We start from the raw sequence: 288,358 nt of genomic DNA, 5'->3' as shown, positions 1-288,358 counted from the left end.
TCTTGCAAAACAGTTCTCTTCCCAATAGAGATACTAGGCTTGAGTCACAGACTACAAACCTATGCAGTCCCTGGAAGTTGCCAATCTCAACCTGTACTGGGTCTATAATCAGATTTGTCAATTGTCTGTTTGCTACTCCCACAACCTGAACTTTTCTACCCTAAAGAGGTAAATTAAGAACTTCTGCACTTCTCACCGTAGAGGGGGTAGCTCCTGTGTCTACTAAGAATGAAACTCTGTGACCCATCACCTTTCCCTTCACAAAAGGTCCTCTCTAATCTACCTCTTGCGACGCTGCAAGCATACATGGCTCTTCATCCGAACTAATACTCATTCATTCATCGTTTATTTCATTCTCACTATGTAATGGGAATTGGTGCACTGTGTCATTACTTCTGTCTTGTCTGTGACCTGTGGAGTAAGCATCATCTGTTGCCGTTCCATCGGGGCTTGAGGTATCTGCATTTGCTGTCTAGCCACCATAGGAACCTGCTGCTGCATTGGTTGTAACTGTGTCAGTTGTGCACGCAGCATTTGCTCCTGCTGCATGGGTTGAAAATTAAGCACCTGATTCTGAACATTGGGATTAAGTCCTCTCATTCTAGGGACTTTCACAGTTTGAAATGTATTGACATCACCACCTTGCTGAACAACACCATCCTGCACCATCAATGGACACTCCTGCTTCTAGTGTCCCACGTTTCCGCACAGATGACATGGTAACATCTTTTTCATCCCTTGCACATCATTTTGAACCACCACAGTACTCAAATCCGGACCACAAGTCATGTTGACTCCACGACCCCTACCTCTCATCTGAGGTTGGAATATGACGGTTCCCTGCTGCTGCGGTATCTGTTGCACTAAAGCTCCTTGTACTCCTGTCTGAGCTGCCTTAATTTGCCTCACCATCGCTTTCTCCTTCAGCTTTTTCTGCTTCAACTCAATCTTATCACAACAGTATTTTGCATGCTGCAGCACCTCATCAATCGGCTTCGCTTGCCAGCAAATCAAATGACTTTTAATCATCTGCCCTATTTCTGGTCTCAATCCTCTGATGAACCTGAACACAAAGTGCAACATGTCTTTCGGCTCAGTTGCTTATTTACCACTGTATTCCTTGAACGCTTTCAACAATCTCTCATGATAGCTATGTTTTGACTCTTTCGCCTCCTGCACTGTCCTATCAATTCGCTGCCAGTCAGTATTTTTAGGCAGGATTCTCGTCTTCAGGAACTCAATCAACTTATTGTAATGTTTCATCACTTCAGGTGATGGTGCACCTGTAGCTCTATCCCTTTCTGGTTCACTCGTCAGCCAACCCACTGCTCTCTTACATTCAACCCACAAATCTGCTGGAACCACTGTTTCCAACAAGGTATTCAGGTCTTCCCACAGAGACACAGAAAGTTTCACAAATTTATCTGTCTGCTGGTACCACTCAACCGGATTCTCTTTCAGTTTTGGATAATCATTTGTGAATGACAGAATATCACTCATGTGCCATGGAACATGAACAAACTGCCCTCCTGGAATTTCCCTCATCTGTAAAAATTTTACTGGATCCTTTTCTTTCTGAGCACCTTCAAACCCTTCTTGTGAATCTCGTTTCTGTTTATCCTTCTTGTTTGCCCATCTTCCTTCCCACTTTTCTAATGCTCCCCAAATCTGAGCACTCTGCAATAACTCTTTTAGATTCGCCTTCATTCCTGCTGACCTCATATGCTCAAAATCCTTTGCCTCGAAGTCTAACCTGTAGCTTCGTTTTCAATGCTTTGTTTTCTCAATTTCTATGTCATGCTTATCTGCTCAGTCTGCCAATTTCTGGTGTATCTTACCCACTTCTCTTGTAATCCTCAGACACAAGTACCTCAGCTCTTCTTCGGTATAGGAGTCTAACCTATTCACTCCCATCGTCCCTTCAACTAGCTCGGTTATTTCTGTAGCCAATCCTACTTGATTTATGTGCTCGTCACCCTTGGATGTATTTCGAGGAGTATTCAAACTATCCAACCACTCATTCAATCGCTGTGCTGTCAATCCTGTAATGAGATATTACTCGTATTTGGCAATGGTACCTGTTGTACCACTGCATCTGGAGTCTGCGGTGTCAAAAGCTTCAAACTCTGACTTGCACTCGGGCCATTTACCGCACCTGGAAGCGCAACAAGTAGACTAAGATCCATTAAAGGTCTAGATCCATCAAAAGCCTGACCCATAGACGATACCACCTGCACATGCTCTCTCACTTCCCTCCTCACGAGGCTCTGTGACATTTCACCCTGTTCTCCTACAATTGTTTTATTTTGCGCAAACAATGGTACAGCTGAACCAACAGTAATCGGTAGCGATATTGCATCTGGTGCAGCTCTGACACTTGCATTTTGTGGAATGATTACTCCCATGTTCTGATTCATTACTGGTGTCACATCTGACTGTGTCCCTGTAATTGGTGTAAACTTCAGCAAACCCTGTGCCTGTGCCTGAGGCAACAACATTGGAGTCGGCTCAGTCTGAACTAGCACTGGCCTCTGAATCACTTGCTCCGACGGCACTGCTAAGGGCCAGATGTATCAAAGGGTTTTTCCCATTCTGTGTCAATGGGAAAATGTGTTCGTACATATGGCCCTAAGTTCGAAGTTGTCTCAAGAATTGGTACATCTGGATACATTTTCTGTATCAACGGTGGGTGCAATTGCGCTCAGACCACCGAAGTAGTCACTGCATTAGGAGTACTCTGCACTACCCCTTGTATCTGTCCATTATCTGTCTGCACTGGCCCCACTGTTCCCGTCACTTGTGCTGGAACAGTCGGAACAGAACTAGTACTTGGACCCCCATCGTGCCCTGCATATGTCGGAGGTCGATCCCTTAATATCTGGGTAATAAGATCCTCAACATCTGAATCTTATTCGTCTAAATAAGTCTTTTTCTTCTTATCTTTTGATCCCTTTTCATGCTTGTCATCATCCTCTTTTTCATCTGACTCATCTTCCTCTGCAATAGCAGGAAACAACCTAACACCCTGTAACGTTGTCATTCTCCACTTTTTCTGCTCCCAATCCCATTTTGCTTCTGCCAAGGACTTCTCTACCTTCCTTATTCTCTGTCTGGCTATGAGTTCCCAAACCGCTAAAGCCTCAAACTGTGCTGGTCTCGAAAGTGGCTTCATCTCATATAATGTCATTCGCAACTGATCCAAAATTCTCAAATTAAACGTTCCATGCTCTGGAAATGCTAAAGCTCCCTGTTTCTCTGTCAGTTTGCACCACTGCTTTAACCAAATACATGGCGCAACACCTCGCTCCTCCATCACAATAAATGCTGGCGAATTTTCCGGTGGGGTAGGCTCCCCAACTGTCACATTCATGGCACTTCTGAACGCTTTGAAAAACGTAATCTTGCTGTCTTTTGTGTATTTGATTCAATAAGGAAATGACTTTTACTCCCAAGATTCCTTTCACCCGCTTGCTTACCCAATTGGTCACTAACGAGCCTATCCCAGCGCAGCTCACCCTGATGTCACACTCACACACTGCGGCTGACACAGTCTTGCGGCTTGTCCTCCTAAACTTCAACTCACACGAACTAATGCAAAATATTGCGAGCACTAACCAAAAACCAATAACCAAAACAAATCAGCTGGTTTACTACAGGAAGGTACACAATCGCTTCAGAGACCTTACGGATTTTCACTAATGGCCCTTTCGCTCATGTAGATATTCATCTTTCTCACTCTCCCACATTCGCAAGCAAAATTCAATCCACGAATTTCACTCTCGGCTGATCAATGGGTCTGTCCTGGTGCACATAGGACTCGTCAAATCTCAGTCAAAAATGTATCTTACTCACTTAACTCACGCACCGAATTGTTGACCACGCCCGATCAACCTAAACCAGACAGATTACAACATATAACCGAGTGTCTCCTACACTTGTCGATATACTCCGGAGTCTTAGACCATGCAGGGTACATCACCAACAACCACGTGGACAATTTTTCAGCACAAAGCGCCACACACATATGAAGTTCGAAAACTTCCCTACTCTCATACTGTGGAGTACGCACACTCCTACTATACCTCAACTGGAGTACGCAAACTCCCTAATTTCCTCACATACATCACAATTCACCTGCGATTTTCATAAGCCTTTGCAAGCGCAATCCTACCACTTTCACACTATCACAGATATGCTGAGAACATACCCAACTTTACTAGCGGGATCCAGGATCAGGGAAAGTCATTTCTGGGTTTAAGGGGACATCATCTTTGCTACAGTTGCCATTTCAGAAAAACTAAATTCAAACCTCATAAAAATGAACAACCCACCCTAACTTAAACTATCACCATAACCATCGGTCACCACATAACTAGTTCTCCCAGGAAACTAACCATCAAGCTGCTACCAAAAACTGCAAGCGAGCCTGCTCCTCACTAAGTAAACTTACAAGGGGGCGCGTATAGGCCGATGAACCTTTTGGAGCGCATGAAGTATCCTAGCTATCTAGTAATCGATGAACATCAATTATCAATGTAATCAATCAACAACCACTAAGAGAATCACTAAGCATGAGACAATAAATCAACATTTCATGAATATCCACAACTCAATTATACGCTTTATGAATTTTATTTCCCTATTAGTTACAATACTAAGTCATCAGGTTAGATCAAACTTTATTCAATCAATTCAGAATTAATTCATTAATGACTACCAATAACATAATCTAATCAGAACATGAGAAAACATATGCTTGAATGCTGCAGCATAAGCCAATAAAGATGAATGTAACAGCATTAATAGCAGAGTACTGCAATTGGTCCGTCAAGCAGTTGTCCCTGTCAACATCATCCAAAGAACCCTTACCTAACCCAGATTAGCATTTAGCACGTGGAACTTCATGCAAAAACAATTTAGAAAACGTGAATTTGGACAAACATCTAGCTAAGAGAAAAACTATAAAATAGCGCAGTTGGTACCTAGAAAGAAAGGCATAAAAGTTAATCAGTCACATTGTCATAGCTACCTATCCACGAAATGGATCAGCAACAAAGTCAGTCTTCGTCCTCAGGTCATCAATTGATCAGCAACGCATCAGGCTCTCAAAAACATGAGCCCAATGTCAGAATCTCGAACCGCGTCTCTTGACGTCATTAGTTCTCCCCTCACATCACAAATTTGCCCTCGCATCTGAAGTTTTAGCCCCTTGTCATGACTTTTTATTAGAGTTTTTCAGTCCATCCCCCTAACTCCTAATTGATCAATCAGTCCTCCATCGTGACGTTACCCAATACATTTTATTCGACATATCTAAGAGTTCTAGTAATTCGTCTTTCTCAGTTCATGGGTTGGTCCACTGTACCATGTCTTCATCATCCAGCTCTCCAGGTATCGAAAATGTTGCATATTCCTCTTCAGTTAGTGTCTCTATTGTTCAAGTCCTGGGAAATTACATTCAGCCTACTCTACTATCAAACTGACTTCATCATCTGCTGTCCGTCGGTACATTGCAGAAAATTCTAGCTAAGCACACGGTTTATGGTCAGTTCATAGGCACTAGCAACTTCTACATCGTGCGTTTATTAATTCTGCCTCTGCATGAGGCCTGGCAAGTAGGCCAGGACTTCGACTAAGTTAGCTTCTACGATATAATGCAAAACATAGGTTATACATCTCATTATGGCACATTACTACATCATTATTACACACTGTCATTATTTCACACATTTTTAGTTCTTTTAGTACAAGTTCGTATGAGTGGCTGACATACCCCGTGGGCATATTTTAAAACATGCACATTAATTTTCTCTACAATTAATTTCTCTATGAATTTTTATAGATAATAACATACGCATTTATTAATAATTTCTAATTAGCATATCTGCGTCAACAGTAGCCACCTTGCCAGCCCTATTCTCTCCAACTCTTTCAGGTAATGAAGCTCCACAAAGCCATGGCAGCACTGCATGTTTTCAATTGTGTCACAGCTAGATGTCCGCAAAGAAAGTATAATGGTAGATTTTCCTCTATTACAGTTGGACCGTCTATGCAGTTGCCTCGGAAGTAACAAGAATGATCTGCTGGTCTTTGACTTTAATGTACTTCTGGAGGAGCCAAACAAAAAAGAAACCACAGATCTTGTGGCGTACAATTTCCATGTGGACTTCGCACAATCCATTGCTACCCCTAGACACCATTAAGGTGGCATGGTCTGAATAAGAGCGTCGACCTGGGTGGGCAGTGTAATACTACAAACTTCCGCATGATCAGACCACTCGGAAATAAAATGGAAAACTTACCTTACAACAGGAAACAACCTGCAAAATTATACTATCAAAAGAGAAACTGTAACCCAGGCCTCTTTAGTCCAACTTATGCAATGTCAGAGCGATTTCCTTTATGAACGAGCAGCCAATAAGTAGGCTATTTTTTCAGAGCAAACCTATGTTAAGATGCAGAGACGAACACAAGAGCTCAAACCCTAAAACAAAGATACAAATGGAACAGATTTACTTGATAGATGATTCATTCTGGTAGGGCTGTGCTTCAAAACCGCTTCCCTGGGCCCTCATTATGCATAGGGTGCATTTTTCCTGTTTGTGCCATGGATCACCTTTTAAATAGGTGTGCCATATGCAAACAGGGATAGTTCATCCTGTTACAATGAATGTGCTGCCCCTAAGGCAGCTGTGAGCTCAGGTTGATCTGGGGCAGCATATGCAAGTGAAATATGGAGCTACTGCTTTGAAGCCGCTTCAAAAGCACTTTGTGTTTCACTGTGCAGGCAGCAACCCGCCTGCACTTTAAAGAGGGATAAGAGATCCTTTTACAGGCGGGTGCACTGAGCGACTGCACCCACCTGCAATGGGATGTTGGGGGTAGGGAGGTCCATGGCACATGGAACCCTCTTCATCCCCTGCATTTTCAGTGCGCCTCCTGACAGCCTCTTTGCGCACATAATATGGCGCAGGTACAGAGGAAAAGAGATTCCCTTATTTTCAAAGGGCCATACAAATGAGGGAACACCCTCTTGAGATAGCAAGGCGCTACTTGTGCCCCAGCGCTATCTGTATTACAGGAGGGGCAGCACAAGCATCTGCAGCCCCTTCTGTAATACCAAACTGCCCCGGGTGCCACAAAGTGGGCCCTCTTACTCATGGACCCCTGGGGCACTTTCTGTAATATGGCCACGTGTTCACTCACCCTTCCTCCTCTGGATGACTGCTCTAAGTAAGAGTGGTTCACATAAGCACTATGCACAGAAGTGTCAATTAACAGAGAAACATAATTTAGGTTCTGTACCATTTTTTTCTAATATTTTTGTCTGATGGATATGCATCTTCCTGCAGATTCCTTATTGCCCACCGGCCTTTACCTCCCGGGTGATTAACAATGCTTACGTTTTATTTGTTCCACGTCTTTTCTTCCTGTGTTTGAGTGTAATGCATGAAAACTGACACTAATTATGTATTTCTTGAAATCTGTAATTTCACCAATTGTGGATCATGCAGGTCTCCAGCTCCAACCCAGCAACACCACCTGCTGCAGGGGGCATAATATATTTCAAGAAATGTTGAATTCTATAGTGCTGAATATATCATCCCACTCTTCTCAGTAAGATGGTGAAGGTCTGCTGGACGTCTTCGTGCCAAGTTCACTTAGCGCAGTCATCTGATCAGCCGTTTATATGCCCATTTCCAATCATCTTTCTCCTGTGTACCGCAAAACAATTATCAAGCATTGGCAAAGCCAATTGGTCTCCCCTTTTGGCTTTGCCAGTGTCCTATAGAAATGCTGTACAGCATCGGTAAGTTACTGTGCAGCATGGCCCAAAGATATATTTTAAAAAAGGCATGTGCAAGCAACATGATGGGTGTGAGCATGCATCAATGCGAAGTGCACCTACAAAATGTAGTAGGTACAATTTATTTACTGATTCGTGATGGATAAGTACATTTTAAAACATTAAGTGACACACAATCACTTTTTTTGTAAGGCAGAGAGGCCAGTAGCAATTTGCTGCATCCCCCCCCCCTCTCAGAAATAAACAACTAAAAAAAGAAACTATTTTAAAAGTTGTGGGCATGGGGTACAGCAGAGGAGCTGGTAAAAACAACAGGAAATTAGTGTTAGGGGAAAAGCAGCATGTGATGGAGAGCAATATGAGGCAGGGAGAAGCACACAAGCGAAAAAGCAACACAGAGAGCGCAGGAGGGAGGACATTAGGTGGTGGGGAAGCACATACTCTAGCCTGAAACACAAGAAACACAGCAACACAGAGCTCTGGGATAAGGTATTTAGTGGGTAAAAGCACACAAGGGAAAGAGCTGAAAAACGCATGCACACTTAAGCAAAAATAAAAAAGTAATTCCCTGAAAAGGAGCAATGGAGGCAACCTAATCATAGAGATGGCAAGTAGGTTATGCTCCAGTGGATTGACAAAAATAAGATGGAGAAGCTAGACAAGGAAAGCCAGTAAAGTAAGAGGCAAGCAAATGAGACTGACAATAAAGCTGGGTGGCCGGTAAGCCCCCTTTAGGTTTTTGGTAAGCTGACAACAGGTCTTTTGCAAACTGGCACAACCTAAAAATGTGTAATTTTCCTGCATTTGAGTGAACAGATTTTAGGTGTTGTGATACAACCGCTTTTGTGAAAATGTTCTCGCTTGTGAGAGAAGCACACGGATGGGAGAGAACAACGTGAAGCGGTGAGCAGGGAATTTGTGGAGAAGCGCTCAAGGGAGACACCTGAAAAGAAAAAACAAATGCACTTGTGCAGTGCTTAAGCAACAAGCGTTGGCAAAGCTAATAGGTTTTGCCTTTCAATAATGTTACCCGAACTTTTGTCTACACCAACAGCTTTTGCCAATGCAGATCCACATCAGCAAAATGAAAAACAATGTGTGTTTGCTGATACTGGACACCATTAACAAAATACAACAAGCATTGGCAAAATAAATAGCTTTTTTTTTTTTTTAATTAACAAGCAACAATAGAACATTATAATGAGACAGTGAAGGGGGACCGAGCAGTACCCTGTGCTTGCAGTTCAATGCAAGCACTGAAGTGCAAGGGAATAGATAAACCCGAACAGCCTATTACAGTAGATGAGAGATGAAACCTCCACTCGGCTGACCCAAGACATGACTAACAAAGTCACTAGTAGCTAGCTGGAGAAAGCCAGTGGCTGAGGAGGGTGCACACAAAGCCCACTCCAGGTATATACTTAAGAGTAGGTCTCTATGACAACATTGATGTCAAAACCTACACCTACGTAAGTGTAATGATTAATTCATGTATGTTCAAGCATCCACATGTATCAATCGTGATTTTGTGGTGGCCCTAGCATAATGATGTATACATGTGCCACTAGAGGTGTGTATAATCAAGACAAAGCTGCCACTTGATTTTTAACTTACTCTGCCAAGAAGGAAGCAACCCATTAGTTCTTTTTCACTGCTGGCTGCAGAAACGATATCACAACTCAACTGTGATAAGTTATTACAGTAGAGCAACTGTCTTTTTTTATTACATTTGACTAGAGACATCACAATTGACTGTAATAAGGAAATTAAAGACTTAATTTTATACCCGGATTTCAGGAGTAATAATATTTTTTCTATAGTGCTTCACATCATCCTCCTGTAATTTCTAAACTGAAATTACAGAAGTAACCATTACCAAATTTATTGTACTCAATTTACAGACTGATGGACAGAAGACTGAGGGGATCATTCTGACTTCGACGGTCCTTTCACAGGACTGCCGCTGCAGGCAAAAGACCGCCAGTACTGGAGGTCTTTTGCCTGCCATGTTTGGAGTGTTCCGCTGGCCCAGCGGAACACTCACCACAACCTTGATGCATCGCGTATTTCACTGCTCGTAATTTGGGCAGTAAAATGCGTAATGGGGCTGTCCATGGGGGCTCCTGCACTGCCCATGCCAAGTCCCCCAGGGGCCAGACACCTCCATTCCGCCATCCTTTCCATGGCGGTATTCACCGCCACGGAAAGGCTTACGGATGGAGACTCATAAATCGGAGGCCAGCGCTGCCCTGGCGGATTACAACCGCCAGGACTGCCAGGCCGCAGGCTGGCGGTGTCAGCGGTTGGACCGTGGTGGCTCTGCCACAGTCAGAATGGGGCGGTCAGACCCCCCTGTCTGTGGTGGTCCATAGCGCCAAGCGGTCCTGGCAGTCAAAGACCGCCAGGGTCAGAATGAGCCCCTGAGTCTATTGCTGGGATTAAATTCAGGACCACCATAAAGCTACTTTTTGTCAGAGATGACCAGCCAGCTTACATTGCTACCCCAGTTGCTACCTTCATTTGTTTTTTTAACTGGCTAGCATGTCATTTGTTTGTGAGTTTGTGCAATTCATATTTTAATTGGCTAAAACAGTTCAGGTATATTATGCATGAATTGCATGATAACAAGGTAAATGACATCCTGCTTGATTTAAAGAAGTGTGCGGGGTCCCAGCATAACTCTGGGTACAAGAGAGACTTGTCTATGGCAGGATTCTATCCATGCTACATAGGCCCATGAAGTTTCAGCTGGCATCGGTTAAAATGTGATGCGTACTTAAAGCACAAAAGCAAACATGCTCCAAATTGTACCTTTTGGTCATATCCTTAACATATAACAGGGACTGAAATGGGCTGCACTAACTGAGATTGGGTGTTCACACAGTGAAACACAAATATGAAAATACATTGAAAGACAGATTCAAAATAAGCAAATGTCCAATTTATTTTACTTTTATAATCAATGTAGTCAACAGTGTTTGTAATCTTATTAACTGTAAGAAGCTAGAAGGATTACACAATCATTGCCTGGAAATAGATTTCTTTTTGTATTGATAAGAAAAAATGTGTTTCTTACGACAAGTTAAAGCATTATTTGAGGGTAGTAATAATCAGCATCAAAGTTGGTAGGGGCGCTAAAAGAGGCACGCTGGATTCATCCATAAGAATTAAAGTCAGCAAAGGCAAACCAGCACCAACCATGTGATGAGCCATAAATCGTGCTGGCAGCGAGGTCCCTAAAACCTCATTGAAAAACGTCACCTGGGAACTCACAGGATCTGTGTGTGTGCGTGTCTGAAAATTTACATTCCAACAACAAGGTTACAATAATACCGAGGCCTTTGCCGAGCCTCAGAAACTTTTAGAAATTATTTTAAAAAAATGTTCCTGCACTTGTAATTGTATTTACGTAGCGCTTCCTACCCCTGACGAGGCTTTGGTGTTGGTGGTCATCTCAGTGCTTCTGGCTCTCCAGAAATGACGTGAGTGACATATGTGTGGAGAAACTCTTGGCAATTAATGCTAATTTTCGATGTCTGTCTGCAGTCTTCACAGCTTGTAGTTCCTCAGAGAGCAACGATGTCTGTTTTATGCTTATTCTAAGCGGGTGAGCGGCTGCACCATCCTGTATCCAGCTCAGAGGCCTTGCAAAACGCAGGACTAGGAGCACAAATAAGGAGTGACCACAAAAAAAACTACCGCTCCACTAGTATGTGACTTGTCAAGTGGATTTTTTGATCCCAAAAACAACAAAAAAATGTTAGCAGATGAGACAAAATGAGTGAAATAGGCAATAATCGGTGTGAAGCTGTGGAGCAAATTTGTTCCTGAAACCTTTGTGCTGAGCGGCTGTAAAAGCGTTTAATGGTAAATGGGGCGCTCGTTATGCTATTCTGAGCAGTGCTTCGTGCTTTTCACCAGCTGGCAGACAGACCCTCCATAAATGAACTAAGGGCCATATATACCAACGCATTTCCCTTAGACATAGAATGGGTAAAACCCTTTGATACATCTGGCCCTAAATGACTCTGAGATTAATTGCGGCTCCCCAAGGATAATCTGAGAAGAATTGCAGCAAAAATAGAAGATGTAGGGCGCAGGAATGTCGAGAGCTGGAAAACATATGCATTCTCATTGAGTGCTTAATCAAAAAGGAAAAAGTAGTTCCCAAAAAAGTGAACAATGGAAGGTTACAAGGCAGCCAATCAAAAGGATAGTAAAATGTCTATGCTCCAGCACAGGGATAAACACGAGCCTGGTCGCTCCGCAGGAACAGAGGGGTGGCGGCCAGGCTACTCTATCGGGGCGGCTGGGGCAGAGTCAGCACAGGCTCTCACCCAGCATTTTCTCGGTTAAAGCAGGAGCTCAGCAAAGGGCGGCCATTAGAGCCGTTTGCTATCCAAAATCCTTTCAGGAACAGCCAGGTTACCCTGGGGGGGCAATTCTGCACCCCCAGGTGTACATTAGGGCCTGGGCCCTGGACACGGCAGCAAGGGCAGAAATCATCCTCTTCCAGGCCCAGATTCGACCAGCTGGGCCCCCTGCCAGCTACATCTAACTCTGATAGATATTGGATTCAAAAGCAAGCGCGCTAATAAAGGTAAGCCCCCACACCCCCAATTTATTATCAATTTCTTCATTATGTGAGGAGGGGGCACCTTTTCAAAGCAATAAAACCCTACTTGTTGGAAATAGAAAAACAGAAGTTACTGCAAAAACCACTGTTAAGAAAATAAAAATTACACCCTCACTCAGGTCCTTTTTTAAGGTACAGAAACAGATTGATATTCCCATGCACCAGAGTATGTCTAATCCCTCTGCAAATACGGACGCTGCTACAACAGAGGAAGCATTTACTCTGCTAGATTTATTACAGAGTTCAGTCACTCAAGAGACAAGACAGCTTATGCCAAGGGAGGATCCCACAGAATTACAGAAGATGGAGGTAGTACGGAATAGTACAACTAATACGGACTCTTTACTTCAATCTATTTTGCAAGAAATGAGAGGCAAGTTTGCTATATCTGAGTCTAATCAGGCCAAAATTCAAGGAGTCTGCGATAGTCTTGAAGCTAAAATCACCAACCTGATGGAGAGGGTGATAGAGTCCACTATTGAGGGTTTATAGACTGAGGTGTAGGCTAATAGGCAAGAGCTCCACACTTCAAAACAAAATGAGAAAGGCCTGAGAGACAAAGTAGAATCCTTGGAGAACCACTGCAGACTGGATAACCTTAGGTTCCTGAATATTCTGGAGGGAACGGAAGGAGATAATATGAAAGGCCTTATTTATTATAGCCTTAATTAAAGAACATATTCCTACGGTAGCCGCCATTGATTTAGACTTGGAAATACAGAGAGTCCATTGGGATCCTTTTAGGAGAAATCCCAATAGAGATAAACATAGGAAGGTTTTGGTTAATTTTGCTTCTTACCAAGTGAAGGAACAGATTCTTACGGAGGCTCTTAAAGTACAGGGCTTTAAACATGAGGGTTGGTCCTTTACAGTCAGGTCCGACATGTCCAGGGCAACGCAAGACTGAGGATGGGAGCTGGGGAAATATATGCAGGAGCTTAAAACCTTAGGTGCTACTGCACAATTGAGGTTCCCGGCCACCCTAAGGGTAATGTGGAGAAATAAAATGCATAATTTGAGCGATCCTCAAGAAGTTATGGCACTAATTGAACAGATAAGGAAGGAGAGCTAGCGGGCTCTGGATTGGCAGGGCTCAGGGTTGGACGACTTACCCATTATGGTTTATAGGAGAGTTCCCAAGTGGAGGTCAAAGGAAGGGTAACCTCTGGGTGTCACATAGTAAAATGTTTTTGGTTAAGTTTGCTGTTGTACTCGCGGTTTGCGAGCAGCGTTCTGGTGTTGCCTAGCGCGACACCAGAAGAGCGGAGCGAGCGCGGCCGTAAAGAAGAAACGGTTGCTGCTCGTGTGCCGCCTCGGTACGCGTTTGGAGATTGGGGGCACATTTTAACGATAATAAAACTTACTGTGTTTGCCGCAACTTTGTTTTCCCTCGCTTAATTCATTTGGCGACGAGGGTCATCTCCAGATGCTGCGGACCTGCGCGGCAAGTCTCTTGTCTGTGGTTTTTCAATGTGGGAGGCTGTGACGACGTCGGTAACACCAGGAAATTGAAAAAAGAGGTTTCAGCACCTCGAGGGAGTGGCTTTGCTTCATGGAAATACTCCAACTGCACGCAAAAATAAGCCCAACGCAAACTAAGGAGTTTATTTACTACTAAATTCAAAAGGAGGTATGGATCTGGTCTACTGATGATTTGAGCTTCGCTACTTTACGTTGTCACAGTATATGTCTAGAGACAGCGTTTTACAGACTTAAGACAACTGTTCTCCGAAGGTTTTTTGACTGTGTAGCGAACATTTATTGGAAATCTAACTAATGATGTGGATTTTTTTTTATATATATTCTGATGTGTTGTGGATAATTCATCAAAATTATTTTTTTAATACAGTTATATGGTTTTATTAAATATTTTTGAGTAGCCTCACCATGCAATCGGTTCTGCCCCCACCGCCATTTCTAGACAGTCCAGGTGAACCAGCTATATGTTGGAAATAATGGTTTGATGCCTTCGAAACATATTTAGGGGCGATTGGTGCATCACGTTACAGGCCGGAACGGAAAAAATGTCTGCTGCTCCATTCTATTGGCTTTGAGGGTAGAGCGATTTTCAAGCATCTACCTGAAGTACAAATGGAGGATGATGAAATGGATGAGTATGAATCTGCGGTGAAGAAAATGAGCAACAGATTTGATGCTCCCCCCAGCTTGGTGGTGGCTAGACACAATTTTTTTAAAAGAGAACAACGCTCAAGTGAAGATGTGGACACATATATTTCGGCGTTGCGCGTTCTAGCTGCAGAATGCCAGTTTGGAGTGCTGGGTGATCAACTTATTAGAGACCAGTTTATTTGTCAAGGAACAGACAAATCTATCAGACAGAAGTTGTTATCCCTGGACAATCCAACATTGGTGGAGACGATAAGGATTGCTAAGAGCATAGAATCGTCTATCAAGTCTTCTAAGGAAATAGAATTGGCAACGTCCAGCAGAGTCAATGTGGTTGTCAACAAGGATGACAAAAAGACTGGGATCAAGTCTTGTGGACAGAAAAACAATAAGTTTGCCAATTCCAATGTGTTCTTCAAACAAAAATTTTTTTGTTTTAGATGTGGTAATTCTATGCATCAGAAAGGATTTAGGAGTTGCCCAGCTTTGGGTGTCCAATGTAGGAATTGTGGCAGGTTGGGGCATTTTGCAAAAGTTTGTCAAGGTGGTAAACGAGAATCTGTCATGACGTGATGGAAAAGAATGATGAAGCAGTGGAGCATCTTATGGGAGAGGTTCAGGACATGGTTTTGAGTGTGGTTGATGGAGCGGTTAAGACTGGTGATCCGGATAATTGTGTAGATCCCTATGTTTGCATAAGAGTGGGAGACAAGTCGTTGCGGTTGCTAGCGGACTCAGGGGCTAGGATCACCATGATTACTCTGGAATTGTTCAAGCTGAATTGGGGAGAGCGTGTTCTTGAACCGCCAGACAGGGCTCCAGTGTCCTACGAAGGGAGAAAGATTGAACTTCAAGGTTTCTTTGAGGACATTCTCGAGTTTAAGGGGAGACGCATATTTGGTAAAGTCTATGTAGCGGCTAGAGGGTTGAACATCTTAGGCTGGTTCCATCAGGGCCTGTTTGGAATGGTGTTGAGACCTGGTACGTCTGAGCAGATTGCAGTATTAAGAGATTCAGGGGAGATTGAGGCTCTTCTTAATGATTTCCCAAAGGTCTTTTCAGGTGAATTGGGAAAGTTGCATGGGTTTAAACATAAAATAAAAGTGAAAGCCAATGCCATTCCAGTCAAGCATAAACTAAGATCTGTTCCTTTTAGCCTGAGAGAAGATTTAGAAAGGGAACTGGAAAATTTACGGAACAAGGGGATTATAGAACCAATTGAATCCTCTTTGTGGCTCTCTCCATTAGTAGTGGCTAGGAAAAAGAATGGGGATTTAAGAATTTGTGTGGACTTGAGAGCACTCAACAGGGAAATTTGGGTAGACTCACATCCCCTCCCCAATATCAACGAAATGTTATCCACTATCAAAGGTGCGAAGATTTTTATGAAGTTAGACTTGGCTAGTGCGTACCATCAGGTAGAACTTGATCTGGAGTCCATGTTTTTAACAGCTTTTGTGTCGCCTTTTGGTGTTTTCCAGTTTTGCCGTATGCCATTTGGGCTGGCATCAGCGGCTGCGGTGTTTCAAAGAATCATGTGTACATTGTTAAAGGGGATTTCCAACGTGGTGGTTTTCCAGGATGACGTATTAATTCATGCACCTGACCAGCAAGTGCATGACAATGTTTTACGACAGGTTCTACAGAAATTTATGACTCATGGTGTGGTTCTTAGGAGAGAGAAATGTCATTTCATGAAGTCGTCAGTTGAGTATTTGGGTCATGTAATTAGTCAGGAGGGTGTTAGTCCCAAATCCGGTTTGATTGATGCGATCTCAGCCGCTCCTCAGCCTACAGACAAGGCTGGAGTTAAAGCGTTTTTGGGTATGTGTGAGTTTTACTCTCGGTTTATACCAGAGTATGCGAGTCGAGTGAGAGTTTTATCCAATTTATTGAAAGACAAGACCAGTTTTGTGTGGTGTTCAGAATGTGATAAAGCATTTGAGGACATCAAGATCCTGTTGACACAGGCTAAGGTGCTGAAACCATATGATCCACGGTTTCAATGTTGTCTTACGGTTGATGCCAGCAATGTTTGTTTGGGTGCAGTGTTGACCCAAATGATTGATGGTGTTAAAAACACCATTGGTTTTGCCTCTAGAGTATTTAGAACACCAGAAGTGCATTATTCTGTTATCGAAAAGGAGCTGTTGGCTTGTGTTTGGGCCATTGAAAAATTCAGGTGTTATGTGTGGGGGAGACACTTTCTGTTAAAAACAGATCATAAACCGTTAGTCTCAAATTTGAAAGGGACTAATAACAAAACAGGTACACCCAGAATTGCTAGATTGGTAGCAAGATTGATGCAGTATGATTTTAAAGTGATACATATACCTGTGGGGCGTAACGTGAGGGCAGATTTTCTGCAAAGATTTCCCAGTCAGTGTAGCCCGATGGTTGATGATTTTGTGGATGACGAATGTTGTATGATTGCAGCAGTGGAGGTTGAACAAGTGTGTGTATGTTCTGAGTCAGAGTGGAAGGAGAAGATGGCTGCTGATATTGACTTGTGCACAGTTATGAAGTGTATAGTTGAGGGCTGGCCGCATGAGAGGGACTTGACGACGGCCATTCAGCCATTTTGGAAGGTTTCTGATGAGTTGACAATTGAGGGTGGTATTCTTTTGAGGAACGACAAATTAATTCCCCCGGAGGGGTTCAGGTGTTCTCTATTGAAGAAAGCGCATGATGGTCATTTGGGGGCCACATTGACAAAAAGACGAGTGAGAGACAGCTTTTGGTGGCCTCGCATGGACAATGAAATCGATCAATTAGTAAAGAATTGTGTAGTGTGTTCCAACTCTGACAAGTGTTTGAAACCTGTGACACCACCCCTAATGCCCATATTGTGTCCTGCTGGTCCTTGGCGTAAATTGGAGGTTGATATGGTAGGACCTTTTCACTCACTAAATTGTAAGTTGCGGTATGCATATGTTATTGTTGACTATTTTTCAAAGTGGCCTTATGTCAAATTTGTTCAGGACCCGAATGCCAAGACTCTTGTGCTATTCCTGAGGGAAGTGTTTATGAGTGAAGGGTTTCCAGAGGAAGTCATTTCGGACAATGGAGTTCAATTTATGTCTGAAGAGTTTAAAACATTTTTGGAGCAAGGTCATGTTAAACATCTGAGATGTTCTCTTTATCAACCCCAAACAAATGGTTTGGTGGAGAGATTCAACCGTGTTTTGGGGGACTGTGTCAGGAGGGCGTTGAAGAATGGGTGTGATGTGCAGGCGTCGTTCCAAGCAATACTGTGGTTTTATAGAACAACTCCTCATTCCACCACAGGGGTATCTCCTTTTGAAGCCTTGAAAGGAAGAAAGCCCAATACGCAAATCAAACCTGGGTGGATGTCCAAGTTTTTCAAAAATATGCAGGTTGGAGACCGCACTGACCTCATCAAAACTAATGTGGATAACAAACAGTGTGCACAAACGAGATACTTTGACAACAAGAAAGGGGCAAAAGAGTCGCTTATTGCAGTAGGCGATTGGGTTGCAGTAAAATTGCCTACTTTTGTTAAAAAGGGCAATCCCAAATTTTCTGAACTGGTTAGGGTTGAACTGGTTTTGGGTAATGCTGTAAGGGTTCAAGGCAATAAGTGGTGGAACAAATCCAAGGTTGTCAAACTGAAAGGGAGATCGGATCCTCAGTTTGTATGCAAGCGTGAGTTAGTAAGACACTCTGACTCGAATGTAAGCGGGGCTGGTTTAGTGAAACAGTCTGATTTGTGTGACAGTGCTGGTGAAGGGTTGGTTGTGCGCAGGAGTAACAGAGTAAGAACATTGCCTTGGAAACTGCGTCAATGAGTTACCGCATGAGCGGTGTCTTGAAAACTGTATTTATGAGATAACGGGTAATTTCGATGTATTTTCTGGCAACGTTATTTTCTTAGGTGTTTATTTTCTATTGCGATTTGTAGCATTTGTAATTATTGGTATTTTTTTCAGTTGAGATGGGAGTTGTATTGGTTATAAAAAAAAAAAATTAAAACTCAATGTTGTACTCGCGGTTTGCGAGCAGCGTTCTGGTGTTGCCTAGCGCGACACCAGAAGAGCAGAGCGAGCGCGGCCGTAAAGAAGAAACGGCTGCTTGTGTGCCGCCTCGGTACGCGTTTGGAGATTGGGGGCACATTTTAACGATAATAAAACTTACCGTGTTTGCCGCAACTTTGTTTTCCCTCGCTTACTTCATTTGCACTGGGTGGGGAGCAGTTAGGAGAAAAGAGAAAGAAAAAAAAAAGAGTCCTCATACTTGAATGTAATTTTTGGGTTAGACAGGAGGCAGCTGCTGGCATCAGGACAGGACTTCGGAATCTGATATTATGTTTAATCTTAAGATTCTATCCTGGAATGTAAATGGTCTCAGAGTGAGTGCTAGGAGAAAGAGAATTCTGGAATTTTTAAAACTATGTCACAACCATATTTTTCTCCTGCAGGAGACTCATTTAAGACATGAGGAGAGGGTGGATGTTCTTAAGACACAAAATTGGATTGCTCAGTTTGCCTGTACTCAACAATCTTGTAATGTGAAGGGGGTAGCAATAATTGTGAAAAATGGGATTCAAGGTCATTTGACAGATGTAAGTGCTGACCCTAGGGGGAGATGGGTATTGGCAAATGTCAAGCTAGATGGGGTTGGGTATACTTTGGTCTCTTACTACGGACCCAATATGGATGACTCTGGTCCGCTTATGGATCTATATGAGCGATTATCAGACAGAGCCATGAATCAGATAATTATTGGAGGGGACTTCAATGTTTTGCTCAATCCTACTCTAGACAGATCCACCGCTAGACCAACTGTCAACACAATTAAAATGAGGAATTGTCTTCACAACATAATTAAGAATGTTGGTCTGGTCGACCCATGATGAACCAGAATGGGATAGGCCAAGGAGTTCACTTTTTGGAACAAAAAATATGGCCATGCCACTAGAAATGACTTCTTCCTGATAGATGTGAGAATTCGGAACAAATTAGCAGACGTTTTCCACCAACCAGCCCACCTTTCGGACTACTCGGCGGTTCAGCTGGACATAACTCTTACTGGCCTTCGCACATATCCCAGATGGACACTAGATAGATCTCTTTTGAGGGAAGATGAGATCATACAATGGTTGAAAAGGGACTCGAAGGACTTCTTTGAGATAAATTTAGGATCGATAGCCGTAGTACGGGAGACATACAAGGCTTTTATCTGTGGGAAATTGATCGGCTATGCAGCTTATAAGACTACAAAAACTAAAGCTATAATAGAGACCCTGGAGGGTAACTTCAGTAATTTGCAAGCTCAGACAGACATTGCTAAGGAAGTAACAACGCTGGCTGACCTACCGCACCGTATTCTGGAAGCTAAAAATTCACTTGAGATGTTCCTGGAATCAATTGTGAGAAGCAAATGGGAAAGAAGTAAACTTGCGCATTTTGAGTATGGAGAAGGATGTGGGAGGCTATTAGCTTGGAAAACTAGATCTGATAATACTAGAAATGTTATTAAAAGCATAGTGATGGATGGGTCGGGTAGGATTTCCTCAGAAGATTATGACATTTAAGGAGCATTTGTTAAATTATTTTCTGAATTGTATACGGAAGACGCTATGGCTCCAGACGAGGTGATCGAAGCAGATAAGAATCAGGCTCTTAATCAATGCTTCCAATGCAAAGAGAGAGAACATTTTATTGCTGGTTTGATAAAAGGGAAGGCTTCAGGCCCAGATGGGATCCAGGCCAAATTGTATACATTTCTTAAAAAAGAGCTTGTGCCAGTCTTAACTCCATTGATGAATTTGATATTTATAAAGTCTACCTCGGTTCCGTTCTCATGAAATGAAGCCTTATAACGTTAATATTAAAACTGCAGAAAGATGCGAGGAAATGTGAGTCCTATAGGCCTATCTCATTGCTTAACAGCGATTATAAAATCTTTACACAAGTACTGGCCAGGAGACTAGACAAGGTGATTGGTGATCTGGTTCATAACAACCAGAAAGGTTTTATGAAAAATCGATATCTGAGTGATTTAGTTCATGATTTAATCTCAGCAGTTGACATTTCTACCGCCACAAATATACCTCTTGCCATTTTAACAATTGATGCTGCAAAAGCCTTCGATCAGGTGAGTTGGCATTTTTTTGCAGGTAGTGATGAAACATAATAACTTAGGAGACAACTTTCTTAAGACAATTAAAACCATTTATAGAACATCTGTAGCTAGAGTTTTGATTGATGGCTCTCTATCTCCACAGTTTAAAATTGAACGAGGAATACAACAGGGATTCCCCCAGTCCCCCCTTCTCTTTAACCTATATAGTGAACCGTTGGCCAAGAGAATCAGATCAGACCGAGAATTATACCTTTTCAGTATCAAGGATGGACTTTGAAGGAAGCACTATATGCAGATGACCTATTAGTCTATACACAGGATCCTCAGCGCTCATTCCCAGTACATTTTGAAACCATAGCAACGTTTGGGGAAATCTCTGGTTACTTAGTTAATACCGAGAGATCTGAAATGATGACTTAGAATGGCCCAAAAGATAGTAGATTAGAGAAAGATGAAATTCGCTATCTTGGGGTAAAAGTGGTCAAAAACTTGGTAGAGATAGCCCATGTAATTTTTTTAATTCTTTTTAGGCAAACTAAAACGCTTCTTATCCGATGGTCGCATCTCCATCTTTCCCTTTAAGGTAGAACAAATTTAATAAAAATTGTGATACTCCCAAAATTTACATTCATTTTTAATACACTCCCCCTATTTTTTAAACCACACCGGTTACGAAAACTGCAGGGGGAAGTAGTGAGTTTTATCTGGTCATATAAAAACCCAAGAAATGCCTGGAAAAAAATTAAGGACAAATAAGCTAGATTTAGGTATCGCACTCCCAGATTTTCAGCTTTACTACTGGGCATTCCAATTAAAAAATATTAGACCACTGTTTTCCAAAGAATACGGTTCCCCCCAGCTATAGGCATTAACAGGCAGTTTTCAGGAGCAGGCTACATATTTCCTTTATAAATTTGGCCACCCCAAATACTACAAAAAAGTAAGATTAAAAGTTCTTAACTCGGCTTGTAGGATATGGTTTGATCTGAGAACAAGATTAGGAATTCCTTATTATAGCGAGCTGGCCCCAATTTGGGATTCCCCAGGCACACCGATATGTTTATAAGATACCTTAGCTAACCCATTGATAGAGGGAGGAATTATAAGATAGGGACAAATAATTATTAACGGCTCTCCGATCTCTTGGGAGTTGTTATCTGATGTGACAAATGCTAAATTGTCCAGATTTAAATATATTCAAATTAAATCTTGGGTACAACGAAAGCCTGAGGCCGGGCTTGTTACAGACTGGGAAAGTGAAATTATAGGCACCCAGAAGTTGAAGAAAGAAGTCTCAAGATGGTATTGGGTATTAGTACAGACCGAGGATGCCTGGCTCCCACCACCCCTAGTGCGGTGGAAATCTGATTTTCCAACATTTGACCTTTTTTACTTTTGGCAAACATCTTTGAAGATACTCTGGTCCGCAGTGAAACCAGCCTCTTTGAGGAGGAATCATTTATTTACTTTGTATAGGATTTATTGGCTCCCAGAAGGCTAGCTAAAATAGGCTTTCAAAAGAGAAGCAATTGCCCGAAGTGCGGTCTAGCGGAGGCAGATGATATCAATTTGGGAAAATGTGAGAAAGTCAATCCTCTCCTTGATAAATCGGCGAGCACAAATTAGTTTATCAATGATTGTATTTGGACTATATGAGGGCCTTGGGGGAAACACACATGATAAATTGACTACATTTTTGGCACACCTTTTCTTCTATCTAATATTGATAGCACAGCGGGAAATATGTACCAAGTGGATATCTAGTTCTCCCCCCACTCATATTGATTGGTTATTGTTGGTAAAGAAAGTGTCTGACTTCGATTGTAGTAAAGGCCAACCCAAACGCCTGGGAATATGGGAACCTTTTTTGACCTTTATAGATGTAATTTTACCAAGTAGAATTATATGGAACTATTTCTCTACAGCTGATCATGGCAACAGTCCAATGATTAATTTAGACCCATCAGAGAGGAGGAGGGGGAGGGGGATTGGGTCCTGTGCCCTTCCCGCCGTATCTCCTCTCTCTATGTTGTTGGAGGCAGCGTCTCAGGTATTCGCTGGGACCTGATAAGGGCGGTGACATGGTAAGATCTCTCCGGTCTTTTGCCACAAATGAGGACTCAAAAAAAAAAAAAAAAGAGTAACAATGAAGCCAACCAATGATAGGCAGTGGGTGGCCTTTAAATCCACTGTAGGATTTTGTTAAGCTGAAACAATGTTTTTTTTTTCAACCTGACAGCAGTGTTGTCTGGTAGGATTTGACATAAAAATGTTAACATCCCTTCTACTTGGGGAACAAAATCATGTCTGCAAGAAATTACTCTCCTTGCTTTATTTCAGATGTTATCCTTGACTTACACGTGTGATAGTGCCTTTACCACCATCCTTTCACAAAGCATGTGATGAGATACTTCACTATTGACTCTTCTCATCATTTAACTGAAGACATTCACGACTGAGCAAGTTGGCATGTTTTTAGCAAAGTAAAGAATACAAGATAGTCCTAATGATACAGTTCTAATGTGTATTTTCTTTGCTGGTCCAGGACTCTTTTTTACTAGCATTTGAAATATCATCACATCCGAGAGGGAAGGTCTTGTACCTGCCTTCTTTGAGAATGTTGTCATTGACTCTCTGTTGAAACACTAGCCCCATAAAAACCCAAGAACTATGGACCTATCACTGGTCTCCCAGTATCCACTAAGATGCAGCAGAGAGCTGCAGAACATAAATCAATGCAAACTTTGGAAGTATATCATTCATACACGGCTTCAGTCGGAATGAAGCCTGCCCTTCTTTACATTACTGATATCATTTGACAAGTTGGAGATGAAGGACCTGGGGCCAGATGTAGCAAGTTGGCAATTTGCGACTTGCAAATTGCGAGTCCCTGCGACTCGCAATTTGCAAGTCGCAAATTGCTATGCAGTACGGTGTCTCAGACACCGACTGCTACTCGCAATGGGGTCGCAATGACCCACCTCATGAATATTCATGAGGTGGGTCGCAAATTGCGGCCCCATTGCGAGTATAGGCACTCGCTAACATGGAGGCCTGCTGTCGTCAGCAGACCTCCATGTTCGCGACCTGCTTTTCAATAAAGCAGTTTTTTTTTTTTTTGAAGTGTAGCCCGTTTTCCTAGCAGGAAAAGGAGCTGCACTTCAAAATAACCGAAACCTTTAGTTTCGGGTTTTTTTCAGGGCAGGGAGTGGTCCCTTGGACCACTCCCTGCCCTGAAAAAATAATTTGGGGTCCAGTCACAAACTGGAAGGGGTCCCATGGGGACCCCTTCCCATTTGCGAGTGGGTTACCATCCACTTGAAGTGGATGGTAACTGCGACTCCATTTGCGACCGCGTACGCGGTCGCAAATGGAATTGCATCCCACTGCGAGTCGCAAATAGGAAGGGAACACCCCTTCCTATTTGCGAGTCGGAAATGCATTTTGCGAGTCGGAGCCGACTCGCAAAATGCATTTCTGAATGGCAAAGTGGCTTTTGCGCCTCGCAAACGTCGATTTTCGCCGTTTGCGAGGCGCAAACACTTTACTACATCTGGCCCCCAATTCTATGCTCATTCTGTTACAGCAATGCACATTGGAAGAGGAAGCCCCAATAACCCTTCAGAACCTGGGCTTGACATATGTTATCGGAAAAGTTCCCAAAGGGATACATTAAGCCATGTGGTGCTTACACTTCACAATACTGTGCATGTCCTTACTGGTAAATGCAACACCATTGTTTGCAAAACAGTTGTTGAGATATTCTCTAATCAGTCCTTGGTAAATAATAAGAATATAAAAGCAGCTGTGATGCAACGAGAATGTATTATATAATAATATTTTCATATGGTTTAAAACACATATATAAAAACAAATCAGTTTTAAAGTGCATGTTATGTTACACTGTCCTTTTTTATTAGGAGGTACATTAAACATACAATCACATTTTTAACACAAACAGTCAATAAATAGCTCAGAAATACAAAGCAGTATTATGTATGCAGTTTACAAATAGTCATACATAGAATACTTTGTTTAATTTCTTACTAATCCAGCAGTTCACATGTCCCTCTGTAATTATATAGCACCACGGGTAAAACAGACCAAAAACACTATCACACTCTAGATATATTACCAAAATTTAGACTATACATGTGCAATTGTAACTAGTGCAAAATAAATATCATTAAAGTGCCATATTCCAAACAAGAAGCTATGACTATCCGTATATAAAATGCAATATAGTTGAGTGTTATCCTAAATAGAGCAAAGAGCTACATTAAAGTGAAATATGCACCAAAAAATGAAAGATAATGTTAAAAAAATCAAAACTAGTCTAGTCTTATACAAACATAGATCTTCATCATGTACATCATGGTCAGGGCATATCCCTTAAAATAGAAATAGCAATTACAAATAGTGCAGTGAATCCAATAAAGGGCAAAAATCCATGTATAAACAAATAGCTGTGTATACCGTATGGGTTGAATGCAGATGAGGAGTTGTATACATTTCTAAAAAAAGACTGTAATTTGGGATTTCTGAGTTTCAGTTGCCAGTATTGTTTTCTCTTTTTAAAAAAAAAGAAAATTACAAATATTTGGATATGCTCATGTGCATAATATTCCTTCCAATAATGTGTCCTTTATGGTAATTGGACCCTTGTTCATGGGATCATTATGCATGAATTAACAGCACTAAGCTTATAGAGACCCAGTAACTCTCATATACATCGGACTAACACTCTAGAGTATTATACTTATAGCTGATGTGAAAATTGGAGGTTAGACACTTAGCCATTACTATATGGATTATGCTGACTGTTTACGTATTCACTTAGCCAATACTATATGGAATACACTGATAATAATTGCTGTAAGACATATCACATGGAATATAGCTCTTCTATGGAATTTGTTTTCCATCTTTTCATCCCTTCTGTAATGTTGTTATGCACAATGAATGCAATATTGGGACTAATGCGACGTTTTGAAGGAGTTTGTAAATATAATGCATTATCCTGGTATTTATTCATGATTGTAAACTACATGTCCCAGAATGCCTCCTAATGGGCAGGATGGGTAATTACTATAAATATTGTTATCAAAGAAGGACTTATTGACCCTGTTTAAAAAGGAAGCTCCTCAGTGAGCTAGGTCCTGGAGGCATACCCAAATATATACCAGAAAAGGGGTGTGTGCACATGGCTGCCCTCTTAGGGCTGTTAGGAGCCTCGGGGACTACCACCTCTTGGTGGCTTAAGATTAATTTTGGGGAGGGGGCTGCCAGGACCCCCCATGCATGGGCTCAAATGAGCCCCAGGGACCTCCACCCTCCCGGGGCTTTATTTAATTAATTGAGGCAGGCCGCATGACCCCCTTCCTGGGGCTAAATGAAGACCCAGGGACCACTAACTCCCCGTGGCTGAAATAAAATGGGTGTGAGGGCCACACAGATGCCCCACATCCCACAGACCACCACTTCCTCTGGCCCATTTAAATTTTTGGAAGAGGGGGGAGGGCCGCACACCCTCCCTCTCGGGGCTGGCCCATGAAATCAAAGGAGTGGAGCCACACAGCCCCCTGCTGGGCCATTAATGGCCCTATGGACCGCCTCCCCCGAGGGCCAGCTTGCTGGGAGCAGAGTTTTCATCTGTTTCTCTGCCCCCTGAAATGCGGGCAGGGATACAGATGAAATATTGCTCCTGCATGCAGGGAACTGCATATTTAGCAGCTCTCTGCATGCAGGAGGAATGCTGGCTTCCGCAGGAGGCGGTGAGCCAGCTGGGTCTGCAGAGGTCTCAAGTCTCCCTGTATTGAAAATAGGCATGTTTGACCACTGACTGTGTTTCACCACTGTGCTTAGTTGTTTGGTGTTCACCAGTTGCAGATTACATTTTGTATTCAGTTTAGCTGCCTATTGACTTTATCGTGGCGTTAGACATTGCAGTTGAGACATTGCAGATGAGCTGTGTTTTTCCACATGGTAAACTAAGCTTGTGTTTTTCGTATTTCCTCTTACCAAACAGGATAGCATGATAAGAAAGCACATATTTTTTGTTTTCTACAGTGCAGGGAAAGGTGTGGCCTTGGAAGGAGAGCCTTGAAAAGCTGGCCAGTTTTCAACGTTTTTCTTCCAACTCTGACCTACAGTAGCCAGCATGTTTGAATATTTCCATCTGAGAGGAGGGGTTTACTCCAAGAAGCCCTTTTGGTTTTTTAAACTATAAAAGAGGTGGCCCTGCCTAGTAGCGAGGGAATTTCCGAGACCTTGGTCAAGATTGGACATCCAATGCCTGACATTTTCACATGAGGGTGAGGATCTCTTTCTCGCAGTTGAACAGGAGTCATCTTTTTGCTGTCATGAGAAAGATGAAGAGCTTGGCAGGCCCTACGGTGATGAATTTTTACTTTATCCTTTGCTTTGCAATTATGCTATAATATAATCAGATATATTTGCTGTGTACATTGCAGTTGAGATCCATTTTGATATTTTTTCCTTTCATTGCTGTGACTATTTTTAAACATGTGGCTTCGACCTACTAATCTCCTTCATTTTTAAGGAACCTTGTGGTGAAGTAATAATAAATGTCTTCTTTAAACTAAGAAGCGCATTCCAGAGAGTTTTGTCAGGTCGGTCATTAGGGAAAGTAAAACACTCCCCCAGGGGTCCCAAGCTTGGTTAAGTGGCTACCCTGGGTGGGGGCAGGGTACCCAGCAGGCCAGCCAAGCCCTGGGGAACGGGGTCCCCGAAGCCAAAATCTGCCCGGGAAGGGGGCCCGCGCAGCTCTCTTCCTAATTTAATTTTGTAGTATGGCCCCAGGGAGGTGGTAGTCTCCATGGTGTCAGGATCTGTGCTGCCCCTTGTACTGATTTAAATTTAGCCCCCGATAGGTGGTGGTCCAGCTCCCCTCATTTAAATAAAGCCCCGGAGAGGTGGTGATCTCCAATGCTCATTTGAGTCTATGGAGGGGGACCGATCAGCCCCCTATAAAATGAATATTAAACCCTGGGGAAGTGATGGTCCCCGGGGCTCTTAACAGCCCTAGGAAGGGGGCACGATTCACCCTCCTTTTTTTGTTCTATACTTGGGTATGCCCCCGGGACCTAGCCCAACAAGTGGCCTTCTTTTAAAACAAACAACGGGAGCCTTTTTTTTTGTCATGAATTCAAAGCAACAATTTTTTTTAATGCTTTTTTGCCTTGGCAGGTACCCCATGGGGACCCCAGCACTAAGGCAAGAGAGATTGGGTATTCCTACTCTAACCTCTTTCCTTTTGTTTCCCAAGGCTGAGCATGTTGCGGTGGGGACTGCTTAATGGGGTTTTGGCTGTGGCGGGGTTGGGGAGTTATAGGGGGTAGGCTGCAGGTCCTGCAGCTAACTCCCGCCACACATGGCCAAAGGCCATTCTTGATGCGGGGTTGGGTGCTTATAGGGAGTTAGCTGCAAGACCTAACCAACGGCCTGGCCCTGTGGCCAATCACTGCTGCGCACAGCCAAAGGCCGTGCACAGTGGTAGTTGAATTAACGTAAAGTAATTAAAATCACTTGATGGTTTAAAAAACATAGAAATTTACTTAAAAAAACAAAAGCTTACAGGGACATTATAGTTAGGAAATACAATTTTAAAAAAACATAGAAATCCACTCCAAAAAACTAAGGTTATAGGGATGTTATAGTTAGGTTCTGAATTTACACTCACGCAACCACATACATTCTAGTAGTTATAGTTATGGTTATCTCAAATAACTGTAGCTCATGCCCCAAGGTAACCATAACTTGTGCTATTGCCATGCATTGCTAACTACTCCAGATATTACAGCACTCGTGGCATCCTTTATAACATCATTAAAAATATAAATGTAACATTAGCAGTCAACTTATTGATGAGATAACTGTGCATGTTGGGGGAGCGAGTTATAGTTACCTTGGGACATGAGTTGTAGTTAGTTATGAGTTACAAGTTATGTGGAACATCCTCTAGCACAGCCTGACCCCACAAGGCCAATACATCTTCTGACCTCTCTTACTTTTGAGCCCAGAATTCATATGGAAACGAGGCAGTTGATAGAGAATGATCAGTGAGCAACAAAGGGTGCAAGTAAATATGATATTCCTGCCTATGCCAGTTTTTGGGCACACCCTGCCCTCACATTTGCATTGATATCCCTCACTCCAGGTGAGAGGAGGATTGGACATTAGAGACTGCACTACAGAAGGGAAGCAAGAATAAAGAGGTCTACATGGGAATTGTGCAATACCGCATAGTGGTTAAGGATTAACAATAGTGGGGGCTACGGAGATTATCAAATTATGCGTGGGCAGGGGTGGAATCAAGACTGAAACATGCAATACCACAGGAGTCTTTCCTTTGAGACTTGGACACAGCTATATGCAGTGTGAATCGGCCTAGCTGAATACCCATTCCTGGCCACAACAGTCAGTTTGGGAACCCTAATGGCAGACGCAAAGTAGCTCTTTGAGTTACCAAAAGGACACCTCCCTTTGCTTTAGGCACAGTGTGAGTGTGGGTCATCTTATCAGTTTTCCCATTTTTCCTGGAGCTTACCCTTAGGAAGGGCATATTCCTTCAGGTGTGAGAGATCTGTTAATCTAAAACTGAACATGGTGGTGAGCCAAGGAAGTAGTCCACGTTGTTTCTCCTGGGAGCAGAACCGTATAGTTTGGGCCTACCTCTCTAATGACGAAAATTGTTTATGTTTGGTTTCCTCTTTCTTCCATTCCTTGGCGATGTTTTCTGTAATTTCAGAGAGAATGGAGTTCTGGTAGCTTGCTATGCCCATTAGGAGATCCTAATGCTTGAAATGTGTACCACTGCATTATCCATTGCCCCCAGTCACTTCCTACTTTGAATGCCAGCTCTTCTATTGATGTCTCTGAGGAGACTGGGCTTCATGGCCTGTCATTTAAAGAACAACGCCTTCAGAAGACAGGAGGGTCTTAGGAGGTAGCTTTAGCCTACAATAATTTACACAAATCACCACACTGAAGTCCTGTGCTAGGCACTGGAAGTAGGTGTCTGCAAACGAGCCAACTTTTATATACTCCCTCCAGATATTTGAATTACTGAGCGTGAGGGGTTTCAATATCAATCTCAGGCCAACTGATGTTCATACATATATTTTTGGAGTCTTCGTCAAAGATTTCTGAGATTGAGGACTAAATCCCCGGTCTTCTCCCATCCTTTGATTTGTTGGATCACAGTGCCTTCTACTTGTTTTAAAGACCATGCTGCCTCCTCTCACTGAGGTGCTGGATTAGGTTCTTCTGAAGATTGTTGCACATTGTACTGTTTCTGATACTCGTCAGCTCTGCAGGAATAATTGGTGAGTTAATGATTTGATCCTGTAAGGACACATACTTAGTTTTCTGCTAAAAAGGTGTTTACTCGGACCATTGCCTCTTTTTAGCCCAAAGTCCTGACCTTGTTATATTATGTTAATAGCATTTAATATAGCACAACGAATCACCCCTGAAGGGGTATCTTGGCCTTGGAGCACAGATAATTATGAAGGCAGAGATTCACAAGAACCAGGTCTTAAGTAGTTTTTAAAAACAGGCAAAGTCAGAGCAGGACCAGATATGAAAAGGCAGTCTGTTCCAGTGGCAGTGAGAAAAATAGGAAAAGGAATAACCCACTGTATTGGGATGTACAGATACGTCGAGGGCATAACAAAAGTTGGCCTTTCGATCTGAGGTTCCGAGTAGAAAGAAATGGCCGGATTTTCTCGTAAAGTTATGAAGGGCCTTTGCCAAACAGAGATTTGTGAACCAGGCACAGGAGTTGAATAGATAATGTTTTCTCATGGGCAGCCAGTGAAGAAATGTCAGTGTATGCTCAGAAGAGCACCGAAGAAGAAGTTTGCAGACCAGGCACGCAGCGATTTCTCCGAGTGTGTAGCAGGAGCCACTGAAAGACCTTTACAAGCGTACGCATTCTCCCAAAACAGGCACCACAGGTGGATCCTTCCTGCTTTCTCATAGAGAGGTTCTCATCAGTAAGGATGCCAAGATTGTTTACCACCTTTTAGGGTGGGGAATATAGCCTAACTCAAGAGGCCACCTGTCACCTGACCAAAATGAACAGGCCTTGCCAAACAGCAGACTCTCAGTTTTATCTCTGTTCAGCCGTAGGCAGTTCAAGGTCCTCCTGGAGGCAAATGTTCTCATGCATTCACCAAATCTACTTTTGCTGGATTCTGGGTTGGGTCTCATAGATATAATCAATTGAGTGTCATCTGCATATGTGATGACTTCAAAGCCACATTATCTTACCAAATGGTCTAGAGGGGCTACATAGATGTTAAGGAGCGTAGGACTCAGTGGAGAGCCCTGCAGAACCCCCTTATCTAAGGTCATGAAGCGAGATTTGAAAGATTCAGGGTGCACTGTCTGAATCTGGTTGGTAAGAAAATTTGTGAGCCGCCCCATATCTTTGACACAGATTCCAATCTCAGTGAGTCTCTTGATCAGAACAGAATGAGAGATGGAATCAAATGCGGGGGATAGGTTGAGTAATACTAACATGGCTGGGAGAACATAGTTAAAGGAAAGCCTAATAGTATCTAATACCTCCACTGATACCGTTTCCATGCTGCACGAAACTCTAAACCCGACTGAGAGGAGTCAAAGCGGGAGTAAGTTTCCAAGTGAGAGGAAAGTTGTTTCTTTACTAAAGTGTCCATGATTTTGTGGAGATAGAGTAGTAGCGATATGGGTCTGTAGTTCACAAGATTTGTGCTGCTTTCCAGACCAATGGAAGAGTTGTAGAGCTAACAGAGAGATTGCACAGTGAAGTAATGACAGATAGGAATATAGCAGCTAGGGTCATCATAAAATACAGAAGGGGAAGATCACATGGAGATCCTGATTTAAATGTACTCATTATATCAGAGACTTGTGCTGATGTAATGGGCTCAAAACCCTTCAGTGAGGCAGGAGGGTTGGTAGCAGACGAGATAGTAGAGAATGCTTCTAGTTGTATAGCGCAGTTTGAAAGATTCTGATAGATTATCAAAATGTTGTCTTCAAAGTGGTATACAGGAGCATCACACAGTGGCAGACAAGCCAGGATGGTGGAAATACAGGCAGCAGGCTAAATAAACTTGTTTAATACTTTAAACAATTCTTTAGCTGAGTTCCCAGCATTATCCATCCTATTAGTAATGTGCGACTTACAAACTTCTCTGATCTTTTTATGAAGGTCCGTAGGGCAAGTCTGTAAGCAGATTTGTCAGGGAGGGATTTTGTGGTGCGCCATCTTCTCTCCAATTTTCTACAAGCTGATTTCTTCTGTTTAAGTTCCTCCAAGTAACAAGGGGAGTGACATTTAATCGAAATGGGGTGGTTTCAGTGCTTAATTTGTAGATAAAAACGTGCCAGTGCCCAAAGCTCTCCTTTGAAACACGTGGCTGCCGCAATTAAATGTGCGAGCGCAGAATACTGAGGCAGCTTAATCCTAACGCCACCTGGAGCCTCTTTAATCCATTTACAGACACTCCCTGCCCTTTCAGCTCACTCTTGCAGCTTTCTGCTTTCTCCATTTGGCACTGTTCCTTCTTTCTCTTCCTCCGTATTTCCCATTAGTGTCTTTTGCTTGTAGTAAAAGCCAGTAGCCAAAAAAGAACAAGTGTCGGCCCTCAAAAATAAGTGCTGGTGCCTCACACCAGAAACCACCAGCTAAAATTAAGCACTGGATGGCTTAGTTTGAAGGAGCAACTGTATCTAGGGCCTGAGAGAAATAATTCACAAACTCTGTAGGGTGGCTATTGACATCAGAAGTCTTAATAGTGTATTGGGTAGGGAAAAAAGAGGAAAAGGAAGAAAGGGAGAACTTCTTCCAAGGTCTTGCCATTCTGAGGCCTTCTCTCTTCCAGACAGAAAATGTTCTTTTGATAGGGAGCTCAGAACTAATAGAATAATGGTCTGACCATACTACAGGAAGTGGGGAGCCAACCTAAAGGATTGGGGGTTAGCAAAGACAAGTTCTAAACTGTGGGCTGCTGGGTGTGTGAGGCCAATTGCTTTCTGATGTAAACCCAACTACTGTAAGTCAGAAAAACAAAAAAATTGTCCCAGAGGCCAATTCTGCATGGTAATTAAAGTGACCCAAAAACAGAAAATTGTCTAAGGAAAGCAAGTGGGTTGCTGAAATCTTTTTTAGGTCCTGGAGGGCGATAAATTAGAGCACCCTTCCATGAATCACCAGGCGGTGTCTCCAGTTTGAATGTGCAAAAGTCCTCCAAGTCAGTAAGAAAGGAATTCACCATAGTGACTTTCACAGAATAGCGAAAAGCAATGGGAACTCCACCGCCTATTTTAATTTCCCTATCCTGTGGAATCAGCCTGCAATTGGCGGGAAAAGCTATAGGAATACAGGGAAGGGCAGAAGAGTGAAGCCATGTTTCAACAAGCCTTTGCAATGCAACGGTCTCCCATTTGCTCCAGTTTGAGCTATTAGAGTTGTAAACCCCTAACCAGACTTTTCTTGCCACATAAATTGAAAGACAAAAACAAGAGCGATTGTGCTATGTAAAACCCAGTGTGATCGCACTGAAATTGAAAACCAAAAAAATGAGTGCAATCGCACTATGAGAAACCCAGCCCAATCGTGCTGGGTGGAAAATAAAAAGATAAAGTAGTGCAGAAATCAGGCTGAAAACATGGAGCTTTGTATGTTTTCAGCAGTTGGTCGGAACTTGAGCACCCTTGCACCATGGTGCATGGGTGCCTGCATTGACTCTAGGCTGGACTAAGTGCACCAGCTCAGAGGTAGACCAGTACTGCACCATATATTAGTAGATATGGCAAATTCCTCTCCTATCGATATGACGCAGCAAGTTTTCTTGCTGCGTTGCACTGCATTGCATCAAATCTTTGTAAGTCTGCCCCGTAATGTGAGTATAACAGAAAGAAATTTCAATTAAAATATTATTTGTTCAATATATTTCCTAACACTGTCCTACACAGTACACAGTAAAACGTCTGAGAATCAGGCTGTCAGATACCAGCGATCTGGGTGCATCACCTGTGATTCTGCACACATACAGATGTATACACGAGGTGAGGTTAGGTAGGACCATTTTGTGAGTCTTGTAAATTCTGACCACCTTTAGGCAAACACTGCAGATGTATAAATTTATGACTTTTTGTGCACTGGGATTTTACTATATTTTCTTGCAAACCATTGAGGTGTCTGGCAGCTGCATAGATGAGTGTAGGGAAATGCATTGTGAAATGTGACAAGAACGTGAATTATGACTCTAGGTGGCATTCTCTTGTTACTTGATTTCTTTTTCCCTGACCCTTCTTTCATAGAATCCAGGGGTCTTAAATACATAAAAACATATGAGTGCATGTATGCCAGATTTTCATGTGCTTAATCAGGCGTAAATAAGTCACACAGAATTGCATCTAGCGCTAGAAAGTGGCAACATGTCACAAGCTAGCACTTTACAATACAAATAACTTACCATTTTTCCAGGTGTAAATTGGGTTTACGCTGGGAAAATCCATAAGAACTGGTCACTGGCCACATCTGGCTCAATACCGGTCTATGGGCCAGATGTAGCAAAGGGTTTGCGCCTCGCAAACTGCGAAAATCGCCGTTTGCGAGGCGCAAAAGCCTCTTTGCTATTCAGCAATGCATATTGCGAGTCGGGAACGACTCGCAATATGCATTTCAGAATCGCAAATAGGAAGGGGTGTTCCCTTCCTATTTGCGATTCGGAGTGGAATGCAATTCCATTTGCGACCGCATATGCGGTCGCAAATGGAGTCGCAGTTACCATCCACTTGAAGTGGATGGTAACCCACTCGCAAATTGGAAGGGGTCCCCATGGGACCCCTTCCATTTTGTGAATGGACCCACAAATATTTTTTCAGGGCAGGGAGTGGTCCAAGGGACCACTCCCTGCCCTGAAAAAATACCGAAACTAAAGGTTTCGTTTTTTTTTTTAAGTGCTGCTCGTTTTCCTTTAAGGAAAACGGGCTACACTTAAAAAAAAAAAAAAATGCTTTATTTAAAAGCAGTCACGAACATGGAGGTCTGCTGACTACAGCAGGCCTCCATGTTTGCGAGTGCCTATAGTCGCTATGGGGCCGCAATTTGCGACCCACCTCATTAATATTAATGAGGTGGGTCATTGCGACCCCATAGCGACTCGCAGACGGTGTCTGAGACACCGTTCTGCATACCAATTTGCGAGTTGCAAATTACGAGTCGCAGGGACTCGCAATTTGCAAGTCGCAAATTGGCGTTTTGCTACATCTGGCCCTTTGTTCGCAGTTTTATTTAGTGCAAACTTGTGCCATAGACCTTAGAGCGCTTTACATGAGAACCTGATGTCACATGTGTTTTTTGGCACGTGCCCCTTGTGATTTGCCCAGAATGGCAAGATAATGAGTTTGAGCCCAGGCTGGAATTCGAACCGAGCTCCCTCATTCCAATGATGCCATCTCTCTCGAGCTAGGCCACATCATCTCCCTAACCTACCTTACTTTGACTCAAACCGCTTTGTGTGACACGTTTACAAAATATGCAACCCTAGGTTTTTTTTTTTTACTAGTAATGAATTCACATTTCACGTTTATTTTACCTCTATTTAGTACAATATAATCTCCATTTGTGGACAACTTCAGGGTAAAGTGACTTCCAAAGCCACAATGTAAACACGGTAGGGAAAGGAGCCCGAAAATAGCACCAACCGAGGCATCCTCCCAGTGAAATTATCTCAGACTTTACCTTAGAAAGGCCACAGACTTAGCAATCGCTAACTCAATAATTATATTGTACTGCCAACAACATTTCAATAGTTCTTCTCGACTGAGGGTTCCAACATATTTAAACAATAGGAAAGCCTTTTCCCTTTACATCTCATAACTGCACCACAAACTCTTCCTTTATTCATAACAGCGACATCCCTAGCTGCGTTTCCTGTTGCTTTCGATGACAAGTTTTCTGTGCTCATTCCAAGCACTGGGGGTTTAAAAAACATATCTGGCACGGTTCCGGTAGCTGGAGGGCCTATGATGACACTGTGTGCAAACAATATGCTTTTGCTACAAGGGGAACACGTTTATTCAATTATTCAATTAATAGATTAGCGTCAAGATACTTTGTTACACGACATTGCAACACAAAACAAGCTCGAAGAAGTGGGAGGGATTTGTTTCCCACCAGGCACACTTTTCTTTAAAAATCACATAGAGAATGCGAATGCACCCGACACAAACAAAACAAATTCATTTAGATAGGGAATTAAGATCTGTGAACTTCTCTTCAGATCCCAGATAGAGAAAAAGTAGTGCACGAACCGGACGGAAAACATCGAGCCTCGTATGTTTTCTGTACTTGGTCGATGCGCTGGAGGAGGGCTAACCACCGGAAAAGGCATGACGTATGCGTGCCTTCCACTAGTGAAATCAAGCCGATTCTAACAGGCAAGCCCACGAATCAATGAAAGACACTGACGTGACGTGGACAGGGCTCCAAGCCCTTTTTAATTCCTAAAGTGTCTTGCTAGCGAAACACATGCGCAAGCGCATGCGACGCAGGCTCGACCCTAAAAAATGAAACAGATGTCTGGTGGAAATGAGATCCTATAGTTCTGAGGCATGTGTAGGGACAGAACATGCAGTGCAACAGAGGCCATTTAGCAGAGACTTCTCATTAACTTGGTCAGATTGGAGACCTGCTACACGAAGAGAGTAGGAGATAGCCTTATTTTCCTGCACCTGCCAATCCTTCCAAACACTAGGGACCTTCTTGGGGGAGCGGGGGGGCACAATGAGCAACCAAAGTGGCAAAACTCACAACCTCCAGTTCCAAAGAGAGAGTAGCATGGCCGTCCTGTGTAAGTTTACTGTAGGAAGTTGGCTCTGTATGCACTATTTCAAAGTAAGGAATAGTATGCACAGAGTCCAAGGATTCCCCTTAGAGGTAAGATAGTGGCAAAAAGAGATAATACTAATGCTCTATTTTGTGGTAGTGTGGTCGAGCAGTAGGCTTATCAAAGGAGTACTGTTAAGCATTTGTTGTATACACATACAGGCAATAAATGAGGAACACACACTCAAAGACAATTCCAGGCCAATAGGTTTTTGTATAGAAACATATATTTTCTTAGTTTATTTTAAGAACCACAGGTTCAAGATTTACATGTAATACTTCAAATGAAAGGTATTGCAGGTAGGTACTTTAGGAACTTTGAATTAGCAAAATAGCATATACAGTTTTCACATAAATCACATACCTTTAGCTCTTCACCTACAAGGGAAGGGGCTAAGTTACAGGCTTCTTTGGGTTCAGGGTGCCTGTCTGCTGTATTAGAGTGGGGGGTTACCACATCTTGTAGTAAACACCCTTATTCCACTCTTTCTTCTGTTAGCTGAGGAGCCACCCACTCAGGCTTAACAGTTGCCTAACTAGCCAGGACTTCTTGTGGGTCAGGTTGGACGTTTCCAGTGCCACTTTTGGAGTTCTCCCCTACTGGAGCAGAATCTCCTTGGCTAGCCATTTCCTTACACAACCCCCCCCGCCCCCCCCCCAAGCCCACAGGCCAGGAGACTAAGCCAAAGCTGGGAGAGTCTTCCTAGTCTGTCAGACGAGGAAGAGTAGAGGAAATAGGCTGGTTTGTTGCAGGGCCTACTCTGCCTTACATCCTCCTGTTCAGGTCATTCCCTCTGGGGAACTGACCCACTTCCACAGTGATAGGACCTAGTCTGAATTGCCTCTTGTCTGTGCTTTTAATGTCTTCACCCATTCTCTCTATTTTGGGGTTAGAGGTATCCACCTCTGCTAATCTTATCTTATCCAGGGTCACCCCTAGCTTACCCAAAGAGGTTACCCAGAGCTGGAGTAACCCCACCATGACCAACAGGGTCAGGGGGCCTAACTTGCTATTTGGCATGGGGTCAGACCACCATGCCAAGGATAGTGCAGCCATAAAGGCTAAGACCCAGCAGAGGCCACTGACAGCTGTCAGTGCCCAGAACCACACCTTTAGCTCTTCACCTACAAGGGAAGGTGCTAAGTTACAGGCTTCTTTGGGTTCAGGGTGCCTGTCTGCTGTATTAGAGTGGGGGGTTACCACATCTTGTAGTAAACACCCTTCTTCCACTCTTTCTTCTGTTAGCTGAGGAGCCACCCACTCAGGCTTAACAGTTGCCTGACTAGCCAGGACTTCTTGTGGGTCAGGTTGGACGTTACCAGTGCCACTTTTGGAGTTCTCCCCTACTGGAGCAGAATCTCCTTGGCTTGCTGGAACCTTGGCTAAAGGTTGTCCACCCTTCCTACACTGTTTTCTTTTCTTTTTCTTCTGGGGCCTACTTGCAGTTACTGCAGAGACAGCACCTCCAGAATCCTTGGGAGAGGACTGGCACTGGACCAGTTCCTCTCTTGGGCTCTGACTAACCTCTGGGTAGTCATTTCCAAGGAGACAATCAAGGGGGAGGTCTGTACTGACTACCACCCTTCTCCAGCTAAAAGTCCCACCCACTTCTATGGGCACAAAAGCCACAGGCCTGTCAGTGACCCTGTCTGGGCTAACACTTGCTCAGGCAGTCTCACCTGGGATGTACTGGTTTGAGAACACCAGCCTGTCATGCACACTAGTGTGACTGGCACAAGTGTCTCTCAGGGCAGTGGCTGGGATTCCATTCACCAGTAGGTGGTGGAAGTGTCTACTTCCCTCTGGAATCTCGAACTCACCTGTTGGGTCCTTCTTCCAGTTGAAGGCTATGAAGACCTCCTCATCTGAGGAGTCATCCCCAATGGCTACACTGGTCACCCCTGGGATTTTGCTATGGGGTTTGTTTTTGGGACAAGAAGTGTCCTTGGTGTGGTGCCCTGTCTGTCTACAGTTTTGGCACCATGCCTTAGTGGCATCCCAGTTCTTACCCTGGTACCCACCTTTGTTTTGGGTTGTGTCTCGGGGCCCACCCACCTGGTCTGGTTTTTGGGGGCCTACAGAGTACTCTTTTTCTTGGTTTCTAGTGTCAACCACTTTCTCCTGGGGAGGCTTTGTAACCCCTTTCTTTTGGTCACCCCCAGTGGAAGTTTTGGTTACCCTCGTCTTGACCCAGTGGTCTGCCTTCTTTCCCAATTCTTGGGGAGAAATTGGACCTAGGTCTACCAGATACTGATGCAACTTTTCATTGAAGCAGTTACTTAAAATGTGTTCTTTCATAAACAAATTATAAAGCCCAACATAGTCATGCACTTCATTTCCAGCTACCCAACCATCCAGTGTTTTCACTGAGTAATCAACAAGATCAACCCAGGTCTGGCTCGAGGATTTTTGAGCCCCCCTGAACCTAATTCTATACTTCTCAGTGGAGAATCCAAAGCCCTCAATCAGGGTAGCCTTCATGAGGTCATAGGATTCTGCATCTTTTCCAGAGAGTGTGAGAAGTCTATCCCTACACTTTCCAGAGCACCCCAGTGAGATCTGTTTACTTTTCTGGTTGCACAAGCCCTCTCAAAAGCTGTGAACCATTTGGTGATGTCATCACCATCTTCATATTTAGTTACAATCCCTTTAGGGATTTTCAAAATGTCAGGAGAATCTCTGACCCTATTTATGTTGCTGCCACCATTGATGGGACCAAAACCCATCTCTTGTCTTTCCCTTTCTATGGCTAGGAGCTGTCTCTCTAAAGCCAATCTTTTGGCCATCCTGGCTAGCAGGAGGTCCTCTTCATTGAGGCTATCCTGTGAGAGAAGCAGCATCTCTGACTATCACTTGTGGAGACAGGGTTTGAGGGACCCTGTTCTCCCTAACTAGGACTGGAGGGGGGAAATTCTCCTCCACATCACTAGCTTCCCCCTCTGTGACGGCATCATCAGAGGGGTTGTTTTTAGCAAACTCTGCCAAGAGCTCCTGGAGCTGTTCTTTGGTAGAGTTTGATCTAGTTTTTATTTTTTTGATTCTGCAGAGAGTCCTTAACTCTGACATCCTAAGACGCAGGTAAGGTGTGAGGTTGAGCTCCACCACTGTCTCTTCTGCAGTAGACATTATGTTTCTAAAAGTTGGAATACTTTTTAAGAATCTAAAACTATCTCTAGAACTTAATTCAAACTTTTAGAAAACTTTTAAACTCTAAAAGAAATGCTAACAGGGACTAACACAAGGCCCTAGCAGGACTTTTAAAAATTTAGAAAAATAGCTCAAATTTCAAAAAATCAGTTTCTAATGACAATTTTTGGAATTTAGTTGTGTGATCAGGTATTGGCTGAGTAGTCTAGCAAATGCAAAGTCTTGTACCCCACCGCTGATCCACCAATGTAGGAAGTTGGCTCTGTATGCACTATTTCAAAGTAAGGAATAGTATGCACAGAGTCCTAGGGTACCCCTTAGAGGTAAGATAATGGCAAAAAGAGGTAATACTAATGCTCTATTTTGTGGTAGTGTGGTCGAGCAGTAGGCTTATCAAAGGAGTAGTGTTAAGCATTTGTTGTACACACACAGGCAATAAATGAGGAACACACACTCAAAGACAATTCCAGGCCAATAGGTTTTTGAATAGAAAAATATATTTTCTTAGTTTATTTTAAGAACCACAGGTTCAAGATTTACATGTAATACTTCAAATGAAAGGTATTGTAGGTAGGTACTTTAGGAACTTTGAATTAGCAAAATAGCATATACAGTTTTCACTTAAATCACATATAGCTATTTTAAAACTAGACACTGCAATTTTCACAGTTCCTAGGGGGAGTAAGAGTTTGTTAGTTTTTGCAGGTAAGTAAACCACCTACGGGGTTCAAGTTTGGGTCCAAGGTAGCCCACTGTTGGGGGTTCAGAGCAACCCAAAGTTACCACACCAGCAGCTCAGGGCCGGTCAGGTGCAGAGGTCAAAGAGGTGCCCAAAACGCATAGGCTTCAATGGAGAAGGGGGTGCCCCGGTTCCAATCTGCCAGCAGGTAAGTACCCGCGTCTTCGGAGGGCAGACCAGGGGGGTTTTGTAGGGCACCGGGGGGGACACAAGTCAGCACAGAAAGTACACCCTCAGCAGCACTGGTGCGGCCGGGTGCAGTGTGCAAACATGTGTCGGGTTTTCAATAGGTTTCAATGGGAGACCAAGTGGTCTCTTCAGCGATGCAGGCAGGCAAGGGGGGGGGGCTCCTCGGGGTAGCCACCACCTGGGCAAGGGAGAGGGCCTCCTGGGGGTCACTCCTGCACTGGAGTTCGGATCCTTCAGGTGCTGGGGGCTGCGGGTGCAGAGTCTTTACCAGGCGTCGGGATCTGTGGAGCAGGCAGTCGCGGTCAGGGGGAGCCTCGGGATTCTCTCTGCAGGCGTCGCTGTGGGGGCTCAGGGGGGGCAACTCTGGATACTCACGGTCTCGCAGTCGCCGGGGAGTCCTCCCTGAAGTGATTGTTCTCCACAAGTCGAGCCGGGGCATCGGGTGCAGAGTAGCAAGTCTCACGCTTCCGGCGGGAAACGCAAGTTGTTTTAAAGTTGCTCCTTTGTAAGAAAGTTGAAGTCTTGGGTGAACAGACCCGCTGTCCTCAGGAGTTCTTGGTACTTCTAGAGCAGGGCAGTCCTCTGAGGATTCAGAGGTCGCTGGTCCCTGGGGAAAGCGTCGCTGGAGCAGTGTCTTTAGAAGTGGGGAGACAGGCCGGTAGAGCTGGGGCCAAAGCAGTTGGTGTCTCCGTCTTCTCTGCAGGGTTTTTCAGCTTGGCAGTCCTCTTCTTCTTAGGTTGCAGGAATCTGATTTCCTGGGTTCTGGGGTGCCCCTAAATACTCAATTTAGGGGTGTGTTTTAGGTCTGGGAGGGCAGTAGCCAATGGCTACTGTCCTTGAGGGTGGCTACGCCCTCCTTGTGCCTCCTCCCTGAGGGGAGGGGGGCACATCCCTATTCCTATTGGGGGAATCCTCCATCTGCAAGATGGAGGATTTCTAAAAGTCAGAGTCACCTCAGCTCAGGACACCTTAGGGGCTGTCCTGACTGGCCAGTGACTCCTCCTTGTTTTTCTCATTATCTCTCCTGGACTTGCCACCAAATGTGGGGGCTGTGTCCAGGGGGCGGGCATCTCCACTAGCTGGAGTGCCCTGGGGCATTGTAACACGAAGCCTGAGCCTTTGAGGCTCACCGCTAGGTGTTACAGTTCCTGCAGGGGGGAGGTGTGAAGCACCTCCACCCAGAGCAGGCTTTTGTTTCTGTCCCCAGAGAGCACAAAGTCCCTCACCACATGGGGTCAGAAACTCGTCTCTCAGCAGCAGGCTGGCACAGACCAGTCAGTCCTGCACTGAAGGATTGGGTAAAATACAGGGGGCATCTCTAAGATGCCCTCTGTGTGCATTTTTTTTATAAATCCAACACTGGCATCAGTGTGGGTTTATTATTCTGAGAAGTTTGATACCAAACTTCCCAGTATTCAGTGTTGGCATTATGGAGCTGTGGAGTTCGTTTTTGACAGACTCCCAGACCATATACTCTTATGGCTACCCTGCACTTACAATGTCTAAGGTTTTGCTTAGACACTGTAGGGGCATCGTGCTCATGCACATATGCCCTCACCTGTGGTATAGTGCACCCTGTCTTAGGGCTGTAAGGCCTGCTAGAGGGGTGACTTACCTATGCCACAGGCAGTGTGAGGTTGGCATGGCACCCTGAGGGGAGTGCCATGTTGACTGTCATTTTCTCCCTACAAGCATACACAAGCTGGCAAGCAGTGTGTCTGTGCTTAGTGAGGGGTCCCTAGGGTGGCATAAGACATGCTGCAGCCCTTAGAGACCTTCCCTGGCATCAGGGCCCTTGGTACCAGGGGTACCAGTTACAACAGACTTACCTGGATGTCAGGGTTGTGCCAATTGTGGAGCCAATGGTACATTTTAGGTGAAAGAACACTGGTGCTGTGGCCTGTTTAGCAGGGTCCCAGCACACTTCTCAGTCAAGTCAGCATCAGTATCAGGCAAAAGGTGGGGGGTAACTGTAACAGGGAGCCATTTCCTTACATTCACCTTTTCTCTGATATATTTAAGCTCATCACTGGTGCAGCAGAGCAGAGGAAAACCTCTTACATCTCTCGCAAAAGTAGCAGAATTCCCGGCAGCGCTCGGGCGTAGATGGGCTTGCCTTTGGCATGCCGCGCCAGGCTGCACCTCAAGTAGGCAATCTGAGTGTGGGGCTCAAGAAACTTGACTGCTGACCTTGACAAACTGGTGGTATCACTACTCCCAAGTAAAACATCAGATGTATTCCCTCCGCTCAAACGCCAAAGCTGGGGAAGACCAGCGAACAAAGAAAAAAAGTGTAAGGTGCAATTAGGTAAATTAAAATATTCTCAGCAGCAAGCAATACAGAATAAAAGAAAATGCAATGTGCAATTAAAATAGATTAAAAGATATTCTGCAGTGAGCATTCCGGGGAATACCTTAACACCGCCCTTCAATTTCCACTCAAGCCAAAATAGTGTTCTTCTCTCTTAGTACCCAGCCAGGCCCCACTCTTCTTTGCCTGGATGTGGGGAACATGGTATCTTCATATGTTTCAAACACACCAGCCTTTTTAGCAGTGGTGGAGGTGCATAAAAATAATGAATCCGAACTATGATCCTCAGTGCAATGGGGAGGAGTCCAAGAATGTGGGGATGTGTCAGAGAAGTGGCTATAAAAAACACAATGATCTGTAACTATATTGTTGGCCTTTCGCCTTCAGGTAAATACGCATAAAATATAACACACCTTAAATGTGAAGTAAATGCATGTTATGATGACGGATGGGAAATGCACTCTTCTACCTTATGAGAGCTCAGTTTTTTTAAAAAATCACTGCAGATGTCTGTGTGTAACCATAGAATTGTAGAACTGAGCCCTGGTTGGTGCAGTGGGGAATAGTGACGTGTATTTATAGTGCTATGAGATCCCAGGATGTGACTGAAAGTACTGTGAATATGGAAGTTGTTATTTGAAAACTGTGTTGCACACAATATAAAATGGAATGTTAAAAAATGCAGATTTAGTGTTTAAGATAAAACATATATATATATATATATATATAAATATATATATATATATATATATATATATATATATACATATACATACCATATGTGTGTGTGTGTGTGTGTATATATATATATATATATATATTATAATATGCAATTGGACAATACCAACTACGAAACTTTTTTTGTATGTTCCAACTCAAAATACACACTCCAGACCTCAGATGCCAGCACTCATACATTACCACTCAACAAATACATCTTTGTTGCCACGAAAGTTCAAATAACTCCCACTAATTAAAGCAATGTACTGGCTGCCAAGAAGCTCTTCTATTTGCAGATGAACCAACTGTGCACATTTACATGTCTTTGAAGTAACAAGCACCCTCCCGAGACAACTGGTTTCTTCTTTAACTCTCTGCCTCTACCTTGCCTTCACACTACAGGAGACCCTCTCTCTTCCCTTTCAGCCAGAGGCACACGAAGTTCAGCATTAACTGTGCAGGTAAAAAAGATTGGGAATGCTCTTCCCATTAGATCCCATCCACTTCAACCACTGCTCCTGAGACAATGATGCTGTCTTCCTCTCTTCTTGGTATAGTCAACAGTATAGATAATGCCTCCACTGATGCCCTCCGGTGATGAATTAGGGTACCCATTTCCCTAGCATAGGATCAGATGAGTGTTCAGCTATCTCCTGGTATCCAAGATCATTCTGATAGGGACCCGGCAGCCTCATGGGTTAACTATGTGAGAATCTCAGTATGAGACATTTATTGACATTTGACAGCAACGTGGGCATTATCAGCCACCTTCATTTCTCGTTCTAAACTAAAAACGTAGGTATTCACAGACCACTTTGGGGCTGCATTCTCGGTCCTGCTTCTGTTTAGGGTTGTTAAGATTGTGGTTTTTTTTTTTTTTAATCAGTAAATGGCATTAGGTTTGAATTATGTAACGTTATTTTCAAGAAGAAATCTCCATTGTGGTGCTATGTGATGAAGAGTGTTTAGGGAGTAGTGAAGATTACTAAAGCAATAGTGACATTAGCTTGCAGGGAGATGATGTTAATCTCAAAATGTAAACATGTTCAATATTATTATTTACAACAAAATCCTTGTTGTTACTTATTTACCTGAAACAGCTAACAACCATTGACCAGACCAATAGTCCAGATTGGTTTTAGGTGGATGTCAGTTGTTGGATTATGTATCTGGCTGCAATAAACGAAAGTTCAGTAAAAAAACAAAATACAGTCGGCTTAGGGCCATAGCTTCAAGGTGGGGTGGGGTATTACACCTCCCTAACAAATGTATATTTTGATAAATAGTTGGATACAGGGGCTTTAGTCTGGTATGGTGCTGTGTCTGTCGGATTTCACCAGGAATTTTACACACACAAACAAAAATGCACACTCTCTCTTACTCTGGGAAGAATTAAAAAATGCTAGTTATTTTACAAAATAATGTGCTTTCTCTCACGTAGTGCCCCTACGATCTGCATTCCTCTCCCTTTAGGCTGCCCCTAAGGCCCTCTTGTACGCCCTGCTTGTTGTATAATTAGGGTGACCAGACGTCCTGGATTTCCCCAGACAGTCCCGGTTTTTAGAGGATTGTCCCAGTGTCCCGCCGCTTCTCTTAATTTGAAATAAATGTGCCTGTTTTTGGGACAAAGGTCAGATCATTAAATAAATGTCCCGGTTTTTGGGACAAAGGTCAGGACATCTAGGGAAGCACAAGTTAAAGGTATGCTCTCCTTTAACAGACACCTACAAGGTATTAAATAATTAAGGTAATTTATCTGTTACTGTCAGGCAACACAGTCCCCTGTCTGCTCCCAGCAGAGAGATGGGGTGCGGAGCAGAGAGAGGTGGGTGGGGGCAGGGTGGTGGGTCAAAAACATAGCTAATTATATATATGCAGTGTGTAAATGTGTGGGTATATGCACACATTCACAAAGCTTCGCAAAAAAACATGGACAGGCCAGATATATAAGTGAGAGTAGTCTTTAGTCCTTCTTTTATGTCTGACCTGTCCCGGTTTTTGCTCCTCAAAATCTGGTCACCCTATGTATAATGTATTTCAACATTATATGACAGCGCGATTGTTTGAACATCTGAGGCTCACACTCCTCCAATCTTACTGACCAAGCTTCGCACCTGGTCGGGTGCAACCACAGAAATGTAGTTTATGTGTTTAACCATGCACCTAATGATATAGGCCATACGCCTTCGAAGGATCCCCCACCCCACGTTTTGTTCCCACTTAAAGCCCATAAGAAGAGGCCTGTATACACTTCAGATCTCTATACATTGCAATAAAAACGCAAGATGCTCGCCGTCTTTCGGGCGTCTGTTGCAATGTTTCCAGTTTCTTTTTGTTGTAATTTTGTAATCACCCATATATAACCCATCGTTTGCAACAACGTCTCACGTTTATCCCAACAATCACATGCTGCCAAGTGAAGCCTAAAGCTGATTGGCTAATAGAGCCTCTCCCACCCCGTCGCTGAATATGACTGGTGCTCGACTGTCTCAAGTTCCTTTGCAGAGTCAGACGATGATTGGTTCGCTTTCTAAATGCCTTGCGGTCACTGGCTGAGAGCTGAGCCTTGAGAACTACCGCAGCAATGGCGACACTTTTACGGAAAGCTGTGTCCGGCGTTCTGAAGACCCCATGGAACCGGGGGGCGCTGGTGCAGTGCTCGCGGGGCTGCGCCGGAGCCGGCGTCCCTGTGGATGACATAGTAAATGGACTTAATGAAGAGCAGAGACAGGTGAGTGCTACGGAGGCTGGAAGAGCCCTTCACCTTCATCCACCCTTTGCCAGTACTTCGAGTCTTGTTTGAAGGGAACAGAAGGGTGCTTCTTTGCAATGTGCATCAGAACTGGAGTATTCGGTTAGTATTGCAGCGTTTTCTATTCGTTTGCATTGAAACGCTTATGATTTCTCTGAGCGGGACTTTAAGTGAACCCAGAGGTATGAAAAGCTCGATAGGATACCAATAACACATACCTGTCAACATGTAGACTGCAGATGTAGGTAGAAGTCGCACGTTAAGAGGGCGATCCAACTAAGGTGCATGGAGAATAAACAACTTTTTGGAGAGTGTTAAAGATTTGAGAACAGGTTGGCCTCATTGAAGTTCGTGGACTTATTTTGTTTGTCAGCGGGGTGGATGGGGTGACCCCTAACAAATGAGAGCGGGTTGGTACATATAGCACAATAAGTTGCTTTAGGCTGTCCTATGCATTGGAACAAATGCAACTCTTGAATGTTAGCTACTCCGTGCTATGCCCTAAGAATTGCTAACTGAAGGGCAGAACCGTCACGAGCAGATTTCTCAATTCTTATTTCTGTGTTCGAGTAGTACATTTAACCCAGGTTTATGTTTGTATACTTGGACTTGTAGTCTGTCTTTCGCAATGTGATAAGAGGACTACAGCCCCAGCATGCAAAGAAACGCACGCGCTGGCAGACCCATGTCACGCATGGACAGGTGGAACTTGAGAGATCCGCGCACTCCAGTCCATAGAACTAAAGTGACCACCTGTCCTTAAAATACACGGACAGTCCCTAAATTCAACCTAACGCCCCTTGTCCATTACTGATTTGTCAACGGACAGCATTTGCCCGTAATTTCAGCACAGAACCGCAGCTCAGTCAGGCACTCCAGTCACATGATGGCTCTGAACACCCCGAAGTTCTATAGTCCTTTGAATATATAATCGGAGGTGATGTGGTCTGGCGGCCAGAGTTACCTATTTAGGGATAGGGGAACCAAGTTCGAGTCCGGCGTCATCCCAACATCCTGTGATTCTGGGCAAAACACTTAAATCGTTCCTTAACCCCTCCCTGCCAGGCCTTTTCACCCTCAGGTACCAGGCCTTTTTTTGGATATTTGGGGCAGGGCGCGCTTTGGCCTGTTGGAGTGTGTTTTCCAAAAGCAACATTAACATGAGAAGCTTGCAATATATTGTGTAATGAAGCTGCATAGAAAATTAGTTAACATAGAATAATAACGTACGCGCTTGAAATGTACCCACTGGGAGTGGCTATCAATGTATAGGAAAACTAATGAAAGCTGGATAATTCTGAATTTTATGCAATAATGTTTTGAACTTGTATTAGCATATTATAATTAGAGTCATGTATTAGCGGTTCGTTAACTAAATTACTAGGCCTTAGTTTAGCGAGGGTCTGGGCCTAGCTGCCTGGTCTCATATTAAACTGTATTTTTCTAACGTGCAATGTGCTGTTTTCCTGAAGGACACGAAGCTGTACTTTTCCAGAAGCTAGATGTGTGTAGCCGTAGTAAATTCTTTCTCATGTGAACTGACTTGCTCAAGGAGACATTCTTGCTGAATGCAACAGTGTAATTCGTAACAGGTGCAAGGCTGCCTGGAGTAGGAGAAAACAATAGAGCTACTGACTGGAGCATAAAGTGTAACTTTTCTTACCTGACATTCCAACTGATGAAGACGTCAATAACATGGGCCAATCAACGACATGAGAACTGTGTTCTGTGGAAAGTTCTAGAGAAGCGAATGGGAAATTATTGGACAGAGATAATGATGCACCAAATATTATCCAATGGGGAATTAAGAGTTAGTTCGACATGTTTGATATAACCGCATGACCCAGGGAGAAATCAGACATTTGCTAGCCATTATTATTAATATGCTAATGGGGTGAGAAGTTAGGGTTGTGCAGGCTCTCAGGATCATAAATGGCACAAAAATGATTCAAACATTAAAAGAGAAAAAAGAAGAAAAGGGTGCCAGCACAAGGGAACACACCCATCCCTTACAGGTTTAAGCAAAACCACACATACATGAATACAATGTGCGGCACACCTAACAACACAATTAATTGTACATATAAGAACTACATAAGTAATCTTGAGGAAATCAAATTGTCCATTTTTAATACACGTTTGAAACGTCCAGTTCAATTCACAGATCCAAATAATTTCTTCAAATGTTCCAAAACACCTCCATGAAAGTACAACTCAAGCCAACACGTGTTTCGTCATGGGAAATTCTTGTTCAAATCCCGAACGACTTCTTCAGGGCTCCTGACTGATAGGATTGACCATCTTTGTAAGTCATCTATAGTATTCATCGAAATAGTCTGGTATGTAAGTTGCAGACCGAACTCCTTTAGTTCCGAGACCAAATCCGCGTTTCTTCGAAATATGCGAAAGTTCGATTCTACTATAATATGATCTGGAAGTGCGTTATATAATCATACACCAAATATTCGTCAAATTTTTGGTCGATTACGTGTGGGATATGGAAAACCTTACCTATTAGGATTTGGTCTCGAAACTAAAGGAGTTCGGTCTGCAACTTACATACCAGACTATTTCGATGAATACTATAGATGACTTACAAAAATGGTCAATCCTATCAGTCAGGAGCCCTGAAGAAGTCGTTCGGGATTTGAACAAGAATTGCCCATGACGAAACACGTGTTGGCTTGAGTTGTACTTTCATGGAGGTGTTTTGGAACATTTGAAGAAATTATTTGGATCTGTGAATTGAACTGGACGTTTCAAACGTGTATTAAAAATGGACAATTTGATTTCCTCAAGATTACTTATGTAGTTCTTATATGTACAATTAATTGTGTTGTTAGGTGTGCCGCACATTGTATTCATAGCCATTATTATTAGCCATTACTCGGACATTCCACTTTAAGTCATACCTTGCCATTATTCTTTCGAGACTTTGCCATTTTCCTGATACTTCAACCATCCTTTTCTAAGTCCTTACTGATACTTACTTCTCCTCCATAAGAGTGAAGAGCCTTTAGTCCTTAGCTATGCCATATAGAGATTTTGCCCTGTCTTAACTCTGCTGATGGTGAATCGACTGATGTCCTGAGGACGAAAAATGACACTGCTGATTCGTTGGACCGGTAACTCTCTGATGACGAAATTTGAAATTGTCTGCTTGCCTTTTCTTTCTAGGTATCAACTGCTATTTTGATAGAGTCCGTAGTTAGATGTTTTCCAAATTTGCGTTTGCTAAATTGTTTTGCATGAAGCCCAACATGCTAATGCCAATCTGAGGTTAGTTAAGGTGTTCACAAATATTTGACGCAAATAGACAAATGACTGAGTTCTTGCTTTGTTGAATCATGCACTACTGAGACTTTGCTAAGCTGCTTCTTGTTAATGCTGAATGAATATTCTCTATGTATTGTTTAATCGTGTTCTAATATAAATCTGGGAAGTTACTAATGAGATGAATTGCTAATGAGATTAACGGAAATGACTTTAGATTGTAACTAATAGGGAAATAAATATCCTAACACTTAACTAGCTTGTTGTGGTTATTTGTGACTGAAGGTCATGGTGTGTTCGACTATTGATTCTTATAAATTGTAATTCATTATTTGTTTAGTTCCTGTGCATATTGATTGGATTATTGATTTATTGATTTCGTGATGCCAAAAAGATACCTCGTACTTCAAGTCCCCGAACGTGGTCCAAAGGTCCATCGAACTAGGCGTGTCTCCTTGTAAGTTTCCTTATCAAGGCTCTGGTGCACTATCAGGCCCTTGTAACTTTTTGTCTACAAAAGCTGCCCACGCCAAATCTGCATCCTTTTTTCCAACATCCTAGGGATTCTAGAGGTACCCAGACTTTGTGGGTTCCCCTGAAGGAGACCAAGAAATTAGCCAAAATACAGTGAAGATCCCGGAAACCTAAACATTTCTGAAAAGTAGACAAAATTCTGAATTCAGCAATGGGTAATTTGTATAGATCCTACAAGGGTTTCCTACAGAAAATAACAACTGAAATAAAAAATACTGAAATTGAGGTGAAAAAAAAACAGCCATTTTTCTCTACGTTTTACTCTGTAACTTTTTCCTGCAATGCCAGATTTTTGAAAGAAATATACTGTTATGTCTGCTGGACTCTTCTGGTTGGGGCTTGTAGGTTCATCAAGAACCCTAGGTACCCAGAGCCAATAAATGAGCTGCACCTTGCAGTGGGTTTTCATTCTATACCTGGTATACAGTAATTCATTTGCTGAAATATAAAGAGTGAAAAATAGTTATCAAGAAAACCTTTGTATTTCCAAAATGAACACAAGATAAGGTGTGGAGGAGCAGGGGTTATTTGCACATCTCTGAATTCTGGGGTGCCCATACTAGCATGTGAATTACAGGGCATTTCTCAAATAGATGTCATTTTTACACACTGTCTTATATTTGGAAGGAAAAAATGTAGAGGAAGACAAGGGGCAAACACTTGTTTGGCTATTCTATGTTCCCCCAAGTCTCACGATTAAAAATGGTACCTCACTTGTGTGGGTAGGCCTATCACCGGTGACAAGAAATGCCCCAAAACACAACGTGGACACATCACAATTTCCCAAAGAAAACAGGGGTGTTTTTTGCAAAGTGCCTGGCTGTGGATTTTGGCCTCTAGCTCAGCCGGCACCTAGGGAAACCTACCAAACCTGTGCATTTTTTAAAACTAGAGGCCTAGGGTAATCCAAGACGGGGTGACTTATGGGGCTCTCACCAGGTTCTGTTAACCAGAATCCTTTTGTAAACCTCAAAATGTGGCCCAAAAACACTTTTTCCTCACATTTCGGTGACAGAAAGTTCTGGAATCTGAGAGGAGCCACACATTTCCTTCCACCCAGCGTTCCCCCAAGTCTCCGGATAAAAATGGTACCTCACTTGTGTGGGTAGGCCTTGTGCTCGTAACAGGAAATGCCCCAAAACACTATCTGGACACATTAAAATTATCAAATAGAAAACTACCTGTTTTTTCGGGGGGCACCTGCGTTTCTGGTCCTGGGCTCAGCAGCCATCTAGGGAAACCTACCAAACCCAGACATTTCTGAAAACTAGACACTTGAGGGAGTCCAGGGAGGTGTGACTTGCGTGGATCCTCCAATGTTTTCTTACCCAGAATCCTCAGCAAACCTCAAATTTAGCTTAAAAATCAAATGTTTCCACATTTCTGTGTGGGATCACCGCACCGGGACAAATGTCCTACCACCCAACGTTCCCCTCAGTCTCCCTGTAAAAATGATACCTCACTTGTGTAGGTGGGCCAAGTGTTTGTGACAGGGAAGAGCCAAAAACACGTTGAAACGGAGGGGGAACCAAAGTGGGTCCAAAAGGGCAGTTTGAAAAAAAATATTTTTAGGCTGACAAGTGCAGCAGAAATTTTAACGGTATAGATGAGACAATGCTGGATGTTAGGAATTTTGTGGATTCCTGCAGATTCCGGAAGGTTCCATCACAAAAATGTGTGCTTTCCAGCAAAGTTGAAGGTTTGCAGGGCATTGTAGGTAAGGAAATGGTGCGGGGTGCATGTGAAGCACACCATCCTGGAATCAACTAGATGTTTAGTTTTCAGATGTGTCTAGGTCTTGTGGATTTTTCTACATGGCAGAGTCCCAAAGTGCAGCCCCCACCATACCAAGCTCTCATGGCCCAAATGTAAAACAAAAACCCCAAATACTCAAATGTCCTCTTGTTTGCCATGGGATAAGATGTTTTAGTGTGCAGGGGAGAACTGAAGGACTGTTAGCCCCTTCAGTTCGGGTGGGGGCACAACCAAGCCCATACTGGTTGGTAACCACCACTCCACTATTCTTCTTCCTTCTTTTTTTTTTTTTTTTTTTTTTTTTTATTCCATGGCATCTAGTGGACTTTCTGTCCCCCTGGGGTGTGGATCGGGGTAATTGCCCACTGGTGAGTGGAACAACTTTGCCCCATTTATTTGGGGTGGGGGTATGGCCATACCCCTAACCTCTTATTTTGGAAAAAAAAATCTTCTCTGGTGGCTTATGGGCCTTCCAAAAATAGGCCAATCTGCCCCCAACAGGGGCAGTTACGGCCAACAGTAATGTGCCCCCATGGGGAGCGACCCTTGCCCCAGGGGCTGCCCCCCAAACAAAACACACATATACACACACACACCAATCCATGGTGTCTAGTGGTTTCTGCCCCCTTTGGGGGCAGATTGGCCTAACAAAAATAGGCCGATCTGCCCCCAAAGGAGGGGGCAGAAATGGCCTAAATACAACTTGCCCCCCAGGGGAACGACCCTTGTCTAAGAGGTCGCTCCCCATACATAAAGTATATTAAAAAAAAAAAAAAAAAAAATCCCGGGTGTCTAGAGGTTTCTGCCCCCCAGGGGCTGATCCGCCTAATTATATTGGGCCGATCTGCCTCCGGGGGGGCAGAAAAGGCCTAAAAATATTTTCCCCCCCCCTGGGGAGTCACCCTTGCCTAAGGGGCCGCTCCCCTTATGCGTTAGTATATACAAAAAAAAAAAAATTCCCTTGTGTCTTGTGATTTCTGCCCCCCCGGGTGCATATCGGCCTAATTATATTGCCTAAGGGGTCGCTCCCCAAACATAATAAAATAAAATAAAAATAAACAAAAAAAAATTATCCCTGGTGTCTAGCAGTTTTCTGCCCCCCCCCCCGATCTTCCCCCAGGGGGGACAGAAATGGCCTAGAAATAAGTAGCCCCCCTGGGGAGCGGCCCTTGCCCAAGGGGCCACTCCCCTTATTGAAATACATAACAAACAAAAAAATCCCTGGTGTGTAGTGGGCATTTCTGCTGCCCGATCGCATCGCAGTCGGGCAGCAGAAATGCTCAGAGACATGAAAGGAGAGGAAAAGCCTTTCCTCTCCTTTCATGCCTCTCTGCCCCTCCACGTGATCGGAGGAGAAATGCTTTTGCATTTCTTCTTCGATCGGCGATGAGGTCAGCGTGCGAAAGTGCGCTGACGTCATCTGACGCAATGCGGGGTTCGGGGTGGGGCGGGGGTTGAAGGGGAAGCGATTTTCCCCTTCCATCTCTGCCTGGGGGAGGGGGTGCTTGGCCATCTGGGGGAGCGCAAGAGCTCCCCCCGGGGGCCCATAGCAGGACGAGCTGGTCTCGTCCTCCTGTGCCGAGGGTGAGACCAGCTCGTCCTGGGCACCCTAGGGTTTAAAAAATATAAAATTGAATTTCAACTTGTATGATGTTTTCTGCAGCGCTTATAAAGCGCCGTTTTCCCTGGGCGGGTTTGTGCTGTAAACCACTGAGAAACACACAGACAACGCAAGGCCTTCTGCCAGTTCTCAGTTTTGCATTAGTCTGTGAAATCTGCAGACAGGCTAAGGATTAAACAAGCTTCTAGTCTGAAAACCTTTATTACTTACAGACTAATTCATCTGCTGCAGTAACTATAGTGTAACCTATAGTGGTTCGAATCCATAGCGTCTGCTCAGTTTTCACTCTGCAGTAGGTAACCGGAATGATGTGAAACGTAATTTTGTCTTTACCCCTACGTTACAAACGTAACACAATTTGTAATCAACATCATATATTCTGTGTGACTTAACATTGCCAATGAAGTGCAGCATCAAACCGTATTACTGAAGGTTCATTTACTGTAGGCATTAGAATGTGATATTACGGCCTTAAGGTAACGAGCTTTCCACCTTGCCAGGAGACGGACACAAATTTTCCCAAAGCACCTACGGATAAAACACCCGGCTATCTGCCTAGTAGGTGGGTAAAAAAAATATTGTATCAAAATTAAACAAAATACGTGTCACATATAATAATTAATTCTTATGTACTCAAGAGACATAACTGTAAAAACAGTGGCAGAGTATGGCGTTCTTACATTTGCCTAGTGTGTAGCAAATTAGATTTTTTTTCCTGACTAGGAGTGGAAAATATCTACGCTGGATTGCAGAAGGCGGGGAGATGGTTGGGGGTTGAGGCGGGGTTTGTTCTGGTATTGGGGTGGATATCGAGGTATGACCTTGGTAGGGTTAACAAGATCGGTCTGAGTCGGATGCAAGACGTCTGCTTGGGTGAAGAGCTCTTCCCTTGAGTGGAAGTGTGCAATACACTTTTAAAGGTGGTGTGCTGGGGGCTTGGGGATCTTTTCAGGCTGGTGGTATGAATATCTGAATTGAGGTGCAGATTTCTTATGATTTAATCCAGGCATCTCCAATGAGTAGCTCGTCAGCTAAATTTAAATCTCCAGCTACCTGTAAGTACCTCTCTTGTGTGCAGTCCAGCATATTAAAGTACATAAATGTCCCTGGTAAAATAAATATATACCAAAACTGAAAATTGTGCATTTGAGACAGAAAAGTGTATTTCCAGAACTGAGAAGCTGATGTTTGGAGAAAAATGGTTGTCTTTCTAAAATATAATTAAAGCTAATATTTGAGTGATAAATCATAAGGCACTGCAGAGACTTATTAGTATTGTTACCAGCGACATTGCAGCTGTGCTTATTTTTAAACATATAGCCACATGGACAGAGCCTTTTTTTTTTTTTTTTTTTTTTTTTTCACATTATTGCTGTCAGCCACACCCGATGTACTGAGGGGACCACTGCTGTTAATACTGCTTACGGGGGCCACTAATGTAATCTGGTGTGATGTGGTCAGTATTACAACACTGACAATAGTAAGTACGAATTTTCTCACCCCAAGCCTTATCCTATTAGTATAAACTCCCAATTAAGGCTTCTGGATTCTTCCCTCCTCTATCCCTTCATTACTCTTAGTCAATCCAACTAACAAACTCTAATATCCTTCGCTCAAATGAACTCCTACTAATACTGTACTCTTATTTCTCTTTACTAATCCACCACAAATTCCTCTTGGGTTCCGGAGTAGGATGCAACTCACCAAAAAGCGCTTTGACGCCTCCTCAGGAGTAGGAAGCGCTATATAAATACAATTACAGTATATATGTGTGTGTGTGTGTTTTAATGTTTGACATTACCACAATGATTTGTAGTTCTCATTCACATTTATACATATATTCTGATGTATTACCATTATTGAAAACACATTGCACATGTAATCATTTACTCTTACTTGTGTTTTGTATTCATTCTGATACAATGCTTGCAGTTATATTTGAGCATTAAAAGGTGCACAATAACCATGATTTATTAAGCTAGCCAGAGTAGGCCTTCCATTTTAACGTGAAATGTATTTTGCCCTGTTCCGCATGTTTCTTTCTGTGCAGTGCTCATTTGGTATTCATTAGCTAAATAATGGGGTATTATGTAATAGTGATAGACAGGCCTGGGAAGGAAACATTTGGCAAGCACTGGATGATTTAATAAACATAAGAAGCCTCCTATTTGTATCATATCTGGTGTGAAGAGACTCAAGGTGAACCTGGTCATTTGTGTTCCGTGGGATGGGAGAATTGCTCCATTTTGCAAGTTGCTCTGTCAGAACGAGAAATAATTGAAATCAATGGATGACATGAATAAAGATATGGTTGTGCATGGAACTTTTCCATCATGAGTTAGTGTTCACCTTGTTAGAGTTACGGCAGATTCTTTTAGACTTGGAGAGGTACAGACCCTTTGCCCTCAGTGTATAGCGATAGGTTAACACTGCTTCCTTTTTCTGAAGACTTCTGCTGAAGGTTTTGTATGCTGACACCTGCGGTGCTCTGTCCCGAGACCCTTGAGACCTTATCCCTTCTAATCTAAAGGTCAATAGAATGTAGTTAATTCTGTTTCTGTTGAGAAGGAGCAACCTGAATTATTTTAGAGAATATCAACTCGTATTTCCTAGATTCTGTATTGCTGTGACTATAATCCCTATATGCCTTATGCAATTGAATTTATTCAGGCGTTTCAGCTTGCTGGTTCTGATTTTGTACCTTTACAATTTGATTCTGATATGCACTTATATTGGATTGATGACTAATTTGCAATAAACCCACTAAACTCAAATATTGAATCCTAGTCCTTTTTGTGTGGCCAGATGGGCTTCAGGAAATTGTAAATTTGATGCTAGCTCCTGTGCCTCCCAGTACACTACAAGATCCAGAAGAAGACTGACCACTGCTTCCATGCATGCTGCTGTAAATGCTAGACTTAGTAATGCCAGTTCATCCTCCAGATTTTGAAAGTCAGCTGTCTCCTTCAAGATCTCTCACAGGTTATTCTGCATGCTAGAATTATGAATGCTAACATTAGACTTCATGGCTGTGACAGCTCAGCCTTGGTAGCAGTGACCAAGTGGTCCAAGACCCCAGCTTTATAGAAATGTTTGAGGATACCTACCAGGGGCAGTTATTGCTAATCCATGAACATGAATGTCTAATCAGTTACTTACTTCTTAAGAGTACTAGCTCTTTTAGTGTAAGCATTAAAGGAGACAGTTTTTTTAAATTTGTTTTTATTTGTCTTTTTATTTAAAGTCTTCTATCCTTAAATGTAGACTTCTGACCCTGCACAAATTGGATAAATCTAGTGACTATGGGCCTGTTACAAGTGGCCAGTGCTGGATGCTCTAATTATAGCATCTGTTAAAATCCAACACAGAGGTGTTCAGCATTTATATAATACAATAGTTATCACCTTTGCTGACGTTTTGGGGAACAACATGCACAGCTCGGTTCTTGCAGCATGGAAATCTGCATGTGCCAGTGAATATTGAGCTTTCTCCTCTTGTTAAATTCCAGGTGGTTTGCCTAGCCAAAGTTTATCTCAGCTCTTAAATACTATGTGTAATAAACATCGAACCATTTGTAAATGCGAGCCACGTGCAAACATCGCAATTAACTGCCCACTTCTAGTCAGGTTCTATGCATCTTATGAAACAATAGGCACAAGGAGTAACACACTGTCTGCCACTTGAGTGATGTCTTCTACTGGACAAATATTTTGAGAGAGCACTACACGCATGTTTGATATATGTGGGTGCCTAGAACACATTATGTAGCGTCTGGGTGCTTGCAGCGAGCCATTTGAGGGAAATCTGGCAGTTGGCTTGCAGCTCCCTGGACGTGAGGAGTATCGGACAGCAGTGAAGGTTGTCCGTAAGGGTGGATTGGCACTTTCTGCTGGGGTAAGGATTAAAGCTCTTTCAAGATGGAACAACTTGGCAATTATGCCAGGCAGGATCTCTACCCTCAGTTTCTTAGTGGGGATCATGAGTGATGAGTAGTGTAGCTGTAGCAGACTTGAACAGGAAGACCTTCTCCAGCACATACAGCAAGCTGTTGATGAATGGGTGATGCTGGTAGGACTCTGCTCCATCAGTAGGCAGATATAACTGTCTGAAAGGGCGGGTATCAACAGGTCCTGATGTAGAAATAAATAGGGCACTAAGGCTAGAGCTGGGGATGTGCGAGCCACTGAAAGCTCGAGTCTGAAGCCTGGCTGTGGCTCAGCTTGAAGTGTTGTTGCAACCTCAAACCAATAACAATCTAAGCATTATAGTGGCTTCTGCCTGCCACTCTCCCTCCCTCTACCCAGGAAGTGGTGTTACGGTCAGAGCTGCCGACTGCAGAACTGAGGAAGCAGGTTGGAGTCTCAGTGTCACCTCAGTACACTGTGATTTTGGATAAATCTCTTATTCCCCCTGTGTCTTTAAATCATGCATGTGACCTTGTGTAATGTAACTGGTGCTCCTGTAAGTCCTCGGCCTTCGGGTCGAAGTGGAGTTAGATTTAAAAACTACAAAAACATGCACTAAGAGGTTAAAAACAAAGCCTTAACATAAGCAAAGCTGGTTTGTTCAAAGTGAAACCAGAAAGCCTGGATAAACTGTGATATTAGGCAAATATTTTATTTCTACAAAACATAGTTTTCCCCCTTCATTACTAAAGATGTGAGTTCAGACTGCCAGTTGTACAAAACTATCACATCTAATAAGTACTTCTCAGTGCAGTGCTATAATGTGCCCTATTAATGTCAAAGCTTCACATGTTAAAGAGATACACTTATTTAAATACACCCCTCACCTACTTGGGAAAGGATGGTGAATACATGAACTTTATATAGGAACTCTGGTTCTTTGGCAGCATGGGTGTTTGGAAGCAAGCAACCATGCTGAGGTGGCAGTCGCTGGTTCACAAGGTCTCCTAGCTTCAAAGGGAGTCTGTGGGAGATGTAGCAAGATAGCTCAGCAAGAAACGTTTTCTGAAATCAACCACGCAAAGGGAGGAACTAGAATGGGTGAGTGTTTGGATCTACTTCCAGGCTTCTTTCACCAATTTTTGTGAACACTACCGACCTGGACCTCCGAAGAGTCTAGAATAAAGGAGACTGGAGGTACATGCATGCAAGAATTGTAGAAACGGTTGCTGCACATGGAAGGCAAGTTCACTAACTTCTGTGTGAGTTCCGGACAGTGATGGAGTTCTGGTGAGAGTAGCTGGTTTCTTGGTTACATCGGAGGCCACAATGATGAGAAGAGGTGCCTTGATTTCAGCACTCAAAGGAAAGGAGCCAGGCTTTTTCTCTGCATCCTGTTGGGCGCAGGGGGGAAACACCGAAACCTCTACTGCAGTGACAGCAAAGTTTTATGAGATGAGGTACAGTAGTGATTGGTAGAGCTGGAAATATGAGCAGCAGCGGTTCCTCTGTGGGAGCGGAGGAGCATCAATCTTTCCTCACCCCCAATACTGCTGTGGAGAAAGCGTCAAAATGGAAATGGTAATAAAACAATTTTATTACCATTTTATTTTCGATGCTTTCCGCCAGCAAACAGAGTGCGAGGGTGGGGACAGTGCACCACTGCTACCAATGATTGGCAGCAGTGAAGAGTGCCCACTTAAGTTTTAAGTGCGCATGTTGGTTTGGCTGGCTACCTTGCAATGGCCAAACTGGCATGCACAATTCAAAACTCTCCAACCTGGCTGTCTCGGACAACTGGGCTGGAGAGCAAACATTGACCTACAATGCCTTTTGGAGCGTAGAGCTGGCCTGCTCCAGCCAGTCAAGGCCTGGAATAATTGTGAAGTAACCAGAGATTCAGGGTGATTCTGGTTGAAAGGACTTCAGTAGCAATTTAAGACAGGACATGGAATGGCTAGCTTGATTACTGGTTTGTGTGGATACGATACAGAGGTTTATTAATTACTGCTACCCCCACCCCCAGTCACAACAATCTGGGTTGAGGAGGCGGAATCTATTTTCATCCGAATAGGAGATTACACTAGTCACCCAACCCCCATTCAGTGAGACACAGCAAGAAAAAAACGATGAAGCTCATCCATTGGACTTTCATGATTGTCAAGTTCACAAGAGGACTACGCAAAGCTAAGTACAAAAAAATTGATACAGCTGGAATGCACAGACTTTACAAGCTATGCAGCAGACACTTATGCCAACGCCTCTACTTCTAAAATTGGCAGTCTTTTTGGGATGGAGTGGAAGAGGCATTTAGCCACAGGTTTATATTTTAACCAGTCCTAATGACATTAATGCAGCATGTCGCATGAAAATAAATTTTTCTTTTTAAACAAGATATATATATATATTTTTTTTTATTTATTTATTTTTTTTATACAAACTCCACCATTTAACAATGTGAACGATTTAATTTAGCTGGGTGTGATAAATAACACTCCCTTTGTGGTAATTAGAACTTGGTCACATTCACCCAACCTTCTGGGAAACTGGAAAACCTTATCATACAAGCCATGAAACTCTTTAGTAGGGAAGCATCTGGAGGTAGTATGCATCATTTTATGCAGTATGTAGAGCTCCCATCCACAGGGACTTGGAACTTGCAATCTCTAGCAGACGTTTGTTTCTGGTGCGAGGCCCCTTCTACAACCCTTCCCTGGAGATCCATAATGGAGCACACCACTCCACACATTCACCCCGAATTACGAGCAAGCACCGTGAGTGCTCAGCAAGCTCCCTAAATCTACTCTGAATTTGATACAAATCTCCCTGAAAGGGTTTAACTGTCCACCCCCCCCCCCCCCCCCCAAAAAAAAAAAGTGACAGTCTAATGAAATGTGGGTATTTTTAATTTAAGGCGGTAGTAAGCAAAAGAGAAGCAGGTGATCTCAGGAAAGGCGGATACTGGACATAGGCGGGGCTCTCTTTCATTAACTATTTTATCCCTTCGAAAATGTGTTACGCCTTCAAGGACTAAGAACACCCCCTCCACCCTTTTAAATCAGATATTTATATATCTGAGATCTACATGTGCCCTCAGTGCTCATTTACTTCAGTCTACTCTATACAAATGTTTTTCAATGAAACTGCTCTACTCCGGCAACATGGCATCCATGCGGTTATGCTTATAGAATATGTGCATGTTGTATGTTCTCTGGACTCTGTTGAAGCCTGAGACTCCGCTGATAGACTGCTGTTGTAAGTTTGTGTTTCACTCAGCATCTCAGGGTTGTTTCCCCTCACGTGAATGAAAGGAAATTTAGAAACGTATAAAAATGTGTCCCCTCTTTAGCTTTCTGGAGCGCTAAGCATAATTTCCATGCAAGAATAAACCCCCATTTTGTTCATTTAGTGCAGTCTTTTCCGTAGGAGAGGCCTTCATTCGTGCTACAGTTCCATTTCTTGTTGTATGTAGTATTTCACGTCATCCATAGAAAATATTCGTCCTCAGGTTGTTCACTGGAATTTGACAACAGTTGGGATGCTGACAAAAAGAGAATAATTTGCCCCTACAGAACTATGAAACGTTTATACTGAGTATAGAAGATGGAACCCCCACCCTTTGCTTTTAGGTTCTTTGACATGTGAGTAATTAGATTTGATACTTTTTCATGCAGTTTGTAGCTTTCTATAACTTTGCCCACGTGTTTCTGAACATTCTTCCAGCCACCTGCCTTCAGATCTTGCTAATATCCCAATGTCCTCTGAAACAGCAGTAGGAGAGTAACAGATCGGCAATAGATCGTTGGTTAGAGAATCCACTGGTGATATCAGGCAATCAACAATCCTGAGAAGCAACGATCAGTCAGGATCATTAATTGCAAAACAAGAAAACTCATTCACAATTAATTGACGCAACTACAATAATCAAGCTAGTACAAAGGGAATTCTATTGCTACACAGAAAATGGTGCCCGAGGGGAACACCAAAAAAAAAGCTGTGAGGCGGAATGAACCACGTATGCAGTGTTCATCAACCCAGTGTAGAATACTAATGCAACAGTCCAGGAGCGCAAGATCAAGGGAGAGCTCACTCATCCGCAGTCTTCATTAGAGACCCCCGTTATGAAGCATTCAATTGCTAGTATGGCTGAATTTTAAATCTAAAATACAAATGGGTTTCCTCGTAAGCTCGCCTAATGTGAATGACTGGGGGGCCTGTAGTTTTCTTGTTTTCATTTACTAAGTACTTGCACAGAGATAGGTACATCTTGTGTGTGTAGGTCTCTAGTCATGGGCATCAGCAGCTCGTATATTGCCGCCCTATACACTTTTTGTCCAATCCGACTTTCTCTAATGAAGGCCCTGTAAAGTGGCAACTGCACCAGTGAGCTAAGCAGTGAACCACAGAAAAGCAAACCGTTCTGGCAGGGTTAAACATAGCACAAGCAATCGCCGCAGTGAATTGTTTCGAGCACCTGGTGCATTTACTTTATTTCAACATGAATACCAACAGTGGTAATTTTGTTTTCTTCTTACTAAAACTGAATTATCCGGACATTTGGGCTTACTGTGTCATGTTCCCACTGAGATAGGTAGTCCCACTACCCCCAGTGTCGGGCCTGCCACAGCGCCACGTGGGAAGCTTGCAAATCATGACACAGACACAATAATGTATTCTTTGCTAGGTCGCCGGGTCTCTCGCGACCACATCTGCCATCACCTACCTTTTTATTAATTGCATCCCACACGGGGACAGGAAGGTACCAAGTGAAGTGGAGCGTGAGGGGTGTTCACAGAGAACCCCTCGGGCTAACGTTAACATTGTACTTACTACTACATCCCTGTTGCGTTACTGGGGCGACATTACATTCCTCCTTTTATTTTGAACAAAATGGGAAAATACAATAGTCCAATTTCGAACATCTTAAACAAGGTGGTAATTACCCGTCTGCTTCTTGATGCCATAGTCACATCACATTATCAGTCCATTGAAATGCTTAAATTGGGAAATGTTTTGAGTCCTTCACTCCCGTTGTGCAGTCATCTTTATGCCTTTGAGGTGAATGATCAGCCATGGGTGATCCTCGAACGACATTCAAAATGTACTGCCTGGGTAAAGGTCATTTACAAACACCAAGGGCCAGATGTATCAAAGGTTTTTACCCATTGTATGTCTGTGGGAAAATGTGTTCATACATATGGCCCCAAGTCTCTAAAATGAAGATGAGAGGGTCTTGTGTTCTGTGGCTCGCTGGTGCAGGCTTTAACCGTGCGCCTGTGTGTGTGTGTGTGTGTGTGTGTGTGTGTGTGTACACAGTGGTCATCAATGGGGCCTGGGGTCCATCTAGAGCAGAGGTCTTCAAACTGGGGGGCGGGCCCTGCTAGGGGGGCCTCAAGTGATCCCAGGGGGGGCCCTAGACTCTGGCCAAAATAAATATTATACAGATAACAGGCCTTTGTTTTAAGCAGAAGCATGTTATTGCAGTTTAAAAAAGTTAACAGTACTTAACTGCAATGTTTAAAATAGGTTTAGACATATTTAAACATTGCCATGTTTATAAAAATAATTGTGAACATTTCTGAGGGGGGCCCAATGATTTTTATTTTTCAACTGGGGGGGCACGGCATTAAAAAGTTTGGAGACCTCTGATCTAGAGCAATGGTCTTCAAACTGTGGGGCGCGCCCCCCAGTGGGGGGCGCGGCATCATCCCTGGGGGGGGCGCTCACCTCATAAGAAAACCTCACCTTTCATTGTGTACTTTCGAACGTCGAAAGTACGTTAGTTTCCTTTCCCCCCTCGTCTCCAATGGAGCTCTCTGATTGGTTGCACTGTCATAGCTTCCAATCATGAGCCAGCATTATTGGCTATGAGGTTGCACCAATCACAGCGAGAGTGGCACGGCAGGAGAGGGAAATGCTGCAAATTCTACCTTTATAAAGTTACAGAATGGTCACTACTTTGCTTTTAGTGGCTCTTCTCCACTGCTGCCTTTTCTTTCCTGCTTGCTGCCTTTCCCCTGCTGACCTTGGCCTCCTGGTTCCTACCAACGCTGTAATGCCTCGCTGGTTTGGAGATAGAGAAGATACAAATTAATTACATGTAAGCCACGCATCGGGTGTTTCCCGGGAGGCTAGAATGGTTGTGGAGGAGGCTGTTTTGTTTGGGTGGCTGGTTTGCATTTGGGGCCCAGGAGTCCTGCGTGTTTAGCAGGTAGGTAGAAAAGAATGTTCTCTTCCTAAATTTCCAGTAATGTCAATTTGGGACACATTTTATATGTGGAAACTATCCCTTGGCAGTTTTAAAGTTGTTTTGATTGAGCAGCGTGTAAGGGTTTTGTAGCAGTGCAGTAGTTTTAGAAGCACTGCAAAATTCCTTGTATCTTCAGCACTTTTTTGAGTAACAATAAAAGTGTTAAGTTAACTCCGGTGATTAATGTACCTGGTGGAAAGAGAAGGGAGTTTTGTCTAGCTGCAGTTTTAACTCATCTAAGGTAGCACAGAGGGTTAATATGCCTCCTGCAAAGAACGTGCAGTATGCACATCAAATAACAATATTTTATGTGCATAGCTCACTGGGTTACTGCTTTTGACACAGAGATTCTTCTGTTACTGTGCAGTTCATAAGATACAATCGTATTCTAGCGCAGTGAGTTAGGAACTGCCATCAAAGAACTGCATGCAAACTACATACTACAGGGTATAAAGTTATGTATTCTCCCAGTCTTTCATTATCTTGAGGTTGCTTAAAAAGAGGTTTGTCTGGTGGAAATAAATTATTTTTATTAAAGTAAACCACTGTGTTAGGTTCTGAATCATGAGTTGATACTACTCCAAACCAAGCACTTTTCAAAAGTGCCTACCAGTATGGATTGCATGTGAATCCTACACTCTGTAGTCCCCTTTGCCTTATGTAACATTTTCTCTACACTGATTTACACATGTATGATGCATTGTCTCTGCATGTGTGTTTGAAACAAGCAAAAAGGCGCATTTTCCAACCTTTTCTTTCAATGTCATGGCCCAATTTTTAATTTTTGCCAAGAGACTCTGACCCTCCTGTGGTCACCAAGCACTAAGACACGAACAAATGGAGAAAATAATATGGGATGAAACAGTGAAGAGAGGTTTAGGGCTCTCAGTGCACTGATCAGCCCTCTCTTCAGGTCGGGTGACTGCTCTGAAACCCGCGGCACACCCAGGCCACAGCAGGACCTGTTAGCCAGCAAAGCCCATTCAGGTAATCCTTGTTATGCAGTACTCGGAGAGCCATCTTAAGATGGCAGTTCTGGCTGTGTCTTACATGGCATGGGGCCTTCCAGCTGCAACTCACTCTAAGTCCAGACTGCACTGGCCTTGGAATGATGAAAAATTAAATGAAAAAATCTATTGTCAGAGGTGATACAGACATTGCAAAAGCGCACATTTCTTAAAATGCTACATTAAATTAGTTCCAAACCAATATTTTCTGATGCAGTAACACAAAGTTCACAGAGGCACCAAAATACTGGTCGTGCCTTGGGCTTTTTTTTTTGCGTCCGCATATGAGATTGGGAAGTGGTGAAGGGGAGTTAAACACTGCCTTTTGCTGCTTCTACCTGATCATTCTTGGACTTTAGTTATGGAGAAGAATAATTGAAGCTGGTCTATTTGAGCCATTCCCATGTCTAGCAGCTTCTCTTGAATACACCAAATATGAAATTTCAAGAGTTGCTGAGTTAATTAAAAAAAAAAAAATCACCTGACATCTCTCAGGGACAGTTTACAAAAGTATTTTCCAGAGAACAATGACCACATGAATGATTGTGTCTTTCAGCCATTTATGGGGGAGGTGGGGACCCATCTCCCTATTCATCTGCAGGAAAAACTAATTGAGCTCCAGAGTGACTGTACACTGCAGATGCAATTCAGCAAACTGTCATTGGGGGAGTTTTGGCTGAAAATGCCTACAGAACACTCAGCTTTGACAGAAATTGCTGTCAAACCTCTCCTGCCTTCCAGCTCATCGTGTTTATGCAAGACTGGGTTCTCAGCTCTTGCGGTATTGAAAACAAAGTATAGTTCAAGACTAGAAGTGGAGCACAGCCTGAGGATGGCAGTAGCAAGGATAGAGCCACAGATTGACTGTCTCTGTGAAGATAAACAGGCACACTTGTCACATTAGTTTTGAAAGTGCTTTTATCTATATCAAATGAAATTACATGTTTTCTGTAGAAAAAAAAAGTCGCAGTGTAAATTTGTGGGCAAAGTTTTTTTGGAAACCTGATTTGAACTCTGTAATAAGTCCCTTTCACCTAACCACAGGCACTCACAAATCTTCAGTCTGCTAAACACTCTTATATTTAATATTATTTGCCAAATATAACCAGGTATGACCTGGGACATGCAGGTGGAGATAGCTGTCGATGATGCAGAGTACCAGCATACAGAAACTTTCCTCTGGTAGTGGTGGGGGGGCCCAACCCCTAAACAAAAAATAAATTCTGGGGGGGCTTGGCCAAAAAAAGTTTGAAGACCACTGATCTAGAGTGATGTGGAATGGAGTCTTGGATCACTATGCCCCTCTTCAGGTGTCTCGGAGCTTGCCCGGTCGTGGAGTGTGGTTTTTGGCAGTGCTCACGCAGAAAGGATTAGGTGACCCATTCATACTGTTACTGGTTTGCATGGGTAATTCATATTACTTTATTTAGAGTTACCATGGAGCGTTCTACCTCCTCTTTGGCTTGGGGCCAGCAGAGGGGGGCTGTGACATTTGTGTGTAATGTTCACTGACAGGAGATACTGTGCTACTTCATGGCCTTGGAATGGTAGTCCATTGTCCGTCCTTAGCTCCTTGATAAACCAGTGGGTGGCAAGATTCCTTTCCAGCTTTGGTAGCACATCATGGGCTCCTTGGGGAAGGCATGATCTCTACCTTTTGGGAACTTTGAGTGGTCATCGATGATCACCATGGCATACTGCCTATTTGGGAGGCTTCCAAAATCAAGAGTTGCGCACACCCAGAACTGGCGGTGTCCTAGCTCTGTGATTATTGGTGATGGAGGTGTTGGGCCAACTGGTTGCCTGGCACCACAGACCGGATCAGACCATAGTCTGTACTTGCTCGTCGATCAATGGGAACCATACTTTTGCTCAGATCCTGCTCTTAGCTTTCACCATTCCTTGATGTCTGGCATGGGCAAGTTGTATTACTTGATCTTGGAGTGAGGTGGGATTCACTGAGCACTACCGGCTCATGTCTCACATGGTAGAGTCTCTTAATGATGCACTGGGCCTCTGGCATCAGTTGTGCTCTACTGGACTTGAGCTTGTGCCACATCCACTCTTGACAGTTTCTAACGCTCTCTGCAGGCACATGTCCTTTGTGGTACCTTGACAAATGGTATCCATGGCAATGGGAAGTGGTTGTGACCAGTCAGCTATGAATGTCACATACTCTTCAGTTTCGTCGGCCCCCACTTCTTTGGCTGGTGTCTCGGATGTGGGGTGCCTGGACAGGTAGTCAGTAATAATAATATTTGGTCGATACAAGGGGGAAGTAAACCTAGACTTTCATAGCAATTTTTTTTATTAAGTTCAGTTCATCCAATCTCCTTGGGTTAATTTTAAATTTGTATTTCTTTTATCAACTGAATTAATCTCATCATGAACTTATGATTATCAAGGAAAGCTATATATAATTCTATAATTCTAGGTGCTCCTATATTTACAAACACAGTGAAAGTGAATATTGTGAACAAAAGTGACAGTGTTATGTACAATATACACAAAATATGTGGTTAAAATCAATGAAACGTGAACTTACAGAGGCTCCGTCAATCCAGGAGGTCTGAAGTCACTCAGAGACATGTAATATCAATCCACATTCAAGTTATGTCCATATTTCGTCCCTGTATATAGATATGAATCAACAACGGGTCATCATCAGGGCTGGAGATCATTCTATTTGGTAGCACCTAGAAATAAACCATTATCTATTTTAATAAAGGGACTCTATTCAAAAGCATTTACATCAATTAATTAAATAGGGGTTATCACTCACCTATTGGTTCAAAATTAGTGTCATCGTATCTTGATAAAGTCGTCTTCCTAATAAAAACGCAAATTCTATAAGAAATCATTGTCCCTTAATATTGTATTACAAAGAGTTATTCACTGTGTAGAATTACTTACAATGTTAAAGATTCTGCACAATAGTAGTTTTTAACACTGCCTCTTAGTAGGCGTCTTCACCAGGATTATAATTTCTCCCTTGAATCCTTTCTGGTGTACAGGCAATAATGGCGGCTGATTACTCATTCATAGTTTCTAAAAAATATAAAATTTAGAGTGCCAACAATATCAATACTCAAACTTCAATCCTTCATATTGGTCTTATCAACAACTTACTTTCAGAATATCATCCCGCGCAGTGGAAGAAGTCGTAATACAACCTCCTGTCTGTGTCTATCGGGAGCATTTAAATAGTATGGGCACATGTCTGCCTAATCAGATAGGATGTTTTCTTTCTGGTCCGCCTGTGGGTGGAAAAGGCAAACGTCATGGTATCAAAGAGAACGCTTTTGAACAACAGCCTGTTCCCTTTCTGGTCCGCGGGGGCGTGTTAGCGTAAGACGCCAAAGTTGGCTCATTCCATATCCACAACAAAAGCTGTTTCTTTACATTGTTCTTACGATACATATACGTAGAACGTTATGGCCACCTCAACACAGTAAAACAAATACTCCGCCAAAGGAATGGCTCTCCTCAGTAATATCGATGTCCCATCTCTCACACAGGAATTGCCAAGTGATCGCACACGACCAAAGACACACCACAATGCGATCTATACACTGGGAGCCCTAGAAACAAAAACCCGGGCTCACAGGTTTTCATGGGGGACTTCAAATTGGAGTTGCACCCGACAACTAAGGGTTAGAGGGGAACCCATTACCCTTCACTTTGTTAGAAATAAATGACATCTAAACCCAATCATGTGCATCAAAACAAATTAAACCACCAGGTGACCGCCATACTATAAGATGTACACCATGGATCTCTACAAAAATGAAATATTGCAAAAAAGATCTAGAAACCTATACTTCTGCCACTGTACCCAAACACAGTGATCACCTGCAATGAACTTCAAAAACCTGATGTGTAAGGCTATTAGGAAACATCTATTTATATACAAGTCCGAGTGATTCATATGTATATACACAAGTCATGATGATTAAACATATCCTCTAGCATCCTAAAGTCCCCAATAAAGCCTTGAAGCATCAGTAAATGATGGAGAAAAACTTAACCATTATAATAAAGAGGCCTGTCTCCAATCCTCTAAAGTGTTCAATCCATCACTTATAGTTCCACATTTTTCCGTTCAAAACAATTCACGTTTGGTGAGGAGGTAATCCTTATCCCCTCCTCTTGGACCCAAAGTGATTTGTTCAATAATTTGGTATTTCAAATCATCACTGTTATGTTGGAGTCTTTCATAATATTCCACTAAGGGCGATCCTACTGTTTTACATTTTTGTTATGTTTACCTGGTTACTTGTCTTGTAATTATCTGTGTATGCTAAGGCACATTAGAGAACCCTCATATCATCAGGGTTCCATGTGTCAGAGAAGAGCGAAGGGGGGTTCGGTGGCAGTTGGGACAGAGTGAGCGTCGAGTGTAGCCGCTCTGTCCTGGGTTGGTGGCAGAGGAATAAAGCTGTTATCATCACTTACTTGTTTCTGTATCTTAACACTGGCGACGAGGATGGGATTACAGAGGCTGTCATGAAGGATTGTGTATCCTGCGCATGCAGTGATAAAAGTAAAGTTATAGTGAAAGCTCAACTTTCCCCTGTAGAAACTCCTGAGAAGCCTTGGTTGAAATTAGCTCTTGATTTCATGGGACCATTTCATCTTTTGCCTGCCAATGAACGGTATGTCTTGTTGTTGGTTGATCAAGCGTTGAAATGGGTAGTAACGAAGTGTGTGTGTTCAATAGACACCAGAACGGTTATAGAGTTCCTGAGGGAAGAATTCTCTCGGGAAGGTGTGCCAAGTCATTTGGTCACAGACAACGGGGTGCAGCTGACATCTCAAGAAATGAAACTTTTCTTGGAGTCTTTGACTGTGGTACATTTAAGGACAGCTCTATATTTACCTCAGGCCAACGGTCTTGCAGAGCGTATGAACAGGATGGTTAAATCATGTGTACAGGAGGCTGTCGTGACCAGAACTTCACTGGCTGGGCTACTCAGAGACTTGTGGTGGGCATGTAGGAATACCCCTAATAGTATCACTAAGATTGCTCCTTTCGAGTATATGAGAGGAAGGTGAGGGTGCACCAAAATTTTTCCAGCTTGGATGAAAAACAGACTGGGGCTGGAAGATTTTGATCATCTTGACCACAAGAAGCTTAATGAGGCGGATGACCGTAAGAGAAACTATCAATATAAATACAAATTGCGTTATGGCTCAAAATGGGGCGTTTCCAGGGTTAAATAGAAGATTGGTGACATGGTGTTGGTAAAGAATCCTAGCTTTGTAACAAAGGGGAGGACAAGGTTCAAGGGTCCTTTCTGTATTAAGGAAGTCAAAAGAAATGTCGTTGTTTTGGATAATGGAGATGTATGGAGTATGTCTAGAATTGTGAAAGATTCCACTTCTCCAGAGAACTGGGGAAAGGAAAAGGTGAAAGATTCCACTTCTCCAGAGAACCCAGGAAAGGAAAATTGCCATGAGTCCAAGGCCGGGGTTCAGACCAATGTTTCCTCCAGATTACGCTCCAAACCAAAATGGTTGAAAGACTTTGTGCACTAAAACTTATTGGTATTGTGCTTAACATGATTTGGCGCTTTTGCATATTATTGCATCATAATGGAAACCTTTATGGTAATATGTAGTAGGTTATTTTTCTTCTTAGTATGTATTTATTATTTTTCTTTCTTTTTAAGATTTGCTCATTAACTTTTCTTTAAGTGTTTGGTTGTGGTAAGGGGGATGTGTTATGTTTACCTGGTTACTTGTCTTGTAATTATCTGCGTATGCTAAGGCACATCTGAGAACCCTCATATCATCAGGGTTCTATGTGTCAGGGAAGAGCGAAGGGGGGTTCGGTGGCAGTTGGGACAGAGTGAGCGTTGAGTGTAGCCGCTCTGTCCTGGTTTGGTGGCAAAGGAATAAAGCTGTTATCATCACTTACTTGTTTCTGTATCTTAACAATTTGATTCTGCTTTTATGTTGTAAAATCCTGCATTTTATCTTCTGTGTCGTTTTGCCAATATACATAAACGTACATGGACACCAGATCACATAAATAATATCCTGTGTATTACAATTTGTAAAAGCTGTCAAAATGGAAAAATGTGGAACTATAAGTGATGGATCGAACAGTTTAGAGGATTGGAGGCAGGCCTCTTTATTACAATGGTTAAGTTTTTTTTTTTTTTTTTTTTTTTTTTCCCATCATTTACTGATGCTTCAAGGATTTATTGGGGACTTTAGGATGCTAGAGGACATGTTTAATCATCATGACTTGTGTATATACATATGAATCACTCGGACTTGTATATAAATAGATGTTTCCTAATAGCCCTACACATCAAGTTTTTGGAGTTCATTGCCGTTGATCACCTTTTATTTGGGTACAGTGGCAGAAATATATGTTTCTAGATCTTCTTTTTTACAATATTTATTTTTTGTAGAGACCCAAGGTGTACATCTTATAGTATGGTGGTCATCTGGTGGTTTAATTTGTTTTGATGCACATGATTGGGTTTAGATGTCATTTATTTTTAACAATTCTTTTTTTGACAAACAAGTTTTATTGTTTTTGAGAAAAATAATAAACCAGCAACAAGGAACAAAAAATAAAATAAAACAGTGATAGGTGAAGCAGAGCGCAATTACAGTTCCATATAACATTGTATCCGAGGTTAAGGACGTTAGTGAATTTCAAACAGATAGATACCATATGGGAAGTCAAAGTTTAGAACTGTGGGATTTGACCATTGCCTTGTTTCCAGTACTGCCGTCTTGGCCAGGTTCCCATCTTCTATTATAGTAGCAGGTCTACCCATCTTCCCCATATCTTTTCAAATTTCCGGGGACACCCTCTAGAATCGTAGACCACCTTTTCTTGGGTCGCGCACCAGTCTACCCCTTTCTTCCATTTATGGAGTTTTGGGCCCTCGGGGGAGATCCATGTTGCTGCTGTGTCCCTTTTAGCTATCAACAGGGCTGTGGCTACCAGTGCTCGATGAGCCCGTGTTCCTCTCATGCCCTCCAACACGCCCAGTAGGACTAGTTTGGCAGATCTTTGTATTTCACCATTTAAGACTTTCTCCAGCACTCGAAACACTGATTCCCAGTAGGACTGAACCACTTGACATGACCAGACCATGTGGAAAAAATCTGCAGGTTCGAGCAAGCATCTTGGGCATTGGGCTGAGGGTCGTAGACCTGCGCGGTATAGCCTAGCAGGGGATAAGTACGCACTGTGTAAGTAATAGAATTGCACTGTGCGGAGCTTGGCCGATACTGCTAAGGACCGGGGTGCCATTAGTGCTTCCCTCCATTCTGTGTCTTCTAGTGCTCCCAACCATGCCTCCCATCTGGATCTAATGAGGTTCATGCCTCCAGGGGCATTGTTAACTAGCATTTTATAAATTTGGGAAACCCCTTTCCCTCCCAGGTTTCCCATGAGTAGTTTGGCTTCTAACGGGTTAGATTCTGGTAGAGAACTTGCTGTCGGTATGTGGGTTTTTAAAGCATGCCTGAGTTGGAGATATCGGAAGAATTGTGTTGGGGCTAGTTGAAAATCCCTCCTTAAGTCTTGAAAAGATTTCATGGAGTACCCTGCCCACACGTCACCAACCAGGGAGATGCCCACCAGATCCCATTCCCGGAATCCTCCTAGAGCTGCAGTTGCGCTTAGCCATTTCCCTCTCCACAGTGGTGTTTGGTGTGTAACAGTGGTATTCCAGTGGGTGTATCTCAGGGCAGCTCGCCATGCCTGGAAAATCAGTTTGGTAACTTCTCCCATCTCTCGGGGCAGGGGGTTCCCGTACATGATGTCTAGAAGGCGGGGAAACCCTAGGATCTCCAATTCTACTCGGTAGGCTGGGTCTCCCCATCCCCCATTAAACCAGTCTTGTATCACTATTAATTGGGAGGCTAAATAGTAAAGGTAGGGGTCTGAGGCACCCAGGCCTCCATCGTAAATCCCTCTTCGGCAGTGATGGGCCCCTATGTGGTGTCTGGTACCCCTCCAGAAGAACAACCCTGTAGCTCTTTCAAGGGCCTTGAACCATGAGCGTGGGATGGGTAGGGGGAAGTTTTGAAAGGTGTAGAGAAGCCTCGGCAAAATCATCATCTTGTATAGAGCTACTCTACCCATTATGTTTAGTGGTAGAGTTTGCCATTTCTGGAGATCCGTTTTTATGCGTGACAGTAAGGGGGTAACATTTGTAGCCCAAGTCAGTTCTGGCAGCAGTGATACCCAGATGCCCAGATATTTAAAGCTTAGCCGACACAATGGTATATGTTCCTGCCAGTCGAAACAATCTCGTGAGTGTGCCAGCGGAATTAGTATGGATTTAGCAGGGTTCATTTTCAGACCTGAAGCCACTTCATAGCGTTCCAGCAGTCTGAGGCATCTCGGGCCTGTTACACTAGGTTCCTCCATGTATAGCAAGATATCGTCCGCATAAAGCGCTATTCTGTCTTCCTGGGAGTGCTTCCATCTCCAGCCGCTATATATTGGGTCGGATCTCACCATTTGCGCCACAGGCTCAATGGCTAAGGTGAATAAAAGGGGGGATAGAGGACAACCCTGTCGTGTGCCCCTGTGAATCTCTAATGTTGACGACAGAGAACCGTTAACCTGCACCCGGGCAGTGGGGTTGGTGTATAGTGCCTGAACCAAGCGGCAGAATCTAGGACCCAGGCCCGCACGTCGGAGTACCAACCAGAGAAAACCCCAATCAAAAGAATCGAAGGCTTTTTCAAAGTCAATGAGTAAAAGGGCAAGGTCTCGGGTCAAACGGCTGCGTTCAGCTAATGCTATGTGCAACCGGCAGATGCAATGCTGAGTGCTGCGAGTGGCCATAAAGCCGCATTGATCTGGGTTTATAAGTAGAGGAAGGATCTTTTTAAGACGGGTGGCAAGGATGGTTGCAAAAATCTTTATCTCTGTATTGATTAGTGAAATTGGCCTGTAATCGGCACAGAGTAGGGAGGGGGGGTTGAGTCTTAGGTAGCACCACAATGGTAGCTGTATCTAGTTCTCTGGGGAAGACACCACTGCTATCTACCTCCGTGAAGAGGTTCAACAGGTGTGGGATTAATTCCTCTCTAAAGACCTTGTAGTATTCTGCAGGGAGTCCGTCGGGTCCCGGTGTTTTCCCCGCGCCCAGGGCCGAAATGGCCATTTGGATTTCTTCTGTGTCGACAGGTTCATCTAAGGCCTTTGCTTCTATCGCTGACAACCGCGGGAGGGGGAGTTCGTCTAGTAACTGTCTGGCTACATTCATATTGACCCATCCCGACGCTTGATAAAGAGTTTGGTTGTATGTGGCAAAGGCATTTGCGATTACTGCATGTTGAACGACCGTGTTTCCCTCGCCATCCCGAATTTCGGGGACTATCCTGGAGGCCTGGTGGTGAGATACCAGCCAATGTAGCATTTTACCGGTCTTGTCTCCCTAGCCGTAGATTTTTGCAGTACTAGCTCTCCATATGTATTTAGCCGATTCTAGGGATTGGTCTCTTATTTCCTCTCGGAGTAAGCTTATTTGTCTTGTCATTTTATCTGTCGGGCTTACATCATTCTCCCTTTCCAGGGTCAAGACTCTTAGCTCCAACTTTTTAATGTGTTGGGTTCGAGTATGTTCTTGGATCCGTATCAGGTGTTTGGCCCTTCCTCTTAGCACCACCTTACCCGCCGCCCACAAAGTACCTGTGGATGACACCGACCCTTCGTTCAGCTCAAAATATTCTTTTATCTCCTCATGCAACTGTTCCACATGTCTTGGAGGTACCATGCATTTAGTCGCCACATTGGACGAATCTGGGATTGGGTGTGACCTATACTGAATCGGAGTGGAGCGTGGTCAGAGATTCCCCTCTGCAATAGTTCAATGTGGGAGAGAGCTGCGCAGTCAGTGCCCGGAAGAAGGACCAGGTCTATCCTGGATTGTGAACTATGAGCGGCTGACGTGTGGGTAAATTGACGCCGTCTTGGGTGCCATACTCGCCAGGAATCACAGAGCCCCGTCGCAGAGAGCCACCCCCTGAGCCCCGTTGCCATTGTGTGTCTATGCGCGGAGATTGGGCCTGTCACGTCCATTGTTGGGTCTGGGGTGGAGTTAAAGTCCCCTCCTATCATTGTGAGCCCTGGTGGTAGATTTAAAAGCAACTGGGAGACATCATCTAAAGTTTTCCGAACCAAAGTGGGGGGGACATAGGTGCTGACCATATTGATCGTATTCCCTTCAATTTTCCCTGTAATAGCTATGAATCGCCCATGTTGATCTCTTCGTGTTTGAATATTTGTCATGGGGAAGGATCTATGAAGAAGTATAGCCACTCCCCTAGAGCCACGGGTGAACCCGGCGTGATAAATTCTGTCAAAGCCCCTACGAGTCAGGAAGGGACATTTGTCTCCCTGAAGATGAGTTTCTTGTAACAGAAGCACGTCTGGCCTGTGTCTGTGTACGTACGTGAGTACGGCAGTGCGTTTTATTTTATCTAGGAGCCCGTTGACGTTCCATGAGATAACCTGTGTTTGGCTCATGGGGGGTGAGTGTTTAAAAGGTGTTCATCATATTCGCTTGGGCTTATCTCCAGTGGACCCCGAAATATTGGAAAGCCCTCGTCTAGTCCCTGGCTTTGTGGAGTGTGTGTTTTCCCATGGTCAGTTGAGTCCTTATAGTTTTTGCTCTGTCTGCTAGACCTAAAAATTAAACGTGTTGGTGACCTAAACGCGGCACCGGTGGCCTGTACAACTCGGCCTGAACTCCCTTGCCCCCCAACTCCCTTCCCACCCCATGCTCCCCCCAGAAGCATCTGTCGCCTATATAACCACCTCCCGCCTGGAACTGGTGAGGTGTACTCTAAACTGATGAGGTAGCGGTAACTGTAGTGATGGTGGACCCCTCCATTTTCGGATTGATTCTAAAATTGTGATACTTAATAATAAGATTGTCTTGACTTCTGTGCCCCGTTAGTCCGTTAGGGACTCCCCTCCAAGTGTCTCTCGGCACTAGCGGCTTCACAGCACCGGGCTGTGCGACAAGTCTGAGTCCTCCAGGGGCCCAGGCCGGGCCTATCTCTCGCCTGCAGAAACGGGGCTGTTTCCGGAGCCCACAGGGCTGTGGTCAGTACGTAGATCTCTCTGTTCTGCCCGGTGGAATCCTGGTGGTGATTTTGCAGGGGACCCCGTTGGTGCCCCACGTTGCCGAGATCTTGTGCGGCGGCGTCGGTCCTGCCGCCGCCCCCCGGGCCGGTCCGACCCCGGATCCCGGGAGGGACGCGCGCCTCCCCCAGAGAGGCCCAGGGGGATCTCCTCTGTCAGCCAAGTCCAGGCAGCAGTCGGGCGGTCAAAGAACTGGGTTTGGTTGTGATAGACCACACGGAGTCGCGCTGGGAACAGGAGTCGATATTGGATATCCATGGCTTTCAATTTTTGTTTCACCTCCGCGAATGAGCGGCGTTGTTGTTGAACTTCTTGCATGTAGTCCGGGAACAGAAGGACCTTAGCACCGTTGCAGGTGAGGTCTCCTTTTGTACGTGCCTCTTGTAGAATCACATCCCTGTCTTTGAAGTTAAAGAGGCGTAGTATCACTGACCTGGGTGAGGCACCTGGCGGGGTTTAACCTGTAGGGCCCTGTGGGCTCGTTCAACAGCGAACCTTTGTGTGAGACGGTCGGTGGGGATCCAGGAGCGGAGCCAGTCCTCCAGGTATTGGACAAGAGATGTTTCTGCTGTGTTTTCAGGAAGGCCCACCAGGCGAAGGTTGTTTCATCTTGACCTATTCTCAGCGTCTTCGGCTCTCCTATGCAACTCTGAGGTACGAGCTGTCAGCGCGGAAACCTGGGCCTTGAGGGCGGCTACATCGTCCTCTACCGTGGAGATCCGAGATTCGGCCTCTGTGATACGAGCTGTGGCATTGCGGAGGTCTTGTCTGACCAGGGCTACGTCCACTCTAACTTCCCCGATTTTAGATTCGACGGCTGCTTGGGAAGCCTGGATTGCCTGGAGTATTGTTGCCAAGTCCCCGGATGCCACCTGATGTTCGTTGCCCCCGCCCGGGGTCCGGTCCTCCAACCGAGGCCCGGCGGCACCCGTGGTGAACTGGTCCATGCGGGTCTGGGCGTCATTTGTTGCGCTGGTCTGTCTTTGCCCATGATGAGTCCGGCGTGGCCTCGGTTTGAGTTTTCAATATCTGGATGCGCGGCGTGATTTTGTGGGGCTCCTCCGTGAAGTTTAGCAGGCTCTAAGGCTGTCCCTCTAAGGAGACTCCGACTTTTGCCCACCCGTCGTCTCTGGTCCCGGCCCTGGCTCCAAGCGTTCCGGGGATGTCGGACCCAGGTTCTAGCGGCGTGTTGAAAAGAAGGTGGAGGAGGCGGTCTCAGCTGTCCCCTTTCAGCAGCTACCAGGCCCAAAGCAATTCCAGGCAGTGGATCTTCCTCTCTGGGCCCAGTTTCTGTGTCACTGCCTCCTGTTGTTCCGGCCTCGTGTACCGCCGGTCGGGCCAGCAGGGGAACCTCTGTCCGCCCCCCAACGGGCCTTTCCCACTGATGTTATTTCTCAAAAGCGGGAAGGGGGAGAGAAGAAGGATTCTGGTTCAGTGGTCCCTGGATGACAGTCTCTGGCCTCAGATCCGGGTGGCAGGCAGGGGCCAGCGTGAGCAGCGTCCTCAGTGACCCTGGCCTTGATTTATTGCTGGCTGGGCCGGTCCGAGACTCACCGTTTGTCCCTCGACGGGTCTCCCCCTCGGTGCCACGTCCCACAGGAGGGGGGGAGGGGAGGAGGGCTCCGGTCCCCACGATGTTCCTCCAGGCTGCGAGGGCTACCCCGGGGAGACACCCGGAGGGGCTGCGCGCCCGACCGGGTCCCAGGGTGCATCGGGTGGCACGTCCACAGCACCCATCCAGACGGGGGAGAAGGCCCCCGAGGAGCACCGGCTCAACTCCGGTCCGGCTGCCCGAATACTCGGGCGGGATGTAGGGGGGGGGTGGAAGTCTAACGCCCCCAAGCCACGGGGGCCACCCCAGATGATGCGGGCCCCCAGCCCCAACTCCAGGCCTCGCCGCCAATCCGCGGCGAGCAGTCACCGCCGTTCGTCTCTCCCCGAGGGCCCAGGAACGCAGCCTCAGCAGTCTTCCGCCATTTTGGGTCCCTCCGGCCCGGGTCCCGCGGCCTGCAAAAATCTGCCCAAAAAACCCCTCGACCCCACAGGGGGAGCGGCGACAGTGTTTCAGAGAGGCCACAGGGCCAAGAGGGTCATCCGATGGGGCAGGATGGTGTGTCAGAGGCGGATGATGGAGCGGTCCGGAGCACTACAGAAGTGCGTCCACCATCTTGACGCCTCGGCCACGCCCCCCTATTTTTAACAAATTTAAGGGTAATGGGTTCCCCTCTAGCCCGTAGTTGTCGGGTGCAACTCCAATTTGGAGTGCCCCATGAAAATCCGTGAGCCCGGGTTTTTGTTTCTAGGGCTCCCAGTGTATAGATCGCATTGTGGTGTGTCTTTGGTCATGTGCGATCACTTGGCAATCCCTGTGTGAGTCATGGGACGTCGATATTACTGCGGAGAGCCATTCCTTTGGCGGAGTATTTGTTTACTGGGTTGAGGCGGCCATAGCGTTCTACGTGTATGTATCGTAAGAACGACATAAAGAAACCGCTTTTGTTATTGATACGGATTGAGCACGCTAACACACCCCCGCGGACCAGAAAGGGAACAGATTGTTGTTCAAAAGCGCTCTCTTTGATACCATGACGTTTGCCTTTTCCGCCCACAGGTGGACCAGAAAGGAAACATCCTATCTGATTAGGCACACATGTGCCGATACTATTTAAATGCTCCCGATAACCGCAGACGGGAGGTTGTAATACGACTACTTCCGCTGCGCGGGATGATATGCTGAAAGTAAGTTGTTGATAAGACCAATATGAAGGATTGATGTTTGAGTATTGATATTTTTGGCATTCTAAATTTAATATTTTCAATATATTTTTTTAGAAGCTATGAATGAGTAATCAGCTGCCATCATTGCCAGTACACCAGTAAGGATTTAAGGGAGAGATTATAATCCAGGTGAAGACGCCCACTAAGAGGCAGTGTTAAAAACAACTATTGTGCAGAATCGTTAACATTGTAAGTAATTCTACAGAGTGAATAACTCTTTGTAATACAATATTAAGGGACAATGATTTCTTATAGAATTTGTGTTCATATTAGGAAGACGACTTTATCAAGGTATGATAACACTAAATTTGAACTAATAGGTGAGTAATAACCCCTATTTAATTAATTGATGTATATGCTTTTGAATAGAGTCCCTTTATTAAAATAGATAATTATTTATTTCTAGGTGCTACCATATAGAATGATCTCCAGTCCTGATGATGACCCTTTGTTGATTTATATCTGTATACAGGGTTGAAACGTCGACCTAAATTGAGTGTGGATTGATATTACATGTCTCTGAGTGACTTCAGGACTCCTGGATTGACGGAGCCTCTGGAAGTTCACGTTTCGTTGATTTTAACCACATATTTTGTATATATTGTACATAACACTGTCACTTTTGTTCACAATATTCACTTTCACTGTGTTTGTAAATATAGGAACACCTAGAATTATATATAGCTTTTCTTGCTAATAATAAGTTCATGATGAGAATAATTGAGTTGATAAAAGAAATAAAAATGTAAAATTAACCCAAGGAAATTGGATGAACTGAATTTAATTTAAAAAAAAATTGCAGTGGAAGTCTAGGTTTACTTCCCCCTTGTATCAACCATGTATTATTATTACAGTTTATACATCCAGGTCAAAGGGGTAGTGGGTTTTGCCTCAGTTTTTGAAACTGAACAGGTAGTCAGCTGGCTTAGCTATCCCTGGATGGCACGCTACTTGGCAGTTGTAGTCTTGAAGCTGTAGCATCCATTTCTTCATTCATCAGATGGCTATCTTTAAGGAAAGACTTCTGGCTCAGGGAAAACACATTATTGTTGTAACTCTCTTTCCAGCTTTGGAGGCCGTCACAAAGGCTAGGGTCCCAAATGTAAAAGCCTTACATTCTAGATGAATGCAATGGTTCACGTCCTTGACTGCTACTGATGTAGATTAAGTTGACCCTGAGTTACAAACTTAAAAATGTATCCAGTATGAGCTGGAATACCCCATTCCCATCAACATTTTGCCTCTTGAACTTTATGAATACATCATATATACTGACAGTTCAGCTCAGCCTACCATAGGCACCACACATCAATAGTCTGTGGCTTGCGCAGCTGTTTATGGAGTAATGAGGGATAGGAAGTTCCACCCTCAGCAATCTTCCATGCAGTCCCTTGGGGATTGCACAACATAACTAGCTGAACTAAAAGCTTTTATTCTGTCTTTGGAGAATACAGATCCTGAATTCCACACTTAAGTTGTGATTTGTATTACTGTGTCCAGTCTTTTAATGAAAACGGGCATTACTGGCACCTAAATGGATTCAGAGATTCTAATGGAAATACTATCAAATATAAAATGATTTGGGGAAAGGTGGCAGAACTTAAAGATAGTTTGCCACGGGCTCATATAATACATACATTGAGTCACCAGTGTGTTGGATTACATGTTGTAGGGAATGCACTGGCCGGTGAAGCAGACACATCTGCAGTCATTACTCCTACTCTTGCTATAGTTACTCGTTCCCATACAAGAGTAGATGAAGAAATACTGGTACCATGAACGCTTCAGCTGACGGCACCCCTTTACCAAAAGCATAGCCAGCAAAATATTCCTACCACTTAAGTGCTCAAAACAATACTTATACAACCATTCTAGGGGTGGGTGTTCGCCAACCAAGAGCACAGGCTAGAATTGATTAAAGCAGCACATAAGGGGGTAGCATCTGCCCATACTAGTGTGGCAGCTACAATTTCTTTGCTACAAAAACGCTATTGGTAGCATGGTCTGTATAAATAGATGAAACAGTATGTCATTAGCTGTAACATTTGCCAACAACTTAAAGGCTCCATCATCAAACGCCCACCACAGACACCCCTTCTAGTTTCACACAGACCTCTGCAGTGTGTATATCTAAACCACTGAGGCCCCCTGAATCCCAGTGGTGCATTCAAATACATCCTGCTTGATGTAGATTCTTGCTCTAGATTTCTCTGGGTGCGGCCACAGTGATTGGGTGAAACTTGCACTGTTATTAAAGATGTGTAAGTCTTCATCAGGACATATGCATTAGCTGCATTCCACTCTGACCAGGGCCCTTCCTTTGCCTCTAAAGCATACAGGAATACCATGGGAACCCTGGGAGTGGTTGGGCATTGTTTTCCTCCTTATCATCCAGAGGGAAATTCCATAGTGTAGAGAAAGAACATCAACTGGAAGCAATCTTTAACAGCTAGAGTATTGGGCTCAGGTCAGAGTTGTTTCCACCACATCTATGAAGTCCAGAGAGCATTAAATAATCTGCCTAGAAGATCTTTGGGTGGCTGTACCAAGTCCTGTTTGACATCCAGATGTATGTCCCAGATCTTGATGGTCCTGGCCAGTGGTGGCAGACACACCTTTTGACGTAAATGAATGTCAAACTGTCTTATGGAAACTCTGAGAATTCCAAGATGAGCGTTTCACTTTTTATACTGCCACTGTAGGAGAGGGGGACCAACCAGCACTTATAGGCTAGATCCCAAAATTTGCTGATCTAGTTCGAGAGAAGATTGCAGTAAAGAAAGAATTTGGCTCATCATATTGTACACCCGTGCCAGTCTTTGGAACTCAGGATGCCAAAACTGTGATCTTGTCACAGCTTGCTGGTTGTAAAGTCAAATGCTTTGCCTCCATTGATCAAGTCAAACTGCATCATGTGACCAATCCTACACAGTAGTCCTCAAGGACTCCTAGGTAGTTCCCTATCCCCACCATACAGGAAATACGTCTTCAAGCATCGAACAACACCAATATTGTTTCCCCTTGGGTGGGGAGAGCAGGAATGAACTTCAGTTGATTCCTGTTACCGCTACAAACACAAGAAAGGCACCTGATGTAAGTCTACAGTTCTATACTGCTTCACAAAGCAACTGAGTTGAACTGGTAGATTAGGTATTGGAGCCTCAGTTGTCTTCCCTCAGTGTGCAAAGAGACTTGTCCCTGGTGAACATTTCAGCTGTTCCAGTCCATGATCGGATTGTTTGGGATAAGGTTCCATATGATATTTTTGGCCCTATAGAGACTATTCAAATTCCATATGTTTTTAAGGTTGTGATGGACGATGTGATCACACCAGGTGTTGTATCCGATGATTGGGATGTTAAAATAGTGTTGTTCAATGCTTTCTGAGCTTGAATATTATACTGTATGTGGAAGTGAAGATGTGTACATGAACTCAGCAAATTATGGTGAAATGTTTTGTTATTATCATTAGGCACACCATTACCTACTAGAGCTAGTACTCTACATACATGTTTCTACTACACACAATGAGAACATTGCCTAACTCTACGAGTAGGGAGTTCTATAACATACCAAGGCAATTTGACATATTTTCCTGGGCATGATACTTCAGGTCTGGTATCCTACTATTTTAAATTACTGTTTTTATTTTTTATTTTTTTAAAAAGGGAAAATATACTCACCACTACAAAATTAGTTTATTCAAATTCCTTTGTTTCCCAACTAGCTTTTAAAGGCTATGAATATTGGAATGAAACAAAGGATTTAAAATCACTTTGGCAAACAAAAGGTTGGCAACTGCAGGGCACAGATGCCTTATTTAAACTATCTGATTCCGTTAGAGATGATTTTTCCGAATTACTTCATCCAGCAGACAACTTGACTAGTTCTAGCAAAAATTAAAGAAATTAATTTGCCCAGTATTCCTCCAGTTGCACATTTTGATAGTTGGCAAAGCCAGATAAAGTACACAGAAGATCTGCTCAATGTTATGGTTCAGAATGGTACATTTAATTCAACACTTTTGGGTGATTATTGTGGCCAGTTGGCACAAATGGTTGTCGTACATGTTTTATAAACTCCTCACAGGGTTTTAAAGCAAGCAGATCAGCCTCTTATGTCGAGACACAACACACAGGTTGTCATTACTTACTTACAGCGTAGGAAAGTCATGTCAGCAATGGTTACAACATTCCACTTTCTTGGCTATAATGGTGCACCCTCTCTCTTCTCTGACATGAATTTACAAGACTTCTTGTTAGGTCCTCAACCACTATGCTCCAGAAGATTCTTGTATGCCATTTACAATGAAATTTGGAAGCTTTCTCAAATGGAAGCTGCTGCTTGTTTAAGGTAAATAGATCAGGCTAATTTGAAAAAGCATTAACTGTTGTTAACGGAATGAATACATTGTCCACTCGCATTTACATGCTAACATTGTATCTTCTGCAATTGACATCATACATGATAATGTGTCTTACAGCATAGACTGAGTCAGCTTAGATCTATATCACAGTTGAGTTGAATATTGAAAGTTCTTAAATCGAACCACGTGAACTCAAGAGTGTGTCTTGCCTTTTAATCTAACATGCAAAAAGATAATGGCAAAGAAGGATGCAACATGCACAATAATTAACATAGAAAAGTTACAAAAACTGCCTGTCACAGTGGCCGAAACACTGTCAGCAGTATGGCTTATATAGAGTTATCGCTTCACCAATTTCCACTTTTCAGTTCACATGTATGAAACCTATTCCAGTTGGCAGATATGAGGCTTTGGGGAGAGTTGAATACATGAGGTATGGTAATTACCTTTTTTGTTACAAATGTATGAGCAGTAAAAAGGAAGTCTTTCTTTGTGGAAGTGATTGTGAAACTTCTGTAAGCCACTCAATGATGTGTAAACAGGTGACTTTGCACGGAGTATTAACATGTCTGTGGCTAATCTGACATGTTACTTGAAGGGAGTACCTGTCTCCTTGATTCACCCAGTGTTTCAGTTACTTTAGAAAAGAAGTTACTTGATGCTGAATAAACAAGGTGGCTGTAGGATGAGAGCAGGTATCCCTTAAGTGGTTTCTGTTTCTCAAAAAAGTCCCTGCCTCGCTTCCTATATGTGCTGCAAAATACCCCTTTTGAAGTATCTAAGAGATACTTGAGGAAGATAGAGGTGGAAATTTTGTCATTGCTATGGGATAGCAGCCCAGCAAGGATGGCCATGACGGAGCTGGTAGGATGGAGGAATAGCCCTTCCAGACATTCAGTGATACTGCTGTGCGGCCTGGCTGGTGATGGTAAGTGACTGAGCCTTAATGGCTCACACCGAGCAGGCATTACGAATTAACAGGCATGTGATGGCCGACATTAGATATCGGGCAGTGTCATATGAGAGAAAGTCCCTGATTGAGATGCCCTGACCCCACACACACCAGTAAAGAGATTATATTCTGGCAAGAGGTGACAAACTATCTAGGAAGGGGAGAAAACTTACACCGGGTACCCCGCAGTGGAATGCCGTGACATTGGCTACTCTGGAAAGGCAGCTGGTGTTTACACACTGGGAAGTAATGGGTATCTCCACAGTCTGGGTTCTGTGGGAGGGAGAGAGATAGTTCCTCTACCACAACTGGTAAAAGAATATAAATTGGCAGCCACAGAGACCTGCCAAGTCAGACATGTCCTACGAGCAAAAATACCAAAAGGTTTGGAACTGGAGAAGCCCCCCCCTGTTAGAGGACAGACTGCAGAGAAATCTGTGTCTAAAAAAACTATGTCCTGACATATATAGAAAGATCCAAAATTCCTCACCTGACATCCTAGAACAAAAGCTTAGGGCATGCTAGGAAGATGAAATGGGGGAACTTAACCAGAGAGAATGGGAGGAAGGCGTTAGGGCCCTGAAAGAGGTCCCAATAAATTGGGATTCTGACTGGTTCAAGTCTGGAAGGAACTTTTTTTTTTCATATCCAGTGGGTCTGCCGTGCAGTGCAGACATTCTGGGAAATACTCATGGAGTGCTTGGGTCATGCGTTGGGAGGTTGAGACTTGAATAGAGCAGCAAAACAATGTTTTAAATGTGTAGAGAGACACAGAGGATCCATAACACCAGAAAATATGGACCATATTAGACTTGAGTGTGGCAAAGAGAAATATCACCAGATTGTGTGAGGCCGGGGCTCTACCCAAATTTGAATCCTGGAAAAGATAAATTGATTGGTGTATTCTCACTGAAAAGTTAATAAATGAAAGCAGGATTGGCCCCAAAAATGGTAGAAAATCTGGCATGGATGGGCCCATTCCGTGATATAGTTATGGAGGGCACTGGACCAGTACACTGTATCCATGTCATCATGCCTCCTCCACCCCTCTTGGAAGCGGGAAGCTAATGCTGGAGAAGGGAAGAAATGGGAAGGAGAGGGCCAGTGGGATGGGCAAGTCCGTTCACTGATGCTTCACTTGATGCACGAGACAGTGAAAATGTGTATTCATTGCTGCATTGTATGTAGTAAAAATGTAGTATAAACTAACCTTTGGCATAATATTAAACAGAAAGATTATGCATATTAAAGATGTAATTTCTTGGTTTGATAGGCAGGCTGTAATTCAATATTATGAGCTGTAACAAACTACGATGCACGCTCGTTCTCATTGTTATAAGAAACAGCAACAACAGTATCTGTTTCCAAGTTCGGTGGGCACTTTACACGAGTGTCGACAAACTTGAGTGTGTTGCTCCTGAATGCCTTTCCAATCGGAGGTCACAGCTAGAGCAGAGGAAAGAGGCCCAACAGATAGGAATCAGAGCGCTGTGCTTGAAACCAATAGAATGGAGCGCAGAGGTCCTCGACGGCTCACACCGGAAGCGGTGACCGCGTTCCTTGAAGCATCACTATCAAGGAAAAGACATCTGAGAAGAAATCCGCCAAGAGCCGCTGGAGGGCAGACTCACACACATTCCTGATCATAACAGCAGCCACAGATAGCAGCCAACCACACAATGTTTTGCTAAAAAAAATCCCAATGCGAAACAGGTACATGGGCAGTGTTTACACACCACTACCAGGCAAAGTCACAGAAAATTGCTGAAATAGTGCAGACGGCTCTACAGCAGGATCGAGCACGTCTGTGCTAAATATTTAAAGATCCCGTCTGACAAGTTAAGTAACTTAGGGCCAGATGTAGCACGCCGTTTGCATGGCGCAAACTGCAAAAAACGCAGTTTGCGCCATGCAAACGGCCTCACGTGATGCACATTCCCAAATTGTGAGTCGGTACCGACTCGCAATTTGGGAATGCGACTCGCAAATAGGAAGGGGTGTTCCCTTCCTATTTGCTACTCGCATCGCAATTCAGAGTTGCTTTGTGACCGCGAATGCGGTCGCAAACCAACTCGCAGTTACCACCAGTGTCACACTGGTGGTTACACATTCGCAAAAGGGGACCCCTTCCCCTTTGTGAATGTCGATAAAAATATTTTTTCAGAGCACTGCCTACTCTGAAAAAAACGAAACCAAATGGTTTCGGTTTAGTTATCATTTTGCAACTCGTTTTCCTTTAAAAAAAACGGGCTGCAAAATGATTTATAAAGCAGTCACAGACATGGAGGTCTGCTGTCTCCAGCAGGCCACCATCCCTGTGAGTGCAGGGACTCGCTATGGGGTCGCAAAATGCAACCCACCTCATGAATATTGATGAGGTGGGTCCTTGCGAACCCATAGCGAGTCGCAGAAGGTGTCTGAGACACCATTCTGCATACGTTTTTGCGACTTGCAGATTGCGAGTCGCTCAGATTCGCAATTTGCAAGTCGCAAAAACAGATTTTTCTACATCTGGCCCTTAATCCTTACAGAAAACCTCCTGAACCCATCATGGCAAGTCGGAACTTCATACACGTCCGTCTTCATTAACAAATATTTAAAACTACAGACTATGGTTCTAAAATGAACTTGACTGGAGGGAAGGGCAGTTAAGATATCACGCCAGGCAAAACACCAGGACACAAGATGATGCTTAAAAAGAAACCACTGCAGGGGGATTGACAGTGAGCAATACAGTTAGTAATAAGAAGGCGATGAACTGCAACAGTGCCCCACATGCGTTTTGGCATTTGGATGTACACTGCATTGCCACCCCATAACTCTGAATGATGGCTGGACGATTGAGAGCTCAGAAAAACACCATGCACGTGACACAAACTGCACCGTCCACTCATTTGTGGCTAAAAAAAAAAATGTTGCATGTTTATTACACAGGTTGGGTTAACGTGCAGCTAATCCTGGTGTCATTGGTGAGGAGAGTTCGCTGAACAGTTGACACCATCTTGAGAAAGCTTGAGCTGTCCTGTTGGTGGTATCCACGCCATTGTGCTTAAATCCTTTACTGCTCGTTCACTTAAAGTTGGTTGTCGCTCTACTCTTTACTTTCGCGTCATGCTCCTGACCAGTCTGAGCGAGACCCCGGTCACTCTCCACAGTTGCCTAGGATTTCAACTGTCCATTGAAGGATTAAGGAGCAGTTACCTCATCCCAAGCCCCGCTGTAGGGACCTGAGTAATTTCCCTTTTCAACAGAAGTCTGGGAAGTATGATTAACTTTATCTATACAGAAGAGCACCTGCACACAGTTTGGCAGTCTGAGCTCCAAAGACAATTTTCTTTCATTAACAAACATTACAAACATGTGCTTGATAGTTCTAAAATAAACATGAGACGAGGGAACAGCAGGCAAGGCCTCACACCAGGCAAAGCACCAGGATACAAGATAATGCAGAAAAGGCAGCAGGTGCCATGGGGAAAGCCAGCAGCTAATACATTTGGTAAAATAAAGTGGCAAACTACAATGGCTTCTACCATGTTGGCGTTTTGGATGTGCATTTTCATAGTTGTGTGTGGATAGGATTATTTTGTTTTTCAAATGACACGAAAGAAAAGGTCAAACTCTATGCACATTTTTTGTGCAATTTGTGAAACGAACAGCTGAGCATTTGATGCAAATTAAATGTGAAATTAACAGGTATAAATAATACAGTATAAACTTCCCAGTCATATTTAGAAACAGCAATAAAACTCCATACATACAGTCATTTGCAACACAGACATGAAAATGAAGATATACGCACGTGAGCATTGCAATTTATTTTCTTTTTTTTTTAAAAACATCCCACTTTTCCTAGATAGGACAATAATGTAAGTCTGATTTACAAAGTCTGTATTTATGGCTACGTTTACAGCACAGCACAGCAGTAAAACAGACAATTTTGCTTACTATATACTTAGAATAGGCTCATGGGCCACCCGTTCGACCAATGACTTTATTTAGCAAGCCTCTTTCAACTTTTGAATTGCAACTTTGTCATTGTCAGTGAAACCTTGGCTCAGCCCAAAGGAGTGTTTTTCTCTCACCTGATCCTATTAGCGGTTGAGGTGAATCTTTCCGCCTTCAGTGCACCATATTTCACTGAATACCTTACTTTGCCATTGAGTCTGCAGTTGGAATTCAGACCTTGATGATCTTCCCTAAGCACCTTAGCCATGTGTCTAACCCCATCCCTGTGCCAGTACCTTATATACTTTTATGGCCAATGGTGCAGTTTGGAGAGCAAAGAGGGTCGTTTGTGCTCAGCGCGTGATTTTTTTTCTACAAAAATGTGCAAAAAAAGTCCCTTTGCAGAGTCCTGCAGAAGCTAATACTTGTTTCCTGTCTTCCTTCCAATACTGGTCTCTACGAGGTCAACTTTCCTTGCAGCTGTGGTTACAACATACGCACCAGAGAACTGTAAAGTTTTCCTTCTGTCTTGTTAGTTTCCAAAATATGGAATACCTGAAACATAATGGTTAAGTACACGGTTGCTAACATTGCCATTCCATCAGTTAGTCTGTTTTTAATAGGCCTACATAAACCACCTCTGAGTCATGTTTACAAGCAATCAAACCTGCATTATGTTACAGAAGCCCTGCAACACAACACAAGACAATACATTCCTAGTTTTGCTTCTATGTCAAACTAAGTTTAGGTGTCAAGAGAGCCTTCATTATAGTCCTTACTTCCTTCTAGGTCACAGGAACTGATGCTACATTGCCATCCACCCTTTATTTGACCTGGCAACAAAAACAGGACTGTATTGAAGGCATAGGTTCCTTTAATACAAACTGCCTTTCATTTCCTTGAATCCCTTTAATCTGTTTACGCTGCATGAGTTAACACGTTTACTTTTTAGGTCGAGCATTGCAGCGCGCATGCGCTGCTTTTCTGACGTGTTGGTGTGTATCTGGGCTTTTAACAACGCCCACCTCACGCCCATCACTACCTCTCGTTCGTGGGCTTGCCCTTCAAAAATCCTTTGATTACATTGGTAAATGGTTTACGTTGGTCCCTCCTTGGGGAGGTTTTGTTACCGCCTTGGCCATCACCCCTGTTACATGGCTAATTGCAGTTTTGCCGACTACGAGCAAACTTCTTTTCCTTTTGTGCATCTCTTCGCGCTGATGCCCATGGCGGCCGTGACGCTGTGATTCGGCTCCCTTATGTGAGAGTGTTTAACTTTCAATTTTCAATTTATGTGGCAAGAAAAGTCAGGTTAGGAGTTTATAACGTTAATAGCTCTAACTCGAGCAGATGCGAGACCCATTGCATTGCAAATGCTTGTTTTTTTTTTTGTTTTTTTTTTTGGTTCCCTGTGCATTTTTTTAGCACTTGAAACTGGGCTGTTTGGAAGCAGCGGAAATGATCTTCATTCTTGGACACAAGTTGAAAGCGGATTGTTACTTTATTTCATGACAAACAAATTTGTGGGCTTGCTTACTTTTGGGGAGTTGGCAAAGATGTTCAGCTTTTGAAGAAAACCTGCTACTTATTGAATTTTTTATTTGTTGTTTTTTCAGCTCAGACAAACAATGTACCGGTTCTGTCAAGAGCACTTATACCCAAAAGCGCAAGAGATTGACCAAAAGAATGAGTTTAAGGAAATGAGGGTAAGTTTGTATTGTGTTGGAGCAAAGTGTGGGGCAGATACTAACTCGACCCCAGTAATGATGGCAGGGTTTTAGGTGACACCACTGGTTTCACTGACATTATTTCTGAAGATCTTTTTTGCTTCCAGGAATTGTGGAAGAAGCTTGGCGATTTGGGTGTGCTCGGAATAACTGCTCCCGGTAAGCCTTTCCCGTATCTAATTGTACTACCATTTACTAGCTGGGCTAAAACATCTCTACATTTTCACTTTACTTGACTTTTTACTAAAAAGACTTACCGTGACCATCGTGTACATCTGTTTACTCTTGATGCTCACATTACACAATGATGGCCCCTCTCATCTAGACAGCAGTTTTGCAGTTTCACTATAGTCCGCTTCAGCAGTCTGTCACAGACCGCATTATATTTCACGCTCCCCGTTTTATGGTATTTTAACATTTCCATCTGTAGATATCCATATTTATCTTCTAGTGATGTTGTTGGTTTTTATCCCTAATTAATTTGAGATTTGCGAATAAATGTAGTTGTAAATGGTATATTTCCACATCTATCTAATACATGCACTCATACTCTGATGCTTCTCACATATTTACACATTAAGCAGCCGAATATAACACCATACAGCCACAGGTAAATATTAGCACTATTCAAATATATGTTAACATATGTCAGTATTTAAGGAAATCATGCACGCGTGGGTTTGAATCCTATCCTCGTTGCCAAAGATCCTGTAGTGAGTACTCTGACCACAGGGTGAAGACAAGTACGGGTTTATTAGTGGAGGCTACACAGTTGTGGAGCAGCACAGCCAGCGGACCTCCAGAGCATCTTCAGTTCATACAATAACTGTCCAACACTTCCAATATCAACTTTCTACAAATGTTCCTACTCACAGTCCAGCACCAGAATGTATTACATTATCACCGTACTGCAGTCGCATCGCGTTTTAGAACTCTCCATGCTCTTCATCTGCTCAGCTGTTGGCCTGGAACTCGCGAAAGGCAGCATGGAGAGTCACTCACAATAAGCACCATTTTCAGTATTATTCTACTTTTAAAAATAAATGTGGACAAGAACACCTTGTTTTCTGTCTGTATTTCTCTAAAGATCAGTAAAAACGGAGAACTTAGGAGACTTGTTTGTATTCAAAACATTAATATGCTTCGAGACCTTTAGGTCTGCCCTATTGATCTAACTGGGCGGCTTTCTTGTCGGTTATTTCCTTGCTTGTGATTAGGTGGTTTTACTCCTTATACTAGCGATTGTCTGCCCCCTGGAGCATTGCTGCTTTACCATAATTAACAAATGAATGAGTTTTATCTTGCACTGGTTATGTCAATGGACTATATTTTTATGTGGATGTTTGTGTGGCACTCGACTTTCTCTCGTTCATGAGCGAGGGTGGAGCATCTGGGTTTGCACTGAGTGTATCGTTCCTCTTTCCGTTTCTTCTCACCCATTGCTTTGTGGCTCTCAGTTACTTTGGTCGCCCTTGCATGTTTATTAGACTTTTATGCTTTTGTTTAAAAGTTGAGGTTCCCTTCTAGTGGTTCTCCCATTGGCTTGTGTGACAGGAAGATGGCTATTTTCTGCCATTGTGACCTCGATGTCTGGTCTTGCGGTTGCCCATTTTTTCAGGTTTGTTGTTTTAAGTTTCCTTAGTGTGTCTCCCTACTTTTATTTAATTGGCCCACCCCTTGTCCTTGGTGCACTTTTCAAAACTGCTGCTGGTTTGGTTCAGTGTGTGTTATTTTTATTTTTTCTTGGCCCGCTATTTATGCCTGGTTTGTTTCACTTTCTGCCATCCTTTGGCTGCAAAAAGTGCGTTGGTTTAGCTTTGTTTGTGTGTAGGTGCAAGATGACATTATGGTGGTGTTTAAAAGTATGCTAGCAAAAGTCTGTCCTGCTCGCTGGCCTTTCACCTGAGGCATTGCGTCCTGCTTCCCTGTTCATTGTGTTTTTTGTTTTTTTTTCTCTCCTGATGTATTCCTTTTATGCTTTACTTTCATTTGGTGCCTCCCACACACTCCTTGTTGTCTGCCCCATCCCATTGCTTACCCAGTTTGCTCCGTCCCATTGCTTGCCCCCTTGCGTTGTTGCTTTCCACATCCGACCCTCCCGTCTCCGGCATAAAAAAAAAAAAGCATTGGCAAAGCCAACAAGCCTTGCCTGCGATAGCTATTGGTTTTGTCCCTCCAAGATGACTCCTGCCCCACCCTCCCGCTAGAAATAAAAAAAAAAAGTGCGATGGCACAGCTAACTCCGGCCACATTATAGCACTTTTTTGTCTAATTTTTCAGTCAGCCATGCTGTATTTTAGCTGCGCTGCTGTGCAACATTTCTAAAAGGAACGACAAAGCCAATACCTCTCAAAGACACAGTCTTTGCCAATAATTGTTACTGTTGATTTCCATGGTATTACACAAACATTGCCCACAGTAAGAACAAATACATGTGGTCTTCCTTGCAAAACGCCTATACAGCGTGTCTTAAGTTCAAAATTGCACCCTGCAAATGAGGTCCGCTTTCTTAGCTATCTCATTCGCTAATGAGAACCAATTGTATTTGGGTGCCCAGCAGTGTTCCCTTTAAGGTGCGCGCCCACGCACCCTAACTTTCCCGAGCACGCAATCTAGGTTGGAAAGCACACACACTTTATAAATCTCGCAAAATACCTTTTTCAGCTGCTTTTACAAATGCGAGAGGCACGAAAACAAAGGTCACTTGTGTGTTTGAAAACCACGGAGACAAGTGGATGCAGTCTAGTGTAGAGGAGCATTTCACCGTGGAAGAGGAGTGGGTGGGGGGGGGGGTGGGGGGGCTGCAGAGGATCACAATGTGTGCAGCCACTGGCTCCCGTGCATGTCACTTGCTGCATTAGTTTCGGTGATATGGGCAGGAACACACGGGCAGCAGTGGCGTCTCTGATTGATTTATTGTGGACTAATTAGCATTTGCTGCATCCAAGGGCATGACTCAAAGGCCTGGTAATAATGTTGTGCTAAAAGTGACAGCTGATGCTCCTGCAGGGAGGGCTTCTGCTGTTCTTGTGCCAGTCACTCCACTCGTGGATAAAGATCAGCCTGAACACTGCTTGTCATCTAATTCATGCAGAAAACATCACCTAAAATATGAGAAAGTCTCTTCAAAACGCAAAAAACACACCTACCTTTAACACGCAGAAGGTTTGGCACTAATACAGCACATTATATCACTGCACTGGGAGGCACTGATTAAAAGTAAGTTTTTAAACATGATCTTAGAACCATTCCTCCTCTGCCCCTCCCCCCGTCCCGTAACAATGTCCTTCGTGAACTGAGGCAAGTCAGTAGTCATGTGCAATGAGTTGTCTGCCTATTAACCACTGGAAAGTATCCTGCTTTGCAATGATTTATTCTTTCTTTCACTTGGCTGTTGCTGCTGCGGTACTGCTTTCTTCAGACAAAGCCCATATTATTATTTATGAACTCTATCTTCATTGTGTCAAGTTGCAGAAAAAGTAAGCTCGTATAACATTTAATTTTTACTCAGTGAAATTAATAATCTTTATTGTTTAGTTAATAAAAACCATAACAATCATCTCATAATACAACATGTTTAAAGATAAAACATCTCTAAAATTCTATAAAATTCCATAAATTCCTTGGCCATGAAACCATGCGAGGATCTAAAATCAGTTTCTTAATTCTAAGATGCAAAAAAGTGCGTGATTAAGTATGCATCCCGGATGGCAGGTTTACGTCTGGTGTGTGCAGTCAAGAATTTGATAAATTTGCATATTGATTGTGCATCATTAGGATCAAACATTGACATCACCGCTGACCGACAGGACCGAGTCCCATTTCTCATAAAAAGCGGTTTTAATAGTTGTCTGCGGGCTTATTTTAAGGCTGGACAAATACAAATCAGGTAAACCATATCTTCTTTTGGGCCTTTGCATAGCCTGCAGGAAGTCTCTCCTCTATTCTTCCACGATGGTTGATCCGCTCTAGCAGGAGATGCTCCCAAACGCAGAGTCAAGAAGCGATGCTTGACGTGAAGTGCGAAGGTGCGGCCAGGTATTGTGATGGGGCCATGGTGGTATAATTGTGCATTACCAGCCAGGCGTGTGAGCATTGCGCAAGTTTAGCTTTATCATCTAGAAAAGATTGGATACTTATTTCCTTTTTTATCGCTCAACACAAAAGGGAATACGACATGTTGGAATCCCATAGGTACTTTGTTTTCGTCTCTTGCAAGGAGTTGTTCAGGTATCTGTTGTATACTGAATTAGGATTGCCATTTACTGAACTCCATAGTGCCGCTACTAGCGGGCTGACAGTGTTTTTACTTATTTTGTACCAGATCTTTATTGTGTGGGCCTTCCTGTCGAGCTGCTGTTGTGTTCGACCAAATTCCAGCCTTATCTGTGCAGGGGAAGCAGAGCGAGGAAGATTGTAGACTTGCTTATAGATTTTTTTATTTGCTGCCTGTCTAGAAGGCTAGCATCTTTCCCGTATTGGGCTGCCCTTCCATATGTAATTGCTGGAAGGAATTTAGCCGAAATAACCAACATTAGTGGTTTATATGATGGGCCCTTTAATCTTTTAGCAAGAGTGCAGAAAGTGAACGCCAAGGCTTTGGACTTCTGTAGAATATACTGATTTTTGCGGCACAAAATTGATCTTATTGTCTACTCTAAGTACAAGATATTTGTAGATGCAGATCGTATCGAGAGTGAAACCGTTCAATTTTATTTTGTTTGCAGGATTCAAAGAGCAGCCTATTGACATTGTTTTTGTCTTTGAAGTGTTAACCTCTAGTTTGTTTGTCTTTGCAAATTTGCCCAAGGCAGTAACCAGTCGTTGCAACCCTATTTCTGTGTGGCTTAACAGAACAATGTAGTCAGCATACAATAGATGTGTTATAGCCAGACTTCCCATCCTTGGAGAATGTGAGTTGGTTGCATCTAGTTTTGCAGAGAGATCTGCCATGAAGAGGTTAAAGCGGTGCGGGGCCAACACGCAGCCTTGCTTTAATCCTATATTTGTTGGTATTCTCCTGGAAACTTTTGAGCCGTCTGCTACCTTGATTCGTACCCCAGTTTCGTCCTACAGCAATTCTATACACCTCAAAATGCGTTCTTGCAAACCCCAACTCCGTAGTTTGTTCCAGAGAATTGCTCTGTCCACACAATCAAAAGTACTTTTGAAATCCACAAACATATGTGTAAATTTTTCTTTAAGCACTTTGCACGATTGGCTATATCTCCTAGCGCAAGAATGTTAGTCACTGTGCCGTAGCCCTTCTGGAAACCAGTTTGATTCATAGGGACCAAGTTATTTAAATTAGACCAGGTGAGCAGGTCTGCTAGGATTAAAGAGGCAAAGTATTTGGCCTCACTGTCAATTAGAGCTATCAGCCTATAGCTAGCTGGGTTTGCCCTGCTGCCTCCTTAGTATATAGGATTAATGATGGATCCTTTCCAACTATCAGGAATGGTACTGTTACGTTCGACTTCAGCATATAATATTGACAGAGTGGCTGACCATTAATCGAGATCCGCCTTAAATATGGCTTGGGGGAGACCATTAGGGCCGGGAGCCCCGTCCCTACGGCTCCTTCTGATCACCTGGGCTACTTTATTGGCACTGAATCTCATATCACTCTGTGGAACGTCTGTAGGTTTTAGCGAATCCTTCAGTTGCTGATTTTATACAGGAGGGGTTGGCTTAAAAAAGATGTCTAACAGGTAATCCACCCATTTATCTTCCGAAATTGAAGTACAGTTTATTACTCTTGCTTTTCGGTCTATTTCATTCACTGACATCCAGAATTCTCTAGTATTAGCCTTTCTTAAGTTGAAAAGTAATTTGATCCAGAAATCATCCTCCTTTTGGGTTCGTATTTGCCATAGCTGTTTCTTATAATTTTTCCGAAGGGTTTTTATTTGGGCACATAAAGATTCTGTTGGAGGTTTATCTTTTGGGGATCTGAGTTTACGTCTCAGATCCTTACTTAATTCTAAGATATTTGGTGGCATAGTTAGTGGCCTCCGGTTATGATTTGGCGCTTGACGCCTGGCCGAGCCAAGTGATGGTACTAACTGTAGAAAGCTGGCCCACTCTTCCAAAGCTGAGAGATCTTGGCATGCTGTTGATTGAAGCAGGGTTTTTATATTTTTGCACAGCTGTGGTAAAGAGGACTCCGTCCAAAACAAGCGGTTTAGATTGACAGAGGTTACTGTACCTAATTCATTTATGGCTGGAAGAAAACACAGAGCATTCCAAGCCAATTCTATGTGCTGAAGCGAATGGTCACTGTGAAGAGTAGGTATGATTTTGAATTTTTTAACATGTGCCAGCAGGGGAAGAGAGACGGCAGTATAGTCAATTGTAGTTGCAGATTTTGCACTATGATGAGTAAAGCTGGGTGGGACATCACCTTTCACCCTGCCGTTTAGCACCCTCATACTCAGATGTTCTAAGGCCTCGACCAATTGCTTGCCCCTTATATCCAGTTTCATCTGTATTGATGGTAACTGTGGTAGCACTGACCAAATTGCGTTTTCTGCTGCCAATTGCTCGGCCGGTTCTGGAGTATATATCAGGTTGCTATTAAAGTCGCCTGTTACTAAAATATCCCATGCTGGATTAGCGCACCGAATCTCTTCTACCTTTTGTAGTAACTTCTCAAAGAGAAGTACTTTGCGATGTTTCCGCGGATGGGCGTAGACATTAAAGATAATTAGGGGAGCGTGACGATTGAAAATAAAATTTATTTTTATTGCCTGTAAGTCCGTTGATGAGAAGGCCAGCTGTTCTGTTGTGACCTGAAGTGCCGTAGAGGTGTATGTGGCTAGACCACCGATTGCCCTGCCTGATTTGTTTGAATTTTCAGCTCCAATGTGGTGTAGAGAATAGCCTCCTAGTTCTATCGGGTCTACCAGCCATGTTTATTGCAGCACTATTATAGAGTAGTTGCAACTGGACATTACTGTAAATCCTTCTGTAATAATTGCTTTTGCTCCCGCAATGTTCCAGGACATAATAGTAACGGTCGGCCTTTGATCTGTATCTGGTGCATTACGTATGGTGGGTCAATTACTTCTCCTTGAATTTAGGGTACATGCCATCCATCTCCATTTGTCTTGTACTCCATTCCCTACAACTAGGGGGTCAATAGAGGTATTTGAATCTTTTTCCCCCCATTTGGATTGACGCTGTTACGCTTCCCCGATGTCCGGGCCCCATCCGCACTTGCGTGCCTGTGATTCAGTTTTTTTAATTGATTCACTTTTCAGATTTAACAATAGGGGAAAAGGATAACGTGGGTTGGTTGGTTGTGATAGCCGTATACCCCAGTTTTCAAACTGTTGCTTAACTGCCATAATTAAAGCAGCGATTTCGCTTTTTCTCCACATAGTCAGAGTTTGTTCCCGGTCATTCTGAGTGCTGTTGGAGAGGAATTTCAGTGATATTAAATCTGGGGACATAATTTTCTTCGTTGAAGGAAGCTCTGCCAAAAGCCTCAGAATGTTGCCCCTGTTCAGACTATCTTGTTGGCCGTGTGAGTCATAATCTGGGGTTAGAATGACCTGCCTTGATTCCCTATCATTTTCAATAACATGACTAGATTGGGAATGCTCTATAATTCTGTGTGGCATAGGCCTGTTCCGTTGACCATCTTCCGACTTGTTTCTACTTGGGGCCCTTTTGAGCATGCATAATTGTTTGCTCAAAAAGGCTTTGTTTTCAAGGTCTGTTGCGGCTATTTGAGTATTTTGAATCGTTACTTTTGTCTTTATTCGTCCATCATGATGAGTAGTTGCGACCTCCCTAGAAGGATATTTGAGATTTAGGGTCGGTGACAGGTGTGTTTCTCTGGTGCGAGGATTGAGTCTGGACTGCAAGTCGTCTGCTAAAGGAGTGAATTTATTGTTCTTTGTGCCTGCGGGGATTACTATAACCTGCGCCGCATTGACCTGGGCGGACGATCTTTGCCTGGAAGATGTTTTGAGACTCGACAAGATGCCCTGGGTCTTGTCCGGAAGGGTTATTGTAGATAGTGAGGAAGTGGCTTGTGCGACAGCTGCATAGGAGGGTGGTTTTGGTGGAATCTTCACTGGTAATTGGGCATCTAAAGGAATCTCAGATTTATCCTTGTAGATGCAATTTCCTGCCCTTAGGTCTCCCTGACAAGGAGCTGCCAACCTCGTGGCCAATGCGTGCCCGTTCAATTGGTCTTGGGATGTTGGGTGTGGCATGTTATATTTGAGCGACATTGGCGAGTCAGTAGGTAGATGTTCTCCAGTGAATTGTTGTTCTGGACTGGTGACTACCCCCTCCCTTATGTCTTTGAAGCTATTTGAGATTTGCATGCTGCTTGCGGTTCCTAAAGCGCGATTTTGCGGTTGCCCAAGTGTTGAAAATATGGGATATAGATTGTCATTAATAGCTTTGGCACGTGTTTGTTTCCTTGCCTTTCTTGCTCGCTTTTTTTGTCTCTTTGTTAGGGGTTTCAGTGCTGGAGCTGGCTGTTCAATTATACTCTCCAAATTGGTAGATGCTGTTTGTTCCGACTGTGAAGATCTATCTGATCCGTCTGTGACCACTGGGTTAATGCACTGAATGTTTGCATCTTTTTTTGCTGGGCTGCTTACCCCAAAGACTGGTGTCTTTTGAGATGTATCTTGGTTCCTTGAGATGGCCTCATTGGTTTACCTTGCTTTAACTTCCTGCAGAATCTCTACTAAGACTTGTGGTAACGTACACAGTTTATCTAGTATTGGGCCACAATTACAAGGAAAGTGCTGGTGGTTGCAATTTTGTTCAGTTGGACGAATGGCCAGCGAGTCCAGTTTGTGATTGATGCCAGCTATGCATGTGGCCATTACCTTCATTAGATCCATTTGCAAGTCTAATTTATCTGATTGCATGTTAAGAACCGCTGTTGAAGTATGTAGAGCATTCAGCAATGAGGTGTGTAGTCGCGTTAGATCTCCCATTTCACAAGTAGGGTGGCCTGCGTGAGCGGGATTTTTGAATAGAATTTCCCTGTTAATGGACTCTGAGGGGATATTATTGGAAGGTGAAGCAGTCGAGTTGTTTTTTACCATTAATTCCTCAAGTGATTGTATGTTGGACATCTCGCTAGAAATTTCAGTAATAGAGTTAAAAGTTCTTTCTTGTTGGTGCGTAGTAATACTGTTATTAATGCTTCCTACCACCAGAGGATAGTTCGACTGCTGGTCCTTAGGATTCACTAGATCAAAAGTTTTTAAGTCCAGCGCTTCTCCCAGGTCTTTGTTATTTGTTATAGAGAGCGACTGTAACCAGGAATCTTCCAACCCTGTAATTACTTCGGAACCAATGTCCGGTCTCTCATTGTTCCCCTGGGAGTTGAAATTTGACCGCAGGATTGGGGTCGATTGTTGGTGGGTTTTCACATACCCAGTGTTATTATGTACCTCTGTCGCATTACCCGTAGAGATTGGAAGCTCGGAGTTACTTGGGTTGCCCATTAAAACCTGTAGATGAGAGAAGTTTCCCGCTCCTGGGCATGTACCTGAGCCATAGTCCCGATTCTACCTGCTTGCAAATTTTTGTGCTCTATTGGACTACTTAAGTAACTGAAGTTGATTTTTAACCCTTGGAGCAGAGGATAACTAAGCTCTTCAGGAGCTTGGTCCTTTTATGTTTCCTGATAGGGGAGGGCTACCCCTAATTGTTGTGTCGGGTTTGTTAACAGCTCGGGCCCCAGCTGCCCCGTGATCAGAGGTTGTGGAAACGGTGGGGTTGGAAGGTCCACGTCGGTGTCGGGATTTGAGAAGAAAGCCGCCGCTGGATCTTTCAAAAAGTCTGCCTTGTTAGTGAGTCCTGTTTGTTTGAAGTAGAGCTGAAAAGGAGTGAGGGGCGTTACCAGCTGATCCTGTCTGCTACTTTGCGGACTTGGCGCTGAGTGCTCCGCTGAGCACTTTCCCTTCCCTTGCGCCCTCCTTTGGGGTTTTAAAGGTTTGACTTTGCCCTCTGCTAGAGTCCTGAGTCGCCCCGATCTCATGGTGGCTATCTCTTGGCCCGGATTGGTGTAAGAGAAGCGCAATTTGCTTTTTCCTGATGTTTAGGATTGCAGGATTACAGTGGCTTACAGCGGCAGGTGAGCGGGGCACCCGGGGGATTCACTAGCCGCACCCAACCTAGCGGGCCGCCTCTGTGTAACCTCAGTGCACTCTCTCTGCAGCAGTTTACAAAAACTGTTGCGCTCACTGCGACCTGTAGAGAATGGTGGGCCCTGGTAGGCCCTGAGTCCTACACCTTCTGCTTAGGTAATAGTAGGTGAAGTTGTACACGCGACAACGTACAGCAGTGGGCTGAGTGTCCAAGGGCTGAATGTTCGTAAGTTTCGTAAGTGAGGAGGTAGGTGAGGAGGTAGGTGCAGTTGGGAGGTACGGTTGGGAGGTACGGTGGGTAAGCGGGGCACACAGGGCCCACAAGCTGCACCCAGACCTGGTTGGGCCGCTTCCGTGTGGCCCTGGTGCACTCACTCTGCTGCTGTGACTGACACCGCTGCGCTCACCCTGCCTCTCTCAGTAGCCTACATGGCAACAGCAATGGCCGCAGCGGATGCTCTCGTCCACGTCTACAGCGGCGCCCTTGTTAGCGCGTCAGCTCCGTCTCGCTCGCTCCGTCTCACTCAGTGCGTCACTCTGTCTCGATCGTATTAAAGTATGTTTCCAACACATCAGTATACGGTGCCCAGCAGTCTGCTACGTCCACGTTCCGTAAGATCAGTCTCAGGGTTTTCCTAGGTCTTTTTGCAATCCTTGAACACTGGGCTCCTTTGTTAACTCGAAGCTCCTGCTTCGCCCTCTGTGAAGAACTGTTTCACTTCCTGGTGACCGGTGTCTGAGACAGCACAGGCAGCGGAACCTCACAATGAACGTAGGAGACTCCGTTGTAATACCGAACGTCTTTCCCCTCTCAGAACACCTCCCCCATCTCTGTTCGCAAAGGTGCCTGAAAGCACATTCCCAGTCTTCCACGGCAGAAACAACTACACCGGTGTGATTAGTAGCGATTCAAGTCCACAAACTGCACAGGTAAACAATGTTAATAAGCGCCAGACACCACTTGTTGAATGCTGAGTAGCTTGCATAGTGCTTACACTGCTTCTAAGCACGGCGGGTGAGATTCACTATAATCTACAAAGCGCTAAGCACCGATAAGGCAACTAGGCGCTAATGTAGCAGCTAAGCATCTGGCTGTGCGACGCCGGGCCCCACTGCCGGGCAGGAGCTGCCTCCGCTCTGGGCCTGGGCCGCCGCCGCTCTCCTGCGCATTGCTCCCGTTGGCAAGTAACAGTCTCCACGGCTACAGTCACTATGGCGCGCAGCAGATGAGTAGGAAATATGGCACGTTTGCAGTCAGCTCTCAAAAGTATGTCGAGTTACACACAGAAAGCCGAAACCTGTAAAAGTCGCCTACTCGTCACGAGTACAGGGCCAAAGAATCCGATTACTGCCTCCCCACAAAGTTTGCAGATCGCATAATGTCATTTTTACTTGTGGATGTCAATGTTCACATTTCACATGAAGTTCATTCACTGATTATTTCTTCAAAGATTACATTTTGAAGAGGTAGTGTTTATGTACCCAGGTTTTCAAGAACTGTTTTTATGATAATATGAGTAATTACAAAAAGTGTAATAAACATCGAAGGGCTTAAGATCTCTGTTTAATTTGGAAAATAGTTACCCCTCTATCCCAGTCAAGCAACCTTATGTTTGTCAGGCTTCCAACCTTTGCTTGCTTGCTGAATCTCTACTAATTTTCACGCCCCACCACTTTGAAATTTCACCAGCCGACACTTGTATGTTGCTAACAAAATGTTGAGCATTAAAGACTCGTAAAATGCTGAAAAGAACCCTATCATTCTGCTTGTGGCAGAGATCTCGTAACAACGGAGGAAGTAGCTGAAAAATGAAACTGCCAAAAAAGCACAGGCCCCTGCTGCCATCAGAGTATGAGGAAGACATTTTAAAGCAAGTTTGATATTTGGGTAGTTCAGAATGAAGCCATAAACCGTATAAGGATAGAAGGTAAAGGGTATTTAGGATCAAACAATTTACATTGACGCAGGGTGTGAGCTTCATCTGTGAAAGTAGAGGTGTCTGTGATAAAAGACCTGCTAAATATTGGTGAAATGAAAGTCGTCACTTTCTCTGTGTGTAGAGTGCCCAGATGCAAGCTAGAAATTCAGACGCTTAGGAGGGAGTATAAGAAAGCCCTGAACTAGCGGAAAAGAGGCCTGAGGGTCAAAGCTTGGGTGCCCCTATATGAATCCAGCATTACTAATGAGGACATCGCATTTTGGCACTCGATTAACACCCCCTTTTTGAGATCCGCTGAAGGCCCTTTGCTGGAGATCGCATTAATGAAGATAAATGGCTGCTTATTTCTCTGACATTTCTAAGAAACTTATGGAGGAACGAAGAAATCCTGATCTCCCCTCATCCTATTCGGCTATATCGTTCCTATTAACCTTACATTCACCGTGGAGGAGTTTATCAATGCATTAAAAGCAAGTAAAGGAGGGAATGGAAACACCAGGTCTGGATGGTGTACCCGTGGACCTTTACAAAGCCAATATTCCATTGTGGGCCCGCTACTGACACTGGTTTTACGTACCTGCTGTAGGGTAGGGTTTCTGCCAACCTGGTCAGAGTCATCTATAGTACCAATATATAAGAAGGGTGACGGACTTAACCTTGTCTGCTACGGTCCGTTTTCACTAATGGACTCAGGTCAAAAAAGCAGGGCGTGGGGTTATAAACAGGCTTAAGGAATGGGTAGCTGTTGTGCTGGTCTAGGGACGATTGAGCGGGGACTCAACCTGTCGTTTTTCAATTTGGAAGCAAACCCAGGTCAAACAAGGTAGCTTGTTTTTATCCTTTGGTGAGTTAACATCGGCCGTTGACTGAGTGGTGCAGGACCAATCGTGGGCAGTTATGATTGATATTAGAGTGGATCCACCAGTAGTTGAGTTTCTTAGGCTACTGTGTTCCTGGAGCAGGCCAGGGTGTGGTATGGGGTTAAGGGAGAGTGGACTTGTTCGTTCAGCATAGAGAAAGGAGTCGGGCAGGGCTGCATGTTACCGCCTTTCCTATTTACCTAATTTATCAATAGCCTGGCAAGTTTCTTGACAGAGCACTCCAGTGATCTTTCCGAAGTTGGTCATCACCCGATTCCTGCTCTTCTCTATGCTGAAAATGCCATGCTCCTGGCCTGTACCCCTGTTGGACTGTAAGACCTTTTAACGAGTTTTGTTACCTACACGCAGCATTTAGGACTCTCCGTCAACAACAAAAACATTTTGTTATGAAGTGCAGGAAAAGGTCTGTGAAATACCGGAATATGATGATTGAAGATAAGTAGGATTGGCTTTACTAAAACCTTTTCTGACCTCTGGCCAGGAGAGCTCTTGGAAACAGGCCATCTACACTAGGAAGCTCCAATTTATAAAAACCACTACGACCCTCTGTAATTTCTCAGACACTTGCTAGTATACCTATCAAGGAGTTACTAACACTCTGAATGTCATCCCCTGCAATTGGTTGAGAATGTTTTTTTAAGATACTTACTCTCACTACCTAATAACTTCTCTACTTATGTTTGTCATGCCACGCTAAGTCTTTCTTTTTTTAACAGACATAGCTAAGCTCCAACCTGTTTTGCTGTGGCACAAAATCTGGTCCACAGAGCAAACCACCCTTAACCACAAGATTATCAGGGACTGCCTAATATCCCGTTCGCCCCTCCACAATACCATGGCTGAAGTATGTAAAAAAAAAATTATGGCTGCGCAGCCCACGCTGTTACCCCGCCCCCCAGCATCCACCCCCCTGCCGCCACCACCATCGACATCGAAGTTGCGCCTGTGTATCCCACACAGCTCACACATGATTCCCCCCCGCCTGCCCTTCCCCACTTTCTTTCCCTCCCGCACACATCTTCCCCTCCCTTCCACACCCCCTCTGGTTGCTCTTGGTTACACTACCAAAGAACAGCACTCAAATGCTGAACAGGAATATATGCTGAATTGTATTCCCTCTCCCCCCATCAAGTATTTTCCTTTGAATGCTGGGATTCTACGTAGCTTGAGACAAAGAACCAAACCCTGCAGGTGGTAGAGGTGTCCATTGCTATGTGTTTGAAGTCGTACATCAGTGGCCAGTCTCATGTTGCGTGGGAATGTCGACTTTGTACCACTCCCTTCCTCTCTTACTGCCCTGAAACTGATTTTAGCACCATATGGGTGAAAGTCTAAATGTAGCACCGGCGCTATGTCAGCGCTGAACTTATTCATGGAGTAGAGCTGTCTGAATGTTATTTAAAGGGCAACGAGTCCGAAAACACCAGAGCAATGTCAGTGAAAAAGGGAATTGTTATTGCATATGAGTATGGTGAGAAGATGGGTTCTGCCCATTTAACCCCCCCCCGGATTTTTCCCTTTTTGATCACCTTTTACCATGCGGGGCCTCATAACCTTCGACTCACCCACTGTAGCCTTCATTACCGAAACCTGGCTTAGCCCCTCCTCGAACCATGACATAGCCACCGCAACACCCAGCGGCTACAAGATGACACACAGAGACTGCACAAACGTGGCAGTGGCATCTCCATAATCTTTAAAGAAACCATGATGCATTGCCACAGACAATAACCCCACTGCTCTCATGGAACACTTCAGCTTCCAATTACAAACTGATGCCAAGATAGTGGTAAGAGGCACCCTCCTATAGGGACCCCCTGGACCTGAACTGGCCTTCTGCTACGCCATCCCCAACCTCATTGCTCAGCTAGCCATTGACTCTAACCACTACATCCTACTCGGCAACCTCAATTTCCACATCAACCCCAAAATCGCCAACTCTACCATTCTGGATAACATGAACACCATTGGCCTTACCCAACTGGTCACTGAGCCCACTTACAAAGCTGGACACCCACTTGTCCCCCATCGTCACCTCTAGCAACAGAGTTAAATTCAGCAACGTAACAGAGCTGACACACAGCATGCTATCACCAGGCACCACAGCTCCTTCCACTGCAGCTGGGGCAAGGTAACAGAAACACAGTGGACTCAAGCCCTTGGCACCTCCCAATCAAAAGCCTTATCAGACTTGGAAAGGCCGTCCAGAACTTCTGCAGCTGGATCATCGAATGCACCAACGGTCGCTCAGATGAAACTAGCAAGAACGAACAAAACCTCAAGACAAGCGAGCTGGTACATCCCAGAGCTCAAAACCACTAAGCCCAGCTGCAACCGACTCAAGAAACCGCCCTCTGCAACTACCACTGGGAAATCAAAGAAGCCAAGAGAGACACCATCACAGCCCCCATCGACACAGCAGCCAACCACATGAACAGGTGTGCAAGGGACCCCAACTCCAGGGCCCCGATAACAAGGTCGACTGGGAGAGCACGGACATGCTCTCCAGGCAATGAAGGAAGGAGGTGGGTCCTGGGATCTCAATTCTGGGCCTTGATCTCTAACAAAGGCAAGGGGGACTGCTACCATACATCCCCCCCTCCCCCCACAGTGTGGTAGGCGGCCACCACACAAAGACATCCCCTGCCTGCAGGAGGGGGCAGGGAAGGGGCATGCACCATCTCCAATGGCCGCACAGAGGAGTGCATGCTATGCAGGAGCTGTCTCATGGGCAGCCAGGTGTGAGCTTTCTGGCCTGCCCACGGTAGAGGAGCCTGTGGGGGTGCCCAAGTCGGGCAGGAAATCCCCCTTAGAGCAAGAAAGAAAAGGGTTTGCAGCAGAAAGGAAAAACAAAAGGAAGGAAAGGCTGTGGCTCTCCCACACTCAGTGGGAGAGTCGCTAATAAAATATCCACTGCTCCGGAGTAGCGCTCCTTAATGCCCTATGGGGCCTGGCCCTGATTTTGCCCAAAGACCATCGGTTTTCACTTTGTGGTGGTCGCAAGATGACTAGTTCACCACCAAAAGACATAACAAGTGTGGTGGTGCTGCAGGAGCAGCGCAACCTCCACAAAAAAGGACATTAGGAGTCCCCACCCTAAGTTGGGTGGGACTCCAAAGAATAACTTCTAAGGTATTTGTAATCTCTCACCAGGCTGAAGCACGTGCTCTTCAGCTTGGAGTGCAGTGCAGTCTAGGGGAAAATTCTATGGATGGAGTCTCTGTGGCCTGAAAGTGGGTAACATGAGTTTTCATGCTGTGCAACGCCCTCTAGGGGCAAAAGTCTGATTACAATTGTTGTGATCATACATTTGATGCCCTCTATGGCTATGTTTTTAACTGCGTTTTTCATGCTAATGGTTACTATGAGTACACAAATCATTCAGACATGTATATACATTTTTCTTGCTAACGAGTTATTGAAATAATTATGCTGACAGCCACTCGTGATAAAGTATAAATGCTTCATTGCAGGTGTTAAGTGCGTTCAATACAAATTACATGCAGTTATTGCATTAAGGTACAAGTGAATGGTTTGACAAGTGATTCGTTGAACTAGACCCCTTTGGGAGGGGCAAAAGTGATTACGCAATACCATCAAGTATTTCCATCAGCCTATGTGTATTCGTAAATTGCTGCATGAGTAGTGTGTGTTTCACTCCGTGGGCCTCCTTAATCCTTTATATATTATATGGTTGTGTCTTATAAAATGGTAAATGCACATTCTAGATATGGCACACTGACTTAAGCATTCATTGTATACTTTCTGAGTTTGTTGATCTAGAATTTGTGGCCTTTGAGGATTGGAATTCTAGAAAGGATACTGTTGATTATAACGAGCAATCCGCACACTTTTTGGTCCAGGGAAAGTTTGATGTCCTTGGGTCAGTGTTTGAAAATTAAGAGCTTAGGTCCTTCTGATCAGTTCTGTGATGACCCAATGTCTTGGTTTGATAAGCAGTTTGCCCTCTTTTGAACCTTGGTGAGAAGAAAATGTTATAATCAATTTACACCCGCCCCTAAGGGTTTCTTGGGCTGTGAAAAGGGCAAATCTAGAAAAAAATCCCTTATTCAGGAAAAGCTTAAGCTCTTTTCACCCTTAAGACAACGAGAAGTTAAACACCTTAAATGGAAGAGAACAAGACTGAAGGACGAGGACTAGAAATGGATTGATTTGAGGGACGCATCTACATTTTCTATTTCTTGAAAATATTGGGATCTAGTAGCTAAGTACTTTGATCGAGAGCTGTAGCACAGGCTGTTCAGATTTTTGGATGATGCCTGGACACAGTACATTTCCCATTTATATGCCAGCAATTCTAGCAACTGTGTTCAGCATGCTCAAATCGTCAAAGGAGATGGTGTGGGATTATTTGGTCCGCCTTCTTTTAAAGAGATCAAGGGATTCATTAAAGGGCTCGATCGTCTGGAATGATTTCTGATTGCTCTCATAAAACTTGAGATGTGTTTATGGGCCTCATTTCTATGTCGTTTACTCCAGCATTATTTGTCCAGTGATATTCCTTCCTCTTTTAAGGGGAGCACATTATAGGACCAGTCCCAAGGACCTCCCTCCCAGCTATTGACAAATTGCCCTTCTTGATGCAACAGGCAAATTATTTGCCAAAAGCCTACTATCCATGTTCAAAATTGGTCTTTTGGTAATAATCTTATTCCAGCTGAAAAGGCAGGCTTCCGCAGGTACCCTCAATAATATCACTAACCTTTAAACGCTATTAGGAAAAAGTACCCTAAGAGTAGGAGTGTGCTTTTGTACTCTGCTTTTATTGATTTCTCTACAGAGTTCGATAGGGTAGATTGATCGAAACTGTGGAGAAGACTCTTGGAGTTATGGATTCCCACTCATCTTTTGAGGTTAATCATTATCTTGCATTCTTCCTCTTGGACTCTGGGTGTTATGGGGAGAATCAAGGTTTGTCAAGGACAGTGAGGACACTTGCACCTCTCATTTTTTCTCTTTACACTTATGATTTGTCTAGCAGGGTTGCTGCAGTAGAGGGTGACCCTCCTAAACTTGGTCCTATGTCTTTGATTTGGCATCTTTATGCAGATGATATTGTTCTGATGGATCTAACTCCAATAGGCTTTCAGAGATGCCTTCACGCTTTGAACAAATATACAGAGGAGCACTTCCTAAAGATAAACATTGTGAAGGGCAAAGTTATGATTTTCAGAAAAAAGAGGGCTATACTGAGGAATATATTTAATTGGACTCTGGAGAATTCAAAAATGGAAACGGCAGAGGCTTATCCTCATCTTGGCAGAATTTTTTTCCAGTCACTGTTTTGGTGTTGATCACATAAATCATTCTAGAAGTAAGGTACTTTCTCCGGTCTCGGCTATCAGTCGATTTTATGTAAAAGTTGTGGCCAGAAGAACTTTGCTCTTGTCTCATCTGTTTATAAAAGAAAAATACACCCCTACTTTGATTTTTTTTTTTTTTTTTTTTTTTTTAGAAAACTGAGGAGCGTATTTGGCGACAGATCTGTAATTTAAATTTGCTGGCCTCTTCTCCTGCATTGTGTTTGGAATTCGGCTTACCTTTCACATTTGTGCTCACATTTGCTGCAGCCCTGAGGTGGAGGAATAGTATATTAGGTGATGACTCGGGCTCTATACAAGCTGTATTGAAAAGAAACATTTTTCAAATAAAATTCGTTTATTCTACTTATTTTAAAGCATTGAATATGTTTAAAATTGTGCACACTCCAAATTCCTTGTTAAAAAGTTTGACCTAAACATCACTCTGTTCAGTAAGAATCAGGACATCTCACTTCTTAGACAGTCTGCGTAGAATGGAGTCTTAATCTGAAGTAGTTTGTATAAAGGACCACAACCCTACCTGGTATGGAACATTCCACATGGTGTCCGTTGACTCATATTGTTAATTAGGCTAAATCTATTAACATTGCATGATATTTAAGGCACCTGGGAAGGTATTCCAAAGGATGAGAGGTATTGCTCAAACTGCCTCACTTATATCCAAAACCCGAATCACGTAATTTTTGTATGCCCATATGTGTACTCTGAATGTCGCCCCTTCCTGAGACCTATCTTCTTGAAATACAATATAACATCAGTTGTTGAAGTTAGACATTGCTTGTTTGCACCTCTCTCAGAAATGTCTTTCACAAAAATTCTTAAATTCGTCAAATGTTTTTTAAATGGGATTTCACATTTTTTTAATTGGGTATTGTGCAATTATATTCTGTACCTGATTGTCTTGGTGGAGAATTGCAATTTGCGATCTGTGTACTATTTTGGTTACATTGCTTTTTCAGCACTTTTTCTTGCACTTTCACACTTTGTTCTCTTTATGTAAAAATGGAGCAAAGTGACTTGGAATTACTCCAGTACTTTAATCTGTGATGATTTAATGACTTTATTTTGCATATTTGTACTACTATGGCTGTTGCACTTTATATCTGGGTACATAATTGCACATTGGTAAAATGCCTTGGTTTCCGCCCATTAGCCCAGTGGGAAAGTTGTAATGGGATCGGCAGGGAGGTAGCCAGTAAGGTGGCAACCTCCCCCAACGGAAGTTCGACGGACGTGTCTTCCCATTAGCCGATCTCTTAATTGGGCCCCTTAATGTTGTTTTTACATTTGAGGGCATTTTTAAATTATTTTTTTTTCCACCTGATTTTGTGTATACATTGAAATTATTTATGTGTCATATGGATTGATTTGATGTGGATCTCGGTTGAGTTCTGAAGCATAAATAAAATAATTGAATTAAATGTGTGTGTAATAAATGTACTTTTCCTTTTTCAAACGGAATAGCACAGACTGGACAGTCATTTGAGTGTTTTTATTGGTTGCCATAGAATGGCAATTACCATCACACACCACTTCCTTTGAGTAGGACTTCAACTTCTCTGCTGTGCAACCCTGAAAGAGTCAAGCGCTACAGTGTGGTGTTTGGTTCCCAGTGGAGGACATATGTGCATATATTATTGTGCAGGCCACACAACTAATGGCCTGTTTTCTTGCAAATATTTCACATTCAAACATTTTACAAAAAAAAAAGCAAGGATGCCATTGAAAGTACTGAAGAATTAGGGGTCTTTGGCATTAAGGTATATAAACTGAATGCTAAAGAAAAGGGCATGATACCTCCTGCGAAAAGATTAAATCACATTTCTGCAAGTTTAAAAATAACAAAATTTAAACAAAACCAACATCAAAGGATGTGTGTTCTTAGTCCGCTGAAGCATTTTGTTAAAGTAAACAAGTTATGTAATACCGCTGCAAGCATTTCAAAGCAAATTGAAGTCATTACCCAAATGCTAACACGTCAGCCTCTGCAAATACTTGCCCACGCTTGCCTAAAATGTTTTGTGTTGAAACACCAGTGACATACATCAGCCTTTCCTTTAACACCGCCTGTATTCCCAGAAAGATTGTCACTTGGTTCATGTTCTAAAATTCCCTGACTGAAGTTAAAGAAAGAAAGTAACCAACAGTCTTCACGTTAAAAGAATGAGCATCAATTTGTCAGAAGTCTAAACCTGACGTTTGATCTCTGTCATTGGAAGCACAGCAAATTCAACAAGGTTAAAACAAGATTTAAAGGCCTCTTTATTGCTCATTCTCCTCAAGAACCAGTGCTTAAATTGAGCCAGTTGTTGCCACTTGCACTTATTTTTAGGGAACAGCACTTATTTTTCTTGAGTGGTCATTTCCTTAAATCAAGAGAGAGAAAAACACCCAAAGGGGAAAAGAAGGCGGAAGAGAGACTGCAAAACCGACACAAAGGGAGAAAGCAGGGAACCTACAGGTGTGCCATAAAGAGTGATGGCAGTCCCTGGTAGACTATGCAGCCTTGGTATTTGACGCACTGATATTTAATGATGCCAGACGCTGGCTTCTGAACCTAGATTTGGGCACCTCAACACATTCTTTTATATTTTAAAAATATAGTTGACAGTAATTTCATCCACGAATAGACAAAAATACACATTTAAAAAAATATATAGTTTAAAGTGGTAAATGTTAAATATATTAATATAATCTAAATGAAATATATTCCACTAATATTTAGTGCTTACATAAATAAACATACATATGTTTATACTTATATATTTTCAAAAATAGTGAAGCATAAATTCAACATTTATTTTACATTATCTTAATCTTTCTATATTTTTCATTTATTAACATGAAAATGTACCTCTATATATTTTACTATTACATTTAAAATCTTATTAATCTAATGTAAAATATTTTTCTTAATGGTTAGACTAGATATCATACACAAAATCATAAAAATATAAGCATTTTAATGAGATAAAATATATTAATATACCCAATAGGTAAAATAGTAAAAATTGAAAAAATTAACATTAAAACATTTTAAAATAACAAATCACCTTAAATAAATAAAAATAATAATAATGCTATAAACTCTATTAAAACAACATTTTAAAACTATTTTAGTCTAAGAATATTAAGTATACTATTCCCACTCCAGTAGGGAAAGTATTGAATTTTAGAGGGGTGAAATTTATTATTCCCACTCCAGTCTGTGCAACAGTAGGGAAAGCGGATTTCAGAAGGGAGTAATTTACTATTCCCACTCCAAACAGCACAACAGTAGGGAAAGCGTTGAATTGCAGAGAGGCTAATTTTACTATTCCTCAAGCAATCTAAACAAGAGTAGGGAAAGTACTTCACCTCAAACACATTATTACATATATAATTAACGCCATTAATATAATTTTTTTAACTTAATATAAAAATGAATGACCTAAATATACATAAAAAATAAAAACCTCTTAAATGTACATAATTATTCTAACTAAGAATTATCCATTAATAAATGTTGTTCAATTAATTAACTTCCCAACCTATACCCTATCAAACCTAGCAGCTTGCACCAAATATATAACTTGAACATGTTTAAAATCAGTTAAATGATTAACAATGAATAACTTCCCAGCCTAGACCCATACAAACCTTGCATTCCACAACTAAAATATAATTAAAATAATTAAATATTCTATAATTTAAATATTTAAAATGCAATCAAATTGATTTACAAAATAATAATGAATTAAATAACTTCTCACTCTGTACCCCTACAAACCTAGTACTCTGCAACTAAAATATTAGTACAATAAATCAGTAGTCCATATTTTACACAATTAAAAATTAAATAATTAACATTTTTAATTACTTAACTTCCCACCCTGAACCACTACAAACCTAGCGGATCACAAAGTGTAAGTAAAATAAATATTTCATAAATTACTGAATTAAAATCAATTAATTTAGATATTAATTGTTGACTGTTACTTAATTTGCTTCCTATGCTATACCCCTACAAACTTAACCCACAAATAACGATATGAAGATAAACCAATATACATGATTACATAAATATCAAGCATAAATAACATTTATTAAATAATTCATAATTAGTACACCCCCATGCCACTATAAACCCAACAACCGACTACAACACTAAAAATTACTATAAAAAAATTCTAAATGTTTGAAAATTACAGGCTATATTAGGAAAAAAACACCTTTTTATATAAACAATAGTAACACATAAAATTAATATATCAAACCTGTCTGACTGAAGAAACAACTTTATTTATAATCCAGACCTATTGCCAATGCTTGTTATAGTAAAAACTTAAAATGCATGCCAGACCTCTTGCACTTTCCAGTGCTTATCGCTGTCCCTCTTATAAAGGACTGTTCCCATTATGACGACCTCATTTTACCCGCCACCTTCGTTTTGGTTTGCAACATTAATACAATATTGTAAGTGTAAATTTAACAATTACAAAACCATGGCTGTATTTACAACACATACAATTGCACTGGGGTTACATATTTCACATTGCAGTACAGGTTTTATATCTAGTAGCAAACACTGCACTCTCTTACAGGGTCTTCCTACAGTACCATGCAAAATAAATGGTCAGGGCTGACCTGAATTGGGGGCCACTGACCTCAGGGGCTCACAGTGTTTAGCAATAGCTTAGAAACCTGCGATTTAAAAACATCTGCCGAAAAGTTCTTTGTTTCTCCAGCCTCCAGGAAGCAATTCAAATGTCAAGATGCCTCTTGTGATTAATGTTCCTGCTAGGGAGAAAGATGGGAGTTTTTTTGTCTAGCAGCAGCTTTGACTCTCCATAAAGTAACATAGAGGGTCAATATGCCTGCTGCAAAGAATAGAACTATATTTTATGTGGATAGCTGAGTGAATAAGTAAAGCCAGCCTTTGCCAGCGATTTAAAACAAATAAATAAATGAATGCATGTGAAATGGGGGCTACTGAGAGATGAGGGGCACATTTACAGGGTGGTGGTGAGGGAATCTGAGGTGGTGGTTATGGGATGGGGGAAGGGGGTATGCCAAAAAGATTGTCGCATAGGGCACCATCCGCTCTAAAGCCAGCCCTGCTTCCAATTATATTTATACGCACATAGCTCAGATGTGGTGTTTGTTTGAAATTGTTTAAATTAGTTGGAAATGAGTATCATAGAGGAAGTACCCTTCTGGCAGTACTTTTTAGTTCTTGTTTATCATAGAAATGTTGGCATTTGGGTTTTTTTCATCCCAAAATGGGCTAGGAGCAGGTTAAGCGAACATGAATGTTTACGTTTGTGTAGCTCATTCTTGCAGGTTTGTACAACTAATGTGCTGCTATTTCTTTTTTTTTTAAGTTTGCTTTAGAAAGTCTTTGCATAATAAAGGTTTTTAGTTCATCTTACTTTGAAATCTTTTTAGATCAGGTGCTAGCTCCCAGTGCTTTGATTGGATACTTATTTTGGTTCTCACCTACTGGATAGCTTAATGAGCTCTGTAGGTGAAAGCCTTTTGTGGACTGTACCAAAAACTTACTGTGAATATAGAGCCTGCCCATTGTAACGTTTGTTGGCTTTGTCACTCTCCTTTATTTCCTATTCAACCCTTTGTCTTCCTTTTGTGTTTGCATATCCTTTTTACCATCCTTTTGATTGGCTGACATATCCTTTCACAGCTTCAATTCAGGTAAATTCAGTTTTTTATTTTCTTTATCTTTCTAGCAAGGTTCATGTGTTCTTTCAGCTGTTTCCCTTGTGTGCTGCCCTCCATAACTCAATAGATTGCTCCCTAAGCTAGTCCTTTGGTTTCCCCACACCGGCTTATGTTTTTTAAAGGCTTCCAAGGGCTCAAGTAGTGTTTTATTTACTCATTTTGAGGGACTGGCAGCTGCTAAAAAAAAAACAAGCATTGGCAAAACCAATAGGTATCACCTATACAAAAGCTATTGGCTTTGGCAGTGTGTTTTGCCATGTTGTGCACCAGTATAGCTGCTGTTCAGCATGGCTAAACGTTAGTGGTGTGCAGTGTTAGAGTGAAGTGTGGAGAAGAGTGTCATAGCGTGGATTTGTTGGAATGTCGTAGAGGGAAGTAAGAGGAGTAGAGTGTTGTAGAGTTGAGTAGATGGGAGTAGAGTTCAATGACAGTGTCTTGGAGTGGATTGAGGTAGTGGGGTGGATTGAGGTAGTGGGGTGGATTGAGGTAGTGGGGTGGATTGAGGTAGTGGGGTGGATTGAGGTAGTGGGGTGGATTGAGGTAGTGGGGTGGATTGGGGTGGGGTGGATTGGGGTGGGGTGGATTGGAGTAGGGTGGATTTAAATGGGGTGAGGTAGATGGGATTGGGGAGATAGGGCTGGAGCAGTTTGGAGTGGGGTGGATTGGATTGGGGCGGAGTGGGATGGATTGGATTCACTGGAGTGGGGTGGATTGGATTCACTGGATTGGAGTGGGTTGGAGTGGATTGGATTCACTGGATTGGAGTGGATTGGATTCACTGGATTGGAGTGGATTGGATTCACTGGATTGGAGTGGATTGGATTCACTGGATTGGAGTGGATTGGATTCACTGGATTGGAGTGGATTGGATTCACTGGATTGGAGTGGATTGGATTCACTGGATTGGAGTGGGTTGGATTGGATTCACTGGATTGGAGTGGGTTGGAGTGGGTTCACTGGATTGGAGTGGGTTGGAGTGGATTCACTGGATTGGAGTGGGTTGGAGTGGATTGGATCGGAGTGGATGGGAGTGGATCAGATTCACTGGATTGGACTGGGGTGGATCAGATTCACTGGTTTACGGTGGGTGGATTGGAGGGGTGGATTGGATTGGATTGGATTGGACTGGACTGGAGTGGGGTGGATTGGGATTGGAATGGGTTTGGGTGGACAGAACTGGGTTGGAATGGAGTGATTGGAGTGGAGTGGGGTGGTTTGGATTGGACTGGGTGGAGTGGATTGGACTGGATTGCACTGGAGTGGGTGGGTTGGACTGGCTTGGCTTGGCTTGGAGTGGGGCGGATTGGATTGGACAGGGGTGGGGAGGATTGGTTGGGGCAGGGTGATTTGGATTGGGGTGGGGCGGATTGGATTGAGGTGGGGGTGGATTGGGGTGGGGAAGATTGGATTGGGGCAGATTGGGGTGGGGCGGATTGGATTGAGGTGGGGGAGATTGCATTGGGTTGGATTGGGGTGGGCGGATTGCATTGGGTTGGATTGGGGTGGGGCGATTGGGTTGAGGTGGGCCAGATTGGACTGGGGTGGGGCAGATTGGATTGGGTTGGACTGGGGTGGGGTGCATTGGGTTGGATTGGGGTGGGGCAGATTGTTTTTGACTTTGGTGAGTCGGTTTGGACTGGAGTGGGGCAGATTGGAGTGGAGTGTATTGGGGTGGGGTGGACTGGATTGGTCTGGAATTAGGTGGATTGGATTGGCTTGGAGTGGGGTGGATTGGATTGGCTTAGGGTGGAGTGGGGTTGATTGGATTGAACTGGGGTGGGGTTGATTGGATTGAACTGGGGTGGGGTTGATTGGATTGAACTGGGGTGGGGTTGATTGGATTGAACTGGGGTGGGGTTGATTGGATTGGACTGGGGTGGGGTTGATTGGATTGGACTGGGGTGGGGTTGATTGGATTGGACTGGGGTGGGGCGGATTGGATTGGATTGGATTGGACTGGGGTGGGGCGGATTGGATTGGATTGGACTGGGGTGGGGCGGATTGGATTGGATTGGATTGGATTGGACTGGACTGGGGTGGGGCGGATTGGATTGGACTGTGGTGGGGCGGATTGGATTGGATTGGACTGGGGTGGGGAGGATTGGATTGGATTGGATTTGGGTGGGGCGGATTGGACTGGACTGGGGTGGGGCGGATTGGACTGGACTGGACTGGGGTGGGGCGGATTGGACTGGATTGGACTGGACTGGACTGGGGTGGGGCGGATTGGATTGGATTGGATTGGACTGGGGTGGGGCGGATTGGATTGGACTGGGGTGGGGCGGATTGGATTGGACTGGGGTGGGGTGGATTGGATTGGATTGGACTGGGGTGGGGCGGATTGGATTGGATTGGATTGGACTGGGGTGGGGCGGATTGGATTGGATTGGACTGGGGTGGGGCGGATTGGATTGGATTGGACTGGGGTGGGGCGGATTGGATTGGATTGGACTGGGGTGAGGCGGATTGGATTGGATTGGATTGGACTGGGGTGGGGCGGATTGGATTGGATTGGATTGGATTGGACTGGGGTGGGGCGGATTGGATTGGATTGGACTGGGGTGGGGCGGATTGGTTTGGATTGGATTGGACTGGGGTGGGGCGGATTGGTTTGGATTGGATTGGACTGGGGTGGGGCGGATTGGTTTGGATTGGATTGGACTGGGGTGGGGCGGATTGGTTTGGATTGGATTGGACTGGGGTGGGGCGGATTGGTTTGGATTGGATTGGACTGGGGTGGGGCGGATTGGTTTGGATTGGACTGGGGTGGGGCGGATTGGTTTGGATTGGACTGGGGTGGGGCGGATTGGTTTGGATTGGACTGGGGTAGGGCGGATTGGTTTGGATTGGACTGGGGTGGGGCGGATTGGTTTGGATTGGACTGGGGTGGGGCGGATTGGACTGGGGTGGGGCGGATTGGACTGGGGTGGGGCGGATTGGTTTGGATTGGATTGGACTGGGGTGGGGCGGATTGGTTTGGATTGGACTGGGGTGGGGTGGATTGGTTTGGATTGGACTGGTGTGGGGCGGATTGGACTGGGTGGGGTGGATTGGATTGGACTGGTTGGGCGGATTGGATTGGACTGGACTGGTTGGGCGGATTGGATTGGATTGGACTGGGGTGGGGGGGATTGGATTGGACTGGACTGGGGTGGGGGGGATTGGATTGGACTGGGGTGGGGGGGATTGGATTGGACTGGACTGGGGTGGGGGGGATTGGATTGGACTGGGGTGGGGGGGATTGGATTGGATTGGACTGGGGTGGGGGGGATTGGATTGGACTGGGGTGGGGGGATTGGATTGGACTGGGGTGGGGCGGATTGGATTGGAGTGGATTGGATTGGACTGGGGTGGGGCGGATTGGATTGGATTGGATTGGACTGGGGTGGGGCGGATTGGATTGGATTGGATTGGACTGGGGTGGGGCGGATTGGATTGGATTGGACTGGGGTGGGGCGGATTGGATTGGATTGGATTGGATTGGACTGGGGTGGGGCGGATTGGTTTGGATTGGATTGGACTGGGTTGGGGCGGATTGGTTTGGATTGGACTGGGGTGGGGCGGATTGGTTTGGATTGGACTGGGGTGGGGCGGATTGGTTTGGATTGGACTGGGGTGGGGCGGATTGGTTTGGATTGGACTGGGGTGGGGCGGATTGGTTTGGACTGGACTGGGGTGGGGCGGATTGGTTTGGGCTTTGGGGCGGATTGGACTGCAGTGGGGCAGATTGGATTGGACTGGGGTGGGGTGGGGCGATTGAACTGGATTGGACTGGGGTGGGGCGATTGAGCTGGACTGGATTGGAATGGGGTGGGACGATTGAGCTGGACTGGATTGGAATGGGGTGGGACGATTGAGCTGGACTGAATTGGACTGGGGTGGGGCGGATTGAATTGGACTGGGGTGGGGCGGATTGGATTGTATTTGGGGTGGATTGGATTGAATTAGGGTGAACTGGGGTGGGGTGGATTGGATTAGACTGGTGTGGATATGGGTGGGGTGGATTGGATTGGGGTGGATTGGATTGGGGTGGGGTGGATTGGGGTGGATTGGATTGGATTGGACTGGGGTGGGGCAGATTGGATTGGACTGGGATGGGGCAGATTGGATTGGACTGGGGTGGGGCAGATTGGATTGGATTGGACTGGGGTGGGGCAGATTGGATTGGATTGGACTGGGGTGGGGCAGATTGGATTGGATTGGACTGGGGTGGGGCGGATTGGATTGGACTGGGGTAGGGCAGATTGGATTGGACTGGGGTAGGGCAGATTGGATTGGACTGGGGTGGGGCAGATTGGATTGGACTGGGGTGGGGCAGATTGGATTGGACTGGGGTGGGGCAGATTGGATTGGACTGGGGTGGGGCAGATTGGATTGGACTGGGCTGGGGCAGATTGGATTGGACTGGGGTGGGGCAGATTGGATTGGACTGGGGTGGGGCAGATTGGATTGGACTGGGGTGGGGCAGATTGGATTGGACTGGGGTGGGGCAGATTGGATTGGACTGGGGTGGGGCAGATTGGATTGGACTGGGGTGGGGCAGATTGGATTGGACTGGGGTGGGGCAGATTGGATTGGATTGGATTGGACTGGGGTGTGGCAGATTGGATTGGATTGGAATTGGGTGGGGCGGATTGGATTGGACTGGGGTAGGGCAGATTGGATTGGACTGGGGTGGGGCAGATTGGATTGGACTGGGGTGGGGCAGATTGGATTGGACTGGGGTGGGGCAGATTGGATTGGACTGGGGTGGGGCAGATTGGATTGCGCTGGGGTGGGGCAGATTGGATTGGACTGGGGTGGGGCAGATTGGATTGGACTGGGGTGGGGCAGATTGGATTGGACTGGGGTGGGGCAGATTGGATTGGACTGGGTTGGGGCAGATTGGATTGGACTGTGGTGGGGCAGATTGGATTGGATTGGACTGTGGTGGGGCAGATTGGATTGGATTGGACTGTGGTGGGGCAGATTGGATTGGATTGGACTGGGGTGGGGCAGATTGGATTGGATTGGACTGGGGTGGGGCAGATTGGATTGGATTGGACTGGGGTGTGGCAGATTGGATTGGATTGGACTGGGGTAGGGCAGATTGGATTGGACTGGGGTGGGGCAGATTGTATTGGATTGGACTGGGGTGAGGCAGATTGGATTGGACTGGGGTGGGGTGAGGCAGATTGGATTGGACTGGGGTGGGGTGAGGCAGATTGGATTGGACTGGGGTGGGGCAGATTGGATTGGACTGGGGTGGGGCAGATTGGATTGGACTGGGGTGGGGCAGATTGGATTGGATTGGGGTGGGGTGGGGCAGATTGGATTGGACTGGGGTGGGGCAGATTGGATTGGACTGGGGTGGGGTAGATTGGATTGGACTGGGGTGGGGCAGATTGGATTGGATTGGATTGGACTGGGGTGTGGCAGATTGGATTGGATTGGAATTGGGTGGGGCGGATTGGATTGGACTGGGGTAGGGCAGATTGGATTGGACTGGGGTGGGGCAGATTGGATTGGACTGGGGTGGGGCAGATTGGATTGGACTGGGGTGGGGCAGATTGGATTGGACTGGGGTGGGGCAGATTGGATTGCGCTGGGGTGGGGCAGATTGGATTGCGCTGGGGTGGGGCAGATTGGATTGGACTGGGGTGGGGCAGATTGGATTGGACTGGGGTGGGGCAGATTGGATTGGACTGGGTTGGGGCAGATTGGATTGGATTGGACTGTGGTGGGGCAGATTGGATTGGATTGGACTGTGGTGGGGCAGATTGGATTGGATTGGACTGTGGTGGGGCAGATTGGATTGGATTGGACTGGACTGGGGCGGGGCAGATTGGATTGGATTGGACTGGGGTGGGGCAGATTGGATTGCACTGGACTGGGGTGGGGCAGATTGGATTGCACTGGACTTGGGTGGGGCAGATTGGATTGCACTGGACTGGGGTGGGGCAGATTGGATTGGATTGGACTGGGGTGGGGCGGATTGGATTGGATTGGACTGGGGTGGGGCGGATTGGATTGGACTGGGGTGGGGTGGATTGGATTGGACTGGGGTGGGGTGGATTGGATTGGACTGGGGTGGGGTGGATTGGATTGGACTGGGGTGGGGTGGATTGGATTGGACTGGGGTGGGGTGGATTGGATTGGATTGGATTGGACTGGGGTGGGGTGGATTGGACTGGGGTGGGGCAGATTGGACTGGACTGGGGTGGGGCAGATTGGATTGGACTGGACTGGGGTGGGGCAGATTGGATTGGATTGGACTGGGGTGGGGCAGATTGGATTGGATTGGACTGGGGTGGGGCAGATTGGATTGGATTGGACTGGGGTGGGGCAGATTGGATTGGATTGGACTGGGGTGGGGCGGATTGGATTGGATTGGACTGGGGTGGGGCGGATTGGATTGGACTGGGGTGGGGCAGATTGGATTGGATTGGACTGGGGTGGGGCAGATTGGATTGGATTGGACTGGGGTGGGGCAGATTGGATTGGATTGGACTGGGGTGGGGCGGATTGGATTGGATTGGACTGGGGTGGGGCGGATTGGATTGGACTGGGGTGGGGTGGGGCAGATTGGATTGGATTGGACTGGGGTGGGGCAGATTGGATTGGACTGGACTGGGGTGGGGCAGATTGGATTGGATTGGACTGGGGTGGGGCAGATTGGATTGGACTTGGGTGGGGCAGATTGGATTGGATTGGACTGGGTTGGGGCGGATTGGATTGGACTGTGGTGGGGCGGATTGGATTGGACTGGGGTGGGGCAGATTGGATTGGATTGGACTGGGGTGGGGCGGATTGGATTGGATTGGACTGGGGTGGGGCAGATTGGATTGGACTGGGGTGGGGCAGATTGGATTGGATTGGACTGGGGTGGGGCAGATTGGATTGGATTGGACTGGGGTGGGGCAGATTGGATTGGATTGGACTGGGGTGGGGCAGATTGGATTGGACTGGGGTGGGGCGGATTGGATTGGACTGGGGTGGGGCAGATTGGATTGGACTGGGGTGGGGCAGATTGGATTGGACTGGGGTGGGGCAGATTGGATTGGACTGGGGTGGGGCAGATTGGATTGGACTGGGGTGGGGCAGATTGGATTGGATTGGACTGGGGTGGGGCAGATTGGATTGGATTGGACTGGACTGGGGTGGGGCAGATTGGATTGGATTGGACTGGACTGGGGTGGGGCAGATTGGATTGGATTGGACTGGACTGGGGTGGGGCAGATTGGATTGGATTGGATTGGACTGGGGTGGGGCAGATTGGATTGGATTGGATTGGACTGGGGTGGGGCAGATTGGATTGGACTGGGGTGGGGCAGATTGGATTGAATTGGATTGGACTGGGGTGGGGCAGATTGGATTGGATTGGACTGGGGTGGGGCAGATTGGATTGGACTGGGGTGGGGCAGATTGGATTGGATTGGACTGGGGTGGGGCAGATTGGATTGGACTGGGGTGGGGCAGATTGGATTGGACTGGGGTGGGGCAGATTGGATTGGACTGGGGTGGGGCAGATTGGATTGGACTGGGGTGGGGCAGATTGGATTGGACTGGGGTGGGGCAGATTGGATTGGACTGGGGTGGGGCAGATTAATTTGAATTTTGGTGGGGTGGATTGGACTGGAGTGGGGCAGATTGGATTGGATCGGTGGGTTGTATCAGATTGGGGTGTATCATGTTAAAGTTGATCAGATTGAGGTGGAGTGGGTTGGACTGGATTTAGGTGGGTTGGACTGGATTGAGGTGGGGTAGATTGGATTGGGGATACCTTAGATAAGATTGGGGTGAGGTGGATTAGAGTGGATTGGGCTGGAGTGGGGTGAGTTGGTGTGGGTTGATTGGATTGTTGCGGGGTGTACTGGATTGAAGTAGGATAGATTAGGGTGGTTTGGAGTGGGGTGGACTGGAATGGGGTGGATTCATGTGGACTGCAGTGGGGTGGATTAAAGTGGATTGTATCAGATTGGAGTGAGGGGGGAATAGTGGGATCGGAGTGGGGTGGGATCGGAGTGGGGTGGGTCAGGCTGGAGACTGGTGGACTAGACTAGACTAGACTGGGGTGGGGTGGATTGGATTGGGCGGGTGGATTGGATTGGAGTGGGATAAATTGGACTGGTCTGTATTAGGATGGATTGGATTGATTTGGGGTGAATTGGATTGGTGTGGGTGGGGTGGATTGGATTGGGACAGGTTGGAGTGGGGCAGCTTGTTTTGGATTGGAGTGGGTAGGAGTATGCAGATTATAGTGGATTGGATTGTGGTGAGTAGTTTGGAGTGGGTGGGGTGAATTGGTGCAGGGTGGATTGGGGTGTAGTGCATGATTGTGTTAAAGCATCATTTCAGTAATTACACATAATAAAGAAACAATGTCGCTTTGCCATATTTTGAACAACTTAGTAGTCGTCTTTTGAGACGAGCACTCCTGAGCAAAAACAAAAGAAAAACCATGAGTCCGGTGGTGCAAAATTTCCTTTAGGGACAAGAGTGCCTTTTCCTACATTGTATGTCTGGCATATGATGCACCTTTGTACATGAGAATGTGCATATTTTGGTATGTTCTTGTTATGTCATACTTGATTCAATGTATCCACTATTCCTTGAGAGCTAATCTGTGCATGTACATGTGCTGAGGAAACTATAGCATTCACATAAGCATTAGGTAACAACCATCTCCTTTTCTTTGTCTTGTCTATCCAACATCCTTCACTATATTTCCTCCGGAGTAGCTGCATCCTGAATATCCTTTACACAATCTATTGTCTGGTTCATCATGCCAACTTCTGGTAACCATCTTATTATCCCTGTCACATACATGGTACTGTACTCAGCTTGTTCAGTATTTTTCACTGTCCTGTCTGCAAATGGATTTCCTTTTCCTATATCATTCTCAATTTTCTTGTGAACTGAACATATTACCACAGCCAATTTCTCAGGTAACGTTAAAGCATTTTACAACCTCACAATGAGTTCACCATGACGTATTTGTGTTCCATGAGACGCCAAAAGCATACTTAACTGTCAGTGTACACATTAACCTTTAAACCATCACTCAATTCACCTGCTGCCATCAAGGCTATCAATTCTTCGGCCTGCGCAGAGTTGTAAAGTATCTTATTGTTCTCAACTTTAGTCAGTCACGTAGTAACAGCATAGGCTGCAACTGTGGTCCCATCAGATAATTTTGAGCAGGAACCATCAACATAGAATTCGCCATCCTACTCTTCCAATGGCCTGTCAGTGAGGTCCACTCTACCTTTGGTCTCTTGCTCTGTTCTGATAATCAGGGGTGTGGAATTTATTAAAATATCTACTTGTCCAGGGGACAGGTTGCTTCTCAAATCTACTTGTCCTGTAAAAAGATCTACTTGTCCCTTTGGTGCCATGTAGTGTGGCGACAAATTATGGCAGCAATCTCATTATGTAAGTGCTCTGATAATAGCCTCTCTGATTATGCCAGGGCTACTACCATAGTAGGGCTTGAATAGTTGCAGTTTCAATCCCTACTGCAGCAATTTCCTTATTTTGCCACCTTTCTGCAGATCTGCCTACTGGGGCTGGAGGAAGCAGGAAGCAGGAAGCAGAAAGCAATAGTTCCAGGGCTGGAATGCCTTTGAGTCTGCAAACCTACTAACCTGCATGTTTTAAAGATTTTTACCAGCTTCTCTCTAATATTTTCCCATAATAAGAAAGGTTGGACATTTACTCCCGACAATGGCAAAATTAGAACTTCTTCCAGGGTTGGGAAGAAAGTGTCTGGAGGGAAAATGAACTTGCAAATGCTCAATAGATTTTTACATGAGCAAATCTACACATCGTATTTACCCCTGCTAAAATACAGTTCACAAATATTTTATGGGGGTATGACATATACCATGGGTGCACTTTTGTGACTTTCTTTAAGAATTTGGGGCCACATGTAGGTAGGTTCAGATTTGCGACCTGCAAATTGCAAGTCGCAAATCCGAATGTAGGATGGTGTCCCTGACACCATCTGTGATTCGCAAGGGCTTCGCAAATGCCCACCTGCTGGAGACAGCAGACCACCATGTCTGTGATTGCTTTTCAATAAAGCAGTTTTTTTTTTTTTTTTTGTAATGCAGCCCGTTTTCCTTAAAGGAAAACGAGATGCATAACAAAAACGAAAAATGAAACGTTTTCGTTTCATTTTTTCAGAGCAGGCAGTGGTCCGCAGGACCACTGCCTGCTCTGAATTTTTTTTTACAGTGACATTCACAATGGGGAAGGGGTCCCATGGGGATCCCTTCCCTTTTGCGAAAGTGTTAGCACCCATTTGAAATGGGTGCAAACTGCGATTGGTTTGCGCCCACATTCGCGGTCACAAAACAATCCTACATTGCACTGCGAGTCGCAATTAGGAAGGGAACACCCCTTACTAATTGCGAGTCGCAAACCCGTTTTGCGATTCGGTAACCAGGTTACCGAATCGCAAAACTGGGTTTGTGCATTGCAATGTGCTTTTTGCGACATGCAAAAAGCTACCTACATGTGGGTCTTGCTCCCTAATTAGGTCTGGTGTTAACAAAGACATTTTGTTTTTATTAAACTTCTATTTCTCTCTCTTTCGGCTGGCTTTACTGTGAGTGATCGCATTCTGCTCTTCCAGAAGGAGCATATTGCCACACAAAGTAGTTTTGTTCAGTGTCAGGAACTACAGTGGCAATCAGTGACGTAACGAAACTGGAGGGTGCCCCTTTGCAAAGAACATGGAGGAGCCAGACTCACTCAGGGCAGGTGCTGTGCTGAAGGGGCCCCCTGGAGGGCGGCTTCGGGGCCTTTGTAATGCCGCTGGTGGCAACGTGTGCTTTTAGAGTTCAAAAACTTTTTGGGGGGGTTTTGCCAGTGTTTGTTACAATGTTGAGGGCCTGGTAGCTCCCACAACAATGAAGTGTTACAAAAGCCATGTCAAAACAAGACACACATTGATAAAACTAAGACTTATAAAAATATGTCAGATCAGTTGGCTTTGTCAGTGTTTGTTTATTTTCATGCTTCCCATAATCGTGTTGAAAATGGTTACACTGATTTTCCATTAGAAATATTTTTGGGAAATACTAGCATGCATCAACACATTTTACTAAATGACACTTCATTTGCATCTAGTCAGAGAGCATTCTGGGAGCATTATACTTAGCCTCATAGCCTAAACTTTTCAAACATGTGTTTACACGTTTTTGTTTTTTTTTTGTACTGGAACCAACGGCAGTAGTGAAGTGTGACCTTAAAACATTTATTTACAGCACCCACCCTAATAATGAAGGCTTTCAAATAATGAACCATAAATACAAGTTCGAACTGCATTATCTTTTGGAAACACATTACCTCAACTGCAGAGAGTTCCACTCTCTGTAAACAAGCATCCAAAGGGTTTGTGCTGTAGGGGGTTGGGCCTACTTGTCCCAAGGACAAAGTAAACATAAAAACCTGTTGCCTTTGACCCCAAACAAGATGTCCCGGATAGGAATTCCACATCCCTGTACAGTCATGTATTTCTTCTGGTAACACTTCATTAGGTAAAGGTAACATAGTTGCCGGTTTCAAAACATTACATCTCTGTATTGAGATATGCGGAGAAAACAAGAAAACAAAGTGAGTTCGTAGCCTGTCAACCTAGCATTTGTCAAATGTTGTGTCTGTATTTTATTCGGTAGGACATCTACAGCATGGGGTACCATCACTGTTAATGGCTATCCAAGTACATATACTTCACTCTGTTTTACTGCTGTCACCACTACTGCTACAGTCCTGAGACAACGTGGCAATGGCCGTGCTACTGGTTCTAAACTGGACGAAAAATATGCACATGGTCTGTTTTTTCCTCCATGTGATTGTATCTATAATGCAAGACTGCAAACTTTGTTTTCATGTACAAATAGGGTGACTGGTTTCTGATAATCTGGGGTGGCTAACAGAGGTGCATTACCCAAAGCCTTTTTTCAATTCATAGAAGGCTCTTTCACATTCATCGTTCCAAGTGGTTGGTACATGTACATCTTTGGGAGTGAGGGCAGCCAAAGGTTTCGCTTTGAGGGAATAGTTAGATATTCATTGCCTGCAATATGAGGTAATACCTATAAAACCTCAAACATCTTTCTGTGTTTGTGGGTGTTGTAAATTGCAAATTATTGTTATTCTTTGTGAGTCTAGTCTGCTACCCCCTTCGACAGGAGGTGCCCTAAATAGGACACCTTCTGTTGACAGTTTTGCAACTTGGACAGGGAGACCTTTTGTTCCATGTGTGGCTAAATGTGAAAGCAATTCTGATGTGGCCAGTTCACATTGTACAAGTGTGTCCGGTACAATGAGGAGTTCATCAATGTATTGTAAAAGAACATTGCCATCTGGTAATTTTAGAGTGTCCAATTGGCTTTTTAGAGCGCAATGGATATACTAAAGAAAACATTCTTTAAATCTTTTACAGAGAAAAAATTGGCAGTGGGTGAAATCATGTGAACAGTGTAGTGACATCTGGTGTACATCTGGGTTTTGTGGTACTACTCTCTTGTTAATAACCCACAAGTCAATAACCAATCTATATTCTGTCTGTTGTCCAGTAGGACTTTTCTTGATGATAGGAAGTATGGGACTATTACAGGCACTACCATAACTCTCCTTCACAATACCCTTATCAAGGAGGTCCTGTACTATGGAAAAAAGTCCTTCCTCAGCTTCAGGGAATAATGTGTATTGTGGTATGATGGGTAAGGATGAGCCTTCTTTAACGCGTATCCTGACTTGTTCCATGTTTATGAAACCCAAATCTTTTTTTCCTGTAGCTCAAAGAGACAGATTTATATGTGACAACTGTAAGGGTAAATTAGATGTGAAAAGAACAAGGTAACTCTTTCAAATGGAAGTAATAACAATTGTCACAGATACTCCATCAAAGGAACAATAAATGTGAGCATGCACTTTCTTTAACAAACCCAACCCTAACTAATTTTCGTCACAGTCTTCAGTGAAAGTCAATGAATCGGGAAAACTTTAAGGTCCAATAGTAACGTCCAAAGGCTTTGATATGGGGCTTCGTACGGGCATTCCAGCATATCCAAGGGAAGTATTAATAGACCCTGAGAGGGGAGCCCCAGGAAGATGGCTGTGGGTGGCGGAGGTGCGGGTAGCTCCAGTTTCTAACAAAAAGGCTGCTCTTCACCACACACCTGCATGTCTACATACGGTTCCCGCTAATCTACTGTAATTGCCAATCTCCCTTCTCCCTCTCGTGGGCATCCCTAGTCCATATTGTCTATTTGGTCATCTCCCACATATTATCTGTCCATGTGTGCTGTATCAAAGTAATTAGTGCATCTGTTGTTGAGAATGTGCAACAAAATCTTGTCTAGATGGTCCACCTCTTCCTCTCTGTTTTCTCCTATTTCCAATTCCTCTCTGCTTTCCTTGGCCAGAATTTTGTAGTTCTTAACAAGTGTCTTTCCAATGCCCTTCTTGTTTACAATATGCACAGGTATTATATCCTATGACTCTCATTCCCTGTTGCGCAGGAGTATTTGTTTGTCCTCTGCCAACCCACCGTCCACGTCCTCTTGCCCTCACCATCTGTCCTGTACCTTGGGCCCGATTAGCTAAAGCCTCTGGCATTAAAGCTTATGTTTTCAAATCCTACAAGAATTCAGATTATGCTTCAAGATAGCATTTTATTCACTGCAGCCAGTCACCTCCAAAAAGTGTCAAAAAGGACACCATGGCCAAAGCAACTGACCTTTCCCTCAGCCTTTGATGTCTTTTTTTTTTTGCAAAAAAACGCACTTTATCACACTATACATGTGTCATAATTTCCAAACACATTCAAGAAAATAATTCCTGTAACACCTTTGAACCACAAGAACAGGATGTTCAAACACAGAGATAACATTTCTAAGAACATAGGATGGTTAGCCCATCTGCAAAGTTCCGAAAGCAACTCTAAGACACTAGCAACTTTGCAAGAAAGAAAAATTGAGCAGGGCTGAGACATACAATTTTGCTTGTAGTACAGAACAAATGGAACTCAAATGTTAGACAAAATTGAGGCGTCATGCAAAGGTAAGAAGTCAATTTTCCACAGCAGACTGGGCTGCTCCTTCTCTTACATTGCAGCAAAGACCTGGAACAACCTGTCCATACCCCTCAGAACAGTACCCTCCCTGGCGGGCTTTAGAAGGAAAACTCAAGACCTAGCTTTTCGACTGAGACACTGCATTCCCTGCTCCCAGATACCCTTAGGGGTGACAGTGCTGTGCTATAGAAATTCTGGTTGATTGATAAATTATTTATGCACAGCTATAATTGCTTTTTTTTATCTCATGCAGCTGCTTTTACTTAATCTTTCTGTTGAGACTTGAATAAAAATACATGATTATTGATTTTAAAGTGTTATGCATGTAAGGCTGGCTTTCTAACTAAAGCTGTGCTGATCTTTAGTGCGCTAAAGTATGTACAGTAAAACGGACATGAATTATGATATGGACAGGTGTCCATCAGGAAGATTTATTTTAACCTGGAACAAAATTATTTCCATGCCTATTCTCTACACACAGTAAACGTTATCTAAGTCAAATGCATCGTCAGCATCAAATGAGCATTGGCAGAGCAAACAGGCCTGGCTTTAACATCCGGGGGTAAACACAAAAGCAGATTGGCACATTAAAGCCAGCCCTCTGGTATTCCATTGCAAGGAAAAAGTAGCAAAATTAGTTGGACTCCGTATACAATGCAAAGAGGAGATAAATAATTGAATCTGAGTGTGTGATGACTAAGGGGGTCATTCCGACCCTGGCGGTCATAGACCGCCAGGGCCGGGGACCGCGGATGCACCGCCAACAGGCTGGCGGTGCATCCATGGGCATTCTGACCGCGGCGGTACAGCCGCGGTCAGAAACGGAAAACCGGCGGTGTCCCGCCGGTTTCCCGCTGCCCTAGGGAATCCTCCACGGCGGCGCTGCTGGCAGCGCCGCCATGGGGATTCCGACCCCCTTACCGCCAGCCTGGTTCTGGCGGTTTTGACCGCCAGAACCTGGCTGACGGTAACTGGTGTCGTGGGGCCCCCTAACAGGGCCCCACAAAGATTTTTAGTGTCTGCCAAGCAGACACTGAAAATCGCAACGGGTGCAACTGCACCCGTCGTACCCTTTCCACTCCGCCGGCTCCATTCGGAGCCGGCATCCTCGTGGAAGGGGGTTTCCCGCTGGGCGGGCAGGCGGCCTTCTGGCGGTCGCCCGCCCGCCCCGCCCAGCGGGAAACTCAGAATCACTGCGGCGGTCTTTTGACCGCGCAGCGGTGTTCTGGCGGGGGAACTTTGGCGGGCGGCCTCCGCCGCCCGCCAAAGTTAGAATCACCCCCTAAGTGTATTTTTAAGGAGTAAAATAGTATTTTGTACATTCTGCTGGAGATTCATCCTATATGGTGGAATGGTGCACCAAACTGCCGATAGCATGAGATAAGATACATTTTCCTCTGGACCCAAAACCCCCTAAATTTATATTTTAAAAAAATGCGGACCATGAATGTGGCAGAAAGTTGCCCGACTAGAAGAAAAACAGTCACTTGCAGTGAGATTCATTAGGATTCCCATTTCTTATTTGGCTTCTGTCTTATCCTAAGATGTCTTTGATGGAATCAGATGGGTGGACGGTAGGGGAGGAACATATTTGTATTACTGGTCACACAAGTGGGATAGAAGAAGGAAGCAGGCGAAGCAATGGATACAACATGGTTAAGCCAGGTTAAGGAGTAGAGAACCCAGCTCAAAAGGTGTTGGTGTTGATGTTGGTGTTGGTGTTGAGAGGAAGAGAACACGGGCCATACTGGTTGGGTACTGGCTGTCTCTCCTACCCCCCTTACTCACCCATCATATGAAACTAAATCCAAAAATTGATGATTGCACTACATTTTAACTGATAAAATTCACAAATATTACAAATAACACTGGTGCAAATGTATCCAAATTCTCCGGCCATGCTTACTTACCACTGCGTCTTTAATAACATCTAGACTTTCCTGTCTGGCTGGCTTCTGCTATTATCTCTGGCAGTTGCTGGAAGGAGTCGAAGTTCAGCAAAAGACACCCTCAGGTTACAGCAAGCCTCTCATATCTGGTGCATGTCCTCTGGTGTGCAATTAGTGATAGATGTGAACTACTGGCCAACATTGGCCTCTACTTTAAGCGAGAAATATTGAGTCTGAAATGCAGTGTTGCCTGTATAAAACCAGGCTGGTAATTATGTTGGGGCTGACTGCATCAATAAGAACAAGCATTGGCAAAGCCAGTAGGTTGTGCCAATGCAACTGGCTTTGTCAATGTGTTTTTTAGGGCGGGCTCCTGTGCAACAAGGTTTATAGTAAAGAAAAAAAGTGCCTTGATGTGGCCACCTCTTCTTTTTATGTTTTTACTTTAAGCCATGTTGCACAGAACCACTTATCATATGCACTCTATAACAGTGTTAAGATTACGTACCTCTTTTATTTCACCAGTGATATAGCCACCAACAGCACCTTAAATATAACTGTGACATCAACATGTTTCTTACATACTTTAAGCGCTGTCAATAAGTATATATGAGAAATCTCTATTGTACTCAATGAGAGTATGTTTTTGGCTTATAAAAATCCAATAAAAACTTTTGGGGAAAAAAAATCCAAAGTGATATATTTTAATCAAACTGCAGTTTGCGTATATTTTTATCAAACTGCAATTCAAACTCGCCGACTTACAAATTACATTTTCAAAACAACGTGAAAGCTTCAGAGTATCCACAAGAAAAGGAAACGCTTTCTTGAACATCAAACCACTCACGCGAACTGCTGCCTTGTTTTGACTCTTCCCCTTAACTTTACTCCAGCTGTATCCTTTCCCATTCAAAACAAAACCAGTTGTGCTCCAGGCCCGGAGCCGCCTTATCACAGTAATCATTGCACATACAAACACACACTCTCAAAAGCAGCTGCTGCAGTGGTTGGTATGCATGCATCAAGATTACTTTCATACTGTGATGCTCCGCAAATACAAAACATCAGGTACTTAATGGTGGATTTCAGAATTTCACAGAATTGCACTGGTGTAACTGAGGGGTAGGATGGCTTAACTGTGTTCGAGGAAGCATGCAGCAGCACAGTTGGGTGCACAGCGCTGTCTGCTCAGCCTGACCTGAACAGATGTAGGAGGCTAAGCACAAATCTGACACAAGGGTACAGGTAGGGTGGCTTCCTCCTTCCCAAGGGAGCTTGCAACAACTTAAGTGTCACAGTCTGCCCTTATGAAAGCACAAGGTTTAAAGTCCTGCGCTGCCTACCCTGCGTAACAGCTGTAAGCGACTGGGCACAATCAGTGTTTAAGTCTGTTCTTAAAGGGAGAGACCCAGCCTTCTACAGCCGACCACACTCACGTTTTCTGCTGGGCAGCTCCTCCCTACTGCCAGCCAAAATTAGAGCTATTAGCATTGTAAACTCCTAACCGGACTTTTCTTGCCACATAAACTGAAAATGAAACGTTAAGCAGTTTTACATTAGCAAGCCGACGGCCACCATGAGCGAGAAGGAGACACACAAAAGGAAACAGAAGTTTGCTTGCAGTCAAACGTATCTGTGACACAAATGCGGATGTTCTGAGCACGCTTCACCTAAACCGATTGACTGGTTCTAAGAATGACCTAAGGACACAGGGAACATGCACTCGGCATCACACTGAACTGTAAATATGACATTGCACAGTTTACTCTGCACATGGACAGGCTCGGGCGATTAACAAAAGTAAATGCAGAGTGAGCAAATACTCTAAAGATACTAGTGCCGGGGGTACACTGGGTAACATGACCAGCGTGAACACCTCTTCTGAACAATGCAAACAAACATTGCAGATGTAGGTGAGTCTTAAGGTGAGACAGCAATTAGGGTTATGCATGCTGCGAAAGATCGTATGGCAAGGTTGCAGGAAGGGGGCTGCAGAGGCATGCACTGTGTAAGAGTGCAGGCCGAAAAGTGGGGAAAAAATAGAGTACCTACAGGAGCTTATGGCCAGTGTGAGGACACTGGCCACCGGAAGCAGTACTTGGTCCAGGCACCACAGCAGGACAGAAGCCAAGGAGGAAGCCGGAAGTGAGGAGGACCCACTGACCAATAGGAAGCAAGGAAAGGAGAGCCACGTGGGAACCTAAAAAGAGCCTGAGAAATGGACATATCTATGTTGAATGCAACCGGTGGCCATGCCAATGCTCCTCCAGATATCATTCCACTTGTGGCTGGGGATTTCAACTCCTAATTTGTTCACCCATTTTCTAAGATCCTGAAATACGTACTGCAATTCTGTACTCAATGATACAGGGCTAAGGGTGCTGATGCAGTGACTTTAGGTGTAGTTCCTGTGATGATTTGACTTCAGATGTTGCTACCATTCAAGTAGTGACCTACAACCATTGTGAGCGTTCTAAGATACTTCACTAAGCTGCCTCAGACAATCAATCTGCCTTCTAGTGCTTAAGAAAATGGCAACAAGCTTCTTCAAGAAGGACTCCTAATACAGAATGATCCTTAATGAATTCCTTAAGAGTATAATTCATCAATACTTGACAGGTTGTCTGAAAGTATATTCCAGGCCATCTTGGCTGCAGCCAGGTAAGTCTTCTTGCCCAGCCTCCTTTTGTATATATTTTTTTGTAACTAAGGAAGACTTTCATTGGACGATCTAAATGTGTTAGCCTGGTTATAAAAATTGAATTGTTCGGTAAGATATATTCCACGCATGGCTATGTGCGGTTTAAACTGAATGTCTTTTTTTTCTCATTTGTTTTTTATTGACTTACATAGTAGCATAACATTTACACATGCTTTATAGTTTACACTTTTCTTAATATATTGCGTATTAACACAATATTTCACATCCAAGACAAAAAACATTAAGGGAAACCTGAAGATAGGTGACCCTTTAAAGCCAACCCAAGACATGTGTGCCTTCCCACTGTTTAACACTATTTCCTTATAGGATGAGTGGGTCATGCGTGCCAACACACCTCCCCCTTGTGTGGTGCAATCACAGTATCGCTATGAGGAACGTCTCCTGTTCCATTTGGACCTCTGATTCTTCAGTATTTTTGCTATATGCCCTTAATGGGACCCATATGTCTTTGGGCCTAGAGGTATGAGGCTGTAGTGTTGCGCGTGTCTCCATTCTATCATGCTCCTACACCAATAAATAGAGACTATGCACTTAAAAACTTCTACTACTATTTCTGTGAACTCTCTAGTCCTGCAGGGCGTCATCTTGAAATAACTCGGTATAGCCATCACCGTCTGCAGCTCAACTCCGCTTCCAGTCATGCTTTAGATAGTTTGGATGATCTTGCACCAGTAGTTTAAAACCGGGGTGGCAAGACCAGGCCAAATGAAGAAACCCTGCATGCGCTGCCCTACACCTCGGACAGTGATATGGTGTTATTTTGGAGTAAAATATATCCGTGCAGGAACTTAAAATGAAGTAATTTAAGCTTATAATTCATGGAGACCATTCTAGTCGGGCAGCAGCATTGGGCCCAAAGCCCAGCATGGGATAGCAGCAGTTTTTTTGTGGGGGTTGTGGGGGGTGCGAGAAAGACCCACCGATGACCCCAGCAAGGATCAGATAAAGCAGCCCCAGGACCCTAGGCAGCAACTTTCCCAGCTGGGCCCCTTCCCGCATGCATAGGCCTTGCACCCCCGAATTCAGACCAGCATGAGGCTCACAAGCAGAGTGCCCCCCGAGTTTCAAATACAGTCACAAATGTAGGCTGCAGGTCGGCTTTGCTGTCAGCACCCAGGACATTGCAGTCCGTATGGAGCCCCACCTACAGCAGCTATAAAAATCACACAGGCTCCCCACCCTTTTCTCATACCTGATGTCTGGACTTCTCAGACACCAGGCCTTAAAGGAGGAGGATGAACAGGGATGCGATGTAGTTATGGGGCCACCTTCGCCAAGTGCAAACTTAGCACCGAGCCCAAATGAACAGCACCTCCCTTGGGTTTCAATGTTATCCATTCCAATAAGGTGGTATGCCTTCACTATTAACACCCATAGCTCAAGGGTGCTACATAAGGCCACAATGTAGAAAAACACATAGTTGTGCATCAAAAGCATATAACCATGCAAAAGAGTCTAAATCAAATTGTAGAATGTTCCATATCTTCTTTATTTTACTTGTACGATGATCTAAGTCCAAAACGTTACAGCCTAAAAGAAAGCCAGCGCCTTTCGTTCACCATCGTGAAGTTCTTCATGACATACATATACATAACTAACATTTTGTAATGCAAATCTCGTGAATATATGTTCCACCATGAAAGGATTTCCATATGTATGTGAAGTTCCCGTTATGTTTCAAACCCTGGATCCTTTCTTATATTTCAGGCCAGGCTTCCCCCATAGTTGACACCTCAGTCCGTGTCCCGAATGATACACAAGCCCTAACTCACACCGCTTAGATCCAAAAAGGATCAGATCTACGAGGTGTGACTTGCAGCTTGTGTATCATTCAGGATACGGACTGAGGTGTCAACTATGTGGCAATCTAGGCGGCCAGGATACACATGCCCCTTTAACCTGAAAGCTTGAGTCCACCCACCCCCAACTAATGCATTATGCACTGCACTTGTGGAAATATATATGCTTTTTTGGGCGAATTGAAAATTGCTCCAACTACAGAACTTGATGTTTCTTCAACTTGGCCTTCAAAGTACTTGCCAATAGAGTTACCACAGTCTAGCTTGGCTCCTAGAACAGCTACAGCCACTAAGCTCTATATGCCTTGGTTTTAGCAATGATTTGTTCCTACCTTCAAAAATTATTCCTTTGGAGCACCAGCCCTTTATTTTGTCCAGACTTACAATGCTGTAATTTGGTTCACACCTTTATCTTAGAAGTGAAGGAAGGCAAAGTTCTGAAAATCTAAGAGGATTTTTGAGGAGTTAATGCTAAGTCTGAAATTAGAGATTGAATTACAATGGGTATTGTCCGAGCCTTGCAGAGTCCTATGTTCCAGTGTCAGAGTATTGGGATGGGAATGTTCCCTCCATGGAAAATGGATATTCATCCCTGTCCGGAGTCACCCAACAGCAAGTGAATCTAGTATCATGGCTTTCTTTTGGCCCAGCAAGCGTGAAATCCTGCATAGGGGCTCGGGCCTAAAATGACCACGATAACCAGTCCCTAGCTTTGAGGTCAAGGTGGGTGGTGCCCATGTAAATTGACACACGACTGTTCCATCTGTGTATCTGGGGCACGTACAGTGAGTAGTGGTGACAGCATACCATTTCTAATCTGATAACGTTTTGACAGGCCTTTTTACATGTTTCAAGTAAGAGAGCAATTCCCACAGGCCCTCTCTGGCAAAGGCTCAGGTTGTGTCATGCCCATATCCTGCAGTAACATCTCAGTGTATATATCGAATGTGTGTTGATGCTCAGGTGATTGATAAGATACAGATACTGCACTTTCACAGGCTAGAAGGCGGTGTCCTCATAAATAGATGAGGGAATGGGTCCATAAACATATGATTGAAGTAGCATTTTTAAATAGCAATCAATTGAATAAGGCTTGAGTCTCAAGAAGGCTCGAGGTCAACAAGTTAGAAACCATGAAGTTTTATTAAAATGCATTACAGAAAGCAAAAATAGAAACCGACAAAATACAAAATAAATCGGTTCTAGGGAATTAGCATAAGGTGCATCTTTTTCCATGAAAACTAGCAGCATTTGGAGAAATAGATTCTGCATGAGAAAAACCTGGACAAGTGAAATTTTGTTTTTCATCTCGATTCTTCCAAACTCGAGGTCATCATAGGCTTGTGCTTTAATGTTCCGCAGCTCAACTTCATTTCTTTCTCACAAGTTAGTCCCTCTCTATAACAAACTGCTTCCAAACTTTGAAGGAAAAGAAGGACACTAATTACTTTAATATATTTGTGGCAGCCCAGACTACCATACTTTTGTTTGGGCGTGTTATTTGCCCTACTTGACGTATATTGACGAACTCTACTTTTTCTCACTTAGAAACGTGTCTTGTCTATTAGTCTTCTGCTGATGGCACCCAAATTCTAGTCCAACCCCCTGTGTCCCTGGACCACAATAACAATTTGTGCAACTGTCCTAGACCCTCAGCAGTCTACTTTTGAAGGAACCTAAAACTACTTTTGATGTGAAGTAAATCTACCTCAACAATGCACTATCTTGAAGGCATAATCCAATGCATTGTTTTTCAAAAACATCCTGTTGGGGCATAAGAATCCTGGAGTCCTTTTAGATGAGCAGTTATCAATCAAGAAACTCTTTGCACACGTTACAGAGTCATTCACCTTAATCCCACAGACAAGTGACAAAATGATGGAGTCCTTTGCCAAATCTAGATAAGGCCCTACACCTATACCATTGTGTCACAAAAATGTCAAAGCTTCACTTTACTTTAGGAAACCATGTTTTCCGAGTCGGCTTTTAGTTCTGCAAGCAATAGGCTCCATGGCATCTTGAGGCAATGTTGCATAGAGTGTGCGATATGTGCTGTCACTTCCATGCTTGGAACACGTAGGATAGGCGTGCATTCAAATGAAAAGTTTTGATGTTAACTGTTTTGTGTTTTTCAGTGGAATATGGAGGTGCTGGCATGGGGTACATGGAGCACTGCATAGTGGTGGAAGAAATGTCTCGCGCCTCTGCGGCTGTTGCCCTCAGCTATGGTGCTCACTCAAACCTGTGTGTCAACCAGTTAGTCCGAAACGGCAATGAGGCCCAGAAGGAGAAATACTTGCCCAAGGTAAAGTGAATGCTGTTACTGTTGTGGTCTCTGTGGAGACATGGCTGTGCTTTTATTAGATCACTCTAAAAAAGAAAGTGAAAGGTGATTCTGTGGCTGAGAAGAAACACCGACCAGAAGGAGTTTTAAAGAGGTTCGAGATATAACCTCTGGTGATGATCTAACCTACTTGTATGTTGAATTTCTGTTAAATTGATGCGAGTGGAAACATTTATAATTTGATTTATAATAATGACATTTAAGACTCTATTGTCTGGAAGTGCAACCCTCGCATTCCTGAATACACTTCTCTCCCACAGCAGTGGGATCGCCTCGCCCTTGGCCAGCTCGCTGGTGGATCCGTTCTCCATGGATGTCTCTGTCTGGGGCCTGTGTTTGCCCAGCACAGCGATGCAGAGAACAGAGATGTGTTGCCAGAGCTGGACTTGTCATTACCTGTTGGCAGGTAGTGACTGATGCAGTGCAGATCACCACAGACTCAAGGGGACACAAGTGGGTCCCAAGGATGCTCCTTCCTGTAGCTACACAGACTTTGGCACATGCTGATGCGCTTCAGTCTGCAATCACTGGCATGAATGGTTCACACTGACGTCTGGAAATCAGCATTTTATAACACATAATAACAGCTACAACCCACTCAGCGCAGATTGACCGTTGTCCATTGATTAATTAGCATTTTCCTTATGTAGGTTATACAAACTTGAACATTCTAAATACACTCATTAATCATTGTTACCATGCACCTTGCAGATAATTTCCTTTTGTTAAAAGCATTCTATTTTTATTTTAAAATTCTAGATTTGAACAACATAACTATTTATTTTTTTCTAGTCTTTTGGTTTTTTCTACAGCCCAAGGAGTGTAATCCTGGGTTTCACTCTGTTATCAGTATTGATTTCCCAGTTTGAAAAAGGCTCCTTTTCAAGCCAGCTTCCTCAAAACAAACAATTAATAAGAAAAGTCGCTAATGGGTAACACGTAATATCGTCTTATATTGACATCCGGGGGTTGAGGCAGCATTACAAATCACCCTGCTTTCAGTCTCATGGTTTAAGATGTCAACAGAACCCTGCATAGGGCCATGTTACATGGTATGTAGCACCTCTGTAGTTATGGTTAAGTCACATGTTCCATTGAAAAGACACTTTTTGTTTTCATAATAACTTTGGGGCTTTTCGATTAACTTACAAGTCAACTTTGGATTCTTCGTGGCTGGTTTTGTATAGATCCTTCAAAAAAACACCAAAACATATGGGAGGGGTCGCAAAAGTGCAGGTTCCCAGTCGAATTGTCATAGTATTCCTTGCTACCTGCTGCAGGAAAGAAATAGCTGGATGAAATTGCACCACATTTGGCATTAAGGTAGCACTTTACATAAGGAAGGAGATTTACTTGGTTTTCTGTTAATCAGTTAAGTACTTTTTGAGAAATTAGCATATAAAAAGGATCTCGATTGGGCATTAAGTAATTACATTTTATAGAGCTCCGGACTGTTGATATGCAGCATTCTGTGAACCTGGTTCCACAAAGGACTGCAAATCCAAAAATGATAAAAGTGCTCAAAATTGATTGTCTACGAACTTTTTCTCCTGACTGCTTCTAGTTAATGGATCTGTTAAGTCAAACCACTGATTGGCTGGCTGTAACATCAGTAAAATGAATCCTATGGCCACCATTAAAGGATCTGGGGTGTACACGTTGACACTAAGGCACCCCTATGGGGTTCGCGCTTGTAAAATTAAAAAATGCCGAATGCTGCTTTGGGTTTCCTGTCATATGTTATGCAGTTCCCAACGATACCCCTCAAGTTCCACTGAGCCTGGATACGACGCACAAAACAATGCAGGCTTGAAGGGCAAAGAACAGTAAACCCAGGACAAGATTCAGGGACCCATGCTGGTCCATTCTTGGATTTATGGATCTGGTTCTAAACTGCAGATCTAGCACTGTTGTGCTACCAGGCATTTGTTGGCCCAGGGCCTTGTGAAAAACCACAAGTTCAATTTAGGGCTTGGCTGAAGGTCATGCACAATGTGGGTTGGCCACCCTCAGAGGGTGGGGTTACTAGGCCCGGTTGGAGGTTTGGGTGCCCTTGGATGTGATATTTGATCAAAACTAACTCAAAAATGTAATTAAAAAAAGGTTTACATTGAAGGTATGGTTAACTTTCGTTGTATAACACTTCATTGTAAGTTTAAAAAAAAAAGATCAGAAACTCACCTAAAAACATATGATGTGCAATTATGGTTACAAATTAAAACAGAAACCCATTGAAATTTAGAAATTGTGGTTGGGACCACAAACCATAACTTGCACAACAGCCATGCAAACCATTACTGGCATACCAAATGTGATCTTATTAACCTCACAATATTTATACTGATACGTAACACCTAAAAGCACCATGTAATTAAACAACACATAATTGAACAAATATTACTAAATTAACACTCATCTTTGCCAAAGTGGTAAGGGTAACATGATATGTAATTCCACCTGTAAGATGTTTCCATTTCTAACAAGAGGCTTGTCAACCACATTACAATTTATAGTTAATTCTATAATTAACCTGGCATTGCTACTTAGTTTAGAGCAGGGGTCACCAACCTTTTCTGCAATAGAAGCTACTTATGTTCAAAGAAAACCATCCCAAAGCTATTGATTAGTGTTGTAACAGTAACCACAACAGATAAGATTACGTTAGTGGCCACCGTGTGTAAAATTACTAGCAGTGATCACCTCCAGGCATCAGGCAGGACTTCCAGCAGTGATGTGAACAAAAGCTTTGGCAATTTGGAATTCTTCAACACAAGTAACACATAAGAGCCATAGCTATGTCTCTTGCACAAAGTATTAATATCAGTAACAGGTCTGTCCAGTGGCACATGAGTTATATAACGCTCAAATATCTGCTTTAAATGTGTTTTGGAAATTCACCATTTGTCTCCAAACATAACCTTACAAGATCTGAAAATACACACTTTTTCGTCTCAAATGCACATTAGATTTTGATATACATGTATTACTTCACCAAGCAGAAGCTTCTAATTTAGAACGCTGGGCTGCACACAGAACTACCAGTAGATCACAAGCTACTTGTTGGAGAAGTCTGATTTAGAACATATTTAAGCGAAGTGGTAGACTTACTCATGCCTACAGATGTTTCGTCTGCATAACTTAAATGATAGAATGAGGCCATGCAACATCTTTGTCAATTGCTTCATTGCAGATTTTTGTCTTCACAGCTGATTAATGGGGAACATGTTGGTGCTCTTGCGATGAGTGAAGCAAATGCTGGCTCAGACGTTGTGTCCATGAGATTGAAGGCAGAAAAAAAAGGTACAAGCTCATCATGTATCACTGATTATTATCCGCTGTCATTTTGTAGAGCCATGTTTGCTACTTGTGTGGCTTCATGTTCCTGTTGACTTGTGTGAGGATTTCCCACACAAGTGAGGGCACATGTGAGTAGTTGCACAGTGTTTGGGCAGTATGAACCAGATGAGATGAGTTAGGTGGCATACTCAGGCTTATAGATGTGCTCCAGAGTGTTCAGTCATTTCTCCATTTGCAGCCCTAAGATCATAGCTTTTAAAACGATAAATTCAACGAATTAGGTTATCATAAAAACCTTGTCTTGTAAGTACTCCCATCAAACTCTTAAATACTTGAATTGTTTTTCACAGCTAATAAATTACAAAATGCTATTGCCATATCCTTCTCATTTCGACTAATAACATTGTTGCAACATCATATGTTAAGTTGGTGTATCTCATCAAAATATTTGTTTGGTAACAGCACTTTAAATATTACTAACAATCCAGAAAACAGGACTACAATTTGATTTAAGGCAACGCTAACAATAACCTGCTTTAAGTTAAACTCCTGACACGTGTTTTTAGGGTTGAGCCTGCAATGCATGAATACGCACTCTTGCTAGCGAGGCTATATTGTAACCAATATAGGGCTTGCAAAAAGCCACTAGCTTACCATTTGTAGCCATCTGTGTCACTCTGCTTTGCTGCATCCTAAACAGCCAGCAGAGGTCATGCGTCTCTTTTCCAGAACAGTACACAGTTCACAGATCAGATTTTCCTTTTCAGTCGATAAACGTGTATTGAAGAAAGTCCTTTTTAGGTCGAGCCTAGGCAGTGCAAGCGCTGTCTCTGCGATACCTGCTGTGTTCAGTTTAAAGGCTTAAGCCACACCCACTCTTGCCATTCATTCTTTGTTGTGCTTGTCTTTAAATGCTTCACTTTTATTGGTGCTTTGTGCTAAATGTCCCTCCTTTCTGCCCTAAGTTCCTGCCCAGGGAGCATTCACTGAGAGAACATTTTTACTGACCATTACACATCAAATCTCAGGCGGGTAAAGTGCTCTGCTGTTGGCACTTGGTAAACAGGAAGAAATCTCCTTTACGGTGATGCCAGCTGTTCAGCTGCTGTGCCGTATAATCAGGGATGAATAGTTTTCCCTCGCCAAGGCTCATCGCACCCCCAGTGCTACACCTCTCCCATGTGTCACAGGTCCCGCAAAAGAGCAGCGGGGACTGCTTGTTTATAACTTTGCTGTATTGTTAATGCAGGACTGTGTCACAGACACAGCTGGCCACCTTCTGATTGCCACCACTTGGGAGCCCCTCGTGAAATCAGGACACCCCTGCATATCTTCCGAGCTAGAGGATGACCTCAGACTCGATTCATGAGTCTTCCTTTGCAGTGGCGAGACCAGATCCTCAATGGAAGATGCTTAGAAACACACCGGAAGCAAAATGGTTGCAAATGGCCTCACACTGTGCATAGCAACCCCAGGTTGCTCTTGCGGTCCACTGGCCCAGTCCTTCAATCACTCCCCATCGTTGATCCCATCTGACTCCTTCTCTCCCTCAGTCCCCTGTCATCAGCCTTATGCTGCTTATTCTGTCCTTGGTGCACTGCCACCACTGCTCTCCATCACCGGCCCATGCTGCTCTGCCTGCCCATCAGCCGCAGGCAATGGCTACACTCTGCCATCGCCATGTCACTGTTTCAGTCTGTTGGCTTGCTGCTACCCTTGCTATCCCCCCTCTGCTCCATATCATCCTTCCTGTGCATCGTTCCCTTGTCCCCATCCACCTCCTATATTTACCCCCCCTAAAACTAATCCTGCACTTTGGTCGTGTGTCGTGACCCTTGTTGACCAGGCTCATGCGATTGCTGTGCTTGCTCACTGGCATCATGTCGCTGCCATCAACCTCCCCCATTCCTCCTGTCCTTTGGCCCACTGCCTTCAACTTCTGTCTATAGCATTATTGACCTGTTAGTATTCCAGTGCTTAATTTGTACATAAAAAGGTGTTGGTGCCCAAAGCCCTCCTCTGAAGTACGCAGCTGCTGCATTTAAATGTGCGAGCATGGAAACTGAGGCAGCGCAATCCTGAAGCCATCTTGGCCTCTTTAATCCATTTCCAGCCACTCCTGCTCTGCAGCTCACTCCTACAGATTTCTGCTCTCTCCCTTTATGATGCTTTTTCGTTTTTGGAAACAGCCGGCTCAAATTAAGCACTGTACTATTACCACAGTCTGTGTTTTTCTCAACACCCTTTTCGTCGTACCCCTGATCGTAAACCTTCTTAATCCCCGGTTTTGTCTCTTCTCCACTCTCACCACCTCTCTTTAGTCCATTGGCATCCTTCCACTCCTGAAAGCCACGGATCACTGTCACACACTGTTGTTGGCTTTCTCTGGCTTTCCACCGCGAGCCACACTCTCTGCTGTTTTTTCTCTCCATCTTTCTCCTGCTTCTAATCAGCCTCCCACCTCTCCATGCCGATCTTCTTTTGTCCCATCCACTACATTGTTTTTTCTGTGATTCATTTCCTTCCACTTTCTCGCCTCAATCCAGCTCTTCAATCTCAAAGTCTTTTCTCTCTGTCTCTCTCTCTCGCTCTCTCTCAGCAACTTCCTTTAGATCATCCAGTGCTGTCATCACCCTCTTTTCTGTCTTTCTCTTCAACAACTGCCTCAGGACAGCATCCACAGCCGCAATGGGGCTACAAATATAATCTAATGGGCATTTCTAAAGCGCTCTGCTACCCCGAGTAGTGCACCACCAGTGAGAACTAACTGACAGGAATAATACTTATCCTGCTTAAAAAGCAAAGTTTTCAGTTTCTTTTGAAACAGGCAAGTGGCTTAAATGCTCCGTAGCTCTATAGGAAGTATGTTCCATAGTGAAAGTCCTAAGGATGAAAAGGATCTACCCCTGTTCTGGACAGCCGAATCCTATGGATTTTGCCCAGAAAAACGTTGTCTGAGCGCAGGAGCTTGGGTGGCGCACAAAAGTAAATTCTTTGTATAAGATAACCAGAACCAGACTGATGACGTGCCTTATGTATCGCAAGGTCTTGAAAAGGATCCTCTCCCTAATAGGCAGCTAATGCAGCTCCCTATGGAAAGGGAAAACATGCGCTCTGTGGGGCAGGCCTAGCAGGGTTCGGGCTACTGCATTTTGGACCACCTGCAATTTGTTAATCGGGCAGGCACAAGTACAGTGCATTGCCATAATCAAGCCTAGATGTTAAGGTCTGTATTACCAATTTCTGAGCAGGAAGAGTAAGAAAATGCAAGAACTTACTCCATACACTTAACCAAAACAGGTCCCAACTACTGCATTGACCTGAAACAGAAAAGAGAGCGCACCATCTAGCTTGATACCTAGATTTTTGACAATGCTAGTATGACGTATTGGCAGAAGAGCCTCAACTGGCCAAAAGGGCTCATCGTTTCTTCCACCAAAGAAGAGTAGCTCTGTCCTTCCTTCATTACATTGAGGCTGGTGGTGCGTCATCCATTGAAAGACTGCTGACAAGCAGGGGCTTATTGTTTTAGTCAGGGAACATTTCGTCCCTACCCCAGGAAAAAAGTAGCTGGATGTCATCAGTATAGGAGATTATTATTGCTCCCAGGGCCTCTGCCAAGAATGCAAGAGCAGTGAGGTAAATATTAAGAAAGAAAAGTGGGTTTCAAAGCCCGAACCCTGAGGTACTCCCTGGTGGAGATCACAGGACCCAGATTAAAAAAAGGTGGTCACCAAACCGCTTGACCTCAATCCTCCATGAACAAGGCCAGCCAGTCCAAGGCAAGCCCCCAGATTCCAATGACTTGGAGAAGGGCCAGGAGTATGGAATGGGGCACAATGTCATAGGCTACTGACAAATCATGCATGATCAGCACAGCACTGCCCCAGACAACCAAGGTACTCCTGATGTAATCTACCACCTCCACTAGTGCCGACTCCGCACTCTAGTTGGGGCAAAAAACAGATTGACCTGGATGCAATAGGTTATTATTTTCCAAGTAGGTACACAGCTGATTGTTGACATGCTTTTCCAGTACTTTCGGAGGGCCAGAAGCAAAGAGATAGGTCTGCAATTGGCACGATCAGCAGAATTAGCCTGGGTTTCTTCAGCAGTGGCAGAACTTTAGCCTGCTTCCAGGCACGGTGTACTATAGCTGATGACGGAGAGGCATTCAAGAGGGTACGGCTAAGGGATTAATAACAGCCCCTAAAATAATAAGGCCCGGAGTTCATGGATAGGAGGGGTAACCTGACTTAAGGCTGCAGATTGCCAATAGTGATCCTTCCAGAGATACTGGATCAAACCTGTCCAGCGAAAGAGTAGAGTGGAGAATTAGATTAGTCTGCTAATTGTCCACCATATTCTCTTCCACCTGCAAAGAAAGGAGAAGAGTGGCTTGAATATTTAGTCTTTTTCTGGAAATTGTGAGCCAGTTGTTGACACCATTTCACAGTGGGCGCCCGACACCCAGCACAGGCCTCCGTGGACATGAGGATCTCACCATTTAAAAAGATTCTGTAGACTTGTTGCCAGTGTTTATTATCCTATCAGGATTTTTTTGCATTTTTGATCTTTTTATATTTTTTATTTTTTTTAACACAGCTTTATATCTATCCTTAGCCGTCGGGTTGTATGATTGCCTCCACTGCCTTTTAAGATGTTTGCACTCACACTTAATCTCTTTGAGGGAGTCCGTGTACCAGGGACAGGAAGGCTTAGCTCTGCGTGACCGCCAAGAAAGTACGAGCACTAGTTCACAAGTGGTGGAGCCAATCCAATCATCCAAGAGGTCAGCATCTGTATTCACAACCCCTGAGAGAGTAAGTTTTCTCTCCTCCAATGCCCCACAGAACGCCTGTGGCTGGATCTTATGAAAAGCTCTTGACACCCAAGACACCAACCTCCTTGTGGTTAAATCCTCCTGCCACAGCAACACCTAAATTTAATTAAATAGTGGTCCAACCAGACTAACAGTGTAGGAGTACCCACTTCTAATGTTACATTAGAGAATATCTGATCTAGAACATGTCCCGCTCAATGTGTAGGCTCAAACACAAATTGGGACAAGGCCAAAGAAGAAATACTCTCCCGAAGGTAGACTACCACCTTCTCCTCAGTGATACCCATATGGAGATTGAAGACTCCAAAAAGAATAAAGTGAACTTATCTCAAGACAAAATGTGTCAAGACACTGTACAAGGAATTAAAGAAAGGACCTGCCGGACCTGGAAGTCTATAGATTAATACTACTCCAACCCCACCCCCCAAGGATTGATTAGGAGAGAGGGTGAGGCAAAAACCCAGTGCCTCCACTTCTACCAGCCCCCCCACCCAGTGGAGATTAAAGTGCTGTTAAATTTGTCCCGAAAGATCATAGCAACTCTGCCTCCTCTACCACTCTTGTGGTCTTTTTTGCATATTTTATAAGCTTTAGGAATTGCTGAGAAGATAGAATTGCCTAAAAATGCCGTTAACCAGGTTTCTGTTAAAAATAGTCCATCCAGGTTCTCCTCATGTGAGGGTTGAAAATACCAACAGCGTGTTTAGGCAGTGATCTAGCATTAATCAAAGCTGCTTAAAAGCCAGGAGTTATACTACTCTTGGACTTAGGTGGCAATGTGTCATTTTTGCCAGAACATATATCACCCTCTAAGGACCCAGGGCAACACTAACCAAAACTGTATTTCTCAGTGGTTGGGCAGCCACCGCTGACTCAAGCTCACCTCCTGCACTCAGACTTGGCACAACAAGAGCAGTGTCTGTCTGGGTGCCGGTGAGAGGTGGAGCCACTCATCACATAGAGCCCGGTCTGCTAAGGGTTTGACACTTGCTGCAGCGCAGAGAGCAGAGGTGTGGTAACTGGTAGAATCCAGATGCTGCAGCATCCAGCAGACCCCGGCAGGTCAATCCACTAAACTACACATCCCTTGCAGGCCTTGCACAGAGTAAGCTGGCTTGGTGCCCCGGCACCTATGAAACTTCTCAACCACCATTACACAGTAAGTGCTTGACACCCCCGGGGCATGCAACCTGCCCTGAACTTTGCTTCATCCCCCCCCCACCAAATTTACTCACCCACACGGCCACTCTTCCCAGCCGCCATTCTCAACACAACACAAAGATGCCTCACTAACGGACATGTTGCTAAAACCCTCCTAAAAACAAAAAAAATGAACCAGCACAGAGCAGACTGGCACCGGGGTGCGGCCTGCGGACACCACCCAGGCTGATGCAGATGGCCCTCTTAACCGCTCTTACATAGCAGCACTGTTTGGCAGGTTTCAGGGTGACATTGCAGGACTCCGAAGTGTAGTCGCCACAGAACTCAAAGAGGTGAAATGCAATGTGGTGTAACTTGACCAATGAGTGAAGCAAAATAGCGATGCCAAAGAGGAAGAATTGGATGCCTTTCTCCGTGAACAGTTTGCGCTACGAAAATGTAATGCAGATCTTCAGCTGCAACTGCAGAATCCTGAAAACAGATCCTGTCGTTCTAACATCAGGGCAAGAAGCGCTCTCCTGGCAGACTCTGGAGACCTGGAAGGTTATGTTTGTCGACTCTTCTGCCATGTACTACCAGACCTTGCTGACAAAGACATCATCCTAGACCGTACTCACAAAGCAGTCCGACTGTCCACCACCACCGGGTAGTAAACTTCTGCCCGAAAGAAGCTATCATGGCAGTGGTCTGTGACCTAGGAACCATCTTATTTGAAGGCGTGGCTGTACTAAGACCCCTATAACTCCCCAGATACTCCAAATGTGTGCCACCTTTTAGAAAAACAGTGGGTTCAAACAGAAATGGGGCCACCTTTTCCGCCTCACTTTTGTATGGAACAGCAAAACCCACATCATCTGCACCGTGGAAGAGGCTCGCTCGATCCTAGGTTTGGAAGACCCCCTGGGGAGACAGACTAACCATCCCGACCTAGAGATCGGTTCACACTGTGGTTAAATGGCAAGAAACTCCACCGGTCCTCAAAGCGCAGTGCCCACAAGCCATCAGCTGACGAGAGCTTCCAGGAATGATCTGCAGTGCACCATCAACTACAACACGAGTACGACACCTAGTAGTAATCCCATTCCGAAACCACTATGGTTCTAGTTAATGTATTGTGGCTACCAAGTTTAATATCCTGTGTATGGAGGTGCAGGAGTTAAAACAATTTGAAGGTGTTGTGTAAATTATAAATCAAAGATATAAGTTTAGAATTCATAATGTTTGTGTAATTTGTTTGGTTTGTATGCAAAGAATAGTTATAGTAATTTAAAGGTGAAACTTAAAAATTTGTAATCTTTGAGTGGGTTAAATTTGTTTTATAGAACAAAGTGTTCCTAACTATAGCAAAGGCTTAACCTTAGTTTTTGTTCTCATTATGTGTGTATATATAAATATATATTTAATACATTTTAGTAAAATCAAAAGGCCTTGGCTAACGCCAGACCTAAAACCCTGACATAAGAAAATGTTAATGCTCTTTGATTTTTCCTACCTTTGTCTTGCACAAGAAGCAAAGAGATACGAATATCACGGTCTTCAAAAATAAAGTAAAGAGAAAGCAATTGCACATTAAAATAGTACGTCATGTTTCTAACAAACAAAATTGATGAGCAAGTCCCCATGGCTGCGGTTCAGTTACTATACTCTGAGATGTAGGTAGCGGAAAGCAACATCAGCGTATCCATTATATCTACTACACTTCAAAAACAAGCCTTTGCAAAGCCAATAGGTATGCCATTGACCTCTAGCCTTTTGACAATTTCGGTTTTGTCTTGGTTTTTGAATAGCTGTAGTGTTAAAGAAGCTATGGGCCATCATTTAACTCCAGAAAGCAGATATTACCTTAGAACTCCCGGGCAGTGAAGGAAACTATTTTTGTGTGGATGTGCTCCTTGTGAAATCAGCCAATGGCGGAGGTGGTCAAAAGCATTGCCTTTTGATGCACACGAGTGGGTGGAAGAAAAATGTGAATTACACAGGCTAATGGATGAAGTCTGGATTAAAACCCCTATAAATCCCTATAAATTGTTATACACATACTTTTAATCAAATCCAAAGGTCTTGGCTAACGCAGACTTAAAAAAGACAGATGGCCTGGCATTGGCTGCTGCCTTCTTGCCTTCAAGAAGGAAAGGAAGGAGGAGCAGTTAGGGTTGGCAACACTTATTGCCCGTACGGATTAATTTATATTCAGAGTTGATGTGAGCTGATGTGAAATAGCAGCAGTCGGATAAAAAAGGCTATTCAACAGAAATGTATAAAGTATTAGCAGGAAATAGGATCTGATAAAGCTGGAAAGTGTCCTGTGCTCACATCAGAGGTGCCCTGTTATCACATCCAGCTCCGAATCCAAAAACGACACTAAAATAATTATAAAGGGAAAACACTGACCCTGAAGGGAACCAGCTTGTGTGTGGATGTGCTCCTTGTGAAAGAGCAAAACTCAGTCTTTCAAAGTAAAGCTAACCCGTAGTTTAAGTAGGCTGACTCACTGCCCCATGCTGTATGTTTTAGTGAGCGGAAGCAAAGTGTGAACGAGACAACAGTCCAATGGATGATGAGAGGTGGCTGAATCGCCCTTTCTATATGTATGATGATCAAATCAAAATATCTTGGCTAACTCCGGAACAAAAAATAGTGTTGTCAGCAGAGAATTTCAGAAAGTAAAGCTTTTTTTTTTTTTTTTAATTTTTAGGTGATTATTATGTTTTGAATGGCAACAAATTCTGGATTACCAATGGGCCGGATGCCGATGTTCTGATTGTTTATGCCAAAACAGAAAATAATCCCGAACATCCATCTCGTGGAATTACAGCATTCATTGTTGAAAAGGTAAGCCTCCATTCTCCAGGAGCCAGCCCAAAAATGTCAAAATAGAAGTGTATTGCTGGTTACAAATCTACCATCTTAATAGCGATAAACTTCTGTCGTCAAACTTTACACAGCTCAGCGTGCTAAAGCGTATTCTCATGCACAAGCATCATTTCACATTTAAACAGAATATACACTATATATATATATATATATATATATATATATATATATATATATATATACACACCCTCCCCCCCAAATGTAGGATCTTGGTATGTTATTGCTTCTAGAGAAAGTTCTTATGCCAAAAATATATATGAATTATTTCTTTCCTTAATATAACTTTACTCGATATTTTTCCCTATTTAACTTAGAATCGAAACGAGGCTAAACAAATAACTGTTCGAAATCCCTTTTAAGTTATTCTTCAAGACATAATGTGTTAGAAAGTGGGTTAATTGGGCATTGGTGTCAAACGAATTGTACACAAGTTAAGGTAAACTGCTAGTGAGAGACCCTAGAATGGTGTGCAGAGTCACTTAGCCTCAGTTCACTGTTTCCACTCTGTAGATCTTTCAGCACAAGCTCAGCAGCCTCTTTCAGTTTGTGTTATCTGATTTGGTTTCAAAATGCCTTCCCCTGATGTCTTTAAAAGCCTACATTTCTAAAGCCTCTTGAGGCAGTAACCCTTTTGTAGTGTTTACCACGCCATGGCCTTCCTCTACTTTACTTTCAATCATCATAGTAACACTTTTTCATAGTTGTTCCTGATGCATTAGAACAAAGTACTGTAACGATCATACTCCAGGTATTGTTTCTTTACCAGGAGAGTTCAACTTCTGACAGAGTGTCAATCAGGAGGATGGGTGGGCAAAGTAATCTGCTTAGTTGCTAAGCTGAGTATGAGAGAAGTCGCCATTTATCATATGCTTTATTCTTTTTTAATTGGGTCTCAGCCCAGCATGGTGGCCAAGATGCATGCTACAACCCCACTGAGATCCCCCCAAGATGTCTCAAAGAGACCGTCAGTGCAGTCTGTTACCTTGCCTAATTGATCACCTTTTGCTGTTTTGAAGCTCTACGTCGAAGCATCCCAAAAGGTTGATCGTTCTTAATGTTGAGCAAATAGTCCATCCACAACACCTTCAACGCCAAGAACGCGGAACAGACCCAAGCATGTTATTCACAGGTTGCCCTCACTCCTGAAACTCCATCTTAGATTCAGGAACCTCTGTTTCCTAAACCTTCAAGTCAACACAGTCCGTTTTCAATCGGCCCCTTCTGCATCTGAGGGCTACTCAGTGAAAGATGAGGTTTTATATAAACATATGGAGAGGGGTTAAGGCATGAGCAAAGGAGGCAATTACACAAAGTCCGCACCTTCCATGGGACCGCCTGGTAAGGTGGCTGAGTAAGGCGAAATTCCTGCCATAACGTTGCTCCCTAAACATCTTTTTCTAAGTTGGCAACCGAGCATGCTTAACAGAAACACAGGTTCACATGTACCACCTCTTGCGAGGGTATCTACATTTCAACGCAAACCTTTTTTTGCACTCAAAAGGTGCTACTGTTTGTGCATAACACACTTGGGTGTAATTCTGGCAGTTTAGCACAAGCACACATTTTTTTATACAAAGACCCATCTGCTAAGGTAGAAAGACTGCGCCAGGTCTCTAAAAATGCCTCTTTGAAGCAGACTCTAACATCCAGAAATGTTTTCATTTCTGCACACAATTTGCACATTGCATGTGTGCCAAACAGTACAGCACATTTACAGTGTGCCTACGTGTAAGATTTTGTACTGGAAGGTTATGCTTCTAGAACAAATCCTACACTAGGCAGCACACACACCTATGCACCAAGATTCAAAGGTACTGCGTGATGACAGGCAGTCGGTTTGTGCGGAGGGACTGTGAGCAGCCGCCATTTTTAATGAATATGCTTCTGCGCTATTCTCTTCCCTCTGCGCAACTGAGCGCACCAGCTTTGGTTGCTGCTCTGCGTTTTGTTAACAACTAATTCTGTCCCTCGGAGTGTACTTAAACTTTCATGATTCCACAGTAATCTGCATTAATAATAGTGTGTAGCACAAGTTATCTATTTGATTGTATAGTTAAACAATGACATACCTATTACAATTGAAGCAAAATTAATATGGTTTTGCTTTAATGTATTTTCTAGCTTAGAATAGCTAGGCCTCGGTAGGCCTGAATGCCATTTTAACCAATATAGATGCCATATGTGATGATCATCTCTGCCTGACACTTCGTGCAGTACTATGTATTTTGTATGAGGCACTGTTCTCAAAGAACTCGCTGGAAGAAGCCCACTTTATCATTCTTGATGGTTCGTCGTGCTAGCATACTGTATTGCATTCATTATTTTATTGATTACTTTTCAGTATTTGTAACTAGTTTGTTCTGACACCTCCTGATGACAGTAGGTCAGTTGGTGAATCCATATTCATGTAGTAGGTTTGTGTTAATTTGATAGCGAATTGTGACTTTTAAAAAAGTACAATGCGATGTGCTAGAGAAATAATTATTGATTGCACAAATGAGGTTTATAAAACCAGTCTAATTATGTTGCTCTTAAAGGCGGTTCTCTCTGTGTTATCGACCAGTTCCTTTGTTCAGGACAGAAACTTTCACCTACCCTTACGTGGCATGCTTCATCATAGTGTCCCTCTTCCCACCAGCCCCAAAGGTTGCTGGTGTGGACTAGAACTCCTTTCAGCAAGGGAGGAGCTCTTGGAAGAGTTTTTCATGATGTTGATGGCCCTATGGTAGCTATTAATGTGGATGAGGTTCGCAGGGTACAGGGCAGGTGCTTAGCAAGAATAAAACTACCTCTTGGTGGACTGAAAAGTAACTCTATTCTGGTGTCCTCGGGGGATGGATTAGAACCCTTCTTCTACTCCACGGTCTTTCTATCCTGTTCTTTATATTCATCTCTTGTTTTCTGTCCAATTTCCCTTGTTCAGCCAGATCACTGGTAACTGTCTAGCCAGAGAACTGTGCCTATATATGAAATGGAGAAGAGGGACAAGGTAGGGAAGAGAAATTAGGAGAAAGTGATTAGATTGTAACGAATTACATTAAAAAAAATGGCAGTGCTGGATGTTGACCAGCTCGTCCTCTAGTTGAAGGGCAGTTGTCATAATCATCAGACAAGCTACCTGTTATGAGTTCAGGTGCATCACATAACTTGTTCACTACCAGGGTTCTTGTGCACCTCTGTGCTAGAACTATTTCTAAAAATCTGCATTAAGTTGTTAAACACTGGAATTTCCCGAGTTTGAGATCCTACTGGAATCCGATTCTGGATGATGTTAACAGACCCTCTGGCTGGGGGTTACAACCGATGACGTGGCAATTAATACTGGGCCTTATCCCAACTCCCACTTCATAAAAACTGAGTAGTCGCTTATTGTTTTTTTTTTTTTTTTTTACACTATGCCTCACACTATGAAAATGACGCATTGCAATCCACTAGTTATTCCCATTGGCCCCTAACACGCAACCCTGGCTGCGTGACGTAAATGAATGAGCAGTGGTGGAGGAGAGACGGATGAAACTGGTACGCACGGATGACAAATTACAAGAGGACTTACAAGCCTGGACGATATTGCTACATGACTTGAATCACCCACCGGTGATGTGCTCTGTAGAGCCTACTGCAGGGGAAGTGCAAGTCAATTCTGACATTCCTACACCATCACTAGTCTAGTTATATGTATGATTTAAGAACTGTCCCTACCTGCGAGCCCATACTCCAGCTACGCGAATACCACAGATGCATTGTTGGTTGGGTGAGCGGTGGAGGGATGGGGTGGTGGTTCTTTTTTCTGCCACTGGAATACATTGGGGTGAATCCTGACATGGATACATTAATTAATGTTGTCTCGATGTCAAATTGTATATGGTCCAGTACTGTGTGACAACCACGTGCACAAGTGGAATGTAATGTATTTTATTGGATTCTTCTTGGATGTAAGAGAACGAAAAAGATGGTTTAAAAAAAGTTGTTAATCACGTGTGCCTCTTTCTTACCCTTTTGCATCCATACAAACTAGATTTCTATTGTCAGCATATTCAGGGCTATCTATTAGTGCAAGCCCCACATCAGTCTCATTTCAGCCTGAAAAACAATGAAATGTAGACTTTTTTCATTTTTTCAAACAAATGTGCTCAATATTGTTTTCTTCAAATGGGCAAATTCAAATCCCAGAATGCCGACTAAGGAAATGTTGCCCAGAAACTCTTGAGTCTGGCTACTCTATATAAATTTGAGCATTTCTAGACAGTGCAGTTTGTACAACCAAATATATGATAGCGAGGATCAATAAATTGTGGTGGAATCACTATTCATAATGCACCTTTCATTTGATGAGCGATATCAAATGCCAGAGTATATCAAAAGTTTCAAAACAATATATTTTCTAATTCTGTATAACCTAAGGGATCTAGGGGTGCAAGCCAGACCTCCCTTGCCCTGACTGGCTGACCGGGAGAATGTGATGACCCTGATGCTTGTCAGATGTTCCCCATCTTTTTCTGATACATTGTAATTCCCTCCATTTTCCCTCAAGCAGGAACATATTGCCAAGACATAACCCACTTTTATTTGCTTAAGAGTCTGCTGAGCATTGGGGTAACAGACTTGCATGAATTTTCTAGGGTTTTGTGCCCCCACAAGCGATAAAATAGATGCAGTGTATTCTGAAAACTTTAAAAGCAACTCAAAGTGAAGTGTGAAGTACCAGTCTAGGGTACCTGTCTTTTGTTTGTAGGTATCACCATTGGGCTACATGAAAACATACCACAGTCCCATTTTTTCACCATCTACAGATTGTGCTGCTTTTAGTGTATAATATAAAGAGCCAATAACAGACGAAAAGATGGGTGTAAATCTGAGACCAATGGCAATCTTTTCTAGGGATCTCAAATAATTGGCCAACAGCAGTTCATTTCCTCAGTTGAACCTGTTTTTCGTAATATGGGGATCAGTGTATGAAGGGGGCAACAGGCCCACCAAAAACTCTTAGTTAGGTGGCACAACGGATCATATTATTGCTCAGATAAGGTGATCTATAATAACATTAGTTTAGGGAGATGGCCTCTAACTGCTCTGATACCCGCTGTGCTGCGAGGTACTTATGCGTATTAAAGGATTGTAGTTTAATACATGTATAGAAAGGAGTTCATATTCTCTCAAATAATGTCATTTTATCTCGGATTGTCACTATTCCTTGATTTGTCCATGGCAAATAAGTGCCAAATCTTGGTCCACCGTGGGGCCACCTTAGGGAATTCGGGGCTTTCCAGTTCTGGGCAGTTGATAGGCTGCCCGTAAGAATTTCACAATCTGTCTACAAGAAGAGGACAGAGGATACAGGCTCTCCTCCACAATATTACTCTGCAGGACAATCCTCGGGTCCTGCGCTAATTGTATGTTAGTAACATCTTTGATGGTATTTGCACATCCGCTTTGTATGGATGTAGTTGCATGTTTTGTTACATCCTTGCCAAATCTTGTCCACGCTGCGGTCACTGTTGTCAAGTACTGCTTCTGCATTAATTTACATCTGCTTTCTCTATATCGGGTGTAGATTGTGGATTTAACTGTCCTCTGTTGAGACAGCCTATATAAATCCCTTGTTTGTGCACATTTCCTTGTTCTTCCAGATGCTATTGATGAATCTAGCACCTATTGTGGGGCGGGGTGGGGTGCAGTCATCACACCTAAGGTACATCTTGTTCAACGTGCAACATACGAAATCTAGAGGTATATGGTAAAGTGGTACAATTACAATTGGCAATGGCAGACTCCTGTAAGTGCCTAGTATATATTAGGGCAGGAACATTTAGAGGCCCAGTAGATTTCCTGCACTGGAGTGTGTACTGCTGTGTTGCCTGCTGTCATTTGTAAAGGCAGCCCTGCAGACTGTCTTTAAAAAGTAAAATGTGTGCAAATTCGACTAAGGAATTAAAGGTACTTCCAAAGTGATCATCTATCTTATTTTTACATATACAAGGATTCCATCTACCTAGAAGTCCCTAGTATATAATAGGGCAGGAACATTTAGAGGCCCAGTAGATTTCCTGCACTGGAGTGTGTACTGCTGTGTTGCCTGCTGTCATTTGTAAAGGCAGCCCTGCAGACTGTCTTTAAAAAGTAAAATGTGTGCAAATTCGACTAAGGAATTAAAGGTACTTCAAAGTGATCATCTACCTTATTTTTACATATACAAGGATTCCATCTACCTAGAAGTCCCTAGTATATAATAGGGCAGGAACATTTAGAGGCCCAGTAGATTTCCTGCACTGGAGTGTGTACTGCTGTGTTGCCTGCTGTCATTTGTAAAGGCAGCCCTGCAGACAGTCTTTAAAAAGTAAAATGTGTGCAAATTCGACTAAGGAATTAAAGGTACTTCCAAAGTGATCATCTACCTTATTTTTACATATACAAGGATTTGGCCAGGTGCATTGTGGGAACTGTAGTCCTAAACTTCCAAGGACCACCCCAGAACTTCTAGACCCTTGGACTTGTTTTTTGGATACTTTGATCTCTCAAGAGGAACTTCAGGGAAATGTTCCAGAGGTTTGGAGCAACTTCTAGAAAAAGCTTCAAAAGTGAACTGACCCGACATTGTGAGTAGAGCCGACTACCTTCAACTGCGACCCGGCCTGAATTTCAGGTTTGTCATGCCCAAGGCTGTAGGTCTCCAGACTTCCAGGATTTGACCCTGGTCTTGGGGAAAAGCAATCTGACGACATTGCACCAAAATTGGCTTGCTGTATAGGACCGCACGACGGTGAGCGAGAGAAAAGCTCCAGAAAGGTTTCTAAGTGCGAAGGTAACATTTTGACTGATGCCTCCTACTCAGTGTATAAGAGCAGGGCTCAATCGCGGTTCACCTCAAACTTTGACTTTGTTCCAGTCAAGTGAGACCAGATGTCCCCGGTTGGCACTATTGATTTCTAAGCACATGAAAGCACCCTTTTTAATGTAATCTTTAAAAAATCTTAACTCTGGTTCCCTATATTAGTTTTTTGTCTTATTGGTGTCACTTTAAAGATAAAAATATTTCATATTTTTATAAATTGGCGTGGGATTTTTATTGTGTTGTCTTACTTATTTACTGTATTGGTGTTAAATGTCTTACATACTTGTCTCCTAAGTTAAGCCTGCCTGCTTGTGCCAAGCTACCAGGGTTTGAGCCCGGGGCTAATGTTTTGAGACCTTGACTAGAGCTAACATTGGCTTGGTGCATTATTGTTAATGGTAGGTGTGTTCTTACCTGTACTAATACCCAGCCTCCAACACCAATTTGAGATGTTTTCTGCACGGTTTCCCAAACAATGTGCTATCCCACATATAACCCCCACCCAACAACACCAGGCTTGTCTGCTGCAATATATCTTTAATCACCTAATTAATATATCCACCAATAATTTTAGCTGCATGCTGTTTGAACCCTAAAGTAACTGAAATTGATATACAATTAACAAACAGTCAAATGATAAGGAAATATTGGCAGGGTGAGTCAGATAACATTTTGAGGGAAAGCTCCATGTGCAAGTGTATCTCTTTCGTTGTATTCTACTGTAATTTCATGGTTATAGTCCTTTTTAATTCAAAATTACGGCATTACCACCTTTGTCCGCCTCCTTAATAATTATGGTGTTATCTTTTTGGAGTTCTGCTAGTGCTTGGCGTTGGTTGCATGTGGTGTTTGAGGGAAGATATTTCATTTTAGGCAAGTATTTTTGGTGTTCCTTGTTCAGGACTTAAACAAGAAATACCAAAAATACTCGGCTACCTTCAACAAGCTTACATACAACTGGGAGACACTAAGTGTTACATGAAATTACAGAAGAATCCAATGAAAGAGATACAAAGTAAACTAAAAGACCTCCCAGATAACTGGTATGTCAAGGACCTTCTCATTTTAGAAGAAAATCAATATCTCTTCATAAACTATCAAGTTATCCCCAACTTATATCTACTACCTAAGATTCACAAACCAGGCATACCACCTAAGGGTAGCCATATTATTGCAGGTATTAACTCTGTCTGTTCCAACCTTGGAAAGTACACTGACGGAGAACTCCAGCCATTTATGAAAGATTTGCCAACTTTTATCAAGGATACTAAGGACATCCTTCAAAAACATTCAGCACATCTGTAAAGTACTATATAGTCATTGGTCACTCCTTACTAGCAACCCTGCTCTAATGAATGACATAAAAACCTTTTCACAGCTCATCTTTAAAAGAGCACCAAGCCTTAGAGAGAAACTATGCCCCTCATTCGTCCAAGACAAGAACGAGCCAACACACCTTCTACAGTAACCTACCAGCTTCTATGCCTGCAAGAACTGTTCAATATGTAAACTGTGCATATCAAAAACAAAGGCAGTTTTGATTAATGGTCATCCATATACTATACGTGACTTCATCAACTGTGAATACTAATGTAGTGTACGTCGTCACCGGTCCATGCAATCAACATTACATTGACAGTACCTCCAGACCATTAAAATTGAGAATTCAGGAATATTTTTGCAACATTCATAAAAATGACCAGAAATTACCACTAGTCAAGCATTATAACACCCACCATCCACATCAACATATCAAATTGAAACAGCAACCCCGTGGGGGAGACTTGGAACTAAAACTAAGCTAACAGGAAAGTGCTCTTACTATTACTCATTTTGAAACCATAGAGAGAGGACCGAACGAAGATGCTAAGTGGCATTATTGGTTATGAAATATCAAGTACACACCTGGAGATGGTATTATCTTACAGCCTTGGATGCCAAACTGACGATAACATACATGTAACTAGTGAAACAATTGGTATTCTGATGTGATATCAACATTCTTGTTATCACATAGCGCTTTGACTTGATCATGCAATTCTGTTACCACCTAGGTAACATCTATTATATTTGTATGAAAATATCTCTGGTATTTAGTGATGCCATCTATCTGTATCCAACACAGAGATATTAGGCCCATAGATAGCTCCCCCCAAGGGGTTGATTCATCTGGCTTAGAAGACACTCACGTTTTTATTATGTTCAGTGTGAGCATTTAGAACGTTGCCCGCTCACCTGCGGTAGCCATAACACCGGCCTAGGGAGCGTTACATTTCTTTACACTTACGCTGACCATTTCTTTCCACTGTTAATATTTCCTTGGATAACTTCCGGTACTGACTGAAGCTATGCCCCAGGCCTCCTAATGTTCTCCTTTTAGAATTGGACAATATTATATCCCTAATAATGACATTGCCTCACTTACTGCCTAAGCGACCTTAAGAGAAGTTGATTTATCTTTCTATCGAGTATGCAGGCTTTGGACCTGGAGACTTATGGGATCCTTCCTCTTGTATATTCTTATTATTATTCTCATTCAACATTTCTACTTTATCCTTATATTGGTTTTCAACTCCTGACACTTCTCAAAGATGGTGGTCCTGTCACAATTATTTTAGTATTCTCCTCGTATGATTTAGCAACCAGAAAAGGGACCACTAGTACCCACGTTATGGCGCTCGTTCCACCATACCGGCATTTCTAATTTACACATCTCCTTAAGATACTACAGCTCGCGTCCTAATTTAGGACGGGGATTCTACAAACTTGAATAAGTTACAACCTCTCTTGCTTCCATGACCGAATATCATAATATCGAGGCTAATATCCATTTTATTGTTAATTAGCTCTCTCACAGATGGTGCCGCCTTCTAGACCGTGCTTCTGGGACCTTTCTTCCTCCAACACAATAGAAAAGGGGCTCAAACTAAACTATAACATGACGCCCGAGTACCAGGCCAGTGATTACACGATTCATCCTTCCTTGCCGAATCAGACTAGTTAAGGAGTCTGTCTGCCCCGGTGACTTTTCTGAATTTTGTCAATTAGTGCTTACTCAGACGTTAGCTTTCTCCATACTCATCGGACATTTCTATTTAACTATTCACTGCCTCTGATGAACCGCAAGTACTTCTGTCTTGATAAACCTGTTTAGACTCACCATTCCTAGCATCCTAGTTCTAGAAATCTTCCTTCACCTAGGAACTTTTTCTTAAATATATGATGCCTGTCGTGGTGATAAGCATTGGTTGCATGTACTGATTTACTTACACTCCGTATTAGAAAGAATATACTTGGCCTCAACACCGTCATGGGGTCTGGGAAATTCGCATTTTCACTCTTCATTGTTTGTTATTTTTTACTTTTCTTTTTCTGCATAAATGCTCGTTTGGATTTAAATTTATGTTTTTTTCATGTAGAGATTCATCACAAAGTCCAATCTTTCTATAATTATAGTACATGGTGTTTTATATTTAGATATGTAACAACTTATTCAAGTTTCAGAAAAGTATGTGTTTATGTAATTTATCTCAGAACCTGCCTTGGTGTGGGTTGTACTTATTCTGGATGAGGTTGATATAGATTCAATGATCAATGCTTTGAAATTTTCCTTATGACCTGCCTTATCACATGAATCATCACAAAAAGCAAGGAGGGGCAAGAAACGGGATGGATTATATGGTCCAGTGCACCAACTCCCAAGATAACCCTAACCCCAAACCAAGGTGCACTGTTCCGAAACGTAAGGCTTGTCTCTACCGATTAGGGTGGCGGTCTTCATTCCCCACAAGTATTAGCTTTTTAGGAAAAATATCCCTCACTCACCATTAGGTGATATGCTTCATCATCTGGCCATGCTGCTCATCAGGCTGGCACTGCAATTCCTGACGGGCCCTTCTAGAGTGCTTTTTGCCGGAGATCTTTTTCAAAGAAATTGTCGAAGATGAATGGGTGTGCAAGGAACTGGAACAAGTGTGCTAAAATTCACTATGGTTGTCAAAAAGACAATCTTTACTACAACCTGACACCAATGTCAAGATTGAAAACAGAAAAAGGGAAAAAACAGATTGTGATGATCTTATTTCCTATGAAGTGAAGACGTGTATACCTAATACCTCATATGTTGGTGTATGCATGGAAAGACTGTGTGCGGGTATTCCCCACACTACAGACCCCCAAGGATCAACATCTTTCTTGCCTATACAGTCTGATTCATCATGACCTAAAATATATCTCCTAATACACACTAAGAGTGAGAATACTCTATATCCACTAGATAGATGAAACTTAAACCTCCTAAGAGGGTAATATTCATTGATATATGCAGGGACCTGAATAAAAGAAAAATAGTAGAACAGTAAATAGATATACCCAAATCGTGGACACATTTTTTATCATTGAAACAAGTGTATTGTGTGCAAGTGAACACTGCAAGCCATACTCGTGGTACTAGCGGGGTGACTGGCTTGTATCTGGACATGCATATAACATTGCTGAACACACCCCACAGAGTCACTCTAACCCTCTTAGATTCAGGTACAGGCTTCTTGGGGATAACATAGTCGCTAGCTGTTCCTCCAACAAAGTAATCTACCAGAAGTGGGACTGACCAAAGCAGAGTTAAACATTGAGCCGTGAAACTAACTGAAAACCTGTATCCAAAACTAGGAAAGCATAAAGCTACTTAATGAAGCTTGGATGGCATGTAGGTATGAAGGCACCTCAATAACCCATCCGGATGTCAAACTGAAACTGCTAGTGAAATACTGGTTAGGCAAATAGCATCATCTGTAAGAGACGTGAATTTAACCAATATCTTATTAAAAGCATTACAAATCAAGGCCTCCCTGTAATTGCTCTCAGCAGGTAAATAATGACCCCAGTGTGACAGCCCCCGCCAGCTTGATTATATATTTTTTTAGATATAGCACCACTAAGTGGATGCTTTCATAGTATCATATCAATGAACGTGACTGAAGGTAAATGTACCGCTGATTAAATAATATCACTGTTTGATGAACTCAACATGTCGGACATCAAGGAACGCCACTGTACACAAACTGGTACTTGTAACTAGCCCCGGTGTGTTCGGCCTTACTACTAGGTAGATTTAGTCAGCTGTACTGTGACCTTATCGTCTCGGGCGTACACTGGAATATTGCCCGTAACCTCATTGTGGTTAAAGGAGGCAACATCTCTGTAGTCCTGCCTTTGAGGTTTAAGGATGGGGACTGTCAAAATGGGGGCATGATTTCAGAGCGCCGGAGAATAACGTGCAGAGACCTCCTAGTATGAAGTCACTGCTATGTAAATATTCACCCGCGTGAACGTCATGCATTGCTGTCTTCCATTAGTTGTATGTTATGACAGCCCCCACCAGTGTTCTTCCCGGCTAGATAGGAGTAGTTTAACTCTCCACCCACCCTGAAAATAGCCATGTATGCCTGCCTCCTCACTAAAGACGTCAGAGTGTATGCAATCAACTAAAAATATGACTCACTTCTCGCTTGGATACAGTGGTCAGTTTGACTGCCCCACTCTATATATTCCCCGGAATCTGTATATGAAGTAGGGGAGTGACGGTTTTAAGCCCCGTGGATTGTAGGTAGATAGGCACACACTGGAGACTGAAAAATGACTAAAAGGGTCTATACATGGCAGCTATCTTTGAATAGAGCAAGGGATTGACATTAGTTAAATCCCTGTGTGACGTCAAGTACAAATGTCTTGTCAAAGGTGTAGGGAAAAATAAACATAGTCAGTGGGTGGCCTGTGTGATGCTGTTAGCCAACAGGTCCGTAATTTAAAATAATGAGTTGCTGTTCAAAACTCAGAGACTGGGTCCGATACTGGGAAACGAAACGGAAGCATACGATTTAAGTGGTAATACCATGGCCATCTTCGAGTCAATGAATGTAAGATCTTGATACTACTTCTTCATTGTATATAATGCACTAATGAATGTGAACTTACACTAATTTGGATATATGACACACTTTAGTACCTGTACCCAGTAAATCTTCGTTTTATTTTCATTTGGACTCTTCTTTTCACTTTTGGTGATGGATTCAACCGCCCTTATTCAAAATTGGCTCACTGTAATTTATTTGTTTTTGCAGCCTTGAGAAAGCCCCTTACACTAGCAAGCCACTTAGGGGGTGAAACGCGTGTCCGCTCCCATTTTTCCTATGTATACATGTGAAACAAGTTACACAGAGGGATTCAAGGAAATAATTGACAATAAATACTTTTGGATGAACCAAAAAAGAAAATGGACTGATTCATTTCTTTGGGTGGACTCATTGATTGTCTTCAAGTCATTGAAACTGAGCTTAAGTAGGATCAAACCTCTACTAGTGGTCTACTCAACTCCTATAAATGGGTACTGCATAATAAGAAGGGAGCATTGAACCTTGGAGTATACTACTATAACAGCATTTTTTTCAATGTTGTGACCAGCGAATCTGATCGTTTCGGTACCAGTACTGATACCGCAGTGGCCGATTACAGTAAAAGCTCTTGTGACCAGTTTTTAACTGTGGGACCAAGCATCCAGAAATCTTTTTTTCCAAGAGTAACCTCTTCATGCCCAACCCAAACCCCTCTTGAAATGCTATTTTTTTCACACAGCTGAATGGATTTACACCAAATCACAAAAAGCATGCTTTATGAGTAAAGTTCTAACTCTGTCCCAGATTTGATGTGTATCAAGTCTATTGTGTTTTTCTGAATCAGAGAGCAAAGTTTCCTATGGGAATTAAAATTAAAAAGGCCACTTTTGACATCCCGTCCCCACCTTTTCTTGCCCCCGCTTGACGAATCAACATGAAACTTTTCAGATTCGTCACACGGCCCAAACTTAAGAAATCAAAAAGATGCACCTAACTATAATTATTATAAAGATGGATTATATGCTTAGGAATATATTTTCATAGTCAAATAAGTCTTATTGTCAAATCCATTTGATAGAATAATGTATGTGGATTAAATCACAAGTTCCAAACAACTAGTCAAGATGTGTTTCATTACAAACTATATTTGAGGTGTCACTTTATCAAGGCGTATAACCTATTTTTTAAAATGTGTGCAAGAGTGTGGCATCTGCGAGTCAATTTATTTTATAGTTCATCAAAATATTGTCAGCTCTGTGACATAACGCCCATGTTTGGATGATGCAGTGAAATTGACAAAGAAGCAATTGGTAGGTCACAAATGTGAATCCTATCAAGATCCCCACAGTCTTCAATCCTGCTGAAGGTATGAGCGGATAATAGTAAAACCTATTTTTTTACAGCGGTTTGAAACATCAGAATTGCTAGAAGAAGGCCCTTATGAAAATACGTTTGTATTATAACAGTATATTTTGTTTTGTGCTTATTATAACGAATAGCCAAAGAAATGCAACTTTTGCTCTGAAAATAATGGTGTGATAAATTCACTAATGGCTTTTATGCTGTTTCATACAATAAAGTATTTGCCATGCCACCCTGCACAGCAAGAGGTCACTCAGTGTCCAGCCCACGTATCGTTTTACTTGGCGCTGTCATCGGCAATGGATAACCAAGTACCCTCATCTGCAGTGGGTTGCAATTCTATCACCGACAGGCAGCCACCACATCCAGGTACAAAGACTGCTTGTCCCTGAACCTGTCTCTACCACTGAGAGGGGGAAGGATCATCTACACTCCTGGGAGATGTGCCTATCTTAAAAGCATTCCTGCTGATAAGACCTTGGCACAGTTATATTGCTTGTTACAAGATATAAGGGGAAGTTTGACAAAAGTCTGCAATCTGAAATCAAATGTAGGCTGATATTTTCCCAAATGATCTATGTTTGGTATTTTTATTCTTTTTACTCTGATAGTATTTGCCTTTGCTAGTATGTACATTATCCTGATTATTCCATTCTGTATATGCAACAGTAAGTTGGAAGATTTTCAGTCCCCCTTGGCGTATTTACAGTTTTTGGTGTGTAATATGAGTTCTCTGGCAGGTCAATTGTTCTCCCAACACCGTTTCATCCATAGTGTATAGCCTTTGAGAAGAGATGTGAGATGACTGTCTGTTTTCCATTCTTCACAGGAATGACTATATATGCATCCCTGGAAAATCTAACCAATGTGTCCCCCCGAAAAGGGTGTAAGTGACCCCAGAATGATGTGCCCAGTTTTGTATTCCATTGTCTTGGCATAGTCACGTTCAAGATGCCTAAACAGTAGTATTGTCCAGTGCTGGACTCCACCTGTGGCCGACTGTGTTCAGTTATGGGGCCACCTCTTGCATATTGTCCCATTTAGGAACTAACAGTTCACATGTTGTTGGATGGAAAGCTTTAGTTCAATGGTTCCCAACCTTTTGACTTCTGTGGACCCCCACATTATAAGTGCTGGAACCCGGGGACCCCCACTGAATGGTTATTGGAATCTGGGCTCCACCTCCCTCCCCCCAACGAGTCAATACTGAAAGCTGGGGACCTAATCTGTTAATATTATTACATTTTCTAAGCAGTCACGGACCCCCAGGGATCCCCAGACCACAGGTTGGGAACCACTGCTTTAGTTTAGTGGCGGATTAGTGTGTGGTTGTATGGAATTACAAGTGGGTGTTTAGAGTGAGAGGGTGAATGGAAGTATGACATGATGGATGAGTGACTGGAGGAGTGAAAGTCAACCAGCAGGTGAGTAGGTAGATTGGTAAAGTACTGTGGATGGCTGACATGTGTTGTTCAGTGGATGTATGTGTCTCAATCAATCAATCAATCAAGAAATTTGTATAGCGCGCTACTCACCCAGAGGGTCTCAAGGCGCTGGGGGAGGGGGGACCGCTACTGCTCAAACAGCCAGGTCTTGAGTTGCTTCCTGAAGGAGAGGTGGTCTTGGGTCAGACAGAGGTGGATGGGGAGGGAGTTCCAAGTCTTGGCTGCCAGGTAGGAGAAGGATCTTCCTCCCATGGTGGCTTTTCTAATGCGTGGCACGGCGGCGAGGGCGTGGCTGGTCGATCGTAGCTGGCGGGTGGGAGTGTAGAAGGTCAGGCGGTTGTTGAGGTACCTGGGGCCCAGGTCGTGGAGGGCCTTGTGTGCGTGGGTGAGGAGGCGGAACGTGATTCTCTTGCTGACGGGGAGCCAGTGCAAGTCTCTCAGGTGTCCGGAGATGTGGCTGTGTCGGGGGATGTCAAGGATGAGGCATGCGGAGGCGTTCTGGATGCGTTGGAGTCTTTTCTGTAGTTTGGCCGTGGTTCCGGTGTAGAGGGTGTTACCGTAGTCCAGTCGGCTGGTGACGAGTGCCTGGGTGACCGTCTTCCTGGTTTCGGTGGGGATCCATCGGAAGATCTTTCGGAGCATGCGTAGGATGTTGAAGCATGATGATGAGACGGCGTTAATTTGTCTGGTCATCGAGAGGGAGGAGTCCAGGATGAAGCCCAGGTTGCGTGCGTAGTCCGTTGGTTTGGGTGCGATGCCCAGGGCAGGGGGCCACCAGGAGTCGTCCCAGGCAGAGGGTGATGATCCAAAGATGAGGACTTCCGTCTTGTCTGAGTTCAGTTTCAGGCGGCTGTTCATCATCCACTCGGCTACGTCTTTCATCCCTTCGTGCAGGTTAGTTCTGGCGGTGGCTGGGTCGTTGGTGAGGGAGAGGATCAACTGGGTGTCGTCGGCGTAGGAGATGATGTTGAGGTTGTGATGGCGTGCGATGGCTGCGAGGGGGCTCACGTAGACGTTGAAGAGGGTGGGGCTGAGTGATGATCCTTGTGGTACGCCGCAGATGACTTCGGTGGCCTCGGATCTGAACGGGGGAGGCGGACTCTCTGGGTTCTTCCGGTGAGGAACGAGATGATCCACTCTAGTGCCTTCTCTTGAATTCCGATGTTGCTGAGGCGCTGCACTAGGGTGCGGTGGCAGACAGTGTCGAACGCTGCGGAGAGGTCCAGGAGGATGAGGGCCGCTGTTTCCCCGTCGTCGAGCAGGGCTCGGATGTCGTCAGTGGCTGCGATGAGGGCGGTCTCGGTGCTGTGGTTGGCTCGGAAGCCGGACTGTGAGTGGTCGAGGGATCCATTCGTCTCGAGGAAGGCGGCCAGCTGTCTGTTGACGGTCTTCTCGATGACTTTGGCAGGAAACGGGAGGAGCGAGATGGGGCGGTAGTTCTTGAGGTCGGTGGGGTCTGCTGATGGTTTCTTCAGGAGGGCGCTGAGTTCGGCATGCTTCCAGCTCTCCGGGTAGGTGGCGGTGTTGAAGGAGCAATTGATGATGTCCCGGAGATGGGGTGCGATGACGGAGTCGGCCTCGTTGAAGACGTGGTGGGGGCATGGGTCGGTTGGTGATCCGGAATGGATGGTGTTCATCGTATGGATGGTGTCTTCGGTGCTGACCGGGGTCCAGGCGCGGAGGGTGGTGTTGGGGGGCGTCGGTTTGGTGGTTGGGTGCGTGGTCTGTGCGCCGAAGCTGTTGTGTATGTCGGCGATCTTGCGGTGAAAGAACGAGGCGAGTGAGTCGCAGAGGTCTTGTGAGGGGGTGATGTCGTTGTTTCCGGCGCTGGGGTTGGAGAGCTCTTTGACGATGCTGAAGAGTTCCTTGCTGTTGTGTGCGTTGTTGTCTAGTCTAAATGTAGGGATTGGGTGGGTAGATGAATGACTTAGAACTGCAATGTGATTGAATTGATCATGGGTGGTTGACTGCATGAGTGACTGTTTGAAGGTGTGTGTTAGTGGATGGGTGAATGGATGGATAGGTGACTGAATGATCTGATTCATGAGTAATTGCAAGAATGGATAATTCGGGCGAATGGATAGGTAGATATTTGTGCAGATAAATTATAATTTGTTTGAAAGTGGACAATGGCCAGTTTATATGTGAACTGAGGGTCAATGAGGAGAAGATTGTGTTGATGTTCCTGTGTGTGATTGGATGGAGTAGGTTGGATGGACAGTGAGAGCAATAGCTGGTGAGCAGGTGGTAGAAATGGTGGAGCATTTGTGGGTGAATGAATGGTGAACTGACAGGAGGAGCATCTACTAATGAATGGAGTGTGTGGGTTATGGATGGAAAGTGAGTTTGTGGATGGATGTAGAGTTTGTGGAAGGGTGTATGGATGGCTAGATGTATGGAATGGATGGTGAAAGGAGAGTTTGTTGTTGGACTGATGGAGTGTTTAGGTGGATGAGGCGCTGTGGTGCGAGTAGATAGCACACCTCTCTGAAGAAAGAGCTCAGGCTACAAAGCAAAATGTACTGGCAGTAGCACAGACCACTGCGTCAAGTGTGTTTAATGGGCACAATAATGTGTCTTGAACTCCAACCATAACTTAAGCAACCAAATTATTCTATTTCTGCAAACTGGGTAACTGATGCACAGGTTTACAGTCTGTTTTTGTGCTTGATTTTACAGGATACGCCTGGATTCAGCACAGCACAGAAACTAGATAAATTGGGAATGAGAGGATCCAGCACCTGTGAACTAATATTTGAGGAATGCAAAATTCCAGGTAAGGTTCGAACTAAATGAATATTCCATCTTCAGTTCTCCCTCACCTATACCTCTCATGCAGACCCGACAGGTTGTGTGCTCTCCACAGATCTCAACTGATATTTAGAACACATCACAATACCTGCCCTGACTCATGAAGGTTAGAAGGGTCATTTGCGAGTGTATGCCTATAATGGGATTACATTTCTTAGGAGTGCAGTGTCTATTGAAGTGTCTCAGAAGTAGATAAACTTGCATTTCTCCATAGTGCATGTGTTCTTTATGTCCACGAGGAGTAATGTTTCACCCTAATCCTTCTCCAGTTTTAGGAGTGTCCCTTCTAATCTCTCATCCTGAAATCAGATTTACTTGTGGCTTTAACAGGAGTTAGTTTGTGAATTTCACATGGGCTACCCTCGCAACCTGCTGTCGGCGAGGGTCACTCTAGCAGAGGATTCTTTCTTACCCAACCTCCAGGTTGGAGAAACATATAGTAGTGAGAAATCACATCCTGCTAAAATGATAGCAACTCTGCACCTGTCTTATGTGGGAAGCCCACTCAGTTTATGGAGTGAAATAAGGAAACCGATGCTGCAGCAATATACTGCTTTAAAAAAATGTTGTATATTTGAACACTGGATAAGCAGTTTTGCCTGTTTTCGATACTTAGTTGCATTAGATTTTAATTTTCTGGCTTTGTAGCTACTTTTTGCTTAAGCGGGGCTGGACTGTAAACTATTTCCTGTCATCTGTTTCCTTCCCAGTTGCCTGCTCCTTTATTCCACCCTTGGGTTAGAAGCCCATGTCATGCCTTAGACCAGCTAATGGTCATCTGCAGATTGATCACCCACCAAGAGCCTCTGCAAATGTTTGCACATCTCTGTAACCTACTCCAGATTTGCACCAACCTGTGTGCATATCTCCACTGCTTTGTGTCACCTCATATTGATGCTTTATTGTTGCTGCTCTCGCATGCCACCGAGAAGTAGGGAGAAGACAGAGTTCAGATACAGTAGTCAGACTACTGTCCGACATAAATATCGAGTCCTAGATATTGTTTACATAAATATTATAGCATTTGGTGTAGCTATTGTTAACTCCAATGGTGTAATATTTTTGTACTACACCAACAGTTTGGACTGTGATATTCTGGCATACGTCCTTGGTGTACCTGGGATAGTGTGTATGGCTCAACTCTAAGTCAACTAATTCTTATTCATTCCTAGCAGCTGTTATTAACTTCTGAGGTTTTCAGTGCTTTCACTGCTTCCTGTGGAATGTGTAAGGCTTTGGTACTCTGTTTTCTATTGTTATGTCAATTATGGGTGCTGAGTGGCTACCTCTGTTTAATTACAGCTAAGAACATCCTCGGTCAGCGGAGTAAAGGCGTCTACGTCCTGATGAGCGGCCTTGATCTTGAAAGGCTGATTCTGAGCGCAGGACCAGTTGGGTAAATTTCTCCCTCTCATTATTGCACTTGCCAGCATGATACAACTTCTGCCTTTTGCAAGGAATTAAACGGTTTTAATATTCACATAGTTATTTTTATTGCCGAAACATTTTTTGATCTTCCACAAGCTCTTCTTTGACAAATTTCATATGTGTCCTTGTATTTCTTCCATCTGGTCTATTACGCTTGCTTCGTGTTTTGGTTTAGAGGTATTCTGATAACCACGGGAGACGCGCAGCTTTGCAGCATGATTTTATTGGGTTCAAATGGATATGATGTCCGTGGTAGGCAAGCAATTATGAAGGCTTCTGTGGTTGGCAAACCATAAATCACTGCATACTGCTTCGGATGTGGACTACAAAATGCAAGGCATGAAATGGTATGGTACACTAATTACTGTTCCTGCTCTTCCAAAAATTGCATTCACGAGTAGGTTGTTGGGTGGCCACAAGTTGAGTGGCCACTAAATGCTAGTGAATTGATGTACTCCTCACCCATATTTTGTGTCAAGCATAGCTGTAGGGATTAATTTTGGACGGCAGGCATGTCCCACATCCTCCGTTCAGGGCCAGAGTTGATTGACGCCCATGCTGTTCAATTGAGATACACGGTTCACATTTACCTTTCTGTTGTGGTCCTATCTCTTTGGAACTACACTTAAGTGTCATTTACCTTCAACATCTTCGGTTTGGACTGACAGGGCAGTACTTAGCCACTGATTTCTGGAATACCGTGACCAAACTGATAGTCCGAATTTGTAAGCAAGACAATCTAAGTGGAAATATAAAAATTCCTCTAGCCTAAAGCTGTTTGCCTTCTTGAAGACGGACCACACTTTTTTTTTTCTAGTCATATTTAAGCTGTCACTCCAAGTGGAAGATAGATTATTTTTCTGGACAAGTGAATGAAAATCACTATGGGCCCGTGGATACGGCTGGTAGTGGGGCAAGGCCTGAGACTTCACACTCTGGTGTGTAGAATGTACAAGGAGAGACTCTGAATGATTGGGCCAATGTTTATCTGGCTGAGGGACCCAAGCACATCTTGTTGACAACATGTAGTAGGGGTTGGACTGCAATTCTGCTCAGATAGTCTAACCTTTTTCTCATGAGCCCCCTCACTTTCTGTAAGTTTAAGGTGGTGATGCTGGTCTAAAAACGGTCTTTCCTGGCATCAGGGTAGCTGTGTCATAGATATCCAGTACCGTTTTCCAAAAGTCCAACTTTGTGTGACTTCTGTAGAATTCCTCCATTTCACATACAAAGCATTACGCTATCCATCTGAGTTCTGCTCTGGGCATCTTTACTAAAATCCTTTTAATGATGGCAACTGATATGCAGTGGAAAGGTATTCACCCCATACCAGTTTGGGCAGTTAGCTGGCCAGCCATTTTCTACCTAGGAAGCATTCCCTTTATTTCAGGTGAGTGGCTGCCCAAGTTTACGATGTTGGCTTATTTGGAAGCTCAGAAAAATCATCCGTACTGCTTATAGTTGACTCGCCTGAGTGGAGCACTCCGGGATTCCAAATGCAGGATGGCTCTAACTCCTATGGACAAGATAGTCTTCCTTTTGCATCTACATATCACGCCAATGGACGAGATTAAGTCAAGCCCACACCTGATCACTTACGTTTTATGTATGTTTGATGACAGTCCCTTAATTGTGCAAACAGCCGGTAAGGCATCTACTTGCATCCAGTTCAGGAGCTGAGAATTTGTCTTTGGGCTCTAAAAAGAAGGTAATCTAAATCATTTTCCATGTTTTGCAAGCCGCTTGTGGACATAGATGTTGACATCTGTAAACTGCATGTATCTGCTGTTGATGCTTGTAGGATTTCTGTTGAGAATCTTTCTTCTTACACTCAGAGGTCATGAAAGAGCTACTTAGGGGCTTCTCCACTTGGACTGCTGGGCATGCTGCCTCAGCGCCCACACACACGCATTAAAATTTAGCACTCCAAGACCAACCTGCAAGATCAGCAATCTGCTTCGGTGGGGACAGGGTTGGATTTTTGGAGAGAGATGAGTGAGTCATCCAGCAGAAAGTGGATGAAATGGCCAGTGTCTACTTGCCTACTTCTTTGCTTTTGGATGAGCAAACAATGCTGAAATGTTCCGAGTTGTGTCTACACACAAGTCACACAAAGTCAGAAAAGTCCTGAATAAGGTATTACAAATTTCAATGAAAATGGGACACCAAGGCACAATATCTCCCATCAGGCACTATATTTTAAGAATATTGATAAGGAAAGACCTACATTGTTCATTTGTCCAGTGCCCATAAACATCTGTGGAATAGTTAGTTGCTTTTTGCTCAAGTGATGAGCGCTGCGTATCATAGTAAAGTTTTGATTAGGTTTATTATATTGTAATACACTTGCACTATAACTTTTCTTTAGTGTCCAAAATACAAACAATACGTATTTTTTCTGACTCTACATTTTGTTTCCCACTCTTTCTCTGCCTGACTCAGAATTATGCAGGCGACTGTGGACCACGCATTTCCATACCTTCACACAAGAGAAGCTTTTGGAGAAAAGATTGGGCAGTTTCAGGTAAGTATGCTAACCTGGAGATTAAAGTGGTACCTCTGTAGACCTAATCAAGTACAGAATGTTTTTATCCATGTTTTAAGAAAGAAAATTGCTACTGCCATCCTTAAGTGATTGCATTATGAATCCTGATAATATACCTTGGGGAATAGAGAAGCAGTGAAGGGTTAGGTGACCTAAGATTTGTAATGTGCAGCGCTAAAACCTACATTGGAAGTATATTAAGTCTACTGGACTCCTCTGGGAATGGAGAAATATCTATGTGCAATAAGGAATTTGTAGAGGAAAGCACTTCGAGTCGTCAGCAGTAGAATGGCGAAGCTGTGAAACCAATGAGTGGTTGAGTTAGCAAGATGTAAAATGCTAGTAAGGGGGATTAACATTCCTTGCCAGGGTGGATTGTTTGACTGAAGATTCAGTGGAACCAGAAATTCAGTTCTGAAACTGGACCTTTTAGCCTGCTTGATATGGAGAAAGTAACTTCAACACTTTACTGTCCGAAATCAGGAATTCAGTATTGGAGTAGGGCTGTGCTTAATTTGAGCTGGTGGCTGCATGTGGGACCCACTGGCACTCATTTTTTGCCCAAGAAACGTTGAATGCAGAGCAAGAAAGAGAAATACAGACAGAGGAAAGGAAGAGAAAGTGGCAAAGGGCAAAGGCAGGAATGACAATTAACCTGCAAGACCAGCAAGAGTGAAGTAGAGACAAAGGGTCTAATTGCGAGTGTGGCAGCCCTTGGACCGCCACACTCGCTGTGACCGTTGGACCGCCGCAGTTGTGGCGGTTTGACTGCCACATTATGGGATTAGTGGGCAGCCCCGCAAACCTACTGCCATCTCCACAGCATCTGAGATCCCGATGGGCTGACGGCGGTGCAGGTTAAATCAGCCAGGGCGGCGATGAACTCGGCGCTGCCCTGCTGATTACAACCTGGTTCTTTGCCAGCCTTGAAAAGGCTGGTGGAGAACAGGTGCAGGTGGCCACAGGGGGGCCCATGCACTGCACATGCCTGTGGCAACCGCATTACCGCTGCCTTGATTACAAGTCGGCAGCAATACAACTCGGCAGCAATACTGCTGTGACTTTCCCGCTGGGCTGACCAGCGGAAACCTCTGTTTTCGCTGGTCAGCCCAGCGGGAAAATCTTAATGGGCCTGGCAGCGAGGTAGCCAGCATGCTGGTAACCACTCTGTCGGGAGTTTTGGCAGGCAGGTGTTCCTGCCTGCCAAACTCATAATCGTGCCCAGAGTGTCTGGTGGTGGAATGAAATCAGGACTACTTGGCTTTGTTATTCGGCAACCTAAACTCTGATAGTGCCAGCCACAGGCATCTGAGCAAACTTGTGGGTCCTACACGTATTCTTTTACTAATTAAACACTGAAACAGGGTAAGTGCTCAAAGCCAAGAGTAATCATTGAATCAATTTGTTGTCTTCAACAGTGTTTTTCAAAGATGTTCTCAAGTGGCCAGGGTATACTGTAATCTGTTCATGGACATGTTTCAGCCTGAGCGGACGTGATCTGCCACATGGCTTTCATCATGTCTGTCAATTAGATAACCAGTATTTTTTGTAATCGGATACCATGTGATAGCAAAGATGTCCCCTATCTGTCAGTTATTTCAAAGGTTGCTTAATGACTATTTCTAAATACATCTCATTGTCTTAATTTATAGACTATTGCAGTCATCCTGACCTAAAGAACAATGCAAACATCTTAATCAATAAGCATGTACAAGCATCTTTATCTGTAAATTAATGGATGTGCTCTGTAATAAGACATCTCCTTGTGGAACTACTGTTATTGGGTACAGTTTTGAAGATGTGTTTCTCTGTACTGTATCAGGAGGAAGGGTGACATGGTAGTATGGTGCTCACTTTGTTGTTGTAATCCAAAAGCTCTGAAAATGAGGACTATCAGAAATAAGTGTTGAGGCGTTTTGGGAAAGGATAGCTTCTGGAGATTAAAAGACCACGGTTTAAAGTTGCCAACTCACTGCTTTTGACTTTATGCATACATTTTAGTCCCTTTTCAAGTTCTTTGTCCACTTTTTTCAATTTATTCTCTTTTTCTTCTGGTAGTAATTTCTTGATTATCTTTGACATAGGTTTTCTTCATTGTCACACTTGGACAGCCCTTACTAGAGTCCTGCCTTAAACATGCTTACAACAAAATGGTGGTTTATCCTTTCTGGAATGTTTGACAGCTGATTTCTTGTCAAATCTACAGCAAATTCATCTCACTATTTTTCAAGCTACAACATCATACTTGTGTGATCTGGACCTCTTGAACTGTGATATTCTCCATAGGTCTGGTCTCAAGAATTTCGTTCTCCCATTGCAAACCTTCCTCAGTCCTATCCTCTATGGCAAAACTTCAGGGGTGTAGCTTTGGCGGGGGGAGGGTTTGAAGGGGGGAGGAGAATTGGGTTGTTATACCCCCCCCTAATAAATGAATTTTCTGATAAATAGTTGGGTACAGGTGCTTTGCAAGTCCTCAAAAAATGATTATTTTACAGAATATTGTGTTTGCTCTCACTTGGTACTCCTATCAGTCTGCATTCCTCTCCCTTTCCACTGCCTCTCAGGCCCCTCTCATGAACCCTGCTCGTCCTATAATGTATTTTAACATGAAATGCCAGCACGATTGTTGGGGAAAGTCTGAAGATCACACCCCTCCAATCTTACTGACCAAGCTACGTCACTGCAAAACAAAGCATTCCTGCCCAGGTATCACTGTCCTTATCCAAGTGAATCTTTCACCCAGACCTCGCTGGAATGGTTGAGGATATTAAAATAGCAAAAATAATTCCCTTGACCCAGCACTCATTCCTTTTTGAATTGTGCAAAGCAATTTCTCTTACCAAGGTAGCATGGATCCAGTGATTTCAGTGAGAGTGGACACAGACACAACAGACAGATTAAAGCACCAAGGGCCAGATGTACCAAAGGATTTTACCCATTCTGTGCCTATGGGAAAAAGCTTTTGTGCATATGGCCCCTAGTCCCTCAATATGACTTGTCTGTACTTTTCCAGTCCTTGTGCAGGCGTATGTTTGCCCAGGTATCAGAATTATAAGTTTTGTGGTAATTATCCCATCACCTGTAATTTTACCCAGATACATTTTTCAAGGTGGAACCTGTCAAATTTTGACCCAGGAGGCAGACGGCTGGTAAATATCCATACATGCGCAAAGAACCATCATGTCTGGATTTTCACACAGTAAGCTCAGCGTAGAGATTAATCCTAACCTGACTTTCCTGAACATCGGGTTCCAGCTCTTCAAAAGTCTCTGATGTGATTTCATCTTGCTTGAATATGTCTTCTCTACATTTTTTCCATCGTCTTCTCATGGACTCCGTGACTTCAGACTGAAATTAGAATTGGAAGAAGGCAAATCAACAACCTATGGCATCCCGGTGGCACACCCTGATTGCATGGATTGCAGAATGTCAAAGCAAAGATTGTCAGGATGAAAGAAAATAGTGCTGTGGCTTGCCTAGAACTAAATAAACCATGTCAACAGGAATCTTACAAAGTCTCATAATGGACAATGAAGAAATAGAGACCATCAGACTTAATTTACTTAGGAGATCTCTGTTGCAGCCCTGAAGTCAGAAGACGGCTACCACTGGGAAGAAGAGCAATGATAAGCTTGCACAACGTGATAAAGACAAAAGACATCTTGCTGACAAAGATATGAATCATCAAAGCAGTAGTCTTTCCTGTAAAAATGTATGGATGTAAAAGCTGGGCTAATAAAAAAATTATCAAAAAATGGACTCCTTCAAACTCTGGTGCGTTTGAAGACCTTTGTGTATCCTGTGAACTTCTAGAAAAAACAACCAATCAATACTTGACCAGATCAATCTGAGCTTTCACTAGAATTGTTTATGATAAAAATGATGGTCAAATATTTTGCCACATAGTGAGAAGGGAAAACTCCTTGGGGAAAAAAAAGGATTAGGTTGGGAATGATAGAAGAAAACCTGAAAAGAGAAAGGTAAAAATCACTATGGGAAGACACGATCAAGAACTATACAAACCAGAATCTCCAAAATCTAAAGAATTCTGGTATCGACCAAAAACATTCGAGGAATTTTATCCATCGAAACACTGGGTCTGTCATGACAGAATGGATAAAACAACAACCGGAACAAAATCTGTAGGATAGGCCCCATTTATTTTAAAGGGTAAAGCATCTCATATGAGGTAATTATCAGACCCATTAAATTCCAATCCTCATGGTATAGGATTTTCAAAGATTTGCTAATGATCACATCCTTCATTGGCCATAATGAAGGTCTGGGTAGTCTTGTGGAGGATTGAAAAATCCTGCTCCTTCCCCCAACCCTCGTCACCCCAAATGCTGCTCAACACATGGCTATTCCTACGCAGCCCATGGAATAGAGACAGACCGTCTACACACAAGTGATAGGGAAGGAACAAGTATTGAGCCCCTCTAATATTTTAAGCAGAAGATCTCTAAATAACCACCCTGAGTCTTAAAACCGGGGTGAAATGTCTTGAAAAATGGCTGTTGTATATAGGTTAAGCTGTCTAAGGGTGAGCTAGACGTTGACCAAGATAACTATCAGCCATGTTTGGTCCTGCTGCCCCTGATTACCCTAGAACTTGGTTGTTTTGAACGTGGATGTTCTTCTGAGTGAAAACTGGAGACCATGAAAGGTGCAGCATCCTCACATTGAGTTCTCCCAGTCACTAGGACTTTAAGGCAGTAGATGAGTTTGTCATCATCCCTGGATATGGTTTTATTTTGCAGGGTGACGGGTTGTACAGAATAGCCTGCACTTAATCATTTGATTTCTTGTCCCTTTGCCCCCAGCAAAGAAGGGACAAGATCACTCAATATAATCACCTAAACTCTACTGAGGATGAGGTTGTCATTTTGGTGCTCACCCTCCCTCTGGTGGTCAAACTCTCCTAGCGAAATAGCATGGTCCAGAACCACATAGCTGGCATTCCACTTCGTAGGAAATCTGAATTGTGTATTGTTAGACCTGTCAGCCTTAGGGGGGTCTTCCCCCAAACCTTTTGCGTGCTTGCCTCCATCTTATCTGGATTTTTGCTCTGTTGGCCTTAGAATTCTGTGCAGGTTACCACTGCTAACCAGTGCTAAGGTGCATATGCTCACTCCCCTTAACATGGTTTGATTGGCATATACCTGATTGACATATTTAATTTACGTGTACGTCCCTTATAGAGTGGTATACCATATACTCAGTGCCTGTAAATTAAATGCTACCAGTGGGCCTGCAGCACTTATTGTGCCACCCTCTTAAGTGGAACCTTAAAACTTGTCCCATGCCTGCCATTGGAGCCTGAAGGCAGTGTCCCATTGCCATGTCGACTTGGCATTTAAAATCACTTGGCGAGCCTTAAACTCCCCTTTTATTACAAATGTCTCTCACCCCTAATGTAGGCCACGTAGCCTATAGGGCAGGGTGATTTGTAATTAAGAAGTAGAACATGTACTTTTTAGTTTTACAAGTCCTACTAGTGAAAAACTCTCAAATTTGTTTTCTCACTATTGAGATGCCTACCCCTCCCATAGGGTAACATTGGGGATTCCTTATTAAAATTAATAAATTGTAACCCTCTTTAATGGTAAAGTCTGATTTACCGTCACAAGTTTGAAAATGCTACTTTTAAAAAAAAATTGTATTTTCCTGCCCTTAACCCTCTATGCCTGTAACCTGCCTTAGGTCACATGACTGAGTGTAACTGACAGTGGGACTTTGTATTTTCACCCCAGACAGTCACACATTAGGGGGATTTGCAGAGCCTGAATGTGCCATTAACTGACGCAATTGTGGCGGAGCTAAGCACAGCCCCACTTGCAAGTGACTAGGCTGGGCTCTGCCACCACACAATAGGTTTAACAACCCTGTATTGTCAGTGCAGCCTTCTAGGAGCCAGGGCAGGGGAGGCAGGAAATTCCTGGAACTTCAGAGAGCCCTTCTGAAAACTTCTCCCAACCTCTAGAAGCATGGCACCAGGGTATAAAGAGTGCTCTCACACCTGCTCCTCAGTTCACTCCTGGACCTGTGGAAGGACTCTCTGAGGACTGCCGGATGCTGTGACCTGCTGTGCACTCTGCCAGACTGCTGCTGTACCTGGAAAGCAGTGGCAGTTCCTCCGCTATGGCGGAGGAGCGTCACCCCCCCTCCACCTGCAAACCTTTTACTACGGAAAGATAATAAACAACATTTATTATTGTTTTGTAGTAAAAAGGGTTGGGCATTGGGGGTGACAGCACCAAGGGGGAGTGCTCAGCACTCCCCCCTCATTGCACATGTTTGATTGGCCGGCGGTCCCCGGCCAATCAAAATTGCATGCGCAGTGTGCTCTCTCCAGCCTGGCACTGTATTGCCAGGCTGGAGAGAGCAGGCACAGGCTCCCAGTCTGCCTTGGAGCGCCCTGGCTGGGCACTCCCAGCCAATCCTAATGCTGCTCTGAGCAGCGTCTGGATTGGCGCAGGGAAACCTGTGCCTCCAGTGAGGAAGGAGTGGCGGCGGGGAGCAGAAGTATGGTTTATTTATTTATGTTTTTAAATTTTATTAATATTCCCCCCAATTCTCCTCCCTCCCCACCCCCCTAAAATCTGCCGGCGGACTGCCCCACCCTACCCTCTGCAACCCCAGCGAGCTGCAACTGCTGGAAAGACTGCTTTGCTGTCTAGAGCATGCTTGGGACCTTCAGAGACCAGCCCTGCTGTAGAGCCCTGCATCAATCACTGCCTGCCCCCAGAACTTTGAAAGTGACTCCAAGGGCTAGTTTAGCTGGTCTCCTGTTCTGAGCCACAGGGACATACCGGGTTCGGACCATCTTAAACCTGCAACTGGTCCCAGCCTGAGTGAGTCTTTCACCCCCAAGAGGTCTCCCTCCACTCCTGGACCCTTGGTTGTGATGCTAAAGGAGCCCAGTTGGTCATTTTCTAAAACTGATGACTTGCTATTTTGAACCTTAAAATTTTAAAAATCATAACTCTGGTTCTACTAACTGAATTTTCATGGTTTTGGTCTTAAGTTATTTATAAAAATGTTCTCCTTTTTTCTAAATTGGTTTAGGATTTTTATTGTGTTGTGTTTTCACTGTGTTACCTGTTTGTGTACTGCATAAATACTTAACACATTGCCTCTAAGTTTAGCCTGACTGCATTTTGTGCCTAGCTACTCATGGTTAAGCACAGGTTAATTTAGTGACTTTTTGTGGTTCACCTTGCAAGGGATTGTGACAGTTGCTTGACCATGGTTCCCACCCCAGTCAAACACCAACCCAGTTTCTCACATGTACGCTTAATAAATTTCCAATAAATCACTTCCCTCTCCCCTTTTTGTCCAATGTGCACCAAATTTTGAAAACTAGTATTTTGGAGGCCATCAAAGTGATTGCCATATGTGGTGCTGATCACGCAAATAGTTCAAAAGTAATATGGGGCATCTGAAAAAAAATATTTTTTATCCGCCAATATAATGGGATTTACCAGATGATTTTTGCGCATGCGTAACTGTAAAACACCAGAACAGATGGTCACCAGATTTTTATGTTATGGCGCACTTTCAAACATGTGGCACCTTTTTTTGGATGGTGAAAATAAATTCAGCTGTGAAGGTAAAATGCTAAATATGATTTTCCAGTGTGCATGTGAAAGTAGGTCTATTTTTCAAGGGGGTTGTGAACCACATTAGGCATGCTTGGAGTTTAGGAAGGTAGTGTGCATGCCCACCGTTGCAGGTGTGCCGGACACCCACAAGTGATTTTCTCCCAGTGTTCGCAGACCTTGGGAGGCAAAAGCAAAAAGAAAGAGCGGGAAAGGGAAACCATCCAGGCTGGGTAGGGTCAGGAAGCGGGGGTTGTGAGGACAATTGACTGTAAGGTCTTTGGAGCACGTTCACCTATCCATAAGCGGCTCTCTATGATGCTGTGATAAAGCAAACCTCATACACTTGTATGTATTTTCTGGCGCCGGGCACTGCTTAATTTGTGTTTATTGTTTCCGGTGCTGAGCACCTGCACTTATTTTTGAGGGCTGGCGCTTATTCTTCTGCCTCAAGCATTTGCTACGAGCAAAAGACACATATGGGAAAGACGAGGAAGAAAAAAAATGAAAGAGCGCCACAAAGGTAGAAAGCAGAAAGCTGGCAGAGTGAGCTGAAGGGGAAGGGAGTGGCTTTAAATGGATTGAAGAGGCCTGAGATGGCTTCAGGATTACGCTGCCTCAGTATTCCATGCTTGCAAATTTAAATGAGCTGCCCCCTGTTTAAGAGGAGGGCTTTGGGCACCAGCACGTTTTTATTTACAGATTAAGCACTGGCGCCGGGTTGGCCTTTTATCTTGGGGATACTGACGTCCTGCATTTCTTTCCCTCTAACGGATAATTTAGTCAGTGTACAGTGGCCTGGCCTAGCTTAACTCCCTTCATGCAAAGCTACGTGCGATTTCACTTCTGGGAGCGGTATTTCAAATAAAACAAATATTTCAGCATGACGAAACTAATAATCATTTATTAATCTTTAGCTCCATCTGCAGTTAACATTATGGTATTGCAGATATACCTTGAGGTCTACATCATGGGAAGTGAGTATAAATATCAAACGACTTCTCGAAAACGCCCAAATAAGAAAGTATTTGTAAAGCGCACAACTCATCCCCAGATGCATATCCCGACGCTAGACTGAGTCAATTACTGATTCTGATTAAGACCTAAAGTGAATACAGCGAAGTCTTCAATTTTTTTCCTAAATGTCAGCAAGTCCGACGCAGTGCTTAGATCTGAGGGAGCCTATTCCAGTGAGTGAAGGTGCGTCCACCCATCAGGGATTTCTTGATTCTTTTACTGGCTGACGTGAGATTCCGGGTGGATTTATACACGCTGACTTTAATTAGCAATGGCAGAGGGCTATTCCCGTAGAGTGCCCTGTGCTTGTGGCGCACAGTAACTTCAAGCTGGCTCATTTGCAGACAGGTAACCAGAGAAGCTGGACAAGGCAGGCACATGCGGAGCTCCATTTACCTTTGTTACAGATAAGTTTGGCAGATGTATTTTGAACAGTCTGGAGCCTTGCGAACAAATATACAACCATGTCAACATAAAATGCACTTCCATACTAAATCCTACACAGGATTAATGCTTGAATTATGTTCCTTTTCCAAGCTACTGAGATCCCTCGGAATAATTTCCGAAGAATGCGTAGCAGTCCGAAACAAGTCCCTCGCACACTGGTCACTTCTTGTAGGGACAGAGTATCATCGCTAAGAAAACCCAACATTTTAACCACTGTTTTTTGTGGGTGTAGGTGCGTGGCCTAACATAGTTGGTCACCATGAATCATTCCAGAAATTTTCCGCACCTCCAAACAGCAAAAATTCTAATCTATTTGCAATTAATTTCAGACAATCTATATGCAGCCTTTCTTATACCTCAGAAAGGCACTCAACTAGATCATCCCTTGTTTCATCACACTAATCAATAAACATAACTAGTTGTGTCATCGGTAAGCATAATGATCTCAAATCTTCTTTTTTTCACAATGTTAGCCAATGGCGCCAGATAGATATTGAACAGTGTGGGGCTCAATGAAGAGCCCTGGGGGGGGCTCCATAATGCAGATATTTGGGGCGTGATTTTAAAAGGTGGCAACTGTACCAATTGTGATCTACTACTTAAAAACGAATTAAACCAAGGCAGGGGCGCTGAATGTAGACCAATTTCATGCAGCCTTCGAAGTAAATGACGGCGAGACCGTATTGAAGGCTGCTGGTTGCTTTCATAATAGTAATACTGCTGACTTTCCTTAGTCTACTGATGACCTCCTACTGTGAGTCACCGCAAGTAAGTTGGTTTCTGTGCTATTCTTCGCCCTGAATTCTGTTTGAAGTGGATCCAGGATGCTGTTCTCTCAATATTGAGTAATTGAGCATTAACTAATCTCTCCAGTACCATAGTCAAATAAGGTGTCCGTGAAATGGGAGGATAGTTGGAGAGTGTGGAAAGGCCCACTCCTTCCTTCTTTGCTAATGGCACAACTAAAGCTTTTTTTCCAAAATGTAAGAAACTCTGCCTCCTTCAGTGATTTGTTTAGGAGAAGTGTTCTCTGAGCCGCAATAACGGGGATTAGAAGAGAATAGACCAAATGCAGGCAAGGGTCCAAGGCTGACCCAGACCTCACAGTTCCGGTTGTCCTTACCACCATTCCAACTGTTAGATCCACAAATTCTCCCCAGTTGGAAGTGAAACGTAAAAGATAAATAACAACAAAATATTTTTGACCCAGTTTCTTCCCTTTTCCCAAAGGGAGTAAATTGCCAGCAGCAATCCCTCACAGTCCTGTAAAGATGGCTTGTTCATGGTTGCTCGGCCTCATGTGAGTACCACCAGCCGCTCATGTGGAGGTACGGAGCGCAAAGCTACTGCTGGCATCAGCCAGACTTCTTCCGAGCGCAGGAGCTGGCCGCACTGTCGCTAATTTAATTCTAGACTGATTTCATCTTCTTTGGAGGGCATCTTAAATGTTTGTTAATGATTTTCCTCCTTCTTTTTTAATAGCACAAACCTTTCCCTGAGGGTGTTAGAGGGCTTTATAAGAGAACAAGATCAGGCTTTACACATCTTTTTCTTCTTGGTACAGACAGATTAGGTGTTTGCTTGGTCACATTGTCTTTAAAAAAGTTATTTTGGTATCCCAATACAGTCAACTTTTAAACACTCATCCTTCCTCCAGTCGAAGAAGTATCTGTCTCTCACGTCAGAGGTGAAGATGTCTGAGGCCCTGAAGTGGCGTAAGGTATAATGGTGGGAACCCCCTGTATAATGTGTTGGTGGGCCACTGAGTCTCCCATATCTCACAGATGCACATTGGCCTTGGATGGAATGGGGCCCCTTTGAGGGATTTGGGGGCCAGTGAGGGTTAGAGCCTCCTGCACCGCCGGGGCCTGTGTAATGCCCCAAGGCCTGCTGCTACAAAGAAGAAGCTGCTGCTTTGTTCCTTGCTGAACAGCAATCGCCCCTTGACCCCTTCCCCCCTCGTCCCCCAGATGTCTGCCAGCCTTTCACTGGGGATACAGGCCCCTGCAGGTGTTTTTCAGGACTCGCTTCAGAAATTTAGTTCAGAGCTGTTGGCCTCTTTTTTCCAAAGCAGAGCTAAACCTGTTCAGCTGCACGTGGGGCTGGGGGAGTTTGGCCATATGTTCTTGGGGTTGGTTGAACAGGTCTAGGGTCCGTCAGACCATGTTTCTGAAGTCTGTCAAACAAGCAGTTCTTTGTGTAGCCTCAGAGTAAAACCAGCTGGTGGGCTTATCAACCAAGGTCACAGCCTGAGGTTGGTGGAAGGCTTTGACCGGAAACAGCTCTGTTTGATTCCGGCTGTTTTATGCTCCTGAACAGACCTGGGCTTCAGTACATGTACTTGCAGGCAGCGGTTAACTTGTAAAAGAATTAGTGCTAGGGTCCAGAGTTCCTCTCAGAAGCCTTTCACCGGCGCTGCTGAATGCCGGAGACACGGAGTACTAAGGCTGCTTAGTCTTGATTCCACCTCATGCCTGTTCCATCCGTTACCAGACAATCTTGCAGGTTCTTTATCGTCCCTGGGTTGTTTTCAGTCTCTGTTTTCCCATTTTTCTCTTTGCTCCTCTTTTTTGCCTTTGTCTGTCCTGGGTCGATAAGTTATATTGTAAAAATAAGTCCTGGTGCCCAAAAAGAGTGCTGGTAGCCCCCCTTGACTCAAAATAAGCTCTGTTTGCAGGCAGATACCCCCCGAGATGTAGTGGAGTTCCAGTTTGCAGTGCTCTGTTCACGGCCTTGTATGCCGCGTCTATACCCACTCATGTCCGAAGATGTCCTCGCAGCCTTGGCCCTCTAACTGCTGCTGATGCCCAGTCTGTGCCTTGCATCTTCCCCAGCAGCTGCACCGCTCTCCTCAGCAGTTTAAGGACTGTGCTTTTTTTCATACATTGTTTTCGATAGGTGTGGTTGGAACAAAGGGCGGATGCAGGTTTTGTTCTGCCATCGCAGGACTCTGGATGAGCGAACCTCGGTGTTTAATCTGAAAGTAGAGCAAGCCGCACAGACCCTTTGGACTCCCTTCAACGGACCTCTACTGGAACAGTGGTTCCACGTACAGTCCTGGGTGCTGGCAAGGGAGCTAGTAATAGAAGACCCATAGGCTAGCTCTGCACATGCCCCCCAAGACGTCTAACAATGCCCTTTCACATAAGCCAATGGTTCCCAACCTTTTGACTTCTGTGGACCAACATTTTATCATTACTGGAACCTGAGGACCCCCACTGAATCATTATTGGAATCCCGGGACCCCCCACTAAGTCGTTACTGAAAGCTGGGGACCTCTTCTATTAATATTATTTCATTTTCTTAGCAGTCGCGGACCCCCTGAGGAGGCTTCGCGGACCCCCAGGGGTCCCCGGATCACAGGTTGGGAACAACTGATATAAGCAGTTTGCCCTTGGATTTCACCTCTCATCCTCTCCAGCTTTTTTGATCCTTGTGTAATTTGACCCATTTTGTCCTTAGTGGAGTTTGGCAACAGAAATGCTACTATCAGCAGCAAGCCATCCATTCCCGCTGTTGTGCTAAAGCGTAGTGTACATTTGTTAGATTTTCCTAAAACATTTTCTTTCTCAAGCAGGATGCATTTGAATATTGGTAATTCATGGTGCAAACTTGATCCAGTAGTGAAACTTAGGGCCAGATGTAGCAAAGGGTTTTTCCCATTCTGTGTCAATGGGAAAATGTGTTCGTACATATGGCCCTTAATTACTTATTGCATCTCCTTTTAATGAAATACATGGACACCTAAGGCTTTACACCTTATTTGAAACTGAACTCTACTTTGTTTTGTGTGGAGTTTTTGGGCCACTGGACAACAGCTTTAAAGCACTAAGTAGGGGACGGGTGGGGAGTAGGTGGCTAACAATGTCTGCATACGTGGCGCCACTGCACATGTCCATGGTGGGAGCTGGCTCATCTTGGTATCCTATCTGGATGTGATGGTGCTCTTGACAGTCCAGAACACTTACATTTTAAGTTCTTTTCTAAATCTTTGCAAATCTTCGAGTCTCTGGAGAGAGGCAGAAAGTCCCAGCAGATGGGACCTTATGAAGCAGTGTTTTCTTCTCACCTCCTCAGCTCAAACTGCTTCTGATCCTAAAAGAATCCAAAGAATGCATACTGTCTGGCTGTGGAGATCTGTGGCTGCTAGCAGTCTAGCATATCACTTCAACTGGGGCATAGGGCGAGGGGAGTGGCAGTCAGCCCGGTCTCCACAGAAACAGAAAATGAACACCCAGCTGGTGATAAAGCCATTCTATGCAAGAGTACCTGGGAACCCCAAACTTGTCTTGTCAGCCTTAATGTTAATAAGCTGACTTTAAGTGCTTCCCTTGAACTAAAACAACTTGAAAATATTTTATTGGATACTCTGCAATTGTACTCAGCCGTTGCTTTTTTCTATCGAGTATGAGTATATTTTAAAACATTTTATTAAGTTTCTATTTATTTATTTGTTTTTAACAAAAAGGAACAGCAACAATCAGCGTGGTTGCCGGTTGCCACAGCTGCAGAGCGCAAGCAAAAGTCCAGAATATGAAGAGGTCATAACATTTCATGGAATGGAGGAGCTCAGAGTAACAATCATGTTGAGTACTACAAGTGGAAATTACATTACTTCACAACTGGGATCCTCAGTGAAATCTCGAAGTACTACCCAGAGATGGAAAAATAAATCCCTGGCACTACTCAGTAAATCTAAAACTTAAGCTAGACTCACCTTTTTCTTCTATTCCCCACTCACCCACGTATGGTAAGAGTGGTATAATATCTGATTGATTCAAGGCTTCCATGTAATTGTACATCAGACACTTAGCTGGTCACACCCGTTCTACAGTGCATCATTCTATACTGCCACCTTTCCAGGAGTCATCCACTTTCTCATGTCTGAAGCCAGTGCCCGTAAACATGGTCCCCTTCCAGGCCTTAGCAATGCCGTTTTAGCCCATAACTGCCCCAAACTCAAACAATCATAATACTTGTAAAGTGCGACCAGTCACCATAGGGCTAGGGTCTCAAGGTACTGGGGGGGGGGGGAAGGTGGCAGTAAGTGAGAGGTCGTCGTTGAACGGAGGGGGATCAGGTGAAGAGACAAGTTTTGAGGTCCTTTCTAAATTGCGATAGAGTGGGAGATCTTCTGAGGTGAATGGGAAGGGAGTTCCAGGTCTTGGCGGCGTGGTGGGAGAAGGATCTTCCTCTGGCTGTGGCCTTCTAGACACGTGGGACGGCGGCGATTGCGAGGTTGGCAGGGCGGAGCTGTCTGGTGGTGTGTAGAAGTGGAATAATGGGTTGAGGTATTCTGGTCCGGTGTTGTGGAGGGCTTTTTTAGGCATGTGTGAGAAGCTTGAATGTGATTCTCTTGTCTGTTGGGAGCCAGTGCAGGTCTCTCAGTAGAGCAGAGATGTGGCTGTGTTTGGGGGTGTTCATGATGAGACGAGCGGAGGCGTTATGGATGCGTTGCAGTCTTTTCTGTACCTTGGTGGTGGTCCCGGCGTAGAGTGCGTTGCCGTAGTCTAGGCGGCGGCTGACGAGGGTCCGGGTGACCTGTTCTTTTGCATTCGTTTGGGATCCATTTGAAGATCTCCCGGAGCATGCGCATGGTGTTGAAGCAGGCAGAGGAGACTGCGCTGACTTGACGGTTCGAGAGTGCTGAGTCAAGGATGTAACCAAGGTTGTGGGCATGGTCGTGGGGGTCGGAGCGCTTCCCAGGGCAGTGGGCCACCAGGAGATGTCCCATGCTGAGGGGTTGTTGCCAATGACGAGGACTTCTGTTTTTTCGGTATTAAGGTTGAGGCAGCTCTCCTTCATCCATGCGGTGACTGCCCTCATTCGGTTGTGGAAATTGGTTTTGGCTGTGTGCGGGTCGTTGGTGAGGGAGATGATTAGCTGAGTGTCGTCAGCGTATGAGACGATGTTAAGTGCATGGTGTCTGGCAATGGTGGCAAGGGGGGGGCCATGTAGAGGTTGAAGAGAGTGGTGCTCAAAGAGAAGCCTGGTGGGACGCCGCAGATGATCTTGGTGGCCTCTGAGTAGACGGGGGAGTCGGACTCTTTGGGTCCTGTTGGAGAGGAAGGAAGTGATCCATTCTAGTGCTTTGATTTGGATGCCGGCATCGTGGAGACGAGTCTGTAGCGTGTGGTGTGAGATGGTGTCGAAGGTGGCGGACAAGTCGAGGAGGATGAGAGCTGCGGTCTCACCCCTGTCTAGGAGGATGCGGAGGTCGTCTGTGGCAGCGAGGAGGGCGGTCTCGGTGCTGTGGTTGCTCCGGAAGCCTCACTGTGAGGGGTCCAGGATGCTGTTGAGTTCAATGTGTCTGGTGAGTTGTCGGTTGACAGCCTTTTCGATGACCTTGGCTGGGAAGGGGAGCAGAGAGATGGGCCGGAAGTTCTTGAGGTCGTCTGGGTGTGCAGTTGACTTGATTTTGGCATGTTTCCTGATTTCTGGGAAGGTGGTGGTTTCGAAGGAGCGGTTGAAGATGTGCCAGAGTTTGGGTGCAATGGTGCTGCTTGCTTTGTTGAAGATGTAGTGGGGGCAGGGATCGCAGGGAGAGCCAGAGTGGATGGAGTTCATGATGTTGAGGGTTTCTTCATCAGAGGCATTGGCCCAACAGAGTAGGTGGTGAGGGTTTGGAGGAGCTTTGGTGGTGGATATGCTGGTGGTGGGCGTGGGAAGGTCCTGAGTTGGGAAACTGTCGTAGATGTCTGCAATCTTGAGGTGGAAGTAGGTGGAGAGGTTATTGCAGATTTTTTGTGAGGGGAGGATATCAGTGGAGATTGCTCTGGGGTTGGTCAGTTCGCTGATGATCAGAGTTCCTTGCTGTTGTGTGCGTTGTTGTTGATGCGTTCCTGGAAGGCGTTTCTCTCGGTGGTCCTGATAAGTTGGTGGTGTGTTTTATGGCTTTTTCGAAGGCTTTGTGGTTGGGAGGGGTCTTGTTGGTGCGCCATTTTCTTTCGAGGCGTCTGCAGTTTTGTTTGGACTCCTTGAGGGCGGGGGGTGAACCAGTTGGCTTTCGTTGATGTGTGCCTGTTGGAGGGTTTCTTGTTGGGGCTAAGGTGTTGGTGAAGTCTGAGATCCAGTTGATGAGGTCTTGCCCAGCTGTGTTAGTGTAGAGGACGTCTTGGGTGGTGAGTTGTTGAGCCTGGTGAGTATCTGGTCGGTCCATTGGAGTTCGGTGATGTGGCTAATGGAGATGTGGTTGCTGGCAGTGAAGATTGGGTCGAGTGTGTGTCCGGCAGAGTGGGTGGGTGAGGTGATGAGTTACTTGAATCCAAGTTTGGCTAGGTTTTCGAGCAGCGTCGTGGAGTTGTTGTCATTGGGGTTCTCCAGTTGGAAGTCGAGGTCCCCGAGGAGGATGTAGTCCTTGGAAGCGAGTGCGTGGGTGGTGGTGAGGTCAGCGATGGTGTCGCAGAATGGGGGGCACGAGCCCGGCAGCCTGGAGATGAGGGTCCCCGCAGAGTGGTGTTAGGGTTGGTTCCAATCTGGAAGTGGAGGAGTTCCATGTTGGTTGTAGAGTGTTTGGTGCTGGTGGAGTGCTGTAGGGACTCTTTGTGGATGATGGCTATGCCTCTCCCCTGGGGCGGTTCGTGTGGTCTTTGAGGATGATCTTGTGGCCATCTGGGATGGGGATGCCGATGTCTGGAGCCGAGGAGGGGTTAAGCCAGGTCATTGAGGAAGGCGATGTCGGAGGATGTGGTGTCAATGAGGTTCCAGAGTTCAATGGCGTGCCTGTGTTGATCAGGATACATCTGAGGTTGTGTTCTGCTTTGTGGGTCCTCGGGGGAAGGCTTGAGTGGTGGAGGCTGGTGAATTTGCAGTGGCGACAGGTGAAGTGTCTCTTGGTGATGCCTGCTTACAGTTGTTGTCGTGTCCAAGGTTGAGAGCGATGAGGGCTGCTGGCGTGTAGTGGGGGTGGGCGAGAGGTCCTGGAGTCCTGCCCGCAGTCTGGCACAGACGGGCTTGCCTTAGGTGCGCCTGGCCGCGTAGGGGTCGCCATTAAGTACGGAGGGGGGAGAAGAGGACAGCTGGGAGGCGGAAGCAGGAACAGTGCGAAAAAGGAGGGCGGGGCTGCAGCGGCGGGGAGAATGAGAGAGAGGAGTGGGTGGGCCGCAGGGACAGCAGCGGGAAGGAGAATGAAAGAGAGAGATGCGAGAATGAGGAGTGAGGGGGAAAAACAAGGTTAGAGGAAAGCACAGAAGGCAAAAGGCACAAAAACAGCACACAAAAGAAAAAACGAGGAGAAAAGAGGCAGAGGGCAGCCCAGCAGAAAAGCGGAGCTCTCCCACTAGACACCTGGGATGAGGCGCTGGCAGAAGCCTGCGGGTGGAGGAGGGCCTTGAACTTCTTACTGAGGTCAGAGTTCGAGTCAGAACGGGCTTCCACTTACTGGTGGAGCTATGCGGAGACAGAGCAGTTCACTGACCAGGTCAGTGAGGTTGCTCCTCACTGGTTGCTGCAAAGTCAAGATCCATAAGTGAGACTGAGTGTTCTTTTGGGTTCACAGGAATCCCAGAAGACAACATTTAGATGATTTCACTCATTGCCACTCTGGTAAGTTGGCTAAGCATGTTACTGCTACATCCAAAAACAGAGAAATACCTCAAACATTGCACCCTCCATTCATTACATCACTTAGAGGTATAAGCATGGTCCATCCTACAAGATCGCCTGTGTAAGCTCTCATCATCGATTTACATTGCACATTTTTAGGGGCTCCGTCCCTCTTCTAACCTCTCTTTAGGGGGATTATAACCACGCCCATGTTACATCAGTCACTTTCATTTGTTCGTGGGCTTGCCTTTTAAAATCTGCTTGTTTTCATTTATGAAAGGCATGCATACGTCAGGCAGAGTTCCATTCTGCATCTGTCAGCTGCTCACCCAGATTTAGTTCCCATTTCTCCCATAGCTTGTGGTCTGTCAAAGATGTACATGGTTGAAGCTAATTTTAGATGTGTTTACTTACTTACCAGCACCTGGTCATCAGTGCCTGAGGAGTCTTATTCCCCATGTATGTCTGGCATCTTTGGGAAGCCAGCTGTCCATTTTGAGTACATGAAACAAGAATATGCAAACCCCGGAAACTACATACCAAGTTCTCCACAGTAGCTTGCAATTCTTTCAAAGGTGACTAATCTGCCACCTTTATGCAGCTGTTTAGTCACCTTTTGTCCTGCATACCTTCTACTCTATTTCATGATGTGAGTCTTTGCTCTGCCTCTCCACGGTGTTGACTGGGGAGTGACCATACTCGTACTAACTCTTCAGTTAAACCTCAGGGTCCCACTGCTGCTTTCCTTCAGATTTATATGAGGAGCTTGCCTACAAACCAGACTGCACCTGCTTGGTCTTGGAAGGGCTGACTTCTCCAAATTGACATCTCATTCCCAGAAGACGCTGGAGGTGTTGTCTCCATTACATCACTGCATTCTTAGATGGGGCCACCTCTGTATTGAAGGGTCTTCTTTGACTGAAAGATGAGGCAGACCCAGCACAATGTCTCATCGTGCATTGGCTCAAGGCATAGTTTGCAGATTTGATGGTGGTCATTCCAGCCTAAATGGCTGTGGCACTGGGGGCATTACTAGAAGGACACCCTTTCCATCACTGATGTGGCATTCTCATCAGTAGGGTAATAGAAATGAGAGATGCTAGGCCTCAAAAGGGGGCAGAGGCCCCAGAGGAAGACATCAATACGAGTTCAATTTTCGAAGTAAGTCAAACAACAATGGAGCAGGCTCTGTTAGGACTGATCAGATATAATGAAAGTTGGTAGGCGCTCTGAGGCACCGAACATGTTGCCTTATCAGTACACGTCCAAACTTAATGGGCGGGGAAAAAAATGAATCAAACAATTAAGCTTTGGTGCCCTTGAGCATTACCAACTAAGGGAGAAGTCACTATGCCTCACGACTCAAAAGAGTTCTTTGAAGAAAAACAAGTTGCTAATGTCCAAACCCAGCACTAGATGATGGCAGAAGTATGCAAATCTGCAGCATTACACTCTATGAACAGGGGCTTAAAAGGTAAGTGACCTATTTGTTACTCTGAAAGTTTGCTCCAAACCCACATATCAAGACTAGACACCAAGTTAAATAGACTTGTTCTGGCACCTCGTTGGTTTGTGGAGATACTTTAGTGGTCTAAATTGAATTTCTTCATTAGTTCTCATCTTTTCATTCAAAGAGAAGATTATTTAGATTTTGGGGACAGGTTATTTAAACATTGAGTGTAAATTATCAACCTCCTTATAAATTATAAAGCATTTTTGCTATCTGAATAGTTGGTGAATAAGTGGTTATCAGTACAACGTGCACTTTCTTTCCCACTTTGGATTATGCCCTCGTTACTACTTTAAAATTAAAAATCTACTCAATTGACAATATCTTCCTGATCATTATGTTAAAGTAAAACTAACTCTTGTGTCTCAGAAAGCTAGAGAGTGCCAAATGGTGTCAGTAAGTTACTGATTTTGAAAAGGCCTAATAACTTGATTTGATTGGTCAAGTGAGCTGCTTAAACTAGAAAAACATTAATACATCTAAAAAGTAGAAAACTCTTAGTATTAAAACATTGAGATAGTGGTGATGAGGTGATGAGGTGTTTACAGAAAGCATTGCTACTGCTACTGCTACCAGTGTATATGGATTGTTTGAAATAAAACCCAAAGTAGTACACTTTTGAATGTGCTCTAAATAAATGGGTACCATGAACAAAGATCGAAGTACATGATAGATGAGGAACTCTCACAGGTTTAGGAGACTGACCGTTCCACTATAAGTGTCCTTTTTATTGAACCCTTTAATACATCCCTATGCCCCCAGCGTCAAATTATTACAAACTCAGTCCAATTTACGGTTTTCAAAGGGGAATATGAATGCCATCTGAATCTTATGTTACTTTAGGTGATTGTTTTGCAGTTAAGGATCGACATTTGCGGATGAAACATCAGGTCACCCAAAGGCGTGTCATGTACAAGAAAGCTGTATGGCGGGCAATATGCACAATGAAAGAAAGGGGATAGAATTATTCAGGGTCGGCAAATAGAGACCATTACGTTAAGGAACCACGTCAATTATTTTGGTGTTGGGTGCACGTGGTGTTACCAATAGTGTCTGCAAATCATTAGCTAAACTACATCAGGTCACAGTACTTAGCTGAGGGACTCGGCATGGTACTGCTGCCTAGAGGCAAGATTATTTTTCCACTGGGTATTACTAATGTTGGACTAATGAACATTTTTACCTTGAAAGACACCGAGGTGGTCCCTGATCAGAATAGCCTACCAGAAACTTCAAGACCGATTTAAAATTTTTGTAGAAGCTGTGTGAGCATTGTGTATGGAAGTGTACTATAGCAAAGAGCTGGAGTAGATCCATCTTATTTCCTATTTATTAAAAAGCATTTTGCACCATACCATCTAATAGTCTGATTTATCTAATTGATGTCAAGGGCGAATGTTATGCTAAACTACTACATATTGCAAGAATTGGAGTTATGGGCAACAAATATTAATCTTACTCCGTTTACCAGACTGAGTTCCAACAGGGTTGGGGGGGATTAAAGACTGCCTCCTTGAATTGTCAGTTTCCATTCACTATGCGATGCGTAGTAGGGACTCCACAGAGGTTTTAAAACTTTATTCAGTAGTGTGGACCAGAATTTATTATGGGTTAAATTGTGCAATTGGGAAATTCTTAATCAGTTATTAATGGCGATTGCATCTTTGTGTTCTGAGACGTGGATAGGAGCTTAGGTGGGCACCAATTCAACTGCTTCAAGGACGATATATCCTAATGAAAGGTTTCAACAAGGATTTCATTTTAATTTGTACATAGCCGACCCTAGAAAAGCTTTCTGAGACAAACCGATTCCCCCGCCTTGTGATGATCAGCCTCTTGCGGTACTCCAATATGCAGACGATACCATTATCCTGGATCGGGCAGCAGCCGTTCACTTACACCGAGGTCTACTATGTCTTGAAACCTACTGCAAAGCAAAGAAGCTCACTATAAACAAAGAAAAAAAACAAGATTTTAGTATTTAGTAGAAAGTCATTGTAAAAGGAGAGTTGTTTCAAAAGATTATTAAAGTTGAAGGTAGATCAGCGCATACATATCTTTCTGCTTGCTTTGTGGGGCAAAAAAGGTGGAGCACAAGTAAACATGCAACTAAACTCAAAATTCTTTATCCTAAACTAGTCTCCATGCAATTGAGTAGGACATTGCTTAGGCACTGTTTACTGATAATGTGATCAAAATTGATGGCCACAATGAATTTTATTACAGCTTCTTTTTATGGAAAAATATCCTATTTGGTTACTTTGAAATGTCGATCCTAAAGAAGTTTGTTTAGGCTTTCAATCAAGATCAGACATATTTACACCTATTGATCCTCTTAGAGAAGTGTAAACATATTAGACTTAGCTCCTGTTTCTTTGCACTTGTTGTATTTAGGTCTGGTTAAAAGTAAACTTTGAGGGGGTGGGAGAGAAAATGTAATGTTCTGAATTTACCTCGTCCAGGCAAAAATATTGATAAAACTGATAGATATTTTATGCATTTGCCAAGGTTTTGACTCCGGGGTCTTAAAACAATTTTTAACCACCTGGACATTATACGATTGAGTGAGACGGTTTTAGCATGTCCAAACAGCGATGGCCTCCAATGTAGTTTTGTTAGCTCTGTGGATGTATGTAATAGACTGTAATGTATATTGCGATTTTATGTTTTATATCTGCACCCAAATCCTCCACCCTTCCCATGAGACAAGTTTCTCTTAACTACTGTTTTGCATGCCACTTTTGAAAGTTAAGGTTGATTTTTATGGTTTTAACTTTTTTGTCACTTCTGATGAGTGATTTGTGTTGTGTATTTTCTATTAACTATTGTTTCGCAGGCCACTGTTGAATGTTAAAGTTGATTTTTATGGTTTCATTTTTTTAATGTCATTTGTGATGAGCGGGTTCTGTAATTCGTGAATGTGCAATGTCCACATGTTCAATTCGTACTGCACCAATGACCAGTGAACAGCTTCATCCATTAAAGTGGGCTGTAACTAGGATACTATCTAATCAAAATCCTGAGATTTTAGATATTGGTGATAATGTTTTGTTTTTCTTTCACATATTAACAGCTCATGCAGGGTAAAATGGCAGATATGTACACCCGGTTGATGGCCAGTCGGCAGTATGTGTACAATGTGGCAAAGGCCTGCGACCAAGGCCATGTAAACGGAAAGGTGAGCTTTTCTTGGTAGACATCCATGACACTGCTGTGAACCTTTCCTATAATTGGTGGAAAAAAAGCTTGCCTCGTTATTTGAACCAGTGATACACAAAGCATATGAGAATTCAAAGGAAATACAATAATCTATCATTTAATTTTTTCTTTCACCACTTAGGACTGTGCAGCAGTGATTCTTTTTGCCGCTGAGAATGCAACACAAGTAGCTTTGGATGGAATTCAGTGTTTAGGCAAGTATAAAAATATAAAAATCATACACATTTTCAGAAGAGGCAAGGCCAACTTTGAAAGAGGCTGCATACCTTGTTGCATGTGGTCTCCCATCTAAATGAATATCACCCTGGAGGTTTGAGCAGTTGCATCACTGAAGTCCCAAGATAAACACCAATATAGCTTTGCACTAGCTTAGGTGACACGAAGAGCTCCTGCAGTTACAACTGCAAACAATGCATGTCTTTATACCCATTACATACAGCTGTATGAATCCATATCTGCATACACCTTTAGTTTAAAAGCAGTTGTAGGGTTTCCACACCACTGACTTCTAGATCTCCTCATAGAGGATATATAAGCGATATTTATATGTAAATTACAAAACATAATTACAGAATGGACGAGAAAGACCCAATGCGTGCACAGGTAATTCATGGGACCTTCACAGAGAGGTAAATGTGAATCTAAGGTATCACTGTCCTCATCTAGATGTCTGCAACCAATACAGCTAATAATACCAATAATAATTGTATTTACACTTGCAATCCAAAAATGTCACTAAATGCAGCTGAAAAATGCAATACCACCATCAACATCTAGATGTCCTCATAAATATTACATTTATAAGGGTTGCTGCCTACTTGAAGACATGGCCATTTGCAGCTTCTGTGATAGTTCTAGTTGTTCATAACCATGTCGGCAGTGATGTAATCTGTGATACCCAGTATGAATTAATGAACAGTGCTTGGCGGTCTGTTCTATGGTCATTAACAGTGTTTTGCATTTGAGTTTAAGAGAATTGCCCAGGGTGTTTAAAATGCAAGTTAGCTACTGATTTCTGTAGGAAAGTAGTGTGCAGAGCCTCGGGTTGATGTGATGTAATGTTGCTCAACAATTCTTGGACATACCTGTGATTAAATATATATCTGGGAAGCTCCCCGAAATATACTGGTGCCATGCTAAGCTGTCATCTCTGAAAAATATACCACCCAAAACCTTGTCAAAAGACTGTCTGTGGTTGAAAGCTAAATGGTAATGTGCAATTTAGGCCTGTTGATGGCTAAACTCCAGCCGTAGAAGGCACACATAATGAAGATCCTGGCTCTGGCTTGTCCAATCAAGTAGCATCATCCTTGGAACTAAAGCCTATTTGATGTGCACGGACCTGGAGTGAGTGGGGGGCATAAAACATTCAGGAACAGAACTATGTAGTTAGTTTTGGTAACGTCACTCCCTATATCACAAAGGGTTTGACACAAATACAGTCTGGTAAATGAGGAATCAAGTGCCAACTTCTAAATGCAGTTCATAATGTGTACTTTGAATATATCATGAATGTAATGATTTATGCTTGGAGGAAAACATTTGGTAGAGTAAACAGCTTCTAGTTGCAGTTCAAACTGCCTTCACTACTCCCACTACCCACAAAGCAGTTTGACATCAACTAGGATAAAGAAAAAGGGAACTCTGCTGCTATTGCACCTGTCCCAGTAATTTTCTGAACCTTGCAATCTTCTCTGTCTGCAGTTCCAAGCTTACTTTGACCGCTTTGGAAAAAAGGGGAAACGCTCTAAGTTATCAGTTGAATATGTGGCTACATTGAGCCTTAGGGAAAGGAGCAAGGGCATGGCCTAAATCCATGCCGCCATGTGCAGCGGGTGCTGGGGACATGTGGACCAGGAGCAAGGTGTGAGTGAAGGCCCCACCTCGCACTTAGTTGCTGCTGTGCCCATCTAAAGGTCCACGGCCACCAGGGGTACGTAAAGGACAAAGAGTTAGCTGAAGCCAGGCCTGCTGCACATGGCCAAACACTATAGGAGTAGATGAACTGTATGCTGGGGTGGAAGTCAATACCCTGTATCCAGTTTCTTATGCGCAGGACTTACACAGTAGGTTGTGACACCATCGTAGCTGTGCCCCTAGTGTGTTTAGCAAACAAGTCATTTACAGCTGATTCAGTGAGCCTAGGGACTAGGTGCAGAACGCAGCTGAAACGTGCGACTGGGGAGCTGCGTAGGCAGAGAGAACTAGGTGTGGTGTTGGGCCATGAGCAAGCTCTGACCTCTTAGCCTACTGGGTGCAGCTTTTACAGCACATGACTGGATGCAGCACTTTGTCCATCAGGCTCTCAGGACAAAGGGACTTTGTTCAGCCAACAGGAGCGGCTTATTCGCAATAGTGAAGGAGTGTGAGCCTCTGGCTAAGCCAGGGGCAGAAAAATAAGCCAACAGCATGTGAAGGGAGAGGCAGGCTGGGCCACAGGAAGGGGGGGAAGTGGAGAAAAGGGAGGTGGAGTGGAGTCTGTGCACTTCTAAGTGCGCATATGTGTTTGGCCAGCCGTCTCAGGCTGGCCAAACACATGCACATTTAGGTTTCTCCATCCCAGCTGTACTACACAGCTGGGTTGGAGAAACTGCCCAGGCTCCAGTGCCCTCTCTGAGCGGCAGAACAAGCCACTCAGACCAATCCTGGTACTGATCTCATGCTAGGTTTAGCATGAGAGCAGCACCAGGATTGCTGGGGAGCCTGTGCTGGTGTCCCAATGAATGCTGGGACACCAGAAGAAAAGCAGCAGATCCAGGCGCCCAGAACAGGTAAGTGTGTTTTTTCTTTTTTTCGTTTTTTTTAATTCCTACTTTTTTAGATTCCCCCCTCCCCCTGTCCTTCCCCCACCCCTTCCCTTGAGATTTGCATCCTCTGCCAGCAAATGGCTCAAGGCCATACCTTGCACCCAGAGACAACTCGGTATGCCCAAAAAATGCACCCTGTGGGGAGAGCAAGTAGTGGGAGAGGGCTCAGGCTGTACCCAACTAGTATTTCAAACAGGAGTACTGAGCATATATCATACAAAAGTGCACTGGCTATGCCATCAGAGTAGCTGGTCAGGAATTCTAGGCACAGTTGCAGGCTGACCCCAGTGAGTGCTAAGTACAGGGGTCATGGGTACAAGCTGTGCCAAGCCTAGTGGGCACGAAGAGAAGAGGTCAGTTCCTGACGTGTTAAAATATAGCACTTCAAAACTGAAAACAAAACACTGAAAACCCTTCTGGGATGATTGGAGATTCTACGTAGGAAGTCAAACATAGATCTGGGAGTAATGCAACTCCTGGAGTGATTTCATGTTGGGTATGTCTGTAATAAAAAGCATGAAATTGAACATATGCAATTGCTAGCTGGCAACTACATGAGCTATAGATACATATTACAACATTATAAAATACATGTGGCCCAGAAAAGTTCATTGATTCTTGGCGCTTCACATGAGCAGTACTCATTCCTCTTCACTTGAATTTCTGCTGCACTTCTCAGCTTCTTTTCTCTTTTTTTTTGTATTTTTGTATTTTCTTTTATTTACTTTTTTTAAAATTATTATTATTATTATTTTACTTTTTTACCTTTTGGGAATGAGGTGGAAAAAACAACAAAAGAGGAGCAGGTAAACTTGAGTAAAGACACTTCCAGGTTGTGGTCTTCAAACTGTACAGTTCACCTTTTATATATTATTTGCATAAAATTAGTGTATAATGAACTGGGGTACCAAGGGCAAAGTTAATGATGAAAACTTTAATGTCCCGCTTTTGGCTTATCCTTTCTTCTCCGAATAGATATTGTGTTTTGCTGTTAAATCTACCTGATTCAATTTTAGTTTTTATCTCTGGTGTGAGGCCAATATGCAAATTGCCCCATTGGTGTGACATAAGTTATAACATGTCGTGTATCTCAGTGGTTCCCAACCTTTTGACTCCTTAGGACCCCAACTGAATCACTACTGGAAGCCTGGGACCCCCAAGCAATTTCTACAATTCAAATTGCAAACATTAAAACAGTCATTCACAAAAAATGCACAAACAAGTACAAACCATACAAGCACTCAAATTACTAAAGCTATAATTATTTTATATTGACAAAATATGCAAAACATTTAAGAACTTTGATGTGAAGGTTGGTGCTGCATATTGGCAACTAACCTTTCAGTGTTTGGTTTTATTTAGGAAAGGTGAATCCTCAGGTCAGATTCTACATTTCCCAAGCAAATTTTATTTTAATTTTTTAGGTACATAAGCTCTAAAAAAGTTTTTTCATAAAATATATAGTAGGGTAAGGAAGTACAACCATAAGGGCCTCATCCCTCTGGAGCTCTTTACAGGGCACTACAAGGTGTAGGATTCACGTCATCCATACTGGCAGACATTTTCTAAGAGTGCTTGGTCTGGAGAAGCACAAACTCAGGATTCAGAACATATCACAGTGGCTAGCGTTGACTTTAATAATGGATTCCTATGCAAGCAAACCTTTTTTTAGCACCTTAAGGATAGTGAAAGACAGGGGAAAACATAACTTTCTAATTTGTTTCATGCAGTTCTTCGTTCGCAGATCATAGCTCACTGATTATGATTGTAACCTATGAACTGCACAGTAACAAAAGAATCTCTGTGACAAAAGCAGTAACCCATTGTGCTATGCACATAAAATATTTTTCTTTGCATGACATGTAGCCTTTGCAGCAGGCATGTTAACCATCTATGCTACCTTAGCTGAGTCATAACTGCCACTAGACAAAACACCCATCTAGCTCTAGCAGGTACATTAATCATTAGTTATCTTGATGTTTTTATTTTTGTCGGAAAGCTTACAAGATGCTTTTAAAGCTGCTGCACAAATGAACTAACAAATATAAAAACACACACATGTTTCTGTAGAGGCTCCAGCTGGAGAAGTGCCTTCCTGCCGGCTAGGCATGCAGACCCCCTTGGAATGTGTCACAGGACCCTGGGGGTCCACGGACCACATGTTGAGAACCACTGTAGCTTTTGAATATCCAGTCTTTCCAAGTATATAAGTCCTGCGCCCTCGGCTAATCCCCTGCAATGCACATGCAATGAATGCAGGAGTCTAGACTCCTAGAACAGCTCTTTTTATTAGTTCAAAGTGCAGCTGTCTAGTTTGCTTAAGACTTTTTGGACAGTCTGAAAGCTTCGTGGGAATGCATTTGACCATTGCTTCTCATTGGCTTTGTGTTTTGTAATTAACAGTGGATTGCTTTCTGTTTGATGGCTTTATTTGTTTAGGCTGCCCAACCTTGAGTTAGTCCCTTCCCTCCCATGGGTATAGTCTGTTTACTGTATTCTTCTGCAAATGCTCACTTTCTGTAAAAAGGCCTATGAATGTTGTGACATTTGCTGTAAATTCAAAGACCGAGATATAATGGCAGACTCTGTCATTTAAAGGAACTTGGTGTTTACTTTTCTTTCTGACTTCTAAGTGAGAGGATTTAAATGACGGTCGGGAACTTTGGTCTAGCATATTTCAACATTGAAATGTCTGTATATTAACTGTGCAAATATTTTAGAATATAACAGAATTAGGAAAGCACAGTTGAAGCACACTTTTTTTTTGTAATTCTGAAGTGTGTTGGAATCAAATATTGTAATACACTCAAAATAATTTAATACACTAGGTGGTGCCACTTCACACATTATTGTTTGCGCTCTGGATATTTTTATCAGTAAAACTGTATGTCTATGCAAATGTAATGGTCATGCAATTAAAAATGTGTTGTCTGTAATGGCAGTGCACTACCACACCATGCGTAATCCACTTTGCCAGACTCTACTCCTCTCTATGACACTCTCCATGCCCCTCCACAACACTCTACACCCCTCCATGACATACTAATTCACCCTATGCAACACCATTTTGACACCCTACTCCCCTCCTTCTAGGCCATTCCATACCACTTTCTACACTCCACAGTCAACTCTAAGCTACTCCACTTTCACTCTACTCTACACTAGGCCACAATAAGTCACTCCACTCTACATCACTTCACTCTACGGCACTCCACTCTATGGCCCTCTACTCCACACCATTCTACTGACACTACTCCACTCTCCACGATTCCCACTATGCTCTTCCATGCAACATTACTCCCCTGTATGCCACTTCACACCTATCTGTGCTACGCCACCCTACTCACTCTGTGGTATGCCACCCTACTCACTCAATGCTGCACCACTCTATTCTGCTCCTATCTTTGCTATTGCATACCACTCTACTGTATAACACGCTGTGCCACTTTTACACTCAGTGCCACTCTACACCACTCTACTAGACTCAATGCTATACCACTCTCCTCTACGCCACTCTACTCCATGCCAACTCATTTTATGCTATGTTACACCACTCAACTCCGTACCTTGCTACTCCCTGCCATGCTACACCCTGCCACTTTTCTCTCTGCCACTTTTCTCTGTGCCAATAACGAATTTTTTAGCAATGTTGCACATCATCATGGCTAAAATCCACTGGCAAAGCCAATATCTCTCACATAGGCAAGACCTATTGGCTTTGCCAATGTCTGTTATTAATTTGGTGTCTTGCCCATACTGGCAGTGACTTGCTACTTGGGCCTGTCATGCCTGCTATTCTTGCGTGGGCCTGCAGGTTGGGGGGTTGCAGATATACATAGACAACACAGAAGGACATGGAGGTATGGATGCCCAAGTGACTCCCCAATCTTTTGAAGAGGCCTTGGGTGCTGGTACCAAAACCTGTCTAGGCACTGCTGGAAAATAAATATGCCCCTGGAAATGAGAAGCCACTACTGGGCTGCTTGGATAGATGGGCTTGCAGTCCTTTGAAACCTTGAACCAATGACGTTGTGAATACCATGATGTTCCCTTATGGTGAGTCACCATATCATGGCATTCATTCTCCGTCTCCCCATCCCCCTTTTTGGTTTTTGAAAGACTTCATTCTGAGCATCTAACTTCCGTAGCAGTCAGCACACTGACACTCTCCATTCCCCTCCACAACACTCTACACCCCTCCATGGCATACTAATTCACCCTATGCAACACCATTTTGACACCCTACTCCCCTCCCTCTAGGCCATTCCATACCACTTTACTACACTCCACAGTCAACTCTAAGCTACTCCACTTTCACTCTACTCTACACTAGGCCACAATAAGTCACTCCACTCTACATCACTTCACTCTACGGCACTCCACTCTATGTTCCTGAGCAGGAAGCTGAGCAGTCAGTTGGCAGCTTAGAGTGCCCTACAGACTAACATGGCCAGTGCACACAGCACTGCCACAGTAAGTTCTAACCCCAGCCGCCCTGGCCAGCTCCCTTGCATCTCTCCTCACCACATAGATCCACTTAGGTAAGGTGCCTGTCTCATTGCAACCATGCAGGGCCTTATTGGGTGACAAAGCTAGACACTGAGGCCGAGACCGTTCGGCAGTTTTCTTAGCGCATGGGCTGTATAGAATGGAGACCTGTCTCAGAGACGTGTTGTATACACTCTGTGGGCTTACAGCCCATCCATTGCTTTTAATTGGTTACTTGGAGTGTCCTATAAATATGCTTGCTTGCTAGTGGTTAATCGTCCCTGTTTGTCCCAGTTACAAGTCTATTTCTTCATGAAACCAGAGCACAGGCAATGTAGAGATGAGTAGGCTTATTTGGTTAATAAGTGCAGGACGAAACATCCCATCCATCCAAGTACACCTACCACAGATCAGGTTCATCAGATAACTCCCTCACTCCCACACTAAATGGGAATTCCAAAGTAACTTAAGGCAGTCACATTCCATGGAACTTAAAGGGGAAAAGGAATTACCACACCCCCTCTCATATTAATATTAAACCATAATCAACATTAAGTAAAATCTTACTGCACAAAATAAATTACATAACGTACATATTCCTTTTCTTCTAAAGTCTATCCTAGAAATATAAACATAAGATAATGATACAATAGTAAGTTCCAACTGGATCATTGTCAGTCACATATCATAGTCATGAAAATGAGAAGGACTTCACTTTTCTATTAGACTTCCTAGAAACTGTAATCTCTCCCTTATCACCATGTTTACATCTGTCAGGAATATCACATTTAACTCTGCCTTCTGCACCAATCTAAGCATGATTCTAATCAACCCTCTAATTTCTTTCCTCTGTAGAAAACTATTCTGTTTAGGTTCCACATACAATGATCCTCACTTTAGATAGCATTGGAGAAAAACTTTATTACTTTCATTGGGGTAGATATTTGTCTACCATCATTCTTGCATCCTGGTTTCCTTATCACCCAGTCGCCTACAGCTACTGCTGTTTGTTTAACTGAATTATTTTTGTCAAAACACATTTTACTATCTGTTTTTTCGTGATCAGTCTCAATTTCCACTCATCAGAAGCAGGACATCTCTTCTAAATATTTATTCACATAAGAAGCTTTTAAAACAGTGTTTGAGTGTCTCCCGCACCTGTAATGGTCTGAGGAGTGAATCTGTACACTCCAACTCTTTTATATACTTCCTCTTTCCAATACATTTGATCACTTTTAGCTAGTGAAATGGTTTCTTTAAATACTCAGCTGAACCGCTCTGCCATCCCACTGGTTTCTGAATGAAACAGAGCACACTTCTTGTGTTCAATACCACACCTACTGAGAAAATTCTCCATTTCCTTAGACACTAGCTGCACTCCATTGTGTCAGCAAAGTCTCAGGAAGACATTTCTTTGCTATGAGTTCCTTTTAAAACTTGATGACTTCTTTAATTTCTACCTCTAGTAAAACACACTTGAACATCACTACAATGACATAACTTTCATGACCATCATTACGGGTCCTAGTATATCCAGGTAATATCTTTCCATGGTCCCTTAGGTTGATTTCTGATCATCATAGGCTGTGTTTTAGGTGCCATAGCTTTCTCACTCACAGTACATTGTACACATTCCCTTATGAATCTCTCCACTTGAAGGTCCATCCCTGGCCACCAATAATAAGAACGTATCCTCTCCTTAATTTTGGAGATCCCTAAATGACAACTGTGTACTTAATCCAACAACTTCTTACTCAACTTGCTGGGGGGAACCAGCCGATAGGTCACTTACGCTCTGAAGACGCGCGGAGACAATTCCAGACCCAACCTCCAGATGGCAGAGTAATGCACAGTATATAAATCCAGAAAAATCAAGGTGGGAGGGAGCACACTGCCTCTCATCCCAGCACGGTTTACCCAATTGCATCCTGGTAAATGTAGTACACTTGCTTCAAAGTTGCTGTAGTTTTACACCAAAGTTGGTGCAGGTATTCGTGTTATCCCTAGACATGTGTTTCTGGGTTTAGCCCTTTATCGGTAGAGAGCAGAAGTAGTAGAGAACAGAGAAAAGTCATCTATGGATGCTGAAGCGCTGTCCAAGTCTTCACAGGTCACAGTACCACTCCACAGGGCCCACAGGTGCATCCCAGGTGAGCTTGTTAGCTCAAGGGAGCCTTTTAAATGGCATTTGTAGAGACACAGTTTTTCTGATAAAACTGTTCTATGCACAGACCATAATGTGTAGAAATTTCATCACTTAGTGTATTGACTTGTTTTAATTGTATTCAAATATTTTGTAAGGAAATGCCTCATTTTGCATGTTCACCCACACATTTTTTGACTGATGCTGCTGGTTTTTTGACTTTGAGAGTGACTTGAGTCCCGCTAATCAGACCTCAGTGCCAGTTCTAAGCCCTTACAAAATATATGCCAAATCGGCTATAACCAATTGGCAAGTACTAGCTTCCTTATGAGTCTGTAGTATATAGTCCCCAGGGCATGTCAGACAGTGTCCACCGAGGGGTGCAGCACTGTTTGTGCCACCCTGAGTATAACAAAGGGGAAAATGGCTCCCAGCCTGCCACTGCAGACTGGAAGAGCAGTGTTTACACTGCTTGTTCGGCTTTCCCATTTAAACTAATGGCAAACCCACCCCTTCCCTTAACCTTACATGCAAGTCTCCCCTTTAAGGACGACCTATAGAGCCCTATGGCAGGGAGCTTTATACTGTTAAGTTACACTTATATTTTTCATATTTCTTATCAGCAGTACTTCTAAATTGTCCTTTTACTGAGGAACGGTTTGTAGCCCCAATGGCTAACACAGGGTTACTGCCTGGCATCACAGCCTGGCTAACTCCTGAATAGGGATACCGAACAGGGTACTATAAGGTATCATAATGTGGCATTACCCTGATCCGATGCCTAGGCCGAATAATATCGCAATTAAAGTTCTGCAACTTTTAGAAAGTTGCTACTCAGTGACACAGCTGGTCCAATATCCTTATACTCGCTCTGGTACATAGACTGCTTTCTGCCCACCTTTGGAGAAAGGACCAAAGAACGGCTGCCAAGCTCCCCTTGAACCTGGTTGAAGAGAGATTGCACTGTTGGAAGGACTGCACCAGCTGCACTTTAGGCTGATGAACTTTGGACTGTGGCTCCTGGCACATGAAAAAGTTGATTTCCGGCACCCGATTAAAGCAGTGACTCCAAGAATCATTTGGCTGATCTCCCTGGAACCAGCTCCTGGGACAAAAGAGCTGAAGAAGACAAATCAATAAGTTGGTAGCCACCGGAAAAGTTTTGCCGCTACTAGTCGCTAGGTGCCACAAAGGGCAATTCCGAGATAGCCAAAAGTTGCACCCATGTTTTCCAGACCCGGGAGTACTATCAGAGTTGGATTTGCCACCTACAAAGGACAGCCCCCATCGAAGGATCCTGCTGTAATGGCGGTTCGACGAGAGACCAGTAGCCCAGTATCCGCTGGCCAGCTACTGAAAAGTAGGTGACTTAAAGGAACTCTGACATCTGTATCCAAAGTCGCCCAGCTTCACCAGTGGATCGAGCACATCCCACAAAGGCACCCCCATTAACCGCCCATGAACCGGAGTATCCTTAAGCATCTTTTCACCTGCATCACCAGCATCAGGCCCTCTCCATTAAAGTCTGTCAGTCATCTTGTAAAGTTTGGAACTTGCCTTAAAAATGATGTGGTGGCCAGGAAACTATCCAAAGTATCCTTTCTGGCCCCCTAAACCTCTAATCTGTCGGATTCGGCCACCCAAGCAGGGCAGGAGTAGCCGCATTAACTCTTTCAAACTTTTCAAATGTTTACAAACTTTTTGTTGACCAATGCTAGTCTGCGGCTGCATTTAAAATTAATAATATATTCTAAAATCTGTATCTCTTAATCATCAAGTTCTCTAAAAATTAATTAAACCCTTTTTTTAATTTATTTTTTTCATAAATTGGTGTCCTATTTCTTTCCTGTTATGTGGTTTTCCTATTTCGTTGTCTGATATTGTTAAATACTTTACAGTAAGTTCCTTTGTTAAGCCTTGCTGCTTGAAGCCACAGCTACCCATGTTAGGGATAAGGGTGATAGAAAGGAGCCTGACCGGACCCATGCCTGTTTTTGCAAGTGTATTCCACGATAAGGCCCCACAGCCATATCATATAATACACCCAAATCCTCACAAATGTTTCCATCACACTTTACAATTATAAAAATGTGCTTCATTTGTGCTTTCCCATTTGTGATATATTCTGAAATATCTGCACAGTTCATTTATGGACATTGAAATGTGTTGTGTGCTAGAAAAAAAAACTTTCTTTCATAGCAAGATTGTTACATAAATCAAGTGTAAGACCTGTCAACCTTTGGGTGGTCCTCCTCAAACCTTTTTACCTTCACCCCTCTTATTTTTGCTAAACTCGCTTTTGCTGGCCTTAAGACTCTGTACACTTTACCACTGCTAACCCATGCTAATATGCTTGTACTCTCTCCCATAAACATGGTAGAATAGGCTTTTACCCAACTGCCATACAGAATTTTCTTGTACATCCCTAGTAAAGTAGTACAACATGTACCCGGGACCTGTAAATTAAATGTTACTAGTGGGCTTACAGCACTGATTGTGCCACCCACTTAAGTCATTCTTTAAACATGGCACAGGCCTGCCATTGAGTTTTAAACTGCCATTTTGACCTGGCAAAAAAAACAAAAAACTTGCCAGGCCTAAACCCTGTTTTACAATATGAAGTCTTCCATAGGGTATAACTTGAGCAGCCCAGAGAGCAAAGTGCATTGTATTTAAAAAGAGGGTTGTGTACTTTTAAGTTTTACGTGTCCTGGTAATGAAAAACCCAAATTCGTTTTTCACTACTGTAAGGCAGCATACCTTTCCCATATGATAACATCGAGTTTTCTTATTACATTTGATAAGCAATAACTTTCAATTGGTAGCAGGTAGACATTTTTGTAGTTTGGTGTCTATGGAATTGTAATTAAAAGCCCTCTTTAATGGTAAAGTTGGAGTTGTAGGCACAATTTTGAAAATGCCAATTTTAGAAAGTTGCATTTTTCTGTCCCATCCATTTGGTGTCTCTGTATCCTGGGTCACATGACTAGATGTAGTCAGCAGTTGGTCTTTGTGTATTGCTTTCAGGCAGAGAGGCTAGTTTTTTGAAGGATAGGCCTCTGAGTTAACGAGAGGGAGGAGCTGTCACCTACCACACTTGTACATCACAAAGACCCTGCCTGAGCACTCTCACAAAGGTGTTTGACACTAGTCTGCTGTGATCCCAGACAATCTAGGGTCAGGGCAGGGGGGTAGGAAATTCCAAGCACCTTTTTATTTGGAACCTCTCGAAGATTCTCCTACCTCAAAGTGGGCACCAGGTACAAATACTGGACCTGTGGAAGATGCGGAAGAAGGACTGCTACTCTGCTACCCTCCTACCTGATTGAGAAGGCCTGAACTGCATCTTGAACCTATGACCACCAGAGTGACTCGAGGGGTAGTTGGCAGGCCTCCTGATTAGAAGTCTCAGGGACATAACAGGCTTCCTCCATCTTCCACCCAGGACCTGGACTTTGCCAGCTGTTAGTCCTACCCTCTCAAGTGGTGCCACCCCAGCCTGGGCCCTTGATGGTGGGCCTGAAGTTGTTCTGCTATCCCAATCTGTGGTCCCAGCAGACCAACACATCAGAGCCACTGCACAACGCATCGCTTCTCCAAACTCCACATCGGGACAGCTGTGTGGACTGTCTCCAGTGCAGGACTTTGCATTGCCGCCTGCAGCCTTTCGGCAGCTGCCGCTGGGTAACACATCTACAGTACGGGCCTCGCATCACAAGTCCCACATCAACTGCATCCTTTACAATGACTTGGGAGTCTACATCACAAGCCCCAAAGCTTCTTCCAGGGCAAACAATACATCTTATAGGCCCCTCGTTGATGAAGTACTTAGACGATGCAGAACCTTGCATCACAGCTCCAAAGTATCGCTTGTTACACAGCGGATCCTCAGGCAGGACTCCACATCGCTCTGCAACCAATATTTAAGGTACTTTTGTTCAGCGGTCCTGACTGGGACCCTGTAGCTGGCCCGCACTCTATAGTGGTGTGCCTGCACTTATGACTTTGTCCCCGGTCTAGCACATCCAGATATCCACAGGTGACGCTTTGCGGTGTTTGACGCTATGGTCACTTCATTCTTTAAAACTGGCTATCTCTGGTTCTTCTGATTGGATTTTTGTCATTGTAGTGTTAAATTATTTATCACGTTACTCTATTTTGCTAAATTGTTGTGATATTATTCTTATATTCTTTCACTTTGACTGTTTGAAGTGCTGCATAAAAACGTTATACTTTGCCTCTAGGCACAAGTTAATTTGGGGTTTGCTTGTGACTTCACCCTAACCAGGATAGCGGTTGCTGCTTGTGTAGGGTTTCAGCAGCAGTAACCCAATTTCCTACAAATTCGCTGTCTGTTAGGCTTCAACATAAGCAGATGATCTGGATATCACGCTCCCGCTGATAGCCCTAGCATCATATTGGGTTACTGATAGCATATTGTTTTATCAGGGGCAACTCTGAGTGGTGCTTAGTTCTTATTATTTATTACCCAAACAGCTGTGGGAATAAAGGTAGTGGTGAGCATTTGGGCCCCTTCATGCAAGTGGTGAAAATCAATAAGACCAAAATACCTTTTAATGCTTTTGTGTGCACGGGATTTGCCTTCAGTAACTGTTCTTCAGAACCCTTTGGAACATAGAAATGATGTTTAATTGCTCCTACTCAATAGTGCTTTCCTTCTACCATTTCTCTCCACCGACTATCTCTTTACACCTCAGTCTACTGCTTATTCACATGGTGTTTAGGTGTCTTCACATCATTTCACTTTCTGTTCTTTTCACTTGCCAGATATTGCCTCATCTTTTTATGTTTAACGTACACTTTGCTACTCATTTCATCTTTATTTTTATGGTTGCATTAGCTCCACATCTTCATAAATTGTCAGTACACTCTGCTTTTTCAATTTCTCCGAGGCTTGTCCTCAGTCTAGTATGCAACAATTAATTTTCCATATGCACCATATTCTTCATTACTGTATGAATCTTGTAATATTCAGAAATGTATGCTCATTTTGCGGACCCTGCCTATTTTCCTTTGCTGAGAAATATTAGCAAACACGTGCAAAGACTTTGCTTGTTATATTCATTGTTTGGTACAACATTTGCTTATGAGAGGCACCGCTTGTTTATTCGAAGTTTTGGGTCCTCAAAATTGTCCTCCATCTTCACCTCACAAATGTATATTTTTCGTTTCAGGTGGAAATGGATACATTAACGATTACCCGATGGGTCGCTTTTTGCGCGATGCAAAGCTGTATGAAATTGGAGCAGGCACTAGTGAAGTGCGTCGACTTGTGATTGGTCGGGCGTTCAATGCACATTTTAAGTGATATGCGAATACTCACCTCTCAGCACCGAGAAGCCTTTGATTAATGCAGCCAGAAGATTTAGGACTATTACTTTCATTTTGTTCCCTTTCATCAATGCTGTCAACAAAGGGTGTGGTTGATTTACTAAACTGGTATAGTGATTTGGTAATTAATGGTGGAACTTGTGGCTGTCACAGCCAACTTTGTGCTCATGGGGGGGGGCAAGCTGTATTTTAAGAGTCTTATCATGATTCTGATACCTAAAGACTGTGAAATGTAATTATGTAAACAAAAGTAAATTTATATCAACTCAGTACACTTTAACTGTTTTTTTTCTCACATTACATTGGGTTGGTGATGGAAGTAGTAAATTATAGACTTGGGGTAATCTCCACTTCTTGATGGTTTAACCTCCAGCTCCACCTAATTTTAAAATAGGTTATATACATTTTAGAAATAATCCAGTGAGGTTACAATTTATATTGTGGATTGTCAAACTGTGGGAAGAAGGATTGCATTCTTGGTGTGAGGTGCAGCTGAGCTCACTGAGAGCCCAACACTGTCACTCCTGAGTGCCTCATCGTACCACACTTAGGGCCTTGTTAGGCTTTACTTCTCTGACACTTACACCATTTTGATGACTGAGCTAAAAGCTTCTGTTACCGCTCCATCCAGCGCCTTACAGCTGTAATCCAGCATCACTCTAGACCAGAAGTCTTCAATCTGGGGCACAACCCCGTCCCTGGAAAGGGGGTGTGGGGGGGGGGGGGGGGGAGTGGAGTCATGGGAAGGGGGTTGCGCATTCCCCAACTTTACTGTCAGCACAAAAAAAGGATTTATGAAAAACTGTTCTCCTACTTTTTGTAAAACAACCATCAGGGGACGGTTAATTCCAATATTGTAAATGCTTCAGCTGAAGTGTCATTCAGGGAGTGTTCTGCACTGTGAAACCGAGGCTGGGAAGACAGATAAACAACTTCCTGCCAGGGTGCCTGCTACCTGAAAGAAATGCAAATGTGCTTGAAGAGTTAGTCCGCAAATGTAAAATAATATGCAACTGTAAATGATGCTTGGGAGCCAGTAATGGCTTTAATTGATCAAATCTTTGTGATAACAAAGAGTTATTCTTTTGATGGGTAGTTCCGTTAACAGAGCTGTGATGTGAGTGCTTTTAATTGTAATTGTATTAACATAGTGCCTACTACCATGAGTAGGTGTTGAAGGGGCAGGTAGGTAAAAAAAAAAAAAATGCATTACACAGTCTGGGTATTGCTAAAATCTATATTTTGGAAGTTCCATTTTATTGTAAAACTTTCAATGCATTTTATAGCAGTATATTTCATGCAGTGTGTAATGCAAGTTAAAAAAAAAATTACTTGCATATTCACAGTGCTTTCTTTCACAGGTTGTGACCTTGTAGCACCAAAAATACACAAGTCACTATTTTCCACTGCACCACCCAAGATTTAATTGTGTGGCTCTCTGATTATACACAGACCATTGCAATTAATTAAGTAATAGAGGTTTCATAGTGTACTATTGTGCATTTCCTTATGAGTAACAACCTTTTTTAATTGAATTTTCTTTTAACCGGTATGTTATTTTATACATCGCTACCCGAAGGTGAGAGACCTAAACAACTTACAGAATATTTAGTTTTTGACCACAGCTTTGACCCCGCCGCCACGCTCACTAACATCACCGGGCTAAATTGAACCCTGTATGTTTTGGGTTTAAAAAAAAAAAAAAAATTATGTGAAGGGCAGCTCACCTTTTAAGTCGTGCAGACATGCACTGGCCTACAGTACCGTGCTAGCTTCTGCCACAGCTGCTCTCCTGCCCAGACAGTGCCTGCCTCAGCATATAGCTGCACTCCTGCACCTATGCCAGCTCTCAGTCCCAGGCAGCAGCAGAAAAAGAAAGCAGTGTGTTGCAGGTGCACACATTAATTAAGCCCTATGGTGCAGGGGGGTACAGCACAGGATGTTATACCTCTGGGTCGGGAAGCGCTATCACATGGTTCTCTGTGCTGAGACTCTCAAGGCCCTACGGCCTCCCCCCACCGAACATGACTGAAGCCAACAGCAGCAGCCAACTAACATAACGAGGAGTCACTCACACAACCTGTGTTTGCATAACACTGGCTAGTATTATTTCCCTAGCATAAAAATTATTTGCTGTGGGAATTGGAGGCATTTATGGTTGTCGATGATGAGTACCAGGTTCTAGAAATGTTTGTCAGGAGGGGATCCTTACACCCAAAAGAATTTCGATTGGGGGGAGGTGTCTCGGCATCAAAAAGTTTAAAGACCTCTGCTCTGGACTCATTGCATCTGTTCTCTGTGCTGTAAGGACTATCCCATTGCAGAAAGCCGCCCAAGTAAGGACGGTGTATCTATCCCATCGCAAAAAGCTATCCAACCTCCAGATGCACTGTGGACACATGGCGAAGAGCAAGACAAACATTTATCGTAAGTCAAAATCCTAAAGGTCCCCACCCTCTTCAGCATATATACCACCACCTGAAAGACATGCAGTCATAAAGTAGTGCCACCCCGAGAGCCCGCCATGCCCATTCCCGTCCACTTCATCTATTCTGTATAAGGTGTTAGAATAACTAGAAATAGTCAGTAAACCAAGTATGGTATTGATGTAAGTGCTAGACACCATCAAGTCTGTACTGAACTATTGAATTGAATGTGAGTAAAAAGACTTGAGACCGGATTTAGAGTTTGGCAGATGGGTTACTCCATCACAAATCAATGGCTACCATCTCCCTTAATATAAGTGCACCATATTCTATGGCACTTGTAATAAGGTGCATGGGATATCTATCACATTTGTGACTGAGTATTCCATCCACCAAACTCTAAAGCGGGAGCTAGTTCTCTTTTATTTTAATTTTTTAATTTTTTGCAAAGCAATGATCATTTTAACCACTTCATGCCTAGATTGGAATGGTTTATGTCTAAAGCTGGAGTGTGTCTAGGAATAAAAGTGACTGCAGAACAAAGAAACAGGGTGTCAAGATCGGGAGGCCTGAAAATGTCAGTAGTTTATTGGAGACTTACTGCACCTGCTTCCTTACCTGCATTCTATTAGACAATTCAGACGTCAACATATTTTACTCTTTTTTTTTTTTAAATTGAGATAAAGGTTATTAGTCACCCAATCGCACCAAGGTAACCTATGCCCTGATAGTCCCTCCCCTACTACAGAGCTGTCTCTAACTGGCCAAAGGTAGACTCCACCCTCCTTCCTTTGCACCCAGCTCTCCCAATCAGTGTCCTGCTGTTCCACTGATACCACCACTGTCTTGCTGCTCCCTTGACTCCCACACTTCACTGCTATAACATGCTAGCCCAACAGCAACGCTTGCATTGTCCCAGACTTTGCTCTGCTACCTCCACATCAGAGGTGATCTTGGCTACTGTCGAGTGCACCACTCTAGACCCTGCTCCCTGCCCCCTAACTGCCAACACCCAAGCTGCCTCTGGCTGCCACACAGTATCCCATCTTTTGTCCCCACTCCCACTCTTATCCTTGGACCCCCTCTCCAGCTAAATTATGCAGTGAGGCACTGGTGCCGGGCCACAGACCTTCTGATGCAGGTTCTGTTGCCCACGGCCGATCCATATAAGCAGTGGGGTTGGGAAGTTCCCTTGCCAGGGCAAGCCTTCCTGATGTTGGGTCCAGTGAAAACTTTGCAGACCCATAGTTTATATATAACTGCAAATTCAGTTGCGACAAGTCAACCAGAAACCGTCTCAAGCTTCTAGAGCTTGAGGCTATGAAATCGTGTCCAGCTCTCTCTTGCACCGTACGTCTCTTGTGCTTCCTTGGCCTGTTTCTGGGATCCAATTTGTGGTCCAAGATCACTGGTTTGTCAGCATTTGGGACATTGTTTTCAGTGGTTTTTATTTCGATTTTATTTTATTTCTGTGCTGTGAACTAGGTTAGATTTTCGGCCTACGAGTAGGTTGACACTTGCTGCATTTGTTTGGCTTCAAAGCACAGCAGCAGCCCCCTTTTTTAAGTGGTTGCAGCTAATCCTACTGATAATGTGCGTGTGTGCAGTAATCTTTGCCAGGTCAATTTGAGCTTTTGTTGCTGTTGTGCAATAAAACACCACAGCAACAGTCTTAAGTAATTTGGGCCCATATGTACAAACACATTTTCCCATAGACACAGAATGGATAAAACCCTTTGGTACATCTGGCCCTTAGTGCTTCGGTGTTTGCGATTTCAGTACTTTTATGTTTCAACTCTGTCCTGTTCTTATACTAAGGATGTGGTTTGCCCTCTCTGTACATTTTATTTAAAGTGATGTCCTTCTATTTTTATTTGCTAACCAGGCTTTTTGGGGGGGGGGGGGGAGGGAAGAACGGGAAAGTGGGGGAGAAGGGGGAACAAACAAAATATCCAGCTGTGACTTAAACTGATCAGGACCTACAGCACAAGTGTGTATTATCTATGTAACTTCCATTGGTTTTTATCTCTCTGTGGTTAAGGATTTCCTCAAAATAACTTATGTTTACGATAATTATTTGCCGGGCATAGAATGGTAGCAAATTTGCTTGTATTTTTAGCAGTTTTGTCTAAAAGCCAACTAATTTTCCTTTTTTTCAGCCCAGGCTTCACTGCCTGGTAATTCTAGCATCCAGCTTGCACACAAAGTACAAGCAGTACACCTACAATGGAGGCACACTCTTTTAAACTTGATTCAGCAAGTAGATCTAACCAGTTTACATTTATCCACTTTGACCTTTCTAACGCATCTCTTAAAATGCATGATGTGCCAGTCGTTTCAAGATACGAATGGCAGTGGAAAGTGTGTATAGAGAGTCATTTATGGTGAACGAAGTCCATGTCGATTTAACAGCTATTTTTAGAAATTATACTGCTGTGTTGGGGCAGTGGTCTGTTTTTAATTGTGACAATAATTCGTCTTTTATGATGTGAACAAAAAATGGCTGCCAACAAACTGCCATCTTAGCTAGACACCACCATGGTGCTCTTGACTCTAGCTAAGAGAGGAAAGCAGGTGCCCTGTTTTTGGAATAAAATTGGTAGTGTTGCTGGAAAGGAAGCCTCTTGGCAGTTACCTGAGGCTTTAGTCATAGGATGAGTGCAACACAATACCCATATACACGGTCTTCCAACTCGGTTCTTTGTGTTGTGGTTTGGTTTCACAAATAAGATGATGTGAGGACTTTGTATGAGATGCTTTTTTGGCTAAAGTCTGTGCCATTTTTAAAATAAACTGCAAATAACAATGCAAACCAAGAGCATGAAACCTTCAGTGTCAACCTTCTAAGGAATCTCTCTGTAAATGATAAAAAAAGCAAATGTGCATGAGTTTTAATATAAAAAATGGTTGGAAAGGCTGATGCAAGTCCTCAGCCCACGAAACAAAATGCAGTACGTCTTCCAAAGCTGTCAGCGTTAGTGGAACTCATTCTGCGCATGGTGGCAGAAGATTTGACATCCATGGAGCAAACTGCGATGCATGTGGCAAACCTACTGTTATTCAGATTTGGGGCAATGATACTGTTTTTGAGCTGACCTGAGGATAAAAGTAGTAGATCCTTTTTATGAAGGTGGGATCACCTTTGTGCATTAGAAGAGTTTAAGCTGAAACAGTCATGAGGCCTGCAGAAAGATGAATTGTACTATGCACAGTGGGAGCATTCCTTGGAGACCATAATAATGTACGTGTTGATTTACAGTATGGAGTAGGAGAACCCAGGAGACTTGCTGGTTTCATCTTTCAAGCTTTCCAATCTTTTTTAGCGCCTGCCACAAACAGCTTTAGCACACGCAGGCCAATGCATAAAGCAGATGGTTGCACTTTTCCTTTGACTCACCTCTGGTTGCTGAAGGGGATATAATCGTTCTCTACTTCGCAGTGCACCATATACATTATAATGGTGTTACTCTGTGACAGTTTGTGTATTATTGTACAAAACTTTGCCAATTCATACGTTAGCCTTTAGGACTCTCACTGTAAGAAATTGGGTTAATATCTGAGAGGGATGAGAGCCCCACTCAAATAAGAGGCACAATCTTTGTCAGAGTAAACCACAAATTTCACTAAATAAACCTGTGCTTAACCCTATGTTGGCTTGACACAAAGCAGTTAGAGGCATTGTAGAAAGTAGTTATGCAGGACTCGGACAGTAATAAAGTGAAAACTCAACACACAGAAAATACCAACCAATTTAGAAAGAATAAAATGACACCCAAATGACAAGAATTTAATCAGTATAACTGGAGTTATGGATGTTTAATGTTCTAGGTGAGAATAGTGGCACAAAGCACCACTCATGGTTATCTAGTTGCGTTGGACCGAGTCAAAGTCAGAAGAGCAGGCCGAATACAATAGAGAGTGGGCCAGACATAGGGACCAGGTTCATCCCAATAAAGAGTTTACCTTCAAGTCCATGCGAGCAGCCTTAGCTGAAACTTTGCATTGGTGGCGACTGCAAGATCGTTGTCCCTCTGAGGACCAGGAAGTCGCTGCTGGAACTTCACATGGTAACTCTAAAGGAACAATGGTCCCTGAGATGATGAACGTAATAATCATACAGTTGCAATGAAATCTATGAAAAGGGGGAATAAATTGTATCAAAATGGTATTTGCATTTATTAAATAGACAAATAACGTAGGAAGCCAAAAACATTAAAAGCAGCTGTCCTCAGATAAATTCATTGTGATATGACAGAAATACAGAATAAGTCACATACATATGTTTCCCATGCTCGTACACATCAACTTAGTTACAACACTGTGAGTCGGGGAACTTTAGTCAACATCAAAGTTCAGAAAACGCAAAGTCTTTAAGCATTAAAGTTAAGCATGTCTCTTGTCAAGACGCACAAGAAAATATTGACATTTTGGCCAGCAAGAAAATGGGCAATTAACTTGTGGCAAAATGCTGGTGCCTTCTCAGTGAAGTCTCGTTAAATCAAAACAACTAAAACTATGTCTCAAATCCCTATTGGTCAAGGAATCGCATGTTCACACTTTGTCCAATGAAACTAAAACTCCAAATCTATGAATTCTACCATTACTCCGTTCACATGTCGTTGATTGGTTGTCCTGCAATGTCCTCATCATCCAGCTCATCAGGTAACAATATTGTTGCAGATTCCACTCCAGTCAGTGTCTTCATTATGCTCCTCCTGAGAGTCAGTCTCGTACACATTACACACAAAACGTTACATTAGCAAAAACAGCATCTTCTAGCAGTTGATTCTCATGAGAATACTTTTCAGCTATGAGCACATTTAAACAATGCAAATGGGAAATCACAGTTTAACTCTCTAGTACAGCCATTTATTAAACGTTAAGAAATACAGCTTTACATGAGGCCTGGCAGGTAGGCCAAGACCTTCGCTAAGTTAAGGCCTACAATTAATAAAACTAAGACATAATGCATAACTCCTAATATGACATATTACTACATTAGTCAAACATATAGTCAACATTTCACAGCATTAGAATATTAATAAGCACACTTTGTGAGCATTGGTGGCCACTCATCGTAATCACATTTTCAAATGCGTGCATTATTTTCTCAACGTTATTATATTTTCTACACAAACCCATTATTCAGAATACATGAACACTCATTAACAATTTTTTATTAAAGCACCTTCGTTAACAATGGCACAAGGAGTGCTCCAGCCCACGTGTGGCATTTAATTTACAGGTCCTGTGTTCATGTAGTACCATATGCTAGGGACGTAAGTATGCCTATTTGACCATGTGTCCGGGAAAAAGCACACGCACTCTACCACTGGTTAGCAGTGATAGAGCGCAGAGAGTCCTAAATTCAACAAAATGCAATCAGTTAAAATAGCGGCATGAAACCAAAAAATACCACGTCATGGATGTCAGGTCTAACACCCACTCATTGTAGGTCTACCAAATCCTTTTGCAGATGAAAGGATAATGCACTCTGGTGATGTATGCAGAGCTGCCATCTTTGGTATTTTGCTTGAGTGAGAATTCACTACAACTGATATTCACGAGAGCCGTTTCCCACGAGTGGGGTGCAGTTTGCAAATAGGTGGCACCACACCCACAAACAACATATATAACGGCCCATTACAAATGGGAGCTATAACGATGCCTCTCTTGTATTTCTACAGGTATCAATGACGGACACCATAAACAATAGGTATCATCTTATGACACCACATTAGTAAGCTGAATTTCACCACATCACAGAGCATGTATTATTTTTCCTTTCATTAGAGGTAGTCAAGCAAGGAGTAGCACCAGGGAGTCCACCTTGGTCCTGAATAGGAGCCTAGGGGTAAGGCTCTGAAACATGTAGACTAGGAAGTCAGGTACATTACATCCCCCACTTCCGCAGCCCCTTTTTAATCATACCCCCTTGAAGAGATCTATTAAATCATTGGAATTACTAGGAGACAGGTATTTTTAACTCACCCAAGACCCCACCACTCCTATCCCTCCTGTGAGTCACATCGACGAGACTACATCAGTGCTCCCACGTATCCCGTAGGTCATAGCATGCCCCACTCTGTAGCAGAACAGGAATAAACCCAATGATGAAGCATGCCACAAAGGTGTTTTTCTAACAGGGAAACCCTTTTTCCTGTCCATCCTGTGGTAGTTCTTTTAGCTGGGCCTCTTTTGTAAAGTTATATAGGCTATAAGGAGGACAGACCCAGCCCCACAACCTCCTTCTCCCTCTGCTTTTGTGAAATAATTTATAGGCAAGAAGGCTGTGCAGTGCAGCATGGCAAATTGGAAGCACTCCTCCAATGAAGACACAAAGTTAACTGAGATAGTCAGCTGCAGTCACTCTTCCAGTTCTCTCTGCATGAGCTGTCTGAAAGTTCTTATTTCTAGTTCAAGGTTCTGATTTACAAAAGAAAAGGTGCACTGTGGAAGTTTGCTTCTGTTGGCAGATTGAATGTAACTCAATAACAGTGATTTTTTCAAAATGAAAGTTTAAGGCTTGTTGCATGGTATACATGGCGTAATATGGTGACCCTAAAGGAGCCACGTTAGGCCCCTAGAGCCGCAGGTACTGATTAATAAGTCAGACGTTGGAAGAGGATGCAGATTGCACAGCAGTGATGCCTGTTGACAATCGTTCACAACAGGGAAAGGACTGAATGTCTATAATGACTGGTGAATTCTATCATCTAATTGAGTTGATTTGTCCAAGGAGAGGCCCTGCATTGAATGGGTCGAGTAGAGGGTATTTGGTTGTTCATGTGTGTGTCTATCCTATGTGTTGGTGTGATTCTCTATAACCTGTGGCTGATGTATGGTTACGTGTGAGTACTTGGAGACTATCTGCAAGCACTATGCAAAAACGTTTTCGGCCCATTTTATTGACCGGAGAGGTGCAATATTTTATTGTGCACTTACGTTAATGTTTTGAAGGAGAACTCCCAGGTTGTAGTTGCTGGGTGATACTCTTGTCGATTTTGTAGTTTGAAATATTGTTCTTTTTATTTGTTCTCAACCAGTGTATTGTGACCTTGAATCACAACTCCTCAATCAGCGTGCTGTGCTCGAGTGTGGACTTTACTCCGTGGAATAGCAGAGCTTGGTGTCCTTTATTTAGCATCACTGCTCACCCCATTTGTTGGTAAACCATTGATTATGGGGCTCAAAGCTCTACAGCCAATATGGATTGTCAGTGCAGCACTGTCCTTGTGTGCCAGTTTCCATCCATGGTTTGCACCGTGGTATAAAGCAGCCTGACCGATGCCTTATTGAAGATCTGAGAAGTGATGGGAGCATTTATACGAATAGTAACTTATGCTCCATATACCCTAATGTTGTTTTGCCTCCAGTTCCTCAAGCATCTGAACATACATGCAAGCTGGCCAGTTAAAAAATAAAGTAAGCAGTCGGTTGAACTTGACCCTCCTTGGACCTTCCCTAACAAACTGTGCCCTGAAGGCCTGAATGCCATACTGGTACATGTTAAAGCTTTCATAGCCTTGATAATGGTGCATATTGGCACCATCAGGCCCATCTAGTCTGAACATATCGCTGGAGGCTGCACCACTAACCTGTAAATTTCTGCTCCTTAACTGTCGGTCTTTACCAGCTCATTCCCTTCACATATATACCCTTATAGAAGATCTGTCCCCTGACGCCCTGTTCCTCACCGAAACCTGGTTGGGCAATGACTCAGCAGCAGATATCTGCAATTCTTTACCCTCCACCTACTCTATGGTGCATGTAGATCGTCTCCATGGAAGAGGTGGCGGCTTAGCCATTATCTACAAAAATAACCTTCGGTGTACCACCCTCCCCTCTGATATCCCGGAGTGTGAAAGCTTAATTTTCTCCCTCCACCTCTCCCCTACCTTTACTTTCTCAGGTTTGCTTCTCTACCGACCCCCAGGACCTTGCACCTGTTTTTTAGATTCCCTGCCGGAAGTGGCAGCGAGTCTTATCTGTAAATCCCCTAACTTTACTATCCTTGGGGATTTCAACATCCATCTTGATAATGGAAATTGTCCACACGCAAGGTCTCTACTTGCGTCTCTCTCTGCGCTTGATTTAAATCAACACGTAATAGGACCTACCCATACCAAAGGCCATACGCTGGACCTTTTATTCAGTAATCTCCCTGTCCTCACCACTCTGCCATCCCAGCCTCTAACCTGGACGGATCATTGCCTTCTATCTTTTTTTTTCCCCTGCAATGTTACTCCAGTTGTGCAGTCTACCCCCCCCAACTTTTGGTCGCATTTGGTCAAAACTGGCCCTTGTGGAGTGGCGGGCGGCTCTCCAGACCTCCTTGGGGGCTAGCACCCCCTCCATTTCTGCAGATTCATTTAATAAATGGATTTCCTCCTCTTTGGATAGTATTCTGCCCATCAAATTGAGATCTAACAAGCCCCCCCCATAAGGCCAAACCCTGGTTTTCACCTTGTCTGCTAGAACTAAAAAAAATGTGCAAAAGGCTAGAAAGAGCCTGGAGAAAGAATTACAGTCTCATTGATAGAGAAATATATAGGCAATCCGTCAGACTCTACCATCAAAACATCAAAGCCGCCCAGTCCTCCTACTATGGATTAAGAATAGAAAGCTCCTCCTGCTCACAAAAGGAAATTTTTCAGATTTTTAAGGAATTAACTATAACCCCTATGCCCTCTCCTCCCACAGAACCCTCCATTGAATATAGTAATCTTTTGGCATCTCATTTTAATGACAAAGTCATTAAGATATACTCTGGGTTCCCTTCTCCTCCTCCCCCAGGTACAGTAGAGCACCAAATGATGGATCCCTCCCTCTCCGGAACCACATGAACTGTCTTCACACCTCTTACTGATACTGTTGCCACTAAACTTCTTCTTCAGATTAAATCGGGCTCCCCCCTGGACCCCGCTCCTCCCCCCATCCTCTCGCGAGTTTCAGATATTGTTGTACCTCCCCTCACAGAAATACTGAATCGTTCCCTATCGTTAGGTCTTCTCCCCCCTCTTTTTAAGCATGCCATTATTAAGCCTCTGTTAAAAAAACCGAAACTGGACCCATCTCTGCTGGAGAATTATAGACCCATTGCTCTTCTCCCTATTTCAACAAAAATTTTGGAGAAACACGTTAATCACCAATTAACCAGCTACTTAGAGACCCATGAACTCCTCCACCCCACCCAAATGGGTTTTAGAGCCCATCATAGCACGGAGTCAGCCCTCCTTGCAGTGACTGAGTCAGCCAGGCAGCTTTTGGACCAAGGGTCCCATGTGGCCATGATTCTGCTTGATCTCAGCGCTGCTTTTGATACAGTGGACCACAACCTTCTCTGCCGCAGGCTCTCAGAATTGGGGATAGGAGGCCTGGCATTGTCCTGGCTGTCCGCTTTTGTCAAAGGCAGATCTTTTCAAGTCCTGGATCGAGCCTACTTCTCTGACATTTTTCCTTTGACTTGTGGAGTTCCTCAGGGCTCTTCTTTGAGCCCAACTCTTTTTAATGTCTATTTATCCCCGCTGGCTAAGGTGATCGCTCCCTACAATTTGTCTTTGGTCACCTACGCCGACGATACTCAACTTGTGGTGTCCCTATCCAGCTCCGGGGACTCGTCGGCAGCTAACCTCTTGTGCTGTATGAAAGACATTGGAGCTTGGATGGTCCAGTCTAAGCTCAAATTCAATGACAGAAAGTCAGAAGTCATCGTACTAGGCAATTCCCCCCAGCTCTTTCGCTTCCGCTGTACTCTGAGGCTTTCAATAATCTTCCTCCCCCTAAGGACCAGGTAAAAAGCCTTGGTTTCTGGGTGGATTCTCGTCTGACCATGGATTATCAAGCAAAAAGAGTCTCCTCTATATGCTTTGGCATCTTAAGAGTTCTTAGGAAAATCTCGATTCTTCTTCCCCCTATGGCCAGAAGAATCCTCGTTCAAACTCTTATCCTCTCCCGGTTGGATTATGGGAACTCACTTTTTCTCAGCGCCCCGGCTTATGTTATAAAAAGGCTACAAACAGTCCAGAACGCAGCCGCCCGGCTTCTTGTCAATCTTCCCAGACATGTATCCGCTAAACCTGCTCTTTCCTCGCTTCATTGGCTCCCTTTCAAGCAACGTACCTATTTTAAGGCCCTATGCATTGTTCATAGAGCTCTTCAACATAAGGGCCCAATGTTCTTTAGAAAGCGGCTATGTCTTTATGTTCCTTCTCGAAGTCTGAGGTCCTCCTCCTCTCGTCTTGTGACCATCTTGAGGTCCAAGAGAGCTTGGGGGGCCAACTCCTTCCTTACCAAGGCCGCCCGTCTTTGGAATGATCTTCCTTCCGATCTACGTCAGGAACATTCAGAACTACTTTTTAGGAAAAAACTCAAGACCATTCTTTTCTGTAGGTAGCGCTCTCAACTCTCCTAGTGACAGCACCGGTCAGGTTAGGTTAGCGCTGGGATGCCTTCGGGTCACTACGCGCTTTATAAATTCTTAAACTAAACTAAACTAAACTAAACTATAAACTACTTACAGAAAGGTCTGTACCTGAAGGGCATGTAGGCCGGATTGTGGCGTGGTTAACATTGCAATTAGAGATGGCTCACAAAGCAATTTATGTGCAGAGGGGTTCACTTCATACCTGCTCTGTGGACTACTCTGCATCCTTCAACGGAGTCGACCTGAGAGTATATTAGTTTTGTATGACAGTTCTTTGGTTCACATCCATATGGAGAATACAGGCCATTGAGCCCCAAAAATGTATAGTAATAGGGGTGTACAATAATTCACACATAGGGCCTGATTACAACTTTGGAGGAAGGTGTTAATCCGTCCCAAATGTGACGGATATACCACCAGCCGTATTACGAGTCCATTATATCCTTTGGAACTCGTAATACGGCTGATGGTATATCCGTCACATTTGGGACGGATTAACAACACCTCCAAAGTTGTAATCAGGCCCATAATCTTCTTAAAGTACATTTACAATTGCAACTTAACTATAGTCTAGACACCATGCGGCAAGGTGGATGCTGTAGAGTCATGGTGACCACTAAATAGATTCATTCTGCAGACTGTGTGTGTCTTTGGGGCCCATTGCTTTGTGGCCAGGGCACAGGCCCTTCCGAAGCAGGTAATGAATGGGTCAGATAAAGGATGCACTGAATTAACTAATGATGATTGCCGCGGCAAATTTATCAACTGTTTTGTTATAGAATAAGTTGGCGGGTGTTTACACCATACAAACTATACATATAAACATGTGTAAAGTGCTTTGCATGGATAATCTGTAACAAGACTTCATACTATTGAATGTACTGTTGTAGTATGTGTAAACAGGTGTTCTTTCAGGATTTGCCAGTATTTATATCAAACCTACAGTTGATTTTGTGCACAAACACGCTATCAATGGTGTTTTCAAATGGCAATTATAAATACTGAGAAATGCTTAAATGTTGCACTACTTAAAGGTCACTCGTAAAGGGATACGAACAAGCCCATATCTTTTTTTCTACTGGAGAATAAATAACTACACAATCCCAACATTCAAAAACTCCAAACTAAACAGTGCACATTGCCTGAAGGCCACACATTCAGACAAAATAAAATTAAGCTTATTTCAAGAAAGCTTGATCAATCACAGTGCCCATACAACCTCACTAGAACATATCCATAATGTACTACTTAACTTTAAAAGTACTTCTGTCATGCTCTCTTCATGCAGAATACCATCACAACATTCATGAGCTATATCAACAAGCTAATACAATGTGACTTCTCTGTGGAAAGCAGCAGTAAACACGACTGCATACAGGGACAATGTTCCTGTTTAAAGAGGTCTGTTGCTATGGTATTTTGCTACTTCATGGTAATAGCTTGATAAGAGACTACACAAAATCAGAGCCTTCATTCTTTGCATGTTCATAAGCTTACATTTTGGCAATAACATATTTATAAAAGTGCACACAATCATTTACATTGTTCTAGAGCTGGCCTTTTAATTGCAGAATTTAGCTACTTCAAAGCTTGTTTGAAGAAGAAAAGTTAAATCCCGTGAAAGGAACTATGGTGAAATTGCCACCAGATGTTTGAACAGAACAGCAGGTGTGCAGTTACTATGTGCACTATGAAGGAATGAAAGTATATGAATGAAATGGTACAGTACCATAATGCCGGTATGACTGTATTTGTTTAGATATTTTGAAAATTGAACTACATTTAATTAATGATTTGTCTATAAATGTAGCAAGCCACTAATGAACAGCTGAACAGAAATGGGTTAATTTGGGTCTTTTATGTCATTAGTTACTGGATGATTACCAAAGATGTTATATCTGTATCAGGCTTATAAGAAATTAATGTACATCAATGTTAGTGAATTGGGTCCAACAGTAAAAATATGTTAGTCAAAAATTATAGCATTTGGACACATGCATCTCTAACTAGTTGGGCATAAACACAGTGATCGTTTTGTATACTAAATCTGCCTCTATACACAATGCTCAACAATGATCGTAGTGATGACACAGTTTATTCTAATGTAAAATGTATCAGTTTTTGAAAATTGTTTATATACAATTACAAGGAACAGCTAAGGGGACCGTGTTTGGTTCCTCCATCTCCAAACTTTTTACGGACAGATATAAGAGGGAAACTTCATGGTCAGAGCAGAGAGCATTTACTTATCTCATGGCTGCCACGTATTGAAAATCCACATACTCTTTGGAGTGAAATACATGAGGGGTGCAGAGTACACATGAATAAAGCCAATATAAAAGTAACCATGGATCACAGTAAGTTGACCATGCATTTCCTGAACTTAAAAGTGTATGTATTGTGCAATTATTTACAAATGAGAATTTATAGAAAGGACAATTCTGATGATCCCATCTTTCATCCCAGCACACAAATATTATACTTTTTTTTTTTTATTTTATTTTTTTAATAAAAAGGCACTTGCAATATTTAAAAATACTTAATTATGCAACAGTTAAAAGAACGTGCTTGGCGCTTCAAGCAGTGGTTACAGAGCAGACATCTTGAACAATACCATAAAGGAAATAGAAGCTAAATAATAAAATAAATGAATACACCAAACGAGAGGAAAATACTCAACTAAATACTTCACTGAAAACGAAATTATTTTTGATGCAAATGATTTCAGATTATGAAATATGATCCTGCATTGATTATTTTAAATAACTCTTTTAAAGGGCTAAATTGAAAAAAAAATCTGAAAAAAAACAAACCTCCCATAGGTCCAATGTTTGTAAAAACTCGAGTTGCAGAAAGTGAATCAATAAAGTTAAATCCATTATAGAAAAACACACACCATACTAAGGTGTATTTATATAACAACATTTGTAGTACATCTATTGGCATGCCTGTGTGAATCCATGGGTAGCCATGGCAGATTGATAAAATGTTCTGCAACATGCAGGTACCATTGGGACTACAATTTTAGAATCACCTGTGGCTCTGTGTTATAGTTAGGAACATAATAACAGAAAAGAGTGCATTGGTAAAGAATTAATATTTCAGAATAAACTTGTAAACTTCGTACTTGTATAGCACTCTTTTACCCTGAGGGAATCTTGGCGCTTTTACACATACCGCTGTGGAACCCTTCCTGGCTTTCCCTGTGAAGTGCCCACTCCTGGGCACCCCCAAGGTGAAGCCAGGCATCCCTAGTGCTGTTGGGGCCGTTGTGGAGATTAAGCAAGCTATTGCCCAGAGTTACAGAGTGGGACCCCACGATTAGATTGGCACCAACGCAAGAGTTATCAGGTCTGAGGAAATTGAGCCCAAGATCCGCCAGGCGGGAATTGAACCCTGGTCCCAGGCCACACCTCTGCATCAGGGTCTGCTGCTCTAACCATTGAGCCACACTTCTCCAATAGGGGGTGATGTAACCAGAAATTAAGGTTGCAACAAAAACCGAACCCTGATGTATCATAAGGTTAAATGTTGCTCTATAAAGCTTTAATGTGGAGGCCAAACTAACGCTTTTTTTCAATTACGTTAATGCAATTCCTAATTTTAATTGCCATTAGAATTTGATATTTAAAGTCATTAGAAATTATTTCAGACAGACTATGTTTTAATTGATTGTTTTACATTAATTTAGTGCGACCTAGTATTCTAAGGTGTCTTGGCGCTGAGGTTCAGCTGCCACAGAGCGCATAGGACAATCCAGCCATGCAGCAAAGAGTAAGCTGGTGAGCTGTTTAATGATAAACAGTGATGCAATGTAAGTGTGAGGGCATTCTAAATAGTAGCATCTCAATTGGGAAAAAAAGAGCTCACCCATGTGAGTACTATATATCCATGGGTCTTTTATTTGAGCCTAAGAAGAAGAAACAAGCATTTGCAATGCAACGGGTCTCGCATTTGCTCACGGTAGAGCTATTAGCGTTGTAAACTCCTAACCAGACTTTTCTTGCCACATAAACTAATAATGAAAAGTAAAACAGTTTCACATATGTGAGCCGATGGTCACCATGAGCGTGAAGGAGACAGAGAAAAGGAAACAGAAGTTTGCTCACAGTGAAATTTATCGGCAAAAGTGCATTTATCCAGGTTACCGGCAAAAGTGCAATTATCCATGTAACCTGCAAAAGTGCAATTATCCATGTAACAGGGTTGATGTCATGCAATTCACTTGACTTCTGCCCAGTGAGATCGCGCTCAAAGGAAATTAAAAGATAATGTAGTCCAGAAACCAGCTGAAAACACGGAGCCTTGTATGTTTTCCGTGGGTGGCCGGTGCACTCGAGGAGGGCTAAATACCGAAAAAGGCATGAAGTATGCATGCGTTTCACAAAAGGAATCAATCAATTTTTAAAAGGCAAGCCCACTAACTAATGAAAGTGATGGGCGTGACATGGCCGTGGTTAAAAGCCCACAGAGGGATTACAACATGGTCCAGAGCGCTTGCCGCGCTCGTCCCTATTAAAGGGCTCTTAGCATGATAGCATGAGGAACAATGCAAGCAACTTTTCTGATCCTCTTAGGAGGGAAGCTGTTTAAATGGGTGGAGACTGTGTGCTGTCGCAGACCAAGTAGTAGCATTTTGTATAATCTGAAGGCTTCATAGAAGACATTCATATAGCCCAAGATAACTTGCATTACTGTAATCCAAATGAGAGTGGATGGCCAATTGGTCTACAATGGATTTGTTCATGACATAACAATCATTGACAAATCCAATAGGTTCTGCTTTTTTGAAAGAAGAAATGGCATTCACATTTGCATGTTGTTCTAACGCTATTTGTTACTAGAGATCCCTTAAGATGGGATAGGCCAGGGCTCCCCTTCCTGCGTGCCTTCTTCAGAATCATTCAATGATGTGGGATGGCTTGTCATTAGCGTGGCCCCAATTAGATTTACAAAAAAAGCAGCCAAAGTAAGTAAGAGCTGTGAAGTTGCCCCTTGGATGTCACATAACCAATCAAGTCAACTTTAGGTTGAGCTTGGCAGCGCGTAGCGCTGTCTGCAAGACATGTTGTATTGAATATGGGCTTTTAACCACGGCCACTCTTGCCATTCATTCTTGGTTATGTTGGTCTTAAATGCTTCATTTTTATTGGTGCATTTTGCTAAATGTCCATCCTTTGAATGCTAAGTTCCCTCCCAGGGGATTTCACTAAGAGAATTTTTTTGTTTGCCATCACACAACCTCATGTTTCCTCCTGTTACAGCATGTAATGGCCCCTTCTCCCATCTGCTTTTGGTTTTCCCTTTAATCATGTTCGAATTAATGTTTTTTTTTTTGTTTGTTTGTTTTTTTTAACAGTTGAGCATTGTTCTTCAGAGGGGTTCTGTGAATGGGGATTCTGTGGGGGTGCATTGCCGAAGAAATGAGGTCTCCCCCCACCTCTCCTTTCCCCCGCCCAGGAGGTTTGGCGAAGGTGGTATAGCCCACGGGCACTGCGCCATTTTGGGTGCTTTTTGGGCGGTGGGTTCAGCAATATATAGGGGGCCATTTTGTAGAAGGCCACCATTTTGGGGAAGGTGACACAATGGCCAGTTTAGGTGGACATTTTATGTGTAGACAGTACATTTTGGCAGTTGGAAAATGGCTCCCTGTTGCAGTTACCCCCCACTTTTTGCCCGATATTGATGCTGACGTGACTAAGAAATGTGCTGGGACCCTGCTAACCAGGCCCCAGCACCAGTGTTCTTTCACTAAAAATGTACCATTGTTTCCACAATTGGCACACCCATGGCGCACAGATAAGTCCCTTGTAAAAGTTGCCAGTGGTACCAAGGGCCCTGTGACCAGGGAAGGTCCCTAAGGGCTGCAGCATGTGTTGTGCCACCCTAAGGGACCCCTCACCTAACACATGCACACTGCCATTGCAGATTGTGTGTGTTGTTGGGGAGAAAAAGGCAAAGTCGACATGGCATCCCCCTCAGGATGCCATGCATACAAAATACTGCCTGTGGCATAGGTAAGTCACCCCTCTAGCAGGCCTTACAGCCCTAAGGCAGGGTGCACTATACCACAGGTGAGGGCATAGCTGCATGAGCAATATGCCCCTACAGTGTCTAAGTCTATTCTTTGACATTGTAAGTACAATGTGGCCATATTAAGTATATGGTCTGGGAGTTTGTCAAAACGAACTCCACAGCTCCATAATGGTTACACTGAATACTGGGAAGTTTAGTTTGGTATCAAACTTCTCCAAATAATAAACCCACACTGATGCCAGTGTTGGATTTATAAAATAAAATGCACTCAAAGGGCATCTTAGAGATGTCCCCTGTATTTTACCCAGTCCTTCAGTGCAGGGCTGACTGGTCTGTGCCAGCCTGCCACTGAGACGGGTTTCTGACCCCAAGGGATGAGAGCCTTTGTGCTCTCTGAGGCCAGAAACAAAGCCTGCACTGGGTGGAGGTGCTTAACACCTCCCCCTGCAGGAACTGTAACACCTAGCAGTGAGCCTCAAAGGCTCAGGATTTGTGCTACAATGCCCCAGGGCACTCCAGCTAGTGGAGATGCCCGCCCCCTGGACACAGCCCCCACTTTTGGCGGCAAGTCCAGAGGAGATAATGAGAAAAACAAGGAGGAGTCACCTACCAGTCAGGACAGCCCCTAAGGTGCCCTGAGCTGAGGTGACCCCTGCCTTTAGAAATCCTCCATCTTGGTTTTGGAGGATTTTCCCAATAGGAATAGGGATTTGCCCCCCCTTCCCTCAGGGAGGAGGCACAAGGAGGGTGTAGCCACCCTTAAGGACTGTAGCCATTGGCTACTGCCCCCAGACCTAAACACACCCCTAAATTCAGTATTTAGGGGAGACCCTGAACCCAGGAAATCAGATTCCTGAAACCTACAACAACAAGAAGGACTGCTGACCTGAAAGCCCTGCAGAGACGACGGAGATGACAACTAACTTGACCCCAGTTCTACCTGCCTGTCTCCAGACTCAAAGAACCTGCACAGCGATGCATCCAGCGGGACCAGCGACCTCTGAGGACTGCCCTGCGCCCAAAGGACCAAGAACCTGACGAGAACAGCGGCACTGTTCAGAAACTGCAACAAACTTGCAACTTTGAAACAACTTTAAAGAGACTCTCACTTCTCGGCAGAAGCGTGAGACTTCACACTCTGCACTCGACGCCCCCAGCTCGAGTTCAGGACAACCAACACCGCAAAGAGGACCCCCAGGCGACTCCAATGACGTGGACACACTGAGTCGAACCCTCCTGCACAGCCACACCTGCAGAGAGGATCCAGAGGCTCCCCCTGACCGCGACTGCCTGGTAAAAAAGGAACTTGATGCCTGGACCAAGCATTGCACCCGCAGCCCCTAGGACCGAGAGGAACCACCTACCAGTGCAGGAGTGACCAGCAGGCAGCCCTCATCCTTGCCCAGTTGGTGGGTGGCCCGAGAAGCCCCCCTGTGCCCTGCCTGCATCGCCAGAGTGACCCCCGGGTCCCTCCATTGCTTTCTACAGCAAACCCCGGACGCCTACTTTTCACACTGCACCCGGCCTCCCCTGTGCCAATGAGGGTGTGTTTTGTGTGTTTTGTGTGCTTGTGTGTCCCCCTCCCCCCCAGTGCTCCACAAAACCCCCCTGGTCTGCTCCCCGAGGACGCAGGTACTTACCTGCTAGCAGACTGGAACCGGAGCACCCCTGTTCACCATAGGCGCCCATGTGTTTTGGGCCCTCTTTTGACCTCTGCACCTGACCCACCCTGTGTTGCTGGTGCTGTGGCTTTGGCGTTGCCTTAAACCCCCAATGGTGGGCTGCCTATGCCCAGGAGACTGACTGTGTAAGTGCTTTACTTACCTGAAAAACTAACCAATACTTAACTCCCCCAGGAACTGTTGATTTTTGCAGTGTCCACTTTTAAAATAGCTTATTGCCATTTTAACCAAAACTGTGTTTACTACTGTTTTAAATCAAAGTTCCATATGTACCTGTGTGAAGTACCTTACATTTTATGTACTTACCTCAAATTTGAATCTTGTGGTTCTAAAAATAAATTAAGAAAATATATTTTTCTATATAAAAACCCATTGGCCTGGAGTTAAGTCTTTGAGTGTGTGTTCCTCATTTATTGCCTGTGTGTGTACAACAAATGCTTAACACTACCCTCTGATAAGCCTACTGCTAGACCACACTACCACAAAATAGAGCATTAGTATTATCTCATTTTGCCACTATCAACCTCTAAGAGGAACCCTTGGTCTCTGTGCACACTATCTCTCACTTTGAGATAGTATATACAGAGCCAACTTCCTACACAGCGGTAAACGGTTCTCTTTCACAAAGTCTTCTGTAGTTTGTTTCTTGATTAACATTTGGGGTGCGTTGGCTGCGAGTCCTTGTTTAAAACTAGTAGAGACTCGGCAGCATGCGCTGGTGTGGGAAGGTTTGTGGAGGTCACTTACCTGTAGTGCGGGCGGTGGAGACACGAGGCGTGGTCCGGTTGGCAGTGCATTATGGATGAGCGAGTTGCAGTTGCGTTCCAGCTGCTTCATGAGGCCAGGCGCCTCGATCTGCTGTGCGAGGGTGCTGTTGAGCACCCACGCCCAGCCAGAAGAGTGGCGAGTGAGGTGGTGGCCGCCGTTGCGGCCTGCTCGCCCCCGCGATGAGTGAGGACCGCAGGGAGGGAGTTAAGGCTGGGGATTTGGGGACGTGGGCTGAGGGTGGGCGTTTCATTGGGCATCCCATAGGCAGGATGCAAGCACGCTGGCCCAGCCCTCGACAATTATGGGCCGGCTGCAAGCACGCCACGTGCTTCTACGGGCGGGCGGCAGTGTACCGCTGGCCGACGGAGAAGAACAAAAGACAGCGCCAGGTGACGGAGAGAGTGGTAATTGAGACAGGTCGGGGCCCAGGAGGGTGGCAAGAATTTGATTGCAAAGGAGGGGGAGGGAGAAGGGTGCATGGGAACAGGAGGCCTTGGGGGGATGGGCTGGGAGGGGGGTGGAGCGGGGGTAGCGTCAGGGGCTGAGAAGTAGAGAGCAGTTTTTGTGAAGGGTAGAGGGAGCAGGGCCTGAGGATTGGAGCAGGCCTTGGATGAGGTGGGGGAGGGTGGTGATTTGGATGGAGAGAGGAGATCACCTAACCTGGCGGGGGCACAGGTATGGCTGGGGGTTGGGGGCATTATTGGAATGGAGTGTGGATGAGGAAGAAGGGGAGCAGGAGGTGGAAGATGACGGGATCACATTGAAGGTGCGTCCCCCACGGCAAACATATGTTAGGCGGGGGTACCTAGGCCAAAAGTGCATGGGGGGGGCAGGTGACATATCGGAGACCCAGGAAGGGGAGTTTTCACCAGCGGGGTGGGAGGGTGTCGAGGAGGAGGAATGGTTGGAGGTGCAGCGGCGAGGGTGCAGTCAGGATTTAGAGTTAAGGCTCACCAGCACATCAGGCCTTCTTGGGCAGGGTGAGACGAATGTGAGCCAACGTGACTCAGGAGGTTTTGATGCGGCCCGGGGACCCTGGGAGGAAGCGAAGGCGGGGCCCAGCCCAGCCGGCTGGATATCGTCAACGCAGACAGAAGGACGCACAAAGTCGGCAGCTAATGTTGGCTTGAGGGGGCCGTGTGACGGACAGGGTTTTGCGCCCTCCGGCATAGCGGATCCAGCTCGGAGGGCTGCGGACGGCCTCCAGGCGGCCGTCGCTGCAAGCAGATTACGCATTGGCATGTGAGAAAAAGGCTAGGGTTTTGGAATGCTTCCTGCCAGGTGAGTGTGGTGGAGGTGTTGGGGAGGAGTTTTTGGTCTATGACGACAACAGTGTAGAGGAGGGAGAGTTGGGAGAGGACCACGAGGAAGAGTGGTGGAGTAAAAAGGGGGGGGGTCTAACTCTATTCATCAGTCATTTCAGGTACCGGACAACTTGGTGAGAACCGAACGATTGGCAAGGCGGACGGCTCAGGAACAGCCCTTGTCCTTGGAAAAAGGTAATGAGATGGGGGCGAAGTGCCCTGGTGTGATCTCTGCGGTGATTGAGGCGAACGCGGACTGTTTTGGGGAGCGCTTGCATAAAGGGATGTATGTCCTAGACGTCGGGGTAGGACCGGAAAAGAGAGGTGAGACATTGGGTGCAGGGGCAGCGGAAGAGTCAGGTAAGTCAAAAGAAGTATAAACACAAAGAAGGTAGGTGGGAAGATGAAGCGACTGCATTATATGGGTACGGCAAAACCCCTGGGGGCACACCTTATGGCGGCCACGAAGTAGAAGATCTGGAAGGGGGAATACATTGAAATGTTAAAACTGTTGCATAGAGAGGTGTGGTCCAAGGAGGGCTCCAAGGAGGAGGAGTATGAATTGGCTAAGCGCCCCAGAGTCTCAGTGACGATTGAAAATTGGACTGCGGCATTTCTAATCTTTGCAAGTGTGTATTGCGAGCGTTTTCCTGAGAGGTACGTTGTGCTTTTCAAGTACATGGACGTTATTCGGAAGACGCAACTAAATTACGGGGGCTATGCTTGGGTACAATACGACGAGGAGTTTCGGGGTCGCATGGCGGCAGACTCGGAAGTGCAATGGGGAGAGATTGATGCAGACTTATGGTAGCATACGATGGGCCCATCAAAATATGGCAAAACCTTTTTACAGCCAGCGGTTTGCCTATTACGTATTGGCCCTTTTGTGAGCACCCCACCCAGGGTGGGGCTAGAACAGGTGCAAAGGGAAGGGCAGGAGCACCGGGGATGGGGCAGCGAAGACGGGAGCATGTTGGGACTACAACAATGGACTGTGCACACGTGAATATTGTAAATTTAGGCACAAGTGCTCACCATGCGCATGTAGGCATGGGCTTATCAACTGTTACGGCGCAGGCAACACAGGGAATCAGGGCCCTGGACAGGGACAGTCCTATGCGAGTGGTACCCAAGGTGGTCAGGGTCCTGCCAGGCCAAGAGGGGGACAAGGTCCTTTGGGAAAAAGCTCTTACTCCAGTTAGGGTTGACAGGCTGCATTTGTGGTTGAGGCGCTATGACGATAGACGAGTAGGACAGGTGTTGTTACGGGGCTTTCTCCAAGGTTTTGATTTGGGATACACAGGGCCTAGGCAGCGTCATAGGGCCAAAAACTTGTGGTCGGTCTGGGGAAAAGAGGAGCTGGTGCGGCTCAACTTGGAAAAAGAGGTGGCCGAGGGGCACATGGAGGGCCCTTTTTCAGACTGGCCCTTGGAAAACCACATTGTTTCCCCAACTGGAGTTGTTCCCAAGAAGGAACCGGGGCAATATTGTTGGATTCATCGCTTATCCTGGCCTCAGGGTTCTTCTGTTAAGGATTTCATTCCAGAGGAGATCACTGAGGTGTCGTATGAGTCTGTTGGCATGGACATGGCCATGGTGGGGTCGCTGGGCTCCGGCGCCTTAATGGCAAAAACAGATATCAAATCAGCCTTTAGGTTGCTGCCAGTGAATCCTCTTAATTTTGAGCTGTTGGGCATCCAGTTTCAAGGCAGTTGGTACGTGGACAAAGCGCTCTCTATGGGCTGTTCGATTTCTTGCTCTCTCTTTGAGTGTTTTAGCACATTTTTGCAATGGACCTTTGAGACAATAATGGGGCACAGGGAAGTTTCACATTACTTGGATGACTTCTTCTTTGCAGGACCTAAGGGTTCTGACTGTTGTGTGGTGGTGCTCTGCCAGTTTCAGGAAATCATGTATGCCTTTGCTTTATTAGGCATTGAATTAGATACAGAGGCCATGGTGGCCCGGTTACCAGCGGACAAACAGACAGCTATGATTGAGACGGTATGGGATATGGTGAAACAGAATAAGGTGACGGTCAGGGACATTCAGGTACTGCAAGGGCACCTTAACTTTGCGTGTAGGCTGGTAAGAGCAGGGAGGACATTCTGTAGGAGACTGGGCGTGGCTCTGTCAGGGTACCGTCAGCCACATCATGTGTGGCTCTGCGCAAGGGTAAAAGAGGATTTGAGGATGTGGTGTGTATTTTTTTAATCTTTCAATGGTATACCGATACAGACATGGCCGGTATGCGAATGGGACATGCACATTATTTCAGATGCGTTGGGGCTTCAGGTTTTGGGCTTTACTGGCAGGGGAAATTCTGTCTAGAGGGATGGCCGGTGGCGGGCCGGGGGTCTCAGCATCGCATTCCTGGAATTGTTCCCGCTGGTGGTGGCGGTGCGCGTTTGGGGTCACCTACTGATGCATAAAAGAGTGTTGTTCAGGGTTGACAACCTGGCAGTTGTGCAGGTGGTCAATCGGCAGTCGGCTAGAGGCGTACAGGTTTTGCAGCTGCTGCGTGTTTTTGTTATGAAGTGCTTGCGCCGCAACATCTCTTTCAGGGCGCGACATGTCCCGGGTGTAAACAATGACATTGCAGATGCGTTGTCTTGTTTGCAGGGGGAGAGTTTCCATGGGTTGGTTACAGACGAGGCCCTGTGCAGGATGACTATGCCAGCAGCTCTGTGGACCGTAGGAGATGGCGGATGTTGCGGCTGGTGATGAATTTCTTGGCGCATTCCACTCAACAAGCAAATGTCAGGGCGTGGCATGAGTTTTTGCGGTCAGGGTCTCGAAAACAGGAATTTGACAGGGACAGATTGGAGGATGTAGTTACGTTTATAATGGATATGGTGAGGAGGCGTTTGTCAAGAGTCACCATTGCAAGGAAGTTGGCAGGAATTGCGTTTATGGGTAAATTGTTGTGGGGTTACGTGCTGTCGCCGGGTGAGTTGGGTCAGAGGATCCTTGAGGGTTGGGCCAAAGAAGAGACGACGACGGGAAGGGTGAGACAGCTTATAGCACTGTGCCTTTTTAAAGAGGTTATGCAGGTATTGAGGGTGGTGTTTTTCGATGAAGGAGCATGCCTATTGTTTCGGACATTAATGTCTTAGATGTTTTTCAGGGCTTTCTGGGTTTCTGAATTGTTGGGATCAAAGAAGACATTGGGTATTTAGTGGAGTGATGTCTGTTTCGGGGTGCAGGGCGTAGTGCTGCGCATAGGGAGATAAAAAAGAGACCAGCGGGGGAGGGCATATATGTGGTGCTCGACGCCTACCCAGCCTCTGGGATATGCCCAGTTTCACTTGGCTTCAGACTAAAGGCCCTTAGTTAATGAGGATAATGGAGGGGTTTTTCGCCATCAAGATGGTCAGGGCATATCGGCATATCAGCTTTTAGCAGTTTTGAGGGCGGCCTTGAGGGTTTTGGGGCAGGATGCTTCCCAATTTGGGACCCATTCCTTTCGGATCGGGTTGTCGATGGAGGCAGGGTTCAGAGGATGGAAGAAAAGGGATTTGATGGAACTGGGAAGATGGAAGTTGAATGCATACAAGAAATATGTGAGGAATGGGGTTCCAGGACTATGACTAACATATTTTTCTCCTGCTGCAGGTTCAGTGCCTGGACCAGCGGTGCGCTTCCTGTCCATCTGGGTCATAGGTCATTCATTCATCAAATAGGCCCTGAAGCAAGCACAGCGTACAGCTTTTGGGGACAATTTGGGTTTGGACAGGGACCGGTACCATGTACGATGGGAAGGTAAAGGGGGGATGCGTTGGCAGGAGTTACTAAGGACCTTACAGAACGTTCGAGGGAGGGGTTTTTGTCCAGATGTGTTACTGATCCATTTGGGAGAAAATTATTTGGTCCAAATGACAGGATTGGATATAATGAGGCATATGAAAAAGGATTTACAAGGGATTCAACAGCAATGTCACGGTTGCCACATGCTGTGGACAGCCTTTATCACTCGGCGGATATGGCGAAGGGCAAAAAAGCTGGGCGTAATCGAAAGAGCATGCAGGAAAATTAATAAAGAAATGCTCACTTTTTGTAGGGAAAAAGGGCTCACGTACTTGGAGTATAGGGATTTACGTTTTGAGGACAAGGAGTTTTTTTGGGGGTGACGGAGTACACCTCTCCTTCATGGGCATGGAGTTGTATCTGCTCCAGATGAAGGAAGCCTTGAAAGTGTTGTCCAAGGAACAATAACAACAGTTATATAAATAGTAACACTAAAGGGGTAGTATTAGGTCATGGTGTGACTGATTAGTGACGGACAAGGGGGGGAGAAAAAGGGGAGGTACCCCCTTTTTCTGGTGGCGGAGACAGAGATTGTTCACATGACAACAATAACGGATGGACAGCAAATCTTCCAAGACGCTTCCAGATTGGAAGGGGGTGGACAGCAGCAGGACAACAAAGACAGGAAACTTAGCCTTAGGGGTTGGAGACTTGCAGGTTCAATGGGAAGGTGGCAGCAAGAGACTATTAAGGTGACAAAGCGGATTCAATAAAGAAAGCGTTACAAAAAGGAAGAGTGTATTAACAAACTGCAAGGTTAAGGAAAAGGGCGGGGGAGGGGGAGGCGTTTTGGTTAGGTAAAATTGGATGTATAGTGAGGCGGTTTGTTTTGTGAGGCATGAGGCAGGGTATTGTTTTTGTAAGTGCACCTGTTTCCAATAAAGCGGCCTTTTACACACAAAAGGGTGTAGTGGTGCAGTTTCCCTCTTCCCCAAGGTCACTTTGTTACCATGTTAGATTTTTGACAGACTTCTTTCAGATAATTGCAGGCTAATATGTAAAAGTGGCGATCACAACTTTACCTCGTGCCACGGTGCCTATGTATAGAAACTATATAAATGACCCTCCAATCGCCACATGATGTCAATAAAATCATGTCACGGTAAGATGAATGTGCATTTGCACTGTAGCTGTTTTAACTGTTTGCCTAGTGCGACTTTGCATCGCCTTAAGCCAGCCTGTGATTTGTATTGCTATGGTAAACATGGGAGGGGCAGCATCAAATCTGCACATCAAGTACAGTTCACCAGCCGCGGCCGTGGTTGAAGGGACTCGTTTTGACATTTGCATTTCCGCAATGTAACCTGATTGCAAAGGTTTCCCTGCACAGTCAGCGCAGACAGCAACCGGCACAGTGTGTGAATGAACGCAGAATGCAATGGGCGTGCACTATGGCGGGAACACACTGGGGCAGCCCTGGCCAGCCCCGGGTCCCAGGGAGGTGCAATGCAGGAGGCTTAATTAGATGCGCTGTTCAGCTGAACAGCGTTTCTGCCATCCCCACCCCATCTGCAGAGGGCCAGAAAGAGGAGAGTTCTGAAGTGTAAAAAAACAAACACTTTAATAAGAATAAGTTGCCAACCAGCACTGTAATCAGTTCATTTGGCGATTAAAATGGCCTTTCTCTTTGATAGTGCTAGAGTCTGACAAGTATTGGGGATAACTATTGCCCTGTGGCAGGTGGGCATTTCTCTTAGTGGGGTGAGCAGTACTGTAAGTTGCACAGTGGACACCATTTGTTGCCTTTCCTACTGGAAATGGCATTTCCAGTGACACTGGTGCTGATGCTTTGCAGTCTCTGAATGCTGACATTGCCTTAAAATCATTGCACATTCCAGTAGCTCAAAATTTCAGCTTCAGGGAACGGAGTGCTAGATCACAAGTTGTATTACCAAGAAAGTGCCGGAACTGCACATGGTGAGCTACCTGATGAATTCTCTTCCTGGAAGCACGTGTGGACGGATTAACCATGCCCCCCAGGCACACATACATGCTTACCCAAATGCAGAACATCTGCCTCAAAGGCTGCTTTTAATTAACAACGCCATCAAATCATGTTCTGTCAATATGTCCGCTCATCTCTAGGCTCGAAAGCCTTTCTCCTCAAGGTTAGGGTTTAGAGCTGGGCAGTGCTTTAAATGGGAAATAATAAGTGCAGGTACTCATTAAAATAAGCTATGGGTGTGGCCAGTGGGCAGGGCCAAGGGTGAGACATGATGATAGATGAGACACTTATACCGAGTATTCGTGTTGCCCTTGCATTGCCTTTGATAGTAGTCTTAAATTCCCATTATGTACACATTCACTCTGCACAAAGGGCACAAGACATATGTTGTAATTAATAGCTCGTATGATGCCATGGCCTTCAGAAAAATGTAACTCATTAAACAAAATGAAGGCCAAACACAGTATGTTCGTTCATACTTCCTTGTTCTATTATATTTGCAGTTTCTTAATACCATTCTCTTATATTTTTGCATGTGCCAAAATATTTATATACAGGTCCACTGGAATTATGTGATTGTGCGGCTGCATACTTATGGATGTGCCATATTTGCCACATAATTCATCATCTGCTGCATACTCTGCAGAGTTCAACAAGCCTTCTCACCTTGTTGTTGTTTACTGCTATGTTTGGGTGTTAAACTGAAGTGTAATTTATGCTGTTAAATGTAAAAATGACAAAAAAGGAAGTAATACTATCAAAAAATGAGTCACATTACACCACATAATTTCCTTTTCTTGCTGCTTAATTTGTTCTCCTGCTGCATAATTCCAGTGGCGCTGCTTATATAATGTTGAGTGTGCACACACAGAAAGAAACAGGCATGTACGGACAAAGCACTACCACATATTGCCTTCAAAATACCTCCTGAGTGTCACGATTCTCTCCGTCTTTCACGCACACACACAACCAGCCAAACACACAGCCACATGCAGACATGCACACTAAAGACTGTGGGATTTAAGCCATTCTAAACCTCCAATGCTCCCCCCCCCCCACTACTGTGAATGTGATGGGCAGCGCAGGGCCCATATGGACATGGGTTTGTCAAACACAGCGTGATGGTGAACACCCAGACATTATGCACATGAGCCTCTGCTGACTAGGTCAGCAGTGGCTCAGCTCAGGGCTACAGAGGCACTTTCGTTGTCATAGTGTGGTCCAGACAGGTTCCAAGCTGACAGCCTCGTGCTCAGCAGCACTAGCAGCAATGAGCCTACCTTTCATGAGTACCAGTGCTCTCTTAACCAGCAGAGAAGTGCTGGTGCTCAGAGCGATAATAAGAATTATTGCAGGTACTCAGTACTTGTGAGTACCGGCCCATTTAAAGCACTAGAGCTGGGTGATAAGGAGACAGTCTCAATCTAGCAGCAAAGTAGTTTATGTCAAGCCAAGTTCACAAAACCAAAATAATCATAAATGTATCATGGTGCAAACAGTAACTACTGGACAGAATAAAATATAAAATCTGAACAAATAGCACCCTGTAAATGGCTCTACGCTTACAAAATATCTAAATTATTCTGTGCTATCAGTCTTAGGTTTAAGTACTTTTGGCACCGTGTGTGGAAAGATGAGATTAACTCTGCCACGTAAATGCTTACCTTAACTCTAGGTTCACTGGTGAGGACAAAACATTAGACTGAGACATGGGTTGGCTTTTTGGCCTGGGATTGGTCGTGCATGGGGGGAATCAGGTGCTAATGGTACTACTTCCACAGGCTGAAGGGCTCCAACACCTCGGATCTGCCCCTCCTTTTATGAGGTCCCCACCCTGACAATTAGTGTTCGCGTAATTGCAGTGTGGGCAATTAACAGAGGTTAATGCCCTCTGCAGAGGGTAATAATGTTTACTTATATTGCTTTAAAGGTAATATATCTCAGAATGTGTATAATTGTTGTCACAATTCGATCTGTTTGAATGAGTTGATATCTGAGGCCAATTCCCATTAAGCACCTGTTAACTTTTGTACAAACCACGTCCACAGTTTCATTGATAGGCTGAGTGCGCAAAGATTGATTGCATTTAATTTCTGTTTTCTCTGCACTTTTAGGAGCAGAGTGAGATGAACAGTAGCAGCACCGAGAAACATGCTCTAACACAGGGTGGAAGAATTATCATCCCATACTGACATGCCACATTTCATTAGTAATTCATTCTCCAAGGTATTGATACTAACAGGCCGAAAATAACTGATCCAGTGTAGGCATATTCAACAAAAAGAGCAACGTTGTATCCCTAGAAATCAGGTTATTGATACAGAAAAGGACAATAGTTCCTTTGGAGTGGTTCTAGAAATCATTGTATTGAGGTTAAATTTACAACATAAAATAAATGTTGATACAACAAAAATGATAGAGGACCAAGTAAGATTAGATTAAATGCAGATGTTGTTTGAGTATCTCCTACAAGTGAAAGCAAGGTGCTATATGGCCAATAATAGTGATGTTGTAGTGCTTAGGTGTTGAAAACATGCAACAACAGTAAGAAAACACTCCAATGACTGTGTTTGTATCTGTGGCCATGAATCAATATAGTATCTGTGTCCCAACACTACTCTTCATCTTTAGGCCAGGACAGTCAACAGTCGGTTATGTTGATGTTTCAGTCTCAGAAGGTGGCTTGGAGGGGTCTTCATCTGGACTTTTTTCAGTGTTGTTGTGTTATTCACATTGTTGTTCCACCCACAATAGCATTCAGAATTTCAAGTTAGGCCACTTCTGCCATTGGCTTAACTCACGTGAGTGACAGCATTCTGGTCGTGCACAAGGCTCACTGAGAGTAAAAGTAGTCCCCTTCAGTGTGAGGGACTACTGTCCTAATATGTTCTTGATCCTGCAACAAAACAAAATCACTTTGGCGTCTACTTTTTGTTTATTTATTTGTTCTTTATTTTTGGCAAGTGACTGGTAGGTCCCCTCTCACTGGAACTAGGATGCTCATGTCTCTTCATATGGGAGTATTGCACATGTGATTTATTCAGTTTTTCTTGAAAACCAAATACGCAAGCATTTTCCAAGCCACCGGGTCTGGCATTGGTAACCTGGTGTGTTGCTTAAATTTAGTTTAATTTCTGTTCCTAGCATATGACTCACATATGGGCAACCATCACTGGTTGTAGTTTTAGTTGGTAAAATCAATTTAAAGATGGGGGCCTACGCATGCATATACAGGTACACAGCTTGCTGTCTTTAAATTATTGTTGTAATAAACTTTTACAAAAACTAGTGCTTGTGAAAAAACAAATGGCAATGATAAAAGATCTGCAGGCAAAACCAGACCGGTTGGCTTTTCCAAAGCTCTTTTTATTGCAAGAATATTCCACAAAAAGAAGAAAAATAAGCTTAGCACACCATAAACTAAGCATGGTGTCCATATGCTTGCAATAAAAAATAAACAAAAAAATGAATTATTGCATATAATTTTAATAAAACAGTACGGGTGCCTCCTACCAAGCAGCGTTACTTGGAACAGGCACAGAAACCTCTTTGAGCTCAAAAATACATCACAGGAAAATTAAATTATCACATGTGAAATAGTACTACTGACTTTGAATTGATGAAAACCAAAAGACAGTTTAAGCTAGGTCTGTGAAAATTTTTAACTATGCCGGAATATTTGACATAATTTTGGAAATTCCACATAAAATGTATGTGAAATTGCTCTGATTACCCCATTATGCTAAGTCATGTAATGAAACTCCTGTTCGTGGAGAAAATGTATAATTCGAGTACCGTTTTCTTAGCGCAGGCAGCAGTGTTTTGAATGCAAGCAGCAGTTTTATTAACACGGGTAGTCAATGAACATTTCAGGTGAATTTTTTACCTGAGTGGACTGTTTGGCTAATTGTTGAGCACCAGGCTGTCATCACCTAGTGGATTCATGTGTTTTGATTATATTCAAATATTTGTTTCCACAACACTTCAGAATTACAAAAATGTGTTTCATTTGTATTAACTCTGATATTCTGAAACATCAGCATAGCTTGTTTTTGTGCTATGAAAAAAATCCTACACTCTCTCTTACACAGATAGTAATCAGGTTCTCACGAATTCTCCCGTTTTGAATTCTGAGAAAGAAAAGTACACATCAAGCTCCCTCAGAAGAGAGAGCTAGACATTTGACCTCTGTCTTTGAAAGCACAGCAAATGTGGGAAGATAAGAACATGATTTAAAGGATTGATTTATCGTGGCTAATGGAAGAATAAAATAAGCATGGTTTGGGCATTGGGAGGGACGAACTGAAGCTGGAAAGCCTAAAGCAAACAAAGACAGCAAATAGAAAGCCAGAAACCACAGGTGTGTGTGAAACGAGTGTAATTTGCTGCAGAGTAAATTCTCGAAATTACTGCAAAAAAACACAAAACTACATGTTATGTTATTCAGTACAAGATGCATTTCAGTATATGAGCGGTACGTCAGGGTAAAAATTAACCGCTTCTGTGCCTTGGACGAGGTGACCTCGTCCAAGGCTACAGTTCCCGTGTGCCTTGGACGAGGTGCACCCACCTCCCCCCCCCAAGGTGGGGATGGAAGGGGAAGACCTTCCCCTCCCACCCCCCCTGTGACGTCAGAGCACGAGCGCGCGCTGATTTGTCACAGGGGCCTCCCCCATCGCGCTGGAAGCTCTGCTTCCAGCACGACTGAAAGAGAAATGCTCAGCATTTCTCTTTCAATCACGTGGGGGAGGCCCGGAGGGGCTTCAAAGGGAAGGAAATGTATGTATAGGAAAGCCTATTTTGATTAGGCTGATCTTTCTCCAAGGGGGGCAGAAACCACTAGCCACCGGGGATTTTTTTGTTTTTTTTGTTTTACAGATGGGGAGCGACCCCTTGGACAAGGGTCGCTCCCCTGGAGGGGAAAATTGTAGTTAGGCCATTTCTGCCCCCTTTGGGGGCAGATCAGCCGATTTTTGCTATGCCAATCTGCCCCCAAGGGGGGCAGAAACCACTAGGCACCGGGGATTTTTTATTTTGGTGCCAATGTCATGCAGGGGGAGCGACCCCGTAGGCAAGGGTCGCTCCCGGGGGTGGTTGGGGGGGGCAAATTTATATTAGGCCATTTCTGCCCCCCCTGGGGGCAGATTGGCCGATTTTAGGTCAATCTGCCCCCAAGGGGGCAGAAACCACTATGCACCGGGGATTTTTTTTTGGCGCCAATGTCACGCAGGGGGAGCGACCCCGTAGGCAAGGGTCGCTCCTGGGCAGGGGGGGTTTGGGGAGGGGGTGGAGGGTCAAATTTATTTTAGGCCATTTCTGACCCCCCCCCACCCCCCCCTCGGTGCCGGCTGAGCTAGAGGCCAAAATCCACAGGTAGGCACTTTGCAAAAAACACCTCTGTTTACTGTGAAAAAATATGTTGTGTCCACGTTGTGTTTTGGGCCATTTCCTTTTGTGGGCGCTAGGCCTATCCACAGAAGTGAGGTACCATTTTTATCGAAAGACTTAGGTGAACGCTGGGTGGGAGGAAATTTGTGGCTCCTCTCAGATTCCAGAACTTTCTGTCACCGAAATGAGAGGAAAAAGTGTTTTTATGGCCAAATTTTGATGTTTGCAAAGGATTCTGGGTAACATAACTTGGTCAGAGCCCCGCAAGTCACCCCATCTTGGATTCCCCTGGGTTTCTAGTTTTAAAAAATGCGCTGGTTTGCTAGGTTTCCCCTGGTGCCGGCTGAGCTACAGGCCAAAATCCACAGGTAGGCACTGTTTTCTATGAAAAAATGTGATGTGTGCACGTTGCTTTTTGGGGCATTTCCTGTCGCAGGCGTTAGGCCTACCCACACAAGTGAGGTATCATTTTTATCGGGAGACTTGGGGGAACGCTGGGTGGAAGGAAATTTGTGTCTCCTCTCTGATTCCAGAACTTTCTATCACCAAAATGTGAGGAAAATGTGTTTTTTTTTAGCCAATTTTGAGGTTTGCAAAGGATTCTGGGTAACAGAACCTGGTCAGAGCCCCACAAGTCACCCCATCTTGGATTCCCCTAGGTCTCTAGTTTTCAGAAATGCACAGGTTTGGTAGGTTTCCCAAGGTGCCGGCTGAGCTAGATGCAAAAATCTACAGGTAGGCACTGTGCAAAAAACACCTCTGTTTTCGTTAAAAAAAATGTGATGTGTGCACGTTGCGTTTTGGGGCATTTCCTGTCGCGGGCGCTAGGCCTACCCACACAAGTGAGGTATCATTTTTATCGGGAGACTTGGGGGAACGCTGGGTGGAAGGAAATTTGTGTCTCCTCTCTGATTCCAGAACTTTCTATCACCAAAATGTGAGGAAAATGTGTTTTTTTAGCCAATTTTGAGGTTTGCAAAGGATTCTGGGTAACAAAACCTGGTCAGAGCCTCACAAGTCACCCCATCTTGGATTCCCCTAGGTCTCTAGTTTTCCGAAATGCACAGGTTTGGTAGGTTTCCCTAGGTGCCGGCTGAGCTAGATGCCAAAATCTACAGGTAGGCACTTTGCAAAAAACACCTCTGTTTTCGTTAAAAAAAATGTGATGTGTGCACGTTGCGTTTTGGGGCATTTCCTGTCGCGGGCGCTAGGCCTACCCACACAAGTGAGGTATCATTTTTATCGGTAGACTTGGGGGAACGCTGGGTGGAAGGAAATTTGTGGCTCCTCTCTGATTCCAGAACTTTCTGTCACCAAAATGTGTTCTTTTAGGCAAACTTTGAGGTTTGCAAAGGATTCTGGGTAACAGAACCTGGTCAGAGCCCCACAAGTCACCCCATCTTGGATTCCCCTAGGTCTCTAGTTTTAAAAAATGCACAGGTTTGGTAGGTTTCCCTAGGTGCCGGCTGAGCTAGAGGCCAAAATCTACAGGTAGGCACTTTGCAAAAAACACCTCTGTTTTCTTTAAAAAAATGGGATGTGTCCACGTTGCGTTTTGGGGCGTTTCCTGTCGCAGGCGCTAGGCCTACCCACACAAGTGAGGTATCATTTTTATCGGGAGACTTAGGGGAACATAGATTAGCAAAACAAGTGTTATTGCCCCTTGTCTTTCTCTACATTTTTTTCCTTTACAAATATAGGAGAGTGTGTAAAAAAGACATCTATTTGAGAAATGCCCTGTAATTCACATGCTAGTATGGTCACCCCGGAATTCAGAGATGTGCAAATAACCACTGCTCCTCAACACCTTATCTTGTGCCCTTTTTGGAAATACAAAGGTTTTCTTGATAGCTATTTTTCACTCTTTATATTTCAGCAAATGAATTGCTGTATACCCGGTATAGAATGAAAACGCACTGCAGGGTGCAGCTCATTTATTGGCTCTGGGTACCTAGGGTTCTTGATGAACCTACAAGCCCTATATATCCCCACAAGCAGAGGAGTCCAGCAGACGTAACGGTATATTGCTTTCGAAAATCTGACATTGCAGGAAAAAGTTACAGAGTAAAACGTAGAGAAAAAGTTATGTTTTTTTCACCTCAATTTCAATATTTTTCTTTTTCAGTTATTTTCTGTAGGAAACCCTTGTAGGATCTACACAAATGACCCCTTGCTGAATTCAGAATTTTGTCTACTTTTCAGAAATGTTTAGGTTTCTGGGATACAGTATTGGTTTCATGCCCATTTCTGTCACTGACTGGAAGGAGGCTGAAAGCACAAAAAATTGTAAAAATGGGGTATGGCCCAGTAAAATGTCAAATTTGTGTTGAAAAATTGGGTTTTCTGATTCAAGTCTGCCTGTTCCTGAAAGCTGGGAAGCTGGTGAGTTTAGCACCGCAAACCCTTTGTTGATGCCATTTTCAGGGGAAAAACCACAAGCCTTCTTCTGCAGCCACTTTTTCCAATTTCTTTGAAAAAAACGAAATTTTCACGGTATTTTGGCTAATTTCTTGGCCTCCTTCAGGGGAACCCACAAAGTCTGGGTACCTCTAGAATCCCTAGGATGTTGGAAAAAAAGGACGCAAATTTGGCTTGGTTAGCTTATGTGGACAAAAAGTTATGAGGGCCTAAGCGCGAACTGCCCCAAATAGGCAAAAAAAGGCCTGGCACAGGAGGGGGAAAAGGCCTGGCAGCGAAGGGGTTAAACTCAAAAATTTAATTTTGAAATGATTTCTAGTTGCTGCACACATCAGTTTGCGTGCAGTAAAACCCCACTCTGCTCCAATCTACCCCACTCTATCCCACTCTACCCCACTCCAGTCCAACTCCCCCTGCAGTGTATCCCTATCCAACCCAACCCACTCCAACCCACCTGACTCCACTCCATTCTATCCACGCCACTTTACCCCTGTCCTGTTTACCTCTGTCTATTCTAATTTACCCCACTGTACTTCAAACTGCACAGCACTGTACCAGCTCCTCTCCGCTCTAATCTACACTACTCCAATCTACCCCAATCTACCTCACTCTGATCTATCACAGTTTACCTGACTTACCTTCAATCCATCCAATCTACCCCACCCCTACTCCAATCCATTCCAGTCTACCCCACGTTACGCTAATCTACCCAACTCTATCCTAATTTACTCCTCTACCCCACCCCATCCTAGTCAATCCCACACCACTGCAGTTTACCCCACTCATGCAATCTACCCCACCCCACTCCAAACTACCCCATCTACTCCACTCCAATCCATACCCTACTATAATCCACCCAATCTACCCTACTCCAATTTACACCACTGCACTCCAGTCTACCTTACTCTACCCCACTCTACCTCAATCCACCTACCCCACTCTTCCCTAGTCTACCCCTCTCCATTCCAATCTACTCAAATATATCCCACTCCACCCTACACCAGTCTACCCTACTACAATCTACCTCACTCCAGTCTACCCCCTCTAATCTACCCCACTCTAATCTACCACATTAATGTACTCAACTCCTCCACCTCAATCTACCCCATGCCGTCTATCCCACCCCACTCCATTCCATTGTACCTCACCCTACCCCCACTCTACTCTATGCCACTCTACTCCACTCTACCTCAGTCTACCCTACTTCATGCCACTGTTAGCCTTGCTGAACAGCAGCCACACAGGTGTACATTATAGCTAAAACACCTTGCCAAAGCCAATAGCTCTCGTACAGGCGAGACCTATTGGCTTTGCCAATGCTTGTTTTAGTTGACATATTACTTGTAGTCTGTTTTATATTATAAATGCTGGATTACAAATATCAAAATACAAAAGCAAAACCGCTCAACAAGTTACTCAAATCAGACAAGCCATAACCTAGGATGAATCCACTGTGGTACAAAGGATAAATTATGCTAATTTAAAATGAAAGGCAAAATGAATGAAAGCCGAAATAAAATGTACTTGGATTTCCAGACTACTGAACAAACTTGGGGTCAGATTTACAACTTTTTCAAGCAGTGCAACAACCACATTTTCTGTGTTGTGCTAAGGTGAAAAACAGTGCAGAGATATATATCTAGTCAGGCCCGTCTTTATTAGCGCAGGTGGCGCCTGGTGTGACTTTAAAAAAAAAAAAAAAGAACTTTTTTTGACACCTCCTTATCCCCACAACCTCCTCCTAAAATTCCCTCACTACCAAGTGCCCCTCATCTCTCCAAAGTCCCTCTCACATAAATGTCATTTTCTGAATCCGTTGGTAAAGGCTGGCTTTACTAATCACCTCAGCTCCACATAAAATTCAGATCTGTTCTTTGAAGCAGGCTTATTAACCCTCTGCGCTTCTTTATGATGAGGCCAAGCTGCCACTAGACAAAACTCGATCTCTCTCTTTAGCAGGAACATTAATCGTGATTTATCCTGACATTTGTTTATCGCTGCCTGAAAGCTGGACAGACAAGGAACTTTGCAGCAGGTGCTTTTATATCATAAGTTACTGCTAAACACAGCGTCCGGCCCCCCACGTCCCTCAGGGTCAGAGCCCTCTCTGCAGGTCAGTTCCCGGTGCAGCCGCACCGGTCGCACATCCCTAAAGCTGTCCCTGTATCTTCTGACTTCGCATGCTGCTGTTGTCCGTCTCTGTGCTGGCGCACAAACAGGCTGCACTGTGAGGCTGTGGAGCAGTGAGTGTAAGCTGTCTTTGACAGGATGTGTACTTGAAGCATGCCCCTTCAGTACAAAGTCCTACTCATGGACAAACTCAGAAGGATTTCACGCATTAGATGTCTGTTGACCACTGCAGCACGCATGCAATGTCAGTTTTTTTGGGGGGGAAAAAAACACATTTCCTCTTGTTAACACCTGCTGCTGGGAGGCATTAGCTTTTCAGCAAAACCTGGCCTGTGTTTATTAGTAGATTGTGCTTTATTTGAAAACCTACGGGTATACGTGGTGATCTGCCCCAGTAACGGCCCCTTCATGCACAGCAGTGCAAAGGGGATTTTGTGTTGAGAAAAAGGAACCCTTACAGCACAAAACTTATCTCCCATTGCATGGCAAACACCCTTGTGAGCCTGTTGTAGTGTCACGAACCAGTGACGCAACTGGTTCGCTGGACCATACCACACCTCAGAATATCTGAAGGTGTATCAGCCTTTTTGTTGTGGTGTTTCCCCTGATAACGCGTCCGGCCCTTATAAATTACCTGTACCTGGACACGTTGGAGGTCGGTGAATCTTTTAACCGAGTCGGGCTCTCCTCATCCTCAATAGTCGAGTCACTCAGATCAATAATCAATAACTGTTGTAATCGGTAATCAGTACTCAATTAATAGATCAATATAACACACCAGAAATCAATAACAGTTGGTATTTCGGCGCACCATGACCTTTCAGTCATGAATAACCACACCAGTTTATTAGAAGTTAGTGAATTTATTTCCCTATATTAACAAAGCTAGCACGATATATATATGTCTCAAGACCAATTGATATATGTATATGAACATTACTAGCTGTCCATAACGGCGGAAGAAACGCAATCTACGCAAAATCTGAATGATGATACACTCTGTTTAGCAATGCAAATCACCAATGTGACTGACTGTATTTGACTAATTGCATACATTCGGTCAGCATAACAAGATTTCAATTCTTCATGATACATTGAATGAATACCTCGACTAACCTCTAATTAGCATTGGCATGTGGGACTTCATGCAAAACGAATTTAGTCAACACAAATTTGGAAAACTTCTAGCTAGGATCCTATCAAAATAGCAGTTGGTACCTAAAAGGAAAAACACAATGCATAATACAATTATCCTTTCATATTTACCAAATAGAATCAGCATTCAAGAAAAGTCTTCGTCCTTCAGTTACCGGTTGATCAGCATGGGGCAAGTTTCAAAGGGGCAAAGTTAAGGGCAAGTTTCCTTGCAGCGGCAAGGAGAATGGGGCAAAGTTACTGCATGGGCAAGACGGGGGCAAATCAAAGTTAAAGTCTCTAGGGTGAGAATTCTTAAAGTCTCTTTCTCTCAGATAGAGAAAAGGGCATCAGGGTGTCGTCCAAAATGGAGTCTGGCATCAGGCTTCAAACTGGCATTGAGGAAAATGTCTGACTTCTCTTTGTCCGGTGGGTTTAAGTAAGAAACATTCCAAATTCTGCAGGGTCTTCCATTGGAGGGTTCATAGGTTGGCTTCAAATTGTCCAATCAAAAATTGTCTTTTACTAGCGCCCATTTATGCATACACTGTCCTTGGAGCCTTGGAACACAAATTGTATCATGGTTTGCCAATTATTTTACTATCTGTACCTTCATTGTCCGCACCTGCAGAGACTGACCTTGTATCAAAGGGGATGTAACCGGCCTAGCACGAAACCTTGGAGATAAGTGTACCAGCCAGTTTCTACTGGAAAAATACAACTTCAAGCAAGAATATATGTTTCATTAGTCCAAGGAAAAAAATCACGCAGTTAGAATTTGAAACCAAGCAACTAGGCCAAAGCCTGTACTAAATTTAAGCTAAGCAAAACAGTTTTCAAACAAGAAATCATGGCATACAATTGCGATTATGACGGATTACTACATTTTTAATACTTCGTGATTAATAAAGCTCGTTTATAATGATGGCGAACTACCCCGAGGGCACAATTTCCCTCGTACATTATTTCTTTACTAAAATCACACTTCATTATATGTATTGATTACACGGTATGCATGAATATATGTTGGACCTTCTTTTTCTGCGTCATCACCCCCTTCGTTTCTGTAGCTGTTGGAGACTGTCCTGGTCTCTGGGCAACAGGTATAAATAAAGGTGCAGTTCGGGTTGTGGCAGGGAGGACGCAAAGGCTGAGGACAGATAGAGTGTACGGGAGCATTTGCAGTCCGACAAGCACATCCGGACGCACAAAAAGTTAAGCTGGTGTGCGCGTCTTTATTTCAATTTAACGTAGTTCGGCAACCGCCGACACTACATTTTTGGTGACGAGGGTCACACCTAACGTGCCGTTTGCCCCGTTGCGACTGCTCGTACCACGGTGCTCATGCCACGTGGGCCGACGCCTCTCTCTTCATGACGCAGAGTCTCATGGTGCCGCCACCTCCAGGCTCGTCCTACCTGTGAGGTATTTCCGACGCCCTGCATAAGCGGTGATTCAACAAATGTTCTGACACATGCGCAGATACCACATTCTGGACACACACCACGGGTGAGGCCTGTACTGCAGCCCCAGCCACCACACCTGCTGAAGCTCAAATCTGCCGGCAAAGTGCTGTTTTTCAACAGCTCAACGCACGGTCGCTTTTCAGAGGTTACGACCCCTCCCTCATCCAGCACCTACATATGGGCCTGTCCTCGATCCTCTACAGTCATCTGCCACAAAGCTTCTGCTACAGAATACTCCCCATCAAGTAGTGGCCTGGTGAGTGACTCGAGTCTGCCTGCTATACTTCTGTCTTGATACATAGCAAGTCACCTCACTTACTAGCACAATGTCAGCCATCCCGCCTGTAGAACCTTTTATCGTCAACGGAGCGCCCTCTGCTCAGGCCCCAAGGTGGAGAGACTGGGTCCTATTATTTTTTGAAGCCACTAAAGTGGAGGACACTCAAAAGTGCGCCATGTTCTTACATCTGGGCGGTAAAGGCATTTATAAGATTTAGAAAAATCTCCTTGAAGATGCCCCCAAGACACACACCACCTTGATCGCCGCTTTAAATAGAGACTTTGAGCGTATGGCTAACACTGACTATGAGTGCTTTGTTTTCAGACAAGCCTGACAACAAACAGAGGAGTCAATAGACTTGTTTTACATGCGGTTGAGAGACTTAGCTAGCACTAGCAGATTTGCGGATGAAGCGCTAGAAATAAGAGGGCAAATAATAGAGGGATGTGCGTTGATAAAACTCTGAGAACGGATCGTTGAGGAGTCCGGAAGATCCCTACCTGACATCTTAATGATGGGATGCACAAAAGAGTTGTCGAAGGCCCGTGCATCTCACATGGAGGCAGCCCTACAAAGACCTATAAAAGAAGAGGCTTTCAACACCGTAGTCTCCTCAACGTCTAAAGCAAAGCCTCACACATATAAACCACCAACAAGACAGTGCGGCTACTGCGGCAGACCGCACCACAGACCCTCAGATTGCCCATCAAGGGGAAAGAAATGTGCAGGCTGTGGAAAACTACACCACTTTATAAAGGTGTGCAGATCGAGCAAAACACGGATTAGTGGTGCATCCATCAATGCAACAACAAGCAAGTCAGAACATGGCCGCGATATGGACGCCGATGAAGCCGAGGAGAACATCAATCATGCCCTGTTTACAGTTGGAAACACTGCCCACTCGTCAACGAAGCTACCAAAATGTCAGATCCAAGTGGGTGCCCATGGAATTCTAGCAGTCACCGACACTGGAGTGTCGATAACCACCCTGGCTGCAGATGAACACCGTCAGCTGACTGCTATCACAGTGCTGACCAAAACCAAGACCAAAGTGTACACCTATGGGCAGAGTCCACCGCTGGCGCTGAAAGGTATGTTTCAAACCACCATCACACATGATTCAAAAACCATACCCGCGAGAGTGTACGTAGCAGAGGAAGGACATGGAATGTTGCTAGGTTGCAAAACAGCAGAAGGCCTAAGGGTGGCCACTTTCGCTTTCAGCATACACTGAGAGTCAGTGACAGAATTCTTCACCCAAATCCAAGAGGTGTTTGAAGGAATAAGGTGTCTGAAAGGCAAAGAAGTGAAACTGCACTTTGACCGGACACTGCAACCAGTTGCACTTCGCCATCGGTGTATTGCCTTCCACTTAAGGCCACAAGTGGAAAAAGAACTGGATCACCTTGAGAAAGCAGGCATCATAGAGAGAGTAACCGGACCAACACCCTGGGTCTCACCCACTGTAAAAGCGAGCAAACCTAAACAGCCAGGAGAAGTTCGCATTTGTGTGGACATGCGGCTCCCTAATGTTGCCAAAAAGAGAGAAAGACATTTAACACCTACGATTGACAACATTTTAGGTGAGCTCAGTGGGTCATGCTGGTTTTCAAAGCTTGACCTACGGTCAGGATACCATCAACTGACACTGTCCAAGGAGTCACGCTTCATTATGACATTCTCCACCCACGTAGGGCTAAGAAGATACAAGTGTTTGAATTTCGGAATCTCCAGTGCAGCTGAAGTCTTCCAAAACGTGATACACGAACTACTGTCAGACCTGCCAGGCACGATCAATGTCAGTGACGACATTCTGATTCATGCGCCGACCATAGCAGAACACCACTCACTGCTCAAAAGTGTGCTACAGAGAATTCAGGAGTCAGACCTAACGCTGCATCGTAGAAATGTGAGCTCCTAACGAACCAAATAAAGTTTTTGGTATATGTATTCTCGGCTGATGGAGTAGCCCCAGACCCCGCAAAAGTGTGTGACATCAAGGATGCACTCCCTCCTACCAGCGTAACCGAGGTGAGAAGTTTTTTGGGAATGGTGAACAACTGCAGCTGTTTCATCAGAGACTTGTCATCTCCCACTCAACCTCTCCGCAACCTGACCAAGTTGTCAGAACCATGGACGTGGGGTTTGGTGGAACAAGTTGCATTTGAAGCCATAGAGGATGCTCTATCCAGTGACACAACTCTGAGATATTTCGACCCTAGTAAGAAAACCAAAGTCACTGTCGACGCAGGATCGAAAGGGCTAGGAGCGGTGCTGTTTCAGCAGCAAGATGGCGATGACTGGTCCCCGTTAACTTTCGCCAGCAGGTCCCTGACCGAAATAGAGCAAAGATACTCCCAGATAGAGAAGGAAGCAATCGCTATGCACTGGGGCTGTAGACATTTCCATATCTACATGTATGGTCGCCCATTCCTAGTAACCACAAACCACAAACCCCTCATGCCCCTGTTCAACTGTACTGCATCAAAGCCCCCTCCCAGAATCGAAAAATGGATGTTCCAACTATAGGACTACAGGTGTCAGTTGGAGTATTGTCTGGGATCTGATAATCCAGTGGATTATCTGTCAAGACACCCTCGAGCAGCCTCGGACGCGAGGCGCATGACACACAGTAGACAGAAGAGTATGTCAAATACATTTCAGACCGGACCATTACAACTGTCTGTAAAGGAGATAGTTCAAGCCACGGCTAATGACTAATGCCTTCAGAAGGCATTGAAAGCAATCCAAACCAACCAGTGGCACATAGTTAAGATACAGTTACCGACCCTAACCTCCGTCTCTCAACGCATTCTGGGAAGCTTGTACAATATCAGAGATTAGCTAACGCTGGACACGGATGGATGCCTTCTCAGAGGGTGCAGGGTGGTAATACCGTCATCTCTCACACCCAGAGTAGTACATCTGGCTCACAATGGTCATCAAGGCATGGTCAAGACAAAAGGCTGTCTGAGATCTAAAGTGTGGTTTCAGGTTGAGAGCGTAGTGAGAACATGCGAGTGGTGTCAAGCATCTGTAGAACCCGGCCGACCAACTCCCATTGAAACCGAACCTAATCCTGAGTTGCCATGGATATCAGCAAGCCTTGATTTTGGGAGCCTGCCAGACAGCCGCCATACAATGGTTATAATTGATGATTTTTCGAAATACCCAGAAGTAGAGATAATACCTCCTCTCACAGCTGAGGTGGTGATACCCCGCCTTGAAAAGATCATGGCCACTCATGGCCTCATCTCTGAAATTAAAATGGACAATGGCCCGACCTTTCAAAGCAGAGAACTAGCGGAGTACTTTCAAAGTGCTGGTGTTCAACATCGGAGAATTACACCACCTTGGCCTCAGGCTAATGGCGAAGTGGAGCGTTTTATGAGGACTTTGAACAAAGTGATACCCATTGCTCATGCAAGGAGCCAACCCAGTTATTATGGCATATATTAATTATTGAGAAACTATCGCCAGACTACACACTCTACCACTGGTCGAGCTCCTTGTACACGTGGCATTTGGGAGGGCCGTGGTTGACTCCATCCCACATTACCAGTCCTGGGTCCCCAATTCCATAAATACTGACCAAGTCCAAGAATGACGGTCTGCTACGAATCAATACGCCACACGCCAACGACGGGCTACTCCATCTAACCTCCAAGTGGATGATAAAGTACTTTTGAGGGGGGGTGGCCAAGATGGCCGTGTGAGCGGATGCGTAGGTCCGAGCTCTGCCGCCCAGGCCTCTGGAGCTGATTTACGGCCCCCGATTTGAAGGCCCGGTGGAGCCCCGCTGCGTCGCCTTGTGTCCTGGGGGACGGGAGTCCCGGGAAGACTGGAGGCGCCTGCAGCCGGGTCCGTGGGGCGTGAGGAGCCGTGTGCCTTGGACCAGCGCTTGCCGTTGCTGACTGCGGAGGGCCGCGGGCCACGCTATGGGGTGCGCCCGGGGCCTGGCTGCCTGAGAGTGCGGTGCGGGCCTGCGGCGGTGCCCGTGGAGGGAGCAGCGGTTCGGTGAGGAGTAGGGGCCCGCGGCACGGGCCCGGTGGCGAGCTGGGTGCCGGGGCCTGGGAGGCAGCTGTCCTCCCCTTGCCTGGGCTGAGGGTCGGGGCCCAGAGGTGATGGGGAGCAGGTGAAGGCGCTCTTGGTCCGCTGGGTGGTGCTGCGAAGGAGCCTGCAACGGAGTGGTGGTTCTGGGCCACTGGCCAGTGGATCGGGCGGCCTGCGGTGGCCTTCATCTATAGAGTAGGTGAACCGTGCGCTGGAGGAAGCTCACGTGAGGCCCACAGTGAAAGGGTAACGGCTGATGGTAGGGGTTGAAGCCAGGAAAGTAAGGCCCCCGCCGACGACTTGAAAAGGCCTGGCTGAGACATTTGAACCTCTGCAGCAAGGGAGCTGAGGTGATGGCGGCATCCAAACCCAAACGGGACCGGACACGGTAAGAGACATGCTGACTGGGGGGCGTCCGGTCCCGGGAGGGGCCCCTGAGGAGCTGCCGTCCACGAGGTCTCCCGAAGCGGGGAGGGAGAGTGCAGAGGACGAGACAGCCCCAGTCACGAAGGGCTTCCTTACCTCCTTGTTTGAATCGCTTCGCAGCGACCTGCCGGAACTTCGCAAAGATATCTCTCAGGAGGTGAAGGAGCTGCGGGTTGAGCTTGCATCCCTGGGCGAATGGGTGGCACAGGTGGAGGATGGAGAAATTGACCACGGTGAGGAGGTGGCAGATCTGCAGCAGGAGGTTATACGCTTGCGGGAGCTGCAGGATCTCCTTCAGATGGCTGTGGAGGACTTGGAGAATCGCTCGTGCAGACATAATATTCACATTTGAGGGGTGCCGATCGGGCCGAGAAGGAGGACATTGGAGAATTTGTAGTAGCGTTGTTCCGCTCGGTCCTTGGCCTGGAGGAGTCCCGGGAGATCGTCCTGGATAGAGTTCATCGTGTGGGCCAAGCTGGCGGAGCTGGAGATCACCCACAGGATATCCTGGCATGTGTCCACAACTTTGGGCTGAAAGAAAACATATTGCAACGGGCACGCAATCTCCCGCAGGTTCACTTTAGAGGCCATCAGCTCCAACTATACCAGGACCTCTCGATTCGGACTCTGCAACGACAGCGCGAGTTTAAGCCTATTACAGAGTACTTGCGCACACATGCTGTGACCTACTCCTGGGGACACCCATTTCGCCTTGTTTTCCACTGGGAGGACCAGCTTCACCAGGTGAAGTCTATATCGGAGGCGGGCCGGATCCTGGGATTGGAGGGGGATGTCTTGGATCCGGATTCGAAGCTGGTCTAGGGTGGCAGGAGTCGTTTGCGCTGGCGACAGAAGGAAAGAGACAGGAGACAGCAGTGTCCTACTGCATTGAAGCAGATCTCGGAAAGTCGGCTGTGAGCAGTGTGGCAGCTGGGACGAGTGCCTCGGCGAGAAGCGGCGGAAATTGCTGGACAGAAAAGGGCCTCTTGTCGCGGGCCTATGACCGTTTGGGTGGGCCTGGGCGGCGGGGTTGTTGGACTTGGTGGATGGACTGCTGTGGTACTACGGCCCTGCTGAGACATTTCCTCTTTGGGATGGGTGTGAGAGGACTGTTTTATTACGAGCACCTGTTGTGCATTCTGGTTATATGTTGGTCTGCTTCCCTGCGTGTCTGGTTATTAGAGGTCATAAGGGGAGGGTCATGTGATTTGGGGTGGCTGGGATGCTGCTCTGTGATGTATGACAGTTAAGTGTTTCAGTTTGAATGTCCGCTGGCTTAACAGTCCGACCAAGCGATTAGCGATACTGTCGGCTTTAGAGGCATCTGGGAGTCATATCTGTTTGCTACAAGAGACACACTTATTGCATAAAGATACATTTTGCATGCGTTCGAGGTGGTTCCCTAGACAATTTGGGTCATCAGCAACTACGAAGCGCGCTGGGGTGGCAATATTGCTTTCGAGGACCTTTGCTGGGGAGGTAGTGGGGAAGGAGCACGAAGTGCAAGGCAGGTTTCTGGCTATTAGGCTTAGACTTTGAGCCTTCTCTTTTACTATTGCTTCACTTTATGCCCTGAATGCTCAGCAGGAGGCCTTCCTGAGACAGGCGGTTTCCCCGATACTTAGCTCGTCGGATAGTGCTATCCTGGTAGGAGGGGATTTTAATTTGGTAATGGATAACGAGCTCAACCGTTCAGGGCAACGCTATGGGCAGGTAGGGGCGATATCGGAGTTGGGGGGGGTCAGTGGCTGGCTGAATGTGGGCCAGAGGATGTGTGGAGGAAGTCGCATCCCATGCTTGGGGATTACTCCTTTTACTCAGCGGCGACCAAGACTTACGCACGGCTTGATCTCTTTCTGGCCTCACAAGAGCTCCTGTCCCGGGTTAAGGAAGCCACGATTGAACCTAGGGTCTTGACTGATCATGCTCCGATCACTGTAGAAGTTACCACTGAGGTGGGTAGGGTGGGTTCCCCGAGTTGGCGCTGTAGGGATTCTTTGCTCCAGAGCGAGACGGTGGTGGAGTCGCTTCGGCGCACGATCACGGATTACCTTAGCTTTAATGACAATGGCAGCACTGCTTTGGCAGCTGTATGGGAAGCTTTGAAGGCGGTAGTGCGGGGCGAGATGATCGCGCTGTCCGCGAGGGAGAATAAGGCAAGGAGAGAGATAAGAGAGGAGCTGGAGCAGAAGGTGGCTGTACTGGAGCGTTCCCATAAATCTACAGGTACGCCTAGAATCTGGCGGGAATTAGAGAGGGTGAGGCAACAGTTGAGGCGGCTGGATTGGGATAGGGCGGAATATGCGGTAGTACGACTTAAGCATAAATACTACATTGGGAGCAATAGGTGCGGAAAGCTCTTGGCGCACAGTTACGAGCGCAACGTGCGGCGTCGGTGATAAAACTGATCCGTTCCGCTTCCGGAAAGAAGGCCCGCACGAGTGATCAGATCGCACAGATTTTTGTGAACTTTTATTGGGGGTTATACGTGGCGGATGGAGGGGACAGTGCAGCCCTGGATTCTTTTTTGTAGAGTGTAACAATTACCCCTCTTGGTGAGAGAGAGGTGTCGCTGCTGGACCAACCAATACAGTTGGAAGAGGTTATATCGCCGATTTTCTCGCCTAAAGGTTGGGAAGTCTCCTGGCCCTGATGGGTTTACAGCACTATTCTATAAGACTTTCTGTGTGGAACTCGCCCCACTCCTGGTGCGGCTCTTCAATTCCTTCCCGGCGTTGGGAGTACTGACTCCCAGTATGTTGGACGCCACCATTGCTGTTATACATAAGCCGGGTAAGGACCCAGAGGAGTGTGCTTCATATAGGCCGATCTCGCTCCTGAATATAGATGCCAAGTTATTCACTGGGATCCTAGCTTGCCGCCTTAATTTTTATATGCCGGGTCTTATTGATCTGGATCAGTCAGGTTTTTCCCAAACCGACAATGTAGCGACAACACGAAGCGGCTTTCTGCATTTGTTAGAGAAAAGAGATCGCTCTTGAAGGGAAGCGCTTTTTCTCTCTATTGATGCTGAAAAGGCGTTTGACAGGGTTCACTGGCCATACCTCTTTCGGGTGTTGGAGCGTTTCGGGTTGGGCCCTGGTTTTAGGTCTTGGATCTGATTCGCCTATCGGTCTCCCAGAGCAGCGGTTCGAGTTAATGGGGTGCTTTCCTTGCCGTTTCCTGTCGGGCGCGGGACTAGACAGGGTTGCCCGCTCTCTCCCCTTTTGTTTGCGCTATATATGGAGCCCCTCGCGCAGCGTTTGCGGGACAGCCCCTTGATTTCCGTTGTGAAATGTGGCGGAGACCATCATCTTATTACCTTGTACGCAGACAATGTGATCCTTACTCTTGCGGAGCCCGCGACTTCGTTACCGGCGCTTATGGAGATAATAACCAAGTTTAGCCAGGTTTCGGGATTTCGGGTGAACATGCAGAAATCTCAGGTCCTTAGTTTGTCAGTGAGCTCGGATCATGAGAAAGCCTTGAGAGCTAGATATCCCTTCCTTTGGTCGTCTTCACGTCATTCCTATCTAGGGGTTGAACTAGCAACTTCTGCTGCAAAGACGGCGAGCCTGAATTATATGAAGTTGGTCCGTGAGGTGCAACGGAACCTAGAGTCGTGGGGGAGACACAAGCTGTCTTGGCTGGGTAGGGCGGCGGCGGTGAAGATGACCATCCTGCCACGTATACTGTATGTGTTTCAGGCGCTTCCTTTGACTCCACCCCCTCGGACGATAGCCACTCTTCAATCGGCGGTTTGAGGTTTGTATGGGAGGGTCTCCCGTGACAGGTGTTATATCGTCCTAAGAGCGGGGGACTTGCTATTCCCTGTCTTTTGCAATATTTCCAGGCGACGCAGCTGCGCTTTCTTTTAGAGTGGAGTCGCCCACTTACCGAGAAACATTGGTGCTTTATGGACCAGGCGGTGGCGGGCTCTCATATATGGAAGGAGCCTTGGCTCCGACGTCAGCATAGGGCCGAAGGGCTGTATTCTTCCCCGATTACAGGTGCAACGCTACGCATATGGGACGCGGTAGCCTGTCGGTCGGGGCTGACGTCTTTTCCGTCCCTGATGACCCCCCATAGGTGCGAATCCTGACTTCGAGCTCGGACTTCGTCTGGAAGGTTTGAGGCGCTGGTATGAGTGGGGTTGCAAGAGGGTGGGAAATCTTTTTGATGAACAAGGGGTGTTGTCCTTTGATCAGATGCGGGAGACGTATGGTTTGAGGGAGGCAGATACGCTGATGTATTATCAGATACGGCACTGGGCTCGCCTGCCGGGAACAGAGCATTAATAGATAGGCCACTCATGCCGTTCGAGAAATGGCTGATGCTAAAGAAGAATGATAAGAGTTATCTCAGAACTTTATAGGCTCCTGCAGGGGGAGAAGCATCCGCCTAAGTCGCTGGGACAATTGAGATGGGAGAGGGAGCTGGAGAAGGAATTTTCAGATGAGGCGTGGGATATCATATTCTATAGAATACACCACACAGCCTATAATGCAGCAGGGACCGAGACATCATATAAAGTGGCCTCCTACACTCCAGCGCGGATACATATCTGGGACCATGGTAAGTCAGACCTCTGCTGGAGGGGGTGCGGAGCCGCAGGTAAACTATTGCATTTACTTTGGCATTGTCCCAAGCTTCATCAGTAGTGGGAAAACATCATAGATGACAGTGATAGGGCCTTTCATACTAGGATTCCTAGATTCCCATCGTACATCTTGTTGGGGTTGCCCAATCCTCTTGTTTTTCCCTTGAGATCATTAAAAGGGAGACAGATGGCCTTGGCACTTAACGCAGCCTTGCAGCTGATTTTAGCTCTGTGGGGTACAGACAAGATCCCGACACGTCTCTCATGGCTCCACAAGCTGTGGTTTATCCTCGCTATGGAGAAACTCACCCTAGCCTCCCAGCAGCGGATGGGAGAAGTGAGTGTATTATGGAAGCCATTCCTTCAGATCCTATCGGCAGAATTCACTGAGTTGACATGCCCGGCTTATTTGAGAGTTTTGAGGTTGACTTGATTTTGCTCAGAGTGCTGTGTGGAGAGATACTTTGGGGGGCTGGGACTGGGCGGGGGGGAGTAGAAGAGGGGCGTGACAGGAGAACGACATGGGCGGTGAAGGGGAAGCATTGTTGGTTTGTTTTTATTTTTGTGTTAGCATGGTTCTCATCCGCGGGACTTGCAATTTGAAAGACTTCTGGGCGTGGACAGCCTGATCACTGGACCGCAAAGAGGGGGCTGGTGCTGAGGTCCCTTTGGGCAAGGTTTTGGGGTTTATTGATGAGCCTTCTGTTTGTAGATTTTGAGTCTTTATTGCGGTGATACATTTTACCTACTGTCCTACGATGCGCAGTTTTGTATGTTTATACGTTCAAAATATAATTAACAGATTTGATCCATAAAGTACTTTTGAAAGGACTGTCCGCTGGCAGCAAATTCTGCATGCCTTTCGATCCACTTCCCTGGACAGTCATTCGAAGGAATGGATCTTCTGTAGTGGCTCAGCGGGCACTGATGTCGTGACCCGTAACATCTCTCTGTTCAAGAGATTTCATTCATCACCGGACATCCGGCAAGTGCCGAGCCTACCTGCAGTGGAAGACGATCGGTTGTCCCTACCTGATGGAACTGTTGGAAATTATCCCAACCCCGCAGTGCCAGATGACCCCTCCACGACTCCTGTTCCCGATGCTCTTCCGTTGACTAGTTAGAGTCCAAGCACCGGCCAAGCAAGGTCTGATGACGGAAGGTACAATTTGCGCAGCAATCCAGCCCCATCAGTGATCCTGTGTGATCACCTGATCGACGAGTAACTTGATGCCACCTATTTGTATATTTTGTGTTGATTTTTTTGGGAGGAATGTAGTGTCGCCAACCAGTGATGCAACTGGTTTGCCGGACCATACCACACCTCAGAATAACTGAAGGTGTATCAGCCTTTTTGTTGTGGTGTTTCCCCTTTCGTTTCTGTAGCTGTTGGAAACTGCCCTGGTCTCTGGGCAGCAGGTATAAATAAAGATGCAGTTCGGGGTGTGGCAGGGAGGACCCAAAGGCTGAGGACGGATAGAGTGTACAGGAGCATTTGCAGTCCGACAAGCACGTCCGGACGCACAAAAAGTTAAGCTGGTGTGCGCGTCTTTATTTCAATTTAAGGTAGTTCGGCAACTGCCTACACTACAACTGTGTTGATTTGCGCCACAATAGATCTTTAGTAAATACTGGCCTTTGGTGGGCCAGATGACAGGGTTCACATTTTATGAGTAGCAGGTGGCTGAAAACTAAGGATGGGTTGGATGACTTTTGAGCAAGTCCATTGTGTCTATTGCTTTTAGTGATCCATCAATAACATTTTTAAAACTAATGGTGGTGCATACCTATCTATAATTAAAATTAAAATGATCGAGTAGTGAGCAGTCAGGCTTTGCAAATTTGAATACTACTGCATTATTCAACCAGACCAATGTATGTGTAGTGTTAACCTGGTTTGCAAAACGCATTAGTCATAAAGTGGCCTGAAGTGGTTTTAAGTGTACCTGATTGCACTATTGCAAATATCATTTAAAAAACACAAGTACTACCTAAGCTTTAACTGACTGAGGTAACTGCAGGCGAGTACCACTAGCACTTATTTCAGGGGACTGGAACAGTGGGACTCCCTACACTGTCCCAATCCCAGCCTGCAGCTACTTTAATTCACTGATCAGTGGAAGTCAACTGAGCAGTCCTTCTTTACTTCCATAATGGCTCAGAAATAGCACAACAAATGCAGTTCCATTTGACCATGTTTGTATTCGTGGCCCTTCTATTTCCAAAAGCCATAGTGGAAATAAAAACACTGCAGTTCTTCCTCATGGATGGTGTGCATGCTGCTCTCTGGCCAGGGTAAATGTAGAGCTAGGAGGTCCACTAAGTTAAATGTAGGGCTAGGAAGTCCGCTATCAGGAAAAGGTAAGGCCGGGGCCCGCACCCTGACCACCGTGTGAGCGTGCTCTGAAAAGAGCTACATTTAAGCAGCAAATGTTACGCTGCGTGTGAGTGCATTCTAAGGGACCTCTGCACGGCACATGGTTCACGAATGCTGTGTGACAATAGTTAAGTATTTACTTTTTGGCACTGAGGGGCCCAATAGCACATGTTCTCACTCAGCCGCACGTGGTGTAAACAAACATAATGACCCAGCAGTGACTGCCCTCATTTGGATCTGGGGCGGCGCCTTACCTGTTTTACAGCATGGGCAATGGGGCATTGAGTGGAGGAGGCCTTGCCTGGTCTCCCCTTCAGGCTTATCAGGCATGTGGTGCACTCCGATGATGTCTGGGGTTGTTCATTAATTATCTGGCCGGTGGGGGTTTTTATTTTGTGAGGTGATTGAGAGGGGGCTCTTAGGCTTTCGACACACTAGGCAGGGCATAGCTTTTCTGTCATTCTAGCTTAGGCCAAAGAATTGCTTTCATTCATAATATTGAGCATTAGTGATAGTTTGTGCAGTCATGGTGGGAGCTACCAGAGTAGTGGAGGCCTTAAAGATTTTACAGGACAATGGTAGGGAGGACCACATTAAAACAGGCATGTTGGAATAAGCCCGGGTGGGGTTAAAACATTTGAAACTGGTGTCAGCAGGGGAGTAGTAACTGTGGTGTTGGCTTGCTCTCCACTGTTGATCAAAGCAAACAAATTCAGGCAGAAGAGTGTGAGAAACAGAAAGGTAGCTGTCATACCTGCTGAGATGAGGATCCGCAAAGTCCCTACCCGTCAAAGGTAGATCCTTCGCAGGTGTGCGAGTTGCTGGCAAACCTGTGTTGTGGAGTGTTATCGTGGCATAGAGTAGTCTCTGTGAAGAAGCGGGTGGGTGGGAGAGGACGGAGAAGGTTGGGTTGTGGGTGCAGTGACATGCGGCTGGCAGCAGGGGGCAGGTTCTCTGTCGGGGGCTGACGTCGAGGCCTAGGAGTGCTGAGAAAAGGTTATGAGCAGCGTCTGTCAAGGTGGCAGTGCGCACGTCTATCTTATCGGAGCCAAGTTTCATATTTGACTCTGAGAGCGATGGGGCGTGCCCAGGTGGGGAGGTTGCAGGTGTTCAGGCACAGCAGCTGGCCCAAGTGGCAAATTGAGGCAGCAGGTGCAGGGTCCCAGGAGCAAGAACAGATTACACGCAGTTGGGTTAGCCCTAGGATGAACAAAGTACAGAGGTGAGAAGTCCACAACAGGGTACTAACTCCATATGGCGAGTTTATGAGAGATGATCTCAATATGCAGCCAGCACAGTTAAAACAGCCAGGCCCTAAACGGGTGGACAGCAGTTGTGAGGCTCATCCACCAGGTCACTGGGTATGCATTTCGAGTTAGGCAGGCAGAGTGGTTAGTGGACAGCCTGTGGCGGCTGAAGGGGTCTCCGGGTGTCACGAATTGCCACCTTAGTGAAATGGTTGCAACAAGTCTGATTTCTGAGCTCAGTGATGGTTTCCAGAACCCAGTTAAGCCCTAGGGGCCTCCTAAACACCAGGCCAAAGAGAGCAGGTTCCAGAGCGAGCTGTTTGATGTTGAGGGAGCAGCAACACCATGTCCATGTTGAAGATAGAGGTGTTGGGGATGGTGAAAGAATGAGCATGAGTTTGTGAGGATTTGGGCCGATTAGTTTGGATTTGGGGAAGAAATATTGGATTATGGGGATGATGTACCTTTGGAGGAGGGGTAAATTGTGAATGAGAATGTCATGGTTTCCAAGAAAGTGGGAAGGAGGGTGTATGCAGGGGACAGCACTAATGCCAGAAGTAGCATTAGTGTTTTACAGGACGTAGAGGGACACCAGGTGCGATAAAAGGCAGTGGAGAAGCATTGGTAGGTGTGGAGATTTGCGGCAATGCTTTCCTTACCTATCGGTAAGGACCTCGGTCAGTGTTCATTTGGTGCTTATGGTAGAGGTGAGGATAGACCCATTTTGGGGTTGGTGTCCGTGGGAGATGGGTTAGTCTGGTCAAAGGTTTATCAGCAGGACAGGAGTACAGGTAAGGATATGGTGGTTGCAAAGGTGGTAACTCAGGTGGACAACCAAAAGGTGGGTGGGAGGCGGACACACAGACTCCAGTGAATAATATGCCTGCAGCTGAGGGGCAGCCAGCTTGTTTATCTAGTACAAATGCTGGTACTGGGGGCAGTGCTAAGAATAAAAAGCTACCTTATATAGGTATGCCTTTGGGGGGACATCTCACACAGAATATGAAGGAAACAATTTGGAAGAGGGAGTTTGTTGATGTCTTTAAACTGTTGCGTAGGGAAGTACAGGCGAAAGAAGGCTCCAAGGAGGCGGAATGGAAATTGGCACTTCTCCCACAGGTACCTAGCATGATTGAGATTTGGAACTCTGCATTTTTTATTTATACCAGGGTTTTTTTGTAAGTGCCATCCAGAGTGATGTCACAGAGTTTAAGTATATGGATGTGGTGAGAAAAGTGCAAATGGATTATGGTGGATTTAGCTGGTTCTGATATGATGAGAGTTCAGGGCCCATTTGGCAGAAAGAGTCGGTGGCATCAATAATGAGCTATGGATGCAGTGGATGAGATTAACCAGACCAATTCTGGTATGTCATACAGACAGTGTTCTACCTTTACAGTATAAGCCGTTTCAAGGGTGCCCGCTCTATTTGGGGTGGGCATCGCGGGACAAGAGCAACTGTTGCAGAATGGAGCTTACTGGCCGTCAATAGTGGTATCTGTATAAGACCTCAATGCAGGTTCTGCCATGACTGGGCCAATTGTGGTGGGAGGCACCCAGTCATGCAATGTCTGAGGCATGAAATTTGTAAAGCAAGGTGCACAATATAGAGGTGATGAGAGGGGCAGAAGACAACTGCAACAAGTAGTGGGAAAAGGGTCCTACGTCAATTAATTTTCAGATTCTTAGTTGTTGGTTACAATTTCATCCACACAAGGAGGAAGCAAAAGGTTTGTTTTAGATTGTTATCAATGGACTAAGCGATGCGCAAACAACTTGTGCTCCGCTATAGATAATCCGGAAGTGGTAAGGAGTAAACTGGACAAGGAATTGAAAGAGGGAAGGATCGTTGGTCCATCTGTATATTAGACCCTTGTGGACCTGACCATTTCCCCTTTAGGCATGGTGCATAAGAAGCAACAAGGGCAGTTCAGATTGATTCATCATTTGTCATGGCTTCTAGGCGAGTCTGTGAATGACAGCATAGCGAGTGAGGATTCAGCAGTGCGCTATTCTTCAGTGGATGACGCTATAGCTTTCGTCAGGGCCTGTGGGGCAGAAGCAGAGGTGGCGAAATCTGATATTAAAAGCGATATGACTACAGCACACAGGAATGTACAATCCAATCACGTATTGTGGATAAGTATCCCCGGTAGTATAATTCAGGATGTAGAGAACAAAGCGTGAAGGTCCCAAGTTGGTAGTATCTTTAATCGTAGGCACAGTTTGCCACAGGATTTTGCAGTCTTCGAGATACAGCCAAAACGTGTTTCGTCAGTCAGGTGACTTCATCAAGGCTGGGCCGTCCGGCCAAGGGAATGGGACTTGAAGAAAACCAATGGTAAGGTAAGTGGGCCATATGTAGTAGGTAGAAATCTTGTGGTATAAAATGTGTGTAGGAGGTAATAACCTCACGGCAATGGGTATGGAGGATTCCAGTGGTGACAAGGTAAAGTTGCGAGGCCCTGATAAGCCTTGGGTCAAAACCCTGCGTGCGTCACGGAGCACTGGAGCAGTCAGTCAACAGCGCGTCTTTACCTCGTCACCACTGGCCCAGCCTTGATGAAGTCACCTGAGTGACGAAACACGTGTTGGCTGTATCTCGAAGACTGCATAATCCTGTGGCAAACTGTGCCTACGATTAAAGATACTGTGCATTACCAACTTGGGACCTTAACGCTTTGTTCTCTACATCCTGAATTATACTACCGGGGATACTTATCCACAATACGTGATTGGATTGTACATTCCTGTGTGCTGTGGTCATATTGCTTTTGAGGTTATTGTGTACCTTGGCACACAAACTTGTGCCTACTGGGTAGGAAGGCACCCGACCACCTGGCACCGGCTTCTAACTTCATTGACATTCTTCTACTATACTGGTTGTTACTCTACGGATGTGCGGCATCTTTCACCCTTACTACCCTTGTTTTTTTTGCTTTTGGCCTTGCCAAATCTGATATTAAGTCAACTTCTTGCCTTCTGCTGGCTCATCCAGAAGATTTTTTCCTACTTGGGGTAGCAGTTTGATGGCAATACTTACATTGCCAGAATGTTGCCTATTGGCTGTTTAGTATGTTGTTCATGATTTGAGACATTTAGTTCATTTTTCCAGTGTTTTTCCAGTTCAGGAGTGGGGTGCTCCTGAGAAAAGGGAGGGGTCATTTACTGCAATCACTTTTCTTGGAATTAAGTTTGATTCTCAGAAGATGGAGGTTTTTTTCCCCATAGATAAGGTTCAGACACAGATTCTTTTATTGGAAGAGGTGGTAGTTTATAACAAATTAGAATTATGGAAAGTGCAATGCTTTCTTGGACATTTAAACTTTGCTTGCAGAATTGTGGAGTAGGTCATGTCTTTTGCAGAAGACATGGGGGCATATTTATACTCTGTTTGCGCCGAATGTGCGTCAAAATGTTTGACGCACAATCGGCGCAAACCCTGCCCCATATTTATACTTTGACGTCCGACGCCGCGGGTGTCAAAGTTCCACCATGTGCGCCATTTTTTGGAAGGGGGAACCAGCCTTGCGTTAATTATATGCAAGGTAGGCGTTCCCTTCCAAAAAATGACTTTAAGGCCTGTGCCCCATATTTATACCCTGACGTCATTTTGACGCACAGGAGGGGGCAGGCCTTAATAAACGGCGCACAGCCTGATGGGTGCCGTTTTTTAACGCCTGGGTCAGGCGTTAAGGGACCTGTGGGCTCAGAAGGAGCCCAGAGGTGCCCTCCCATGCCCCCAGGGACACCCCCTGCCACCCTTGCCCACCCCAGGAGGACACCCAAGGATGGACCCATCCCAGGGAAGTTGAGGTAAGTTGGGGTAAGTATTTTTTTCGTGGCATAGGGGGGCCTGATTTGGGCCCCCCTACATGCCACTATGCCCAATGACCATGCCCAGGGGACATAAGTCCCCTGGGCATGGCCATTGGGCGAGGGGGCATGACTCCTGTCTTTACTAAGACAGGAGTCATGTCAATGGAGGTTGTGCGTCAAAAAAAATGGCGCAAATCGGGTTGAGGCCTGAATTTTGCCTCAGACCTGACTTGCCCCATTTTTTGACGCCCAACCTCCATTTTCCCATACGCCGGCGCTGCCTGGTGTGAGTCTTTTTTTTTTTTTTACGCACACCAGTCCGCAGCACCGGCTAACGTCATTCCATAAATAAGGCGCCCGCATGGTGCGTTGGAATGGCGTTAGCCGTCGGTAAAATTTTTGACGCACAACTGCGTTGGCGCAGTTGTGCGTCAAAAAGTATAAATATGGGCCATGGTTTTTAGGGAAGGGTGTAGTCTTACCTCATCACAGAGTGTGCTTCAAGGCCAGTGTCAGAGCAGATCTCAGAATGTGGATTTCATTTCTCAGAGAGTTCAATGTGTTACTATGTTGTCTATGGATGAGGACTGGTTGTGGCAGGTGCATATATTTTCTGATGCTGCGGGTGCCCATGGTTTTGGCTTGTTTTGCGATGGTCTTTGGGTGACAGAGAAAAGGTCAACATCACACTACTGTCTAATCGACACTCTTCTTGAGACTTTGGTGAAAAGACAATCCCCAACTCAATGCTGCCAGCATCAGCTGTTTCTATGCACTCTTCCTTTATCACAGAAAGGACTGCACTGGAGTTGAATTCCCTTTGTAAATGTTGACTAAAACATTTTTTAAGTGTAGGCAGTGACCACAAACACCACTGCCTACTCTTAAAGAAAAAGTTACTTACCTTCGGTAATACACTATCTGGTAGAGACATATTCTAGTTGCAGATTCCTTACCTTAGTGTTTCCACCAGGCATCAGACTGGATCTGGAGATTTTTCTTCGAGCATTATCCTTGCATGCCATCAAGTGGCGTTGGTTTACTCCGCATCTGTCGTTGGCATCATGTACACTGTGATGACATCACAGTTGTATATAAATGCCACCATGGCTGGCTGATGACAGTTTCTTTTCATGACTTTGCACGCCAGTAGCACGGAGCCCTGAAGATCACCGATATTGGTGCACCAGAACTAGAGCCCGTCCCTGTCCCTAGAAATCAGTTTGCAAAGCGGGGAGAATGGGTGGGTCAGTAAGGAATCTGCAACAAAAATATGTCTCTACCAGATAATTTGTTACCGAAGGTAAACAACTTATTCATCTGATAGAGACTTCTAGTTGCAGATTCCTTACCTTAGAATATATACCCAAGCAATACCATCCTTGGCGGTGGGCTGCGAACCAAGAACAGACTAAAAAGTCCTGCTGGACCGAACAACCAAAGTAGCCATCTCTGCGACCTGACTGTCCAACCAGTAATGCTTTGTGAACGTGTGCAGAGACACCCACTTTGCTGCCTGGAAGATGTCCAGGACTGGAACTCCATGTACCAACACAGTGGTTGTAGCATTTGCTCTGGTGGAATGAGCATGCAAACCCTCAGGGGGTTGCTTCTTTGCCAAAGCGTAGCACATCTTGATGCATAGGACAGCCCATCGAGAGATGGTCCGCTTCTGCACCACCCATCCTTTCTTTGCACCCACATAATCTACAAAGAGTTGATCTTCTACCTTTGAAATCTTTTGTACAGTTGAGGTAAAAATGCCAGCACTCTTTTTGGATCAAAATGGTGGAGTCTCTCCTCTTCACGAGAAGGATGTGGGGTGCATAAAAAGTTGACAAAGTGATAGTTTGGCCTTCATGAAAGGGTATGACCACTTTAGGGAGGGAGGAGGCCCTGGTACGAAGCACCACTTTTTGAGGGTGGACAAATAGAAATGGTGGATTCAAAGAAAGAGCTTGGAGCTCACTCACTCTGAGAGCAGAGGTGATGGCAATAACGAAAGTGGTTTTCAGTGTGAAGTCGCAAGGGACAATTATGGAGTGGCTCAAAAGGAGCACACATAAGGTATGTAAGTACCAGGCTCTGATCCCACTGTGGCATTATGAACAGGGTAGGAGAAAACATGAGTTAAGTCCCTTAAGAAACCTCCCAGCAATGGGAGATTTGAACAAGGATGGTTGATCTGGCAGTGTGAGGAAGGATGAGATGGCAGACAGGTAGCCTATAAGAGTGCCCAAGCAGAGCCCTGTTGGGCAAGAGAGAGGATGAACAGTAGAACCTCAGACAGAGGTGCAGAAAGGGGACAACAGATAGGTTGGTACACCATGCCACATGTTCCAACGACAGGGGTATACCGTTTTGGTGGAGATACACCTGGCTGCCAAGATCACATTACACACTTAAGGTGGAAAGTCAAGAGGTGTCAACTGCTGCCACTCAATCTCCGTGCAAGAAGGCAGAGACTGAACAGGTTCAGGTGGAGAACCGTTCCCTGCTGCTGCTGCTGCAACAGAAGATCCTCTCGACGAAGCAGTCTGATCAGAGGATCAATGGCCATGCTCGAGAAGCTCAGGATACCATACTCGTCATGCCCAGTCCAGAGCCACCAGGATTATTTGGGCCTGGTCGCTTGTGATCTTCTTCAGAACTCTGGGCAAAAGACGTATTGGTGAGAAGGTATAAAGGAGGGCGGAGTTCCACTCAAGAGGAAAAGCATCTCCGAGTGACTGTCACCTTGGAAACTCCAACATGCAAAACAGCTGACATTTTGAGTTCTCTGCAGAGGTGAACAGATCTAACCAAGGCTCTCCCCACTGCTGAAAAAGACCTTGCGCCACTTCCAGATGGAGGTACTATTCATGATCGACCATGCATCGATGGCTGAGTTTGTGTGCTCTGGCGTTCAGAGTACGTGCCAGATGTTGAACCACCAGGGATATGCCCTGACATTTCAGCCATGTCCAGAGACGCAGAGCCTCTTGACAAAGGGTCCATGACCCCACTCTGCCCTGATTGTTGCAGTACCACATGGCGGTGGTGTTGTCTGTGAACACTAGCACTCCTTCCCCTTTGATAGAGGGAAGGAATGCTTTCAGTGCAAGCCTGATCGCCCTGAGCTCCAGAAGGTTGATGTGGAGCCCAGACTCTTCCACAGACCAGATGCCTCTGATCTCTGCCTCCCCATGTGGACACCCCATTCCAGGAGTGACACATCTGTCACTACTGTGAGATCTGGCTGAGGATGGGAGAGGGATCCGCCTCTGATCCAATCTTGATTCGAAGCCACCACTGCAGATCTTGTGCAGTTCCCTCAGAGATCTGGACCATGTCGGAGAGATTCCCCCGATGCTGCCCCCACTAGAACTTCAGGTCCCACTGCAGAGCCTGCATATGCCATCTGGCATGTGTCACCAGCAGGATTCAGGAAGTCATGAGGCATCTCACTGCAACCCAGGATAGAGGCTGAAACATCGGTATCGTAGCTTGAATATCCTGGACTCGCTTTTCAGGGGGATAGACCCGAAACTGTACTGTGTCCAGAACAGCTCCAATGAACGAGAGCATCTGAGAGGGAGTCAGATGCGACTTTGGTATGTATATAGTGAATCCCAGCGGATGCAGGAGATTCACCGTATTCTGGAGGTGGGAGACGACAGCCTGGTGCGAGCTTCCCTTCGACAGCCAGTCATTGTGGTAGCGGGAAGACTGAAACCCCTAACCTGCGCAGATAAGCTGCAACCACTGACATCACTTTCAAGAACACCCAAGCGGTGCTTGTGAGGCCAAAGGGGGAGCCCGGTAAACTGAAAGTGCTTGTGACCTACCACGAACATCAAGTAACGTCTGTGGGCAGGCAGGGTGGGAATGTGGAAGTAGGTGTCCTGCAAGTCCAGCGCTAACATCCAAGGCAGATAGGACCTGAGCTAGAGGCAGCATTTTGAACTTCTCTTTTCTGAGGAAGAGATTGAGGGCCCACAGGTCTAGGATAGGGCAAAGGCCTTTGTCCTTTTCAGGCACCAGAAAGTAGCGGGAAGAAAACCACCACAACCTACTTTTGGCACAGTGACCCTCTCTATGGCTCTCTTGGCCAAGAGAGCCATAACCTCCTCGCAGAGAAGTGCCAGGTGATCCTCCATCATCTGATCATAGGATGGTGGCATGGTCGGAGGGGTAGTTTCAAAGGGAAGGGAGTAGCCCCTTTGGACTATTGGCAAAACCCACCTGTCCATCTTTATGGGGTAGGTGATGGTGGATCCTGCCTCCAGTTGGTCCAGGATGAAGCGACTAGGAAGGTTTGGAGGCTTCAGCAGGGTTGGTGGTGGGCTGGGTGGACGGCTGGCTTTCTGATCCACGAGCACGTGGGATCCCGCGGCCACGCAGAGGCTGTGCAGCATGCATGCCTCTGTGGCTGGAGGGGAATGGAAGTGGTTGGGTTCCCCTTCTGTAGTCACGGAAGGGGCGAAAAGCAGACTTTTGGGGGGGGCAAGAAGTGGCTGCGAGGCCAAGGGACTGAGCTGTAGCTCGGGACTCCTAAGGAGCACTGAGTCCCCTTTGTCTCTGAAGTGACAGGTGCCATTGAAGGGCATGTCCATGAGTGATTGTTGGGACATCCCCTGAAAAGCCAGACATCCTCAACCAGGCATGGTGCCATAAGGGCACCGTCGATGTAACCGATCTGCCCAGTAAGTCGGTTGTGTCCAGCCAACAACATATGGTGAACTTGGTTGCATCCCCAGGGGCTGAGCCAAGCCAGTGACCAACATGGCTGTGTGACGCTAAAGTTACAGCAGCAGGACTCCCCAAGTCTGCCGGAAGAGCTGCTACACTGCATCAATCCGATGTGAAGAGCGAATTAAAGGTAGGTGGGGGCAGCAGGAGGACCGCCGAGGAGCCATAGCGGCTGGGAGGGCCTTCGGAACATCACTCTGCTGCCACAGCTCCCGGTCCCGGTGTGGGTCTTTGGGGCCCCACGGCAATGGGGGCTGCGGTCGCACCTGAAGCCCACGTTCAGAGGACCGGACGTTACGGCCTGCTGCCCCCGCCTTGGACTGTTTTTGTTGCCCCTGGTGCTGGCTCCCGCTTAGGGAGGGGCTCGCGGCATCTGGGCTGGCCACGGGCCAGGTGTTGGGGCTCCTTCGCCATGCGGCAGTGGAATGGTGCTGCGCGGCCTGTACTTATTGCATCCGGGGACTCCGTGCCCCCCCTCGAACAAGACCACTTGCCTTCTGGGGTGAGTGTATTGTTGGGGGGGCCTGGCCATCGCTGCATGACTGTGGCGCCTTCCTTCCCCCTTTTTGTTTGGCCCGAGGACAATGGCGACCTGCACCATATAAAGCATCTGGGGTCTGATAACCGCGGTAGTCCCCCGGGCGAGCCCTTGTGTAAGCGCTGGGAGTTGACTGCCATGGGTCGTGGAGACCCCAAACAACACAAGCTGCCGTTTGTAAAATCGCACACACTCACATCGGTAGACACCGACATGATTATGGCAGAGGATGCAACTAGAGGCCAGGCCTTGGGCCATCACAGACAGACCTACGGTCCATTTTGGCAGAACTGCGCTCTGGGTTCCAGGGCACTAATACACGGTTTGACTTCCTAGTGTCTCGTCTGGACAAGGTGGGAGAGCGACTGGACCGCCACTACACTCGACCTGAGGCAGTTGAAGAGCGTGTCTCATCGCTGGAAGACACCTGCACCCAGTCAGAAAGACGCCTAGACAGATTGGAGGCCAGATTACGCATTGTTGCTGCGAAAAAAGAGGAACTTGAGGTGTCACCGCAACATTAGAATTCCGTCACAGGATGTCTGGATACCTTTGTTGAGACATTACAAAGCTCACCGCTCCCTCTGCCAGTCCCGGGTGCGCCGCCACACCCCATTATCACCAGGCTGCTGAACTTCAAGGATTGTAACACGGCACTGCAGCTGAAGCAATAGAAGAGCCCATTACAATATCAAAGGATGTCCCTGTCCATCTTTCCAGATTTTACCATGGCGGTTCAGGAGGCCTGGTGCAAGTTTGCAGACGCCAAGGTGTCGCTGCACAAGCTCGGGCTGTGCTATAAAATGTTGTACCCGCCCAGACTCAGGGTTGATGTCAATGGCAAACACTGCTTTTTCTAAACCCTAACTGAAGCCTCGGCGTTCTGCAAGACATATACCAAGGAACATGCTCTGCCAGCTCGACGCTCCCCTGGCCACTCTCCAACAGCCACACAACAGCCAAGCAGTCTGGACCTTTTCCCACCTGAGTGATGCCCCCGCAGTGTCACTGAATCACGGTGATGCATGCATGGTTATTGCTCATCACTAGTGGTCAATTTGACTGGCATCCTGCTTATGAAAAGTCTTCCTCATTCCCTTTACAGGACCAACTTTGTACAAAGGGAGTCCCCTGCTGTGGTTTTGCTCCTTCTCCATGGTTCATACCAAGTTTGAATTTAAATTCTGTTATATGTCACTGCAGCTACCTTGAGATTTCACTCAGTGTGTTTTCATTGAGTGTGGGAGGAGGACTAGGGTTATGGGTTTTGTTGATGTGTTTGTTATTACGGTCCTTGCTGTTTCTTTGACACCTGGTGACCGATCACGCCCCTCATTGCGCGTTCATCCACTTATACCTCGATAATGCACGCTACAGTAGGGACCTCCGCCCCACCATCCACTGTATTCCATGTCCTGGAATACTAGAGGCCTTATCAGTCCCTGTAAGGGTAAGCAAGTGGTACACTATTTAAATAGCTATGGTGCTGCAATAGCATTATTGAGGAGACTCATCTGCCCCCAGGTCCACCAATAGCTTTGCTGACCCATGGGGTCCTCATCCTTTATTTTCTAGTTACAGCTCCTACTCCAAAGCGGTCCGTATACTGATATATGAGGGTCCCTTTCCATCTTATCTCTACTGTCGCTGACACAGAAGGTCGTACAGTTTTGTAGAAGGCACACTAGCGGGACAAAGAGTATTGCTGGTCAACATTTATCACCCAAACACAGACTACCCCGATTTCCTTCACACATTATCAACCCAGTTGGCACCCCACAGACTCCGACTGCATCATTTTTTTTTTTTAAACTGTTTTTATTGAATTTTAGAAACTGTAACAAAACAGTACAGTGCAGGCCATGCAATACAAAATAGTCATACTTTATTCCAGTACAATAGTAGTATCGAGCATGTACCAACCAGAGGCCAATCGCATCCAGTATACGGGTGAAGCCCCCCCCACCCTCCCGCCCACAATAAAACACATGAAACCAATCACAATATGTAAGCTATGAAAGATGGATAAATGGCATTACCACAGTTGATCGTCACCAACTTAATAGGCTCATTGTGTGATGTTCCCACCCTCATCCTCCGTATTGTCTGCGGACCTTCTACCCTCCACACCTGAGAACCGGTCCAGTAATATGCCCCAAACCTCCAGGTCAATGAGTGCCTTGTCATCCCTACGTGTGCAACGCATATGTTGCTCCTCAGCCACACCCCACTCCATGAGGTCCTGTATCCAATCAGGGAGCAATGGATTCCGGGTGCTCATCCAACCAATCGCTACCCTGCGCCTAGCCAGTACCAACACCAGCTGGGCTAACTTATATGAAATATTCCGACCTTGCGGCTTTTGAACCACACCCAATAGACAAGCCATTGGTGTTGCCTCTATCCCAAACCTGTCACTTCTTCTACTTTCACCACCCCTTTGTGCCAAAAATTGTTCAACATTCTACAAGTCCAAGTCAGATGCAAGAAGGAAGCATCCAGCACACCACATTTTGGACACCCTGCTTTGGGCCCCGGGTCAATCTTATTTAAACGACTGGGCGTGAGGTACGTCCTGTGTACAAAGTTAAAGTGCAGTAACTTAAATCTATTATTACATGACACCTTACGCACCATGAACAGTGCTAGATCCCAATCAGAATCCGACATGGGTGCCCCCAGGTCTCTCTCCCAGGCCCTGCGACTCACTCCCATTACTGTTGACTGGTCCTCCCGGAGTGCTTTATAAAACCGGGTGATCAAATGCAACCCTTCACCCCAGTTAATCAGTCTGTGTAGTATTGAGGAAGCACCAGGAGCCACTGGGAAACCACTCCAGATCTTACGTGCCAGACTTTCGAGCTTAGTGTATTGGAGGAATAGACCAGATCCCACACCAAACAAGTCCCTGGCCTCAGCGAATGAAATGAACTCCCGATTGGGGTAAAGATCTCCAACTACTTGCAACCCCCCAGTCTCCAGGCTTCCACAGACATTAACTGTTCCATTTCCCAAAAGGGCGGAAGATCCCATATTCTTAGTTCCCGGTCGAAGAGAGCCCGTTGAAGCACACAATTAACTGCTTGCTCCTAGATCCCTGCAGTGAACCTCGCCAGATGGGGAACAACAGTGGTAGACCTGCCCCCGCCATCAAAAGATACACCAGTGCCTGCCTATCCAATACACCAGTAAACAGTCTCTTTTCTCAATTATCGGTATCTGTCATCCATTTAGCCACGAATTGAAGATGCGCTGCATAATAATAATGCCTGATATTAGGAATCGCTAGCCCTCCTCCCTCAAGTTCATCCTGCAGAACCAACAGAGCCACTCTACTACGTCGCCCAGCCCATACCAAAGAAATTAAGAGGCTGTCCAACTTACGGAAAAACCGAGCAGTCAAGAATACATGGAGTTCTGAACCAAATAAAGGCACCGCAGCTGAAAGACCATCTTGGCTACCGCAGCACTGCCCATAACAGATATAGGTAATTTATTCCAGAAAGAGACAGAGCGCCCCAAACCAGCAACCACCCGCTCAACATTATGTGTATTGTGTGCAGCCATAGTGTGTGTGACCCAAATGCCCAAGTACCGGAAATTCTCAATTTCCCACCGGAGGCCAGCCTCTGGCAAGTCAGCCCAGGGGATACCACAGAGGGACCCAAGGAGGAACAGGAGCATTTTTTTCTGATTGACCCTGAGGCCAGAAACCACCCCAAACATCTCCATCCTCTGTAACAACATCGGAACCGAGACACTAGGTTCCCGGAGATACACTAGGGCATCATCAGCATATAGAGGAACCACATGAGTGACCTGCCCCACCCTGATCCCCCATGGAGCCAAGCCCTCCCGAACCCATATCGCCAACGGCTCCACAGCAAGAGCAAAGAGGAGAGGCGAGAGCGGACAACCCTGCCTTGGGCCCCTACCAATCTCCCAGGCATTAGAGATTCCCGCCCCCCCCACCCGAACCTGAGCAGTGGGAGCAGTGTATAATAGCCGTAGCCAGACACAGAAACCAGGACCAAACCCCATACCACGCAACACCTGCAGTAGATACCCCCACTCACCTGTGTCGAAAGCCTTCTCAAGGTCCAAAGAAACCAGCGCCAATTCAATTTTCTCACCCTCCGTCTCATGTAGGACACGTGCCAGATGACACAGATTGTAAGATGTACTGCGATGAGGGATAAATCCACACTGATCCTAGTGTACCAGTCCCTGAATCACCCCTCGAAGTTGAGAGGCCAGGATTATGCAGACGATCTTAATTTCACTATTTAACATAGTGAGCGGGCGATACAATGAAGGATCACTAGGATCCCCCCCGGCTTAAGCAACAAACAGACTATGCCCTGTCGCATTGATTCTGGCAACCTTCCACACTTGTGGGCTTCCTCAAAAACTTCCAGAAGCTTCTGCCACAAAGTCAAAGAGAACTTCTGATATAATTCAATAGGAAACCATCACCACCCGGAGACTTAGACATCGCAGCCATTGCTTCGCTCACTTCCTCAACAGTAATCGGTGCATCCAGAGCATCTCTGCTCTCCACACCCAACTTTGGGAGACACATCCGCTTAAAACAAAAACCCTACTCCCTCTCCCGGGGGTACTGGACCAGCCCTCGTAACCATCCATAGATGTTCCACCAGGACCCTCAAAATATACACATGTTTTGTAACTGTCTCACCCTTCACTTTTCGAATATGTAGTTAAGGAGGGGAGTCCACTTCTCTCCTCAGAACCCACGCCAGATGTTTGCCAGCCTTATCCCCTTCCCGGTGTAGGAGCTGCCTATAGGCTCTGGGGGTGACCCGACTCAAGGTATTTCAACCATCGTTAACTTCCTTATATAATCTAAGTTCCTCCCTTTCAGCTGCTCTTGTTGTTGGAAGCTTCCGCTGCAGTGTCTCTAGTCTCTACTCCAGCCCCATGAGTTCACACTCCATGCACCTGTGCACTCTACATGCCGTACCAAGACAGACCCCCCGCACCACCACCTTCATGGCCTCCCACTCCAGTCTCCTAGAAGAAGTTGTATTCCAATTCAAGTTCATGTAACCAGGAATGGCCTCCCACTCCAGTCCCCTAGAAGCTGTTGTATTCCAATTCAAGTTCATGTAACCAGTGATGGCCTCCCCCATCCCATCCCTGCACCCCACATCAGCAAGAAATTCTGCCGGTAAACACCAACTACGCGCAGCGCTAGCACCATCCGCCCCCCATTGTAGTTGCATCAAGACAGGAGCATGATCAGACAGAAACTGACCCAAATGTGAGACCTCCAATACCTGAGAGCCGTGAAGACCAGCTAAAAGTAACCTATCCAATAGGGCGTGAGTATTATCGGTTCTAGAGTGACAGGTAAACTCTTTACCATCCGGATGTAACTCTCTCCAACTATTCCATAACCCCAACTGACTCATCACGTCCGTAAGTGACCTCACCATCTGGGGCTTGGTCCCTAGTTTCGGCGGGAGGCGATCCAACTCCCCCTTCAATATACAGTTGTAATCCCCTGCCCAAATAATAGGCTTATCTACACTCACCCCCAGGATCTCCGGCATGTTGGTGTAAAAGGAGGGGTCATCAATATTGGGTGCACAAGTGTTACGAATAATAACAAGTGAGCCATCCAGCATGCCCTCAAATAGAACATACCTCCCCTCAACGTCAGCCTCACTATACGTGTGGGTAAAAGGAACTCCTGGAACCACCCACACTGTCACCCCCTTCGCATAAGAAGGAGGAAGAAAACATTTGACCCTGCGCTTTCTTAGAGAGCTTTGGCGCCTCCTCCTCCATCATGTGCGTCTCTTGGAGACAGGCAATGGCCACCTTCTGCCTCTTTAAAAAGAAATATACCCTGTATCTTTTGGTGAAGCTCTTTAACCACCTGACATTCCATATCAACATATTAATCTGGTGACCCATTCTGGTACTGGATTACCTACTCCCCCACTCTCACACCTCCCCCTATCGGCCATCCACCCAAGAAGAGGTGAGAAAGGTATCTCATGCCCATCATTCCATAATACCTGCACTGTAAAACCAACAACAAACATTGACAAACTGTGCCACTTAATCCCCACAAACAGTCAGCCCCCACCCTGGACATACAGTATAACAACTAAAACAAACCACCATACTGCAGAGCAAATCCGTAAAGGCTGCCAGGACAACAGCCTAACCCCCGCTCCCCTATTCAAGACCTACCACAAGCGTAGAGCGATCACCCCCCACCCCGGCATCCATATAGCATTGCCCATCCATGAACCATCATTGCAGCATGTTATTAGCATTGCCCACCCATAAATTCCGGCCACGCCCTTATGACGACAGTGCCCCTCCAGGGCCCAGTACACCATCACACAGCATCACCATCTAAAAGCAGACCGATCCCAAACGGGGCCAGGCCCCCTGGAAGAGGGCACGACAGGTAGAAAGTCAGTCCTGCGCAGAGGCCAACAAGGAGTCAAACTCTGGCCTACTGCCAGAGCCATCCACCAACCCGGCAGATACCGCTGCCATCGTCCCATCATGTATCTCGATCCGGAGGGCCGGGTCCTCAACCGACCCCCGAGCCACAGTGTCCTCCGACAGGCCACCCTCACAGATCCGCCAGTCAGGGCGGTCAGCCCTAGAAGCCCGATGAGCCACTCCACCAGTCCCAGTTGGCCTGCTCAGTGTCACCTTATCCCACATTTCCAGCCATATCTGACCCTCCTCTGGTTGTTCAAAGAAATGGGACCTGCCTCCAGAGAGCACCTTTAAGCCCACTGGGTATAAAAACATGTATCTGAAATTCATGGTCCGGAGCTTCGCCTTCACCTCAAGGAAACTCTTCCGTGAGTTTTGTACCTTGTTGGTGTAATCTGGATAGATGGAAATCTTCCCATTCTCAACCACCACCTTGTCCGAGTCACGAGCCGCCCTTAGAACACAGCCCCTATCCCTGTAATTTAGGAGACGGGTTATGATGGCCCTCGGGAGTGCACCTGGTTGCGGAGGCGCCACAAGCGCCCTATGAGCCCTCTCCACCACAAACATTCTGGAGATGCCCACCGGCTTCAGCACATCCCTGATCCAATTTTCTACGAACGTTTCGGCCGCTGACCCCCCGCCCGCTCTGGGAATCCCAACAGTCTAATATTATTCCGCTGAGATCGGCCTTCACCATCCTCCAGTCTGCCGACCGTGGAGCTAGCCTACCTCCATCTGTAGCTCCACAATAGAGCCCTCCACCACTTTGACCTTGTCAGACACCTTTCTGAGGTCCACCCTGAGGAGGTTCACCTCCTCCACCACTGTTTCTATCTTGCCTTCAAGTGCCACTGTCGAACCCTGAATAGCGGCAAGAATCTTGGCTCGCGACAGGTCTACAGCTGGCGTCATCCCACTCTGGCCTTCTTCAGTCCCTCCCAGTCGTGCAGCAGAGCGCTGCGGTAAGGGCACAGCAGTGGTATATTGTTCTATAGTTTTGCCCTGCGACACATCGGTCCACCGATGTCGCCCCATCCCAGGGCAGCCGTTGTGCAAACCGTATCTTCTGCGTTTAACCGCCGTATGGCAAAGAGACACCTGCAGCTCACAGTATCCAAGGCCCGACCCTCACCTCCGTGGCCTCATAGATCAAAACACCCCAGCAGCAGTTAGGCAGTCCATAGCAGGTACATAAAGCACCACAAAGGCACCTCCACAGGCCAATCACCCTCCAGTCCAGCAGACACAGGCAGGAGGCCTAAAAGTCTCTATAATCCTAGCAAACCCAGGGGGAGACAGCCGTCTTCAAGTAGCGCTCCAACCTGCTCCCCCACGTCCAGGCACCCACCCCAGAGGTCACAGGCATCAGCAAGGAGCTCCCAAGCAGGCGCTGTTCCAACTGCAGTCACTGTCTCCTCTGTGTCTCCAAGCCATCTTCCAGGTGCACTTGTGGGCCCGGGGCCCCTTCTCAACGGGCGCACAGGCCACTCCACCTCCAGGCCTCGCCCAGGCCCAGCTGGGCCCACCGGAATCAAATCTCCGTTCTGCCACCAAGTAGAGGCTACAGAAGTCGACCAAGCGCCACCAGCCATCAATTGGGAATCCAAAAAATAATACAGGGGAGAGGATCCCCCTATCGGGTCCAGACGCTAGGCAAGACCGCCACTGTGGCCCAGAGTCATCAGCCCACGCCGTCTCGCGTGCGCGGCTGCAAGCAGCTCTGCGGCCCGGATCTGGCCAGATTCAGCCAGCGGTGGCAGCCATGACCCCCAAGGGTCCAATAGACGCTGCTGGAGGGGTGTAAAATTCAAGGGCACCCCAGAATTGTGAAAGGATTCGCCAGGATGGTGGGAGCTCACTAGGAGCACATCCCGCCGGCCATCTTGCTTGGCCACGCCCACCAGACTGCATCAATTTCTGTGGGGATTTTAACATGATCTCGGACCCAACATGCGATACCACAGCCAAGATCCCGACGTTAAAACCCAAATCATTACGCACCCTACAACACCTCTGTGACGCCTACCAGCTATGCAACCCATGTCATCTGCAACACACTATTCTGCCCCCAATAACACATGAACATGCATAGATTTTTTGTTGGTGTACCCACCGGTATCCACATGATCGACTACTGTTATGCACCTATGGTGCACATTATCAGATTACTCCCCGGTGATCTTGACCTGCTCTATTCCCCCACCCAAGGCTGCAGGAGCATCCTTGGTAGTTCCCTTTGCTTTCCCTCCAGGATGCTGTGTTCCTCTCTGACCTGCAGATGGCAATTGGTGGAGCACTCTGGCAGATGGAGGAGGGAGGTCGATAGGCAGTAAATGAAACTGGACTGTGCTGCTATACCAGACGGATGCTAAATTGTTGTTGTAGTGCAATCTCTGACCTCTGTGATCTCGGTTTGGGAGCCAGTAGAGGGAGACATGCCCCTCCCGTATTTCCACCTCCCTCTTTTGTGGCCAAGTCACTGTGTATACCCATGTTACTCATATCTTACTAACGATATCGTTCCTCCTCCCACATGAGCCCGATATTTCATTGTGTGACAAGGAAGATTCTGGTCTTGTGTCATGTTTTTTTCACCTTTTCTTCTTGTTTAAAAACTAAATTAATAAAGTTAAAAAGAAAAATAATAATAATAAACCTAGGCTGCATCCCTCTTGTCAGGAACAGCTTAGGAGAGAATGGCCCAGGTCTCCTCTAGGACCTGCGGCAGCACCTCACTGTAGGAAGCATACAAACTATATTCTAAGAAAGTGGAATGCGAAAGTCGGGCCCCCACCTGAGGAAGTGGAATCGGTAGGGGGGAGCTGGAGGAACTAGAAAACCCACAAAGTAAGTACCAGAGTATCCCCCCAGCGACCAGGAGAAAAGAGGTAAGTAACTGGTTCTCCCCAAACCCACCAGAAGGACTTCAGAGAAGAATATTGCAAGACCCAGATAAGACTGCAAGAAACCAATGGTGGATCCTGGAAGAGAAAGACCTGGAAAAGGAGGGGGCCAAGTCCAGTTCACGTTGGAGTGCCCGGTGGTGGCAGGAGACTCTACCCACCCGTCTGTCGATGCAAGATCTCGTCGATGGTGAGATGAAGACAATCAGAAATGCAGCCCTGAAGCAGCTGGAGAGTTCCTGAGTGATGCAGTCGACGTCCCACACCAGATGAAGAATTGCAGTCGGTCTGTGGGGTGGAAAAAACACCAATAAGCCTTGGAAAAGGCAAATGTCGCACAAGAGGAAAAGTGGAGCTGCCTGTGACCAGCAAGGTCCAGGGGGACCCACCCATGAAAGGAGTACCGGGTGATCCTCAGTGACAAAGACAGTCAGAAGAAGAGAAAGCAGCCCCCACAGATAACCCAGAGGCAGCAAGCACAGGAGTCATGGTGAGGCCCATGCAGCACACTTAAAAAGGAGTTGCAGGAGAAGCACGCAGAGGGCTGTGCATTACAGAGAAGAGTGCTGTGGCTACATGGAGCCTAAAGATCCCTTGGAGCAGATGCCAACAAGCCTTGGTAGCTGCAAGAGATGCAGTGCATGAGGGTACTGTCCTGTGTGGAGAGGCAAAGGCTTACTGTCTCCTAAGTTGGATAGCTCATAGATAGTACTGAGGGGACCACTCCAGACCACCACCCGTGATGCAGGATGCATACAGCTCTGGAAGGATCCACGCAGCCAGTCGTCATTGCAGTTGGTACCTACAGATGCAGGAGAGTGACTCCTTCACTCCAAGGAAGATTCCTTCTTGCTTCTCGGTGCAGACTGAAGACTTGTTGCCCTCATAGGATGCACAGTGGGGAAATGTTGCAGTGGCCGGAAGGAGCCGGAGAAACAATGTTGCAGAGCACAGTCGTCCCTGTAGCTGCAGATTGTAGTTTCCTGTTGAGTCCAGTTGTGGTTCCAGGGGCCAGAAGTCGAAGTAAACATTGCAGAGGAGTCCTGCTAGACTCTTGCACATCAAATCTGAGGACCCACCAAAGAGGGAGACCCTAAATAGCCCACGAGGGGGATTTGTCATCTAGCCAGGTGACCACTCATCAGTTGGGGGCTGTGATGTCACCTGCATGACCTGGCCACTCAGATGCTCCCAGAGGCCTCTACCCACCTTGGATTCGAGATGGCAGAATCAAGGGGCCATCTGGAGGAGCTCTGGGCACCACCCCTGGGATGGTGATGGACAGAGGAGTGGTTACACCCCTTTCCATTGTCCAGTTTTGTGCCAGAGTAGGGACTGGAGGTCCCTGAACCGCTGCAGATTGGTTTATGCAAGAAGGGCACCAAATGTGCCCTTCAAAGCATACCAGTGGCTTAGGGAGGCTATCCCTCCCAAGCCATGTAACACCTATTTCCAAAGGGAGAGGTGATACCCCCTGCCCCCCCAGGAAATAATTTGTTCTTCCTTCCTGGGCTTCAGCTGGTCAAGCAGCAGGAAGGCAGAAACCCATCTGAGGGGTGGCAACAGCATGGGCCACCTGTAAATCTCAGAAAGGTGGTAGGAGCAATGCTGGGGCCTCTAAGGAGCCCCCTGAGTGCATGGAATCACACAACCAATACTGGCAATAGTATCGGAGTATCATTCTGACATTTTTTATACGAAACCTGTTCAGAGTTATCATTATGTAGCTGGTCCAGGAAAATGAAGCTGGAGGTCTTGGTGGCACCTCTGCTCAGGCAGGGGTGTCCTCACACACAGGTACCTGCACCCTGCCCACTGGGCTAGGAGGGCCAACCATAGGGGTGACTCATAGTGACCTGGTGCAGTGACCTAAAGTGAAAGGGTGCATGCACTTTTTAATGCAGGCTGCAATGCAGCTGAGGCCAAAGCTGCTGGCGCGAAACCCAAAGGGGTTCCCTCTGACCATACTGGGCCCGAAGGCGTCGAGGGGGGGAGTCGGTCTGCCCACAAATGAGTCACATGGCCTCATGGAATTCTCAGGTAGGCACTTAGTCAACTTAGAAACAGGCTCTGAAGACTGAGGCCTCAGCGTCTACGCTCTCCCTGCGTCACATCATCTGACCAACAACTTCTTCTTCTTATTACCCGAACATCACGAGGACTTCGAGTGGGATGAAGAAGAGTGGTGGTGGCTCTGCGAGCGGTCTTGTGACCTTCCTCTTGATCAAGAACGTAAGCGATGCGGAGTCAAGCGATAGGCTGCCATGAGCTTTGGGAACTGTTCCCTCATAGCTTTCAGGTTCATGACCCAGCACTTGAAGCAGGACTTTGGGTCATGTTCGCGCTTCAGGCACCATGAACACTGGAGGTGTGAATCCATCACCGACATCATGCAGTGACAGGAATCACACGGCTTGAAACCGGTCTTCCGTGACTTTCTAGATACACCAAAATTGTCAAAGAACTAAGCAAAACAGTCAAAGTCAATCGAAAAATGACTGGGGATAGCTCTTCTCCAGATTTGCACGTAGACTGGCGTGGAAATAAAAGAACTGACCTCAGAGCGCAGGGGTGGTGCCTATATACAACTGCAACGTCATCACAGCGAACATGATGCCAATGACGTTCGTGAAGTCGATTGACACCACCTGATGGCACGCAAGGGTACTGCTCAATGAAAATTCTCTGGTTCCAGTCTGACACCTGGGTGAAATTTTAAGGTAAGGAACCTGCAACTAGAAGTCTCTATCAGATCAAATGTTACTTAAACTCTTCATTTTCTTTTTCCTTCAATGCAAGAAAATTTGCTTTAATTAAAAGCAATCAGATGTGGTGGTCTGCTAACCTTAGCAGGCGCCCATCCCAGTGATGGCTGCGAATCAAAGTTGGTTGCAATTTGCGACCTACCTCGTTAACGTTTATGAGGCAGGCCAAATGTTGACCCATTATGATTCAGTATTTTGGAACCGACCTGTTAGTGGATAGGTCAGTTCGCAAAACACCACATTGGTTACTAAGATGCTGGCAATGATTTGTAACTAGTATTTCGCTACCAGTGCCTCATAAATCTGAAACCTAATATCTTACTCAAGATTTTACAACAATGATACAACCAACATGATATTGTTTGGGAAAGCAGTGCCCCCGCCCCCTTCTATGTCCCAAAATGGATGATCCATAAGATTTTGGAATAGCAACACAGTATATGCCTAGTCAAAACACATGTGCCTATAGGGAAAAAGTGCCCCATCAGGGGGCAAAAAGTTTGTCAAATGTTCACAGTTCTCTGTGACTTGGATGTAGTGATGCACTGCATGAGCAGAAAGCGTATAGAGGGGCCAACAGTCAAGATGTGTTTATCCAGGGAACTAGGGTCGGTATGCAATCTCAGACTCTTCAATTTTATTTTCTTTCTTTCACCCACAGCCATTGGGAACAACCACCCAATGGCTCAAAAGGTTCAAATGCTCCCTTTTTGCACACGAAAGTTAGTTAAGTTAGTTCTTGTCTCACAAACAGCAGAATGTTCCTAAACTTGATTTAATAAGACAAAAAACACTTTACCCAATTCTTACCAAAGACGTCCTTGTATTGTTATGATACGTGAAACATCACTTCTTGAGTCCTGGTCTAAGTGTCAATCCAAGGTAACCTTGATGTTCCCAACCCAACAAAAGTTGCCCATTATGGGCCACTTATACCTTGACCGCACATTTTTATCTTTATATTGAATATTGGCTAGAAAATACGCCAATGGAATTTCCACAATAAGAAAAGATCATAACATCAAGTGTATGTAGAGTTCTGTTACTTATCATTTTCTCATGACACGAATAACTGTATAAGGAGTCTGCAAGAAGCCTCTGTAGGGACATTATCTACACATATGGAACAGAGTAGTGGAACATACGGTTCATAATCCCCTTCTACTGCAGTATAATCGGTGGTGATGACTTGCTGGGTACCAGCCCACTTACTGTTTTCTTGGAATTACAGTCTGTGTCCTTGGACTGCAACTTCTCATAAATGCTTTATATAATGTGGTCTCGGAATCCGACCCTTCACCCTCCAGATCCTGAATTACACTGATCCCCCTCAAAGCATTATATTGCACACGCTGAAGAAATGCCCTGTTTTCTTTCATTTAAAGCACTTTGCTAATAGCTGGACATGTAATATTTGCTGCATGTGTCTGAGATACACTATGTCAACACTTCAGTAGAGTAGACAAGCAGTTGGAAGAAAGATCTGACGTCTATAATTTTTACATCTTATTTTCACAGACACCCACACTTGTCTACCTCCCAGCAGACATTTCTTTAACAGGAAATAGTCAAAACTTAGCACTGTTGAATCAACTAACAGTAGTTTGATCTCTAATATATAGAGCTCCACTGTACCATCATATTTGCACTCAGCAAGATTTCAATGTCTATGTTGCGATCGTCATAGAAGTGTTTTTAATCTGCTCAGAGCCTCCAAATATTCACAGCAATCACCAGCTGCCGTATTCCTAGACCGTAACAAAGAAAGCAAGTGTTCATAACTTTGCTGGCCCTCTCTGCACAACAAGTTGAATAACAGGGCTTTTTTTCTCTCATTAGCAAATTTTTTGAGTCAATGGCGCATGGGCGTAGGAAGTGTGGGGGACGCGGGGGATATATCCCCCCCAGATTTTGGAGGGTGGGGGACACGGGGGACGAAGGTGGGGGGTACAAGGTGACACAATAATTTCCCCTCTCGCATCTATTATTCAGAGGGCCATTAGCGCACAAAAGCGCTACTTATAACAGCCCTGTACCGACCATCCTCCAATCTGATGGTAACAGAATGAAGGTGAGTCAGGAGGCCCCCTGCTCCCTCTGCTCTTTTGTTTGTCCTGTTCACACCTGTGGGCATTAAGGGTGCTCATAAGAACAAAGGGCATGAGAAGGAGAAAAGAGTTTTGGATGATTACTGTCTGCATCACCTGCCATCTTGAAGAGGAGCACTGCAGGATGCCTTCAAGAGGAGCTGCAAGACATTGAGCAAGATCTAAAGAGATAACAGAGTCCCACTCAGCCTGACACCTGCAGGCTAGAAAGGAGACTCTGTGAAACACAATGTTTGTATTTGCCTAAGATCACACCAGTTGGTGAAACAGTGAAGTCGAGATTGGGCCCAGATTTTACCTTTTCACACAACAATTTAGCTATTAGAAGGGTATATTTTTCTAACATTTATGCTTAATGCTTTTTTATCTAGGTAATGAAGGGCTTGATTATAGAGTGGCTAACAGGGAGAAGCCATATTTCATTTTGGGCCGTTATGTCTAGTGTTATTATTTATGTTGTTATCGTTACATACTTCAGCATATTGAAGTATATTATCTTTTCTCTATCTTTTCTTCACTGTACTCTGAAACATTCTACTCTATGCCACTGCACCCTACACCACTTTTCTCCACTCTGTGCTACTCTACGCCACTGCAATCTATGCTGTACAACTCTACTCTACACCACTCTACTCTGCAGCACTCTACACTACGCCACTGCAATCTATGCTATTCTACTCTAACCATTGCACAATACACCCCTACACTCTTCACCACTTTACTCAAATCCAATGCACTCTATGCCACTGCACTCTATGCCAATCTACTCTGCACCGCAGCATTCTATTCCACTGCTTTCAATGCCACTGTACTCTGCGCCACAGCACTCTAGGCGACTGCACTCTATGCCACTCTACAATACACCACTGTACTCTGCGACCCTCTAATCTGCAACATTGCACTCTGCCACTGAACTCCACGCCACTCTACTCTGCACCACTGCATTCAATGCCACTGTACTCTGTCCCACTGCACTCTTTTCTGCACCACTGCACTCTAATCTACTCTACTCTACACCACTCCACTGTAGGCCCTTCACTCTACTTTGAAATCATCTCCTCTATGCAACTGCAATCCACGCAACTCCACTGTATGCTATGCCAGTCTAATCTACCCTGCACCACTCCAATGTACCCTGTGCCACTCCATTCTGCTCTGCACCGTTCTATGCTACTGCACTCTACATCACTATGCTCCACTCTGCAACAATCTACTCTTCACCACTATACTGTACTCTGCAGCAATCTACTCCATGCCACTGCACTCTATGCCACTCTATTCTACTCTGCACCACTGTACTCTAAGCCACTCTTCTGTACTCTGTATCACTCTACATGACTGCACTCTCCACCAATGCACTCTATGCCACTCTACTCTACACCAATGCATTCTATGACACTCTACTCTACACCACTGCCCTTTATGACACTCTACTCTGCAACACTGCACTCTGCCACTGAACTATACACCTCTCTACTCTGCACCACTCAACTATATGCCACTCTACTGCACTCTACACAAATGTACTATATGCCACTACACTATGCCACTCTACTCTGCATCACTGCACCCCACCATTGCACTCTACACCAGTCTACTCTACCTTGCACCACTCCACTCTACCATGCTCCGCATCACTCTATGACACAGCACTCTGAACAACTGCAATCTATGCAGTGCCACTCCACTCTGCTCCCCCCTACTCTTCACCACTCTACGATACTGCACTGTACGCTAAACCAGTGCTGTCTTCATCAATGCACTCTACACCACTTTACTCAAAACCAACGCACTCTATACCACCACACTCTACGCCAATCTACTTTGCACCACTGTACTCTATGCCATTTCAGTCTAGACCACCCAACTCCACTCTATGACACTTCACTCTGACATTACACTTCATGATACTAGACTCTGACACTCTATTCCATTAAACTCTAACACTTTCTCCACTCTGTAACTCCCTACACAACTCCCTGTACGCCACTCCATTCCACTTTACTCCACTCTATGCCACTCCACACCACTCTATGCCACTTCAATCTACAATACTCTACTCAACGCCACTGCACAGCCCTCTATGCCACTCCACTATTCAACAATGTACTATGCTCAACAACACTCTACCCAACTTTCTCTATGCTAGTTCATGTTACATTACTTCACTCTACTCCAGTTCACTCTTATTTATGCCTTTCCACTCTACGACACTCTGCCACTCCACTCTATGACACTCTATTACACTGTGACACTTCTCCACTCCACTACTACTTTATGGCATTGGCGCTTGATTAGAGATTCAGATCTCCATTGATTGCCTTGTCACTCATATGAGACGTGAGTCAGATTTATCTTCGCCGTTTTGGTTACAAGCACTATGTAACCCTTTTAACTCAAGCTTAACGAAGGCTTAGGATGATCCTGATACCTGTCTAGGGGATCGAAATATCGTCGGCCAAAGTACCTTGACTTGAATTTGTGATATTGTACATAAGTTGGCATAAGCATAGGTACTATGAGCTAATGACTTCTTGATTCACTATTTGAGTCATTCATGTAAAAGTGGGTGTATAACAGCGTGTAAATCATTATTGTGGATGCTAACCTTGTAGGAAAGTAGCCTCTTTCTAGCTTGGTTACCCCCACATTTGGCCTGTTTGCCAGTGTGTTTGAGTGTGTCTACTGGGATCCTGCTAATCAGGACTCCAGTAGATATGCTCTCTCCCTTAAATTATGGTTGTTGCATACTGGTAACCCAGTATTTCACCCAAGATTGGCATACTGGTGCCCCCTTATAAGTCCCTAGTATATGGTACTTAGGTACCCAGAGCATTGGGGTTCCAGGAGATCCCTAGGAGCTGCAGCATTTTTTTTGCCACCCATAGGGAGCCCATGCAATGGCTTCTACAGAACTGCCATTGCAGTCTGCGTGAAAAGGTGCATGCACCCTT

At 44.8% G+C, this 288,358-nt stretch overlaps 1 protein-coding gene across 1 annotated transcript; it reads left to right on the top strand.

Moving 5' to 3' along the window:
• The first annotated feature begins 46,198 nt into the window (after nt 1–46,198).
• On the top strand, nt 46,199–208,404 carry IVD (isovaleryl-CoA dehydrogenase). Its single transcript, XM_069208585.1, has 12 exons — nt 46,199–46,423; nt 89,581–89,670; nt 89,799–89,850; nt 136,313–136,482; nt 139,728–139,821; nt 148,518–148,654; nt 166,903–166,999; nt 168,337–168,430; nt 170,905–170,986; nt 193,200–193,304; nt 193,467–193,539; nt 207,979–208,404. Exons 1-12 carry the CDS (start codon nt 46,277–46,279, stop codon nt 208,110–208,112), a joined length of 1,275 nt encoding a protein of 424 aa, XP_069064686.1. The 5' UTR covers nt 46,199–46,276; the 3' UTR covers nt 208,113–208,404.
• Nucleotides 208,405–288,358: the final 79,954 nt, after the last annotated feature.

This window comes from Pleurodeles waltl, chromosome 9 (assembly GCF_031143425.1).
Source record: "Pleurodeles waltl isolate 20211129_DDA chromosome 9, aPleWal1.hap1.20221129, whole genome shotgun sequence".
Classification (NCBI taxonomy): domain Eukaryota; kingdom Metazoa; phylum Chordata; class Amphibia; order Caudata; family Salamandridae; genus Pleurodeles; species Pleurodeles waltl.
This window is presented reverse-complemented; position numbering and strand designations above follow the sequence as displayed.

Coding starts and splice junctions, on each gene's coding strand:
- IVD (XM_069208585.1), top strand. CDS start 46,277: ATGGCGACACTTTTACGGAAAGCTGTGTCCGGCGTTCTGAAGACCCCA. Junction 139,822..148,517: donor ATTGAAGGCAGAAAAAAAAG/GTACAAGCTCAT, acceptor TTTAATTTTTAG/GTGATTATTATGTTTTGAAT. Junction 148,655..166,902: donor CAGCATTCATTGTTGAAAAG/GTAAGCCTCCAT, acceptor TTGATTTTACAG/GATACGCCTGGATTCAGCAC.